General features: G+C 38.5%; 7 protein-coding genes and 1 long non-coding RNA gene across 10 annotated transcripts; 3 read left to right on the top strand and 5 right to left on the bottom strand.

The window, feature by feature from the left end:
- Positions 1-701: 701 nt before the first annotated feature.
- On the bottom strand, positions 702-3,351 carry CALHM4 (calcium homeostasis modulator family member 4). Its single transcript, XM_058835977.1, has 2 exons — positions 2,794-3,351; positions 702-2,025 (listed from the first exon to the last, which is right to left on the bottom strand). The coding sequence occupies exons 1-2, from the start codon at positions 3,349-3,351 to the stop codon at positions 1,621-1,623; spliced, it is 963 nt and encodes a 320-aa protein (XP_058691960.1). The 3' UTR covers positions 702-1,620.
- Positions 3,352-9,561: 6,210 nt separating this feature from the next.
- On the top strand, positions 9,562-26,514 carry TRAPPC3L (trafficking protein particle complex subunit 3L). The gene is made up of 5 exons (XM_058836320.1): positions 9,562-9,667; positions 11,424-11,521; positions 14,156-14,255; positions 24,152-24,337; positions 25,417-26,514. The coding sequence occupies exons 1-5, from the start codon at positions 9,626-9,628 to the stop codon at positions 25,534-25,536; spliced, it is 546 nt and encodes a 181-aa protein (XP_058692303.1). The 5' UTR covers positions 9,562-9,625; the 3' UTR covers positions 25,537-26,514.
- LOC131577989 (calcium homeostasis modulator protein 5-like) lies at positions 19,286-23,586 on the bottom strand. The gene is made up of 2 exons (XM_058836319.1): positions 22,901-23,586; positions 19,286-20,826 (listed from the first exon to the last, which is right to left on the bottom strand). Exons 1-2 carry the CDS (start codon positions 23,438-23,440, stop codon positions 20,434-20,436), a joined length of 933 nt encoding a protein of 310 aa, XP_058692302.1. The 5' UTR covers positions 23,441-23,586; the 3' UTR covers positions 19,286-20,433.
- A 2,623-nt stretch (positions 26,515-29,137) lies between the features above and the next one.
- LOC131577516 (calcium homeostasis modulator protein 6-like) lies at positions 29,138-32,378 on the bottom strand. Its single transcript, XM_058835445.1, has 2 exons — positions 31,712-32,378; positions 29,138-29,521 (listed from the first exon to the last, which is right to left on the bottom strand). The coding sequence occupies exons 1-2, from the start codon at positions 32,243-32,245 to the stop codon at positions 29,138-29,140; spliced, it is 918 nt and encodes a 305-aa protein (XP_058691428.1). The 5' UTR covers positions 32,246-32,378.
- Positions 32,379-33,356: 978 nt separating this feature from the next.
- On the top strand, positions 33,357-65,725 carry LOC131577517 (uncharacterized). Its single transcript, XR_009277228.1, has 4 exons — positions 33,357-33,426; positions 54,478-54,526; positions 61,755-61,906; positions 64,068-65,725. It is a non-coding gene; the product is annotated as an uncharacterized LOC131577517 (long non-coding RNA).
- Positions 43,942-78,739, bottom strand: DSE (dermatan sulfate epimerase). 3 transcript variants are annotated; one of them, XM_058835443.1, is made up of 7 exons: positions 78,621-78,739; positions 78,141-78,210; positions 65,735-66,203; positions 53,811-54,064; positions 49,854-50,093; positions 48,660-48,867; positions 43,942-46,973 (listed from the first exon to the last, which is right to left on the bottom strand). In XM_058835443.1, exons 3-7 carry the CDS (start codon positions 66,148-66,150, stop codon positions 45,212-45,214), a joined length of 2,880 nt encoding a protein of 959 aa, XP_058691426.1. In that variant the 5' UTR covers positions 66,151-66,203; positions 78,141-78,210; positions 78,621-78,739; the 3' UTR covers positions 43,942-45,211. The 3 variants fall into 3 exon arrangements, with proteins under 3 accessions (XP_058691426.1, XP_058691425.1, XP_058691427.1); XM_058835442.1 differs by having other exon boundaries at positions 78,141-78,710; XM_058835444.1 differs by lacking the exons at positions 48,660-48,867; positions 49,854-50,093; positions 65,735-66,203; positions 78,141-78,210; positions 78,621-78,739 and having other exon boundaries at positions 53,811-53,893.
- Positions 78,740-91,016: 12,277 nt separating this feature from the next.
- On the bottom strand, positions 91,017-216,442 carry NT5DC1 (5'-nucleotidase domain containing 1). Its single transcript, XM_058836272.1, has 12 exons — positions 216,262-216,442; positions 214,264-214,355; positions 212,585-212,656; positions 210,937-211,043; positions 209,257-209,336; positions 205,493-205,574; positions 135,164-135,338; positions 131,088-131,185; positions 109,211-109,329; positions 108,443-108,601; positions 102,272-102,440; positions 91,017-91,262 (listed from the first exon to the last, which is right to left on the bottom strand). The coding sequence occupies exons 1-12, from the start codon at positions 216,352-216,354 to the stop codon at positions 91,144-91,146; spliced, it is 1,365 nt and encodes a 454-aa protein (XP_058692255.1). The 5' UTR covers positions 216,355-216,442; the 3' UTR covers positions 91,017-91,143.
- Positions 193,038-199,803, top strand: COL10A1 (collagen type X alpha 1 chain). The gene is made up of 2 exons (XM_058836271.1): positions 193,038-193,176; positions 197,676-199,803. The coding sequence occupies exons 1-2, from the start codon at positions 193,038-193,040 to the stop codon at positions 199,559-199,561; spliced, it is 2,025 nt and encodes a 674-aa protein (XP_058692254.1). The 3' UTR covers positions 199,562-199,803.
- Positions 216,443-228,610: the final 12,168 nt, after the last annotated feature.

The following is a 228,610-nucleotide window of genomic DNA, read 5'->3' as shown; positions in this document are numbered from 1 at the left end:
AAATCAGTGGAGGACTCTCCTGGGAGGAAGTACCCATGGTGGAGCAGGGGCAGAGTGTGAGGAGCCCTCCCTCCAGGGGGGAAGGAGCAGCAGAGACAGAATGTGATGAACTGACTGCAACCCCCATTCATTCACACCCTCTGCACCACTGGAGGGGAGAAGGTATAAAATTTGTGAGTGGAATTGAGCTCAGGAAGAAGGAAGGTGGTGAGGGAAGGTACTTTAAGATTTAGGTTTAGTTCTCATTATCCCACTCTGATTTCATTGCTAATAAAATAAACTAATTTCTCCAAGTGGAGTCTGTTTTGCCCTTGACAGTAATTGCTGAGTAATCTCGCCTTGTCCTTATCTTAACCCGTGAGCCTTTCCTTACAATCTTTCTCCCTTATCCAGATGAGTAGAGAAGTGACAGAGCAGTTCTGGTTCCTGCATTTTCTAGTAAGATATACCAAATAATTAGATTTTTCCACTTCAAGCCCCTGGGATCATTTCTGAGTAGTAGATAGCATCCTATAGTGTAGTAGATGGCTTTGGAGCCCAGATGTATATGTGTACATGGCAAGGCAGTACATCAAGCATTAAAAAAATTATGGCATGCATTTCCCTCCCCTTTAGAGTTAGAAACATCTACACAGGGGGTTAGAGAGGAGATGAGTAATATCACATCATACCAAACTGACTTAACACAAAAGCATCATTAAGCCTTCTTTCACAAAATTCAGTAGTTTTTAATGATAGTAGTATTCATGGGCCCAGTATACGTATAAATTACAAGTTTACAGAGGCAAAGCAAACCCTATTGCTCAGGGTGAGATTTCTTTTCCCATCCTCATTTGCTATTTGTACAGTAGGCAAGCACACACACACACCTTGGAGATTTTGAAGTATTTCCAATTAGGAGACTGCCCTTGCTATTGCTTTCATCCAGAATATATTTCAACACAGTTTGCCATATGTCAAGTGTTTGTTCATACAGCTGCTATGTGTTACACACCTCCACCATGTTCCTCAGTGGGGATTTTATCACAATTGAAAGTTCTCTCATCATATCTAAACTCAGACTTTGATGGTAAAATTCCCCATATGGTTCCTACATGCTATTGTAGCCCCAGACTTAACTAGTAGTTAGCTCAGTGGAGATTACTTCTATTATGCAAAAAAATAGTGGAAGAGGAAAAATAAGTAATTTCTGCTAGGTGTCACTAGGGAAAAGCTGGATAGCTGCTCTTGCTCTATACAGAATGTACCAATTCATAGGATCCAATCAAGGTCTACCTCTTAAAGATCCTTTTTTATGAAAAGAAAAATAAAACAGCACTTGTAAATAACTTTCTCAGTATGTACTTGTCCTTTCAGCAAAAGTATTAGAAAGCAGAGTGCTGAAGCTTGAAATAGCCTAAACCCTAATCTAGACATAGATCACCACATGTCACAGGAGTCAAAATGCCATCAGTAAAGGCAGTCAGGAGTTTCTAAAGCACTACATTATCAAGATGCACTTGCTCACATAATTTATACATCAATGTAATACTGTATTGAGAAGTTCCAGCACAGTTCAAGTCTGATATAGAGCTAGACAGGTTCCTGCTTTTCTGCAAAGTACTGTGAAGGCTTGGATCTTCAAAGCTGTGTTATGATCCCAGGGTCTTCATCAATCCTCAAATACTTTCCACTTGCACGCTCCTTGAGTGCCCAGTCATGGAGGAGGCTGTAATCATAGTGCTCCTCATCCACTCGCTTCAGAAAGGCCAGTCCAGAAATGGCCTGCCACTCCTTGAGAGATGGGATACGAATTTCCTTCACATTCTCACTTCCTGGGACAAAGCCAAAGAACTTCCTTACATTCTGCATGGCATAGAGCCTGGAGTGCTGCTCTGTTGCCTCATCAAAGAGCTCCTGCTCGTTGTGGACATAGCTGCTCCAGTATCTGAAATGCAGAAAGCTGAGCGGGGAGAAACAGCTTGCCAGGCAGTAAGAAAGGAACACAGTGATGACTACCACAGCAATCAGAAGCCAGCCAGCCACCTTACCAAAAAAAACCAAAACAAAACTGTTAGAGCTGAAAATACAATCACTTTTGAGCACCAGAAAATCCATAAGATTATCTTTACTTGCTTTTCCTAAATAACAGCATTAACAAGATATATTCCTGGAAAGCACCTGTTACCACCAAACCCAGTCCATGCCTACTGGAGGCAGCCCTGTAGTAAAATCACTTGTTCATGTCAAGTTCAAGAAATTTCTGTTGTGCAGTTTTAAGAATATTGCTTTCTCAGCTATTGTTGTTATAAGATAGGCCATCCAGGTCCTAGACTATACTAGCTTATAGCCTGTTTAAAAACAGTTTTCTCTGAAGTGACAACTTAATGCTTCCCCTATTATTTACCCAGCATGGAAACTTTTAGAATTGAATCTAAAACCCAAGATTTTACATGGGTTCACATGAAGCTCTCACAGCCAGGGCCTCTTAGTCACGTTTCTTCTTCTTTAATGAAGAAACTTCATACCCTCCCTGGCTCTTGAACTTCTATTTGTCTTACTTGATATTACTTTTCAGGATACTACAAAAAGAAGAATATATCCTTAGGTAGCAGGTAACAAATGGGACAAGCAGGCATAGTAATTTATATACCTAAAGTTCAGTTCCACTTAAAAGTAAAGAACAGGCTTCAAAACACACAGAGATTTAGCACTCAAGACAGGGGTCATTGATCTTGTTTTATCCTAAAGCTTTGCCTGCTGAATTAGCTTCACCTCTCATCATCAGGTTTACAGGCGACAAGAGTTACTCACTTGTGACTGGTATCGGAGGAGCAGAATCACTTCATCTCTTGCCCGGGTCAGCTCTGGAGGAACCAGATGACTGCAGGGAAATGCAGCCAGTATCCTACTGCGCTCACTAGCAGTGACATTGGGAGCAGCTCCATAGTAATACACAGGGACGTACTCGCTCACAGCACAGATATAATATGAGCCGTTTATCAGGGTGACTGCAAGCCACGTCACTGGAGCAACCAGCGCCCTCCCAGTGATGCTGCACAAGACAAAGCAGACCAGCTTGCATTTCAGCAACCGGTTTGATGAGGTCACCCTCTCAAAATGAGGCCTTTTGCCCATAACCAGCCTCCAAGTCTGGTTGTTCAGGGCGTAGCCAACTATCAGAAGGATCAGTGCAGGCACTCCTAGGAAAGCCAACCCATAGATAAGGTTCTGTCCAACATGACAGGGACAGTTGAATGTGAAAAAAGAGAAAAGTTGTTGCCCACCAATTGTCAATATTGCAATTATTGCATTGGCAATAACAACCTCTTTGCCTTTTAGAAAAGTTAGCCACTTCGGAAGGAAAGTCATTTTAGATCCTATTCTTTACCAGATTTTTTTGATTTAAGCCAGCACTAACTTTTAGTTATACTTAACTAGTGCTAATAGCAGACCAGAATAAACACCAGCAGCTTGAGAACACTACCAAACAACAACAGAAAATCCCTACTAGTCTTTCTCCTCCCCCTGATTTTTAGTGGCTTGTTTGCTAGCTTTAAGTATGCATGCAGACATCCACTAATGTGTTTTAATTGATTCAGTAATTTATCTCAGCTGTTCTAAATTGAGCTTTTAGGCTGTTGTGAGCTCTGCCAGCCCCTTGCTAATTGTCTGAAATTAACAATAAATTCCCCCTACCTTTTGGATGACGTGCAGTTCTATCAAACTGATGGCTAACCTGTCAGGGTTAGTTGCCAAGCTGTTTGCTAATCAACAGTAATTAACAGAAACATGGCATGAAACTAGGAAAAAAACAAAAAGGAGCCTTCCAGCTATTCTTCATAAAAGATTATCCAAGCAAATCCTTGGCAAATGGACTGGTTTAAAAAAAATGAATGCCTCCACTTTAAAATAAACTTATAAAATATTCCATAAGTTGCACAATGTGGTATTGGAATCCCAGTGTTGCATTTGATGTCAGTTCTGCAGCAATTCATTGTCTGAACACTGGAGTCTGAGAAGCAGTTAGCTGCTAGATCATGAGGATTTTAGTATTTCACCTGTAGGTGGCAAGAAGCTGCCATGTCTCTTTTCCTGACAGTGCTGAATGTTTCCTTTGGAAAGCCGGTTGGGGTTTTTTGTTTGTGGTTTTTCTTCGGTGGGGGGGTTTGTTGTTTGTGGGGTTTTTTTGGTTTGGTTTGGTTTTTGTAATATATATGTAATCTGGTATTCACTTCACAAAATGTCAAGCCAGCTGGTACTTACATAGAGTACTTGTGATTACAAGTTTTAAGATTTTCTTCAAGTATAGTCAGTCCTATTCCATAGATAGACATAAAAATTTTTCAATTAAGCATTTCCATAGCTGGCTTCTGGATATTAGGATATATGACCTGGGCTCTGAGCATCTCTTAAAAATCAAGCCTTAAGCAGGGGTCTGAAAAAATTGAAAACATTTCACTCATTATGATTTTGTCTGGATCACACTTTTCCTATGGTCATGCTGTGCAGTGGTTCTATGGATTGCATTACCTAGGCTGATCTGAATATGCAAATACTTATGTTTAAGTACTGGAAAGTCTGACTGTTTGTCATATAAACATTCTTACCAATAAAAGAAAAAAAAAAAAAATTAGCCAGAAAGTTTATGGGCAAATTTGCCTTCCCATTACCGATGTATATCTCCAGCATGTGTAGACTTGGTTGTGTGATATAATAGTGTCTGCATAGCCTCTTCTCTCCCCTTGCAGAGAGGTTTGCTAATAACAAATTTGATCTCAAGCAGTGGTTTTAGTACCCATGATGTCTGCTTGGATGGCAGAGACACTCTCTTAGCTGTTGTACACAGGGATGGCAAGTCATACATGCCTTGACTGTTCGCTGGGCAGGATCCTCTTCCTCCAGGACACTGTTAGGATGGATGCCTGCTTGTCTCATCCCCAGTCACTGTCTGAGAAAGAGATCCTTGCTGATAACTGGCTCTCAAACAATGACATGCTGTTACACAAAATTAAAAGCAGCACAGAAGCATGCTAAAACATCCAGCAGCACTTTGTCACAGGTTTTTTGGAACTTCTTAGTTGTTTGGACAGAGTAATAGCACAATGAAATCCCCGAGCTGTCTGAATATTGCCATTTTAAGCCTTCATTTTCTTTCAGTATCACATGATCTCCAGTAACTTTTTTTGGTACAAGTGACGTTATATTTGAAAAAAAAATCAGTGAAATAAACCTATCAGGCTATTACAAAATTATTTAATAAAAGTCTTCCATTATGCCTCAGTTCATTTTAAAATCACTGATTGATTCTTTCTGAGATTTCTTTTGGAACCTGTGTCTTATTTTGTTTATAAGGGAGGAAGGCTCTCCCAAGCATCCCTTGTTTACTCAAGAAACACATTAGATGTGAAACTGAAGTGGTACCCAACACTGAAATATTAATAGTCAGCCTAAGGCTGTTGAATGAGGCAATTTATACAATCAATACAACAACTTTGTACTTCTGCATTTTCATTCTTTGGCATTTGCTTTCATGCTCTGCCGTAAATGATCCTGCTGGGTCATCCTATTATGGAACAAATTACAGGGTTGAATCCAATTAAGAGCTTGGGTGGCACATCAAACCTTTAAGTACTTGCCTTTGCAGAGGAACCCAGGGTCCTGAGATAGACATTTAGGCTCTTCATCCAATTCCCAGGAAGGGTTAGAACTGGATACAATCCAAAATACCACTATCTGAGGTGACAGCAGGCTGGCCTGTGAGGCAAAAAGATGCTTATAGCCGACATCTGAGGCAAATAGGATCCATGAACAAACCTTAGTCATGGTTTTGCTTTTCATATTGCAGGGCTCTGTCAGCTTGAAGTCACTGCCAATAACCTCACTTATGAGAAAGAGAGATTTTTATATTGTTTTTAAGAAGTCAGAATCATTTGTCATTTCTTTTAAAACATGGTTACTGGAATACAGATTTCACCTTCCCATACAGAGCAAACAGTTTTTATTCTCCTTTTTATTGAAACAAAACTATCATGGCAGAATAGAGAGATTGGTTTCAGCTCCCTTCTCCACCTGATCTAGTAAAAAATCATTCACTCATCTCTTTCTTCCTAAGCTATTATTATTAGTAATGAGATGTGACTGTGTTGCCAAGAAGCTGTGTTCTCCAGCTTTCCTGCCATAGTTCCACCAGCTGAGTTTAGTTTTGTCACAGAGAGGATTTTTATATTTATTGGAACAAAAAAAGACCAGGCTTTTGTTGTCTAATGGCCAGGGATGGTTAGGGAGCAAGAGGGAAGTGATCTTCTACTTTCCATTTGAAGTTTGGAGGAGATGACTGAATCCTGGTTTCTCTGGTCCTGCACACGTGTTTTCATCAGTTAGCAGCTGAAAGGCCAGTGTTCTGTGGCTCCTCTACCTGCATTTTGAGTTCTATTTTGCATGGATGTTGAGCCCACCTGTGCCTTTTAGAAAGCATGGTATGAAAGTACCTGCATGACAGATTTCCTGTGGGAGTAGAGGGGACCACTACCCATGTCCTGTGATCTGCCAGGTCACAGTCTGAATGCAGGCTGCCAAGTAATTTTCATGGTCTCTTTGGCCTTTGGAGAAGTTCCTGTCCCCATGACCAGTACAAGCACTGAAAAAAAAAAAAAAAGATAAGCTTTACGTTAAGGGAAGACTAGAAATCTGTTAATGATTATTTAAAAACATACATAATTTCACTTCAGAATTCAGCTGTGCTTTATAGGCAAATTTATGAGATTTTAGGTTCCTGCAGAGAGCAGAAAGGAGGCACTCAAATCTCAAAACACCCTCTTGAGAAACATAACCTAACCAAGGAAGTTTCAGCAGGCCAAACTGAGAATGCTTCCTGGGCAGGGCACTACAGCAAAGTGACAGCAATAGCATTGCTTTATTTGGAAACATGGTCAGAGCATCAGACACACTGGACTTTTAGTAAGAGCACTCATGTGTGATATGAGAAACCTGTGTTCAACTTCTTTTCTTCACATAGCCTCAAACCCTTAACACCTACCTTCTTGATTTGAAAGAATTCTATTTTCTATTAGAGAGTATTTAACACAAGATCTATCCATCTAGAAATTGCAAAGCAAATAAAAGCTTGACCCTGTATTTTACTAATTTGGACACTCACCTTTTATGGTTAATGCATTCTTGTTTTGGCTCAAATAATTTGTTCACTTTTTTTTTTAGGCTTTCTAATTAGACAATATCTCATTTATTATTTACTTATCTGTTGCACTTATCATGTACTTACCTCTACTGTGTTAGCTTTCCCATAATAGCCAGTGCATGGCAAGAGACAGGGTGCTGGTGCACACTTTTATTTGTGCTTTTGATCTTCGGGATATATTTTAATATTTAATATTATATTTCATCTTTGGGATATATATATTTTTTGTATATATAAAATATATCTTGGGATATATTTTGTGATTGGTTTTTTGTTTTTTAGTTTGATGGGAATGAAGAGGGCTGGTGTAGTCTAATGCTCAAGCACTGTGAAGACTCACCTTGTGGCAGAAGGCTAAATTTCTCTCCTGAATAACAGGACAGAAAGGGACGTGGAGAGTGATTCTAACTTTCTCACTATTCCAGTTGCCTTGGATTACTTCTAAGAAGTATATGCTCAGGATTAAAACAGGTGCCAGATGTGTGCCTCCCTCTACTCTTTTCACAGGGCTACAAGACAGTGCACCAAGGACTTGTTTCCTTCACTGGAGCCATTGAATCCCCAGTTTATTTGGACTCACCATTTCAGCTTTGTTTTCACAAAAATGTGCAAACCTTTCTAAATGTAGTAGTCGAAAACATTCTGCTCAATACATAGCAATAGATGTGTGAATTTACTTGTGTACACATGGGCATGTATGCATTTTCCAAAGGATGTTGACATGTCCCTGCCATACATTGCACTGTCTGGTGCACAGAGTTCCCTCGTGATTACGGCATTAATAATGCAGGCTGAAGTAATTAATCCATATATATTCTGAACCGGATAAATAAAATTGAGCTCATTTATAAGTAGTCTTAAGTGCTTTGTGGTGGGTTCATTGAAGTTAAATTATGCTAGTTATAATCTTTTACAGGTTGCTGAGGGTTTGGTTTTGTTTTTTTTAACGTAATGCAGTACACTTTCTTGTGGAATATGGGATTACTCTTGCAATGTGAATCATATTTGGTGCTTGTCACCAGTTGGAGACAGTCAGAGAAACAGACCCATCGCAGACTCAATTTAGAAATGCAAGTAACTATCTAGAGAATTGTAATGCCTGACTTTTAAAATTAGTTTAAATTTAAATATGAGAAGTACCTACAATAGTTTCACTTTTAAAATGGAATCAGGTTTTCCAGGGTCAGAAGAGCACCTGAAAAAAAAAAAAATGGAAGAGCTATTACATTGTAAAATTCTCAATACAAGTTCATTCTGTGTAAAATAAAAGCAGTTAGAATGACTGAGCTTTACACAGAAAAAGCTGAAAATCTTTTTATCTGTCTTATTTTTCCTTGTTGAAATGTGTCATAACTTTAAACTACCATTTTTTAAAGTAAACTAATCTTTCTTATCCCAAATTAATTGCATCTGAATTCTTTCTGTGTGTCTGTAGTAGTAAATACCTGTAATTTTAATCTAGTACTGGATCTATTGGTTAACAAATTTAATAACAGTATGGCATTCAGAGGAGGCCGTATATTTTAACTTCCTTTCCTGAGAGGACTTAGTTGGAATGTATGTGCAGGTAAGTCCTATAAGAAATGACAACTACCTGATTAATTTCTAAATTCACCAGTGACCATAGTCGAAGTTCATTGCAAATCAAAGACACCATGCAGGCCAAATTTACCACAGGGGAAAGCAGATGAGCTGAGCCTGGATGTTCATTGTAAGGATATTAAGAGATAGGGGCTATAGCAGGTTAAGAATGATAGAATACCCCCTAAAAACATTGTTAGTCAAAGTGCCATTTGCACAAGCTGGCAACAGGACAAGCTGTACAGGTGCAGAATTTATTCCTCTGGGAAGCTGAGTTTTCTCAATCTACCCTGGCAACTTTACATAAACAAGGTGGTAGCAGTGCCTTAAAAGCCACACTTCCCCATCTTAGGCAGACATTAACTCACCAGACTACAGCAGTCAGAGTTGTCGGAAGACTATAGCTTCTTTAGATTGAAAACAATCAATTTTTATTTCCCTTGTACAGAGGTATCTTGCAATTGTGTTTTTATTCTTCAGAGCAGAAGTTTTTGTTAGCTCTCCAAACACCAAAGTCTGATACAAACAAAGGAATAAATTTACTGTCCCTAAAAATGTAAAACCTGTCCTGTTTGACATGTCTGTTAGCTCTGTTTGTGATTACAAACCGTTCCTATGGACAGAGTGATTATTTACATAGTGGACAGTGGCAGATCTGTTGCCAGTCAAATTCCTCCCAAAGGGCTCAGTGCACGCAGGGAATAGGAGGAGCATCAGCAGCATTACAGACTGCAGCAAACACATCTCATGCAAAAGACAGAAGAGCACAGAGGAGAAAAGAGAAAGAGGAATGAGAGAAAACTATGCTGCTTGAGGAAGAAAAGATATAAACTGACAATCAAATACATCAGGAGTTACGCAAGTAACATGTCTCGGTCACCAGGAAGAAAGCAGGAGAACCACAAAATAGTAAGACATTTTTGAGATGTGTTATTAAAATTGTGCATGGAGTAAGAATAACCTATTATTTTATTGATGCATTTTATACACTCCTATTTCTGAACAATCTGAAAGAATTGAAAGGATAGGGGTAAGATTGGTGGTACAAGAGCAGAGCTACTAGCAGCATTTATGGCTACTATTCCTAATGCTGGGGTTCTGTACAGGCATGGGAAAGAGGGGCACAAAGTAAGTGCTTCAAGTGTTTATAGTCTAAGATATAAATGCCAGGTAAATTTATGTACCTCTGTGGTTAGATAGTCATTCAATGAAACACAGAGAGAAGGAGATCTCTTCTCTATGCTTGGGTGGTTCTATTCCACACAAACCTTTCTTCAGTTTAGAGTTTAGAGTCTTAGGGATTTCTGTATGGTGAATGGTGATTTTTGACAGGAACTGGGCAGTGAAAAAATTCCAGAAGGCTTTAAGACAATGTTGTTTCAATTTCTGAAAAGAGGACAGTGGTCTCCACTGGAAAATAAGTAATAAAATGATAAATTGTATTGCATTGATATGTTATGCTTAAGTTTCTCTGAGATAATTTTCTTGTTTCAACAGAGACTTTTTGCTGAACAATAATAACAATACAATACAGGACCTGTATGACGTCCATTTACTCCATTGAAAACTAGTTACTGAGAATTTGGCCAAGGGTACAATATAATTTTAAACAGGAGTTATCACTAAAATAAGTTTGGAAAATGGTTCTGCTTAAGATTTTGAACAGTACCTTGGTAAAACAGCAACACTGATTAAACTCCAAACTTCTGATGCAGAGGAAGTAGGAAGAAGTCTTTCCACCAAGCTGTTCTTACTTTGCTAGTGTGATTTGTTCTATTGTTTTTATTGGTATTCACTATTATTTTTCCACAGGCTAGAGACAAAAAAACAGCTCTGGCCTGATTGCATGCCACAGGGCTGTAGAACTTCCTTTAATTAATTCCTGTCCAAGAAATTTAGTAAGAGTCAGCCTAATCTCACACTTAAAGGCCAGCTTCTACTCCTGCTAAACACAGACAGTTCTGCAGTGCATGGACATGATCTGACAGGGCAGGCAGAGAAGGAAACTCTCCTCCAAACTGTTGCACAGCTGAAGAACCCAGAGTAGTGCTTGTGACAGGATCAGTGCAGAGATAGACCTTTAGCATCTTCAGCTGCTCTCCATATTCCTTGGGCAAGGTGCTGCAATCCTCACCATCCCCTTCATCTAGTTGTTATTCTTTACAGTTGTGCTGAATTATAATACTTTTTTCATTATTCTGAGCTAAATTTTTGTCTACTTTTTGCTTTCTTGGAGAAAGCAGGTAATGATTTGAATCAGATCAACCCTACTTTTGTGAACTGTTGTGCCTACTGCAAAAGGATTAATAATAGCTCACTGCCTCTTTTCCTGTGGCAGTTTTTTATTATTCTTGGGTGGCACTTGACAGCATTTGTCAATCCAGCATACATACACTCAAGATGCAAGAATTACTGATGACAGTAACTCTGAGTATACCAAGAAATGGTACTTCTAACAAGCAAAGTCCCTTACAAACTCAAGTGAGGATCAATATAGATTCTGTCACACTTGAAATGTTGATTTCAGTGATTATGCATCCATGGACAAAAGTTTCTTTATTAATTTAAATGTTGGTTTTGCTTGCTTTTAATGGGCAGCAGCTCAAAAACATAGAAAAGTTGGATTTTAGTTTGCTTAATTTTCGATTTCCATATTTTCTGACAGAGCAGAGAACTTTTTGTACTCACATATGGGGCTTTGGTAGCCCAGCTGTGCAAGGACTATGAAAAAGATGAAGATGTCAATGCCTGTTTAGATAGAATGTAAGTACTGATTTAAATGTTCAGTTTTATGTAGAATGCTATTTGTTTACAATGCTTTTTGTTTGTTTTCTCAATTTATGGCATTCTGTCTATGGTTACAGAGAAGACAGGGAAAAGGTCCAATATTCTGTCAACAGAAACAACGCTAATTTGTGAATTAAGATCAACAATTAGTTTTTTAATTCTCTGAGGAAAAGTGTCAGGATTGTTTTCATAGCTTACACTTGTTCCTTGCTGATCCTTTAGTTAGGCTAATAATTAATATAATCTCCTAAATTTCATATCATATAGCCCTCATTGGGTTAGGGGCAAATGAGCCTCTCACTTTTAAAAGACCATACAGCAATGAGTGAGATAGCACAAAAGGTCAGTGAAGGTGGATTTTCACATGGATAACCTCCTTGGAAAATAAAGATCCAGTGTTTACAAACCCTCTCATTACCATAAAGATAACAACATAATGGAAAATCAGCAAGAAACAACTGTTTAGCTGGTTAACAAAAATGTACAGTAAGGCCTTTAGCAGAACAGTAAGGCTTATACTTCTGGGCAAAGTGGACATGCAAAATGGATTTACAACAATCACAGTGGACAGAATACCCTGACCATTTTACTATTAACCTGAGAGTTTGCAAACTAGCTGTAGTCTAATAATGATCCATGAGAATAAATGAAAAAAAATATAAATCATTGTTTGGGAAAAAGAAAAGTAGTTTAGTAATTTATTCACAAACTTATAAGGGATAACATCCCTCAGATATTTTTTTATATTCATGTCTCATTCAGCTCTGATGAATATCATACATTTACAAAATGCACAGGCTTCTCAAATGACACCATGGTAGAAATTACTAGAGAGCAGTTTTGGAAGATGTGGAGACAGATTTTTGTTTCTTATGTTCTCATTATTGAAGTTGTTTTTATAAAATCTTTTTTGTTTTGAGAAAGACTTAATAATATACTGACAGGTTTCATTAAAACAATGTGTTCTTTACTTCCTGTGATTATGAAACAGCCCAGCTTCACAAAGAAACCTCACATCTCAGCAGACCTGGGACAGATGGGGACAGTGTACTTATTTCTCTCTCTCTGTATATATATAGTCTGTAGTGAGAAGGGTGTTTTTCACTGTACAGTTGCCAAGTAGCTGCTTACCGGTCTGTTATTAATTGACTTTGCAAATCTAAGGTATAAAAGTTGAAACGTATCTAAGTAGTCTCGTAAATCATTAATACACACCTTGCTAAATTCTGATGACACATTTGCCAATGTTATTGACATTGATACTTAGGCAACAAGTAGATATTTTATTGTTTCTAGACAGATGGCATACTGCAAACTTAATTTTCATGCTGCCAAACCCACTGTTTGGTCTTGTCATCAGCTCACTCTTTGTCTTCTAGCCAACGATGTTGTACACAAACCAGTGAGAAACTCCACTGAGCTCGGGCTACTTCACTGAGGGTGTAGGGCCTCCAACAAACAAGCAGGCACTGCCAGCATTCACATAACTGGGAATGAAAAATTTCCTGAAAACATTTCTGAGCTGAGTACCCATTCTTATATAAATTTGTGTCAATCTCTTTCCATTCTTCAGAAAATGGTTGGAGTCACAGCTGTTTTGCATGCTAAGAAGTTATTGACCTTTGTTAATGTGTCAGAGCTGGGAATGAATATTTGTTTTATAAAAATTCTATTATCGTCCATCCCTTTCTTATTTGTTTTTTAAAAAAAATTGTGGTATTTTAAATACAAAATGGAGGTGGTGGTGTACCAAAACCCTGTGTTGCAGTAATGAGCAACGTAGGGACCCCAGGCAGGCACAAAGGAGTGCTTCTCATTGCCAAAAAACCCCAGCCTTTTTATCAGTTAGCTGGTTACCAGTTTTTGTAGTTTTAAGGCACAATGAGCCAAATCATCCAACCACCATACACCAGGATGTGGACACGATGTGGACATGTGGCAGTCACGCAGTGTGTCTCTCACGTCTCTCTCACATCTCTCACATCTCTTGTGTCTCTCTACCCCTCTTCCAGCTGAGTCATTCTCCCAGAGCTCCCTTCTATTTAGCCTAAATAACAGGCTGGAGTCGTGTTACAAGGCCTTCCCTTTATAAAGCCTTACCTATTGGTAACGTGTTAACTAACAACTTCCGGATTTATTTATTTGTCAGCTAGTTAGATGGAGGGAGATAACACATTAGGAAAAAAAAGACAAACAGGTAATTGCAAAGGAAGAGTGAAAAATGAGGTGAAGAGGTAAGGGGAGAAAGTGAAAGAGATCAGGTGTGAGTGCATTCCCTATGGGTTCCCCTGGCACCTGAACGCTTCAATGAGGGTATCCCAGGATTTGGTTTCTATATGTATAGAAAATATACAGACCAAAATTCATATCATCCTTGCCAGGAGTATCATGCTTATGTATGATTCCTTAAATGACTACATGAACAGCAAGCCCAATGTGCTGCAAAATGTGGTAGGAAGAAGAATGTAGACCAGCAAAATGTATTGTCATTAAAATCACTCAGGATCATGCAGTTGTTTTGCTGAGGAAGCTCAAGAGACACATTAGGGAGATGGCAGGTGGAAGGATGTTCCACATTTTAAATGTTGTCTTTCCTTGTTTCTTCCTTAGGGGATACAGCATTGGCATTAGGCTGATTGATGACTTCTTGGCTCGTTCGGCTGTGAAAAAGTGCCGTAGTTACTCTGAAACTGCAGACATGATTGCACAGGTAAATAAGATTTGCATTTTTTAAAGCATCATCAGATTCAGTGATCTTAGCTTAGAATCATATATTCCCTTCCTTTTTTCTCTTCCTAGGAGCATGAGTCTTAACTGTCTGATACAGACATTAAACTTTGATATTTTTACTTCTGCCATTTGACTTTTCTCATCATCGCTATAATTATCTTACATATCTTTTTACTTTAAAATGGTAATATTAAGAATAAGCTGCAAGATTTTCTGCAATAAAAATCTCACTGGTAACAAAGAAGAGCTGTAAGAAAGGAAAACGAGAAGAACATTTTCCTGACTACCCACAAATCTAATAATAAAGTCAAGAAGATAAAATCAGAGCATGTACATTTACCTACTTTGATGGAAATTTCCCTTTGATTAAGTAGCTGTTCAGACTTCTGTCAGACAAGAAAGAGACAGGTTTCTAAAGATGTACTTTTGCCCCCATTGGCAAGTTAGAATTCCAGGGAATTTCAAAGAGAAATTTAAGAAAGAATGATACGTAACAAAGTTCCTCCGGTAAGCAGATGAGCTGGGATAGAGGATCCATTGAAAATGGTGAAGGCAGCCAAATGAAACAGATGGGACAAGGAGCATTTCAATCACTGTTTTAAAATATATTTCCTCATTTAAAAAAACTATACCAGGCTGCAAAATCACATTTTTGTTCACTTTTACATTCTTCTTCAGGTGGTATTGGTACTTTATTTTCACATATATATCAGGTACCTGGTTTTCTGGGTCTTATTCCTCATGGTTCCCTTCTTTATAAATGCATTATTACAGTCGAACCATCATTCTTAAGTACAGGGTATTCAACAGTAAAGTACAGAAATTAACAGTCAGAAATTAACAATTGAAAAAGACACTTTTTCTCTGCAGCTTGTACTTACAAAGTGACTTATTAAGAGAAGTAAAGAACTTACTTGGAAAGATTGGAACAAGCATTAAAGCACATGCTGTCCCTTTGAAAGACTATTTTTAGCAAACTAAAAGGAGTTCTGTAGTAGGAGTGCAACATTTCTGAGGCAAAATGTGATATGGACAGCATTTTCACACTTCTTTGGCAAAACAGTTTTTAAATAATCTTCAAGCACATTTGTCTGAGACACATACCAACAAAAATGTGTAAAGTGACCCCGTAAGTAACTGCAAATACTCTATTAAAAGTTTTTAGTTCAGGATCATGAAGCTGTTTACATGATCTCCTTAACTCTTCAGCAGGAGTGCTCCCAGTCAGGAGAAAGTGATTAAATACTTAACTGCACTAATTCTTCAGAGGTATAAATCTGTTTGATGATAAGTAAAACCAGTTCAAAGTTAAAGTAATTATGACAGTTAAGCAATTAAAGTAGTTAGAGCCAAACCTCTTGTTAATATAGCTGTTATCCTGCAGTTCTTTGGAAGAAAAAGAAGTCTGTAAAATCAGGCTGTGGGTGTTCCCTGTGGAAATGGAAAGGGATGAAGCAAAAAAAAACATAAAATGAGGACTACAAAGCCAGTTTCCCAGGTTAAGAAATAAATACCAGAGGAAAGGTGCACCTAAGGCAGTGACTGGGAGCTTAAAACTTCCACCACTAGTTCAGATTGCAAAGCCTGGGCTTTACTGCTACCTTATACTGGCCTGGAGAAGGGCCAACAAGTTTTGATGAGGAGCCAAAGTGAGCCCTTCCACATTGAGTTCCCATGGTGTTCACTGATTTCTCATGTTGGTCTTGTGACTTGGCATGGTTACAGTTGGGATTGAATTCAAAAAAGAGATGAAACAGTAAAAGTAGGCTTTCTGGCAATTGGGGTAAAAAATGAAAACCAATTGAGGAATGATATTAAGAACAAAGCCCAGCTGAAGAAATAATGTCCAAGATGGGATTCAGAATTTGGATCTGAGTATAACTGAGGATTACTTTTGAAATGAGGTTGATAATTTTTCTGTGTAATCCCAGAAAATCAAATTTTTAATTCAATTTCTCCCCAAAGGACCTTGATGTAATTGATCTGATCAAATGACTTGCAAAGAACAGCTTCTGGTTTTAGATCTAATGTTTATGCTTGGTGTTTGTGTGTGCCATAGGTGGAAGCAGCCCGACCACAGCCTCTGGTGCACAGCGAGCTGGTGCTGGCTCCCAGGCTCCACTGCTGGATTAAACAAAGCTGTGCCTAAGGTTAGATCTGTTCCTGAAAAGCAGTGGCTGCAGAGGTGGGCTTTATTGTGCCCTGTGGAGGCAGGAAATGAACACCTCTGGAGCTCTTTGAAGAGAGCTCCCTCGGGGCAGATAACAAAGGATGGGGTAATCCAACCATGTCACCCCCCTGTCCAGAACTGCAGGACAAGTCTTTCCCCTTGTCATGGAAGGTGCTGCCACACAAGGTCCCTGTATATTGACATTTGGCCAGTTGGAAGGTCTGACAGAAGCTGGCAGAGTTTCTGTAGCTGGTAAATGTTGTTTTTCAGACCTCAGCAGGGAAAGGAAGATGCATAAGCAGGTTGCTGTGCTAAGTAGAACAGTCTACTGTGGTAGACAGTAAACAGAATGTTGAAGTGCTGCACTGTGGAGAGTAAAGAAAAGTTCAGAAGAGAAGTTAGGAATCAGCAACAGATGGAAAGACCTTTAATATATCTTCCTCTATCCAAATACTGACTGAAAAAATACTAAGAATGAGAAGTATGCTAGCAGAAGTATTATTTTGGCTGCCTTTTCCCTTTTAAGGAGATTAATTCTGGTCCTTCATTAATCTTGCTATTATGCTGTCTGAAACAATGATTTTATTTTTTTTAACAGTCTGTACTTACTTACTTGGCATCATGACTTACACATGAAAAGTTTGGTAGTGAAAAGTCCCGAGTAGTACGTAGAGGGACTGATAGTGACTTCCTAAATATTTCGGTAATTCTAAACTGTGTTTGAGCATCATCAAAATGTTTTTATTCTTGCTGCTTCAGAGAGATGGAATGCTGGCTGAGACTTTGAAAAAGGGCAGTGATACATTTTTAATTCAGACTGCATAGACCTCATTTTCTCATTAAGCAATATATAGTGTCAGAGAGTTGCAAATAACATTTTCAAAAGTGAGATTTTTCTTTATATAGGCATCATTTTGGTGGCAAGCCTATGTACATTTCTAAACAGATATTCTTTTTTCTTCCATTTCATAGATAAAAATGAGACAGATTTATGGGATGCAAGTTTTAAACCACCTCATTCATTTTACTTTCTAGCCCTTTTGGAGTCACAAAGACTGAAAAGGCCTTTGTTTTATCCTCTGAGAAGCTGCAAATGGTAGTTTTAAAGAAGTTGCTGTCCAGTTATACCCTGGTTTTAAGAAAAAATTGTTTATATTCATTGAATTGCATATTTGTGCAGTTAAATTATTGTCCCTGCAAGGCATTTTCACAATTTTCACTTTATAGCTTTGCAATTTGGCCTTAATTTGATGCTGCATTGCAAACCAGCTACTTCTTTTACACAGTTTCCATGCAAGTTCTCTTTTACCAGGAATTTTTAACAATAGAATTTGGACAGATTCATCATACCATAATGCAAAGTACAGCTGAAACTAAACTGAGAGCATATGAGGGCTTGGCACGGTTAAAAAGTCTTTATTTTTATAACAAAGACTTCAAGTTTGATGGAGCAGCAGATGTGTAGTGGAAGAAGAGCTGAGAGAATTTTAATTACTAAACTGAGGGACATTAATTAAACAGAATTAAGAATTAAACAGAAGTTTCCTGTTTTCTTGTGCAGTCATATTTTGATGAGTATCAGAATTAAAGCAAAATTAAAATTTTCCAGCAGAAAATGTTGATCTTGCTTTTTGGTTTTATTTGTTGGGTTTTTTCCTCTCTCTCCAGTTTGTTTTGGACAGTATCGACCATAGTCTGTCCCTTTCTGAGCTGCCATGGTAGCTGATGAATTTGGGGACAATGTTTATAGAAAGCAGCTTTTGCAATAGCCCTTTGAAGGCCTTAGTTAAATTTGCCAAACCCACATTCCAGTTGAAAACATAGAGTCAAACTGGCTGTTATTTCAGTCTGGTTTTACAGAAATATTCTAGGGTCCACATGGAAGTTGCAGTAAGTCACAGGAGTTTTGGTAAGATAAAAGAGTCCCACAGGCCTGGGAGTGAGGATCAGTGAGAGATGGGCTCGTTCCAGGCACACACTGTTCAGCAGCTGCTCTTGGGGGTGGAGACACTCTCAACATGAGTTAAAAATGTGCAAATGTGAAGCAGGCAAGGAGGAGGAGGGGGAAATTCACCTTGGATTTGCCCCTCCACAATAAAGCAGAAGATAGGGCTGGGAGGTGCTGCAGTTTCAGACGGCCCAGGCTACTCAGGTGCAGAGCCCTAAGCTTTCTTCTGAGGGAAAAGAGGATACCAAAAGCTCTAAGTGGGATCACTCTGTCCTCCTACCCTTCCCTCTACCAGCTATGATTTTGCGTCTGTGTCCCAGCTATTATATTACACTGGAGACCTTATCTCTACATCAACCCACTTGTTTCCCATATTTCTTTGATCAGCTCATTAACCTACTTGCTGTCCTCCCCATTGCATCCCTGCTTGCTTTGATTTTCTGAAGAAGGAGGTGGAGAGACAGTTTTGGAAAAGGAAGTTTGACCCAGGTAGCGTGGCTGTCCTGTTAGGTAGTGTTGTCTCCCCTTGTATGCAGGGAGGTGGTGAAATGGGGCTGGACAGAAGATGTTGGGGCAGCTCTTATAAATAAAGATAAAATCAGACAAATAGGAAGGGTCACATAGCCTGGAAGTAGGTAGATGCTATACCAGGAGAGGATCCTGGGGAGAAAATGCTTGGTGTCTGTGCCAGTCACAGTGTCAGACACCTGCTATTGTGACTTTCATTTTCGCAGTGTTGCATCTATGCTTTCAGCTGCAGCAGGCTCATTTAAGCATATAACATTTTGTAAGTGTCCTGCTAAGTGGGTCATCTGGGATAAAAGAACTTTAAAACATCGTCTCAAAGGTCATAAGTTCTCGAAAATATAAGGAGAAAATTCTAAGCAGATAGTTGAATTAGCTCTTGTGTTTTATTTCATAAAGGGTATTGGTCTGTATATAGATGCTTTTACCTGCTGAAGAAGCCCACTGAGTATGAGAACAGCTGGGCAGAATACCCTGGTTTGTTGAGAAGAGCATGATTCAAGCACAGTAAAACTGTGCATGATTCTTTGCAGACTCAGAGAGACTGGCAATAAAATGCTGCACAAAAGCCTGCCCAGCCACCCCAGGGAAAGTAAGTTTGTTCTCCTTTTATACAGCATTTGCAAATACTCTGAACACCCTGAGAGCCATGTTATGAATTCCAAGTGGGTGAGGTAAAGCACAGTGCTCTGGGGTGAAATGCATTTATCAGAGGCACTGACAAATGTGTCAACTGACACAGTTGCCTTGCCTGCTGGTTCTTCTTCCTCCAGACACTAAGTTTTCCTAGGATATTCAAAAAAATGAAAGTCAGTCTTCTGCAAAAATATTTTCTTGTCTTTAAAAGTGGAATTTCCTTCCAAGCCCTCATTGTACACTGGCTGCAGGCCCAGAAACAACAATATTACATAGCACCATAGGCTGCACCCAGTACCTGAAATTCGCTCAAATGTAGAACTTTATATCCATACAAAGATAAAGTCTAGAGTGGGAGCAGATAATAGGGATATGTTCTACAGAGGCAAAATATCCAAAGACAGAGAAACCTTGGGGGGATCACTGGTGCCTCAAAACAAGGCTGTGCATACAACTGGCCTGAAAATGACCTGGACAGAAAACCTGTGCTTTCTGTGGGCTGTCAGAAAGCCACATGTATCTTGTTATTATATTCACACACTTTAAATGACTTTACTTGTTGACAGTCTCTTGATTTACACAGGACAAGCACATTTTACATATCATATTGTTAAAACTCTCTTGTAGAAGCCATTATTCATTTCTTTGTGCTGTCAGCTCTTGATGCTGAGCCAGTGACATGAACCCTGGGTGCTGTGGAGTACTGCAGCCTTTTCACTTGTGTAGGGAAATAATTTCAGTCCATCCTTTTGGAGAAGTATCTAACTGGGAGGAAACATGATGAAGAAGAAATAGGCCATTGTGAAAAAATATAGAGACCAAACCAACTAGAAGTATGCCATATTAACAAGATATAAAAAAGCTGAAAATATACTTGGTCTATGGTTCTTCCCTTCTGTCCGCAAGGTCCAGCATTGTCTCTCTTTCCTCACTGGTTCCTTTCTGGCCTTCTTCAACTAGCCTGTGAATTGTGCTATAATGCTGTTTGCTGCTGCTGCTGAAAGAGTAGAGCTGGGAAGCATCTTCCCATGCCTGGAAAGCTGGCAGGGAAATGGGTTCTGGTTCCTTGTTTTCAAAAAAGCACTTCAGGTTTCGCTCGCTCAGCTTGGTGGCATACAGCTGGAAAATCTGCTCCAGTTGCTCCTTCTCTGTCCCCTCGTACACTCTCCAGAACATCAGCTGGAGGTGGCTGACTTTTGACTGGCAGCTGGCACAGCAAGTGGTTAGAAGGGAGAGGAGAGCTGTGGTAACTATCACACACCAGCCTAAAATCTGGGAAGGCAAAAGAAATCAGTTTCAGGTTAAAAAGTTCCAAGTGAAAATGCTACTTAAATCACGAATGTCTGACAAAGTGACCACACCTTGTTTGCATTCGGTGCTGGCATTGATTAATGGGACATACACACGGGGACTGAAAAGTCCATCAGCACAGAGGCTTCTCAATAGTGCTCCTCTTGGTGTCTTCTTTGGTAAAGGATAAAGTGTCTTCTAACTCCTGAAAGCCTTACACAAAACTACCCAGCGAGAATTACTAATTTTGAATTGTGAAGAACTACAAACCAAAAAGGGCAAGTAACTTTTGTCCCAGATCAACCAACCTTTTAAACTGTGGCCACTGTTAGATGTTTTGTTTTCTGATTTCTTTTTATTAGAAAATAGCCTCCAACACAACAACTACACTAATTAACCAACATCACTCAACTTCTTTTTTCTGTAGCAGCTTCAGATTTTGACAAAATTCTGTCAAGAACATTTTAAAAGAAAGAGCTACTTCCAGAATTACTTCCTCAGAAGGGGAGAGAGTGGAAAAATGTTCTTGAAATTGTTATTGTGGGATGTTCTCCTCTGAGGAGAGCAGTGGTGTGAACACAATTTTTCCTGCACTGTGCCACTAGCCTAGCAAATAGTTTTACTCCTCTACTCCACTGCAATGTGTAAAAAAAAAACCTAAACAAAAAAAAAAAAAAACCAAAACAAAAAGTAAAAAAGTAATACTTGTTTTCAAACAGTGGAAAAAGTTCCAGTGTGGGACAAGTATTCTAGGGTTCAGAGGACTGTATGACCTGGAACTGATTTCCCATGCTCTAATGGTTATGATATGGAGAGCTGCATCCTTTCTCATGTGAACTCTTGTGCACTGATGTTAAAAAAATTACCACCGGTAAAAATATGTATTTAGCTGATGGAATATAGAAGTTTCCTCAGGGAAGTCTGTGAAACAGAGAAGCTTGACAAACAAATATTCTTAGGAACTGGTATGGAAGAATAGTTACAGTTTTGCTTTATTTTTCCCAATCACTTTGTACTGACTAACAACTTTAATGGGTATTTGAAAAATTGCTCTTTTTAGCAATTTTTCACTTTTTTGCAGCTTAGAAAATGAACTCATATATTCTCATGCTAAAACTGGATCCCTGGTCTTTCACTATTTCCTATACGTACAACTTAAAGTCTAAAGCACTATCTGTTGTTGCCTTCTAAAACTATCAAATAAATGGCTTTGTCTGCAGTGCAGCCTTTGTCCTATTTGCACGAGGACTTGAAAAAAAAAAAAACAAAAAAAAAACTCTTGGAAAGGAAATTGTTCCAGATGGAAACAATCCCTGACAAAACCTTGCTGGCTCCACAGTGTTTTCCCATTTCTGTAGCTTTTTGTTTTTATTATTCTTTCCACCATTTTGATTTTTTGCTTCTGAAGTTATTTGGATTACAATAGAGAGAGCAAAAATACTGCACAAATATTGTAAAATGTAGTAAGATCTCAGCTTGGCATGATCTGCTTGCTTTATTGTTTCTCACTTCCTCCAAGCAGGACAAAAATATGCTCACATTTGGCATCATGAAAATGAGGAACACAAATAGAAATATATTATGTAAACAGTAAAAAGATATTTCACAAATCTTATTTTCCAGTATTTTTCTGCTGTTAGTGACTTAAAATTTCCCTACAGTTATCACAATTATTTAAAATAGGAGAACGTGGCATAAATTTTTTAATAGGACAGACCCCTTTAGTGGGGTGACATCTGTTAATTTAGCCTCCTAAACAATCCAGTTGGGTTGTTAGGGGCTTTTTTTTTTTTCTGTCTTTAGAGCAATCTCCATTCAGGAAGAAAGCTTTAGGTTTTCTGGTCTTATTGACTCGCCACCAGTGGGGACCCCTAAGAAATATGGAACAGCTCAAACTGAACCAAAAGATGGATTGATTGTATTTTGCAAGGCTGCCAAAACATTATTTACAGGAAGCCAACAGTTTTAACACAATATCTGACACCAGCATCTTCCACAGATAAATCACAGCAGGAGTACAACCTGGATAATGCTCTTTGTTTATAATTTTTCTTACCTGGGACTGTGCTTGAAGTGTTCTTTTCAGTTCGTCACTCTCTGAAAAGGGCAGGGAGCTTTTGTCACAGGCTACCTTGTGTAGCTCTTCAAAGCACTTCTCGGATTTCCTGTGGCAAACTGCTTGTAAGTAGGCGGGATTTTCCACGCCACTCATGGCACATTCGTAAAAAGTCCCGTTGAGCAAGGCCACGGAAAGCCACATCACTGGGGCTACCAGAGCGTTTAAAGTGATTTGGCCAAAGACGTAAAAGAAATGGCAGACATTCCCTCGGGGGAATATTTTCCTGGGATTCACCCAGCAGCCTGTAAAGAGTTTCCAGGTCTTGCTGTTCAAGAAGTATCCAATAACCAGCAAAACAAGAGCTGGCGAGAAGAGAAATACCAAACCGTACCTGAAGTTCTCATTGCTGCAAGGGCATCTGAAAGCAACAAGAGAAAACACACGTTCACCTCCCATTGTCAGCAGCGCCATAAAACTGTAGCCTATAGCGGTTTTCCGGTTCATAAAGAACTTCAGGATCGTCTGGAAAGCATCCATGTCTGATACTCACTAAGGAGGTGAGAATCCAGGCGGTTTCTGTCGGTCGGCAGCGATGCGCAGCAGGGCAGAGCCGTGCCGAGGAGGAGCAGCCCGCCGCTCTCCGCCTGCCCACGCCCTGCCGAGATAACGCCGTGATGTCACCGGCAGATGCTGCACATCTGCACTAGCGGCATCCCCCGGCAGTGGAGAGAAAGCGAGCTCTGTGGAACCAAATAAGCTTGCAGTCTTGGAAGTCTCGTTCCTAGTGAGCTGTTTGTTTTGTGGGTTTTTTTTTTTTTAAGTGAGTGCAGATGGAGATCAGAGTGAAAAAAACCACGCGCTCGGCCAGTTGAAGGAGATCTTGAAGGAGATCTTGAGCAGTGATTATAAGAGTTGGTGAGGTAGTGAATTAACTAATATAGATGCTAATGGTCCCAAGGGAATATGACATGACTGAAAGCAGACTCAAAGCAGTTAAACCACTTTGTATGGGGTTGTAAATGTAGGAACATCAAAGAACAGCTCCCTGCTGTTTTCCTCAAAGCTCTAGATTTGCACTGCTGGCTCAAGCTGATCACAGAAGAGACAAATGTACCTGGATTTCTAGCCTGTCTGGCTCTCCCCCCTGTTTTCATAGGGTAAAATTGGTCTACAGGATGCGGCATTCTAAAGTTTCACCTCTGGTTTGCACGCAACACATTTAAGCAGCAGAATTTCTTTCTTTTGCAGGTTGCTTTCAAGATGTACCTTGGGGTCACCCCTAGTGTGAGCTGCAGTAATGCCACAGGGAATGAATTCTCCTTAATCCTGGACAAAAACCCACTAGTGGATTTTGTGGAAGAGCTGCCAGCAGAACGAGCATCACTTTGCTATTGTAACCTCCTCTGTGGGGTGATTCGAGGTGCCTTGGAAATGGTAAGGAAGTGCAGATCTGTTTCCTCCATTCTTTGTTAATTCACAGTAGCAGAGGAAAACAAGATCACTTGTTCAGATGAAAGTAGGAAATACCGTATTGTTTAACCTCTCGGGTTAAATGTCCATATCTAGATAAAAGAAGCAAAGGCTGAGCCTGGTTCCTGAGGTAGAGAAGCACATGGATTAGCTCACCCCCACACTATCCTTACTTGGCTGTTCAGTCTGTTCAGTGGCGGACTTGGGTGCAAAAGCAAGGTGGGATCAGGAAGCCAGGTAACACTTCAAGTGGACAGACAGAAGGACATGTTGGGTTCCTCCACTGCTCCTGGAGCCCATCACACTTACCTGCACAGCTGTAGCCAGTAATAGTCATCCAAATACGTCAAGTTAAATTGATTAAAATTGAAAAAATTGGAAAAGATAAATACATCAATAGTCTCAGGATACCGTGGTAGCTGCTGAAAGAGAGAACAAGGTGTGGATGAGTATAATGTTAAAACCAAAGCATCAGAAGTGTATCACATGACAATCCAAAATTTGGTCTTAAATTAAAGGTTTTTGCAAATAAATAAATAAATGGCATAATTTGAAAATTTCTAGCCTCTAGAGCTTCTTCAGGGAGATTACTTTCAGGCTGCTTTATGTTTCTGTGAATATCAAATTTGGCATATATCTTATGTTTCAAGAGACGCAAAAATCAACCCTGCAGTGTTATGTATATACATCAGTCTCAGAATTATAGTATCTGATACAAGACTAACTAACAAAAGTATAAATCTTAGTACATGACTAGGAAATTCTGTGATCACAAAATCATCAAGTACGCAGTTTAGGGTCACAGAAGAAAGCAAAGCACTGGGAAGAAGGGTAATGTGCTATACAAATTCCAGTGTTTATAAACTTCCTTTGTGTTAGTTTAGCTGGGAAAGCTATTTTAAAACGATCTAGAGATCTGTTTCCTATGAAACCTGAGAAAGGGGGTCCTCTTGTGGTAAGAGGGAGAAAAAGCTCATTATACCGGAGGAGGGTGGAAAACTGGGCATTTCTTTGCTTCACTGATCAGACCTGATTCTTTCTAGGTTCACTTAGCAGCAGAAGTTTCCTTCCTCCAGGACAGGCTGAAGGGTGATGCTGTGACAGAAATAGGAATTACATTTTTAAGGAAGCCTGAAGACAGAAGGCACAGAAGGAACAAATGAAAGAAATATTGGAAGAAAACGCTTGCTGAGGGATATTTTGTGCTTTTTGTTTCAGAAGAGGACAGGATAAAAGTGGCTTTGCTGAATCAGCTGCACCAGCCACTTGGTTGAAAGGTGAAGAGAGATGGGCAGCAAAGAGGAGGGGCAGGGCAGGGGAGAGCAATGTTAATTGTCGTGACACAGATATCTGTAAAAAAAAATTGAAATTATCTGACCTACCTTCTCACATACCCAGGCTCTTGAGCTTAATGGAAGTTTTAGCTCAGTATTTAGTGCATTCATCTGTATACGAACTGCTTTCAGGTAAAGGTGATGACCTTTTCCCCTTTTGTTTGTCAGTAATGTTTCAAAGCATGGCTGCTAGAGGTGCTTTATTTCTCTGGCTGTGTGTGGTTATCCATAAAGGATTCATCTGCTGTGATTGCTGTATGTCTCACTCACTCACTCACTCACTCACTCACTCACTCACTCACTCACTCACTCACTCACTCACGCATGTTTTAATGTGTAATGCTTTACCATTCATTGTCCTCCACACTGCTTCAAAGATCCTGCTATCTTTGAAACCAGAGAGGGATGGGCCTTCACTGACAGCAGGAGCTGGTTGTGTTCCTTCCAACTCTCGAGGCCCCACATGCAGTTTTGCTGGCACTCCTGTTCAGTCCTGTGCACACACCAGGCTGCAGCACCCTGACAACTGCAACAATGTTTGTGTCTCTGCAATCTATGGGCCTTTTCATGTCAGCCTTCTCTCCAAGAGCACCGATCTTGTGACTAAACTGAACAAAGCATGATGCATTTAATGTGTAGCCATTGTGGATCTGTACCTGCCTAAGGAAACTTGAATAAAAATTCTGAGATTGCCACACAAATGGTTTGGTGGTCATGTTTTCTGCTTTTACCTGGGCTTCACCACCAGCTGTTGAACATCTTCCTTGTGGCAGTGGACTTGTTACCACAACATGACTGGGAAGTAGAGAAAGAGCAGCCTCAGAGAAACCCAAGCTATAGGAAAGGTTTAAAGTTGTTTGGTGTAATGCAAGATGTCTGGATAAGGGTTGGACAAAACCCCAGGTCCTAACACAGCACCCTACCCACAAAGCCACTTTACCCTCTTCTCACCAAAACACTTGTTTGAAACTGAAATACCAACAACTAAGTTCAGTATAGCCCTGAATTAACTCTGATTTTATCACTGTGTTTTGAACCTTCTCCTGTATTTCCCCCAGACTGTTTACATCTTCATCATGCTGAGTGGGGGCATCTCTTACCTTGGGTTCATTCTCACCAGACCTGTATAGTCCTCATGATACTCTCCCTCCCATTGTTTGTCTTAATAGTGTGTTACAGTGGTGGCATAGCATAATGGAGCTTTAAGTGCATAATTCTATGAGGAACAAAACTGAAACTATTTGTTAACCACCCCTGGTCTGAGTCCAACTGCTGTTACCTGCTACCAGTAAGAAGTGGCAACATGTACGTGTAACAATGTGTTATAACCAGTAACGAGTTTCCCTGCCTTTTTATTTTTATTTTTATTTTTATTTTTTTAAATTAGATCTGAAAGTTGTTGTGGAATTTGTCTGATTTCACTACCTGTGAAAGAGCCCTCAGTGGAGTTTTTGCTGGTAATGGCCAGCTGGTTGAGATGGCCATGTGGCTGACCACAATAAAGGTTGTTTATTGGCAATGGTCATTTTCACTTTTTCCAGCAACACTAGCCAAAATAATAATAATAATAATAATAATAATAATAATAATAATAATAATAATAATAATAATAATAATAATAATAATAATAATAATAATAATAATAATAATAATAATAATAATGTTACTATTATCTTGAAAGTGAACAAACTATACTGTCCTTGTTTTCTTACAGAATTACAGAACTGCTAGGGTTGGAAGTGACCTCTGAAGGTGATCTAGTTCAACTCCCCTGACAAGGCAGGGTCACCTAGAGCAGGTGACACAGTAACACATCCAGGTGGGTCTGGATTGTCTCCAGAGAGGGAGACTCCATGACCTCCCTGGGCAGCCTGGGCCAGTGCTCTGCCACCCTCCATGTAAAGAAGTTCCCATATTGAGATGAAACTTCTTGTGCTTTAGATTGAGGCCATTGCTTCTCATCCTGTTGCTGGGCATCACTGGAAAGAGTCTGGCACCCTCCTCTTTCCACCCACCTTTGAGAGGTATTAATGAGATCTTCTCTCAGTCCTCTCTTCTCTGGACTAAACAGACCCAGCTCCTGCAGTCTCTCCTCATAGGAGGGATGCTCCAGACCCAAATCACCTTTGTGACTCTTCTGCTGGGCCCTCTCCAGTAGCTCCTTGTCTTTCTTGCACTGAGGAGCCCAGAACTGAACACAGCACTTCAGATGTGGCCTCAATGGGGCTGAGTAGATGGGCAGGATCACCTCCCTTGACCTGCTGGCCATGTCTCCCCAGTGCACCACAGGATACCACTGGCCCTCCTGGCTACAAGAGCACTGCTGGCTCATAGCTTGTCATCCAGTGAGACACCCAGGTCCTTCTGTACAGAGATGCTGTCTGAGATGTCAGGCCCCAGCCTGCACTGTTACTCTACATCATTGAGTTTCTCGGAAGGAAAAGAGCACTGAGCAAGTCAGTGGCTGTGATTAATATTTTTAAATTTTTTTTTTTACATGCAAAATTAAATCTTGTTCTGCCTTTATGTGTTATATTTTTAGTTTATAGTGAGAAAGAAGCTTTCAAGCTCGTTATATTCAGCTAGTTAAAATAGGCTCTTCCCTTCTTCCTTCTTTGCAAAATGAAAGTAACAAATAACTTCTTTATTTATGTCTGTCTGAATAATTTCTGAGTTTATTGTGTAGAAAGAGAATTTCTAGAAGCACACAGACAGCCTGGACCAAACAATCTGACATATATCTAAAATGCTCTCTTAAACAACAGCTTTTCAAAAGAAAAGTGAATTTTATTATTCTTCACTCAAATCTTGTATCTTTATTTCTTATAATAAGATGTTCTTTGATAAGAATATTACTACTTGCTAATATGGATTGCAGATTTTTAATGTCCTTAAATGTATGAATGTGCTTTTAAAATTTGTTAATAAGCTCCACCTACACCGCCATGTTATGCGTGAGCCTAACCCCTTAAGACAAGCAAAATTTTTTAATCTACAGCTTGCTATAAGCATCACTGAAAGCTTCATTATAAAGAGAGAGCTAATATACTGAGTTGAATTTCTGATCAAATCTTCCATTCCCTTTTTTGTCTCTTTGATAAGGTTTGGTATTGTCACTCCACCTGCCAAGTGCTTTTAAGGTTTCAGTAATAATTTGACATAATAAGTGCTGACATTTTTGTACATGCTGCTTATTTAACATATGGACAACAACATAAGAAAATTCCTATTTAAATGTACTTAAGCAAAATTATTGAAATGTATTTAAAAGCACATCTACTGAGGGTTACAACTGTCAGCTTTCACTTTCAGTTTGCATAGATTGCAGTAAGAGCAGAGAGCAAGACTCTTCTTTTATCAGTAGGGCTGAAGGACTGCCAGCATTGCAAAGGATTTGTTTCATTACAACCATGAAAAGCCTGCCTGGGTTTCATCCAGAAATGCTAAATTGGTGAGATTCGTCTTCCCTTAATTTGGTGCTGTTGACTCTGTTGGTGTCCACATACTTGTGTATCCTGCTGTAATACTGCTCATCTGAATTAAAGGTATACACCAATGAAATCTTCTGCCAGTCTTCATTGCTGGGTGTATGAAATGGTGCTGGGTCAGTGGCTTCAAAAAAGCAATTTGTATTTCTTTCTGCTAGCTTGGTTGCATGCTCTTTGGTTTTCATCTCAAAGAGTTCATCTTCTTTTTCTGTGTAACTTTTCCAGAACATGAACTGAAGATAGCTGACCGGGGAGCAACAGCGGCTGGCACATGTTGAAATCAGTGCCACAGTCATGATGATGGCTATCAGGAACCATCCTATCACCTTGGAAAAAGAATATATATGTTAATGATGTTTTTGCATGGTCATATGTGGGAGTATAGAACATAACATTGAAGAAATATGAATAGTGTAAGCAAAGACACCCTGGAGTGCATGTGACTGTCTGCTTGCTGCCAAAAGAGGGGATCCCATGCATGCAATTCAGCCAGACATACAGAGCTTCTGCACCCCTCAGCTGATCTTGTCAGATTAAAGACGAATACCGAAAAAAGAGAAGATGGACAGAAGTTATTTGCTCAGTTATATTCAGCTTTCTTAACTTTTAAGGCAAGATACAGTTTCTGCAATTGTGGTCACATTTATGGCACAGAGGGTGCAGAATCACTCTGTCTGCTTCGTGCTGCAAATCAGAGTTTCTGCTGGCTATGTTCTCATGGGCTGTAGCTACTCTCTCTGATGTCTGAGCCTGCAAAAACAGCTAGCTTTTGCTTGACACAGAGGAAAGGCTGTGTCCTGTGTGTTCTGCAGGCAGGACACAGATTTGGCTATTGAATATGTGAATTTGTTCTTGTTTTTTATATCTGATTTTAACATCCTTAGACAAGTCTCACAGGTCCCATCAAAATCAAATGTCCTAGTAGATGCTGGTCCCTCCTCTAGCCAGAGGTACTTAGCTGGAAGCTCCAGGCAGAGATCCTGCAACATGCTCTTTTACCTCAGGATGACTTTTTCTTCAAATGAAGAAGTATTGAGTGCTAAATGAAAAGGAGTTTGTGGGTTTTTGGCTCTTAATTTTGTTGGAAATAGACTGGATATTAAAAATAGTGGTCAGTAATAAAAATACACTCACACTTTTCCTATTTTTGTTTGACTGGATGTTTCTTTTAGATTCCACTGCAATGCCAGTAACAGTCAGTCTTCCTTGGTTTTGCTCCTTTCTTACTGTGATATATTGCAGAATAAATTCGTGCTAAAGTTATAATCTTGTCTGATAAGAATCCTAGCATATTTCCAGGAAACCTCCTCTGACGCAATTATAGTGATGTGCACCGAGGTTAGCATGAATATTTATCTGCAAGGAACATATTTCCAGGGGACCCCCTGAAAACTTAAAAAGCACCCTGTGACAGTTGCAGTTTGTGAAGCATGTTGAAGTGGTGCTAGAGAGCCCCTCCCTGCCTCACCCGACGCTGTTTGCCCGGTTCAGCGCCGATCTGACTTTTCCTTGTGGCCTTTTACAATTGTATTTTGATTATAGAGTAAGTTCTTTTTTTATTAATCAAATTTGCTACTCATTTATAACATTCCCCTATCTAAAATCAATGGTATAGTTTTTCCCTTTCCAGCCTTTTTCTTGGAGAAGCAGCATGCTAAGTATTTAACAAAAACACTTCTTTGTTTTAATAGGCATTTGTTCCAAACAGGAACTTAGAAAAATTAAGTAACTATACTTAACAAAAATTAACTTATAAACTTAACTCCCTTAACTGACTCTTAATGTTTTCCTGAGAAAAGCTTACAAAACCTGATTTTCCTACTGGAGTTAAGACAAAGTCCAGACAATGTAGAAACAAAATCGGAGTGCTGCCAAAGAACCGAAAAAAAACCAATTCACAAGTGTTACTGTTTTTGATCATGCAGTTTGCCTTCAGAACAAGAAACTTTAAAAGACAGATACATATTTTAACTATTCTTCTAGAATACAAGTGTGAAATTATTAAGAGGTTAAAGCACTGAGATTCATAGTCAAACAAGCTGCTGTTATTTGTTTCTCTTTCCAGATGTCTCCTTGTAACCACTCTGTTGCAAGGAGGCATCAGCTTCCCCTCTCTTAGTGATCTCTGCTTTCCCTCAACTAATGCACTTCTGCAGAAGTTTGAGGTATTCAGAGACATGAAAGTGGAGAAGGAGAAGAACTCACACCATGTCTAAGTTAACTGAGAAGAAAACTTCCTGAGGAAAGTCCCATTCTCTAGGCTCGTTCCCTGCCCATGAGGTTTTGTAAATGACAGTGCCAAACCATTACCATGCAAACATGCAAAACCAGAAAGTATCATAAAAATACACCTATAGCTTTTCTGTTACTGCTTTTTTGCCAGTGAATATTTGCAGCCTGTGTGCTTTTGGTACATGATATTATATAACATAAGAGAGAAGGACTTTGCAGTGCCCAGCACACATTGAGCAGCCAGGGTTGAAGCCCATAGTGTGAGGAGAACAGCGAGGCTTTACCTGGGACTGTGCCTGGAGGCTGAGCCATTCACTTGATAGCTTTGCTGATAATTCCTCATCACAGGGTATTCTGGACAGGTTTTTTCGGCAGCTGAAGTCAGTCACGTTATCTTTACAGAAGAAGCGTTGTATCCGCCTGCTTCCGCTGGCCGCACACTCATAGAAGTTGGCTCCTAACAGGGCCACCACTATCCAGGTGAGCGGGGCCACCAAGGTTTTGGCTGCCATTGGCACCAACAGCTGGCAGTAGCGGGCACAGGTTCCACAGGAAATGCACTGCTTCTCTGGAGAACACTTGCCTGTCAACAGACGCCATATCTTGGCATTCACCATGCAGCCGAGCAGCAAGAGCACAAAGGCAGGAGCAAAGAGGAAGGAGGAACCATATACCATGTTCCAAGAATTGCAGGGACACTTGAACACCACAGATGAGAAGAGGTACTCACTGGCAGCCGTCAGCAGGGACACGGTGCTGTAACCAAGAATGGTTTGGTGTTGGATGCAGAAATCCACCACTTTATGTAACATATCCATTTTTCTGCCTCTCCTTACTTTGAGAAGAGCAAAACCTCCGTCAGAAAAGGACAAAAGAGAAAGTGTCCTGCAGCTCCCCCAGCTTAAATAAGCTTGCAGAGCTTTCAGTTTCTGTTGGTGGTGGCAATATAGTGAGGCACAGAAACAGCCCTTCATAGAGGGAATAACCGTCACTGCACAGTCGAGTAGAGACACACAGGAAAACTACTCCAGTTGCCAACAGAATACAATGAAGAAACTTCATTTCATAAGAATAGTTTGTGTTTGTCCACACGTGCATTGTAACTAGCAATGGTTTAAACCTCATCATCTTTTCAGTGAGGCATCAAAGTGTGAATGAAATGTGAGAAAATCACCCAGAACCATATACAGATTTTTACTGTGCCATATTTTTAGCTATACAACATGGCTTGTTCTCTTATGGAAGAAAATTCAATTATAATAATGTCAATTTTTCAAGATAATCAGTGAAGTTTTTTGTTTTTTTTTAAAGAAGTAATGTTGGAAATTTTGTAGCTTTTACATTTTTTTACTTTAAAGTACATTAAGTCATGGATATTTTTGTCTTTGCCAAGGGAAAGCACAGCTGGACCTTGTTCTTTGTTTAATCTTTAAACCACAGAGCCTTTGGGTCTTGCTGGACAAGGTGTAATAAGCTCCAATAAAGAAAAAAGGGTATTTTGGAGGTCAGGGATTTGAAAATTCAGTTCCCATTTCAGCACTTCGGGCAGCTGAGAGGATGGCACAGAGGCTGCAGAGCAGGCAGCACTAGTTCAGGTGGCTGCTGGGCTCACAGCAGATGTGCCGTGCTCAGTGCTGAGCTGCTCCTGCTCCTGCTGCAGAGGAAAACATGCTGCTAAATTAAATACTTGCCTTGGCCTGGAGGAGCCCTTGTTATTATGCAGCAGTATAATACAAGGACACAGCAACCAAAACGGGATGTAAAATCAGGAAGAATTAATCAGACTGAAGGTTAGTCTGGCCACATCTCAACTACAGCCAGCAGCTGAGTAGGGAGCACAGGGACAGGGAAAGGAAGTTTGGCAATGCCTTCACACCCTGTGTGATTTCAGCGATTTCCTTTGTAACTAATACCTTTTGTTTTAACCCATGCAGACTTACTGACATCCAAAATATTGTATAGAATGTGTGCTTAACCTTCATTCTGTTATGGATATATAGTATAATATTGGCTTTTCTCAAGTATTAAGATGAATGCTATATGTATAATGTTAAAATGGCTTTGCTGTAATAGTCAATATAGTATGTTAGAATTGTCTACTTGGCTGGGATAACATTCAATGAACAGATGATGGGGACCCTGCTGATTATCAACACTCACTGTCTGTGGAAAGAAGGAGTCAAGACCCAAATTAAAAGATGAATAAGAAGGCAATTAAAACCACAAGCCAAGAAACATGCATGCTCTAAAAAGGTGTGACACTGCTCTTGGCCACACCGGAGCTCCGGGCTAGCTCTACAGTGCCACTCTGGCACGGGCAGTCGCCAGGAGTGGGGAACTGCAGGGGAAAGGCGATCCCACTGCAGAACCTTCAGAGCACCGAATCCTGCCGGGCTCTGCCAATTCAGGCATCGTGGGTGATAGCAAAAGGAAGGAGGAGACTCAGTCAGCTGTACTTCCCAGGAACAGGTTTATTCGGGGGAGGGGATGAGCACAAGGGCCTGGGCCGGGAGAAATCAGGACCGAAGAGAGACCAGAGCACCTCTCTGCACTGGGTTTTATCTCAGGGGTGGGCACAGTCTAGGGTCCAATGGGAGCTCACAGAGGGAGGGGTAAGAGGAGGCGGTTACAATGTCAGGGACCAATGGGGATTCAAAGAAGGTGGGAACATAGCATAACAACCAATAACATGTTGAGGAAGGGATGATATACATGGAAGGAGCTCGAAGGAGAGGTGGGGTTTATGATGATGGACGGGGAAATGGAGCAGGGTAAAGGTGATTGACCGGGAACATTCAGGAAAACTGGGAGGGGTTTATATAACAGACGACTGGGGCTAACCAAAGCAGTAAATGGGGGAGAACCAGGAACATACCAAACAGATGAAATACTAACAATTATAACAGAACTGAATAAACATACTACAACAAGGTGGACTCAAGGAGTGGCCATGCTAAACAGTTCCTGGAAAATGTAAACTAGTTAATAGAAAAGTTTGAATATGCACAAAACTTATGAATATCTATCAAGGTGATGCAATAGAAATGGTATATAAAGAGTGTTTCCAAAACACCAGGTGTGCTCTTAGCAGAATGCCAAACACCCCGCCATTTTAACCCTTTGCTATATTGTCTTTGTCTCCTATTTTCTTTTTTATTAAACCTTTTAAAATTTACCAGGAAACTGAACATTGTTTTTCACAATTCAAACCTGACACTATGCCATTTGATGTCCCCAAGATCTGGAAGGGAAAGAGAAAAAAGAGTGGATCCTTGGTGTCTCCATCAACTCCTGCTCTTGTACACCTTCACCATAGCTCTTTCTTTCCCAGGCTGGGAAAACCCTAATATAGTCATTCCTCATTTGATGTATACCTTTGCAGACTTTCTTTATCCATGTTGCCACCTGAATTTTTCTCTAGGATTCAGGTATCATTTTTCACATGACAGTAAATAGGAAGTATACCAGATTTCCAGTTCATTGAAGATGCAACTGAATCACAGTTTGCTACAATGGAATACTGACATTTGTTTTCTACTTCCTTGAAATAATTTCTATTTTTTTTTTTTAATCATCCATGAATCAATATTTTAACAAGATATGCATTATAATAAAAAGCCATTCAGTTCTTGACAGATAACCTCAGCAAGTTCAGAGTCTATCAGTGTATGAAGGCAGGATTTAGCTTCACTTTGAACACCATTTCTTCTGTGCTGCGTTCTGCAACTGCAGGATCAAGTCCAGGGAGGTTATGGATTTTGGTGACCAGCGTGGGACTCCAACAAGATGGGCTTCTGCTCAGGAAACCATTTATTCAACACAGGAACAAACTCAGTTTAGATCCAGAGACAGAGAGCCCTGAAGAGCAGCAGGGTGGTGGGTTTTATGGGACAGAACCAGGGTGGAGTTTAAGGTCTGGTTCTAATAGGAACACAGCAAGGGAGAAACCCCAGGGGCTCAAAACAAATCAGAACTCCCTGGGCTGCCACCCCACTAGGGTCTGGGGTAGGACAACTCTTCCCAGGCTCACAGGGTCAGTACCCTGAGGCAGAGGGATGGAGTTTACTTCCCGGGCTTTAAAGCCCCACCTCTCATTTTAACAATGCTTATTTGAAACTAAATCTTTGCCTCCCTGGGCAGGGACACCTCACACTTAAGTACTGAGTTAGACGTGCCATTTTGCTTCCTGGTCAGGCAGCCTTAAGTATCTCTCCAGTTCATTAAACCAGTGGTTAATTTTAAATTATTAAGAATAACTTTGCATTATTGGCAAATATTGTTACCTTGGTTTTTACTTAGAGGCAGCTAGAGACAGAGGTTAGCAAACCATGAAACCAGAACTCACCATACCTGAAAAAGTCTTAGCAGAACCCCATCCGTCAAAGTATTCTAGGTTGGATGAGGCTTTAAGCAGCCTTGTCTCATGGGAATTGTTGGAACTGGATGGTCTTTAAGGACCCTTCCAGACTTTTTTGATGATTCTGTGATTCTCTGTCAGCATGGTAGAAAAAGCAGATGCAATGTGAAATTGCTGCAAGAACACATCCTGACAAAACAGGGACATGGGCTGCCTCCAAAAACCACTGGTTTAACAAGAGAAGCAAAAGACCAGAGGCAGCTCTCTGGAACAGATTACGACCACACAGGGAAAAGCATAGGGCCAATAAACCCTGCTACTTCTCTTCCTGAGCCTAATTTTAGCAGTGTTTTATTTATCTGTAATAAAATACAATTTCAGGAACAAGCTTCTTTGGAATGAAACAGGGAAATTAAGAATTAGGAATCAAACATCAAGAAATGCTTTGACTGCAAGAAGGAGGGGCTGACAAAACCGTGTGAAATGCTTACTGTTTCCACAAGAACAGGAAGGGAGTAAAGCAACAAGGTAAGATAAAGAGCTAGAGTGCACAAACAGGATGCAAAGGCAAAGGCACAACAGGATATGGGGGTTCTCTGGGCCCCTGAGCCAGAAAAAATGGTATCAAAGTCCAGAAGATGGCCAAAGGACTAAAAAGGAGCATGTGCAAGGAGACAAGGTGAAAAGTTCAGCTGAGGGGAAGATTGCTTACTTCAGCCCCAAAGACCCCCAGACAACCCCAGAATGACCAACAAAGAGCAGTGCACAGTCACAAAGAGGTGTGGAGCTAATTTTAATATGAAGTGGGGACAGGCAGGGTTAGGAAATGAATGTGCATTAGGCGTATTGTGTAACCCTAGTTTATAGAGAATAAAAAGAGAGGAGCAGGTCTCCGAGGGGGTGCATGTTTTTGGAGGAGATATTCCCCATGCACCTCAGTGCTGAATAAATACATACCGGCTCCTATAACTTACTCTGTGGGTTATAGAGTTTTCTTTCCACATATCAGGAAAAGGGAGGGGAGCTCTGCATGAAAAAGGATTAACCCTCCTCCAAGAAAACATGTTTCCAGTAAATATTCACAGAGTGGTGGGCAAGGGAAGAGAGACCACCCTAGTTGGGAAGTGGGGGAAGCAGCTGTGCTGGCAGCCAAGTGGAGCACAGGAGTGGCCAGGATAAGCCCAGCTGGTGGCAGCTCTGGGAGCTGGGGGACAGCACAAAGGGGCTCCTGGGTGTGAGGAGCCATGAGACCAGGGAGTTACAGAGCCCCGGTTCACCCAGAGCTCTCTTCTCCCAGGGTAGCTCTTTCTTGCCCTCTAAATTAACACTTGTCTGGCCACAACAGCTGCAAAGCATTATATGGAAAGTATTCAGAAAAACAGCTTTCTGTTAAAGGACCCAGAATACCAATTTAATGGTTGTTTTTACATTGATTTGCATTTAATTTCATGTCTTCCAAGGGGGATGGGAACAATGTGAGAATTTGAACGATGGACATTTTTAGAACAAAATGCTATTTTTTTTAATTTGAAACGTCTTTCTGCTTTGAAATATTCTTTATTAAAAAGGTCAGCTGAAAAGAAGTGGACTTGCTTAATATTATATTTTCTCCTTGACATTTTAGCTTCTTTTTTTTCATTTGCAGATGAATGATTATCAAACATTTTCTAGGTGGAAAAAGCTGTAGTCTGAACTAATCCTGTGGTTCAATAAAATGCATAATACTGGTCATAAATGCAGCATGTGTAAGTGTGTGTCAACACACTGAAGGGCTTTACCAGTACATATTGTGCAGATCTTGCTTTAGTTATGTTAGTAAGTCCTTAAAATAGGTTATTTTTAATTTTTTTTCTGGAACTTTTTTCTACTTGTTCAGAGTAGCCAAAGACTGGTTTTGTTTTCCTACAAGTCATGCTCCTTCCAGCTGTTACATCCAAAGCCCATCCTGTCTTAAATTCCTTCCATTAGTCTTATAAAGTTCAACTCCCTCTTCATATTAATACTGTAGTATTTTGTGCATTCATGGTTGCAATGGAAAAGAGCACCTCTGCAATGTTTTTCTGTTTACAAGAACTGGACTTGCTTCTTCAGCTGAAAGAGATGTAAGCTGCATTTCTCCAGTTCAGAAAAACACATGGATAATAAGTCCTTTTATTCCAGGAAAATTCTTGTAATGCCTTTTGTCTCATTCTTGGTGAAATTAATGCTTAACATGTTGGAGGTCCTGTCCACAAGCAGATCTGTGCCTACCCTCCAGGTGGACTGACCTCCCCCAGAGGCCCATTGCCTCACTTTGTGAAACTGAGGAAGTTATTCTGACTTTATGGTTGAACCAGCCTTCTTACAAGTTTAGGAAGCGTCACACAGCTCAGTGGCACCACATAAATCATTACTAGTACTAATACTTAGTAGAACAGCAGCCTGAGAAGTAGCACTGTGCCCAGGCCTGCACAGCTTACAAGCATTTGTGTACATTATACTGCTATTTTAAGGCTTTACATTTATTAGCAGTTTTTGGCTGAAAATGAATTTTAGTGGGCAGGAAGGAAACAGGTCTGGAAAACCAAGTGTGGCTCTGAAGGAGGCTCTGACGAGTGAGCTCTGGTACAGAGTCATATAAGCCATGCAGTAATTGTCCCTTGCCATTATTTATTGCTGCTCTTTTACACTATGGGTCCACTGCAGGTCTCATTTCTGTATGGGGAAGGTCCTGCGACCCAGTCCAAATGTCCCACAGCAACCAGCTGCATGAGGGTTTTACTGTCCAATCGACAGTCTATATGAGCCATAAATAAATCTGTGTGATTCTTTAACACTGTCTGTGGATTAAGTGACAAATATTTGCTGAACTTGTAAGGAAATACATGATAGAAGCATAGAATTAGAAAGGCAGAATTTGTCACGTTTTATGATGAAATTAAGTAGACTTTTTGAGGCAGATTATGGCTAAAACTAATCAGGCAAATCACCCTGGGCAGTTAACTACTCAGTTCTAAGAAAGAAAAGCTCAGTCTTTTTCATTTACTATGAAAAATTTAGTGCCATAAAATCACTTTGCAAATTTAAGCGTGTTAAACCCAAAATATTTCTACACTATTATTATAGGTGTTTTGTATTCCATGTGTCCTTACTTTCTTCAGGTTATACCATCACACCTTGCTGCCTTGGAATTGCTGAATAGTTGAGAGTTCACAGAGTCATAGAATCATAGAATAGCCTAGGCTGGAAGAGACTTTAAAGATCACCTAATTCCAACCCTCCTGCCATGTGCTGGGAACCTTCTACTAGACCAGGGCACTCAGGGCTCCTTCCAGTCTGGTCTTGAACACTTCCAGGGATGGGGGCAGAACCTCTCTGGTTGACCTGTTCAGAGCCTCATCACCCTCACAGTAAAGAATTTCTTCCTGATATCTAATCTAAATCTGCCTTCCTTCATTTTAAGGGCATTCACCCTTGTCCTAAGATTTGATCTGTTCCACTCCTTGTGGGAAAATGTGTGTGTCCTAATGGTGGCTGATCACGTGCTACAAAACATGCTCTGTACTTTTCCATCCAAGTAATCCTTCTCTCTTTTTAAACTTGAACAAATTAACTAGTTCTTTAGTTCATGGTAGTACACCACTGTCTCCAGTTTCCCATCCCAGGTTCCTTTGCTGCCAAAATTTTGTTGCTTACAGAAATTTTTCTAGCAGTAATGCAGTCCAAGAATTGAGACCCAATCCTTTTCAAGGTTGTCAAAGAATTGAAAAGTTTCTCACTTCTGATTCTCAACCTCCGTTGCTCATATATTTTTTCTGTTCAATCTAATACTTAGCTACAGAATACCCAAGCTGTTTCAGCTCACCACAACTGTACAAGCTGTGTCAGGCTCTCTGGTAACCATGTCTGCCTTATATTAAAGGCTGAACTCTATTACAATCAACAGCACTTGTGTATGCACTTTCCATTTTTTAAAATGGGAAGATATGATTCAAAAGGAAAGAATGATATATGGGACATAAGGAGAAAATATTCCCAGTTGCCCATATTTTATGTTAGCAGTAACTTTCCAAGTCTCTAGGTCTGCCCTAATTTATTCTGTAATGTTCAAATACTCCATCATCATTGTCATTTTATTTGCCTGGCATTTGCAGCTGTATTTTATAGCATTATTGAATATCTTCTATTCCTCTAGCTTCCATAAGGGCAGAGCTCTTCAAGTGCCCTCCCAGGGACTGTGGTCCTCTGCCCATTTTCCCATTGCTACCAACCTGCAGTTGCGTCCACCAGAGGAAATTCCACAACAAACTTAATAAGTGAAAGAATACAATTACTTTACTTGATCCAAATAAGGGTTATGCCATATAAAAAAGGCCAAGCATGAGAGAAGTGAATACAGTTCTAAGCTACAATTAATAGTAAAGGTCTACTACAACTGCTGCAGCATCTTTACTAGGTCATGGAGAAACTTGGCCTCCCTTAGCATGTCCCAAAGAGTCTAGCTCGTCATCCCAATGACAATCCTGTTCCCTAGGGATAAAAAGGAATGCATATGCCGATCACCTATTCCCTCTTGCCACAGGGCAAATTCATCTAGCTTACTCTCACAGCAGTGTGGCAGTGTAGGGAAGTTTCCATGCCTCAATCCTCCTTGAGTTTTCTTCACTAGCATTTCCTGTAGGCATATCCAATGGGCCCAGCTTTCCTCGTATTCCTCACTTCCTATGTCACAGTTTTAATGAAGTGGGAAACCAGCGGTTTTATACTCATGATTTTAGAAGCGTTCTACCTCCTCTCAGGATGCCTTCCAGCTGGAGGTAGGTACAAAGCTAGACCGATAATGGAGTGTTTGGTGAAAAAATGTATGCCAATGTTTTAGGTACAGCCATAAACTCATATATACCTGTTATGGATTATTGTTCATGGTAACAGAGCCCTGGGGGTTGGAGTGGTACAGATTTCCTCTTGATTGTCCCAGGGTCAGTCAGGTAACCAGTAAAATCATTGATAGTTTTGGACAGAAGTTAAAGGGGAAAAGGGTCACGACATCATGCTAAATGTCTTAGAACATAATACATTTCAGCTAGCAATTCTTCTCTGCGTTCTAAATTTCTGGAAAATCATCACAAATGTTATGAATGCTCTATCAGCCTGAAGAACCTGGCAGAAAATGCTGGGGAAATACTGGGGAAACCTGGGGAAAATCCTATGCATGCATTTCACTGAAGGAATGCATTCATATATTTTGTAGCTGGGTCCAGTCTCTTGCCTTCCTGAAGCAAAGAATAGTTTTGTTCCTTACTTGAGAGGGTTCAGGGCTCTTATTTGAAGTGCTTTGACATTAAATGTTTCAAGGTTCAACTTGTTTGAAAAACAGTCTCTATACTGATGACAGTACAGACATACCCAGCACTGGAGTCAGTGGCCAAGAAAGGACAGAAAATGACATCTTGGCTTCATTAGCTCAGTCTGACCTACCAGCATGAAGTTGCCCTACTGATTTTAACAGACTAGCTAGAGCAAAGGGATTAAAGTTAGACAAAAGTATTTATGATCCCAACTGAGCCTTTTGCAGACCAAATAAATGTGAATGTAATGTCCCAGTGCAGAAATACAGCTATTTTCCAAACTCCATATGCTTTCAAACACTAAGAAAATGTTTTTCATCAGCGGAAAATACACAGACCAACAGAAGAATGTGATGTATTTCAGACACATAATTCTTCAGAGTAAGCTTTCATCTTACAAGTTTTAAGAAATGAAGTAATGAGCTTCTTTCCCTTTGCTTCCTTGACTCACAATGATGTATATAACATAGATATTTTTTGGCTGGACTCAATCACTGAAAGAATCTAAGAACCAGATTCCACTTCTACCCTCAAACATATACACCACTACCTATGGGCTGAATTGCTATTCACTTTGTTCAGAATACAGTGAATTAACTTTAGACTAAATTAGACTGCAGTCCTGAAATGAAGCACGCATGACTGAACAGCAGCTATTGAAGAGAAATTGAGTGAAGTCAGCAGGGTCTCAGATGAACACAGGAACCCATCCACATACACCCAGTTCTTAGCCACTTTTTCCTGTGGCCAGAGATGCAGAAAATGCACATTTTCAAAGATGAAAAAGAAGCAGAATAAGAATGGGAGCAGCGGCATTTGCCAGAAACACATCAGATTTTTTACTCCATTTATAACAGGAAGCAAAAAATTGCTTTGCTGCTGGGTGCCATACAGTGACATTTCAAAAGTTATTCCATATACCCAGGCTAGATGAACCCAATGCTAAATGCTTCTACCATGCACACAGAGCTCACCAAGTCTGCTTCTCTCCTGCACTTCAGACAAAGGATGCAAAGGGGAGGAGAGCATCCTCTCCTGCATAAGCAAGTGTGAAGGGACACCTTCTTTCTTCAGCCTTCCCACAAGCCAGTAGAGCTGTCAGGCTGATGCCATTTACCTGTTCTTCCCCTCTGCACTTCCAATTGAAGCAGGAAGCAAGGGCAGTTTGGATTTTTCAGGGTCCTGCCACCTGAGGCCTCAAACTCTTTTTTTTCTGTGATACAGACACTTCAAGCCAACACCCGATTGCCCATGCCACATTACTGATGGCATGGAACAATTTGTTCTTCCATTTGTTTCGAATTCAAAATCAGTTACAGTCCTTGGTAAGGAATGAGAGAGACAAGAATGGAAAAAAAGAGTGGAAACAGAACCACTGGAGAGGGCCTTTTTAAAGGCTCTGGCCTGGAAAAGAATAATAAGGGTTCTCTTCATATCTAAAAGACAGCCAGCACAATTAAGGCTTAATTTGCTTCTTTAGTTGCCAAATCTGAATCAAAGTCACATCTGTGGAAGTGGAGTTCAGAGCAGCAAGTAATGGCAGTCATATACATATAAATCCTTTGCAGATGCAAACCAAGCACCGGCTGCAAAACCCCTGGATGCACACTTTATGCTGACATGGGTCTGGTCTCTTATTGAGGAGGGCCAGGCTGCTGCATTTCATTTCCCTTTACAGTATCAGTATCAGTACACACCCAGTGTACCCAGTACAGTATCAGTGCACACACACCATTCATTTGAATGCTGGTCTGCTTTAAAAGCTGCTTTAAGACCTGTCTGTAAGCATGCACAGCTCTTGCAACCACCTCTTTCCCCTGGCACTGCTGGAACAGCACAGAGAAGTGTAGTGTAAATGAGAGCTAATGTGCAAAACTATATCTTAACTGATAATCTCTGCAGTTTCAATTGACAGCTACACAAATCCCATGCTAGATGCCACACTACAAAGCAGACAAAGAACTGCAGGTGCTTAAGTCTTCTAGACTATAGGGTGGCTTTCTGGTTGTTCAAAGCAACAGCAAATTGACACAGGGGAAATGTGCACAGACATGAAATAAACTCTTGATTTTTTGTGTTTCATGGCAAATAATAGTAGCACCTGATATTGAAAAACTAACAGTGTCTTTAAAATTGAACATAAGCCAGCAGCTATTTTTGCATGTGTTTATGTCATCACAGTGCAAAGGCAGAAATAAAGAGATTTCCAGTTATCCACAGCCTGTCACAGTTTAGTGACTTTCAGCAGGCACCACTACCAGCGTGGAGCTGTATGGGTGATACTCCCCAGGCTCAGCTCCCTTTGCCTTAAGAAACAAAGTGAGTGAGTTGAAACAGACAGTTAACCACCTTACATGCCTTCTGCAATTCAGGAAAAGGTGTCTTGAAAGTGTTCTAAGATCCTAGGTGAGCTAAGTTACTGTCTGAAAGCTCTCATAATTCAGTGACTATGCATGGATCAGAAATAAACTGGGCATCTAAATCTTTGCTCAGATAAAATGTAGCAAATTTCATTGAATAAATCCAGGCATTGGGGACTGCAGTAGGGCTTATTTATATGAATACAGTGCTCTGAACTGACTCAGTAGCAGGAACCTAGTGAAAATATTCTGACCTATTCACTGAAGAGGTTTAGACAAAGAAAGCTCATCACATTTCAACACACAGACTTGAAGAAGGCTTAACAGGAATATGTAGATAACATATATCTAAATGGTGTAAAGAAGAGGAAGCAAAGGTTTGTGGTTTGAACCAAGTGCTGATGAACGTAATTACTGTCATTATCAGGAAAAATATTTAAATAAAAGAAAAACAACTTTTCCATAGAGATAATTATAATGCTTTTATTTAGCAAATGTTCTGAAGAATTGATTTTCTGTAAAGACATACAGGTATGTCCCAATTCCACAGAGCTTCCATGCTCTCAAATAGCTATGAATTTTTGAAATTAGTTTAATGAACAGAGGGGAATATATGTGGAGATGTCAAACTTATTTTTGTCATAAACCACATGATTCCATTTACCACTAATCCCCAAATAATTGACCTGGGGCCACCAAGAGCTTGCAGAACCCTTGCTGGTGCTTTATAGAGAACAGGCTGTCCACAAAATTTTAACTGTCCTCTTTCTAGCCACGTGAAAAGAAAAAAGACATTAAATATTTCCTTAATACATACTTTTCCATACTGGCAGTTGCTGAGGTTACCACAGGATTGCTTTGGTTCCTTGTATTTTTAATATTACATATGGAAGGGCAGTAGGAGCTAGGACATTCTTTCCCTACTAAGACGTGCTTCAAACTATAGAAAAATTGCTTGAAACCCTGTAAAATAGAGAACAGACCCTATAGAATTAAGCATTCTACAGCCTACACATGGCTAAAATATGAACCTTTTTTTTTTTTTCCTGAGAATTGTGTTCTGTTCTACTTTAAGTTAACCCCATATTTGCCTTCTACTACTACCTACTAGTGGTGTGCCTCTCACTTGGCAAGCACTAACATGATTGTCATTTCCCCACTGTGCCAGATTGTAAAGCATGGAGGAGATGACACAATATAAGGGTCTGCAATAATGATACAGGGGTGTCCCATATTGAGCCATTCTTTGGTTCGGTAGAGAGTCTACTGCTAAGATCTGCCTCGCATACATTTGAATGTCCTCATCTTAGGAGAATGTCCAGAGATATCCCTAGCAGCCTGAAATGAAAACTCACTACATGCAAATCAAATTCTGTATAAAAAAAGACCTTAGAAACAAACCTATCAAGAGGGTTTGTTCTCACCAAAAAACTAATTACAACTTTATGTTACTCTGATGAACAAGGCATAACATTCCCTCAGATGCAAGGCCCAACTCAAAACACAAAGGAGAAGTACTTATTAAGTACTGATTTTTCTGAGACATTCATTGCTTGCCCTATTCTTTAATCCCTTCTGATCTGAAAACAATCTTTCCCCATATGTTTTTGGAATGTTTCAGAAAAAAAAATAAACAGAAAAAAAAAAAAAAGAGAAGATATAAACTTTGGCCCTATTAGGGTTAATGCTTTTGCATAGACATATATGACCATAAACTGGTCAACTAGTAGAGGTTTTCTGCTAACATTGTGACTGAGAACAGGAAGAATACAGCCACAATAATATACAGCTATCTACTAAAAGTATTGCATACAGACATCTTTGGCCATGCAGTCTCTTGGCCTTCTGGAAATACGTGATCTGCATTGCTAACATGACAAAAAAAATAGCAATGTTGAGAATTAGAAAGAGGCGAGTGTAAGAAGCTGATATTGATGGGGCACTTCGAGCAGTCGCCACCATCTGTGCCAGCCCCGATCGGCCTTTGATTGACATCCCAGTTTTGTGCTTCACATAAGTGATATCTGCAAAATCCAGAAGATCTTTCATTTCCTCATCTTCGTCTACAGGCAGCTCTTTTTGTGCTTGAGTCTGTGCCTTTTGTCGCACTTTTCTTTCATTTACCTCAATTTGTGCAAAAATGTCAGGAATGGCATCAACAAATTTGTAGCCTTTGGCTACCTTTCTGTTTTTCTTTGCTCTGCCACGCTGCTGCTGCTGCTGCCTCTGTGAGATTGCAAATATCCTGTCAATGGCCTCCTCTGTCTGTCTCTTATCTGAGAACCTCAGCAGGCGCTCAGCAGTCTTCCTAAAGCTGGCCGTGTTGCGTACACGAGACAGGATCTGCTTCTCAAGCTGCTGGAAAACAGGCTTAAAATGTTGCAGGCTCCTCTCCACGATCCCTATGTAGTCCTTCACTTCTGGCACTGTGGAGCTCCTAATGGCAGAGGCTTGGTCGAAGACAATTTTCTGGCGGTCTGCAATCACCTGTGCAAAGGCAGAGCGGGAGCCATCCTCGATGGGCCACAGGTACACGGCGTAGGCGTGCTCACCAGTGGTCACAAAAACATCCAGCTGCGGGGAATCGCCACGCACGGTGAAGCTCTGCACGTCCACAGAGGGCCCAATGAAAAGGTAAATGGCCCTAGTGACGGGGTGCCGCAGCAGGGTCGTTACATTCACGTAGTTTGTTCCATTGTAGGGGTAGCCCCGGGGATACAGCCTCGAGGCAATGATGGCTTTCTCACTGTGGCCAGTGTCGTCCATCCAGTACATCTTATATATCCCATCACGGTGCCTAATAAAGGCCCCATGGACATCATCAACAACTGTTTCTTCAAAAGGCACATCCACATTGTGGAAGAAACTGGTCGCTGCCTCCAGAGGGCTGTCATCTTCTAGGTGGATTTGGTCCACTAGCAAGAGAAGCTGGGGATGGAGAAGTATAAGGTTTCGTTGCAATTTTCTCAGTTTCAGTTTAGGATTGTATGCACCAACTCCTTCTCCCCTGATAAAAACCACCCCGCTTCTCTCCATGGCGGCAACCACTCGTCCCTGACAGTCGCCAGCCAAGTCATGTTTATATTTAAGCCACTTTGAGGAACAGTCTTCTGTAATCTGCCCTTCCCATGGGGAGAAGCAGCTCTTAGACACAGCAGGGGAAAACATCAACACATTATTAAAAAAAGTATATTTTGGCCCATACAGAGCTTCTGTTATAAATGGTACGCCATTGGGAGCGAAAGTAAAGGAGTTCTGGTCTGGGTGTTCATGGCCAGCATTAAAGTTCCTCCACCCCTTGATCCACTCTTTGTACTTGTTCTTATGAACAATATCATATATTGCACGTCCTCCTAGCTTTCCTGACTTGAAGGAAAGGAAAGGCCTGTTGATTTCAGCTGGCAAAGCACTTCCATAAGTTACCACTCCCCAGTCCTCAAAATAATGCAGCTTAGGAACCCCATAGTCTGGTGGAGGTACAGAGCGCAAACTTGCATCATACCTGAAAAAAAGATGAGAAAAGTGGGGTTAAAAATCACTTGACAGATTCCACTACCAGTACTTGTACAAAACTCAAAAAGCCATTCACTATTTACATCAAGGACCAAGCCAACAATATAAAGCCCACAGTTATCCATCATAATCATATAGTTTAATTATTTTTCATCATACTAATCCCTATACAAATTTGTTGTGTGCTTTTTACAGAACAAGAGCTGAAAGCATCTGCTCTGAATTTAAAGCAAGCAGTCTTTCTGCAGTTCAAAAATAAGAGTACCACTAATTTCAAACTAGTCATGTGTTGTCCTACATAGTCATAAAACTACTGACTATAGCATAGATTAGACCAGGCTGTAGACACTGCTTAGACATCAGCATTTGTGCCTATTTACTGACTAATTAACGAAGGGAAGCAGAGTATCTGTTTCCCCAAAATGATGATTACAGAAGTCTGTCTTCAAACAGGATAGGCAATAAATTAAAAATTAATGAAAAGGCACCCTAAAGGATAAATGTTTATTATTTGTATCAGTTAATGTATGTTAGTTTCTTTCTCCAAACTAGCCTGAAGAAAAATTTTCATGTCTTTTCTTGTATAAATTGTAAGATAGAAGAAGACATTTTGTTTAAAAAGAAGCCTTAATTCCAGAAAAGGTTAAAAATATTATGATTTTATCTGTGGGAGTTAAAACAACAAAAATCCAAACCAAAACTTGACCTTCTGGCATTGTTTTTAAGCAACCAAAATAAACAAAACCACACTAAGCCTATGAACATTTCTGTTAGATGATTCCAGAATCAGATTTATTCTTACAACTAACCAGGAGCTTCTGGCAGGCCTTAGACAGTCCCTAGACAGAATTTCCATGAAGACACAGGAGAAAACAGGATAGGATGAGGCTGTAGAGGAGAGATTCTGTATTTTGCAAGTAACAAGATGAAGGCTGCTTGGAGCATAACTAACATTCACTCTAATGTGCACATCGTAAGTGCAAACCAACAGATATTCAAAAAGATTTTTCTTGCAAGAGAGAGAGCTCCACTGACTGTTCAAAAGAGATTCTTGTTATTGCTAGAAACTAAGGGAATTCATATGTGGATCTAAAGCTTCTTGAGTCTTTTACTTTCTTCCTTTTAGAAGATTGACATAGAAGTTAGCACAGCTGTAAATTACATGGAAAAATATCCATCTAGCCATGTAGCATGGCATTTTTTCCAAGCATAACTTGCAAATTAGTGTGCAAATCCAGTCAACACTAGCCCTACTGCTTAGATTATTTAGCTTTTAAAAGAGAGTTTATACTATTTTACAGAACTTTTGAATGAAAACTATGCTTTAAATATTCACCTAATTCATACTAAAAGAACACAATGGGATTAAACCCCATTAGAATAGACCAAATTAAACAAAGACTACATACAAGCAAATTTTCAGTTCCTTTGGAATGGCCTGTATTCTATGAAAGCAATAGACAGTGGGAAGAAACCATAAAAGCAGATGTAGGACAAGACCAGGGTGTTCCCTATGTCTGTGATAAGTGAAGAAGTTCTTCTGTGCCTCATGTCCTCGGGTGGCACACGGACAGCCTGAGCCTGGCCTCTACGGTGCACATCTAAAGATAATGCATTATCACTGATGGCAAACAGCTGCCAGGTTCCTTTTGAGCCCACTCATTCCCTTTCATACCAGAGAAATTCAGTGTGGAGAGTGCACCACCTCTGCCCTTTGGATGGTGTGCCCGGGCCCTCCACCACTCGGTTCCTTCTGATCTGCTCTGCCAGCCAGTTCCCACTGCCATTGCGCATAACAAATTTGTCGAGAAACACCAGCTGACTCTCCGGCCCGTAGAACCAGTTATAGTTGGAATCCGCGATGGCCACAGTTCTCTGGAACCCTTGGGGAAAAGTGAAAAGGAATGTCAGAAAGAACAAATAAGCACACAAAGATGCTTTTGAAGAGTGTGACGCTGAAGCCAAATGGTGCAAACAGAAGCAGCCTTTTCAGATGTTTTTAGACCTGCTTGTAAATGAGCTGTAAATAGGTTACATAGGAGTGGTTTCCTTCTGCTGCAGCTAACTTGAATATTCACCTTTCTTCTTTGGCTTTGGGCTACAAACAGCCAAAGTACTACACAAAATGTAAGATGCAATCCACTCCTCTCCTCACTCAAGTCTGGAAAACGTAACTTTCCCTTTACAGTTTTTATGTGAATCTATACTCTCCGAAGGAATAAACCTGAGGTGCCCCTGAAGAACAAAATAATCAGCTTCACCTTGAAACCATCAGTGTGAGTTCATTTTGCTCTTAGGAAAAGATGAGAGGAAAGGATGCTCTCCCCAAAGGATGCCTGAGGTTTCACATGGACAATTCCTTATGTGCCTGCGCTGGCATACCAAAGCTGCATTCAGCCCCCCTGACATACATGGATAGATCTGGGGTTCCAAGAGAGTTATCTATGTTTTTTTAACCTGGAATCTGAGCAATATAAGTTCCTAATGAAGTGTCCTGCAAATAAACAACACAAGGGATAACAGCTTTAAACTGAAAGTGGGTAAACCTAGTTTAGATATAAGGAAGAGATTCATTTCTGTGGAGATAGTGAGGCACTTGAACAAGTTGTGGATGCTCTACTCCTGGCAGTGTTCAAGGCTAGGTTGGATGAGGCTTTGAGCAACCTGGCCTAGTGGAAGGTGTCTCATTAATAAGCAGTGATAAACAAGGATGTTACTATTTTGATGACTGTTGAAGGTAAAATCCAAGGAAATGGTTATTTTGAAAAAAATCCAAGTAGAGTGCTGTTTTTAAACGGCCTGTTTCAAGCATGAAGCCTATTGCTGCTTCAAAAATATTCATCTTCATTCATTCACCCAAAGGACCTACCTGGCAGGACAGTCCTGTACATAAATGCAAAGTGCTGCTTGAGCCAGGGGTGGCTGAAGTGATTGATGTCAAAATGCCTTTGGACAAGAAACATGTACTGAAATAGTGATCTGGTTGTGTAGCTGCCATAAGCCACCCCTTCGTAGAGGGAGCCATCTGTGACCTCCTGCAACAGGACTACCGACTTCTCCATGATTGCCAACACTTGCTTGGTCCACAAGTAAGCTTCCTGAAGGTAGCCTGAAAGAAAAGACAATGGCAAATGTAATTAAATACAACAGTTCATAGATGGTGCCCTCTGCAGTCCCACAGTGGGATCCTTCACAGCAAGGAATCTGCAGTCCAGGGGGTCTATAATACAACCTACTGCTGCAGTATCCCTGTACTTCTAAGGTGAAAAATAAAATATTGTATTTAAACACAGCAAAATATGGTCACATGAGCATGGGAAAATCTATCAAGCATCTTTTGCTAATAGTATGGGGCTATGCCTTAAAACTTAAAAAGAAAATTTCTTTAATGCATTCAGGACATGCAAAAGAGGGAAGAGCCAAAGCAAGACTACTGCATTTCAAATTAAAGGTGTATGAAGACAAACCAATGTCTCCACTAGAGGGCTCCAATAATGCAACAATTCTGATCGGTCGTTTTTCATTGGCAGGATCACCAGCATGGTAAGGAGATCCAAAGAGACTCAAAAAGTAAAAAAGTTCACATTTGAGCTGCAGTTAACTGATACTCTACTAACTCATGCTCTATTTTAAGATCTGCTCTGTCCTACGTATATTTTCAACTTGTTGTACAACCTAAAGAGTTATCCAAATCAAAACTATTTTGGAAGATCTTTTCATAGGTAATTCCAAAAGTAGATTCCTCAATTCTAGAATAAAATTAATCTTCCAAGTAGATAAATTCTCAGCCTCCACATCTACAAGCCCTAAGCAGTTTTAGTTTTTCTAAAGAAAAGCATTTCAGAGATTTTACTATTTTGGTCTGCTCTATACAAATCAAGACCTGGGAAGAGGCCACGAGAAACCTTCTCAGTGCCAGTCTGCTTTCACTAAGAACAAGCATGAGGGCTTCAGCACGGCATTTATGTATTGCAGAAGTCAGCACATGGAACCCAGCAGAGTAAAGGCTACGTGCCTTCTCTAATTTTCTTTTGGATTGAGTAGCAAGAGAGGTAGGACTAAACAGAGGTCAACTGCCTTGTGCTTCTACATGGCAACTTAGTGTTCTCCCAGCTCAGAGTGTCTGGACACAGATTTAATCAGACTTAATTCCACCCCATAGCAAAGCCCAGCTGGCACATGTTGCACCCCACTACGTGGAGAAACAGTGCCTGCTGAATGAAGCACATGTGCCAGGCTAAGGGGGTAGAAACTACATTCAATCCTGTTACTCAGAGTGTTTCATCTCATTGCCACCAACACTCTATTTATGCTCAGCAGAGTGATGAGTAATTCAGGCATCCTACTAGTCAAGGCTGCCAAATCCTGCTCAGTTAATAGAGAGAGAAAAAAAAATAGTGTCTAAGCAAAACAGACAACCTGATTCTAACACAGTACTTTGAACGCCTGGCTGAAGAAAAAACTGTGATGGGGAAGGCCTGAACAACAGTGACAGTAGTACTACTTACTTCCACTTCACTCAGAGCTATTAAGACACTCTTTCATTACTCTTCATGGAGTTGGCAGCACAGTGGTCTGTCAGAATAAAATCCTGAATGTTTCCACTCCTGTTTTCCTTTGTGACATAAAAGGGAAGCTAGTTTTTGACTGCTGCAAGAATGTTATTTGCCATGGTTCAGCACAGTGCCTTTACCATTGTAATGCATTAATGTTCTGTTTACTTAGGGTATATCTAAGCTACAATGCTGCACTAAAAGAATAATACATTAAAATGAAAAAAGTACAAGACTCAACACTCTGTCAGGCTACATGACAAACCAGAACAAATCTCACCTAAATTTAGCAGTATATAAACCATGTGTCTATACTAATATCAAGGCCTTACTCAAGTTTCCATTTTGAACATCTGGGTGTCTAAGTGCAAAGACTTTGCCATATGCACATGCCTAGACTTAACTTCAATTAGTTTCATTTTCATTCCTATGGCAAAATTTACATTCTTTTAAATTGGCTATTTATTCTCTACAAGCTTCAATAGCTGAATTATGTTTAAACTTACTAGTTGGAATTTAAACCTTCTGTGAGAAAGGTCTACACTGGGATATATTTTTTGTAATTGATATATCTGATACAGAAGCATAATATGTTAATTCCTTTTCTCCCTCCTTTTTTTTTTTTCCTCCTTCAGATTAATTTCTTTCATATTGGAATTAGCTTGTGTTTTAATTTTAGACAAACAAAAAAACCTCATTTAAGTTGATATTTAAAAAAAAATGAAGTTGCTCTATATCAAAACAATTTTAATTTAGAAATATACAGTCTGTTTTGACCTATTTTCATTTGAAATATTACTACTATTTTCAAATTGCTCAAGAATTCATTAGTTTCCTGCTTCTTTCCTTCCTCCTCCCCCCAAACACCATCACTTTAGTGAAAAAAATATTGCCCAGCTTTGTGATATTTTCATTGTTTTTCACAAGGCAAACTTATGGTCTATATCTTAATAAAAAGCAGAATCATCTTGCAACCTGCCAGCTTTCTGCACCAACAAAGGCTTAGGGAAGGATGGAATTATACAAAGTTTAGCAAGCCCACTGAATAAACATGGCTGGAGTCTTCAATTTGTGGAAGGCAAGGCAGGAGGATAGGGAATTACTTCCACACACACTCTTGATGCTTTTCAACATATTCACATCAGTCAGTGTGTTTGTTTTGACAGGCACTTAGCAAAAAAAATGACCCTCCAAACACAGTAGGTACCACAGTTTTTTGTCACACTTCTTTGGGCACTTGAAAGCTCCAGTGATGTGCAGATGTGCCTGTGCTTGGCAGGGCTGAGCAGCTTGGCAACACCACCAGCATCCAGAAACTAGATTTTCATTGACTTGCAGTGCATAAGTAATTCCATGTCTTCAAAATACTTCCAGCACATATGAAATAATCACCTGATGAAATACTGATTCATTCTTATGAAAAGCAGGAGCTGGCTTCATGACTTTCATCTCTCAGCTCTGAAGTAGCTCAAGTAAAAGCTTTAAAGTTTAAAGTCAGAATTGCTTACTTGCTTTCTCTCTCTCACTCTGTGACTTGCATTATCCAGGAGGACAGGGATAGCCCCTTGACAGAGCAGGGAAAAGCTACTTGCCAGGGCATAAAAAGGATGGTTCTATGTTCCCAAAGCAAAGAAGAAGAGGAAACCTGGCAGAAATACTGGTTGTGGAGTGCAATGGCAGAGTTCAGAGGGAAAAAAGTACAGCCTTGGGTATCTCCACAAAAAAGGCTTTTGGGAAGAAAGGCCCTAAGCTGTGGCACTTGGGTAAATAAAGTTACACTTTCGCAGCTCACCCAGGTGACAGAAGTCTTGGATGAAATTCCAGGTTACCTGTTGCCTGGCTCCCAGGTCAGAGCACTGGGTGTTTCTGATTGACTTTCATAATGCTTTGTGTAAGCAGCCCAAGTGCATCATTCTACATTGATAATCTACTCTGAAAGATACTGTCCATGAATCAGGACTGGACAAACCGTACACAACGGGATTTTTAACTCTTACAGACTATCAGGTAAGAATTTCAGAATCACTTAGAAAACTGAACATATATATATATATTTATATTTATATTTATATATATATATATATAATGCCTTGTACGTCTGCCCACAGACTTTTGTTCTATTCAGTAAATTAAATTTTACTAAGCAGAAAAAGAGCAAATCCAATACTGAAGTACACTAAAACATTTTTATCAAATCCTGAACTTTGCTGCATAAGTGGCCGATTTGAGTTGATATACTTCAGAAAAAAACATTCCTATGGCTTAGCACATACCTTGATTCATCAGAACCAGGCTTCCAGCCAGCAGGGCCACACAGTTGGTAGGCTGGTGGTTGTGAAGGTACTGGAAACCCCATCCACGTCTGTATGATGTTTCATACATATATCCTGAGGCATTGGCAATCACTTCAAGAAATCTCTCCTGTTGAATCTTGCTAAGGTAGCTGTACAAGAAGTCATAAGCAGTGGCAAAACCAACCAAGGAGTGAGCAAGAGGGACTTCATCCCAGGGGGCATCCTTCACTAGCCTGTCAATAAATGAAGATGGCAATTAATTGAGTTTCACCTACTTAGTTTTCCCCCTTACTGTATTGTGATACGCATTTGACTTAAGGTCTCCAAAGTTAGATGATTCATGTTGACTTTTAACGCAGTAGTAAGATACTTACCAAGTCTCTAAAATATTTTTTCCTATCCTAAGTATGGACAACATTAATCTTCAAAGCTCATAAACTTTATTAGAAAGATTAAGTTGCTAAATATTAGAAAAATGTTTGAAATATTCTGGGTTTTGCTAGGAGAAAGACAGGCAGAATAGTGATTGTACAGAAATCTAATCTATTTATCTGAAGAAAGATTCATGTCATTTTTGTGATAAAGTAATATGCCATGGTTTATACTCCTCCAACCTCCTGCAACAAATCTTTTTTCTTTTCCAAAGGAGTCAGTTGATGATAAATGGTGCCTATGAGACCAAAATTGTCTTCAAAGTAAGTATAATAAAACAAATCACTATACTGTTTTTTCATGTCCCAAATGCATTCAAGGACAGAAGTAGAGAAAAGGAAACTTAGTTTTACTACAGCTTGAATTAACATTCTTAATAAAAACTGGGGTTTTTTAATGCTAAGATAGAAAAGAGGTAAAATGTTGTCAATACTCAAAAATTATTTTCTAGGAACTACAGGCTTGTGTCCAATGATTACACTGAACTTAGCAAAATAGTAAATTTTTATCAAGACTTCAGTTTTGCAGTACTTCCAGTACTTCCACACCATGGTTGTATAGAAACGAAAATGTGAAGGAATACATAGTGAAAATAAACTTTTATAAACTGAAAAATCATCAGTTGCTTTCATGATCGTTCTTCTCTTTCACTTTTTTTTGCAATCTATTTTTTATTACAGAAATGAATTTAAATTGTTGAGATGAGTGTCCTACTGCAATCGGTAGAAATGGTGCTGTGCTCCTGAAGGCACACACATTCCAGTTTCAACTACTCAATGACTCTATAAATATGATTTCATCTTCATTTGTGTAAGCATCAGCATGAACAGATGAGGAAAAAAAAATCCCCAAAGAGTAAACTAAAACCAAAAAAATTCTGCTACAGAAGCATTTATTGGCATTCCAAATGCATTAAAAATACATGTAGAAATTACAACCATCAGCACTGCAATGATGGTAAAAGACAAGCAAGTGAAAAAAAATATGACCTTTAATTTTTATTTGAGCATAGTTAAATCATAAGAAGAACTCAAGTTTGGCACATTCATACTCCTATGTAAGGAAACTCTCTGTATGCCTTTTGATCAGCTGTATTTCCAACAGTTTTAACTGTTCGCTGTTTCTCAGCTTTGATCCCATCTTCTGCTTGCAGTGAAGTTAAACGTTCTTTTTTCCTTTTTTTTAAATGAAATATTTAAATGAAATATTTGTCTCACAGATTTAAATGAAATACATCAATCTGAGTTATCTAGTTATTTGTCAATTTCAATTAATTCTCCATTTCTGCTTTCCTTATAATTGAAAAAGCTCTTAAAATGTTGTTGATCCTATACATAAAACTAAAGTTCCATTCTTTGCCAATTATATGCAAGAGTCTGGCACCATGATTCCTGTCAGGAATCCTTTGACACAGAAAAATTCCTTTGATCAGCTGTATAATGAATTCTAATTTCCAAAGTATTTTTAGTTTCACTAAACCTCTGCATATTCAGAAATCAGAGTTCAAATAGGTACAGGAAATTTCACTCTAAAGGCATCTGCTTGGAACAATTACAAAGAGCTTGAGGCTAAGCTATACATTAGGGTAGAAGAAATGTACAATGAAAGAATCTGAACTAAATTAAAATATTTAATTCAAAGTTTAGAAACATTTTAACAACACACAAGCTACTAATTAGATTCTGTTTAAACCTGATCTTTACCTGACTTAATTTAAAATGGGATTTGCCAGTGGAACTGATTTATTTTAACTTTCACTCTTAAGGTATATGCTAAGTTTATGCTTAGTTTCTAATAGAATACTACATCAAATTCTACAGTGTAAGAGCATATAATAGTCCATGGCACTGCTTCTGACAAAATAGAAACTAGTCTTCTATATGTGAGGAGATAAATTGAGAGGTTATAACAGCGTTTAGGCTCGAGATCTCCTCAGGAAAGAAAACCAAACAAAACCAAAACAAACCCTACAGCCCTTCAGTGTAAAATCCCTTATGTTAGGCACCCTTATCATACATACTGACAGTTATCCAGCTTGGGTTAGACAAGCAATTTTGTCATAACTCCCCTCAAATTGCACTTCTGTACAGTTAAATCTTGTATAAAATTTCACAAAGGAGATACATACAAGGAATAATAGAGAAAATTAAAGATGATGATTTAAAGATCTTAATTTCTAAGCACACAAACCCACAGTCAACATCAGTTCTTAAGGTGAAACTCCTGAAGAAACAACTCTTTTGTTGCTATAAATCAACTTAACTTAGTTAACTTAACTTCGTTTCAAGGGAACCAAGCAATGTACATCAAACATGTGGAAAATTATTCAAAAGAAGAATGGTCAAGTAGCAAGAATTACATGGTTTTTATATCTAAATTATGTTCTCACTTTTCAAATGCATCTCCCAGTGTCAGGCTTGGTAAATAATCTGGCTGATAAACTGGGGGAAAGCACAGAGCCACAGGCATGCACTGAACATATGTGAAAAAAATGTTTTCAGGGCTATTAACTACAAAGAAAAGTGGTATGTATTTATACAAAGATAGGTAAAAATAAGCGAACACTTTGCCCTGTACAAGCTGTTTTCTAAGCCACTCAAGACTGAAATGTAACATCAGAGAATATGAACCTCAGTTTCACGATTAACTGTGTCTGACGACAGCAAGTCACCTCTGCCTCAAGGCTGCACTAGCCTTGTCAGCCTCTAAAGGCATCTGATTTGACAAAAGCAAACAAACAACCGAATCCAAAGTAAATAAAAATATCTATAATGGGTTCTTTAATATAGAACAACTACTTAGTTGCAGACATATCTTTGAGCAAAGGCAACTGTTCCAAAAATTCTAAAATACATTTTAAATTCTAAAACATAAAGGCACCCCTACAGTACCTTTTTACACTTATATACCTGTACCTGTCAGAACAGGTATATTTGGAAGAGGTGCCTATCTGGAAACTCGAGGAGGCTATGAAAGAGCAAAAAGTGCTGAACAGGTTTGCTACCACATTATCAAACTCCATAAATATCCAAAGCCATACTCATTGTTCTGTGCAAAAAACTGCTGTCTGAACAAATCCTGTAAATGGCACAGGATAAAGACATGGCTGGGGTGTTCTTTAAAGTTTTGTTCATCTGTGTCCTATAAAATATTTTTGCTACTTTATTTTAAACATTTAGAGTTTGATATAAATCTTCCATGAAGAAACTGGAGAAATAAAGAGATCATGGATAAGGCTGGGATTATGGATAAGTAGTATGGTTTTCCTACATGTGTTGAGAATTTTAGCATGGTGCAATGTGGTTTATCTGTTTTAGATTTGCCACCTTCTACAGTGAACAATGAATATGAAGAGGGGGATTAAGACCCTGTTTTCCAGTGATCAATTGACAACACCAAGAACCATCATGCATGCACCGCATTTGTTCTAGGTATACACAGCACCTTCATTAAATGCAATTCCAAGTTCTAAATAAGTATAACATTTCCATAAAATTTTGGATGGAAAGTAAAAGTCACCAGCACCAACAAAGCCAAGATCACTTCAACCTCTCAATTTCTTGACAACACTCCTGGTGCTATTTCCTCTTCTCTCAGCAGAAACGTGTATTGCTAGAGGACACGAAGTATAGCGAGGGTTCTGAATATTACGCACTGCAACTACAGGTTTTCATGAGGCAAAAAGCCTTTACTCAGGGTTTTCTCAGCCCTTTTATAAGGTGTTCCGACCCAGGTTATCTTGACTCGTGGAAGGAACAACATCTCCCTCATCCCATTGGTGGGACAAGAGAGAAAACACTCTCAGAACATCTGTGTCTTGTTTTGGGAAACCAAACCTTGTTTTTACACAACAGTCCTTGAGAGCAAACAGTTCTCAAAAAACTTTCCCTTAGGAACAATCAGCCCCTGAGAGCTTGAAATTCTCTCAGGTTCAGAAATCATGCCTACAAACGTGTTTCTGTAATTTCCCACTATTCGCTACCAAATAACTTCTTCCTTACTGAAAGCAGGGTCACCTGGGTTGGGGCAGTCCCAAACATGAATACAGACTGGGAGAAGAATTCACTGAGAACAGCCCTGCAGAGGTGGATTTAGGGGTTCAGGTGGATGAAAAGCTGGTCCAGTGATGTGCACCTGCAGCCCAGGAAGCCAGTTTTTCTGGGCTCATCCAAAGCTAAGTGGCCACCACGGTGAGGGAGGGGATTCTGCTCCTCCACTCTGCCCTGCTGAGACTCCACCTGGGGTGCTGTAAGCTGCTCTGGGCTCCTCAGCATAAGAAGGACATGGACCTGTTGGAGCGAGCCCAGAGGAAGCCAGAATGATGCTCAGATGGCTGGAGCACCTCTCCTATGCAGACAGGTTGAGAGAGATGGGGTTTTTCAGCCTGGAAAAGTATCCAGGGAGACCTTGCAGAAACCTTCTAGTACCTAAAGGGGGACATATAAAAAAGAGGTTTTTTGCATGGGCAGGTAATGGTAAGACACGGGGGAATAAACTAAAGAAGGAGATGAAGGATTATGAAGAAACTCTTGACTGTGAGGGTGGTTAGGCACTGGCACAGGTTTCCCAGAGAAGTTGTGGATGCCCCAAACGTGGAAGTATTCAAGGCCTGGCTGGACAGGGCTTTCAGCAACCTTGTCTAGTCCAAGTTGTCCCTACCCAGTGAAGGGGTTTTGGAACTGGAGGGTCTTCAATGTCCCTTCAAACCCAAACACTTCTGTTTCTAAGATTCTATCAGCATTTCTCTCAGAAATACAAGCCAAGAGGGAAAAAACACTGTCTGGCAGTTCAACGCAGGATTTAAATCAAACTCTGCTGCTCAAGTGAGTTCTTCGATCATGACCTCTGAGATGTTTAGAGTCATCTTTCCTTCACTGTGTATTCAGGTCTTAAAACCAAATTGAAGTATATAGGAAAATAACACTCTGAGATATAGAATACCCTTCCAAGCAGTGTGAGAACTGATTTTCAGCCTCTAGGTCAACAACTAACATGGTAATAGAGCATGCAAAATGAACAATTAAGCACACCCTGACACATGCATTACACAAGTAATCCACATCCTGAATTTTAACGCTCCAAACTTTCCCACGACAAATTACTGCAGAATAACTCCTGGAGGAGGAGATTGAAGGAAAGATGTCAGTACTTGCTCCTCAGTACTGAAATTCTCAATCTTACCAGGTGCATGCAAAGGAAATGAGTGAGAACTCTTTTCTAATGGCTTAGAGGTGAAAATCAGTTCTAAGAGACCCCTGTAGTGCATTTTGATGCCATCTACCTCAGATATGGTAGCCAGCTGTGAGCATGGTTGAGTTTAATGCACACTGAATGTCAAGTGTGGATGCAAATGAGACACGTAACAGGGCCACCTGACCTCTTGATTGTTTGTGCAATTGTACAGTCTTCCCAATGCCAAGGGCAATACCTTGGCACTCTTGCTATTGTCCTGACCCACTGCTGAGGGAAGGAGATACAGCTTTAAACCTCCCACCAGGCAAGAAAGAGAAATATTCTTCCATGGCTAGACAAAGCATATATATGAAGAGGGAGAACATCTTCCAAGGGGAATGAGACCACCAACATTCATTTTATAAACCAGACCAAATCTTAAACATTTTTCTTATGAAGTCTCCAAAACAAGGTATTTTTTTTTGCTCAAGTAGAATATTTTCTTAACAAATGGAGCAATATTCTACAATTGTCATTTTGGGAAGAAAAAAGAAGATTGAAAAAGACCAAAATTCTCATCTTTTACCTTTCTCAGATTTTTCTGGTTGGTTGCCAATGCAAAATCCCCATTATCTGCCCAACCTTAGTGCGTGGTTCTTAGCAACAACAAAAAAATTAAAAATAAAAAACATACTTGAAAAACTGATGATTTATGTTTCTGTTCTCTAAGGTAAAACAGATTTACCCCTCTCTCTTTACCAGTCATGTTTCAGCAGAAGCCAATCTCACATGCTTGTGTTCACTGCAGCTCAGTTGAAAGGATGACAGGCAAAGGAGTGGCTAAATGTAACTACATTCACATTAGTATGGGAAAAAAAAGACAACATACAGACAGACATTTTAAGAGCTTACTATAGAGTCGTAGTGCTTAGGTGCTATGGGGAGGAAAGTAAAACTTCAATTCCTTAAAATTCTTCATCTACTTTTTAACCTCTTTCCCTCTGTTTCCTCATAGGTCTATGATAATCATTCTGATCCTTCTAAAGCTTTTTTCAGATCTCTCATTTTTGGCTTTGATCACAAGAGAGTGCTTCTCACACGGGGATTGCTTTTATGATGCTTCTGTGTTGACACATTAATAAACTAGAACTGACTCTGTTTTAGTTGTTCTCTCAGTGTCACATTAAGCAGACACAGAACTTTAACTATGTTATTATTTTAGGAGATTGCCTCTAGCTCTTGTTTTAGCAAATTTTTATACCAGTCATGCCACAAAAGGAGCTCCCTGTAGCTACCACAGAACGTCAGCACCAATTTATCTTCTATATCAATTTAGGCATTAAAGAAGCTCTCCAAAATCCAGCCAGCCATTTAATTTCACAGACATGCACAGTATCTATTTTTAAACACTACATATGTAGAAGATAAAAACAGCATAAGGGTTTGATATTTCACTTACTAACATAACATATATTCCAAATATCAAATTCATCTTCCTACCCTTCCTTTTCTTTTTTTTCTTCTCTGCAGGAGACAGTGCATCAGCATCCTTCAGACTTCTTTTATACTAACTTTTATTCCACAGCCTTATAAAGCCCCCCCTAAATTTTCTTTGAATGTGATTGCTGGTTGATTAGAGTCAAACAGATGTTATAAATTTCTGGTGTCAGCACAGAGACTTGCTTTATTTTAACTTTGCATATATGAATTTATTTTAGTTAAATGATTATCCACATGTTTAATTATTTACACGTACCTATTTTTACCTTGTAATCTGTATTGTTCAATGTCTAGCACTATCTGTATACTAACAGCAAGGGTCCTATAGGATGCTCCAATACTTTTTAATAAACAGTGACTAACAGGAGGCTGCATGTTTGCTAGTTTATGAGAAAGCAGCAGAAAGGTCACAGATTTGTTATGCCAAAGCCTCCTGTTAGCTTCTCCTTGGTTGCTGCTATTTCTCTGGAATGTCTGCATGTGCTTGACAGTAATTATCTGCCCCATGAAACCCACAGAGCCACTGTTAAATCCCACACCTTACTGCACATTGGTAACATACTTGTCTTAAAAAATGGGACAACAAGTATGTGCAAAAAACCCCAAAACAAACCCACAAACATCTCTTTCTGGCCATTGCAAATCAGAACATCTCTCTTGCTACAAGAAGGGTGCAGAATTTGTGAACTCCCAAGGCATTTGTTTGTAAGGTGGGCTTCATAAAGAATAAAGTTTTTCACTGCTTTGTCCAAAACAGAGAATCTGATTGAACTGTTACTTCTGCACAATGTGTGACTCTGATTACATCATTCCGCTCAGCACAGAATGGGACGAGCCAGCGGCATATGGAAAGAATCACGAGCACAGATCTCCTCGGCCAAAACGCCCTTCTGGTGGGGAGTGCTCTAGGGGCCAGTCAGAGATAAAATGCCAGAAAACACATCAATATCCTCTGTTCCCTCTTAAAAAAGGTAATACGTCTCAAATATAAGGACAAACTTCCCATAAGATTTTAGACAGTATCTAGATATCCAAGCCGTGGAAAACCAAGGGGTTTATTTAATACCAGCTTTTAATTTTTTACAGGCAAAACCATTAATGCTCATTTATTTCAACTAAAATATTAATGCACGTTTGTTTGCTGTTGCTAGTCTCCACAACAGTGTTGTTCCCATATCATTTTGGGTGATTGTTATAGTTAGCTGTTACCCAGTGCCCCTGTGTTTATTTTAAAATGTAAACCTACTCCAGGATGTAGCCATTAGGGATGCTCTGCTAATGAGCAGCATGCCTATCAGCATGGGCTGTTATGACAAACAGCTCAGCCTCTGTTAGTTGACACAAATGGGAACTCAGTTATGGAAGTACTTTATTATGTGACACAAAATGACTATTTTAATAGATGAGAAGGGACCAGAGCTCTTAATTACATGCCCCTTCCATGTATATATCAATTACCAGTAGACTTTCTCATAATTGTATCCTGGGATATTGAATGATATTTGGACTACTGAGGATTCCACTAATGTAAAGACGAGATTTAAAATGTCAGTCTCCTTAATCTCCTAGCATTCTGAAACAAATAACCAGCGACATTTTAAACCGTATTTCTTTTATTCAACTACTGCACATGCTAAAAACATACACTTTTGTTTTCTGGTGAGGCTTAAATTTCACTTAACATTGCCACAAAAACTAGAGGAAACTCATTAAAATGATTTAATTTTTTTTATAAATTCTAAAGCTATTTTAGAGTCAATGCCATGACAGCAGAAGTCAAAAGAAATCCAGATTATACTGCTGAAAGAATTAAGATGTCAATGCCAGATTTAACTTTCCAACATGTTGATGAATCTGTCAGTGATAAAAAATATATTTTTCCAGAAAATTTATATGTCAGTCTTGGCACCTACATTACTGAGGAGGTCTAAGGAGAGGCCTGTTTTACTTGCCTTACTGATACCTCTTTGGAAAAACACTCTTTCCTGATGAAATAAATAGTTGTGGCAGATCACTCTTCTAACATGCAAGGTGCCAAGGGCAGGCAACATCAAGACTGCTCCTTCTTTCCACCCTCCTGATCAGAGCATGCGTGCCCTCAAATTATTTAATAAGGACAATAATCATAATATATCATCCAGAATGATGTTTTCCCAAAGGAAAATACTGAGGAAAACCAAACATGCCTAGATAGACTGGACAAAAAATTCCACCACTGTGACACTGCCAGAATAGTTCACATAACAGCCACAACTCATATTTATCATGTTTATTCTCCTAGTCTGATCCTAAGTGGAGAAGCGCATGCAGTAACATTTTCTGGTACTTTTAAGTTGACTTTCTTAGGAAAAACAGATTTACATAATCTATCTGCCCAGTCCTTCAGCCTCTGAACTCAGCCTATTTGAGCAAAGCCAGACAGTGCAGTACAAGCCTCAGACATGTCACATTCCTACTTTTCTGAAAGCCACTGTTGGACGAGGGAGACAGATCTATATTATTGCCACCACCGATGGGGCTATAGTGTAAACTCCATGCTGACAGCATTCAGACATAAGTTCTCAGGGGGGAAAGAAAAATGGAAACTAGATCCATGTTTCTGCCACAGCATTTGAAGGGCTGACCAGCTGGAGGTTATACAAAGGGCAGCTTAGCCCAGCTCTATTGCCTATGTTTACAATTTCCTCCTGCACTTCCACTACTGCTAAGCACATTGCAGCCACTTCTTTTGCAAAGCAGAGAACCCTGATTAAACCTTGACTGATTTCTGAATGGGATGTCTACATCAGAGGGGAAAAATGGCAAAAGTATGGTTTCTCTTTCACCAAGGTAATGCAAGATACTTGCTTGAGAAAAAAAGAGTAGCTGGAGGCAGTAAATAACGTCAAAGCCAAGTGGAAATGGGATATCTGCTTGGTTCTGATTGGTATCTGGTCAGCTAGGACAAAGGAGAGCATTATAACACGGGACAGAACAACCACAATTAATCCAGGTCAGGAATCTCAGGACATAAGGAAATTAAACAACGTTGAGACAGAGAGTGACATGTAGGAAACTGAAAAAAAACCAGATGCAAACAAGTTCTCCTACTCAAAATAATGCTTTCCCCTCTTTCTTATTTCATTAAAACAGATGGCCATGTAACTACACCCTACCCAAAACAAGTTAAGAAAGAGTGTGAACAATGAAACTAAGGAGGAAGGTGTTGACTTTGGAGCAGTCTGTCTCCTGTTGGGGATGGTCACACATCCTCGGATTCACCTCTGTAAGCTACAGCCCTCTGTCAGTGTGCCAGGAGAAACACACAGTGTCTCCAGAGCTGAGACTGAAGCTTTGTATTGCTATGCCTCAGTGGAAGATTTTGAAAATTCCCACCGCTGCTGAGACAATATGTTCTTCCTAAATCTCGCATGTCCTCTCTTTTGTGACATGCAGGCAATATACGGCCAGCGCATCCCTTCTGTCTCCCATCACTTCTTTTGCTCTAGCTCATGTATTCCTGTGGCATTCACCATTTTAACACTTAGTGCAAGGGAACCCAAATACTATCATGCCTTTTCACTCATGTCCATCAGGAGGATATAGATCCCAAGCTATGCTAGCTCAAATCCAACATAAATCCAGTGAGGGCCCATGGAAGGATAACATTTATAGGGTACTACTAGTTGGTTACTAGAAGGTAAGGATTAGTTTGAGCAATGAATACTGCTTGAATAGTTAATGCTTCTCTTCCTGTGCTGACTTGAATCTTGACTCACACTTCTGCAGAGCTGCTGTCACCACATAGCTGTAGAAGAGCAGCTACCACAGCAGGGAGCAGTGCCCCATCCTGCTCCATCTCGCTGCTCTGGGCAGATGCCGCAGTCCTGGAAAAGCCCACATTCCTGTCCTCTGACCTATTCACAGTGATAGCAATCCTGGAACCTAGTCTGCAAGGTGTACCACGTGGCAGCTGCTGCATGGAGGTACGGGAAATGCATCTGCCTGAGCAAAAAGAGGATATAAATTGCAGGTGGGTCTGAAAAGGAGACCTTGGGGTCTCAACTCTAGAATCTCTCCTACAGTGAGAACAATAACTTCTGTCCCCCAGAAAGAGTGTGGTACAGAGAAGACAGAGTAATCTGTAGGGATGACAACTCACATCCAGAGGAAGTTAATCCAGGAGGTGGTCATCAAAACACCAGTTACTCGGGCCGTTCTAGTAATCAGATGGACAACTGTCATGTCCTAGTATGTCTTAAGGAGCAGCCCCAGAACCATGCAGCCAAATGAAGCTGCCAGTCTGAACTACAGCTCAGACATATGCTCAAACAGACTGCAGAAGCCCAAGAATGTAATTTTTACCTACACCTAATTACACCTTTTTCATAGGCCCTCTCCTTCCTAAATTCTTCTCAAGGAAGAATTAATTACCTAAAAGATACGTAAGAATCTGGGGAAAAAAAAAATAAGAGTAACTATTTTAGCACTTCTTGACACAACTAGATGTGAAACTCTTCCTTCTGATTGAGAGTGGGTCTGGATTACTTTTTTTCTTTTTTACAGCAAACAGGGTGGTACACAAAGGATCGTGCTCCTCTCAGCATCAACTTTCAAGAAGATAAGTCCAGTGAAGGTGAAAAGCTGTGTGTCACTGCTGGTCCAGATGAAGATAAATGCATTCAGCAAGTTAGTCACTGTTAAAATGAGTATTAGTACAACTGACATAATTTAAGCAATTCACTCATCCACTCACTCCTCCAACTGTAAGCAGCTTATACAGTAAGAACAACTTAAAAAAAAAAAAGACAAAAATCTACCAACTAGGCTGAGCCGCCATCCTCTCCATGTAATCCTTGGCCATACTGATGGCCTCCATGTTTTCAGGGAAGAGCACACAGAACATTGCCAGGGCCCCAAGGTTGTTGCCGTAAATTTCATTCCAGCGAGCGCTGAACTCCTTTGGGTCCCAGGGAGGAAGGTACTCCAGGGGGTTCGACAGCATGGTTTGCACTGCTTCAATCAGACGAGCCGCAATGTGCTGGTGCGTGGTGCTGGCCTGGAGCCGAAGAGCCTCCACGTCCCCCTTGGAGAAGTAGAGCATGGGGTAGCTGTCGTAGTTGGCATTGACAAAAGGAACCATCGTGTCTTGGTCCTCCCTGGCGCCGCAGGCAAAGGCGAAGCAAACCGCGTGTATGAAAAACACACTTGGGGCTCCCCGTGTGTGAGTCCTCATTGTGGCATCAGATCTCCAGGTCTCAGTGGCAGCCAAACCATCTTTGAAATGTCCTGTGGTAGATGGACATGAAAGAACGAGTTACAAAATGAATCTGTGAGATACCATCATTCGGGCGCCTCTCTAGGAAATACGATTCCATCTAAAGAACCCCACGGATTCTCCAGGTGACTTTCAAATCATTTCTATATGAATATTTCGGACAAAATGTCTGCAGAGCAATTCACCAGAGAGAAAAAACTGTACACTTTGAAGAATGCACCTTCCTTCCCACACCTTGCCCTCTAGTAGTTGATACCAGCTGAAGGGACACAACAACAGCTCTTGTACTTGAAATCTCAAATAATTGCAACAGTGCCTAATATGAAGCAGCGCTGACTGTGCTGGCAAGTGGGGAAGGCCGGGAAGGGAGGAGGAAGGGGGAGAGCCAGGGAGCTGGCGGCAGCCAAGCCTGCGTGCTGTCTTGGCTGATGTTAGCAGCTGGAGAGAGGGAAAGATGAGGAATGCTGGAGGTTTGCGTCGGGGTCACTTTATACCGGGCTTAAGGCCCCTGGTTCTGACACGTCCTCATCTTAAAAAAAAAGAAAAGAAAAAGAGCAAGTCAGGAGTCAAAAAGGGGAACTAGTAAGTGGCAAAGTCTTAGAAAACCAGCTGAAATACTTTGACTTCCGGGCATTTAGGGGTTTGCATTATTAATATTTTTTTCCAAGGGGCTTTTCATTTTACACATGGAGATTTACTGCCAGTTACCAAGAAGACTGAACATTGAATTAAAATGCATATTCTTCTATGTACATTACCTCTTGAAATGTGCTCAAATGGGAAATCTATGCAGAGGCAAATGCAATTTAAACATAGTATGTTACTTTGTAGAAATTACCAACTATCTGGCCTAAAGTCACAGATAAAACATAGCCAAGATCCCCTTGAGGAAAGCCAGCAAATTCCTAGAATTCTTACGAGGGAAAAGGTTATGGAAAGCAGGCTCAAGTGAGAGAGTTTTATGTAAATAATGAACAGTAGTTTTCAATTATTAAAAGGAGAAATAGAAGGAAAGAAAACTTAAAACCAGATACATTTCTTTTCTCCCATGGAAAACCTGTTTCATAGGATTCAGTCATAAAACTTGTAGGAAGTTAAAGTACAAAACAACCTTTTACTTCTCCCCACAGGTCCTTATTCCATAGCTGAAATTTTCTAATAGAAATTGAGGCTGCAAAAACCTTACTTAGAGGCCCACATCCTGCTTCAACAAAGTCATTGATATGAGAAAACTTTGACAGACAAGGACCCTTCATGCCTACTGGGTGCCCAGACCCTCTAGATTTTTGTACTCAGATCCTAAAATTAATTTGTGAGCAAACATCTTTGGCCAAGAAATACACAATTTCTTGTGAATTCCTACCTAGGGCACAAATAATATTGTACCCTGTAACTGCTTAAAATTAACAATTACAGTGAGCATCATAATTGCTTAAACAGCATAATGGAAGTTGACATTTTCTTAGTATTTTAATGCTTTTTACAAGTACACTTTGCCCTGTTTTTGATGCAAACCAATTGTTACAGGACACATTATCACAGGCTGGTTTATTTGGTAACACTTTTACTGTATCTACATAGACTCTCAACACATACATAAAGACAAACGCACCATAATTTATCCAGACATACTCAGATCCACTGTATTCTTCTCTATGCTGAAGCAAACACAAAGGAGGTAAAACCAGCCAAAGCAATACATTACGGTTGAAATGATGTAATTTTTTTTAATTGATGAGAAAACTGCTTTGTCATAATAATAAATAATAAAATAATAATACAATAAATAATAATAAAAAACACCTCTACAGTTTTTTTCTAAAGCCTCTGTGATCCTTTAGAACTGTGGGCAGAGGAAAGAACCTAAAAAACACTCAAAAAAAACCCCAACAAAAAACTAAAAATGCTTGCAGTTTTTTCTGTGTTAAGCATTTATTGAAAAAATTTCTTGGCTCACACAAGCAGAAAAAAATTCCCAGCTAGCAGTAAGGACTTCATGCATTCTTTCCTTTGGTTTGATTTCTGTAGGTACTTCTGCAAATCAGTGAGAATTAAGAACATGCATAAATGTAGGGATGGTTTTAAGAGTTCCCTAAATTAAGTTATTTCTGACCAACGATTAGGGAATATACAGCAAGGTTTTCCAGAACTCCTTTGCAAATCTGAACACACATTTCCCAGCATTACACCATCATCAAACACATCCAGTGTTGCCAAAAAGTCATAGTACTCTTCAGCATTCAATAGCTTCCCACATTTTCACTCTTCATTAATGCGTACATTTCACTCAGAAAGTAAACCCTTTTTGTTACCTTTACATGAGAAGGAACCACTGCACCCCATTGTTTAGGGTAACAACAGAATAACTGGAAAACCAACCTATTGTATACTCATTCAGAGTCAAGATCTGGAAGAAAGTCAATAGACAGTGACAAAAGCAGGAGTACAATATCATTTACTCTTGGTTAAATTATGCTGACATCCTTGCTATGATATGAAGACAGTAACTCACAACAGTCACAACTCACTAAGGACAGTGAGCCCTGCCCCAATAACTTTGCAGGGCTCAGCCTGGTGTGACTGAGGGATGGGAGGAGGCAGCTGGAGAGGAGTACACCTTCCTTTCCATGCTAACCTCTGAACCTTGATTATCAGCGAAGCTTAGGTGAAGCTGGATCTGTGCAAATCACTGTCCACAGCAGCTCCAGCTTACCAGTTGTGCATGAACCTGTTACAAGTCTGTCTGATACACAGGGCTTGAAAGAGTTGGAGTCTGGCCCTTCTGATCGTTTAATGTGCACTCACAATACCACTTTTTAAAGCTAAAGGAATTTCTTACTCTCATATTACACTGCATCATTACCATCCACATCTTCCAAGAAAAACTTTACCAAGCAACTCAACCTTTTCTGAAAATGAGGGGGTTTTATTCAGTTAGGAAACCATGATCTGATTAAGTATTAAAAATTAAAAGGAGAAGCAAGGATGCTTGCCCATGGAAGAAAATGCTATTATACAGTGTGCTTTGAAAATTTTGTCATTTAGTTCTAGATTGAAATAACATTTTGCATGATTTCCACTCCACTGCCAGCAGAAACAACCAGTAAAAAACATCAATTATTCCAGAAAAAAACCCCCAAAACAGATTAAATCTTAACAATTTTAGTTCTCCCCATCCGCATTACTGTAGATGTTCAGCTGTAGAAAAAAAAAAGTATTGTAAAACTGAAACCACTAACTGAACTAAACATTGGTTTATACAGATAACTTTACCAAATAAACTATTTAAAAGAAAGGAGAGGCCCATTTACTCCTGCCACATGTGCACAGAAATGTTGCTTCATCAGTGAGAGCAGAGGAGTGAGAGGGGCAGAGGAGGAGGGAGAGGAAATGGTGGCACTGTTACGATCACCAACATGCACAGCTGTCCTTGAAGCAGTCTGACCTTCTTGTGGGTGATTAAAAATTAAAAACAGGTAAAGAACTGTGGTTTTCTGTAGTATCAGTTCTGAAGAGCCACTCTGCTTTGTAGCTGCTTTTTCCTGGGACCAAACTTAAAAAACAGAAGAAGTTGCAGATGTCTCTGCTGCATCTCCCATGCTAGCCATGACCCATCTCTGACATGGACACCTTGTCAACATTTACAATCAGGAACAAAAAGGGTGGAATTTCAGGTGACTAAAACTTCCACAGACTGGAGGCATTACAACACCACAGATTATTCAGGTTTCTGAATAGAAGATATTCCCAAAGCCCAGGGCTGGGACGTGAACACATCAGACTCTTTGTCTTCTTTTGGGAAGCTACTATTTTCCACAAAGGCTAAGTTCTCATTATCACTACCTGAGATATCTGAGAAACAAATGTTTGCCTAAAAAATGTGTTCAAATATTTAAAGGAAAATCTGTTCCACCATACTGATGAAAATCAAATCTTCAGGTTCAGTGTGCAAACTTTTACCATAGAAAATGACCTCTGAGTCAGCATGGACTTTTATTCATAGTTTCTTTGCACTTCATAAACAATTGACAGTGAAAACGAACTTTTTTAGCTCAATTTTTTCAATGCTTGTAATGTTATAACATGCAGTTTCATTCTGAACAAGTGTCACTACAGTTTTGTCACAAATTACAAGAACTAGTATTAAAACTAAAATAAGCAATTTTAGAACCCAGTGTTAAAACAGGTAATAAAGTAATAGATTTTTCAACAAGAAATGGTCAACCAACAGCAACCAACAGCAGCTGCTGTCCCACCAAAAATGTGAAATGAATAGGTAACATTGCAATGAGAGGTGAGTGGAATAGTGTTCCATTAAATGGAGAGGGATGTGCTACTTTTTGTCCCAGTGGTGACAACTGCCAAAATGTAACACGAGAAGAGGTAGGTTAGATCACAGCAGAGAAAAGCAAACTTCTGTAGGATCTCTTTTTTTCGTATTTTGTCCAAATATCTGAAATATCTTTTCACACACATTGCAATTGACTTTGTTGTTAATGAGAGGAGCAGAATTTATAACATGGAATATATCAGCTGGAAATTTTGGTAACTTTATATAATGGTAGCATTTTAAAATCATGACAGTGACATCAACTGAAGAGCTGTTTTGTTCAACAAAGTCAGTTTCACCACCAGTCTAAATATTTTGCAGACATATTTAAAAATGGGAGAGAAATTTAGTCTTCTAACTGAATCCAATAACATTCTGGTACTAAAAAATGCAGGGTAAGTCCATGAAAACAGAGAGGTGAAAGGGTCAATGGAAACTAATTCCCATATATATATTGCCATTTGGTTCCAGAAAACCATATCCAATACAGCATAATTAGGGGCATGATGAAGCAGAACCAATAAAGCTGTGAGCTTATTTTTGTGCTGTAATAATCACAATAAATCTGTTGACTGAAGTCCCAAACTGTATAGCTTCTACATCAGCAAGCAGTACTACTGAGACCCTTTCAAAGCTGTGGGGCAGGACACCAGGGTGGGAAACTTCCATGTCCCAAGAGTCAGGAGCAGTCAGGAGTCATTCACTGACCTTTTGGTTGGTGAGCCAAAATCAGTGACTATCTGGCTTTCCAATAAAAATACTAGGAAGGTGTAAAAATCACTGCTTAAAACTTGAAAAACACCTATTACGACCTTAACCACCAGGGGACATTACTTCATTTCTTCCTCTGATTTTTTCACAATGAAAAACATGCTACAATTATATAATTTCAAAGGTATTTCAAAACTTAAATACTGAAATCTCAAATATAGTTCAGAATTACATCTGTCATAAATAAAGTACAGCTGAGGTACCCAGGTGTTAGTATTGCACTTGTTCTGAAATGATCTGAAATACCTTGAAAGAAGCTTTGTATCAACTTTTATGTCTAACAGCTGTGCTATGAAAATCCCAATGGCAACCAGGAACAGCCAGTTCCTATAGGGATTATCAGTATATGCCATCATGTCAGAAGTCGAGATTTAAACTCATGTCTGTCCTTTGATCTAACACAAAATTAAATGGATCTGTGTAGACCAGTACACAGCTGTGTCAGACCATAATTCCAGGAGAATGGAGGGTTGCATTAGTTCTCCACCATGCCAGGTAAGACAGCAACTGCAAAATATTTTTATAAGTTCATAGTAGGATGCATAGGACATCTGTGATGGAAGTTTCATCTGCTAACTCCTTTCAGTTAAAAGCTTATTTGTCTGTTTTATCACTATATATATATAAATTAACAGGGTATAGACACACACACACACACACACACACACACACACACACACTGAATGCAAAACCTTCTCTCTGCCTCAAGATAAAACATGATTTAAATCATCTGCATGTCCAAACCATAGTCTGGGAATTTAGAATTTCCTTCTATTTTGCAGTTTATCCTCCTGTAAAAATGCTTTCTCGGTAATTTTTTGGTTGCACTAACACTAGCATTCCTAACCCTTACCGGGATTTTTTATTCCTACCTCACTCTGTAGAATGAATAAGGAAGTAATTCTGATATCTAGAATCCTGCAGATAATCACACCCAACCAGTACAGACATGCCTGTTAAGGCATCCACATTCAGTGAATGAAAGCCCAGTCACTTTTACCACTGAAGGCTTAAAACTATAAACTACCACAGAAAGACTTCTTCTAGAGCACCAGCACTGTATTCTGTGCTGACATAATTTCAAAAGGCCGTTTCAGTAATTAAAATTAGGTTTAATTAGACATTTTGTCACAGATGTTAACACTATAGGAAGGCACTTCGAGAATTTTCATCTGGGCCATGAGGATATACTCCCTACCTTCGTCTGCTCCATTAATGTCCCACTCATCCACGTGTTACACTATTACAGCATGTAGGGCACCTCTGGGGTTTAGGACTATGATGGTAACAGGCACTTCAGAAACACAGAACAAAGGCTCCTGCACAATCTGTGTGGTGAAACGATATTCCTTTGGCAACTACTGAGAAGTAGCTCATCTTCCTGGCCCTCACAAAGAGGCCCACTCGGGGTCAGTAAGGCTGCAAACCCTCTGGTGTCAGGTATTAGGAACAATGTTTAGGGCTTCCTCTGAGAGCAGCCCACAGCCCTAAGGCACAACCACCCATCACAAGAAGGGAGCAAGGAAACAGAATGCCTGGGGCAGCCTGGAGCCTCTGTGTGGATCCAGTGGTACAGTCACGGAGTGCAGGAGGAACTGGGAAAACTTCACTTGGCGATGACAATGCCCAGGAGGCACAAATAAAGGACAGGAAAAAATAATCATACATGCAAAAGGGGAAAGCCAATTTACTTGCCAGAATTCCTCCTTGTACCTAACCCACCCTGGGGAATTGCATGCCATCCATCTTCCCTCACTTCTGAGGGGGCTGATTACAACACCAGAGACTTCTGATACCATAACAAGTGTTTTCATTTCAGACTTGAACTTTTATCCTCTTTCCAACTAAGTCTACTTTGCTGGCCTTGACCTTTACTCTTCCAAATACTTGTACATGTTTTAAGTCCCGTCATTTATTGTTCTTGACTATGTATAATTAACAGTTTTAATATTCTCTGCTTATTGTCTTCAAGATGTTGTAAACAAATTATATGATTCTGCTGGAGTTTTACAAAACCAGCTCTCACTCTCTGTATCTATAACTACAAACTCGAGTAGCTGAAGATATCAAATATTTTTATTTCTAAAGCATTTCCACAGGATTTCATATTAATAGACAGGAATTCTAAAATGCATCATATCCTTCAGTTGCTATGGGATCAAAACTCATTTTAGCTATGCCTCCATATCCTGTCTATGACTCAGTGTTGTACAAAACTGTAAGAGTATTTTATTGTCATTTTCACTGTGATGGTTTTGGCTAGGGTAGAGTTAATTTACTTCGTAGTAGCTGGCATGGGGCTATGTTTTGGATTTGTGCTGGAAAGAGTGTTGATAATTTAGAGATGTTTTAGTTTCTGCTGAGCGACATTCATACAGTCAAGAACTTTTCTGCCTCTCCCCCACCCCACCAGCAAGGGGGCTGAGGATGCACAAGGAGTTGGAAGGGGACAGTCAGGACAGCTGATCACAACTGACCACAGGATATTCCATAACATATGATACAATACTGGGAAAGAGGAAGATACAGAGATGTGTTTGGAGTTCCAGCATTTGTCTTCCAAAGCAACCATTTACATGTGATGAAGCTGTGCTTTCCTGGGGATGTCTGAACACTTGTCTGCCCATGGGAAGTGGTGAATGAATTCTCTGTTTTGTGTGGCTTTTATCTTTTAAACTGACTGTATCTCAACCCATGAGCATTCTTACTTTTATTCTTCCAATTCACTTCCTCATCCCACTGAAGGGAATGAACAAATGGCTCTGTGGGGCTGAGTTGCCAGCTGAGATAAAACCATGGCAATCATATACGTTAAATTATTGTGACAGCATACAGGAATACCAGCAAAGTCCAAAGATGCTGATGCTAGTCCATTTATGAACCTAAGTAGCTTGTAATCTAAGCAATTTAAACCAACACTTGCTCTTATATTATCTACAGATAATCTTAGAGTGTGAGTGTGCAGACCCCAAATGTGTACTCACACAGAAGAACCAGTGGCTCATTTGTTACAGGATAAATGTCACTATGTTCGTAGACCTAAACTGTACCACCCTACCTGCTAGCTGCATCTCTCTGCAGATGAGTGTGCTGTTGATTATTATTGATATAATTCTGCTGTTACATCTGCTGATATCTCACTAGCTAGGGTTTCTCCACAGAGAGATAGAGCATATAGCTCCTCTCTTTCCACAGATGTAATATACATGTACCCAGGATGCAACTGCTTTTTTCAGGGCAACAAACTTGGACAGACAATAAAATGTATTGTCCTGTAGTTCCTTCAGGGCTACTGTTGTCCTCAGTGCTCCCCAGAATACCCTTAGCAAAAGCCTTGAAAAAAGTGGTCATTACATTTTCAAGGACAGAAGCCTCAACTGCAGATGGAGTTAAATGGCTATGTTATTCCTGCAGAACATAGTGTGCATGAGCCATCTGTGAGCAGGTGTCAACTCAATCATTAAATTATGGGTTAATTTTGAAATTTAGAATCTTATGATCTCATTTCTGACTAAAAGTTGTGCAGGCATGGCTCTCATAGTAGAACTGAAACTGGACAGATAATTTTGGTAAAAAGTGTGATGAACCACGAGTGCAAGGATATGATTAAAAGGAACATGATATCCACAGAAATGCTCATGAACAACTTTTCAAAATACTTAAACTCTAGGCAGCCACTTGATTAGAAGGCTGAAGAAGGCTTACCAGGTTTATATAAAATGTTCAGCATTATTAAAATTTCTGATAAAAACACCCCACAAAATAAAAGCTTAAACCAGGCCAGCCATGGTAAAAGAATTTGTATGTTAAAATTACATTTCTCTTGTACTGAGATACAACACCTACCAGAGTCAAGTCACCAGGGTCCCTACAATCCTTTGCCTACTCTAAACAATGTTATTTCCTCGTTTATACTCTGAGTTGAAACAAGGGGAAAACCAGAAAGACCAAACAAAGATAATTTCAGACTGTGTACATAACAGCCACATTGTGCCTATGCTTCCACACCTCACCATGTCCCAAAAGTGGATGAAAGTGTCATGCCAGCACCTGATGTGAGAAAACATTTCCAGTGCTCTGTCCTTCATCTGATTCTCGGAATGACCAGACCCCTTTGGTCTGCTCTCTGTTAGCACTTCACTTCTGCTAAGCTTTTACTGACAAAGCATTCATGAGAGAGATCTCTGGAGGCATTTACAGATTTCCCTTTTCCTAGCAGGCTTCTCTGCCTAGTTCTCATCCTTAGCACATAGCCGAATCTGCTCAAAGTGCAGTGCACAAAGGTTTGGGGGTTTACTAATGCAGCACTGTTGCACCTCATCTTATCCCAGCTGGATTAAGCTGGGCTAAGAGAGATCAGTACAAAGTCTACCCATATAAACAGAAAACTGGCTCAAAGAGAGTCAAATGCAGACTCTATTAAACTATTTATATTAAATATGTGGCTATAGTCTTGAACTCAAAGTGGCACCATGGTTTAGAAGCATTAGGAGAATACAAAGTTGTAATTATGCTCTTTGATCTACTTCAGCTGGATGGAGACAGCAAAGGTGAGAACAGCCAGGACAAACTTGCTGCTGAGATGTCCTATTTACCAATTAAATACAATTTGCTAAGAAAAAGTCATAACCTCTTTCACTCACCACGTACTTGGATTACCATGTCTAAGCAAGAAAACAACGGTTACAGAAAGATGGTTTTTTTCTTAATTTTTTAATTTCTTCAGCACCCCTTCCCCCCCCGCCCCCCCCAAGGGCTTTATTTCTTGCAAAATATCCAGGAACAATAGCAAATAGTAACTAGATTTATTTCTGCTCATTACTACAGAATGCTGTGGGTGCCAGATGTGCAAGTTTCCAGACACAAGCCTAAGAATATGACTGAATTTTAAATGCAATCACTTTTGAGAGAAAGGGACACTTCAATTTTATGGACATTTACCTCCTCATTTAACCCTAGTTTTCACTGCTCAGACTTCTGGGTACTGATGGATGTGATCATTCTTCTACTAAAATATAAACTTCCTATGTTCATTCACAACCCAACAGCTGCCTGGTGATATGAATGACTTTTTACCACCACTGATCTAGGTTTTATTTGAATTCAGTTTTAAAAAAGCTTATGTACTTTGTGTCATTGTCCTTGAGGAAAATAAATGGTATATACACACCTCATGAGCCTTTAAAAAGTACCAAACCCAAGATGTCATACTAAAACTTGCTTTAACCTACCCATTTTTACTTATAACTGTATGCAACCTATAAAAATCACATCTAACATTTGGCCAGGTAATAAAATACATTTTCCTCTCCATTGTAGTGCAGATATTTACTCAATATCTACTTACAATACTAAAATACACTGCAATAAAAACTGAGTTTGCCTTGGCAACCAAAATCTATCAGCTTTTACCACAGGCAATCAATGGTTCAGTTTCATGTGTTTCTTTCTTGCAACACTCTTATAACCAAAGAACAGGTCATAAAGAAGACTGTATATCTATGTGTAGTGGAAAATCAGCACCAAGTGTCTTCTGAGGTCAGTGTTCACAGCAGAGAATACATATGTGTTTAGAAAATATTCTCATATCTTTCTCTTCTATTATCTTAAGAGCATTCAGGTCATTCTCATGGCAATTCAAAATAATGCAAAACATCATACTACTTCAAACAAAGCAATAGAGGCAAGCTCTTACTTTGAATAACCAGAAAATGACATTTTTTTAAAGGCCCAGTAGCTCTGCCCCATTACAATACACTGTAGTTAGTACATTTTGGTTTCACGTCTCAGTGAAGTTTACAGAGTCAAGACAATCCCAATCCAAAACTGCTGCTTTGTTGACTTCCCCTAAAAAACTTAACTAATTCAGGTCACTTAAGAAAACACATGTAGGCGATGAGACACAGTAAGGAAACTCTGAGCTAATACTTAGCACTTCTGTAGAACGATGTACCCAAGGATCTACAAGCAGTTATGAAACTAATTAATTAATTAATTAAACTTCTCAACACCTCTGTGAAGCAAGCAAGCACATTTATCTGTTTTATGAGGAAGAAAACAGAGCCATGGGGAGGTGGAGTGACTTGCCCAAGGGCACCCAGCTAGAGTCTTTCAGAGTAATAAACAGCATCTGAATTATTGACTCCCACTGCTGCCCTTCAGCTGAATTGTTCCTTTTTTGAAACACTGCAGTGAGTTATAATAATAGTTGGCATGATAAATACAATGTGGCAATATTTAGGCTGAGATTTTCTTTGTCTTTGTTTAGACTACATTAAAATTTTAGTGTTATTTAAATTGCAGTTGATCTTCTTAGTGTGACTGAAAAATCTCCGGGGTTGAGTAATATTTCTTGTATTTTATTCACATTGTTGTGACTACTCTTTATGTTGCCATTGCTTATGGTTATAATCCAAGCCTCTCCAACTTGAAAACACAGAAAAACGTCAGTTCTATATTGCTTCAAGAGGGAGCAACAGAAGAACAGAGAGGGTGGTTACTTTCATTCATAGCAAATTGACTTTTAAGAGTTGGCATGAGACACACCAAGTGATGATGTACTGCTTTCATGCAATACTAGCTGTAGGAATTGCAACTCGCTGCTGAGAAGGGGCTGAGAAGACTGAGCTTCCCGAGTTGACAGCTCTGGTCCCAGGTCACTTAAAACTTTCCCAATCAAAAAAAAATAAATTATATTAATAAATATATATATATATATACAAGGTCACACACACACATATATAGATATATAAAGAAAAAAAGAAGTGGCAGGAAGTTGCATCGGGCAAGTCGCTCTGTTCCTGTATTTCAGCTTGCCTAGGTGCAAGACAAGGATGCTGCCGCTTACCTTTCACACGCGCATGTTTGGGAGGCTGAACTCGGTAGCCAAAGGCTCGGAGGCTGCCGCGGTCCCGGTGCTGCGGAGGGGCAGAGCTGTTACCCCGGCGCCCACAGGTGAAGCCTCGCACAGAAAGCGCCACGTCCCCCGCACGCCCCCACCTCCCTCGGACTGGCGGGGCCCGTCCCGCGGTGTCCCGACAGCAGCTCCGTCCCGTCGGGCCAGCCGGGAGAAGCCCGTGCCTGTCTGGGGGCTGCTCCCCGCGGCTCCGCTCCCGCTGCCCGGCCCCGCCGGCACCTGGAGCCGCTCCCGCCGCTCCGCCGGGCTCCGCACGGCCTGGGCACCGTGTGCCGGAGGCAGCGCTCGGACCGACCGCCCCTTCCCAAATCCGCCGGCCAGCGGCGCCCCCGCCCCGCCCCGGGAGCCGCGGCGGAGCGCAGGGGCGGGATGGAGGCGCGGGAGCGCTGCCCGCTCCGCACGGGCACTCACCGCCCGCGGCCCCTGCCCGGCGCCGACCGCCTGCCGCCTGCCAGAAAGTTTCTCCTCCGCAGCCCCGGGGGACGGAGCGGGGAGGGGGCTGAGGGGTGCGTTTTTCAACGCAGGAAGAAAGTGACTCCCCCCCTCCCGCTCCACCTCCCGCTTCCCCGCCCTCCTTCCGTACCTCTCCCCGTCCTCCTCCTCCCCTCCCCTCCCCGCGGCTCCGCCGGCCCCTCACGCCATGGCGGCACGGCGCGCTGGAACCCGCCCCGCAGCATCCCGGGCCGGCCCGGGCGCTCCTCTCGCTCCGTGGGTGCCCTTGTGTTTGTTTATCCCTGGCGCGCACTCGGCTTTTCCTCCCCCGCCCGTTCCTCCCCGGCTCGAACTTCACGGAAATGCCCTAATTCTCCCTTTTAGCGGGAGGACTCGTTCCTCCGCAGGGAGCGTTTTGGTTCCAGTACCGGAGCGCAGGCACGGGATTCCCTGGAGCTAGAGAGTACGGCAGCGGTGCCACGGGCCGGGCAGGGTGGCTGTGGAGGTGACAGCATCCCGGGTGTCCCATTCACCGTCATTGTCCGTCCCTGCTGCTGTCACCATACTGCGTGACAGGAATCGGACCTCCCTCCCAAAAGTTCCCTCAAGCCAGCAAAGAAACAAAAAGCCGATTTGTCAATCTGCTCTTTTAAGTATGGTGTAGCTACTTACATAAACGTTTCCCATGTAAAAGAAGAAAAGAATAAAAGTGAAACGCCGTGACTGTTCAACTCAGCCATGCCGACATTTTTCGCAGCCACACAACTGAAGATATTTCAGAAAGTAATATAAAAGAGGATAAAATAAATTATCCTTTGGAACATTCTTTTTTCCTTCTCAGTCACTATAGTCAAGACAAGGTCCGAAGTGAAGAATTCCAAATGTTTGTTGGGTTTTGAAAGCTGAGCATATTTTCTCGGCTACATAATGAAAATAAAAATATTTACATGTGATAGATCAGGATGCTCTCCAGTTACCTGAAGCTTGCATCTTACAAAGTATATTCCTCGTTTTAGTAATGTGTTTACTGATGTTACCATATCAGTCAGCAGGCTCATAAGTGCTCAGTTCCCTGTTTTAAAATGCAAAATCTGTATTTTCTGAGGATGGTTTTAAACAGACTCATTGTGGTTTAAAGTGTGATTTCCTGCTGTTCTATCAGGAGTTATAAACTTCTGGAAGCTAGACAAAACAAAAAACTATAAATTTCCCTTCACCCTTCCACTTGTGTTGTATTTCTCAGCAATATCTATTGACAATCCCAGCCCTAAAGAGTAGGGATCCACACATTGTTGCTGCAAACTCCAAGAGCAATGCCAGAACCTGGAATGAAGCCTTGCTTTTTTACCAGTAATGACATGCCTAAAAGCACAAAGTGCTTCAGTTTCAGTCATGCAAACACTAGATTAATCATTAGAAGATAGCTTTCTCACCACCTATTTGAATGGTATTAGGACCTACTGAATTGATAGAAGAGTTGTAAAATATTGATGTTGTGACACAAATGAATATGAGAGGAGCTGCAGACCTCACAGTCAGACCAGATGTGGCAGACAGGCTGATTCTGCTGGAATTTCTAAAATTACGAGGGTGCCTAAAGTGATCAGGAGGAAGGTGTTTAAGTACTTGTCCCATGTATGCATCATTAGGTATGTAAATATATTAAGTACCTGACAATAAGTTAAATGGAATTAGCCCTTACAATTCTGAAAAGCATAATGTCTGAATGGCTTTTGAAATCCTGCCCGTGGGTCTGTGCTTGGATCTCTCTGTTTAGTAGAAATACTGCATTGTGCTGCCCTGTCATCACAAATGCCCAGGCAAAGCACACCCTTTATAGCACGGACTCTTGGCTTCCTGCCTCATAAGGGAGGAGATGGGATGTGCAGCTTGGATCTTGCTCTGGTGCTTAGTTACAACGTGGTGGAGATACCAGCAGAGTGGAGAGCCAGAAATCCTCTCTGCCTCACCTCCACTTGTGTAAAATGGGGCTTGTTTTACTTCCCAGTAACTCAGAGTGCTTGTCAGGCTAAATAGATATATTAACATTTATAGGATGATATAGCAATATCTAGGAGAGGCAAGATCTGTCCACACTGGATTAATTTCAGCATTGCCCCTGGTAATTCTGAAACGAAAATGGCCTCAGCTTTAGCAAACCTTATGTGTAGTGAAAGACTGAAAAAATTAGCCTCAGGAATAGAAGTTGGAGGAAGATTGCCTTCAGCTATGTAAAAGCTGCTGAAAATAAGATAATAATATCCTCATTCTCTGAAAACAGCATGTAAATTTCAGTGAGAGAAATTTAGGCTAGCTAAGATAAAAAAAAATATTTGTATGAGTAAATAAAGGAGAAGTGAACAGCACCTCTCTCCCTGGAGGCTTTTTAAGTGCAAGTTGGACATATATTTGACAAGAATGGTTCAGATCTAGAAAGTCTGATGAATATTGCCTCAGAGCAAGGGGTGGACCAGATGACCTGTCAAGGTCCTTTTTTGTGTGATTATGTTCAAAATGCTACTTGCACAGGCAAGATTATGGATCGTCTTTGATCTTCTTCTGCCCTTCACTCCTTTAGCCATGGGTACAACTCCTCTTGCTGAGGTTGAGTTTCTCTCAGTGGTTTGCTGGCCTTGCTGCATGCCAGTGAATTCAGCGGTGACAGCAAGAAGAAAACAATGAAACAATGAAACAATGTCAATTTGGAGCAGCAACTTTGGGTGGGATCCATCTAACCTCTGAACATGTCATGCACTTTTGTTCTGTACTTGACTGGTAACTACCTCTGATCTAGTCACGTTAGACTCTTTTAATAACACTGCAGAGAAAAATAAATACTTTTACAGCAGAATTCATCTGACCTGTTTTAGATGTCTTCATTTGGATGTGATGAATCATGTCCCTAGGCTATCTGTTCTTGCCACCAGCCATAAAGTAGGTTTAAATGACTGACTCACTAACATACCATCATATATTTCCCATTCCTCTGGTGCTTCTGTCCCTGAAATCTTTCACTCTCTCTCTCCTTTCAAGTATCAATCCCCTAGTTTATTTGTTCTTTTTTTTTTTTACATTATTTTTACATTTAATTTAATTTTATTGGGAAAGTCCCACTGAGGTTAATAGTTTTTGTAGCTGTCGTTTCCCTAAATTGTATCATGTGACACTGAAACATACAGCAACCTGACCTTTTGGATGGCATTGCTCCAGAATGGATTTATGAAAAGAGCTAAATTTACCTATTGGAGCTAAGACCATTGACTTGGCCAGTTGTGCAGAGTATGTTTCATGGAAATTGCTTGAAAACTGTTCAGGTCAGACACTGTTCTACTCCTACATCACATGCTCATTATTTCTCCTTGGTGTCTATGGCAAGCCACATTGCATGCAATGTCTGGTGTCTGTGTGACTGAGCCAAACATATGTGGGAAATGCTGCTCTTTTCCAACAGTGCAAAGGTTTTTAGGTCACACTCATAGAAAACACTGTACACCTAAATACAGGGCATGTCTTGAAAATGTCTGTGGCACCAGACACTGTGAGCAGACACCTCTTGGTAGCATCTATTCTTCCTTCTTTGAGAAGGAAAGGCTTCCAAGAAAGCCCAGGAGTTGTCTGGCTTGCAGGGAAGGGAAACCCTGCAACACTTTGTTTTCCTGCTGCAAGCTGGATCACAAGGATGTGGGGAACAAACCTGATTGCCTCAGTAGGGCCATATGGAGCAAGTAATGTAGGGCTCATTCTGGGGCAGACACCAACTGTCTGCTGATGCTTCATACATTTAAAAGCCTTTGGTTTTCACTTTTTGGAGTTTGGATGTTTGGAGTTTTTTTCTCTTCCTGGCTGACTGAAAATGTTAGCCTAAAGAGGGAAGCTGTATATCATTCTATCTGTTCCACATATGCAGCCTTGGCTATCGTTTTCTTTCTTCCTGCCCAGTCCATGCAACAGCATTTTTTTTCTTATTTGAATTTTTCTCTGTGCTTTTTTTTGTTTTTGTTTTTTTAATTTTGGTTTTGGTTTGTTTTTTTTTTTTTTTCTTTTGCTTGTTTAATTGATTTTGTTTGTTTTGTTATGTTTTGTTTTTGTTTTAAGTACCCACCTCTCATTCAGACGCTCTCTGCGTGATCTGTTTGGTCTCCAATTTCCATGTAAGAAACACTTCTACAGTTGCCTTTAAGTGACAAAACTCTTCAGATGAACAGAGAGAAACAAAAAATTCTCCAGATTCTTTCAGTAATTCTTCATATCAATTGATTTGGTTATGACCATAACCCTTGTGTTTTCTTTGCCTTTTGTGTCCAGCTGTGATGATTTCTGATCTTAGTGCTGTGAGCTGAAACCTGTAGGACGAGAGCACTAGGCCAGTCTCTTCTTGTAGCTGACCTGCAGAACTGCAAATCTGGGTGCGTGCATATTGCTCACTCTGCCCTCCTTGATCTGAGATGCTCTGCCCAACTCTTCTCCTTGGACTTTATTAAATCCACATGAAGGCTTTTATTTTATTTTAATTTAATTATTTAATTTAAAAAAAAAATTATTTAGTTTAATTTAATAGTTATTTTATTTAATTCCAATCTTATCCCAGTTCCAGACACATATGGGAGAATGTTTGGTATCTCCTATTTTCCAACCAGGGTGTGGACCAGTGTCCTAACTCAGTTGTTCCTGCTACGTCCTTCAAGTTTATGAGGCTGTTGCATGCTTCTTTCCATTTATTACTTGGACATTTGGGGTTCTGGCTCACTCAATGGACAGAAATAGTCACAGCTCCAAAACTAGGATGAAAAGAAGTTGCCTGAAATCAGGCCTAAGAATCAGAAAAATTCTGATTCTTACTGCTGATTTCTATCAAATTTTGGAAATTTGGAAATCTAGCCTAAGCTCATCAGGATACCTGTCTGGTTGGGGCACATTCAGTGTGGCACAAAGCAGTTTCTCTCACAGGAAAATCCTTCATCTGCTTCTTCATCTACAGACTGGAAACACTTCTCTCTTTCCCACAGATTCAGCCTTTTACTCTTCTACTTAGTGGTAGCCAAACTATCAGTAGGGTAGCTGGAAGGAGAAAACACTAGATGTTTCCTAAACAGCTCTTCTTTGTATGTAAACGGGACATCTTTCTCTGCTTTACATTTCCTTTCTTTCCCTCTTTCTTGCTCTCACCATGTGTACAGCCTGGTTTAGCCTGAGGCCAGCAGACAGAAAGTCAGATGAAAAAAAAAAAAAAAATCCTGCAGATTTCTTAAGGAATGGCAAGCTGCAGCATCAGCAATCACAGGTAAAATGTTGATAAGTGGAGACAGATTCATGGTCCTGACACATGTCAGGAAGACCGTAACCATAAAGCAGGTACATAGGCACTTAAATAGACCAAGAAATACCTTGAACCAATAAAAAATTAATTCCATCATCTGTTCTGTGCCTTTTAACAGCAGAATCCATGTTACTGCTTTTACATTGCTGTAGATGACAACAGAGCTTAGGTTTATCTTCTTCTAGCAGCTGCCTAACTGGCCTGCTTGTTCTCTAGCACATATCCCTTCTTTTCTCTGCTGATGATCAAAACAGGTTGCAGAAGGGCAACTCTCCAGCAGCATGTGGCTTCTTATTTATTTGAATTGGTCGTTACTTTATGTTTTCAAATGTGTGACCTTTCTCAACATGCATGATGAGTGTCAACTTCTTTCCCTCCAAATTTCTTCGATGTTATAAGCCAAACATCATCCCTTGGGAGCACAAACTGTTAATGCTCATACCAAGAGGAACCTTCCAAAGCCAGACTTCATCAGTGCTCTCTTAGAGCTGACTGCTGCAACCTCCCTCTCTGGATGCCAAATATGTCACAATAATATTTTCCACTTGTAGAATGCTGTTTTCATTGAAAGGCATTTTTAAGGCTGGAATCCACCGATTTTACAGAGTCACTTGGTATGTGGAAAGCCAAGCAGAAAACTAAACAACTGTTGGAATTCATGAAAATTTTTACAAGTTGCTTCTTACTTATCCCCACCCCAGTTCTAGAGTTTCATAGTCCTACATCTCTCTCCTTTTCCTTACAGTAGAGACATGTCCAAAAAGGTTTGTCTCAGAGACTGCATTCAAACCTGTCGCTGATTCTCCATTTCTCTTTGTAATCTTCTCCCTCTGATTTACTGCATACTATTTATTGCAGCCAAGACTCAAGGGTGAGATATTAGATCAAACACAAAGAAAGGCCTTAAAAATTAATTTCCACTCAAATATAATACTTACCTGTGCATCACTAGAGTGTACTGTAGTAATCAAGTGTTCTTGATTCTAAAGCAACAGTGCTGAATAACTGGTGGCTCTTGTTGCAGTCATGCATACTCCCTAAAGACAGCTCCACCACTGCTCTCAGTTTTGGAGTCTTCATGAGGTTGCTGCACTAGTCTGCATCAATAATTGGTTATTGTGTCTATAGTTCTGGGGCTTTAGGGGCACTGCTGCTGAGTATTTCAGGGGCTTCTGTAACCACCCTGTGATGGGTCACTCATAGACACAATCTGTATTTGCCGAGTTCCTGGCAGAGTGCTCTGCTCAGCAGGGGTTTTTAAATGTGCTCACAAATATGTATACATACATAAAAATACTTTTACAGTTACATTTAAGAATATCTATCTAAAAATGGTCATTAAGTGGCTATTAAGTGGCTATTAAAAATGGCTATTAAGTCTATTTTCTTCAATTCATATATTCAGGTTACTTTTTTCCCCCTCATTTTTTGTATGGATTAATATCAGTAATGTACCATGTATCTCCAAGTCCTGCACAATAAGAGGGGAAAGATTAGAGGAAAGAGGAAAATCCCACACAATAGATATATTTTGGTAATTAATATTTTCTGAAATAAATGTGAACTTCTTTCCCTGCTACCCTCTAACCCTGTTGAGCTATTATTGTAGCTCATGCTGACCCTCAGCCTTTTTGTCCTTGGCCTTCATCTATACTCCATTTTCCATCACCTGTCTACTATGGATCTAGAGATTTGCCTGCTTAGTGCCTAAGAGTGCTTAGTTTATTGAATTGACATAAAACTCCATACCTCCTATGAAGTGCAGATAATTCTCTCATTCCCTTAGTCTCTGAGTTTCCATGTCATGGAGTCCTACCCTTTAACTGCTCATGTGCCTACATTTTCTGGGCAGCTTTGAGGGAGAAAACATGGACAGAAATTCACTGCTGCTGTCTCCAACACTGCTGTCTCCAACATTGCTGCAGCTGCTTCAACAGCAGCCCTCCAGCAGGTATTTTTGAGGCCTCTGTCAGAATAAGATAAAGAATTTTTAATCTCTTTATTTAATAGCATTATTTCTTTTCACAAAATTTACAGTAGCATCTTCTTTCTCTGATTAATATAATTTACAGGCTGCTTATCACCCAGGAATGCACATTTAATTTTTCATTGTGGGCTGAGGTTACAGGGGATGATATAGAAAGAAAACTGAAGCTCTCAGGAATTATTTTCAGATAAGGCAAGAAAATAATTGCTATATTCACCTGTACTTTTATTCCTCAGAGATTGTGGAGGCTTTAGAAATTAATAGTTGAATGTAAGTTTATTTAGGCATATGAAGTCCCAATTTTTAGAGTTCTTTTAGTGTTGTGACAGAACAAGGTCTACTGAAAGTTAATGGACTTATTTCCTATAACACACCCTGAAAACACCACTCTTATAAACTTTGAACAAGAACAATTTTTTCCCCTATTGTTTTTCTGTATACAGTGTAAGGTGGTTTATGATTTTCTTCAGACTTAAAAGGAAAGTAAGTTTCCAGCCTTGTAAGGGGGAAACAAACGGAGTGTTTAAGTGTTTTTACTCATAATCTAGTAGCCAGTGGAAAGCAGAAATACCTTTCTGGCTGGAGAATCTGCTCTGGCTGGGCTGTTGGAGCTGCTGTGCAGGCTGCTGCTCCATTTGTGCAGCTACCATTTTGTGTCTTGCAACCTCTAATTTGCAGAAGGGGATGGAAGCCATCACATCATTTTGAAGTGGCTGTGATGGTTTCTCACCCCTGTGCAAGTACTTAAAGTCGTTATGGCCATGTGTGAGAGAGCCACGTGTGCGCTGCGGCAGCGGGAGTGGGAGGCATGAGGGATTTTTAGCGCAGTTCTGATTAAATCAGTTTAGCTGCAGTGGGGCAGAAGTTAAATGTGCTGCTTCAGATGTTTGCCCTTCTGTGAACTGTGACATCTGGACAGCTGTAAAACCTCTGTGGTCTTGCCATGGCTGCCAGAGAACGGCCGCGGGTACCCACTTCATGCTGGGAAGATTTGCCTTACACCTTTGTCCCATATTCAGGAAAATGATTGGTCATGCTGGCCACAGCACTAGCTAGTCCTGTAGACAGGAATCCCCAGCTTGCCCTGTAAAGATGCTAGCAAGCTTTTAGGGCTAGAAATCACCGAGTCTGTTTAACTTCCTGGATTCCGTCTTATTTTGGCCCTAATCCAGGCTCTGTTTTCCAGTTAAACATTTCTATTTATAATGCTTACCAAAAAACAGGATTTGTTTCTTGCACCAAAAACATTCAGAAGAAAATCTCCTTTATTTTTTTTTTTTCTCTTCTGTGACTCACCGAGGGGGTTTGATGTTCCACTTAGAATTGCAGAAAACAAAATTACAGGCAACTGGATTTATAATAGGATTTAGCCTTTCCCCTGGGGGTTCTGGATCAGCTATGTGCTTGCTGGAAGGGCTGGTTTCTGGCCAGTTGTTAACAATAGATGTCTGTGGCTACACCATTTTAGCCACCATTACACCATTACAGCTGACACTCTCCACAGAGGTAAGGTTCCTGTAGCTTGGCTATGTGCTTTTCCCCCTAAATCTGATGCCATGAGTCAGCTGAAATGCTATTTGCCTCCAGGCATGTGTACTGAAAGAGGCATATTTCGTTTTAAAAGTCAGTCACTTAAATGTACTGTAAAACTTGTCTTGCTCCTTCCATGACGCCGAGGAGCAGAAGCCTGCCCCATTCCTCGCTCCCTTCCCAGGCAAGTCAGAAGCTTCATCTTCCCATAAGATCCCTGTGGTGAAGCACGTGATTCTTCTACCTTCTTGCACAGAGGTGGCTTTATTTCTAAACCTGACTTTCTGAGAAACTGTGCTGTAAAACATTGAGTTTGTGTACAAAAGTGTGTTTTACACTTACTATGTTTTTGTTCCCTGTGGTGGCAAAAGGAAAGTTCAGATGTCACCTTTATGCTAGTGGCATCTCTGCTGAGTAACATATTATTATGCTTTGCTGTTGTTTACCTTGGCATGATTTAATGCATACTTAGTCTCAGAAGGAAAAACTTAAACTAGATTTTGGAATGCTGGTTCCTGGTGCCTGTCATCAGACAAATTTTCCTGGGAATTCCTTTAAGAATTGTTATTGCACTACCACAGATCTGAGACTCAGGTGAGCTGGAGAGCCCCATCAGCCTGGGGAAAGAGCAATCTCTGAAAATCCTGCGTCAACCTGCCTGCGTTTGTTTATTTAACTTCTCACTGGGGATGAAGAAGCCTTCCGTTCCCATGGAGAAGCCCTAGTCAGGAAACCTGCACTGAGCTCTTCAATTACTTCCCTATCAGTATTAAAGGTATTCATTTATTGAAGTTTTTGGTTGTTTTATATGTCTTAGGCTGAGCAGGTCAAGTTATGTTTTGTTTGAGACTGTATCAAAACCTCTCCTTGCACTGCTTTGAGACAAGTTATCTCCCTTTTCTCATTTTACTGCTCAGATATAAAATAAATTCAGAGAGCATTTTTCTTTTTTTTCAGAAACAAATTCTCTTTATTTTAAAATCCAGGCACATGTGCTTTATACTAACACCATAGGAGACTTGGTATTCATCTCTAGTTTTAAGAAAAATTGTGGCTTTCAGGGCTGTCTAACCAGACACAGTGATTTCAAGGAAACTTTACAACTTTGTCTTCCTGACAATGCTCAAACAGTTTTACAGGCACTTCAGCAATCTTTCTGTTGATGGCCTCTCACAACAGAATCCAAAAAATTTCAGAGATTTCCAAGGGTTAAAAAAACAAAGACGAGAGATAGAAATAAGGAAAAAAAAAGATGGTGTCATATTAAGTATGTCCAGCTCTCTACCAATTTTCTGCCATGTTCATTTCTTCTCCCTGGTTCTTCACACCACTTCCAACAGCTCTCCTCTTGCTACAACACCAACTGCCTCCTCATTTCTCCATTGCCAATCTCTACTCTGTAATAAGACCTGTATAATTTTCACAGATTCTTGAATAGAAGAGTTTTAAGTAAGAGGAACTCTACTTTTTGGGCAACTACTTCAGTTATATTTCCCAAGTTTTCCTGCAGCCACAGACTACAGTGGCACATGGACTCGTGCTTACAGCAGCTGTTATCCTCTTCTTTCTCTGCTCCTGTGAGGTCCTTCTGGCAGCAAGTGCTGGTGACAATCTTTGGCAAAGATGGGCATATGTATTTCTTCTGGTGAGCTTTATATTCAGGCTGTCCTTAGAATCTGACACCTTTCAATTAAAAAATACTGTTTCTCCACTGAGACACCAGTACCTAAGGACTTAGAAGACTTTCAGTCTGATTTCCCATAACAATTCAGTAAGTTTTCTTGAAAAAATCAAGAAAAAAATCCCCAATCTAAAAAAAACAGTTCCAAATTCATAACAATAGAAGTGTGAGGATACACAATATGGGTTTGCACCATAAATTAGTTAGAAATTATTTGCAGAAGATTACTTGATTCAGGCTAGACTTTCAAAGATGCTGTAATCAGGATTCTGAGATTTTAATCTGGGTATTTCTCTCCTTAATACAAATCATAGCAACGCCAAGAGCCAGATTTGCTGTGGAAGACATTGATGCTAAACAAAAAATTTCCAAATAAACTCAACTATTACTAACTGTTGCCATCTTAAGTCAAATATTTTCAGCCTATATTTTATGAGGAGAGTGGCACTTTCATTTTAATTCCTCATTCACCTTGCCTTAAAGGAAGTTCTTCTCTATTTTGTCGCCATTTCTTTTATGCTTCCCTTTCATTAAACCTATGCTTAATGCTAATTTGTTTACTTGTTTACTGCTTGCGAGCATAGTAGTCCACAAGAATGTAAAAATAACATTCTATGTAAAGGCAGGAAAAAAATATGCAGACAGAGGCTGGTATCTCTGAAATAAGGTGGAATAATGTTTGTGTCTGATTCTGACACAAAATATTTTAGCTGGTGAAGCCGTGAAGATACAGAGTGAGCTGTGGTGACACGAGTTAAGTGTCAATACATGTTACATCCATTCTGGTAATCGCCTAGGCCTAACAAAGTGAGTTCTTTGCCTTGGAAACAAGAAAATTAAGTTTCTGTTTATTGTTCTTTAAACTTTGAGGGAAGTTTATCCAAAAATCAAATCTGCCATCCTAGTGTGACAAAACTGCTGACTAAACAAATATTTGACATGTTTTTACATCTGCTAGCCTCTGTTAGTTACTGAGCTCTCCCTGTCCTAAAGTGCTGGAGAACAGGTCTTTGAACCTAAATCCACAGAGAAGAGGATTCCTGTTTGCTTAAGTAAGCGGGTAAAAATCACATATTTTCAGTTCATGCCTTGAGTTTTGCTCCACTTCTGGCTGAGGCTTTACTTATCAAAGATGACTGGTTGCTATACCTTTCCTACTCTGGGGAGGTTTTCCCAGGGAGGTGGAGAATGTGGGTTTGAATCCACTCCACCAGAGAAGGGAAATTCAAGCCAGTTTCCTTCCTTCTGCAGAAGAGCTCTGATGCTTGAGGTATTTGAGGTATTACAGTCTAAAGGAGGAAAAGGCATATAGGGAACCTTATGGCTGAAGAATGGTCAGACATTTTCAGGAATACAAAGTATGATAAAGGCTTTCTGAATTATCAGTCTGCATTTAGTTGCCTAAATCCCATTCAAGTCTCTCTTTGAGTATGATGATCTTTCTCTTTGGGACTCAGTGTTTCTCTGTCTCCAAGAACAGTTAGAGAGGGAGAATAAATTCCTCAGAGCCTGCAAAACATTGGTGTATGGTGATAACTTGGGCTGTCCAAGGTAACTTAATTGAAATACGGCTGAGGGTCTTGTTTGTGTCTTTCTTGGGGCTTATGGTAGCAACAGCATCAACTTACATAGGGAGAGTACCTAAAATGTCCTCAAAAATGTAGAATGTAACTTGGGATGAGCTATTACATTTATTACATACATTACATACACTGTTACATTTCTCCTGAAGGCTGTGGGCAGTGCATGGAAAAAGCCAACAGCACTTTGTGAAAGGTAATGGTGGTCAGAAGACTTACAGAGAAGGCTGCATCACTCACCTGTTCCAGCTGGACTAGAGAAATAAGTGAAACACAAGCCTACACAGGAGTCTGCTTTAATCCATCACTCTATTTTATGAAGCATTTCACACAGCATTTTCACCAATTAGCATTTGATAGCAGTTTAAGTAAGGGCCACAGGGTTATTTAAGGAAAAAGCTGACAACCTATTTCATCGTCACTGAGTCCTCATTTGGCAGCAGTGCTCTTGGAGGGCTTGGGTAGTACCCAGCAGTTGCTGAACTATTTGAGGAAAATCGTGTAAATCTATAATCCAGTGGTAAATCTGCAAGACAGAAACATACCACATCTGATTAGCAACACAGCCTGTATCACATAAAAAATAAGCTTGTGGTGAATAGCAGTAATTTTTAAAACTGAGCTGTTTGCTCACCGGCATCAGAATTCAATCAGATTGCATGATTACACATTTATTTGACACCTTCATCTGTTCAAGGGATTGGCTTTCAGAGTTTATTCAACTGCAGTAAAGGATATTCAGTTCCTTGATTGCTGAATTAATGCTAGTCAGAGAAAATTATTCAACTAATGCTTAAATACTAATCAAAAATCTTCATTGAACCTAGATGCAGTTTTTCTCCCAATACACCTTCAAGTTAATTCTTCAGTTTGTCATCCTTCTCTTTTATCTCAGCAAGAGGCTGGTAAGAGGGCTATGTTTAAAATAAAGAATCAGCTCCTTTTTTGTTTTTCATGGCTATTGAAGCAAGATTCCCAAAAGGCACCCACTCTTAGACCTTCTTGCAGTCTAGTGTTAACAACATCATTTTTTATCAAGCGTTCTTAGAAATCTGCACTTGTAACTTGATGTACTCATCACTTCCAGTCCGTAAAGAACACTGAATGCATTAAAATAGCTCTGAACAGTCAAGGCTTTCTTTTCTGTAACTTTTCAAAAAGTCTCTGCTGCCAACAGTGACCCGCCCACCCTCACAGCCAGAAAACTGATACTTCCCCTGCTCACCTCATATTCAAAGTTCAAGAAACCAAATTAAAAAAAATGTATAAATAAAACTTAGTTCAAGAAACAATCCCTTTCCAGTAAATTAAAAGAAAAAGCAACCTCCCCCCCAGACAGGGTTATCTCTTTTGCAGGTTGTCTGTTTAGAACCAAAGTAAAGCACAAAAGCTATTACTCAGCTCATCTGTACAACAACTTATGAATTGTAATTTTTTTTTTTTTTTTTAATCTGGAGTAAATTTTGGGAAATTACATCCTGTCACTACATGCTGCAATTTTTTCTTCCCCCACTCAACAGCTTCTGTGAAACAGAACCACTCAATTTTAGTGGCTTCGGCAAAAACAACAGGAAATCCAATTCTGCCTCACAAGTGAATCGCAGGCAGGCACCAGGACAGCATCCAGGTCTGCAGCTTTAAACATAATACAGCAAGCAAATGAGTACTTAGGTCAAGCTGAAAAGTCAGATAGAGGCTGGAATAAAGTAGGAATAGGAGGAAAGTTAATTGGAAGAGAATTATTTAAGTGGGTGATTTTAGCTTGTCAAAGAAGTTAATTTTCTCATTTTGTCTGAGTCAGGGAAATCTCTGGAGCTCATTGTGAGCATGGCAGAACAGGCAGATGTTTTCGTAGTGTGCAGAAGGCACAGTGGATTTACTGGCTGCTGAGACTATTTATGACACTCAGTTTAACACAAAGGTTTCAAAAATTACAAAATAAATTGAAAAAGAAAGCAAATATTTCCAAGTATCTTTATGAGCTATAAAAATCAAATGTCATACAGTTATTTTTATAAAAAAGCTTTTACTAGCTTAATAGTCTAGCAGTGTGGAGGTTCCCAAGAGCAGTTCAATCAAAGAGCAGCACTAATGGAGCAGACTTGCTACAGAGTTGCTTATTGCTGAGAAGGAGAATCAGCTGGATCAAAATGATAATTTCATTGGTATTTCTTGGTAAACTAATTTTAAAGAATCAGCTTAAACAGACAAACCATTCTATACACGATGCAAAAAGCTCCAAAAGAGAATAATCACACTTTTATATATTCACACCCCAGTCTATCAAGTTAAATGTTGCTTTTATCTCAGCAATCTGACTTTGGAAGATGACTAGAAAATATCCATTTTGCAAAAGTATAAAAAAAAAAAAACAACAAACCCTACAGTACTTGATAATAAAGCCAATCTTGGTGAAAAAAAAATTGAAAAAAATAGCTGCTTATTTCTAAGTTGTTGGTTCCATAGTTTTCTTGTTTTTTCTTCCCTAGTGTTTTTTCCCCAGTAAATTCTTTAGGGTTTGCTGTTGTGCATGCTCACAGCTGCTGCTGTGGTGGTAGACCTTCGCATCTTGGCACCCACATTTCACCTAACCCTGACGGAGAGTCATAAACGGGGCAGGGGGCAGATATGAGGTCCTCTCTGAAACACAGTTTGACAGCAAGGCTCTAACGAGTCCTAATCTACACACTACAATAACAAATTCAACACAAAACTCATCCAATATTGCCACTACCCTAAAAAACCCTAAATAAACTTGAACAAATGAAACAGCCTGAGACTGGAAGAAGGAATAGCTGACTCTACCCAATTTATTGACAATCACAGTCCCAGAATTTTTTTATCATTCTTAGGTAATTCCACCCAGAATAAATTTTTTTTAACCCAAGACAAAGAGGATATTCCCTTTAAGAGCAAAAGGCTCCCAGAAATCAGACATGAAGGGTCCCAAGAAGGTCCCAGAGGAGTTTAGAAGGTCCTAGATTGACAGAAATGCCAGTTATTAGATGTATCACGCTGAGCTCCTGTCCCACTTCTTTCTTTGCTCCCACACCAGCCTGAGTGTGAGTGATGAATACTGCTTTCCTTTATGGTGACCACTGAGTGTTATTAGCATTTCCCAATGGTTTGGGCAAGCCTCACAGGCTATATGGCTTCACCTGAGCTCAGAAGAGCTCCTGCCCTGCCCTGCCTCCCTTATGCCCTGGTGTGAACAAAATAACAATGATGACATTTGAACAGTAGTTACTGTCAGTTACTGTGTTCCATTTATCCAGATCCAGGTATTAAGTGACATTAAGGACAACATTGTGTTCTGATGCTTAAGTATACTCATAGCCATGCATGTACTTAGGAGTTATGGATGGATTTTTATCATATTTCCAAAGCTGACAACATCACACTGTCTCCTGTGCGGTACACTTACTGTAGGCCAGCTAAATGAATGCCACAAGCTTTTATCAGAGGAAGACTTGGAGTTCCACCCACAAGCAAAGAAGAGAAACCACAAGAAGAAGGGAAAATGTAATATTCTCAATGAGTGATCAGGAAAGTATTTGAGTAACTGAATGGAAGACAATTTTAATTTAATCCAGACACAGGCCTGCTTGATAAACTTACTACTCTAATTTTTTAAAATTTGCTTAAACAAACCAATACATTAAACAAATAAAATCTTAACTAAGCACTTTAGATGGATGGCATTGTTTTTCAATTAAAAGCACAGTCCAAGACTGAAACAGATTTCTCCCAAAATACACAGCAGAAATGTCAGGAATAATTTTTCAGTATTGACCAACAAAAGCAAAGCCAACATTTTTTCATCATGACACCACAGCAGCATCCCTGGGACGAGTGAGAAGCTCGACAGAAAGCAGAACTTCCCCTCCCACCCTGAGGTCTGTTCCCTGCCAGTGAGCAGGGCTGGTGCCAGATGCTGCAGAAGCCTCCTAGTAAACAGCAGGGCTGTGTTCTTAAGTGAATCCAAATATATCCTCCTGATAATCACCAAGGAAAAGGCACAAGGAAGAGAACTAAAACCTTGTTAGTGATACCCAAGTTCGAAAAAAATCTTTAAACTGCTTAATTGTGGCAAATTTCAGAAAACACTGTCAGAGCTCTATCTTACATCTCATCATCCGGGTGAGGTAATTATAAGGGCAAACCATCAGCTAGTATAAATAATTCTTTTACAGGATTTTCCATAATGAACACTGGCTTATAAGCTTTATCATAAATCTTTCATTGCATTTCAAAGTCACTGCTGAAAGAAAACATTAATTTCTTAATGATAACAATTTCTAATAATTATTTCTTAGCAGGGGAGTAAGCACAATTGCTGCAGGGGAACTCACCAGTTTGACTGTGCCTTCAAGTGACCTGACTTGCCAGTCTGTGGGTAATCTGTAATAGGTGTTGCTTTCTCTTAAATAATAAATGTTTTTATCTTCTGACCCATCTCTATTTTGTAACAGTCAAAGCAGCACTTGCACTAAAAGCTCAGGATGTGAGAGAGCATACTAGAGGCAAAAAGAAAAACCCAAGGCCACAAGTAGATTTATCTGATAGCAGTTATTTTTAGAAAAACTTCTAAGGCTGATTTTCCTAAACCAGACGTCAGATGTTTGCTGTACTAAAGCAAAGCTCCCAAAAGAGTGAAGTCAGCATGAGAAAAGCATTCCTTCTGTCAATTACATGAAAGTCAGTGCTGCTGCCTGCATACTCCATAACTCAGAAGTTGGAGAGGAGGAGAGTCTCTGTGCAGTGTCGTATGGGAAAGGGGGGAGTCCTCAAAATATATGTTTGCTCCATAGGAGAAAGTGTCTGGGTTTGGATATAGTTGGTGATATGAGCCAGTGCAGTTTATCCCTGGGCACATAGGAATAAAGACTAAAACTACCCTCAGTCAAAGTGCAGGTTTGCTGCTTTACTTGCACTTACATAAGAGCTTTTGCCAACACAGGTGTATTGGTTGGAGATCATGCTTGTGGCACCGCCAGCAGACATTTGTGGCCTGACTTTGGCCTGAGCAAGTACTTCAGTGCCACTGAGGTTTGCTGCTGGTTACTTTTCTGTGGTATCTCCAAGTGCCATTGGAGAAAACCCAAGTGGCAAACTGCAGGGATATATGCAGCAGCAGCTTCAATACCAGTTTTGCAGATGAACAGGTGCCTGGGGAAATGGAATGACTGTCCCATCATGGCTACTGTGATTGCTTGTGGTGTGCAATTTTATTGTAATTATCTTGGGACTAACAAATCACATCATTTTGTGTCTATCCTATGGCCAAGGGACAGCTGACCCCTTCCTGAACAAAACAGCTGTGCACAAGGTGTGCACTAACTCGCAGCTGAGCCTGCAAGTGAGAGTCTGCAGTGAAGGACAACCTTAGAATGTCAGTGTCTCACATTTTTTGTTTTAGTTTAAACAGTGGTTTTTGAACGTTTTGTAAGAAAATAGCTCCATGTGATTCTTTGCTTGATCTGGAACAGATCAGAAGGAAATATTGGACTATAATATTTTTAAATACGTAGCTGAAGAGTTAATCTAAAAAAATTCTTGAGAGAATGCCGAGATCCTACCAGGATGTGTTAGTCTTTCAGATCTATTAATTAACTTCTGTGTGAATGACTCATTCTGGATCTTAGAGCAGGAGGAAGGGCTCCTGAAGTAGGTTCAAGAAGTTAGCCTGGAAACCAGCAATTGTTTGGGCTGACAGCCATTTCTGATTGTTAAAAAAAAAAAAAAGAGTTGCAATTTGAGACTGTGAAGGAGCTATATTAAGACAAATGCAGAGATGATACACCCCTTTACTTTCATTTTGAGGTAAACTCACCAAGATCAACCTTCCTCTCCAAACTCATGAAATGAGTTAATCTCATCATGTTCCCCTCTCTGGTAAAACAAATGTTTTCTTTCTCTTTCCCTGATTTTTCTCTGGAGGGGTGACAAACATTGTTTACCTTGAAATAAAAATCTCCACGCAGACACACATGAAGACAAGGCCTATATAGTTTTTTGTGCACGTGTGACCATCTTAATCCAGAGGGAATATGTTAGGCACCAATCCAGAGTATCCAATGGGAGGTTGCAGGTTATGTACAATTTCAACCTGGTCAGACAAGTATTTTCAATACTTGGTGATTTACCTATTTTCACTTGTTTTCACACTCAAAAATTATCAACACTTTGTATGACAATCAGGATTTATAAAGTGTCAATCTAAACCCACCCCATAAGCCTGTGATCCAGTCAAAATCCAATTACAGCTTTAATTACAGCCTGCAAATGAAATTATACTGCCTGAGTTGAAGGATAACTTTAAAGCAGAAATGACTGAGTGGTTCCCCCTTTCTTAATGAGTTGCTCATGAGTTCTCCCTTTAATCTTTTCGAGGTGGCTGTACTTTGACATCTCATAGAGCAGAATAACGATGGCAGGAACATTTCTGTCAGCTATTGGCTAGGAAGTAATCTTTTGGGTTCTGCATGATTTGACATGGTTTTCAGGGGCACAAGTCAATACACCTTTCTGGAGGAGGAAGTAAAGCCTCCAGTAAACTGTAATACACTGAATACTGTCCTTTCTACACTGAAAATTACTATCAAGTAGTAAAATTCTGTGGAAAATATGAGGTCTCAGATTATTTGGGAAGTAATTAGGTCCTGAAGACTTTTTATAAACTAGTCCTGATTTTTTGAACAATATTTTTTTTTATGGTTAAAATGCTGTTTATTGTTGGTTTCAGCTGTATTTTTCAGTTTTAAAAATAGATGCCTTATAGTTTTTGGTTGTGTTGGGCATGATTTTTCTTTTTTCTTCTAAAATGAGAATACTGAAACTAATTTCCTGGAACAGATGAATCAGATTTACATTATCTGATGCTTTTCAACTGACAGATAGATCAAGATGCTGTTTATACATTCAAAACACATATCTTCTCTCTATTCAGTTATCTTTGTTATCTTTTTTTTTTCCTTGTATGAAACCTCAGGGCCAGAAAACTTCAGAAACATTACTGTTTTGTATTTACACCAATTTTTCATCAGGTGTAAGAATACTTCTTTTGCATAAAAGGTTTAATTATAAAAATGACCTCTTCTAGCAGCAACTATTATTTGTAAGAGCTAATTCCCAAAGGAACTTAAATCCTCAAAGCATTTTGATAAACAGTCTTTAGATGCAATTGTTTAGATAGTCTTACACTGAAGTTGGCAAGTAAAAGCACAGTTGCAAGATAAGGTATTAAATATGAAAGGTTACTGCAATGCAGAATATAGATAGTTCTACGTTTTTTAAGTGAATTGTATATTATTATAGCAGTTGAGTAAGAGCACAGTTATCAGTCTGGTTACAGCAAGGACTAATTTAATTTTAAAAGGAGTTGGATTTCACTTTCAGTGATGTAATAGCAATGAAAAAACATAGAACTAAGGTGCAAAAATATGATGGACTTTGTTTTTGTTTCACTTAATTAAATAATTAAAAGCAATAATTAAAAGTGATGCTGTTCAGGATACAGAAATCAGTACATGGCTGATCAGTGTAGTATATGGCTGTAGTATATGGCTAATTAGTGGTTAGTGATCATCATCATCACTTGATTAGTGAAATTAATGTCTTCCATTATAACAATTGATTCCTCCAGAGGATTCACCTTTAAAATACATGTGGAAGATGGTGTGTGAAGTTTGCAATTTGTAGTTGATCTCTGCTGGGCAGACCTGTGTATCTGCGACCTGCACATTGCCAGTTCTGGAGCCCCCGCCACGGCTGCCTTGAGCTTTCCATTGTGCAGATAATTTGCAGCTCTAAGCAGAAACATGAACTTCTTTGTCATGGTTCACTGGCAATTTTATCATTATATTTATACAGCAAGCAGGCTGACGACTCAAACTCCCGCAGAAAGTGGCAGGGTACAGATCTGTAGGCATCTTTAAAGAGACAGCTTTGGTTAATTATAATGGAGATTTTTTCTCTTGTTCTAGCTAATTAAAATAACAATAAGGAATGAAGAAAAACTTAGCCATATGGACAAATCCTGATACGATTTCATATTGCGTGTAAGATTTAAAAAAAATCATGCATTATTCTCATGCGTGACACAAGCTTGGTTATCAAATCTCCAAAGTGTGAAATGAACTCTGTCTCCATAAAACATTTTCATTTGCACCAATTCTTCTCTGAAATTAAATTCTCTTGAGCTGTAGCATCACTCAATCTCCTTTTCTTGCTTGCAGTGGTTTTTAATCCCATGACAAACTTCACCATTCAGAGGTTATGAGACAAATTTAGAACATTAGATTAAGAATCTTGAAACTAGGGAAAAAAAAAAGTTTTTTATGTTCTTATTACAATTTTGAACCCACTTTTTTATCCTTTTCTTTGCAATGAAGAAAAAAAAACTTTACCAAAATCCCCCCCATAGCTCTAAAACTCTTTTTTGAAGTGTGACTTTTAAAAAAATACCAAACACAGTGAGATTGAATGGCAAAGCATTAGTTTGAAATATGTATATCATATTTTTGAATCAAAGAACTGTTAATCAAAAAACCTGTCTGAAATGGTATTTTTGAAATTATTGAAATTACTGTTGGAATACCTATCCAAGACAGGAAATACAATTATTAACATGGGGATCTGGTAATGTGATCACGTGGTCACAGAGTAGTGGTTGCTGTCCTTGAAGGTAAAGTACAGATTATTCAGGTAGGAAAGATAAGAGTAATCCTCCTCCAGTTGGCTCATACCTAACCTTCTGAAGTGGAGAAGGAAGTGGTTTACTGAAGTGGAAACTGTGGCTTATGCAGAATGTCATTTTTCAGAGACCCCTACACTTTTTAATTTCCATGTGGGAGCTCTAAAGTAACATTCCCACGGTAATGGATCCCAGTTTGGAAAATCTGTCTTATGATATCATTGTGCTTTAAAATGCTCAAAATCTGTAAGGGAGCTGTAAATGAGGAGAGACTCAACAGCAGAAAAGTGGAGAAACAGATGGATTTGTGAATGAGACATGTAGGATAGGAGTAGGGACATTGGCTTCTAGTATTTTATTAACCATGTACTGCCAGTATAACGTATATCTGATTTCCACTCCAAACTGATGGAAATACACAGAAGGTATTGTAGAAAGTCTCCTTTGGACAATTTTATCAATTAATTAACAATATTTATTTAACAATGAATGAAATATACTTTTTCATGCACAAAAACATGCCAGTTTCTCTTCAGGGACTCTCAGGAGAGTTGAGATGATGAACTGTGGAGCAGTAGTCTGCAACTCCAGTAATACCTTCCTTGCCAGGGGAGAGATTAGAGTTCAGAACTTCTAATGCATCTTTGAACTGGTATTGAGTAAATGAGTTACCAGTACTGAGTAGCGCTGAATAGTTTTTGGAATGATCTTTTGCAATGTGTCTTGAGAAGTAAACCAAGCTGTTCTTTATGCACAGATACTCACTGCAGCTAAAAAACAAGAATCAATCTTAAAGTCAGCAGTGCAGCCATCTGCCACATTTCACCAAATATTTTTGCAGATCACAAGCTGTTGGCATCCTGACTTGTACGTGGCACTTACTACTGCTCATGTAGGTGTACAAAAAGCCAGGTCAGACATTGATGATGGAGAAGTCCTTGTCAACCCCCAACTTACAGGAGGCTGCAGCACACCTCCAAGTGAGGTGGCAGCTTGTTGGGTTGGGTCAGGCTGAGTGAGGTGCTGCCAAGGCTGAGCCAGCCAGAGTTGAGCTCACACAGTCAGCAGAGCTCTGGCTGGGAGCTGGATTCATGTGGTCAGCATGGTGGCAGCTTGGCTGCATGCTTGGGCTCAGGGAACCTTGAAGAAAGGCCTGAGTTTTTGCAGCTTGGCAGTGGAAAGTCCTCTGCTGGTAATTAAAGCAGATGAATGGAAAAGCTGGAGAGCTTCAAATTCACATAACCCATTTCATTCTCTTCTAGCTAGTTATTCCCAAATTGTTGCAGCTAAGATATGACTTACAACTGTAGCCAAAAACGTCAGGGCTTGGCAAAGCAGGGGTTCTTACAGCTTGCTCTGACAGGAGTCAGACAAGGTATTCAAGAGGAGTCAGGAATTCCTTAACATCCATAATAATGAACATCTGCTCTTCCACACAAACAAACAAGAAATACCACTCTGTAAGAAAGTGGAGATGTTCTCATACCTTCAACTTTGAGTCTGCTCTCTGGTGCACAGCTGCAAGTTGAAAACATTATTTCTCCCCTGTCCTTTAGCACTGGGGTTTAACTTTTACAGACATGACCCGCTGCCCCAGCACTGGTTCAATGCAGTGAGGGACAGCACACCGTGCCCCTCCTAATAGAGAAACAGGCTTTGCAAGAGCTCCACTGCTGATGACCAGCAGCTATCCTACTGACTAACTGCCCAGATATGCCTTATGGGTTCACACCCTTTCATCTGTAGCTGGAAAGCTCTTCATCCATTTGTGGATAAGAGCCCTTGCTCATCCTTTAAAATGAGCTGTGGCTGGGCGGGAGCTGCCTGGGAGGCAGAATTTCAGACTGTGGCTGACCATTTTCTCTTGGCCAACACTTCCAAAGCAAGCCACAGTATGACCCTGGAATAGGTATTAGATGGGAGTTCTGTGAAAGTTATCTTTCTGTTGGCATGTTCCCTTGGTATGTTTGGGCTTTGTGCCTTTAGGTTGAAACAGACTTCAGAATGGCAAATATTGGAAGCATAAATAAATTGTGGCAGTCTATGACTGCTCTGTTCTGAGATATTCATACAATGTAAGTTTATGTGTAAAATATGGTTGCAAAGAAAAGCTCTATCATGTGTCCTGCTGTAGAAGTCACTGCTGGGCAAGCCTGAAATACTCTCTAGCAACAAACCTTTTATTCCTTGGTTTTATGCATGAAGCAGGCAAAAGAAGCTGAACAGAGGGGTTAGTAAAGTAAATGCTTGCTGTGTTCCTCATTGACTTAATAATTTGTTTATTCCTTTAGGTATGGGTATCGACAAAGTTCAGTAATGCAAAACGTTAGATGGAGCACATGGGGGCCTTCACCACCACTTCCTAATCCACTGGTATGTACTGCAGCTCCAAAGTTACAGCCAGATGACAGGGGAAGTGTAACAAGCCAGATCAGTGAGAAACATTTTTGTAAGTACAACACCCCCAAGTAACTTTGAATGTTGCTTGTTTCGAATGTATCTCACCACTCAAAGAAGGAACAGCAAATCACAGTGGGGAAGTAGGGACCAAGTTCAGGAACTAACCTACAGTCTGGCAAATGTTGCACCCTATCTCTAACAGGGAACCAATTAAACAGTATTTGCAGACACAAAGAAAACTCCTGGTGTATCAGGCAACAATTAAAAGCACAAATGTCAAAGTAATCAATGGCCACTAGTGCTAAGTGTTGAATCATAAGAAAAGAGTATTTTGAGTGTATTTTAGATACATGTTATCTCAAAACCAGATCTACAGCACTACAAACTTACTATGAATACTGCATGTTAATTAGAAAAAAAACCCCTAACATTTTCCTTACCTGCTATTGCTTCCAGACTAGGGATTGCAATAGTGCTGTAAGTGCTAATACATTTACAGGACCATGTGTGAACTAAGGTCTCCTCTGCATTTTCCAGGCCTGGCAATCTGTCCATGAAGAAAGAGCCCCACTGTTTAGATACAAAGTAAGGAACTTTGAGCTGATCTCCCTGAAAGAAAAATAAATAAACATGTAAGTTTAAAAAAGAGAGAAATATTTATCCACAAGCTTTAGTATAAGGAACTCTAGTGTTTTTCTGATTTTCTGGGAAACCTATATTGTATCTCAGGAGCAATGTGGTTTTAAAATATAAAGACAATAACAGTCTTCCCATAAATCCCCAAGTTCCTGCTTATACAATTTATGGATTCTCTAAGACATAAAAAGTTAACTTTCAACATTTTTTAAACCTTTTAAGAAAACCCCTTCTATTTTCCCTGTTTTTCTGTTTTTTGATAGTGTGAATTGCATACTGCTCTTCTCTACTGGAGAGGCTGTGTTACAGCTAGGATCTCCTCCTGGGGGAAAAGGAGTTTCCTGATGCTGGGTGGAGTAACTGCAAAGAATACATCATGCCACCTGTGTTATCTGTTTCTGAGCTGAGGAATGAATGAAAACAGAGCCACACAATCCATGGAGAGACATTCAGTTGCCTAGAAAATAGTGAAATATTAATTTTTTCAATGTATATTTTCAGACAACAACATCTAGACTAATTTTGTTTTAAAGAAAGCATTAAACCAGCATTGGGAAAACTGACTTTTTACCAGTTCATCTTGAAACTTGCTATATACTGCCATGAGCAATCAGAAAAAAATGACAGGACACATCTACAGAAAGATGAAAAAATGGGAAATAAAATACACTAGAGAAAATCTGTTAAACTCGTTTGTGAACAAATTAACTTCTCAGACCTGCAGAGCACAAGACAGATACTGTAGTTTGTGCCTTCAGATTTGTGAACTTTTGTACTTTATTCACCATTTAACCCCTCTCTTAACAGTTTTGAGAATCTGCTGGAATCATTTGTGTTTATGGCAGAGGCCTGTATCTTTTGATCACAAGGAAGCTGTTGAGGCAGCTGAACAGACCACACCAGTAAACACACAGCCACTCTCTCCATGAGTCTGTGTCTGTTCTTCCTCTGAGTATAAATGGGGGGAGGTGGAAAGTAATGATTTCAACAAATGTAGATATTAATTTCTGTCTTCTGATGTAAAAAATTAAACAGATTGGGAAAAACCTCCTATCTTTTGTTTCAAAATAAGCATTTAACTGAAGTCCTGGGCTTTTTTGTTGTTTTGGTCTTTTTGTGCCTTACACAAAGGGACAGCATGTTACTTTCTTTTTTCCCCACTTAATCTAATCTTTCCATGCAAATCCCAGGACTTTACATCAGTTATAATTAAGTGTAGATGCTCTGATGAATTAAAATCTGTTTGCCAGCTGGATGACACATGCAGAAAACTCTTAAGGCTGTTACAGCTGTTCAGGTGATTAATAAAAACAACCCCAGTACTGGCCCACATAAGTATTTGCACAAAAGGGAGGGCCCTGATTATTGACAAGAGGAAAGATGTGAGGATTCTGCTTTCTGACGTAGATGATTAATTCAGTAGGCAATTAAAAATGTAACCTGAGAAAACGAACTGATTTATGGGAAAGTCTGATTCAAGAGTGGGATTTTCTTCCTTATTAAGGAGGAGGGGGTTAAATTTTGGGTTTACAAGCCAAGGCCTTGGTGAAATCAAACCTAGTTACATATGAGACTTGTCATCGTGTCACCTGGTGCAGAGCTCCCATCATTTTGCTACTGGCTTATCTCCACATGACAGGGCAGGTCTGGCAGGCTAAATCTTGATTTAAAATCTGGAAAGAGCAGTTGAATCTCTGAGCACATTCCTAGGAAACATCAGACATTGCTCCCCCTTCCATCCCTAACTGATGCCCTGAAGATGTCCTTATCTCACCTGCAGCACATATCTTAGCCTGCAATGAAGAATAGACCACACACCATGAATCTGTACATCTGTGAAATGAGGCAAAAGTCTCCTCTAACTGTGGCTACTCACTCATATGCCTGGAGACACATGCCCAGCAGCAGGGCTGAGGAGCTCTGGAAGATGCGTCAGCCCCTCCTGAAGTCCCCAGGCACAGAATTTGCTCTCACAGCAGGACAGTAGATCCTGGAAAGTGCTGGGCAATCCCTCTTTCTTACGCAAATTGCCCAATGGGTTTGCTCTCAGGCATATTGGTCAGACAGCAGCAGGTCAGATGTTGATTGTGTCAGTTGAGCCTCGAAGAAAATATCTACGCTTCAGGGAAATAGAGATGGCACCAGAAATTCCCAAGTTCCAGGGCCTTCCACAAAGTCAAAATACCCGGAATACTTACTACCACCTTGCTTTGCTAACTCTAGACAAATAGGGCCTGTTAACAGAATAGACAGAATATGTTAATAGGACCCTTGGGTAACACTGATTTGTCAGCTTACAAATGACCTTTCTGAAACACAAATTAGCAGGGAGCCAAGCCCTGAAGTTTTTCTACATTTGGTAAAGAGATGAAAGATAGAAAGATGTAAAAGAGACAGGAAAGATCAAGCCATTAATATTTTTAAGGGTTTTTATTTAGATGCAGATTTGCCATCTATGCTATTACCTTTGTAGTAAGCACAGAGCATGAGGAATACCTCACTGAATCTGATATGAGTGACGGTACTGCTGATTGTATGCTTTGTCCTGAGGTAGTAACACACCACTGACTCGTGATGCCAGAAAAAAAATCAATGCTCAAAATACATTTTTTCTGGTGTAACAGTATTTGAGATGTTTCTGTCAGCACAGCTGTGCCGACCACAACAACGGGATGTCCCTGAATCACACACCCATGCTGGGTGAGCAAATGGGCAAGCCAGCCACTGGTCTGAATTTTATTGGACAGAACCTGCCCTCCTACACATCATGCAAATATAAAACATTTCACTGTGATTATTGTACCTAAATTACAACAGGGATCACTATAAGCAAATTTAAAATAAAATGTGCTGCACTTCAGGGTATTGCCTTAAGAATATTGCTTTAACTCACCAGGCTTCACGACAGCACATCAGGTTGTTCCTGAACGTACTGTTACATTTGTGCCAAAGATAAACAGGAATAAAGAGACAAACAGAGCCAAAAGGCATAATATAAATAGCCTTGTCCGTGTCACACTAAGGGGGATAACAGCCCTGACTTCTACAACAAACCAGTCACTAGGGAGTATTTTAAAAATTCAGTTTTCTGTTCTAACTACAAAATTATCATCTATATCCACCCATTAATTCTTTGATTTCTGCTCCATTCATTAATATAGTTTTTACACACTGACTGATCCTCTGTAATAATTTTCCTCGAAATCCTGGGACAAATTCCAGCTTTCCTTTGAGTTTTCATTGATGGAACTGATCACACATTTAAAGGACAGAATGCAAAACCAAAGCCTCCAGCAAACAAACAAATTCCCAATTCTGGGAGGAAGGGAAATCTTGTTTCAACACAATGGCTTGTATTTCTATTCCCCCTGCATGCTGCAATTTACTCAGAAGCCAAGTAACTGCATAGCTTTTAGTTTGCTATTCTCTAGCTTATTTGGTTATGACTCAAATACTTAAAAGAATTGCAGTTGTTACCATAATTTCACATTTATGTGCCTCTGGCTTATATCATGCATTTAATTGAAGGGAAAAGACAAAAACTGCAAATGAAAATGGAAATCACAAGTCTCCTACTTGGTGTGTGAGGAGGTTGTTTTCTTCCCCTCTCTCTGTTAGTGATGAAACACCAAACAATTAAAACCAGATTTTTGTAATTTCTTTCTGAAAGATGCAATTGCCAATTAAAGTAATACTTTATTACTTTAATAGTATTTTGTAAAGAGTCATAGCATTGAGAATTGCATCATGTGTTAAGTTTTCAGTCCCTCTCCGCACACACAGCATGGCATGGAAAATCTACAGTAGTACTGTATTTTATTGCCAATAAATGCTAAGGCTGATTAACCAGATGAAATCTAATCTGTGACTAATTTTCCAGAAACACCTGACTTTGTACAATCCTTTGAATTGGCTTTTCTTCCTTCTTAATCAAAGGGTTAATGGGAGAAGTTGCTCGGGGGAATGAAAATAAAACTCTTCTAGGCTTGTAAAGGGAGTCCTTTTGAACTAGTCCTGTTAAGTTAGTGGTGTCCAGTCATCTGCAGAGATATGGATGTGACCTGTTGTTCAGACTCCAGTGAACAGCATGGTAATGAAATAACACCACTGACCTGCCACGGCCCCCCTGGTTCAGGTTCCTTTAATCAATGCAATTCATTTCTCCCTTGCTTGCTCGCTGTCACTGGTAGCGGATGTAAACGGAACAAGGGTTGTGTGTGGTAGGGGTGGTGTCTCCTTGAGATACTGCAATCTCTTATCAAGAATGCTACAGTGTCAGTGAAATGTCAAGCACCTGTCTAAAAGTCTCAGTTTGCTGCTTGACAACTGCTGTGATAGAGAAGATGGATCTTGTGAGCAGTCGAGCAGAGGTGTTGCAATAAGGGAAAACCAAATCGTCATCGTGGCCTCAGAAACACATTGATCCATTACTCTTTCTACTTCCAGTAAAAGAACCACTTTCTGTCTCTCTGTTTAAAAATGTAAAAATGTTCAAGAGCATATATTGAACGTGCTTAAGAAACCATGTTGAACAATTCCCCAACCCTTAAATTTTATGCAGCAATGCAGCAGAATCTCCAGTCAGAGAATGAACAATGGAGGATATTAAGTTATTTTTAAAGCATTAAGTATTTAAATCAAATTGCATTAACCTATAACGTCTATGAGCTCTTCCTCTCCCACCTCCCCTTCCTTCTGAGAAACACATTCTGTTAGAGGATATTGCATTTTTTTTACTTAATTTTTGTTTTTTTATAACCCAGGAAAAAAACCTAAACATTAATGATTACATTTCCTTATTTCAGGGTCTGAAATGTCCTTCTCTGATCTTAGTTTATAAATCAGGACAGTGGGGAAAAATATGAGTTATGCCTGTTAAAAACATAAGATATAGATATCTATATTGTATTAAAGTCCCATCGAAGATACCCTTTTCTCCATTAAAACCAAGAGCTTTTACAACACAGATTAAAAACATAACAAGTATAAACAAATATTTTCTACTGGTAAATTAACTTTTATTCACAAAGAGTAATTATTTTAAAAGAAAAATAAAGTTTAGTGTTTTACAAAGAGAAGTGTGAAAAGCACATGTATTTCTCTGCAATTAGAAGAAAATGAACTATTTATTTAGTAGCATATGAAATGAAGAGACGCTCCAAATGGAGAGTGAAGCCTCACTGTAGTTCCTACCTACATGGGACATGCTGGAGGTACAATGCTGCCTCATCATCCATCTGAGTGCTGTTTCCTATCTACTTTGCCCTTTGGCAGGAGAGGAAAGGATAAACCATAGTAATTTCCCACCTTCTGTGGGAGAATTAAGGGATGACAGCAGTGCTAAGGCCCTGCTTCCCAGCTGTGATCAACCTGAAAATCATATTATTTATCTGAGGTAACTATCAGTAAGTCTGCACTGGGCCAGATTTTGAAGCAGCTCCTCTTAACTGAGCACAGCTGTCACCAAAATAACAACCTGTGAGGGAAGCAGCAAATTAAAAGTTCTTTGTATATAAGGAAAGCACAAGCAAACCATATTTCACACAGAGAGAAAGTAACCTTCAAAACAATGTCATAAAAATTCCTCCATGTTTGCAGTTGGACACAACACACAGGGAAATGTCAGGAACTCAGCAGAGTTCAGGTGTTGGACTTGTGATAAGTGGGCATGAAATTTCTCCTTGTGGGGTGATGGGATCTTGTTACTAAAAAGGCTCTTGCTAAGGGAGAGCACATACAGCTCCTTTTCTGAGATCCATGGCTTAGCTCCAGCTAGGGGTACTGTGTCACCCATGCATTGCTGGCTGGGACAGAACAGCATCCTCCTGGTAAAACAAGGAGGATACATCTGTGGGGGATGATGATGCTGCCAGCACCCTGGTACGACAAGCAGGTTCATTCTTAGTGCAGGTTACATGAGGCTTTTTTGTAATCTACTTTATTCTGTTCCAGGAATCATCTGCAGGAACCCTTACCTCATATTTTCCTTTCTTCTCCAAGGGCTCAGATTCAGCCTTTGCAGGCACTGTACCTTTGTCCCCTAGAAGCTCCTCTAAGATGAAGACAGTTTCCCAGTTGCTATAGTGACGAGCTGGGAAAATATCTGAGTGCATACTGTCACCAAAATAAACAACCTGTGAGGGAAGAAGCAAATTAGAAGTTCATTGTATACAAGGAAAACACAAGCAAACTGTATTTCATAGAGAGAAAAAGAGCCTTAAAATGACCTAATAAAAATTCCTCCATGTTTACACTTGGTCAAGACATGCAGAGATCCTATTAATGTCAAGTTTGGTGCTTTATCTTCAACTGGCTCCATAAGGGAAAGGCTGGCCCCACACAGCCTGCTTGCTCTCACCCTCCAGGGGCATTGGAAAGAGATGCCTAACTGGGATCAGCAAAAGGAAGTGTGAGTTTTTTGGCTGACAGAAATAGCCTGATGGGAAGCGGTAGAAAGACTACCAAAAAAATACACTAAACTGGAACAAGTTTTAGACTAAAAGTTTTAAACAAGACAGAACATTCTTCTTGGTGATTCAAAGCTCTTCTGTGTCCAGGAAGGAATTTATTCACTATGAAAAATGTTGTTACACCACCTTTAGTGGCATTTTCCCCTATCCAGACCTGTACTTAACTTTTCACTGATGCCATCTTACATCAATAACTTTAATGAAAGTTTGTCTGGTGAATTCTCGACTAAACCAGAGTATTTTCAGAAAGATTTACTCTCACTTGTAACATACCTTGGGATCCAGCTTGCCAGTCATCTTCTTCAGTAGGTCATAAAGCTGGATAGCATTACCTTGGGAATACCAACCAGGCTTGTCCACTGATGGCAGAGCCTCCTGCTCCTCATCATTTTCTGAAATCACCAAGCCAAATTGCATGCTGTTAGTGAGACCAGTCCATCCTCCTGTATTTGTGAGACGTGTGAGAAGCTGCCTGTGCGCAGCTGGCCTATTTTGACATGAAACCAGCTCCAGTGTCTGGCTCAAGCTCTGGTACTGACTGGACTCAGTCAAGGTGTTTGGTAGTTAGGGGTAGATAGACATTTGTGAGAAAAAAAGCAGCTGAGCCTTGTGTGCACTGGCAACAAGACCTAAAGAATTAAATTCATGGACTTTGCCACCCAAAAACTGCAGCAGGAGGCCACACAGAGCAGACTGATGGAGCTGCTACAGATGAAGGTGAAACCATGAGATAAAACAGACAGTAAGAGACAACGTGTACTTTGCCATACATAAAAATGACCTGCAGTTTTTAAACATTGGCATAAACCCAACAAAACAGACTGAAGTAGCTCTTAAGGGCATTCATCAGCCTTAGATCAGCACTACCAATGAGCAGTTCCAGTTATCATCCAGTTTTGAAGAAATGATGAGTGGACAAATGATGAGTGGACAACAACACCGATGTTAGGATGGTGGTGTAATCCACACTGACATGTATCCACTCTGGCAGTGTCAGCAAAGTAGAAAAATCAGTAGAAACTGAAACTTCCTGGTCATCGCCCAGCTCTGCCATAGGCTTTTTCTCTGGCTGGGCCCAAAGCATGGATCTGTCTCAGTGTCCATGTAACCTCATTGCTTTTTCAAATCCATGTGCTATTGCCAGATGAACTCCTTTTAGCCTCTTGTTGGAGCCAAAATAGTAGTCTCAATGAACCAATAAACTACAATTTCATCAGAAATATTAATATTAATATATTTTGTCTACTGAACTGGTGAAACAAAAGGTCAATTTTGTTATTTAGTCTCAAACATGTCTTAATTTTATGTTTGAGACAGAAGAGTTAGAAACCAATACAGTACTTAGATCGGACTTAGGTGTAACATCAGAATTTCAGTTTTTCGCTTGATTTATAGAACTTTTCAAATTACTTAAAATGTTTTAGGAATAAGAGGAAAAGAACAACTTCTCCTTGGTTAGAGACTGCTGAAAGCTGAAATGCAAATTTTGGAGAATGGTGAAATACTAAGACAGCTTTATGTTTAAGAGCACTGAAGATGCACATAGCAGAATACATTTGTCTTTGAAAGAAATTAAAAAAGAGGCAAAAAGAGGGAAATGGGTACATGGAGTGAGAAATGAAACCATTCTTTAATATTATGAAGCTACGAATTTGAAGAAATGGAGACAAAACAATTCTGTATTAAGGGTGTTTTATAAACTAGGAAAAAACAAGGAAATTCAAAGTTGACATTAACAATTCATGTAGAACTTGTGTGGTAATGCCTTTTCCTTTGCTCTTCTTCAGGAATGTAACAATAATTGCAATAATAATAAATTGGATAGCATCCATTAAAAAAAAGTCCTCATTTCCTGACTATTAAAACCTTTGATCAAACCACTTCTTAGTAAACAGAAATTTTCAAAACAGTAAATTTATTTCATTTTCCTTGTATTTTTACATATTTGGATGGTTGGCTGAAAAAGTAGACACAATCTTCAAATGACATGGACATAGAAACTTATGAAAACAACTCTTTTGAGATGCTATAAAGGTTTTTGAAATTTGTGAAGATTTGTATAGCTATCATTGTCTCTCCAGTCAATCAAGAAAATAGTGGAGAAAATAGAGAGTTTATGAGAGCTATTTTCAGAATAATGACATTACATTTGCAAAAAGGAGCCCTATGTATTGCACCAGCTTCAGGAGGCTGCAGGAAAGAGCAAAACCCTGCTTGCTACTTCTATGGAATGGCATGAGGGGAAGTCCTGACTGCAACAATTCACTCTAATTACAAGGTAGAAGACCTCTCTCTCTGTGAGAGCTATTACTGTCACCCCTAGCAATGGGATTAATCTCACTTAACTCAAGGCATCCGGAATTTAGGCTTCTAATTCACAGTTACAATCTGAACTAGTTGGTGAGGAACCTGTGGCAGGCAAATGACACTGCCACAAGCATTTTCTAGGGGGTGCCAGCTCTGGAGAAGGAAAGGATTTAATTAAGTTAGAAACTTTGCTTTTAGGCAATGAAATCAAGGGAAAGTAATTTTCCCTTTAAGTGGAGGCAGTAAACAGCACTGACATGTCCAGTTCATAATGGGAACACTGATTTTGGAAGGAGCTTCATAAATTTGAGAAATTAGGAAAGGTCCTTTAAAATATTTGAGTTGTACGGTTATAGGGATAACATCTGTGAATGGACAAACCTTGCCTTCAACCATCCCATATGTGAGCTTGTGCTCACACATTGAGGAATGACTGTCTATTTTATTACTGTAATCAGGAGTGGAAGGAAATGGATGGTGTTTCAGTTGCAATAAGTCATTAATGAGAGCAGTTTCTAATTCACTTACATTTGTCCAGTGGTAAAATAAAGCTAAGAAAATTCTTCTTCAGCACCGCCTTTTAAGGCTTTTTGTAGAAGCTCTGCCACATAAAAATTGATACACAACAACTTAAAAACCAATCAATGACACACCATCAGCTCTGGCCTTGTATCCCTCAGATGGCAGCTACATGACAGTGCTAAAGAAATCTGCAAATTTCCTGCAAAAATTCTGTATAAATGTGATTATAGTAGCTCCCAATATATATTAGATATTCTAAGCTGAACACTGGCTCCACTCAGTCAAGAGGAAAACTGCTGCTGACCTTCTTTCCACTTTGCTGTTATTGATTCTTAAAAGTTCATTCAAAGGTCAGAAACGCTATAAATATTCTTCCAGCAGGAAGCAACATACATAGGCGGGGATGCTGTAGGTCTTATGAAGTAGGAAAAGGAGATGTCCTGACAATCTCAAACCGACTGGATTACCAAAAAGAATTTCTCTGATGATTTAGATAGAGTGACTTGCCTCCTTCTGAAGCCTCATATAACACTGCAACCCAGATTCCTGGCTGTAGACTGAAAACGTGCCACGTCAAGAAATGTAAAGGTACCAAGCATGTAAAATTAAAATAATTAAACCCAGAAAATCATTCTGTTAAAACACTTGCTCAAACCTAAGCGTGATTAAGAGCAGTCTTCCTGAGGGGAAGTTACAGTTCCTTTTTAAAAACAACAACTAAAGCTTGACTCATTCTGGGGCAATATTAACATTGCTGGGATAGCAATTTCCATATAGCTTTGTCTAACAGCTGGGAAATATACTTTCATCACCAATAAAAGAAAAGTGTTTTCAGATACAACAATTCACTAACAAGACTCAGTATCCATTTTCTTGTGAGAATTTTCTTGCTTACCTTTAAATGTGCATTGCAGCTTTAAAACATGGCCTGAGGAACATCTGTTTTCATTCTGAATGATTATGCAAAAAGTAATCAGTGAAGCTTATTCTCATTTAAATGACAACTGATGGTAATTTACTTTGGCAAAGAGTCACTTTTTGGGAAAGACTTTGCACAGCTTGCTTAGTGCCATCTGCTCTGTGTCCTCTTGTGGGTTATACCTGCTGAGATGGAAAGGGTCTGAACCTGGGGATTGATACCTAGCCTGGCTGGTGTCTGACTGTTAGACCCCAGGCTTTGGGATAGGGCTCTTGGTTGGGAAGCATGAGGTCAAGAGAGAAGCTGAAGATGATGGCAAATTTATGCTTCAACAGTTATTCACCTACACTGAGCCACACCTACATCCAGGTTAATTTTCATCAGTTCACTGCCCCTGAAGCACCACCCTGTGCTGCTCCTCCAGCTGGATGCCCTGCAGTGAGTGTTGGCTACACACTGGGCCAGGACCCGCCAGTGACTCACCTGAGAGTCTGAGAACAGCTCACATCAACTTGACTGGGTAGACACCAGGGGAAGAAAGCAATTCCATGTGCCCAGAGGCCCTGCCAGCCAAAAGTGTGCTGGGTTTAACTACAATGTTCATACACCTCACCTACAGCCTGTCCTTCTGCCTTTCCCTGGACACCTTTAACCCCTTTCTACACAGACCTAATTAGACTGGTTATTAGGGTTACTAGTAATTTTTTTCCCTTTGAGCTGTGCAGTAGAATGAAAAACATGTGTCAGCTCTGTCACTGCTCATGCCTGTATCTGCTCCTGCCTCTTCTTGCCCATGGGCAACTCTGGTGGGCTCATGCCCTCTGCCTGCAGGCACCTCATGCAGATGGGCTCATGCGCTCAGCAGCTGAAGCTCTGGTTACCAACATGGGGGTTACTGTAAAGCCAGTCCATTCTGTGGTCCACAACTATCTCACTGATATGCCTCTCTGCAATTTAAAATAATGCCATTTCAGACACTGAGGGCATTAATATAAAAGCGCAGTTATGTTCCAATCTCACTTGCAAACAGTCTGGTTCTGGACAGTGTTTTGAGCTCACTTAAGAAAGACAAACTCCCTTCCAAAAGGGAAATCTGGGTAGGAAAGTGCATCATTTTACAAGGACAAAGGGACCTGCACAGCTGGGTTCCTCCAGTTGTAAAGGTATAACAAGATGAGATGACATAAGCAGTAGAATTTCCCTGTGCACATGTTCTCCATGAAGAAAGCAAGCACATACAAGATTCCCAGAGGTAAAACTTCATACCCTATGGGCACCTTTCTTAGGGTACCACCCAGAATTCCTGTGTAGAGACCAAGCAACTTTTCTGCATGGTTTCCAGGATTCACTCAGGTATTAGTGTGTTTTGCCATCCCTGAATTAATTCTGTGCCCTGGAAGCAGCTGTGAAATCCATCTGCCTGTGCATCAGCCCTTGCCAGTCCTCTGTCTGGCTGCAAGGAAACGATAAAGAACAGATTATTCCCTTAATGTGCTGAAATGAAAGGTTAAGGTTTCTCAAACTGACTGGTGATTTAGGCAACTCCATTCTTGGCTGTCCAATCTGTTTTTTTTTGTTTGCTTGTTTGTTTGTTTTGTTTTGCTTTGGTTTTTCTTTTATTCCCCTGAAAGAGCCTGAAGATCACCTCCCCTTGCCTTTGCATCATTCTGCCATTTTTGGGGTAGCTTATGGTTGTTGAGGTGAGTTTTTTACTAATAAAAGTAAAAACTCAGTTTTGAAAGCTGGAACACGATTTTAAAATTTACATAGACAGTGATTCATCTTTCTTATGCTTATCAATTCCAACATAAGTGTGCTCGGTCATACAGAAGACTAAATAATAGCACTACTAAAAACTGGCAATGCTTTGTAAGAACGCCAGATATAAAGCTGGGGAAAAAATACAGATACCACCCTCTGGAAAAAAAAATAAACTATTACATAATAATTCATAAGTACTGTTTATTACATTACTAAGAATTACTTTTCTCAGGGAGGACTTCTATCCTTCCCTTCCACTATTTTGTAAGGCCTGGTAAGACCAAAGTACGAAATAGTGTATTTTCAAATTGCTCTGGGCATATATAAAAACCACAGAATCCTTTGAGCAGAATTTTTTTTTTTAAAAGAGTTTTAACTTTTTAAAAGTTTTACCAAAACCTTTTATACTTTTATTAAAATCTGCCTTACTGCTTAAATTGTGCCAAGCAACAGGCTATGTGAAGATAAAATTGAAGCTTTACTTGTTTGCAAGAAAATCAGTAGTTCCTTTAGAGATGTCAGCAAGTTTCTCTGAAGTTTCACTTGTTTATAAGAAAATCAGTACTTTCTTTAGAGAAGTTTGCAAATAAGGTTCTCTAGAAGCTTTTGTTGTTGTGTTACAGGAGCTGGAAATAACAACTCCCTACAGATTAAGCAATTTGTTTTCAAAACTGTCAAAGCATTAACTTTCTGCCTTCCCAGGAACAGTCTGGCTAACAAAGCCTTTTTGTTTGAAACACTGATATGATGAAATACAAGCAAGGCCATCTTTTTCTTAGAAAAGAAAAATCAGTTTTTGGAAAAGTGATTATTTTCCAGCAAGTTCATTTTTAACTGCAGTTCATGTGCAAATTTGGCAAGAGTTTTCCATAATTTTATTTAATTGCAATTATAAATAAGAAAACTTCTACTCTGCAAGGGTAAGGGGGACATAAATACATAATTTCACTTCTTCATTGCACATATTTTGTAAGGGTTTTTTGTTCTATTTTGTTTTTTTAAACTGGGACCTTAGAAAAGTACAGAATGGTACAGAAAGAAAAAAATTCCCTCTCTAGAGCAGTTTTATTCTTGATCTCATTAGTTTTGTGAAAAGATCCAGAGCCTTATAAATGAGGAACTTCTAATATTCAGAAAAATAACCATGTTAAAATTAGTACCATAGTCTTCCTAGAGATCCCTATATAATTATGAGAGAGACAGGCTTTTCCAGAAAGCATTTCCAATTAAAATAAATCAGGGAAGGTATGTAATTGAGGAACCAAACCCTGACATAAACATTCCAGGAATATACAGGTCAGTTCAAGCACCTGTCCATAGCTGTTCTCACCAGGGTGTACATGAGGCAGAAGCAGAACATGGAGGGAAACAGAGAAGATGAGATGAGGGCCATCAGACAGTTCTGACCTAACCAGTCAGTTCAGAAAAATGTCTCAATTTCTCAATTAAAATCAAAGTGAGACACACAAAGCATCTTCTTTGCATTATGTAGTCAGTAATCTTCCAGTTTATCCAAACCTTTTAAGCCTCTCTAGTAATACGTTCTGAAATAAGGCTTATTGAAATTTGCTCTTGGACCCTGCTTTTCTCCACTGAAAATTGACACTGAAGTGTAATGTGGAAAAAGTCCCTGCCATCATTTACCTTGGCCTTAGACTTTAAAAAAAATCAAACAATCCAAGGGCCAAAAAAAGAACAAAAGTACTTTAATCCTTAGTTACATAAAAACTAAGAACTTTTTCCCATTTATCATAATACTTCGTGTATAAAATAAATATGAAAACTGGAATAGACAATTTGATTCTGAAAAAATGTATCCCCCAAAGCAATACAGGGACCCTGCTGCAAGGGTCCTTAGCTTTTAATTTTTTCAATTCACTAAAATGTGTTATTTCAAAGGGAATAATTATTGTGTAGGAGACCTGAGCATGCATACTTATCCCACATATTGATTTACCTGGGATACACAATAGACATTTTCATTGACTTTTATATGAAAACTATTTATACAACTTGGTTGATTTATGATTTATAAGTAGTTCCATTCATTTTTCCTATTTTATTGCACTATCTCAAATCCCTACTTTAATTTTATTGATTTATTCTGCCTGAAGTTCCAGCTCCAAAGATTGGCTCTGCAAATATTGCCTCTGAAGGGGGGTGGTTTTATACCAACCTTTAAGGACTAACTTAAGATTTAAGATTCTGAATGGACAAAAATAAATTTGGGAATTAAAAATAAATAAACAGATAAACAAACCCATGCAGCTCTCTGCCTGTATAGCTGTATACAAGCTGTACAAGTATAGCTGCAGATAGTGGATATTAAACCCTTGCTTAGGTTTAGTAATTAAAAAGAAGAACCCCATCCAAACCCAGTATTTCTAAGGAAAACAGTGTGCCTTAGAATAATCTTTTCTTCTTTTTCCTCTGGAAATAAAAGCTTACATCTGAGACTACTGAGAGAGGGATTCTGGCTTCTGTTGACCCAAGAATTCTTTTTATCTCATGGTAGCAGAGAAGCATTTCATCAGACATGTAAAAATCATACCGATATGAAACCTATTTGAATCTGGCTGTCAGGGAAGACACTACCTTGGCATTGCTTTGTAAATGTATTAAATAGTGAGTATTTTTATAGGTTACTCATAATACTTGGCATTTCAAGTAACAATCAAAGAAAAATATTTAATTAGAATATGAAATGGTATTTAATAATTAGATAGTTAAATAATTTAATAATTAGAGCATTAAATAGTTAAGGACCATTTTATTTTAGGAAATATAGTAACTGCCAGTAATAGTTTAAAATCATAGATATGAAAGAGTATGAAACATACCCACAATCACACTGGGTGGTTTTGTTCAGTAGCAAATACACTTTTTTCCTGTTCAAGAGGCACCGAAAGAGTTTGGGACCTAACACTGACTTTAGACTCTCCCCTTGGAGTCATATCTGTTTGTGTATCATCAGTGAATCCCAGTGGTGATTTTGTAGTTTTATTTTGCAATGAGGATGATTTTATTACAGTCTCTACTGCATTTCATATTATTACCATTCCTTCTAGATAAAAACATTACAAAAGAAGGGAAGGGGAAGGTGTGAGCATGTGATGGAAGACAAAGATGTGACAGCAAGTTCACTCTTGAGGCCTGGGGACCATTTCATGGCCCTGTGGATCACAGTCATCAATGAATTCAAAGGAGGGACAAAGAGCATGATAAGGTTAGAACAACAGAGATTTCAGAAGCGGTTTAAGGTCCGCTAAGGAGCCAGGTGTGTCAGGTAACACCATAATGAAAATCAACGTGAAACCTTGTTCCTGTAGGATCTGTTGAGATATAGTACAACTTCATATTTAATAAACAAAATGAAAAATGTTAGGAAATGAATGTTCTAACAAACAGGAAGAGTTTGAAAAACTCTTTGAAAAACTCACGTGTGAAAAAGTCACTGTAAACCTCAGAACAATGCAACTGGGCTGGAGATGGCAAGTGAAAATGGAAACTATTCCTCTCTGGCAAAGTTATCCTTTGAAGGGAAGACTAACATGAAAGATTTGTAGTAATGAGTCTTCTGAAGAAGTAAAAGAGAAATGATTCCTCTTATACTTCCTAAGACACATGGAGAACAGGAAGGTGATTCCAGATAGCCAGAAGATTCCAAAAGCATGGTTTCATCAAGGGAAAATTCTGTCTGACCAACCTAATAGCTCTCTGTAATGGAATAACTACAGCAGTGGATAAGGGAAAAGTTACAAATCTCATTTCTCTGAACTCCTGTAAGGCCTTTGACATGGTCCCTCCCAACATCCTTCTCTCCTGAGGCCTCACCTGGAGAACAACATCCAGCTCTGGGGTCTTCAGCACAGGAAGGATACAGACCTACTGGACTGAGTCCAGAGGAAAGCCACAAAGCTGCTCAGAGGGATGGAACATGTCCTCTATGAGGAAAGATCTCAGCCTGGAGAAGAGAAGGCTTTGGAGCGACCCAACTGTGGCCTTGAATGGAACTTACAGGAAAGATCGGGCAAGAATATTTACAAGGACATGTAGTGACAGGACAATGGGAAATGGGTTTAAATTGAGAGTAGTTTTAGATTAGATATTAGAAAAAAATTCTTTACTGTGAGGGTGGTGATTCACTGGAATAGGTTGCCCAGGGAAGTTGTGAATGCCCCTTCCCTGGAGGTATTCAAAGCCATGTAGGATGGGGTTTGGAGCAACCTGGTCTACCTGAAGATGTCCATGTCCACAGCAGGGGGGTTGGAACCAGATGATCCTCAAGGTGCCCTTCTAACCCAAACCAATCTATGATTACCTTTCCAGTTCCTTATCTGTGCATTTTGTGTGGTTTTTAAAACCACTTGGGTGTTTATATGTGCTTTACCTTGTTTTTCAGAACCAAGAGCATTGTGCCAGATCTCTCAATCCACTAATTTCACAGATAAAATCTCTTTCTACTATTATTCCAGAAAAAATAATAATCTTGGAGCATTCAGCCTTGGTCTGGCAGTGTCACAGAGGCACCTGGAATATGTGGACAGTAATAATACACAAAGTGGTTTTACAGCAGATAAGAATCAAGTTAGAATGAACATGTTTGCTAATGAAGAGAAGAAGTCCTGGGGTCACTGTCTCTACCTAGAAAAATATGCAGCGTACATATTGCAGCTTAAGACATCTGGAGCCCAATGTGAATAACAAAGAGAGACTGAAGAACAAAGACAGTGAGAAAGAAGATGGTACTGATGTACCATCAAGGGATCTTCTGTTTTTGAGTTTTCAAGTTGCAAGAACCAATTCCTTTTGGAACGTTATCTATAGGACTTAGGCTTATCTAAACAATGCAGTGTCCCACCATCACTTACCAGCCAAGAAATGTCCATTTCTGTATTCTCTGATCTATTATTTCCCTGTACTTGGTGGGAGAGGCAGAGCTGCTCCTGAACAAGGTGACTCTCTACACACTTAATATTTGCCCCATGTGTGATAAATCCCCATCTGCTGTTTGTTACAGAACAACTCTGTCAATTAGCACTTTGCAGATCTCCTGGGTGCTTCATAAACATTGGGTAGGTAAGCTGCAGTATTTAGAAACTGGGAAATTGAGGCAGAGATCAGCTGTCATATCAAACTGAAGCAGATCTCAGCCCAGGCATTGGTTATGACTCCTCCACATCTTCTTAGCTTATCTCTAGGGCTCCTTTCACCATTTGCTTCTAATAGCAGATCTGCAGTACAAAAAGCAAAATGTGCTTTCTGCAAAAAACAATTCTACAGACTAAGCTTAATAAAAGCTTGACATTTTGGAGAACACACAAGAAAACTCTAAAGCTCCTTAATCAAAACCAGCACATACAGATTCATGGAAACTATGCTGAAGGGAAGTTTTCTGCGTCACTTGCCAGCTCTTGCTCTGCCAGGAATGTACCATACACAGTTTTATTTTTGCTTTACTATAAAGTGCCTCAATTTTGATTTCCAAATTGGTTACAAATCAAATCACAAGGTAACTCTTTATGAGGTTCTCTGTCTAATCATTTACTTCTTTTGAATTCTACAGATGAAAACAATTACATGGAGAATAAAGATGAACAAAACCTCATGGAGAATAAGGATGAATAAAACTCCTTGCTTCTATCATGTACTGTTTACGCACACATTATATATCTCAAATAATATTTATTCCTCTGCAAAGTCATACTGGTAAGTCCCCCATTTCACAGGTAATTATTCTTTCTTCTAGAAATTCTGTTTGGATTTTGACATAGTTTTAAGAACTATAATGTGAAGTTATGTCTCACAGGTTTGCACTAAATGATGGCGGACTAGTAAAATTTACAAACTTGTACTGATCCATCCCTCATGCATCCCATCTTCCATAGGGTCTGTGCCACTTCTGCAGGACCTTTGGGTTTTCTGGGGTTCTTGATCAGCACTTGTGGGTCTGTAATTAGCAATGAGCACACCTCAGCTGGGATTCAGAGCCAGGTGCAGGGACAGAGTGTGAAGGCTCTGCAACAGGAAGCGCTGCACTGGGTCAGTGGGCCAATGTCTTCTGTGCACTGTAGGCACTGCTGCCTGGGCACTGCAAAGCCCTCCACAGATCAGCTCTGCTGGCTCTTCGTTGCCTGCAGAGGGAGGCGGCTGAGGATAAATGATAGAACGCCAGAGCAGTTTCTACACGCTGTGGTTTCTGAATCTATTCTTGCTATACCTTGTTTCAAAACAGACTTCTGATTTTTGACATATGGCAGCACCCTTACAACGTAATTCTGAGTCAATTTTTGTTTCAGGGAGTGGTGGTTTTCACTGGGGGAGGGTTAATTTTCTTCCGAGTGGCCGGTAGGGGGCTGTGTTTTGGATTTGTGCTGAGCACAGTGACGAAAATAGAAATGTTTCTGCTATTGCTGAGCTTACATACAGTCAAGGCCTTTCCTCCTTTTGATACTACCATGCTGGCAAGGAAAGTTGGAGGTGCCATAGGAGTCTGGGAGGAGACACAGCTGGGACAGGTGACCCCAACTGACCAAAGGGATATTCCAGACAATCTGACATCATGCCCAGTATATAAAATGAGGAGAGGAAGAAGGAAGTGAGAAGGAGTGATGGAGTTTGCCTTCTCAAGTTCACTGTCAGGTGTGATGGCGCCCTGCTGTCCTAGGGATGACTGAACAGCTGCCCATGGGAAGCCATGAATTGCTTTGTTTTGCCTGGGGGCACAGCTTTTGCTTTCACTGTTAAACAGTCTTTATCTCAACCCATGAGTTTTCTGCCTTTTACCCTCTGATTCTCTCTCCAGTTCTGTTGGTGGAGGAGTGAGTGAGTGGCTCAGCTGCTGGCTGGGGTGAAACCAGTGGCAGTGAGAGGCTTGCAACTCCATATAAAAAAAGAGCTTCTTAAAATGATCCATTTCTCTGATACAGATTTGGCAAGAAAAGAAGCCAGGTTTTGAATAAGCTACCAAGGGTGTAACTTCCTACTTAGAAACAGCAGCAGAATCTGGTAATAATCTACATAAATTTATAAACTTTCCAGTGGAACATTTATTATTCCATGGACAAAATAAAATGTATCTGTTTAACCATATAATAATAAAATTGCACAAAACAAATCAAATGGAAGTATGTATTTTCTTAATGCCAGAACAGCTGTTGAGTTATGCATGGTTTGTCTCCCTAGTGTTCCTTTCAGTCTTTTGAAATTTTCAATTTAGTTCTTCTCCCCCAGACATGGACACTCTTGATGGACACTCTTGTATGTGCTGGGAAACAGAATGAAGGTTAAAAAAAATCATAACCATAATTTCACCCTTCTAGTCTAGAATTGTGGGTATTGAATCAAATAATCTGTATAAAAAATTGCTAGACATTCTTTAGCATTTCTATGGAGACATAAATAATGAGAACTCAAGGTATTATATCAGAATGGGTGCTACTCTGCTGCAACAATGTTGGTGTTATTAGCACCATGCTCTAACCAGCTAAGCTAATCTCAGGGCTAATAAGAGTAGGCTTGGAAAGCCTTGCTCATGTATGGAAATGTGCATTTGCTTTTGTCTTCCATACAGAACTGGGCTCCACATTCAGTGTAAAATCTTCCATAAATTCCAAGCATTTTTATGCATCACATATTATTATCACACTATAAATGTAGTCTAAATTGAGTGCTCACTGCTTTGCTTCTAAATCTTTTCTGTTTTTCTTAGAGAATATGAAGGAAAAAAAAATCATCTTCTCTTAATAACATTTTCATGTCTTGGAGAAGAATTCCCTTAAACCAGATAATCTGCTTGCTGAACAGTTTTGTCTGGAGTACAAAGTGATCATTTAGGCATTTTGGCTTTGGTTTTGAAAACACAGGCTATGGCAATTTATGTTCTGTGGGCACCCACTGGCAGGAGAAGGTTGAGCTGACAGGCCCTTAGCTCATTCTGCCATAAAAAGAAGCTGCTTTGGCTTCTTAAGTGTGGCAGTTTCCCTGCCTTATCTCTCTGCTACAATCTAGACCAGACTCTACCACAGTTCTACTCTCTGCTAGCATCCTGAAATAAAAGACAATAAAGAAACAACACCAGAAGGTGATCACAAAACTATGAGGATTTTCTATAGAGGCTGACTTTTAATGACCTCCCAATCATATGCTGTGTGTGTTTAAAGGCTTTTGTCACGCTTCTCTATGAAGGAAGTTTCTTTCATTGAAATGAAACATAAACATGTCCTGAACCACTGGTATGCAGCTGTCTTCCGAAATAAACAACTAATTGAGCTTTTCATTTTCATTATTTTAAAATAATTACTGGATAAATATTGAATAATTTGATTAATTTCAGTATAGAACACATGAAGTTCATGGGTCCAATTCCTTGAAATTATAAAGGATATATTAATGAACCATAAAAATTAAATCTAGCAGAATTAATTCAAATAATATCACTTTTTCCATTACACTAAATCTTTAAAAAGGGCTAAAAGGATTTTCACAGTCAAGACTGAGAAGTCTTTATTCAAACTCAGTTTACAGTTCTTCACTGCTTCTGGATGAGGACATTAGATATCTTAGGTGAATATGCATATCTGCCAGAGAAATAAGTCAAGGGAGGTTATTCAATATCTTGCTTCCTTAGCTCAAACAGAAAAGCCAGTGCTTTTGTTTTTCTAACATTTGTTTATCTGGGTCTGCCTGTGGGCTCCTTGAGGAAAGAAACTGACTCTTATCACACCATTGCACAATACCTGAAAGAAAAGGGGTTTGAGCTTTATCCTTTAAGGCCTTGAATATAACATGATATAATCAATAGCTAGGATTTTGTAGTAGTGTTACTGTAGTAGTTACTGTAACTCCTTTTAAAAATGAAAATATGCTCTCTATACACAGAGAATTCTGTTTTGGAGTCCCTGGCAATTATGCTAAACATGTTTTCCACTTTTAACAAAAGAAATATTGTAGCTACCATGCTTTTGAAAGCAGCATTTTTAGCTTTCTTTGAACTAGCTTTCGGTAATATTCTTATCAGGTCTGTGCCAAACACGCTATTTAATATCAAAGCTAATCAGCTGAAGCAAACCCTGCTGTCTTCATGCAGAAGCAAGTTGCAGTTTTTCACTGTTTTGATTTTTGGATGAATAACTTTTTATTCCTTTTATCCTCTAAGGTACTTTGAACACTGTGCAAACATATAAAGACCTTGGCCTGACACATTTACTGTAAGTTCTTTTCTTTTAAAGGAGGATGGGCATCGGAGAATGCATCCACAGCTCAGCATTCATACTCAGAACAAAGAGATGCCTTATTTCAAACACTGTTTAAATTTTTTCTTTAAAAAAGAAACTTTAAAAATAAGGAGTTGTTTATGAACAACAATGGAAATAATGGGGACTATCTTCTATGAAGTTGTTTCATGCTGTTGCATTCATTGAATGTCTATTAGGGTGCAGAGTCTCATGGGTGATTTTCCAGTAGCTGGGTATTTATTTGTAGCTAGGCTCTCATGGGTGGATACTCAGATATCTAATCAGGGGGAAGTTTATACTGCAGCCTTTCTCTGTGTTGGCAGTGATAGGCCCATCTTTTCTTCTCCAGCCTGCTGAGGCTGTAATATCTCTGAGAATGTTAGGCCAGACTCAAATGTGGTTGAAATTGCAGTATTGATAGGGGTTTGCAGCAGGGGATGGGTGGAAATTCCCACCCACACATACCACGAGATTGCATAATCCTCAATGCCTGGGCAAACAGAGTAAATGTTAAAGAATTAGCCTGTGTCCTGGGAGCTCTTCTGGCTAATATGGTTGAGCCAAAGGAACTTAAGAAGGAGCACCAAACCCAACTTCCATTGGTCAGTTCAACTGATAACCAGGTGCTTCCCGTGGCCAGTTTCAGGCATCAGCTGAAATCCCAGCCTTTGGCCCATGCTCCAGGTTTACAGTGAATTGCTGTAGTCAAGCCAACAAGCTGCCCTACTGGTAGAAACAGAAACAGAGCTTTGCTGCTCAACCTCCAGCTTATGATGTGCTATAAAATGCCTGAGTGAAACCCAGCATTTGAATAAATAAATTTGCATAAATGATGTGATGACAATCTGGCACCACAGCACTTCTGAAGCAAGTACCAGTAAAGCCATTCAAAAAACAACCCCAAACAAACAGAACAAAACACACACACTCCTCTTCCTAAGAAAAGGAATGGCTTCCAGCTCGGATTGCCAAGAGGAATGTGCTGTAAGAGAAAGTAATTCTTTGGCTTCCACATGATCTAACAACAACAGAATCACAACTTGAAGAACTTTCACCAGTTAAACCATGTCACTGTAGCAGTGTATATACACACTATCAGTAGAAACTGCAGTGTCCCGTTGCATTTCACAAGAGGTTTATAAATGATACACTGCCAATTAGTGATCAATTGTGTGTCCTCAATTTCTAATTCATTATCTCTAATGGAACAAAATTGTACAAAGCGTTTGTTTTTGTGAGGCAAAGACCATCAAATATGGTAGCCAAAGACTTTGGGAACTATCAGAAAGAATGAAGCCTGTGACTTTAACAACCTGCTCTGCAAAAGGATGTGAGCATGTGCTGGCCCAACTTTGTTCTGCTTTTTGCACCTGTTTTAAATGCTTTCACAAAGGACTTTGTACTGAACATGTAAAACCCAAAATCCAAACTGTTACTGTCTACTGTTTATCAAAAATGAAATAAAATTTAACTGTTAGAAAAAAGTTTGTTAACCCATCAGGACAGTTAAAAGACACCAATCTTATGTATCCCATGGCTTAATTACAAATATTGATGATATGGTAGGAAATGATTGCCTCTATTCTCAAATGATTCCCAAAGTGTTGATTTCAACCTACACACAGGTGCTATCTAACAAACCTTAAAAAGACTAATTGGTAAATCTTTTTGATTACAAGGTAACATCTGTTGATTTTTTAAATGTTTGTCTACAGGACAAATAATATCAGGAAAACAGAAGTCTCTGAGACAGCTGTTTACACTGTCAGAAAAAAAGTCTGTGGAGTGGCTGATATCTTTGCAAAGGCAGTACACAAAGTGGAATAGTTTTAGACTAAGATCATTTAAACAAAGCATAGGAGATGAAACTGTCATCCAAGAAGCCTGATACTGTGGATTTTTTGAAACAATCTCTGAGCCTCTCCAGTGGATTATGAATATCTGTATGAGAACAAACCCTGGTATATGAGATAAAATTTCTTTATATGTCCCCCACTGCCACCCCTACCAGCCTGCCCTAGCCTGCTTTGCAGAAAGTGGAGTCAGACATAGATCATGCTGCCAAAGAGGGTGTCACCTGAAGGAAGCGCCTTTATAAGGTGCTTCTATAATCCTTATAGTTTTTTTTAATAAAAATGAAAAACAGATCACTGAATATGAAGATCTGTCTATATAATCATCCATACTAACCAGTTGCTTAAAAGGAAACTCCTTTTTCTCCAGAAATCATGGATAAAATGAAAATTCCTGTCTGAGATAAAAGTAGGGAATTATTTCTCATCATTATCTCTCACCATTTCTCATGGTGGCTTGGGTATAGAAAAGTTACTTTATCCCTTTCAACAGTGGACCTCCTACTGCCAGCTTATTACAGAATTTGTTTTGATATTAGAGCAGGAAGAGACTCTTGATCTTAACATCATGATCCTGTGAGGCATAAAAAGATGTAGTTTTGAAAACTAGAATACAAAATACCATTACTTTTTAGTTATAATCCTTTTTCTTTCCTAAATAGTTGGGAAAGAACATAAAAAACAGTGCAAAAACAGTGTAAAGAATTGCTAAACAGCATTTCTCCTAAAAAGAGTAGCATGGCCTTTAAGGGCCATATGGCACTGTGGGATGTTATGACAATTATAAAGGCATCTTCTTGTAGAAGAGATATGGGAAATGGTTATAGACTTGATAGCTCTTGCTATCTATGCAGTGTGCAGCCAGCACAACCTTTACATGCTGCTCTGTCACAAGCTCTCAGCAAAAATGCATTATTATGTGGCCTCGTGTCATAGAATATATCCACATAGACTGATATGAAGAGGCACCATTTCCAAAAGAATGGTAACAAGCACAGCTGCATTACATAAAGAAACAACCTGAGCCACTGGAGGAAAAGATTACATAGGTTCCCTTTGCTGGTGCTGCTGTTATTCTGCTTGTGCTTCCTGAGAGATGAGAGATGAAGCCCTTTGTGGGCTTCCCTGTAAAAGGTTTCCTGAGCTCTGAGATGCCTGGGATGACAGTGCTGCATCCCCTGCTGTGGCTAGAGAGCCAGCTGGGAGCTCCAGTCAGCCCAGTACACAGGTACATCATTTTAATCTATGTTTGACCCATTAGCCTTATTGCAGAAGTCCTCCTTGAGGCAACAAGTAGGTCAAAAAGCAAAGACCTGAAATTCAGAAAACCCCATTAGTGTGAAATCCCTTTCCTCTCTATGTTTCCATGTACTTTACCTCCTCCCATGCTCCCCCTTCCCACCACCTGGCTCCCCAGCCCATCTCTGGCGTAGTCAAACACAGTTGTACACAAAAGATTGCAAAAGAAAACTCGTGCAGCAGACATGGGATCACCACCTTCTGAAGTTTTGCAGTCCCTAGTAACCAAAGATGGTCTTTCGCCCAGAGGTATGGTGTTTTATATCCTGCCTCCTTATTTTTTTTTCTAATTGGTCCTTTCGGCTTATAGAATTTTCTTGTATTTTTAGAAGGGTGAATGAAGGAGGAAAAAAGTTTCTGTACAGAATTTTTAAAACGGCAGTTATCAGAAAAATCATAAAAAATTAGATGACTGAAAGTTTTTTTAAATGGGAAGCTACATTCTGCAGCAGAGGTATGGTAAGATGAACAGAAATTCAAGTTCAGGAACAAGGCAGACAGCCTGGAAGTGGAACTGAAAACAGGCTTTGAAATGTGGTATTCAATGGCACTCCATCTATGGAATTGTTTTCGGCCTGTACAGATACATACACATACACAGGAGGCTATACATAAGATTTTAAGTGTGTGTTTTAAATTCAGACACTGAACAGCAATACATTTTCAATTCATGTAAAAAAACCCAAAACAACCCCAAAAAACAGATCAGAAAAGACAGCTGTGCCTGAGCTGAAAAGAAAAGATATATAAGCCTTCTTTAAGACCAAGCAGACTTCCCTATGAATACAGACTTAGGGAAGGCTTCCAGGGAATTAAGGGTTATCTTTAGCATTTCAATTATAATTTTGGATTGTAAAAGATATATTTGGCAATGATCAGGACTGGCAGTCAGGCTAGTAATATGATATGCATTAAAAAGTGATGTGATAAAGGGAAAGCTCTGTTGTCAAATGTTACAGAAATCTTCATGTATTGCAGATTATCATATAATTCACAACAGTATTTTCTATTTATATTCCTTCAAGCCCTAAGTGAAATGAGAAATTATTTTAAGCTGGATGTAGCTGTTGAAAGCAAAGAAAATCCTTCCTTGTCAACATGGGATTTACACAAGTATTTTCAACCTGATCCTTAGGTCCTGTAGCTCAAGATATTAGTAATTTCAAGAACCATGAGAAGAATTTCCTTATGTAAAAGAAAATAAAACTTTGTGAATAACAAATAAATTATAGAGTATTCATATTATGGTAGCAAAGTCTGGGGGTATTTGTATGTATAGCATATACAATCAACAGATATACATATCTGTTCTCACAAAATATATCCTTTGCTACATAACTTACCCCTAATTATAAAAACCATTTTGCCAGGTCAAAATAAGGGTAGCTGTCCTAAAATCTGTAAAGATACATATAAACTGTTCTTCCACTTAACAGAATGGTACTTTGAAAGACAATTATGCAAAATTAAATAAATAACTATTGTGCTTTTCAGTGCCCCAGTCACACAAATCTTTTAGGCTTTCAAACAGTGTTTTAGTTGCTTTAGATGATGCACATCTTGAAATGAAAATTAAATAGTGATGCAATTTTAATTGAGCAATTAAAATAATTTTTCATGGTTTCTAAATGGACTAGCTCTAAAATTACTTGTCTACTGAAAAAACCCCACTTTTTCAGAGCTGTTACCCAATATCACATTTCCAGACAATGCTTCCTTTGTCATCTCATCCTGTTTCTCATTCTCCTTCAAATGACTGCTGAGTACAATTGCCTTTTGAACTTATTCACTGAAAAGAATTTATCCTTTTCCTTAGTAAACTTTAAAACCTTTCCTTTAGTAAATCTGCAGCAGAAGTCCTGTTACATATAAATAACATTTAGCTCCAGTGCACAGTGCAACACGTGGGATATTTGCAAGTAAGAACACATTCTATATTTTGTGCCTTGTCCTTAAGTAAAAAAATAAAATATGGTATTATTAGGAATTTATTGCAGCTCAGAGCTACTGATGGTTGGAAGAACATGGCTGAGATTCAGACCTGGAGAAATGGGTAACAATGATAACCAGTTGCTTCAGTTCATTTTCTACAACACATTTCTTCCTAGAACAAGTTTTTTTTTCCCCTAAATTAGCTAAAGTTTAGTCTCTGTGCTTTAAGAAAATATTTACTATGATGTCCACCTACAGATTTTTACTTTTTCAAAGGAAAAATATGGAAATTTTGTCTCCCTGATCTGCAGCACTGTGACCAAACTCTTCTGCCTGAAGGCCAACAGGAAGAGAGAAACTAGAAGTTGAAATTTTGAATTTTCAGTGGTTCTGATATGAAAGATAGCCATAAAAAAAGAATCTGAAAATTGGAAAACTGCTCCCTGCCAAGATATTAGAAACATCACTGTATACTGTTTCAGCTGCTGTGAGGAATACAGAGGTAGGGCAGCAAAATAAACATTATAGAAATTATAATTATTTTGGGCTTTTTCTCATATAAATGCTCCTACTTTTATGATTTAAACTTCATGTACTCTTAAACAAGCTCTATAGCACTTTTAAACATGTCTCTAAAAACCTGTCCTATGTGTGTAAGTCCTTGCTTTGAATGTTGTGATTGGTCTTTCAGAAGAAACCAGTTACTATCATTTGAATATAAACATATTAAGAAAAAAAAATACACTCCCAAATTAGTAGTTTCACCAAATTATTTATCTGGTGATTGCTTTAGTTACATTTGTGTCCCTTATTTATTTAGATAGTGAAGTGTCCAGAACACAAACTACATTTTATTTTGCATTAATAAGGTATTAACATAATGAGTGATTGACTGACATTTGAGCCCCTTTGCATTGTCAAGATATAAACTGAATGAAAACCACTAAGACAACAAGAGGACTCCAGAAAATTCTGTTCCTGTTTGAAGGCAGAGAAAGAAACAGCTTCATGAAAATTGGTCCTTACAGTGTAATGTGGTCGTTGTGCCAATCCTACATATAATCAATGGAAAGAGTAATTTGGTCTTCTCCCTTTATTCTGCCTTTTTTTTGCACAAAAACCTGCCACCTATCAAAGTATCTTGGAGCTTGTTGGCTGTCTATTAAATTTACTGAAACTGTCCAACAGGTCCAAAAGTTCCTGGCTGGATTGCTGACAGAGGGACACAGCAGGATTTCCTCAGGAAGTCAGGCTAATCAGTTTGTTTAAAAGAAATCCAAAATGAATTACATTTTATTTTCAATTTGGCTTTTATGAAACTAAATCAAATGGTTGCAGAACGAAACCTTTTTCACCCTTTATAACTTTATTCCCCTCTCTCCTTTCATACAAATAGTTTCAATTTCCCTTCTGAGATTACTTTTTTCTCAAATTGTCAACTTGGCAACTAATTGAACTAATCCTTTAAAAATCACACCTAAGATACTTATTTTCCTATATAAATATGTGAAATGTTAAAATGTAGTTTCAATATGTATTTTTTCTGCTTGTTTTAATTTTACTGTAAAAGTTCCACAAGCAAAATTTCTTTTGGGCTGGAACACTGACTCCTGTCATAAAATGATAAACTATGGTTCAGTGTATGCTGACTTATTTTGGCTATAAGATTAGTTTTCAGGTAACTTAATCATAAAGATATTTACCAAATTATGGAAAAATTAACTGTCTTCAGCAATGTTACATTGTTATTTGTAGTTCAATGAACATTGCTCTTATAAACCTTCTGTGTCACAGCCTTAATTACCTAATGGACAATATTGCCAAGTGTTTCAGATTGTTTTAATTAAATTAAGTGAGTACAGGGGCACTTCCTTTTCACCTACTCTGTCATTATTTAGCCAAAGTAAACACACTTAGTGCTGTCAGATTTCCATCGTAAATTCTTTCCTTCAGCTTTACAATTTTATTTGTACAGTTCTTTGAATTTCCTTTAAATTCTTTAAATATTTCTGTCTTTTTTCCCAGAACTAAATTTTGTTTTCTGTGCATGACCCTGTGAGCACAACAAAGAAAAATTTTTTTTTCATTAATGGTGCAATATTTAAGCCCCAGTGCAATTTTAATTACTATCACAGCTCTGCCTTTTAATTGTCCTCAACACTGTAATTTTTAATTTCTCAGTGCTCTTCAGTCTTAACAGAATTTTAGTCCATTTCCCACCCCACTGCCAATGTTCAGTTGCCTTTTTGTTTTTTTTTTCTTTTTCTTTCTTTTCCCCATAGAGGTAAGTGGATGAGAAGGAATTTACAGCTGCAACTTACCAAGAGTTCGGAAAGGTCTTTGGTTTGGTGTATGGGAGAAGAAACCAGGTTTCAAAGCATTTGTGATCAAAATGTCAAAATACTCTTCAAAATCATTCCTAGGAAGTAAAGTAAATGTGATTAGTTAAACTAACAAATTAGTTAAGATGTAATGAAATACTCTTTAAGACTTAAGAAAATATCAGAATATTTCTTTAAGGCACTTGCACTTTAAGGCACTTGCTTCTGTAACTTTTTTTATTTTTTTAAATGCTTGTTCAATGTCACTATTATTCTTCTTTTCCTGAGGTTGTCAAAACAGTCAAACTCACAGTGAGTGATCTTTGGGAACACTCATTATTTGTAAAAAAGATTACTTGATCTCAGGAGAACATGTAACAGATGACATATTTTTAAACTGAGATGGCAACATATGCATGGACATGAACAGAAAGTTGTAAATGCAGGGTTTTCTTTTCAAAGAAGAATATCCAAAGGGATGGGGTAGGAAGTAACTGAAGACACTTAAACACAGGTGCTTATAGTGTTGATATCCATACTGAAGGTATGCACAGGCCCTTGGCAGACAACAGAGATCCAGTTTACAGCCAATTAAAATGATAGTGTGATTTCACATATTCGAAAATTGAAGCAACATTTTGACAGCTGAACTCTTCTCTTCAGACTCCACTGGCTGCTCTCACTACATCCCTGATGGTAGGTTGGACATGTGACTACAAATAGTCACCAGCTTCAAGTCTTCATCTGCCAGCTGAATTCCACAACTAAATTCAGATTTTCAAAGATCATTAGGTCCATATATACAGGTTGTTATCTGAACTGTGGAAATACCATTAGTTTAAATGGGTTTGACTGTCTCAGCATAGTATATATGAAAACATTCCTCCTCTATGATGTATTTTATTTTATTAGAAATATTTCATTGCTTAGGTGACTACATTGCCTACAACATCCAACAAATGATGGACACTCTTGCATGGAACAAAGAAACCAAAGATGGCAAGTCCAGGATGGACACAGGCACTGAAATGCTATCAGCAGTAGAGGAAGTTTGCTGGAAGTAAACCAGTTAACTGCATCATTTTCAAATAATTAATGATTTTCCATGGGACTGAGATATCTTATCAAAAACTGAATGCTCTCCCTATGAGAGACAGCTTTTGGGTTGTGCTCAAAATTACATTCCAGCCTTAAAATAAATGTCCTTTAAATTTCCTTCTCTAATGAAATTTTAGCTTTGTCTTTCTTTTTTTCTCCACTTGTGACCATATGTAAACCTTTGTCTTTTTTAAAAGAACCAGTATCAAATGGTGTGTTTTTAAAATTTGCTTCCATGTGAAAGATTCCAGATGCTGAGCAAACAGACCAGGTTCTTCTGTTCTCAGGTGAAAAGTATCAACAGAGATAAACTTTTCAAATTAGCGCCTGGTGCAAATAATCCATCCTGGGTAAATTAAGCTTGAATTTGCAAAACAAAGCAAACATTTCAGAAGCACAACAAAGAACAATTAGCAAGTGAGAGGATGAGAGGAAATGGCCTCAAGTTGCACCACAGCAGGTTTAGATTTGATTTTATGAAAAAGTTCTTCACAGAAAGGGTGGTCAGGCATTGGAACAGTCTGTCCAGAGTTGTGGTGGAGTCACCATCCCTGGAAGTTTTCAAATAACATGTGGATGTGGCACTTGGTGATATGGCTTAGTGGTGAGCACAGAGGTGCTTGGTTAATGCTTGGACTCAATAATCTTAAAGGTCTTTCCCAACCTAAATGACTATGATTCTCTGATTTGTGGAAAAAGTGGCAAGTGCTTTGTTTAAAAAAATTAAAACAGAACAAACAGACTTTTCAGAAGATTTGATAACTTCCTATTTTTCTGTTGAAAAACTGTGTTGTGTGAGGTAATGCGTTATCTGTGGCCTTTTTTGAAACAATATATTTAATCTCATGTACAAAGCTAGTGGTTTTATGTGAAACTTAGTGTTACATTACTATGTAACACTATATATAAAGCACATCTGTTCCAGTTACTGCCTGTGATTGGTAGAGTGGCCTCTGGTTACAATAAGTTGCTAGCACAAAGGGCAGGATGTACCTTATACATGTATTATAACTTTAGCCTCCTAAAAGTTGCACTCTGAATGCAGATAGTGGTTGACACCACAGACAGAGCCAATGGAGAAACATCCACGTTCTCGAAAGGTTAATTCATCTCACTTATATCAGACATAATTCTACAATGCAGAATGAATTGCCAAGGATAATGCCCAGTGGTTTCTCTCCTGACTAACCACAGAGGGAAACAAAATGACCAGTTTCAAGAAGTTCCTCACTTTGAGGTGGCAAATATTCCTGAAAAAGTGGAATACACTTGGCTTCAGAGACTATGTGATGATTGACTCATCTTTAGGTGTGCTCCTGTCAACACTTAAACATCTAGTTAACCGGCCTGCTGGCTGGAAAGAGGGAGTGACACAGTATCCTTCTAGCAGAATATCTTCTTTGGTGTTTTGAAAGGCAACTGTTCATTTCTGGTATCTTGCTTACCGTCTTCCAGAAGGATTTCTACAGCTACCTTAAACAGCTGAACACTATTTGTGGATGCTGAATGTGAGAGATCAGGCAGGTAGCACAGCATCTGTGTGAAACCAAGTCACATAACTTTCTCACACTGGCCTGAGAAAGTGTGACCTGAGAAATGTGAGGAAGAACTCAAACAGTGCTTGGAGAAGGAAAACAACCTTTGCAGGTGTTGTTTGTCTCCTTGTTGTTTACTTGCAAGAAATGGTCAAGGGGCGTTGTTCCTAACTGTCTAGTGATGGTGATGTGTTGATTTGATGGCCAATAGACATTTTACCCCTTCTGACCCTTTCAGAACTGTCTATAAAAAAGGATCTTGAAGAACAAATCTCTCTTTTGCAACTAAGCTTGAGAGTCTGTGTCGTCACTATCGCCATTCCTAATACAGTACGACAACTATTCACCAAGGAACAGAAAGCCAAAATCCTTATATGTGGCCAAGAATTCACCTTTATACCAAATTTTAATTTAGGAAATAACTGCACAGATTTACACAAAAGAGTTAATTCACAGGAATCTTGCTCATAAAGAATAATTCCTTTTTGTCAGGGGGTAGATTTGCCCCTCAAAGGAGCAAGTATAACGATCATGCAAAGCAGTGAGAACTGGCACAGCTGAGGCTTCATTTTTTAGCATTTAGCCTAGAGAGTACAAAAGAGAAGTGATACTGGCAGGACTGGTTTTGGAAGGTACTTTGTCTTTTTCCTTACCTGTGCTTTTCTTACAGCGTTGCTGTATTCATTCTGCTGTTCCCTGGCATATCCTGATAGCCAAGGTAGGCTTATACTGAACTACTTTGTTTCTTTGATTAAAAATCAATTAAGTCTCACTCTGTCACCCACCTCACTATCTGCATCACTGATTAATTTTTTTTTCTAAGTGATACTTCTGCTGAATTTCACTGAATTTCACTTGACAGGTCATGTTAACATTATGCTAAAAACAGCTGTGATCAGCAACTGCAATCTCAACCAGTCGCCAAGTGCAATGAAGTGCCTGTTTTATCTTTTCTGCTGTGATGAAGCAGATTGCTCACAAGAAACCACTAATGGGAAAAAGTATTGGTAAGATTTTCCTGCAGATTTACTGCAAGGAAATGCAATAGTACTACTAGTTGCATTCACTGCTGGAGGAGCAAGAAAGGAAGTGGCTTAAATAAGGCAGTCTAGCAAAATTTTATAATAAAATTAGGAACCAGATGGTGTATAGGATAGGCCTGAAAGATAATTCCCTGTCATCTTCAATTCCACCATGATGCCTCCAAAAGGATGCAGGTTATAAGAGTGCTGTGGGTCAGGTACAGCTCACAGGCTTACAGATGGACAGACTCCTTTGTCTCAAGTACCCTGTAACATTCTACCGGAGAGGGGCCCCACAGAAAACTCAGAACCAAATAATTCACTGTACATAAAAACAAAACTCAAATTAGCTTCCCAATAACTCAGGCTTATCTCCAGTTGCTGTTCAGCAGATATAATTTGAAATGGACTTTGTGCTTACCCAAGAACATGTTCACACAGAAGCCTGCAGTAGTCACTGTGAGAACTGGTAATTAACAGCAGAATCTTCCCGGCATTCTTCAGTTGTTTCAGCCACTTTTTTACAGACTCAGGACATCTTTGTAAATATTTGTCTGGATGATTTTTCACTTCTGGGAAATACATCCCACAGTCTTCTAAAAAAATTAAAGCATAATTATGTTATCCAATCCTGCTCACAAACCACTTAATCCACACAACGAATATCCTTTTATGTGTAAACAACACAATTAAAATAAGGCAAAGCAAAGTTTAAAATTTTCTCTGGACTGTAACATAATATAAACCAAAACCCCCAATCAAACCAAGAGGATTCACTGTAGAAGAAATAAGCTTGCATGACTTTTCTCCTTTATTGTGGAATTTTCATAATTATTTGTTTGATGTTCTTTTGCTCAGAATAGTTAATAGCAAAGAAATTTCAGTTTGTAGCTTCATGCAAGAAATAATTATTTCTTTTTGCCTTTGCTCAATTTTTGGATACTCAGTTTGTGATTGTAAAATCAACTAAATGTTTAGAAAGTAGTAAGGGCCTAAAATTCTATAGAACACCTGTTCACTTACTTCTAACACTTTACGTTAGCACTGACTGATCAGTAACATCCATTTTACTACTTCTGCATTTTTCTCAAGTAGCACTTTATCTATGAAAGGTTGATAAACTGGCAAAGACTCATAAGTATTTGGAATACTAGGAACAGATGCAAAAAACCGCCCTATTCCAATCTGAGTTTCAATAATGTACTTTTTGCCAAATAGAACAGCAGCAGAATTTTGCAAATACACTTGGAATGTGAGATTTTAAAAATTGCACAACAACACTAACTTGGCAGTAAAGGTTAGCTATTCATTAAAGTCACCAATAAAAATTCATCTTGTATAAACAGCCCATAGCTGTTTTACCATGATGTAAAATTAACATTTCTACATATTTCCTCTGTGCTCAAACCCTGTATAACCAAAACTGTCAAGCTAGTTAAAGGTTTAAAAAGGAATATAATAATTGTAGAGACGGATATGATATCAAATATTTGGCTCTCGGTCTGTGTGTGTTGTAGTATAATGAACATCATCATAGATTATTTTTCTTCCAGCACTTGTTCTATATGCAACTGTCTGTGGTCAACTTTGCTGAATGATTTAATAAATCCCAGACATTACTTAGCTTTCTGGTATGTGAGTAATGCAGTTCTCTAGTTTGAAAAAGTAAGATTTAAACCACTTGAACTTTAGCTATTTAATGGAAGAGAACATACATGTTTGAAACAGTAGTATCAAAGTATCAGTAGTATCAAAGAAAGACTGAAGGATGCAGGGTGCTAAACATAACACCATTCCATACACTACACACTCAAACATCTATAGGTGGCAGGGAACAAAAGTCTTCCAGAAGAAGTTTCAAATTGGCTGTTATCCTGGAACTAGACAGGAGGCAAAAATGTATTATTCTGTACTACAACTTGACAGATTTCTTCCAAAAGGTTGACTGGTGTATCTGAGGACAGTCTCCCAAACAAAATCTCCCCACTCACAACCAGGCCACTCTTCCAGTTCTTTGCTGTATTTAGGTCAGGCTGTGTAACAGTGTCTACCAGGAGAATACAAGCCTGTTCCTGCAGCTGGCATTATGGGATGCCTTGACGTTTGCCTTGAGAGCTAGCCAAGAACAATGATATTTTGATTAAACAAAGCAGATTTATAAAAGAAGGTTTCCTGTTGTGTTTTCCCTACTTCTTTCCTGAGGCATGAATATTGTTTGGGATGAGCAATAGAGTTTCTAGGAGCAGAAACTGCATTTTTTTTTCCTCCATATTATAACTAGCAGTAATATTTCATATGCTATGTTATGACAATTTTTCTTTTTCGGTGTTTTGAAAAGTGCACAACATTAGATGAGGAGGAAGCGGGACACAAAACAATGCAGGCTTGGCATTATCTCCCATAGGTTAAAACAATTAAAATAAAGATGGCAAAGTTCATTTATATAAACAGTGATAGTGACCTATCACACTTATCATCTCAGACAAAAAGATCTGTTTTACTCCTGGACACTCTTTGTTTTTCTATCCTTCCTGTTATTCTAGCCGTTTACTGTCTGTGACCATTATTAGATGTGCAATTTAAAGCCTTTGACTTAATTTAATCAAAACGGTCTTATTTCTCCACAATCTGTGCTATATCTCCGACGTGACAAATCTATTATATTTGGCCTTTGAGCTACATCTACATTGGAAAAGGTCGACAAGTCTGGGTTCAATACATAAGCTGAAAGAGAGTCTTATTCTAGCTCTCTATCTAGACCCTGAAGCCCAGCTGTTAATTGCAGACAAGCAATGAATCAGTTCTTGACACTGGGATCTGAAATTTGCCTCTGGGCTGTTTGCCATATCAGGCAGAGGCAGCTCAGAAGAATCCTCGTTAACGCATACTCTAGTGTAATTAGGCCAGCATGGCCCAGGAAAGCAGAGTTTGACTTAATTCCTAACATACTATTGCATCTGGTGAAGACAGTTTGGGGGAATACAAACTCATACCTGTAAGTGAGTTTAACCACCAAAGCTTATAAGATTTGATTGAAAGCCAAATAAAATAAAAGCCAAAAAACTTGCTCATTAACCCAGAGCAGCAGCCAATTTTGGGGAGTATTGCAGAGCCACAGGCACCTTGTTGTCAGAAAGAATTGTAGAAGCTTTAACATGTGATGGTGAAATCGCATTGTGTCAAACCTTCAAAAACAAATGGAGTGATTTCCTAATGATTTCCTAAGCCTTTTTCTCCACTATGGCTTATGTTTCACTGTGCTTTTCTAAACCAAACAAAGAATAAAAGTAAGGAGAAAACTATTAAGCAAAGCATCAGTGAGAAATCAGAAAAGAAATTATTTTATCAGAGCAAACAGAGGAAAGCAATAATGAGTAAATCAAAACAAGTGATTGTGCAACTGTCATACAGCTCCATTCTTGAAAAATGAAGTAATAAATCAGAATAACACTGTTCTGGAGGAATAAGAAATTTCTCTAGCCTGTAAACCTCCCTGATAGGCTGCATTCCATTAATAATGCACGCGATGCTTATGGACCATCCAAATTGGAAAATATTCTTAAAAATGGAAAGATAAGCAAACTTTAGGAAAGTTTTGTTGGTCTACAAATCGAGTGTATCAAAGTGGGGGACTTGTGGTCACTGCCAGATCCACAACTGATGGTTTGTTATCTCTACACTGCCTAAAATAAAATCTCTACTTTTTTTTCCTCTCTGTTTTATGAATATCACTTAATATACAGCTATATGGACAGCCATATATTACAACATACCCATAAATCAGTGAAGGCAAAATATTAACAAAACAACTGTTCCAACTTTCACCTCAAATTCTCTGCTGTTTTCAGTTACCTTCAAGCATGCCAAGGCCTTCATTAGTAACCTTTGGCCCTTTGGCAGTGTGAACACTTACACAAAATAAATAGAAGCATTTAATAAAAGAAAATTGAAACAAGAAGACCGTGACAATCAACACAACAATCAACATATCTATCCCCTGTGATTTTATGAGAAAACTTAATAGAATGATGTGGATCAGGAAAGTGAATATCTAAGCATTTTATACACAAACTTGGAATGTATTATGTATATGTTACCATGGAAAAAATGCAATTTTTTCTACTTTCATTCTTGTTACTAAACAACTTTTAAAGTTTATCTCTGAAATACAGCCTGGAATAGCAAATTAGCAACTAGCCTCTGTAGGGATTTATAATAATCTTCCAAATACACTTTCAAAAACAATTATAGCTTTTGCAGTCCACCAAGTATCCTTTCAGAAAAAGAATAAATATATATATATACATTTCAAGCTGAAGATAGAAATGGATGCAATTAAGTAGAATCGTCTATATTTTTGAAGCAGTATCACTTCCTTTATCTATACTATCAGAGGTTTCTTTAGTGTCCAGTTTGGAGTATGTTTTTTCTTGTTTTATCTGACATTTATCTCATATTGTCTTGACTAGCAGTTTAACTGTGTGTAAAGCTGTGATAGCAAGTGGGACGGGAACTTTGTAGCTGGAAATGCTGGAAATGCAGAATCCGCAGACCATACTCAGAGGCTGTACAATGCTTGTCATATCTTCCAGCACAGATAATAATCCAGTCCTTAAACCAACAATCTCCCTCTACTGCAGTCACAAATTACTTTATTGGAGTATGCATTTTAATGTTCTAATATAATACCTACATTTGTGGAAAAATAATTATGTATTTCTTTTGTGCTCTGCATTACACTGCCTCTCCCTGGCAGGGCCAGCTCACCCCCACTGGCTCTGGACTCCTCTGAACTCAATGTCTGTAAATCTGTACTGCCAGGACACTGCAGTTTTCATCCCTTAACTGCCATTTGGATTATAAAATGGGCAAATGTTCAAGAGGCACCTCTCTGGCAAGGTTTTAGTTCAGAACTAAAACACAGGAACAGTGTATTTCTTAGTATTGTCACTGCTTCTAGAGGCACCTACTTGATTAAATTAAAAATAATTTATCTGCTATTTATACAATTTAGCTAAGCAGAGAAGTATGAGGCTAAAAAAAGTCCATAGAATTCAGCCAAGAAAAATAAACTTTACACTGCCAATTTGTAGCTTGTATTTAGTGGCTTTAACAACTAACAATCTCTTACAATGAAAGTAGTATTTAGGAATGTGCCTTTTCTCTCTTTTAAATTCAAAAGCAATATGATAGCCTAACTATTAATACCCATCGCCAAATTCTCTTGCAGCTCTGCCATGAGAAAGAACTTGTAGTTCTTCCCTAATTTTTGTCTTAATGCTAGATTGCAAGTAACAGTTATTAATTTGATTAACAGAGTAGAGCTGCAATAAAAGTTGCAATCAGCAATGATACAAACAACTATATTCACTGTATATTCCTATCCACTGTAGCTTTACAGCACTTCAGGTTTTTAGAGTGAAGAGACACTTTTTTGGTCATTGTTGCTGTCTTCTTCTCTTGTCTAAATAAACTAATCTAACAGCTATCATGAGCATTCAACAGAAACACAAGAAAAATTACTTCAGAATAGAAGATTCTGCAAAAGAACTTGAATTTAATCTAATGAAAGAGAAGAAAGGGGGTTAAATCACACCAGGCAAGTTGTCTTTTACTGCCTTTCATTTAAACTGAAGTGTGTGTTCTAGTAGAAGCAGCAGAAGCAAAATGAGAGACAGAGGAAAGAAAATGTTAAAGCAAAATAAGAAAAGATAATGAAGGGTGGTACAGAAATGTCTGGACAAAATATGGTTACATTCTGGAGGCCTGGAGTGAGGCAGATATCAGGAACAGGGAGCAGCAGGAAGAGATAAATCCTCCTCTCCTTCCCCCAGGAGATAAAAACTTTTTTTAAAAACAGAATAAAAGAATGACAGTCCTGGAAGATAGGAGGTTGGGAAGAGGCAAATGTCATAAGAGCAAAAATGAAGAGTAACAAATATTAAATATTTTGAGCTTTTGAGCTTTTTTCTGCAATTGTTTAGAAAGACTGAGAAATTCTTTAGAACAACTTTCTTAAAAGGCCAAAGGGTTAAACATCCTGGTCCAATTCAGGCAGGAAGAACACCAGCTATTTACACTTCTTCATTTATTAGGAGCAGACATGAAAAGAGCTTGGAGGCAAAGGAGATTTTAATATTATGGTACCAAATCTCTCATTCTCAATAGAAAAAAGAGTGAAGCGGTATTTCTGTGATAAAAGAGGGGGGTAAACAGGAGCACTGATGAATTGGCCAGTGGAGAGCAGGAATCCAGAATGACACCTCAGTGAGTTTCTGCCTGTCACAAAGCTGAACCTGATGATGAACCTCTGCTTGCTGTAGCTAAGAATTATGTGCCAGATATATGAGTAGCTGTTTACTAAGCAGTATCTTTCAAGATGCTCTTATGTATACAAATGAAACAGAAATGGGATAGAAAAGGGAAAAAAACCCTACAAAATTCAGACAGAAGAGAGGAGGTAGGAAATACAAGGAGAAATGAAAACCAAACCAGTATTAAGGATCGGTTGCATTCTACTAATAATGCAGACTTATAAATAGGGAAGTATTTGACATTTTGATGTCAAACCGAATTAAAGAAAAAACTTTTCCTCCTGTGTTCTCAGAAAAGTAGGGACTTTTATGATCATAATGCAAACCCTCTGCAAGTGGCACGTGAGTTTTGAACTAATCACACATTACCAGTTGAACTACAGGATCAACTGCCTCATTAGGCTCTTTTGCCTGTCTCTCTGTTAAAGAAGATGTTTACCGCCCATGTAACATTAACATTCCCAATATTTTTAGCAACATCCAGCTCCAGTCAGGCAGAAATAGATCACATTTTCTAAAATAAACTATTTTCCAGTGGTGACAATTCTGTGCTCACCTTGATTAATTTCAAGGGGGTGGACATAAGGTAAGAGTCCATGGTGGGCTAGGGAAAACATGACTACTTGGATTAATAGTGGCTGCAGTGCTATATAAACACTTAATTCACTGAAGGAAACATTTTAGCAGAACACACACAAAACATCACCTCTGCAAATTTTTCATGGGTCATTTCCTCTTCTACTTATTTTCTACTCCTGTGGCCTGTGAGAAATTTACTGCAACATTTAAAATGCTTTGGTAGCTAAAGATAGGTCTCCAATGAAAAAGGGTCTGATTGACTAGAAATTTTCCTAAGGAAGCTAAGAGCAGATGTTGTTTCTTCTGGTTTAATATTATAAGGCAGGATCCACCACTCTCCCTCCTTTCTGAGGTGAGGTTCCCATAACAAATGCTGTCAGGAACATCACAGAACCTTTAGCTATATTTAAAGGGAAGTCCCAATGTCTAAATTAGAAGCCATTAGTGCTCTGACATCTCTTACCTGAACATCATCCACCCCCTTCTTGCCCCTGTGTAGCAGGGGATAGAACCAAAGACAAAGATGGACAGCCCAGAACCTCAAGGCTGTGCAAGGTTTAAGGGCTGGCCCAAACCGAAGTCAGCTTCAAGGTGAGGCTGTATCATTTCTTGAAAACATGGCTTGTTAACTACTTCTCCCCAAAAACTTTTCAAGCAAGCTTAAAAAGTACCATTTCCTGAAACCCCTCACCATTTCCTATCTGGGAGAATCCTGTTCAATCTGCCCCTAATCTTCACCCTCCTGCTTGCTAGCTCTGCCTCATCTCCCACCCCATCAGCAATGTCCTGGATGCAGAACAGTCAAGACTCCTAGGAGCGCAATGCCACAGCCAGATGCTGGCACGGCTTTTGCATGTAGTGTTATTCCTACTTCTTACTGAGGTCCATGGATATTGAAAGAGAAATCCAGGCTATTTTCATGTTTTCTGCTCTTACTGGTGTTCCCAAATGGCTGATTTAACTGCTCCCACTGCCAGAGTTAGTACCACTCTGCAGTCCTTGCCCCATCTCATCCCAAGCTTTCAAATCCCTTCCTTTAGAGAAGGGTAACAACACAAATAAAAAAAGTTATGAGAAGCACATGTATGTGGCAAAGTCTGCAGCCTGACCTCACCATGACTGCTGACATATGACACTTGTAAGGAAGTTGTCTTGATGTAGGTAGTTCAAATGATCTTCCATCGTTTTATATACACAAGAGTTGGAGACAGAATTTCTTTCCTTGTTTTTTTATTTTCCTTCTTGTTTTATGTTAATATTTAGATCAATACATATTTATATTTATTTATAGTAGTGTTTCCCCAGTGCACTACAAAGCAGGATGTACTCTGGAGATAGGACAGGATCTGTTGTTATATTTTAGAGGAAATTATTTATTTCTCAAAAGAATTCACTTCCCTGCTTTTCATTACCATGCTAGTTTGCATAACAGATCAGATTTATCAAACTGTGTGAAACCAATCAATTTCTGATGACACTCTCACAACCCGTGGGCTGAGCTCTAAACTCGTGCAGAGGTAACTGGCCTTTGCTGGACAAACAGTTAAATAGCCTGATTCTCCAGATCCTCCCTACTGCACTGTGTGAACAATTAAAGTGAATAATCTGCAGGCAGGAAAATCTGCTTTGTTTATTGTCAAGAATGTCTTCTGATAGGATTCATGCAACCCACTTTTGTGTGCTTGGAAGACTGAAAGGTGACAGCATAGTGATTGCTCTGGGCAATACAACCCACATTTTTTCCTCCTGTTAAAGATTTACATGGATCATTAATTATATAAGTATTGCCATGGTATTAATATTTACAGAAAGACAACCTATCAGTGGTAAATTACCATAAAAATTCTGGAAATCTCCATCTTCACTTATACTTAGCCTTATACACATAAGGATTTACATATATTTGTCATACAAACTTGCCATGGAAGTATATTTCAGATTTTTCTTCTATGTACATTACAACTCTTTGCACTCAAAACCTACTTGCCCAACAAATTTTGCATACATAGATGCCTGTTAAACTCTACCTGTTGTCAATTTACACACCTTTAAAATATATCCCCTGGTGAAGACAACCTAAAAAAACCTGCAAAACAATTTAGGATGGAAGGAGGAAATTGTTCTATTCAACTCAACGCAGCTAAGTAGATGGGAAATGGGATCTGTCCAGGATGCTGCTGCAGTCTAATTTGGCAGGAAGTAAAATATTCAAGTACTGTTTTATTTATGAATCTGATGAAGGTTACTTGAGTCCATTGGCTTGTGTAAAATGTGCTTTTATGACTGGTGTGGAAATGAAGTGCATAGTAAAGAAATAAAATACAGTAGATAGATATCTTACAATGACACACAGACTACAGCTGCTGGTAAACTAAAAATCCTACTCAGCTGTCCTGCACCACCAAGAAGACATTACAGGTAATCCCTGCTTCTGAGATCTCAAATTAAAATAGCTCTGGGGAAGAGATGAAACTCTTTTTGAAACTTTGAGTGGATCAGCTACTTGGAGGCACTTCTTGCAGAAAGAAAGAAGTTTCAGTTCTCGGAAATGTTTTTCCTGGAAACAGCAGCACGATCTACCTATTATATTTGCACACGTACATACTAACACACAAACAGAAATACATATGTTTATGTATTAAAGAAAAACAATTTTTTTTAAAAAAACAAGAAACAATCTTTTCCTGTCTCCCAAGATACTGTGCACTGACAAGAACAAATGGTGTTAATTCCAACCTCCGGGTCTACAGCTGCAAACTTTCCAAATGGGTACAGATGGACCAAGAGCTGTAAGCAGACTCATTTTACTTCTTACATAACATTCCTATACTATATAACATGTAACTATATAACATTCTTATATATATATAGATGCCACATGCACACTTCAAGAACAATCTGTTGGGCAGTGGGAAACTGCAAGAATCAAGTTACACAAGAATGGAGTCAGGAGAAGAGCTCTGAAAATTGAGGAATTTAAAATTGTATCAGAAAACCTATCAGAAAATAAGACATTACAGAAGAGTGTGACCAGGGGAGATGCATGACTAGGCTTCTCACCTTTCATGTTTATGACTACCCTGTGTATATACAAAGTTACCAGTCGTGTGCTTTCTGTCATCTTACAAGTAGTGTTCAATAATAACTACTCCTATTGTAGGTAATGTACCACCTACTGTTACGCTCACCATCACATTTTAATACATTAAATGAAAGCCTTACTCTTCCTGCCTGGGATCTCACCCTAGCTATCCTGGTAATACAGCTCTCAAATCACACACATACCAAGTGCTTTTCATGGTTTTTGCCTACAGAGCTGCAGAAGTATATTTTCAGTCCCTGTGTATTAAAGAAATATTAACAGGAAGATGTACCAAGGGCCATCAGGATAAGACTCCAAGAGTTGAAATGACAGGGAGTCAAGGTACATTCAGACTGCGCAGTGAGACGCAGTATAAAGCCATTCATTGATCTCTAAGAACCCGGCACGGCTGGAGGAAGCAAGGCCTCCACGTGTGCGTATTTGCTCTCCATCTCAATAGTCCAGCCACACGGCACTGGAAAGAGAAAGAGCAGCTTCCCGGAGCACCAGCTCATCCTTCCCGGCGCTCCTTCCCTGCCCGCTCCATCGGTCCGGTGGTGCCATCTAGCGAGGGGGGCCCGCGAGTGAGAGCCCCGCGCCACCGGCACCGGCACCGGCGCCGGCACCGGCACCGTCCTCACCTCAAAGCACCGCAGCCCCCTTGCCATCAAGAACCGTCACACCATGGGTGTCGGGAGTACAAATCCCAGCTATTAACTTTTTCCCCTTTTCTCTAGTTACTGAAACCTTCAGAAATTTCTAGACAAAACTTTTAAAAGACGGAACAGAACCGAAACGTGCAGTTCCACAGCCACAAATGGCAGTGGTCCTCAAACAGCAATTGTCAGAGGTCAGGGCGTGGGGGTGGGTGGAAGGCTCCATGGAAAACACTGGGTGATTTGACAGCTTAAACATAAATCTAAGAGGGAAATAATAACAGTCTTCAAACATGGAGAACGCTCATGCTCGGGGCAAAAAATGAAAAAAGGAATAATCTTTCCTCTGAGACCAAGGTCAATGAGTCAAGAAGCAATAATCTTTCACTTGTGTAAACCTAGATTAAAAATGATATGAAGATTTCTGATTTGAGTGGTACTGATGCACTGGAAAAGCTGTCAAGGATGTTGTATGATTTTTGTCAGTGCAGGTCTTTAAAAAGAGGCTAGAAAGCCATCTGCTAGGAACACCTAAACCACCCCTTTGGCAGCAGTGTGCTAAGTGCAAGTTATTTTATACACTTCCTTAAAGTACTATGATTCCATATTACCAATGAATGTGCACCCCCCACCTCCATCCACTGCTTGAATGAGTGATGCATGTGCTCACATTTATCAAGGTGATAAATGTGATAAATTACCCTTATGGTCACATTAGAAAAATTAACTAGTATGCAGTAAAAGGAATTAATTCAGCAAAGAGCAGTAGCACAGCTCTGTTAATCACAGTTTTTGCTAACCTGAACAAGAAGTCTGAAACTCACCCAGCCAAAACAGATACAGACTGCTGACTTCATGCTAATTTCTTTGCAGACCATCCTTCCCATTTGTACCAGCTCTTTTGCCACAGGAAGGTTGGGAGGTAACTCTCCCTAAAGCCATTTTCATGAGCACAGACTCCATTATTTTATGGCCAAGTGATCAGCTTGAGAACAAAGAAAAAACGCTGTTTTCCAGAAATTTAACAAGATGTACGGTCTCCATTGAGAATGCTTAAAGAATGGAACAACTAAATGAAATTATTTTCTGCAAAGTCTGTGTGTTGAGTTCATCACTCTCTTATAGAGAAGGGAAGAGAAGAAATGAATTAAAATTATACCTAAAATGCTGAAAAGGTCTTTGCTGGTCAAGTTGTCAGCACAGATTTTGGAGTTTAGTGTACAGAGAAATCTATTTAAAAGTTATGAAGAAATTTTTTCTGGGTGCTCTGTTTGTGATTCCGTGTTCTTATCTCTTCTGGTTCGATTCTTCACCTGTTTTAACATTATCCAAGCAACACGTCAAACAGATGAGCACTCTTGGCTTTCTGAGGCTATTTTTGTAAGGATCCTTGCAGCTTCTAGCAGGAAATTCTGGAAATTAAAGGCAATTTATATATTTGATATAAAAGAATAGAAGCATAGAACGGTTTAGGGTGGAACGGACCCTAAAGATCATTCCAAATCTCCCTCAAAATATTTAAGTGACCATACATTTATAGGGTATTTACAGAGTATATCCTAAAATGCTGTTGCTGTTTCTGTTACACAGGACTCGGTGTTTCAGGTCTCTTGCAGTGGCTGGCAGATCTGGCATGGGTGGCTGGGAACCCACCCTGCTCAATACAGCAGTGAGCACTCCTGGGCACACTGTTCTCATGGGTGGGTAGGCAGTGGAACAGGAGGGTTTCCAAGCACCTCCACCACCAACAGCCTGGCTCCAATCTCCTTGCTTCCTCACTACAACCTCAATTAAACAGTTTGATGGGAAAAAGCAGAAAGCAAGTGCCTGGTTACCACTCGAACCCTTGCTAGGCTGCAAGGAAGGAAGTCCTGCCATTCAAATTCCAATTACATGGGGCTTAGCCAAACAGGATGAAGTATTTATGAAAGCAAAGACTGCATGAACAATTCATACTTGTATATTTAAAATGTTTGTAGAGGCAGTTTCCACAGAGCAACAAAAGTCTTCCCTGAATATTTATGAAGAAACCAGATGACACACAAGCAGCTCTTTTGTTTTCCAGACTGTGGGACTGGTTACTAACTTCCAAGAAAAGAGACATATAAGGAGACCCACTTCTCCTTCAGTCTTTAAATTACCATTCCTGACAAAGCCAATGACAGAAGTACACCATGTTGCATTCAGCACCTTACATTCTGCAAAAATAAGACATCATCATTCATTTATTTTTTTGGACTGACATCTGAACATAAATGTCAGATTCTTGTGTTAATATCATTTGTTGTATGTGCTTTCTTTTATTATACCTTTCTGCTGGAAGAAATGAATTGAATATGGAAATGTCTCTAGAATGAATGCTGATTTTAGACAGTTTATAGTGATGTAGGACACCAGGTTTGTTTTTTCATTAAAATGCTTATCAGGACCAATGTTAAATTATACCAGCAATAGTGGCTACATCACAGCTGCTTTTGAAAAGGAATTTCTCTGCTGTATAAGGACTCAAGATAAGCAAAAAGAAAGACAAGTAAAAGTAATATTTTCTTTTTCTTTTTTAAGTGCAATTTTTCAGGCATTAGAAACCATTTGAGTATCAAAGGCAACTCTGTCAGACAATAGCATAGCAGATATATGCTTGGGAGATATAGTCTCTCAAGAATTTTCTCATATCTGTACTCGTTGCTAAAAAGTGCTATAAAACAAAATCCAATTTGCACATATTACACATATACATGTTAGCTGTATTTGTTGAGAAAGATAAATACACTTATATGGAAAATGCCATTATTACCATTATAATTCTAAGTTTATGGGCTAGTGGATAGAATAAAACAGTAACTATACTTTAAGAAGCTTTAAATTATACATAAAGACTTCAAGAATCTTTAGAGAAAGGACTGTAAAATCTTATGTGCTCATTTAATTGTTAGGCATTTGAATTACTTATAGCTTTTTCCACATGTAGAATCATTCTCCTATAGAAATGCATTATTAGAAAATATGAGTACAGCATCACATGCTGTTATGAAGAGAAAAATATAGACAGTTTATATAAGAGTTTTCTTGGAATTTTTATTAAACCTCATACAGTTTCATGATTAGCTCACCACAAACATTGTGGTAATAAAAGTCCTTCTTGGTTGGTATTTGAGCATTGCTGACTGTGTACTGCAGTAAGATATTTTATAACTTGATAGAAGTAAGCCTCTTAAGGACTTGTTCATAATCCCAAGACAAAATTCACACTGGCTTAAGTGGCATAAGGGTTTACAAGGATCTTGCTCTCCTCAATATGAGACTGAGCATCAGCTAATAGTATTTTATTCGCTCAGAAGCCATAAGCTTATTTTGCTCTTACTCCTGCTCCCATTTTAATTTCTGTTGCAGATGATTATAAAAGATCAAATGGCAAATCTAAGCATCTGGCAGATGAGAACCTGGACCTACTTTCTTTACTCCCTCATTTAGGCGAGTGCTTTATTTCACTGTGGGGACAGGTTTAATGCACACATATACAATCAGTCACTCCATCTCACTTGACAGGCAGTAACTTTTTATGCCATTTGCAAGCTCAGCAGCATGCCCCACGTAACATGCCAATCTAAAAACACCTTTCACAACGCTCACCTGGGAAGTTTAAACTCTTCCTTTCCAGCTTGCTTAAAATACCCTTTGCTTGAGCCAAACAAAATGGATATAAAGAAGACTGCAGGAGTCCTAGACTGGGAAAAGTATTCTGGCTGATTAAGTGCAGAGAGCTAAATCAAACAGGTGGCAGCATTTCCCCACAGTGCAGTAAGAAGCTCGTCTGAGCGACTTACAATCTTAGGCATGCAAGAAACTTCAATTGCTACGTACAAATTTTGTCTACATAATATGTGCCTCATATTTTATCCAGTCAATCTTATTTGAATTGTAAGAACATGTCCAAATTCTAATACAGCAGAACTGGGAATGCTTCAAATAAGAAGCATGCTTACATGCCATTTTTTTTTTCCTAGCTTGACAGCTACAAATAGCTTTACATTATATATATATATATATAAACCCTACAAGTAACAAGTGCTTTCTACATAAAGCTTCCAAAATTAAACAAATTATTTTTTTAAATCCATAAAACTTGGGAATGCAATTAAATACCATAGTAAAATAAAAGGATTATATATAGGGAAGATGACATTCAGACCAAGATGGGAAGGAATGTCTATGGCTCTTTGCATTCACTTCAATGACACCTGAGTGTTTCTATGAAAACACTGACTGAACAATGTATATATATATATATTTAAGTAAGATACAGTAAGTTTTTATAATAATTTTACAGATTAAAGATGCCCTCATTACTATAATGTAATTAAATTATAACTCTGGATTTAAAGGTCACCAAGCACTGGCTCAGCTGAAACACCAGAGGGAGCAAGTTTCCCAGAGGAGAGAATGCTTTATTGAAAACTTGCCTGGCTACTGTGTTTCATCATTTAGGAGAATACAAAAGAATTTATTGCTGGAATTGCTGGGAATGTCCTTCAATGCAAAGTCCTTCAACTTGAGATGAAATGTGTAACAAGGAGCTCCAAACAGCAGAAAAAAGTGAGGATGTACATAATATGGGCAGTTGCAGGTTTTTATTCACAAAGCTGAAAAATCTTCTCTTACTGACTATGGGAGGAAAAACTAACAGCCTTAATGTATTTGCCTAATAAAAATGATTTTGGTACTGACTTTTTTTTTTTTTTTTAAATTGACTGATTCTCCTCCCTCACAGCACAAATCAGACTCAGTTGTGACAGACTCCTCTAAAAGACTAAAAAAAAATAAAAAATAGATATATGATCAAAGTAAAATCCACCATACAATGAAATGAGGTACTTGGAAAAACCACAGCCTCTTGTCCTTCATTAGGGACCAAACTAAGTAGGGCTCAAAGAAAAAGAAAAAATCAGTTGTCTTTTGGATGATTCACATCTGAAAGAGCTAGACCTAACTCAGAAGTGACCTTGTTGCTAAGTCTTAAATGGGAACTGAAACTTTTCAGCTGCTCTTAAGGACTGATCAAGTGGCAATTGTTAATACAGTCTAAAATTTAGCAGTGATAAAAATCCTTTTATGTCATTACACTGGGCCCAGTCTGGTCAGAAGACATCACCACCCACTGCACGGTGAGATCCCCAGCAATTTTTTTTTCACAGCTGATGCCTTGTTGTTGGTGGTGCCCCGCTCCTGAGTGACCTCTAAGGTCAGGAGTAGTCTTTACGTTATGATTAGTGCAATTTCTCCTCATAAAGAATTTTTCAGTTTGCACATGTCTTAGTCTTTCCTGCTCTCTCCAGTGAATGGTGCCTGATCTGAACCACTAGCAAATCATTCTGTATACACAGAATGCACAGGAAGGGCTGTTTCAAACCAAAGAAAACAGTTTGTGGTGGTTTTGGTGTCTGCTTTCAACCTAAGAACATTGAGTTTCAGAAAAGAGGGAGGAGGAGGAGGAGAGGAGAAAGTCATAGGACTAAGCCAGGGAAGTGGAGGGAGAAGAGGTAAAAGGGCGGCCTCTTGAGTGAATAGGGATTTTGGCCAGGGAGCAACAACAGCTGCTGAAAGCAGGATCCACAACAGGGTTTTTTTGACCTGGTCTGACTGGTACTGTTGTAGCAAATCAGCACATATTTCTTTCACTCCCAACACATTATGATCCCATGGGAGAAAGGTATCCCAAGGATTTGATCACCACAATTACTACAAAAACCAAAGATCTGGGTGCAAGGAGCAAGCAAAAAGAATGCCTAAAAGACAGTACTTCACAAAATACCCTCCAGCTTGAGTAAGTTAAAAGTCTGTCAAACAAAAAAAGTATCAGAGAATGCTTTATTGCCCCTGGCCACCTTCCGGCATGATTAGGAGGACTTCTAATGCCTGGACAAAAAGCGTTTTCCTGCTTCTAAAGTACAGGGTGAAGAAAGGAAAACTATCACAGTGAACTTTTAAAGATTGGAGGGTATTTTTGAAAGAATAAAATATAACTCTGATTTCACAAACTCCACAGAGTTTTCCCCTCCTTCTGGTAAGCACTGTAATTAGGGAGTTTGTACTTCACCTGACCTTAATGGATAAACTTATTAGCTGTTGGATCACTTCACTCATCCTTTTTAAGCTCCAAGGAGGGGCTGGCTGGCCCCTCAGCAGACTACTGAGATCCAGCACTGCCTCCCGACTTGAAACAACCCTTTCCAGCCCTCTCACATACCACACAGGTCTCATAGTTCAACTCTCAAGCTCTCGGAGACCACAAAATATTTGGCAGTGCAAGAGGTCTATGATCTTTCCTGTTTGGTTTTGCTCAGAGCTCTATAAGGCAAGCAGTACAAAGGCACAGGAGACTTAAAGGATTTCAGCAGTGTTCTCCCCTTGCATTTGGTTTCTCTGTCCATGCAGGCAGCTGGCTGTTGTTCTTCAGCCATTTGGAAGTTAGTTTGCCTCTGAAATACACATTAGTGCCACATACTGGCTTTCATGCTGGAAGGTGGATGCATGCCATATGGCCAGTGACTGGATATATTTCACTGTTTTCAAATCCACCAATAAGACAATTCAAATCAGCTTCTAAGACTGATGTAAGTTACCAGAGTGATGATTTTGTATTCAAGTAGTTATCTGGCTTCCTGATAGATTTATTTGACTCTTATAATTCTCCAAAAATAGAACATGATCATGTATATATTTTTTTAAAGTTTTGTCAGAAAATCAATTACCACCATTAAAAACTGCACACAAAACTTACGTTCCTTTTCATCTTCAATCCTTTCCTAAGTACTTTGTTGTTTTTTTTAACTTCTTTTTTAAAAAGAAGCTGATCTCTTTTTCCTAAACTTTGATAGCAGTTACAAAGTAGTTGGCACTGCACAGAGTTAGATAAAGTACTCCATCAGTATTCTGTCTTTTACATCTTCATTAAAAAGTAGCACAATAATAACACTATACAACCAATTTCAAATAACTTCATGCATTTTACCGTAAGAATTCAGTTTTAAATTTAGCAAGAAAACTTACGTTTAGCAGGCAAGTTTTTACTTAGGAAATCTCAGCTTTGGACTTATAAAGCAATTTTAGTAACTTCATACCAGGTAAATGCAAAAATAAATGTACCTTAAAATATCAATTTGATAGAAAAGATGTATGCAAATAACATATAATTTTATTTTTTTTTAGGAGAGGAGTTGTGTATATTGATTAACTTTTCTCTACCAGTTTTCCTACTTTATTAATGCAGAGACTGAGGCAGACCCTGGTGAGCAAGAATTTAATGCAGGTGCTAACTCTGTAGAGGGAACATCATAGAATGCTTATTGCTAATGTTTTACTGGCAGCTAATTGCTTCTGCTTGGGCTAAATAATTAACAAACTGAAGTGTACTGAATAAACAAAAGTTTTAAAATCCAAGCAAGACACCTTTTAAGTTACTCCATACATTCCAAGAAACCCTGAAACAATCCACTGACAAAACTTACCCAAGGACAACAGAAAATATTTTCCAGTTCATGAGGTCAGGAGTAAGTTGTTGGTGATCAAACAAACCTTTCATTATTAGTTTGTGGAATCTAGTAAGTGTATTTTTTCTTCAGTGGTTTTCTTTTCCAGAACTGGGAAGTACTGGTTTCCTTCTCTCCCTTGCTAATGACTAAGATGCAGTGCTATGCTTGGCTGGCCAGAGGCAGGGAGACAAGAAGAATGTGTATTTTCTCCCACAGAGATTCTTTTCTCTAGACAATTTCAGTGTGGCTTGAAAGCAAGTCCTGTCCAGGTCAGCTTTAATAAGAAGGAGGATTCTCGCCAGGGATTGTGGTTACCCTCAAGACTTCATTTAAATCTTTTGGGAGCACAACTATAAATTCCATTAACAGCTTGCTATATTTTAGCTTTCAAAACCAAAGCCCTAGTGTGCTTTGTAACACAGATGAATAGCTAGGATATTGATAATATTACTAAATTTTTAAATTAATGAAATCTACACCAGCAAGAAATTGGAATATTGTTAGAATCACAAAGGGGCACTAAAGACTCAGTATGTCTACTTTTTCTTGATTCTTTTCCTACTAGGAAATATAGAACTAAAAATGAATAAATCAAGCACTCTCTTGTTTTATTAAAATTATTTTTTTCTTTTTATTTGAATCACAATGAGAATGTCCCCTTTTTGTTATTCCAGCCAGGCACCAGAAAACTTCATTCAGCTTTCCTTGGAGGAAGAGAATACTACTGCAGATGCAATACAAGCACCTTTGTCATTCTAATATCTTCACTAGGTGGTTTATTATCACTATCTCTTTATTCTCCTTAAGTTCACGTAAGTGTAGTGGCATAAAATCTAATCTCCACAATCATATCAGATCTGTCCTCTGGCAGATCACCCAATATAATAAAATTTTGCAGCAGGCCAGGTGTGGACATAATCACTTTATTTTTTATTTTTTTTTTTCTTTCACATTTCCCAAAGCCCACTACAATAAGCTCTTTATGCTGACATTATGACTTCATGCTGGTTTTATGCTAAATGCAGATCAAATACCTGATGTTTTATAAAGCTGAAGCAATGGGAGCCTCAAAGAAGGTCTGCTAGGACAAAGTTAACCTTGATGATATTTTTGGAGAGAAACCTTATCAGCACCCTACACCAGTATTTAATGTGATGTTCTGCATGAGGCCCTAGGAGCCTTAAACCAGCATCAGTTCATCACAGAATGTAAGCACATGCATTCAGGTTCAGCTTAAATGAAAGTTTTTGGAGGTGATCATACTCAGACACTAAGGATGTTTCTAAATGCTCCCTCCCTTCTAAAGTTGTCCACTGTACACCAGTTTTGGAGTATCTACAATGTTCTACTAACTGCAAACACTGTTTCTGTGAAAGCTTGGCTTTGTTGGAGTTTCTATATGGATTACCCCAATTTCTTTCCCTTTGCTGTGGGAACATTTGCAGGTGCACATGGAATACTGGCAAAGTCCTGAAACTGTAGGAGATCATGGAGAAGAGCAGTGCTGGGAATTCCTGTCTGTGTCCCTGGTCTTGCAGGGCAGATTTTCATTGCCTTCACCTCGGTGCCATGAAAAAGAGCCAGAACCTCCCAAAGCAGTTAATGAGGGGTCCCTTGCAGGATTGGTCCTAAACAGAAGCTCTCCCCTGAGTTACACACACCGTCCCAGCTACATAATGTATGGCTACGCTGTAATTGCTGGGTAAGCAAAGAGGGAGAATGAGAAGTTTTTCTCTGGGACATGGAAATTTCCCAGATCTGCAAGAGGACGGGACTTCATCATGAATCACTATTTTGGTAAAAACCTAGCCTAGGTAAAAGGACAGTCCTTAAGTATGAGAATCACCCCATGCAAGGTTGACAATCCCTAAACCTGTGCAGGATAGCAAGGCTTCTTTTATAGTTGATGGAGACAAATGGGTGTCTCTAGCATGTTGCTCTTCCCACTTGAGTGTACACAGATGTCTAAAATAGACCATGTGAGTCACTCACTACAACTGCCCATTTCTTTCCTTTGCTTCAAAAAAGGAATCTAGACAACAAATGTCCAATTGTCAATGTCCAGTGTTCAGCTGAATGAAGGCCAGTCTGGCTGGAAAGATGTGATTTGTTCAGCTGGGCTAATTAAACATGAACATATCTAAAACAGGACAAACAGCAATGATTAGAATTAATAGGATTGATGAACACCAAAGGACTAGAGGCATAAGACTGACTGAAAATAAATTCTCTATTTTTCTATCTTCTTCCTCCTCTCTTTCATGGAAGATGAACATTGACTATACAGATAAAAGTGACATGCTCCAAATCTTGACTGTCTTCTGCAAACATCCATAATCTGGGGAAAATAGATGTTTTAGCTTGAATACAGCCAGTGTCAGAGGGCATGGAGATAAAACAAACCCCTAAACTAACATTTATGCTAAGCAAAATTATGTGGCTTACTCTTTTTAGTTGCATTTACTCTTCTCATTAAACTTGCATTATGGTGTTTACTGCAAATTCTGCAAATAATTATCTTTTAGATAAAATTAAAATCTCTTTAAGATCAGGTAAACAGAATTAAAAAAACCCCCAGATTAACTGGCTGGTCCCAGTCCTAAACATTAGGATACATCAGCAGGTAACAATAGCTGCTTCTGCTTCATTCCATAACATGGATTAAGAAACTGGTGATGTTTGATTGGCATGCAGAACCTTTTGCAGACAGCAAATGTTGCAGCATAATCCCAATGGGGCACATAACAGCCTCCTTTCACATTTGCAAAAGAGCATCTTGGCTTCTCTACTTCATTAGTAAATTTCCAAAACCTCATTGACTAAACATTTGAACAAACTAGGTAAATAATTATCTTTCTCTCCAGTTGATACAGAAGTAAAAATATACAGCCAACAGTCATTGATGGTGAAGTATTTTAATTTCTTAAGAAAATATTCAGTTGTGATGGTCTTTGTAACTGTACTGTACTCCCTTATTTATTGAATTAGGTTGCTTGGATTATGATCCAGTCAGTTACGAGAAACAAATGAAGGAGCTTCAGCCCAAAATGGCATTAATCAATTGCATTTCACCTTTCCTGTAAAGCAATTGGCTCAACACCATGGGATTTCAAAGCACTTCTAAATGTAGACAGCCAAAGGCCCCATGTAATGGGAGAAGCACATCCACAACTTTGGGGCATGTTTTTACAGACATTTGCTCTTTTTTTTCCTTTCCACATCCATCTGGAGAACCTAGAGCACAATAATTCTGGGATTGTTACTGAGCAATGTGATACCGCTGCAGTATTATCTTACATTTCCTTTGCAAAATCTCTTTTAGTACATTACTTTTTAATGATTTAAAACAGTCATTTCACATCTTAGTCAAAGTTTTTTGTAAAAGTTGTCTGGTCACTAAGGTCAAGGCATTTTTCTTCCCACTTAAGAAATGATACAGTCACTAGAAACAAGCTTTGACTAACCAGAAGCTCTCTTAAAAGTGTGCAAGTAATAAAAGCTTATTTTTACCATTAAAAGTGCATAGCTATTTACTTTAGCAGGAAAATAAACTACTTGGCAGAGAGCACATGCATGAAACCAGCCTTTCAAATCTTCCATGAGATTTATTTGAAAATATTAGTCCTCTCAGGCAAAAAAAAAAAAAAAAAAGTGAAAAAAACAGCCACTGAAGGACTCCTGCATTTCTTTATATCAAATATTCAAGTATTTATTGTAACTTGCATCTCAGTGAAAGAGAAATCCCTTTATATCATGTCTCCAGATCCAATGGATAGATAACAATATTTGAAAAAGCAGAAAACCTAAAACGACTGAATACAAAGAAAACTTAAAATGGCAAAATTAATTACTCCTTGAAGAAAAAAAAAAATGTTCAAAAAAATGCCAGTAACTTTTTCACCTACCAGGGAATGAAAGTATCTCTAGCAAAGTAGTTGAAATACCACAGTAGAAATCAATGTGATTCCCAAATTAAATGTAAGCCTTCAGTGAAGTCAATGTGTGAGGTAAGTATATATCCATAATCATAGTCAAGGAACAAGCAAAGTTCAAACAGCTTAATGCACTTGAGCCTACTCACAAGTTCCCTTTTACCTCAGAATTCTGAAAAATGGCCATATAATTAATACCAGACCCAACAGAAAGATTTTTAATGAAGATGTTACTTAGGCAGAACTGCAAAATATGCTCAAGTCATAACAGAATTTGTGCCAGCACTGGGGAATAAAAAATGACTCAAAATTTTTTATTCTTTCACACTTCAGGCTCCATGTTAACCATATGATGAAATTTGAAGGAAAGAATAATTAAAGGCTTGAAGGTAAATGGACAATAGAATAAAATGTAACATGGCCTTAGAAAAGGTAGGTCATGTCAGACCAGCCTGATTTTTTCCTTTGATAGGATACCCAATTTTCCAGACAAAAGAACTGTACAGAGAGATTAGATTTTATCTGAACTTCAGCAGAACATTTGGTAAGGTGTCACAACGGAGATTACTTGATAAACTGGAAAAAAAAAAAGGTTAGAAAAAGACTGTGAAGGTGCTGACTAAAGTGACTGTTGCAGAAGAAATGCCAATGAACTGCACTGAAAGGGAAACCTCTGGGCCAGAAGTGATTACTCCAGTAGAACTTCTCCTGAAGAAGTCTTGATATTTTGATATCTTGATAGTTTTATTTATACTTTTACTTTTGTGTTTTCACCTCTAAAATAGAAATGAATACCAGAAGTTTGGGAAAAAAAAAAAAAAAAAAAGAGAAGCACTGACAGGGAGAACACCACCATGCAAAGGAAGAAAATGGAGCAGAATATTAAACATGGGATGGAAGTACAAAGTTTGGTGCCCCCCAGCTGATATGGGATTCAACTTATCCAAGCCATCTAAAAGCTTAGTAAATTCCTAATTCATTGTATAGAAAGATGTGAACAAATACACTGATATTTTATATTACTACTTGAGACCCATTTCTATTTGGGATGAATGGAGATTCCCTGGAAATTCTTCTGTCTTTCTACAGTCATTCATAAAGTACATTTAGAAGTCTTAGGTGCCTAAGTTTAAAACAAAAAAAAGGTCTCCCCAAGGACTATTAAAAATTTACTTTTCAGTAGCTCATCAGCCAGAAATCAGGTAAGAGAAAAACATGCAATTTCCTTTTCTGACCCAGGTCTCAATAATACACAAATAACTTCTTCAGACATACTACATAAGATAAATTCAACTGAAGCAGCAGAGAGTTAATACAAATGTCAAAATACTAGTGAAATATCATCTTGAGTCAAAACTGCAAGAGAAATAACTACATGAATAATCAAATGCCTCATTAGACACCCCCCTCCCCCTCACAGGGGAGGACAGTTTAATCTTAAAACCCACAATAGCAGCAGGTTAGAAACTTGCCACAAACAGATTTAGGCTGAAACTTTCTCAAACATGAGAACAGTGAGGCTGTGGGAATGCCTTCCACAAGAGCTACTGAAGGCCAGAAACCTGAAGAGTTTTAAGTGACCTGGACTGTTTTATGAAACAATTATATGATTCAGGGCCTGAGAAGAAAAGGTGTGTCAGAAGAATCTTGCTAGCTTTATTTTGGGTTGAAAGAAGACCCCAAAAGCTAAATTCCTACTTATAATTTGGAAATGGGCTGAAATTCCCTGAGAACCTTTATTTTATTCTTTAACAGCACCAAAAAGACACCTTCCAAGTTCTTAAAACATTTTTCCAGTGTACCCTAGTATATTTATACAGGTTTTCAAAGGGAAATGACAGATATGCCTATTTTGATGGCAGTAACAGAACCAAATGTCTGAATTCAAAGCTAACACTCCTTTTTATGGGTATATGTTAATTTATTAATATAAAATATTTGGTTGTTGCTTTTATTTATTGATTTATATATTTATTTATTTTTTAAGAAAGAAACAAAGAAAGAGTGATTTGAACAATACAAATGAGATAAATTTTTCATTTGGTCAGATAAAGCAGATGGACTTTTTATGAAAGAGCTTTGTTCACTTTTTTTTTAACCATCTTTTCTGGTATATACACATCCCTAAACAAAGTAAATAATGAGTGAAATAATATATCATAATTAAAACAAAGATTATAACTTGATCTAGTTTCAGAAAGTTTTTGCAATTTCATATAAAATAGGAGGTTTAAAGTTTGTTATGAGATATGGCTGCTTAATTTCTGATGATCTTATGCAAGTTTGAAAGAGTTTGAAAAGTTTAATTGAAAAACTTTTATTTACACAGATACCTGATGGTTTTGTAGCAGTTTAAATCATTCACAGTGTAAGTAAAGAGTCAATGACTGTGAATAATCAGATTTTATTTCTTCCCCTAGGAACTGAAATCTCACTTTGTCATTTTGCCATATGGCTGTCACAATTTTAGTAGTATCAAATATCTGAGGACTGAATCTATTCTTCTCTTATAAATGGATCTTCTTGTAGTATAGATCTGGTGAAGCACATGCTGAAACAACTTAATTATAAAAATATTTGAACAATAAAATAAGTATATATAAAAAAAGACAATTGTAAGTCTTTAATTCCCAACCTTACATTACCTCACCAAAGAAAACGCAGACAGTTAATAAAAAACTATCAATAATACATTACACTTGATATATCATCTATTCTTTCATGCATCTTTGATAAGTCGTTTGAAGCAAGAATTGTATAGAAATGTGATTTCTGCATATGATGATAAAGAAGAGAGAAGATTTCAAAGCAGGGCCGAATGGCGGGCAAAGGTTCCCTGAAAAATCAGAGTGCAAGAAGTGTGCTCTCAGAGCTCAATAAGTATCAATTTACTACTTTGCAACTAGAGTGCTTTTCCATACTGCATATTAACAAAAATAACAAAAATGTGTCACATGAGCATGGTACTGATTGAAGAGGTAATAACTGATTTTAGAATAAACTTGCTGCGTTCCTTTATGTGAAGCTATGGAGTAATTTTTCATTTTGAAGATATAAAGATACTGTGTTAGGGGCAATCTTACCCAAAACAGACGAACAACTACTTAGACAGTCAGTCGTCACTGCTGGCTCTCTATTTGTCATTAGCTATATTATCTATTAAGTCTATCTTTTAAATTAAATTCTTTTAAAATAAAACTGATGTGAACCTGTATCAGAATATCCTGAGCTGGAAGGGGCCCACAAGGATCACCAAGTCCAACTTGTAAGTGAATGGCCCATGCAGGGATCAAATGCACTACCTTGGTGTTACTAGCATTAAGCAAACTGAGCCACTCTCAGGTTAAATGATGTATATCAAACCCGAGTTATAACATGCCAAGTGAATATGGTTTTATGACTAATTTTTTAAGAAAAGTTGTACATTTTCTAGAAGGGCAGAAAATCATTGCAAGAGTCAATGTGTTCACAATTCATACACATTCAGGAAAAAATAGTTTGAATATTTTTAATAAAAACATATAAGAAAATACAGATTGAACTATACATGCCATTACTATCTCATTCCTGTCTGTTTACCTGCCTATATTTTCTAATCAGTTTCACAATGCTTCAATATCATGTGGTAGATTACTCAAATGCTTTAAGCCTTAGCTTTAAATCTTTTTACCATTGACAAAATCAGTTTCAAGCTTTGTGTGGCTTTCCTTCCTCCTGCTTATCTATCTGTATTTCTGTGAAGAGTCTCACTGAATTTTCTAGTTTTTTTATGAATGCCAGTGCATTTATTTTCCAAACTTGTCAAGGGCTTTATGGGAGTCTGGCTGGTAAAAGGCACTGGGACCTTTGAGCTAGAAGTATTTATTGCCATGTTGTGAAATTCTCAGCAGCCTGATCAAGAAATGCACAGATTCTTCTCCTGAGATAACAATCTTAACTCTTCCAGCTTTTGTACATTTGTCTGAACCTCTGTTAAAAGCTTATAAAACTTACAAGTTACAGTCCAATATTTGTTTATCCAAGTGCTTTCATTAAGCAAAGCAGATGGTCAGAAAGATTTTGCAGTATCATTCCCTCTTTGCAAACTTTGCTACGTGTAGCTTTATTCATTATGTAACTGGAAATGATGAAAAGCAATGCTCACACCAACCCAAGAGTGTATTTCTTTTATTTTTCTCTTTTCAGGTATTTGTTGTATATTCTTTCCTTCCTAACAACAAGACTGTCCCCCGCCCCTAGATCTGTTTATTTTTTCAGAAATAATTAGCGTTTTTTAATGGCATGAAGAATTAGAAGCCTGCAAAGGCAAACTAACCATTTTAAGTTCTAGGATTGTCTAAGTACCAAAAATATTTTTTCAAGCTATAATTTATTGTGCATTTATAGCTTGGTGCTGGTTTGAATGGAGATGGTTGTAAGCAAAGGAACTAAGAACATACCTAAGGGAGGACCATATCTGATAGATGAATGGAATTGCAGTCTTCAAGCATATGGATGAAAAAGTGTCAGTTAAGTACAGGAAAGTGAAGCTGAGGACAAAATTGCAACCAGAGCTTAGGAGAGACCACAAGTTTTTCCACTGCTGAAGAAACACACAGTTCTCTTTCGCACAGAACAGAACATTAAATAATCTTTATTAAGACGTCATTTCAACTTCTGTGCAAAAATAAAGACTCTTTCTCCACTGAAACAAAGATACAAACCCAAGAATATTTGTATCATGATTCAGAAGTTTAGAAAATCAATATCATTTTGGCCTTATGGCTTTTTGAGATGTCAGAAATAAATGTTAACTTTGGGATGTTATTGCAAAACAGATAAAGAACTGAATCTTGCTGTAAACAGTAAGAAGTTGTAAATATTATTTTCTCAGACTACCTATAAAAGATAGTCTGAAATGACTTACTGAATAAAACATAGGACAAAAATGTAATTATTTGAAAGTTTTAGACATACAGATTTTTCTCTCTTTATTTTATAGAAGGAGATCCAGAAGACACATGAGTAATTTCTAAGAAAGAACAAATCTCTATTTAAGTTAGTCTACTGAGAAATATTTAAGCATTTGAATTAAATACCATCTACTTGAAATACTTACTATAGCTAAAATAAATGCAGATGATGGCAAAGGTGAAAGACAAAACGGTGTACCTCCAGGGGACTCATTTGTGAAAAATATTCTAGAGGTGGTCTGGCTAATCTGTCATATGGTGGTATAAATAGGCATGATGCAAAATATAATTAATGAAGGAAACTTGTAACAAGATAAGTTCTTAAGCATGAGCAACAACAACTACTGGCACCTAAAAATAATATAAGAATTATTTTTATGATATAAATCCATGAAATCTATGTAACAGCACAAGCTGCCTCCTGGTGTTAAAGTGCTCTGATTTTACACTTCAATGATCTAAAGTACATGCTTCTGAAATTTGCATTATGGATTTAGGTAATAAAATTCTTCCAAGATTCCATCCTTCCTATGCATTTTCTATTCTCACACAGTGCTGCTGTGCCAATAGTATTATATAATTCACTATTCTTGCCTATAAACTCAGTGTAAGTCTCCTTGAAACATGAAGAGGACTTCATCTGCAAGTTTGTCCTCCAAGAGAAGCCGCTACAGCTGAAAGCAACAAGCTTCTCAGTTCTCAGCTCCCTTGGTATACTGGAGAGGAAAGTCTCCCAAGATTACAAATCTTGCATTGAAGTAAGGTGAAAATTCCTAAGAAGTAGACATAAAACAGTGGGACTAGGAAAACATGAAAGGAGAGGGGAAAAAGCAATGATTTACTGCAAAGGAATGATGGTTTATTGTGTTATACAAGCCATATTAACTACCCAGCAGTTATGGGTTAAAGGCCAAGTAAAAGTGCATTCAACTCAAATCAATTCAGAACAGACATAAACTGAATTCAGAACCACATACACATTATTTTATGGAATTCCATAGTTTATCCACTCCTAATTTCTGTGTTTCCCAGTACTCCTGCAACACTTACCACTCTGGGCTGTTAGATACTGCAGTCCTAGACTGTGAATTTAAAGGGATGCACTAAGGAAGTTCAGATACATTCCAAATAAATACAGGGCAGGAAATGTCACTTTCATTATATGATTTATAATAAAAATAAAGGCATGCATCCTTTAAGTATAGCAAACACCTGAGGCTGAAGTTCCAAAAAAATGATCTTATATTCCTTCCTCTTATTATGTCAGGTTCACTACCTTACTTCTATATTTTTTTTACATGCTCACATATACTTTGCACACGAATCTATTAATATGATTAACATGATCTTATGACTGTCAGCACTACCACCCATTAAAGCATCCCAGAGATTTACAAACATTTAAGAATATTCATCAGATTCCTAAGAGATGCTGACATTTTGCTATTCCCATCCTACAAAAATCCCCAGTACCTCTCTACCTCTCGCTGAGGTAGAGAGATGCTGTGGCACATATATCCACTAATTCTGTCTGTCCCTTCTGTGGGTGTTCAAGCAAGGCTGGTACCCTGACTGGAACCAGCACGGGCGGCTATCCTCAGCCGCGCGGTCCATATCCCACTGCATCAATGTGATGGATGGCGAATATGGCGATTTATTGCAGGGAAACTTAACATTTTATAGTCTGGGGTCACTGTGTTACTCCCATCTGCTTACATCACAGTTAGGTGCTATTGGCTAATTGCAGGGGGCCTTGCTATCCTAACAGAGAGGGGTGGGTTTCTAGCTTTCCGTAACATCCCGAGTTCTTCCGCAGCGCAAGGCCTTAACTACAACACCCTTCCCCTGATATTTTAACTGTTTTCCAAACTTATTAATGAAGAGAAATTCCATTCTTGGGTACTACAATCTTTTGTTCTGTCCTTCTGATGTCAAGCCCTCAGTCCCTGAATGACAATGAAAGATATAGCAAAAAATTAAATATCACCAGGAAAGAGATATGCCTTGTGAAAACCTTGTGTCTCTAAATGTGGAGAAGTTCTGCAGTTTAGGAAAAACTTGCCTCTTTTGAATTCAGTGTAAAAAATTCCATAAAAATGAATGGGATCACTGCCCCCAGAGCAGCAGTGGCCGAACACGGGCATTCCCACTTAGTCTTCTCTATGGCACTAAACCAGAACTTGCAGCCAAATGTGTTTTAGGATCAAAGTAATAATTGACTTGCAATTTGAATTAAGTTAATGTTATCTCAGAAACTGGTTTGTCCTTAGAATGGACAGATTCAAACTGAACTAAATCAGGCAGATTAGCAGCTCTCAAAGAATTCATTCCATGTAGCATGAGGATCAAAAAGTGCAAACTACTCTCATGACTTTGGCTGCTTGTGAAAAAGAATCAATAGTAAAAAGGATTTCCCATATTGTTACAGATAAAATCCAAAGCCATAGAGCTGACTAAAATTTTGATACCTAAAAGACAAAGTATTTTGCACTATGTTTTGAAAAATAGTTTGAAATATCTCTGAAGCGACGGTGCAGGGAATATGACAATTAGCTGTCTGTATACATTAATAGAAGTATGTAACTTTTTTGACATTGCATTTTGAAACAACAAAACAATGCCACACATCATGTCATAGTTACCTGTCTCACATTAGAAAAATATTGAAATGAAACAGTGACTGTAAAAAAGATGAATCTGCCTCAACCAAGGGATATGATGACAATTAACATCCTGCACTGTCATCTTCAAGGTTTATACTTTTCTCATGTTTTTTTTTTCTCCCAAAGGTTATGGCAGTGACTGGGTTTACTCCAAAGGCAAGGTTTTCATCCTTTGATAACAAAGAACTGTTTAGGCTAAATGAAGTAAAGTATCAGCATAAGAGATTTTATATGAACTCAAAAAAGCACAGCGCAGTCACCTTTGAAAGTCAGGTACAGGACTATCATAGCGATGAAACCAGTGTTCAGAAGATGAATTTTCAAATTATCCAAATTCAATACCAGAATTCAGAAGTGGTAATGGAAAAGGAGGAAAATATCTTGATTTGAGATTACTGTCTTGGATTCCAGGAAACACTAATACTTTAGACTTACCCTCATTCCTTACTATGGAAAAAATAAATAAAAAATCACATTGTATTGTATTGTTATTTGACCTTTATATTAACAGAAGCAGAGAAACGGATGACAGACATGAAGACATTTGTGTAAGATCTTCCAGGAAGCTTGTTTCCCCTTTCTGAAATCTGAGTTCTGCTACAAGAATATGAATAGACTGAAAAATTCAGGAAAATGCTGTAATTTTTCTCATAAGAAGGAATTTTTATTGGTTACAGAACATAAAGGACTTTGTTCTCTACTTTGAAAAAAAGCCCATCCCATTAGAGAGACATGTCAAATGAATTTCATGCTCTTCTTTAACACAGATAAATGAGAACATGGAGGTTAAACAAGTAAGAATCCCCAATCCCCTTCCACCTCTCATATGCAGTCATTTTCTGCTGGGAAACAAAGAATTATTCTCTCCTGGAAGTGAATCAAAAGGCAGACCCATCAGCAGTAGCCAGTATATGATTCAGCTTAGCTTTTCAATAAGTTAGAAAATCCAAAAGTCACCAAAAAAACGTTTTTGAATGAGAGGACTGCTTCCTTCTAACTCTTTTGAATTGCCTGCTGAACACTCCTGTGAATCACGCCTGCTGCAAGAGGAGCACATCTGAGTTAAGAAAGCAGGGATTTTCGGTGACAGCTGGCAAGCAGACACTCCCTCTATTGAGGGACAGCTTTCATTCAACTAAAAGGTAGGACAAGCACCAATTCCTGTAGCTGGACACCAAAAAGAAATTAGATCAATGATAAAAATACATAGCAATTACAACTCTCCCTTCAAACACAGTGTTTTCTGTAAAAAAGAAAAATGTTGATTATAGATGCTTCATAAAATATGATGATTTTTGCTTATATTTTATAATTATACTAGCAAACATTGAATAATTGAGAAATAAACACTATTGCCAGTTGGAAAAGGACATTACATTCAAGTCGTGGAAAATGATACAGAAGGTGAAAATAGTACTAAGTATTCCACTTACGTTAAATTCAGTGCTTGAACTGCAGAATGATTTAGCTGAGCCTTCAAATGCTTTAAATATTCCTCCATGCAATGCACACAATTAGAAAACTATTTCTGCTGTAATTCACTCATTTTCAAGGCGATGTATTTTGAATGAGGGTTTTGTCCTACTTGTTAAACCAATTGAAAAAAACACTACTTGGCTCACAGACTAATCATGTTAGATTTTTACTAGCCTGATCATTTAACAAATTACTAACAATGAAAATTTCCTCTGTGTTCAAAAGACTTCTGTTTAAAATATTCCAAAGCAGCCTTGTAATACTTAGAGTAGCAGTAAGCAAAACCACTTGAGCTTTACAAAAACGTATGAGCTACACAAAAGCAGTGAAATTTAGATTGAAAACAAATACTTTATTTTCTTTTATCTGCTTTGAAGCCTGCTCTTCTTGTGTTCAAATACATTGGAAATGTATCTGCATGAAAAAGCGTAAGAATAGGGTTACAAAAAAGATCATCTTTATTTGAAGGAAGAAACCACAGCTTTAAAACTGAGGCTACATTAAAAACTGTCTCTAATGCTTTTTCCTTTAAACAAGATTTGAACTGATACCTTAAAGGTTAAGGTTATAAAGGTTGAGGTTTTTTTCCTATTTTTAGTGGGAGAGAATTTTTTCACAGTCTGCACAGTAATTTTTAACGAATAAATTTTACTCCATAATACTACCTTGAATTTAGGCTCTCAGCAGCCAGTTGTGTTTGCCTTATTTTACTTAAATTTTAAGATTTGAAAACTGTCCTTTGAAGTGACAAAAATTAACCTTTAATGAGTATTCCAGATAACCTTTACCATGCCAACTATTATCGCTTCACTCTATGGACACAGCTAGACTAAGCTGAAATATTTTCAAAGAACTCACATCAATAAAGTAAAAAATCATCTTATCAGAGAGTTACTGTGTTATACATTAATAGACATGGGCCCAGATTTGGCACAGGAAGCCACCAATGCAACTTCTTTTGTGCCTTATCTTACAGCTCATATTTTAAACTGCAGGTATGGGCTTATCTTTGCCAAAAACCTTCTTCATACCTGAAATTAAATAATGCATGGTGATGACTCAGAAGAATTAGCTTGCTCAGTATTAACAAGTGTACTTCACACCTAAGCTCCTTTCAGATAGTTTTATTTTTTACTGTTGTATCTGTAGTGTATTTACTGAAACACATTTGACTCAGTAGTACTATAGCTTTCGTTATTAGAGGTTCTCAGGTGTATCTTATTCTCATGCAGGAACTTACACGCCAGGACACACATTAATCAACATGTCCCAAAACACATCTGTGAAAGCATAAAAGCTGTCACAGCTACAGCTCTCAATTATGGTTCATAGACTTTCTATATAGGAGGAGTGAGGACAGAATACCAATGCTGGATTAGTTTGTTAACTTTGCAATCTAAGGAAAGTCATAATTGTAAAGCTGTTTGATTTTTGTTTCAATGAAAAAGTCCCTAAAATTTAAAATATAGGGCTTTATGAAGGCAAAAAGTCAGGACAAAGATATTTCAAATCCATGCACATGTCTGGGAGAGGAAAACTGCCTCTGGTACCAGAAGCTGATGTTGGCTTGGTCCATTTTGCTGCAGAGCCTCCCGTCTCTCCAGTCTTCCTCCCCCAGACTTCTCTCCCTTAAAACCTCTGGCTTTAAATCTTTTCTTCTAGCTCCTCACAAGTGTAATCTTCCCAATCACTGAGTCCCAATGCTTTGCCTCCAAAAGTTCCACTCCCCTAAAGCTCTCCCAAACCCTCTTGTTTTTCCTACTTTACATCCATTTACTTTCCAATCCTTTTGGAACAGACCAGAATCTACTAGACTAGACTAGACTTGCTCAGCAGGAAGAGACTTACAGTGATCATCTAGTCCACTGTTTTATCACTTCAGATCTGACCAAAAGTTAAACCATGTTATTAAGAGCATTGTTCATATGCCTCTCAAAAACGGACAGGTTTGGGACACCGACTATCTTTCTAGGAGGCTCTTTCCAGTACTTGACTAACTTCGTAAAATATGTCCTAATGTTGTCTGCGTCTCCCCTGAGGTCTTAGCATCAAATTCTCTCCCACAGAAGCTTGTGGCATCCAAGCTCCCACCCAAAATTATTCTTTTCCTGATCCACTCCTTCCAACTCCACACTGCACCTGAAACCTGTACACACCAAACCCAAGCTTTCACCAGACTGGTCTTGTAGCCCATGACACTGGAATTACTCAATATTGCTCAACATGCTCACTACTTTTTGTGTTTTCACTTCTGGATAACAAAGTAAAATCACTGAAGACACTTTCTAAAAGTGAGCAACACTTCTGAAGTTAGGCATGTCCCTAACCTTAGTTGGGCTGATTCAGGGCTCAAGACTGAATATTAGGATTTGTGCTTCAGAAAACCCAATTAATAGTCTTTTTTCCAGACATTTGCAGTCATATTGATGACAGTAGTTCTGTACCTGCTCAAAACTTCTTTGAGAAGGTCTGTTCAATCAGGTCATCCCACATCCCAGCATGTTCTTAGAAACTCCTCAATTATGAGGTGGAGGATCCAAAAGGTCTGCTGCAGGTAATCATCACCTGCAAAGATCTGCACACTGACCATGAGCCCTACCTCCACACTTATCCTCACAGACCAAACCAACGGGAGCAGTAATAAAATCTGGAGAAAAGAAAGCTGGACAGCACCCCAAAATGTTCTTCCTTTATGCCTAATTTGCTCATCTTCACATTGCACTAAGAATTTAAAAGCACTTACTTTTGAACATATTTTTGCATATAAAGCAGGCAAATTTATTTTTAAATGTGACATTAAATTTTTTGTTTGTGCAGAAGACTTAAGCAGTTGTTACAAAGAAAAGTCTTCCTTCATTTTAAAATGGATGTACCAGGAATCCCTAAAAGCCAAGGTTCAAGCCTTTGTGATTGGTAAAAGATTAGCATGGCTTACCAGGAAAATTGATAATTCTACCACTTAAAAGCAGCTTGGAAGACGAAATGATGCATTTTGATAGCTGTGCCCTTAATTAACTTTGTGTCAAATATCATAGGAGAATATCCTTAATAATATAAGATAGAGTGAGAGAGGAATGTACTAGACAATACTGTTTCTCCTAAACACAGTGCTGATTGAGTATTATTTTCCCATAATAGACAGTTACTGAATAAAATTTTTAAAGATTCATCATATTTTGCATTGGTAGCCTAAAGGATCACCAAAGTGTATAAGGGCATAAATGAGTCAGAACTTCAGACTTTCATTTATGTTTATATTCTGACAGGACCTGATGCATTTACAGTGCACTACAACTTCGAGCTATGCTCTTAATTTACTTCAAGCTATTGTATGAGGATATAATGAATAAAGTCTTCTAATATACTTATGGAACAGATTGACCTAGTAAAACTAACCTTATACGGAGCCATGTTTAGGAATCACCAAGTTAATATAACTCTATCAAATATTGTTTGGCTTTGGACATTTTTTTTACATGACAACATTTTTCATTAAAGTGCTCGCTATCTGGTGTCCCTGTATTTTTTTTTACAGCCTCTCTTCAAATGTGGTGACTTTCTGCAAGCATATAAGAAATTGCAGATCTCCAGCCTTTTCCTTGTTACACCAAGGAAGAAACAAAGCACAATGACAGTGCCAGGGAAAATAGAAAACCTCTAGACCCCAAACTAAGAATGTCTGCTTTTTGCAAAGACAAGCTTTAAACCTCTACTAAGTGATATACATTAGGACATAATCTTTTAAGACTCAGGCTATATTTAGGTAGTAATTCTGGGGAGGTAGTAACTCACAAGTACCACTGCTCAGAGTTTTCCTTCTCCAGCATCAAAGGATATATGGATTATCTGAATAACTGAAGTAGTGACCCCCTATGATGTAGAAAAATAGGAGAAAGAAAAAAGACTCTACACAATAGATTCTTTTAACAACAGAATAGGCTAGAGAGAGCAAAACTGCAAGCCATGCTCAACCCTTAAGCAGTCAGAATCAAAATGAGCATGAAGTAATTAATTTGTATTTTAGATGACAGTCTAGTGTTAGGAAGTGCAGTAGGCAGTGCTTGCAGTCAATATGCTTGAGGCACTACCTTGCGTAGCACTGTCTGGTTGTTTTTAGGACGGCCACCCAGATGGGTAGCATTAAGGATGTTGTAATACTCTGTTAGGCCACTCTGCAGATGGAAGTATATGGGCAAATATAATACACAGCAATTGGCAGGTGCTCTTAATTTGGGGTCTGGATGATTAGAGATTGATAGCTTATTCTGTTCTCAATGGACAGTGAATAAGAGTCAGACCCCATTTCATGGAACAGAAAAAACAGTTAGCCAAAAGGTCAAGGTTTTCCAAATATAATCTATGTAACTGAAATAAGACAATTACATCCTTGTTAGTGTATTAACACTTCAGTTACCCAAGTATCAGATTCCTTTAAAAAAGCTGCAAAGGAAAAGACACACTACTGAAGTTAAATAAGCTGGTTTGCTCTTCTGGTAGAAAAAAGTATTCTGATGTTCAAAATCAAAGACATGGAAAATGCTTGACCTCTTCCTACAACACACACATCTCCCTATCCTTGTTTTCCACTAAGAAACAGTTGGAAATCAACTAGCCTTTATAAATCCGAACCAGACTACTTTGATTTCCTGCAGAACACCACATTTTAACTCAAGGTGTCTCAAACTACTAAGTAATCCAAAGTTTTCAAATATCTAGAGTGCACTGATATAATCAACCTCTTAAAGTCATAGAAAATAAATTGTAACACAGCTCATTTTCAAGACTTCAGTTTACTTTTAACCACATGAGACAACAAATGTCTCTGTTTCATACACAAGATGCAGGCTTTAAAAAAACCCAGAATTGTGTTCATGGCAGACTTGAATTAAAAATACGAACTGTGGAGCATTCTAAGTGATTTAAGTTCCTCCTGTTCCTCCTCTGCTCACTCTTTCAGCTTAATGCTGATGGAACATCCCTATAATGCTGATTCGGTTTTCTATAATGGAAGAAAACGAAACCAGTAAAAAGTTTGACTAGCTTTAGCTATCTCAGCTAAAGCAGATCCCAGAAGAACCTGACAATCGCCACACATGGCGGAAGGAAATGAGAACACAGGAGGGGGACTAAAGGACAGAGCTAGGGCAGAGAAGCTGACCTCTTGGTGGCAAGCAGCCAAGTAAATGAGCTCAGCTGTGAAACTCTGACTTTTCCCATAAAGATAATTAATTTCTCTCATAATTCCACATTTACTTTAGACTACTGAGCGCATATACACACCTTGCTGTTTTGATGCAAGATGATTCATTACACGGTGTGTTGCAGACTTAAAGCACAGAAACAGGGGGATGACAATCAGCATTTTGATTTGGGCTTTATCCACATGTGGCTTATCCTTCTGCCTCCAAATTCCTTTGAATTAACAGACTATTAAGCACATATTACAAGTAAAATGTTAACCTCCGAGTACCTACCCTTGGAAACACACATAAACCATTCCAATGATTCTAATACTTTGTGGGGGAGAAAATATTTAGGGTTACTGAGTAAGAAAGAAGTACATATCTTGCAGAAATTAGGAGATACAATTTAGGACATACAAAAACATGGATTTGATAAAAATGCTGTGTAACATCTGGGAAATTATTTAAAACCATTGCTTAAAAATAAGAGACAGATGTCAAAACTGGAAAAAACTTGGCATTTTAGATGTTAACTTTTGCAAAAATGTCTTTTAGTACTACAGATTTCTTAGGTTTATTCCAGTCATTTCTTCAATATTATCCTGAAAGTTATTAAATTAGGAAGCAGCATTACATTACAAAGAAAAAGAGATGGAACACTTTTAAAATATGGAAAGTAACTAGAAAATTCTGCATATGCTGAAGATATTATCTCCTTTGGTTTCTGTTCTTATTATTTTTATTTTTTTTTTTGTGAAACAAATGACACTACTACAATTTAAACTGTGAGCCTCCTTTTCCTAGGAGCTAGGCTAATATTACTCACAAGAATAGTCACTGGGAAAAAAAGGGCAAGAATTTGGTATTCCAGTAAGCAAGGGGTAAATCTTCCATATGCAGTCACTCTTGTCCCATGTAGATAACATTTTCTTTGCTACACTGAACACTTACATGTGAAATTGTAGAATGAGCTATTAAAGGTAACCATAATGTTGTATCTGTGGGAATTGCTCAGAGACACCTTTAGTTTTAAACAGAAATATAAAATAATTTTAGCACCCAGATATGTATTATTTTTACTTGTTACAAACACTTTCTCCTTTAAGAGGAGTCTGGAGGCAGGAGGATAAACCCTGTTGGGTTTGTCCCCTGTGCTTACCTAACATGAACACATCTCTGGTCATTTCTACTACTATAATGAGAAAGAATAATGCAAAGGAATATAAGGAATATTTTTTATGATGAGTATGAATTTATGAATGCTACTGGACAGTGCTGAAGCTGCCTTGAGGATGGCTGGGGTGCGCTGCCATAAGCAAAACCTCTTTTCAACCATGGTTGAGATCCTGGTCCGCTACACACCTTTGTCCAATAAGGACAGTAACTTGGACATAAAGTGTTCAAAAGGCCACAAAGAGAAATTGTAGTGTTAGGCTGAACCAACTTAAAACAAAATTTCATGTCAGTTATTATCTCTCACAAACACTTTGCTCTTCCAGTTCTGGAAAAGAGCTAATGCTTCTGTTTTCATCAAAATATAATGTCTGTTGTCCATTGCAAATAAACCTTTGACAATTAAAACCAAAGGAAAGTAGAGGCAAACTTCTCATATTTGTAACAGCAGCATAAAAATTGCTCAACACACAATTCCAACAAGGTGGAATTCCAATCCATGCAGACAAATGGATTGTAAAAGATATGCCTTGTTTCCATTTTTCAATTAAGCAGGTATGAACAGACAATGCAATAATTACATATGTGATTATGTGATACCATATAGAAATATCCTTACATATGGAAAATGAGAAAAACAAATGTAGATTTTAAAAAAAGGTTGCAGTGAACTACACTGCTGATAATAAAAATTATAATCTGGACAAAATTAGGAAAACCAGAAGGAAAAGAGATTAACAAGAGATGAAAGGTACATAATAGTGACAAGGATGGATAAAAGGATAAATAGTGCAAATCCTTTACTTGGTTTTCAACACAATGCCTTGTTTCTTTTTATGAGGCGCCTTGTGAAGATCATACTTTTCCCTATTTCATCACATCATTTAGGTTAAAACTCAAAATACAATGATAAAGATACCAACTTATGCATCAAGATTACAAATTAGAAGCTACTTGTAGATCAGTTGAGCTGCAATTATTTATGGACTCAATTCTCAGGCAAACAAAAGAAAAACAACTGCATTCCAGCTGCAGAAAAACCAGGCTAAATTCAAACTACTGTTAATGTCACTATTTTCTTCATCCTCAGCACTAATATGAATTTTACATTTTTTCAAATTGCTAAATAAACAAAATAGATCTCTAAATAGGATAAGAAGATAATGATTTAAGACTACAAATAATCAACATCTGCCAATGTAATACTGCATTCTCAGGTAGGAAAAAGTACACTTTCTCTACTACCACAGAAAGGAGTTCCATATTTTAATACTTAGAGTTCAAATAAATAAGTAGTATTGTTCCTCCTTAGCCGCTTTCGAATGTTTTAACAGACCTTTCAACTAACTTGGCACTGTCTGCCTCTCATACCACGTCTGCCTAAAGGTCCTGTAGCCAAAGTAAACACCTTGTATTTAACTAGCAAAGGCCAGTTTGGAAAGAGAAATTTACTAGTTGACCATAAGTTGGAATGGCTAAATCAGTGATGGGAAAATATTTTTTAGTCTTCTGTCACCTTTTCCAGGTTGAAGGCTGCCCTCCTGTCTCTTTCTCATTATAAATACACATACACGTGTACATACGTGCAAAATGTAATTTGTTTCTAGTAAAAGAAAATGAAGAACATATGAAATTTAGCCACAAAATTTACAGTCTTTCAAAGTAACATTTATGAAATAGAAGGTTTTCAGGAAAAAAAACATATTAAAGCTTTTTCAACAAAAGTATTTTGGTGCAAAAAGTGGTTTTAAAAAAGAACCCCAAATTTTAAAACCTTACTGAGATTACTTCCCATTTGTGAGGGACAGAGGGAATTTAGTTACAGAGGAATATAATGACATTTCTCAACAGGTCACTTCATCAACCTTACCAATTTTATCTTCATCCACATAAAAGTAACCAAATCTTTCATATAACTGCTCCTGTTCCTCTTTCAAGGAACAACAGCCCATTTCTCATATTGCATTAGCAGCACTGTAAATCAATTTTACATTTCCCTTAGGCTAATTTGGAAGATTTAACTAATCCATGGCAGGGTAAAAACTAGGCACAGATGAATTGGAAATCAATAGATTCAACTAGGTATTTAGTTGTAGCAGCACTAAACAATCTGGAAACTTTTTTTTGATCAGTATGTACTTTGGGCAAATCCACTGAATTAAGTAAGGCTAGTATAAAGCACCAAGTTGTAGTTAATGTCACAAGTATCAAAGCTGTGACTGGTTCTCAAACAAGGCACTCTTATAGTGTTTTCTGATCCTCGACATTTTTTTTAAGTATAACTATACCTGTTTATCTAACTGCAATAGCTAGAAAAAGGTAAAAAGTTTTCAGGAACCATTAGCTTGGATTTATTTCTTTAAAGCAATTCTCATAAAATTCACTTTTAAGTCCCAAATTTGTCTTTTAAAATGTCTATGGTAGATGCCACTACTTCTCCTAACCCATGTTTGGAGGTTCCTCCTGCTATAAATCAGCCCCAAAGTAATGCTTCTATCAGTAGATCACCAAACATTTTTAAAAGAGAAGTTAAACTGTCTTCTGTGACTCTTGATCTTCTTTATGGAGGGAAAAAAGCACCATTAGATTAACCAAAAAGATAATAATTTTTTAAATCATGTGAGCAGTTTGTGCAATTCTATGGGGCTGTTGGTGTGCTGTAAGCAGATCCTGCTCAGCTGAATCAGTAATTAAAAGCATGCGTCAGCTTTTGAGCTAAAGAAGGTGACTCTTACACTATTATCTGCACTAGCCTTTTTAGGAGACAAAGACTAATACTGCCCAATGTCACTTACACAAATATTTAGCTTTTTGCATTGTCTACTGCTTAAAGCAGGTCTTTTGATACACCTACATTTCCAGAATACTAATACAAACTACATCTGTTTAAAATGAGGAAAGACAACAGCTCTGGAGTTCTTTGTGGGAATGAGGCTGTCTAGTCTTTTTTGTTGTTGTTGTTATGTTTTTGTTCATTTCTTCTTTTCTGTAAATTTATGTGAATTGGAGATTATAGATATGGTAATTTCATGTTACCTTGAGATTTAAAGTTAAGGTAAAACCTCTCTTGATACAACAGAAGTGTTTATGTTATATATAGAAGGGGACCCTTAATACAAAAGTACTCATCATCTCTTCAGTATTTACTGTTTGTAAAAACGGCAGCTGCTCTGATTTCCCGCAAAAGAAGTATTTAATATATAAGTTTAACTACAACAGATGTTCTCTGCTAAAAGGAAAATATCTGCTTTTCCAATGGGTGTGTAAGGATTCATCTTTCACTTTCTTTAAAATCACTCAGTCACTGAGTGAAGTTCTAGGAACATACTGTAACAGACACCAAAGCTGTTCTCTCTGGATCCACTGCTTCACAGAACACTCCATAATTGGTTATGCATATTTGTTACAAACCTGACTATTTGCCACATACCAGCTGCCATATTTTGCAGTTCAGAAGGAAGAAGTTCTGCTCAAAATCATAAGCACACACAATAGGATTTCCAGCCTCCTCACACATCCAGCTCCAAAGCCACTTTCCCCATAGCATCCAACAGAGACCTGCTGCGTGGAAGACGCTCCTGCCAAATCCTAGTTTTGTGTGCTCTGGCATTTTGATGTAAATAGTTTGGTGTTAAAAAAAAAAAAAAAAAAAATCATTTTCCTTTTCCAGACATGTTCTTTTTCCACTCTCCTTGTATTTTGCAACAGTACAATTATTTCTTTTTGCTGTAACTTGATAATTTATTTTTAGGTGACCAGAACTGGCAGTTCTACACAATCTGTTGGGCACAGCAATGGTATCTATGCAGGCAGGTGCAACCAGACTCTGCTTATACCCTGGTCTGGCTGCACACAAAGCTGCATTAGCATGGACATCCCCTTGCTAACATATGTATTGTGCTGCACCACTCTAGACAGTCACACAGCTTCCAGCAAAGGCCTGCTTCACATCCACTTGGCTTCTGCAGGATTGCAAAAGTCTGGTGCCAGCTGTATAAACACGTCCAATGTGCTCAGAGGCTCAAATATAAAAAAAGCAGAATTTGCTTAGTGTAGCTGGCCAGAGACATGAAATATGCTGAGGAGCACCTTTCTGTAAAGCTGCAGCTTCTAGAAAAAAAATAAGCTCTCAAGAACCCAAACACAAGCACAACAAATCTTCATGGGGTCAACTAGACATTAGCAATGGAAGATGTAATGCAGGACTTGTGAAGAGTTAATAAATTACAGTCAAGAGGAAAAGTACAACCTGCTACCACGGACACAAATAGAAATTGGCATCTCAAATTTACTTGTGTACATTTGGCAAATCACAGAAAGCATTTTATATGCACTCTTCTGGTCAACAAAAAAGGAGCTGCTTTGGTGTCTCTCAGCAGGACTCGCCAGATGCAAGTTCAGTCATGCATCTGTCAACATTCTGAAGGGTGTCACGTAGGTCATGTAGGCTTTGGGCCTGCCAGATTTCCTTTGTTGATTCATATTTGCAGTCACAGCCTTATTTCTACTTTAGCCTTTCCTGTTTAAAGTCATTTTTTGGCTTGAAAGGTACAGTTCAGACTAATTTAGCAGACTACCCCAGCAGAAAACGTTTGACAAGGGCAGGATTTTTGTCAAGATGGATGAAGTTAGGATCCAGCAGACTCTACTTACAGATGCAGGGGACCAGTCCAGACATTTGCTCTGGTGAACAGCACAGTCTGTCATTCTGCTCCCCATCATTTCCAAAGGAGATGAACGCTGTTCTGATGCACAACATATGAGTTAATTGAGCTCTATACATAAAAGCATCAATTAGTATTTCTCAAAATATAATTACAGTTTTCAAAACTACTTTGGAAAATAGGGAATTAAACACACTTGAAAAAGTGAAGATTTTCATGCACCTAAGGGTAGAGTCTTAAGAACAGTTCAAGGAATGTTTCTCCTCTGATAAGGAAAGAATACTTCTCTTTCTTTTGAATTTGCAGACAAAAGATAGAATTTTTACATAGCTTTTCTATAGGTTACCTAATTCTGATAGATATCTCTTGGATGTCAATTAGTATAAAAGTTGACTTTTTAAGTTGGGAACTAGTTGTAATCAGAGATTAGAAAAAAAAAAAACGGTTACACATTTTCTATACCATTTCATAATTTTATCTGGATTAATATTTATATTAATTTTCAAAAACTAATTAGTATTTTGTAATGAAAATGTATGATTTTTATGTATGAAAATTTTGTTAGAATTAAATTCTGAAAGTTAGGTGATACTAGATAATTTTTCATCTCCATATATATGAAAGATGTCTTATTGAAAAAGTGCATTTTTAAACTTTATTTAAGTCTGTTATCCAATTAGTGTGCATATAATACAGTTTATGCATACATATGCATGAATATTTTCATAAGAACATATGTGATGTATCCAAAAGGCAGAATATATAACATCCAAACAAGGAGGAAGATGACAGGATAAGAAATTGATCAAGAGAAAAAGAAAGATATGAAAATAAAACCACTGAACTGAAAGATGTTCTCGAAATGCGAAACTAAGACAAATCAAGTTCTTTTGGAGGTGTAGGATAAATTGTGTCTGTAGTAGCCATCTATGACAGTGCTTGATGCTTAGATTCTGCCAAATCAAAATAAGTTAATATAGCTCCTTGCATGCTAAAATGGTATTGCACAACATTACAATGCAAAAAAATACAAAACAAAAACCAAACCAAAGAAGACAAAAAGGAAAACAAAAAAAGAGAGATGAAAAAGAAACTCCTGACAAACAACTGAAAGATGTGATAACAAAGGGAGTTCTCCTCTGTGGTGTGAAGCAGGATCAAGAGCAGTTTGTGAAGTAACCAGAGTAACCCACAGCTACATAAGGGCTATGATAGAATGTTATTTCCTAGAAGATATGCTTTGGGTAGAAACAGAAGCTACTAGGCAAGCTTCTTTGGCTTGTATTATGACAGTAGGAATGAATTATTGTAATGATTCAGTTTGGCTTTAGACACTGAAAATATTTAAAATTACATTTTGCTAAAGGGAGAATAAGCTGTAGACACATGTCAAGGCTGCACAGAATTATTAGGAAACCTGGTAGTGATTTCTCAGATAGCAAGAAGACTCTTCAGTCCCAAAGAGTTTAAATAAATTTGAAGAAAACAAGTACTGAGTAACTACAAGAAGGAACTTGAAACGAGTAGCATATCATAAAAATATCCATATTTCTTTCCTGCTGGAAAAAGCTCCTTTCAAGTTCACAGACAAAACTAAAAGAGAAGTGCCCTGAATTCCAAAACTGACCTGATGGAGTGGACAGCATTCTTAGGCTGTCACCACAGAGGATTTCATCATCAGCTTGAGAACCTCTGCAGTTTCTCGGAGCTAAGAGCCAAGAAGCAGGTTTTTCATTTTTTATCTATACGTATAAATTAATGGGAAATTAAAATCTTATTTTTCATTCAACACATCCAGGCTAGGACTCAAACTCAGATGGTCTTCAGTTCTTTTGAATAAAAAATATGGTATTTGCAATGAGACAGATTGAAAATTCTGCTCTCAGACACCATGACAGAAATTATAATAACAGAATTAGAAAATCCAAAGCCTTCACCAAGAGTAGACAGTGGTTCTGTCTGATGTTTCAGGATTGCTGACTTTTGTCTCAGGTTGCATTTTTAGAGGAATATATTTTAAAGTGAGTCAATGGACAGACTATAATTTTTGGTGGTCTAATACTAAATACAGAGTTTTGTATATAGTGCTTTTGAAGAGAAGTAAACTATGACCTTAATTATGTTGTAGCTAATATTTTCTATTTAAAAGCAATGATTATATGTCAACATGACAGGACAAGATACAGCAAGAACATTTTGTATAATGCAGCAGTTTCTTGCTACCTAAAGGCTCTGTTCCAGCCAGCTTCAAAAATGTATTTCCTTTTCTGTTTTGGCCTTACTTTTCAGAAAAGGACTCAACCCTACTTATGCTGGCTGGCTCCACTGCCAGAACCCCTGCTTGATAATGCATGAGCAAAAAGAAATACTCCCAACCCATGCCATGATGAATGGTGTAAGTAGAACACAATAACAAGAGGAAGCATCAAATACACTGAGAAGCAGAGAGCAATGCTGAAGATATGGAAATTGGAAAGAAATTTATTCAAAAAAAATCACTGAAAAACTGAGATAAGCCTTCAGTTCTATACATATTGCTTGCATGTTTTATGTAGGAAATGTGCAGCGCTCACATTTCTAGTTACAAGCTAAATGCCTTCTCCATTTACACCCACTTCCACCAGCCCAGAGTCTTCAGGAGAAAAGATCCTGCAGCTCTAAAGGGAGCAAGAACACATCCTGGTGAGGAAAAACACATCCTGGAAAGAGGATAGCCTGAAAGCAACACAGATTTCCTTTGTTGTTTCCTTATGGTTTGCCATTTTGCCTTTTTGCAAACTTTGGAAAGCAACTTTCTAGAGGTGACAGGCTGAGAAAAAAAATTAGCAGTAGTAGTAGTAAAGGGAAAGAGGGCTATTCTTAAAATGTATTATTTAAGTATTAATTATATTTTATAACCCCCCTGCCCCAAACTACAAATCTTCTAGCCAACATCATAATGAAGTCCAAAGAAATAAAACTAATCACCCTATCTTCCACTGCCTAACTGTTCTAAAGAAGAGCTATAATAGAAATACAGTCAGCTGCACAATTTTATCCTCCATCAATGAAGGTAGTTACAACTGATTTTAGGGAGGTTTGACTAAAATGTGGACAGTGCCTGGCCTGATTTAGTCCTTTTGGCTGGTTCTGCCTACAGGGAGAGGATGCCATTCATCATCATCGAACACTAAGGGCCAGATGCAGAGAGATGCAGGTATTGCAGAGCATTCAGTACTGAATAATAATACATATAACAAGTACATAAATAATGGACACATTCAGATACTTAAGAATGGATTTCTAATTTGCCAGTATATTGAGTGCCAGAGTACATCATTCAGTCACTGGAGAAAATAATGAATTCTTATCTCCAGCCTCATCTAAAGACAGCAGTTAGTTGCCTAAACAAAAGTGGCATTCAGAGGATGCCTCGCCTAGAATGAGGCTATATGGGGCATGGGCTTCAATGCTGAACTACTTAAACAGAGTAATTTTGTGAGTACTTCAAACACCTTTAAAACTTAAGCCAAAATGTGTGGTGGCTAGTATGGTAGCAGTTTCTACAGGAATCAGTTTTACCAATGTGAGACAGCACTCTACAATAGCCACAACTACTCAAATCCCTTTCAGTGTAATATTTTCCACTATATATATGCTTTTGGCATGCAAAGTTCCTGTCACAAGGACACTAAGAAAAGCTGGAGGTCTGTGTAATCATGACAATCCTTAATACTTGCCTAACCACAGTATCCAGAACAAAACTAAGTGCAGGGGGAAAAACCCTTAAAAAAGCCCTAAAAATAATCAAATAGGCACACATATGCAGCATTTTAAAAATCTAATCCTCTCTCTCTCTGTACTTCCATGTTGCAATGACCAACCAGATTCAGAAAGCATCCCCATGGGATGCACCCCAAAAGAAATGTTCTTAAATGTATTTGTAGTGCTCTACAGTTTATTCTAACAGTCCAATCAGCTCCAAACCACAGAGAATGCAGAAAATTTTTCTAAATTTTTTGTCATTTTAAATGACAATAACTGAAATTCAGAGCAAACATTCTGTTCTAGACTAAGAAAAACAAATGACAGACCTAGGGAAAACAGAATTTAAAAAAAACACTTCTTATGAACTTTGCCATTGTTTTTCATACTTATTTCTTTTTTTTTTTTTAATTTCACTGTTCTTCAAAAAGAGACAGGAACATTGCAGCACTCATCTTAAAAAAGTTCTCCAAATGAAAACTTTAATAAATATCTGGGATGAAGAAGGAAAGAAATGCCTTTGGGAAGAGATGACAAGCCTAAAGCTAGTTTAGTTGTGAGTTTCAACTTTTCCAAAACACTTGTTTCTTACTCCTAGCATCTGTTAGGCAAGAGGATCTCAGAGGGATACAGTTACCAATAAGGAGCGAAAAAACACAGAGATTAACAAGTGATCATGCTTTAAATTACAGTACTATAAAGAATATATGAAACACTTGCATACTTGGCTTTTTTTTTTCCTTGGGAAGATTTCATTTTAATTTATGGAACTTGAGCATTAGTATACAACTTTTGATACCAATTTTTGTAGATCGAACAGCTTTTAATAACAATATCAAATACTATGTCTTCAAAAACAAAAAGTAAAGACTATGAAAATAGTTTTCCTTAAAAAAAACCCTGATGCCCTGAATTATAAAAGTATGAGAAAAGAGTTTAAACATTAAAATGATTACCTGATGTTATAACAGGAAATATATATAATTCATCCTTAGTGTGAACTGCAAGTTGTCATCAGGATTAGGTTTTCAGATAAAATGTTACCAAATTTTTACTGGTTCAGCTCAATACCTCCTTCATACAATAACTGCAACTTTTTATACCTCATGCTTTTTCTTTTTTAAAAAGATTTGTTTAAAACTGTTTGCTTATCCTTTTATAAAAATAACAGGAAAAAAAGTCTCTACCCTAGTCTTGTACATACCTCTTGCAAAGCAGCTCCAAGGCATTAATTCTTTCCATAGGTTTGGAATTTGGGGCATAGTAGTACAATGTGCAAAATAGCCAATCAGCCACTACCATGAAATTTTATGCAATTATTACAGATTTCTGATTGCATTTGCACAATAAAGGCTGGTTAGAGTTTGGCAGCTAAATGCTGCAAAGAGCTTATCTACACCTTCAGCATCAAGGTCTCGAACCTATTTAGCTACTTAATGGATGACTCTCCAAAAGAAACAGGCTGTGTTTCTTTTGGAAGAGGCAGTGGCAGAAAAACCTTGTCCTCCTAGCACAAGAACAGAAACTTGCAATGCTTCCTATGTACCTTCCAGGCATGTGGCATAAATGCAGAAGTCAAGGAAAAATGCTGTGCTGTATAGGGAGCTGATGAAGCTCTAATGGGCCATAAGCCTGACTGCAGAAACTCAGAACCTCCTGTTAGACTCTGCGTATACATTAATTTTCTGTTAAATACAGACTTAGGGCATACATGTCCTTGAAAAAACATCACAGGCCTGATCCACATTTGCATAAACCAGTGCCAAAAATAGAATATTTTACTTTACAGACCACTGTGAAGTCACCTGAAATGTAATTAGAGGCCATCAGGCCTTGATTATAAGCTGATGGTTGAGACTTGGACAGCCTAGAGTCCTTTCCTGAACATTAGTATAACTTGGAAAAACACATGTTTTATTTCAAGTAGGCATTTTAGTTGTAGGCCATAAAATAATGCCAAACACAAAATGTAGTCTTGTCTATCATCACTTTTTTGCAGTTGTATGCATGGAAACCGATTTCTCCCAACTACTAGACACAAAAAAGCACCTGCATCTAAGGTGCCATACTTGTCCTTCAGGTAACTTAGGAATGAAGGATAAGAAGCATTTTAACAACTTGGGAGAGAGGCTTTTGCCAGAAGTTTGAACAAACACCATGAGGCAGTTTTCCATCAAAACAGCTAGATGTTAGGGCATCCTCCACTATTATTCCATAGAAAAATGGTTTAAAAATACTGTAATTTTAACTTGCTCTCTATTCTTCAATTTGATATGCCTTAGAAACAGATCCTTTACATCTATGACTACTTTTGACTTTTCCTTGTCAAAAGACCAAGATCCTGTGTTCCCAAGAGGCCATTTAGCTCTTAGTGTAAGATTCATAGGTAGCTTGTGACAGCTTCTAATCAAATTCTCTAGAAACTTCAGATTATTTTCTTAGCGAATATAAATTTTTACAGTGAGGTGTTTCTCTGCTTCTAAAAGATGATCCAGTAGAAGTTTAAACATTCCAAATCAGTTTTAGAAATAACATGACAAAACTGTGTCCATTATCCCCATTAAATTCGCATAAGAAATCTTTGTCAATGCAAAAGTTCATCTTATCTTTATTTGGCATTTTCAATCTCTAGAAATTGGTAAAAGTAGTAAAATTATCCTATATCCATATTAAATAGTTTGTAAGGTTGATCAGAGATTATTTCACATACCAAATAAATTCTGCTCATGCTCCTGCCAGCTCAGTTTTCCATCAGCGTTGGCACTATGTGTCTAGCCTAAATATATCTTCCCTTAAAGTACCTGCAAGCTATTGGTGCACAAACAAACAAAACCCCCTGTTCTAAACGACTTGAGTGTCCCAGGGATACAGCACTGCAGGAAAGCCTCAGAGGGAAAAGTCTGCCATAGTTCATGTAAACATCCTGTGGTCATCAGCACAGCCAAAGGTGGAATCCAACTCTGAAACCCAATACAATTTATGTACATAGGACATACCAGAAAGTCTGGATTTAGACAGGTATAAAAAGGAAACAGGAGAAAAATATTCTAGTATTTTAATTTTACTTTTACTTACTAATACATAGGGAAGCAAATACATCCTACCACAGGTCTACAGACAGAGATCTATTTTATGAAACAATAAGCTCTCTCTGAATGACCTAACATGTATTCTTGGTGAACCAATATTTCAACAGACAAATTGTGTTATGTTTAAGTCCTGAAATAAGGAGAACATTTCAAGATTCTCAGCTTTATTAAAAAATATTTCAAGCTGGTAAATAAAAGGGCTTCCATCAAAAAATTAAATTCTAAATCTCATTCTTGTAAATTCTACTGAATTTGCAGATGAATGTTCTCTATATAAGGCTTCTTTTTGAATCTACTACATCTAAATCTAATACTTAAGTCTATTTTTGGAAAAATGTGAAGTACCTTTTAAAAAAAAGGGAAGGCTAACATGCAGAATGAGACTGAAAATATGCAAATATAAAGATAGAACCTTGACTTGTTTCTAGTGCAGAAGGGGATAACCAGATACTCATTGGATAAGCCATGCAATGGCAATAGAACATTGAATTGAATGTACCAGAGTTAATGTTAAATGATGTCATGACACTAGCATAGATGCCATATCAAGTAATAGCATTCATTTTAGCCACAACTTCCCAGATTCCACACTTAATTTTGGTTGAAAACTAATTTAGAGCAACCCTTATTTTCTACTGTTAAAAGGTCCTCCCCCTAAATCATCATATAATATTTTTCCCCACTGCAAATACTTACAGTAGCCCTCAAACTAGAAATTACAGTTTTTTGGAGGACAAACCTAAAAGTTCTACAAGAATATCTGTGATCTGTGGAGATCACCATCAATGGGTGCAGAAGTCATCTCACATCACCTCCAGCAAGAGTCCAATTTTCAATTTTGTTTTTTCACCATTTAGTACAGTGCCAGTGAAGCAGCAGGGGCAGCAAATATCACCATTGGAAATGGGATGAAATTTGGTCAGGTTGTCTGTCATGAGTTTAGGAGTCTGTATCTTTCCTGGTATCTCCATATGTTTTTGTATCTGCAGTTTGGAAAGTATCTATCTGCTTCACATATGAGTCTCTTTATGTAACTCTCTTTTGGTCCTCAAAGCTTTTAATGCAAAAGCTCACTAGAAAAGTTCATAAAAAGAGATCATCCCTAGTATTCATGTGATCTTCCTGCTATGGAGGAAGATGTCCTACACGAGACATTGAAACCTGTGATTCGAGTCAGGTAATACAACAAATGTCACCTACAAAACTTTGTAGCCCTGGTTTTCTGTAATAATAAAAGCTGACACTATATTAGCACTTTATTAAAAGCTAATAATTATGACTCTCCCTTGTGACAATATAATGCTTGTAAAAATTCAATTTCAGCTAAACTAGTCTATTAATCATCAGGAATACTTAGGCTTCATGGACTGAAGCTTATTTTGCATAAGTGAGAGAGTATACAAAAATTATTCAGAATCACAGAATTGTTTAGATTTCAAAATACTTTAGGATCATCAAGTCCAACCATTAACTCATCACTGCCAAGTCAAATCATATCCCTAAGCACTACACCTACAGGTCTCTTAGATTCCTCCAGGAATGGTGACTCCACTCCTTCCCTGAGCAGCCTGTTCCAGTGCTTGACAACCCTTTTGGTAAAGAAATTTGTCCTAATATCCAATCCAACCCATTCTGGTGCAATGTAAGGCTGTTTCCTCTTGCTGTATCACTCTCTACCTAGGAATAGACACTGGAACCCACACTAATTTCTTTTCAGGTACTTGTAGATAGAAATAAGATCTCCCGAAACTCTTTTCTTCAGGATAAACAACTTCAGCTTCCTCAACTACTCATAGGACTTGCACCCACCATATGCATATGCACCCACCAATAGAATTTTTCAAAGTTTCCATTTAAATAAATTAGAACAGAACAGCAATATTTAAAATGCCAGACTTAATAAAACAAACAAATCCCTTATTTTAAAATGAACTCAGACAACTTTTTATTTGTTCTGGTTGTAAAAGTCTGGATTTCCCCCTTTGGCACCTGTTTGTAAACATGAAAGTTTAAAATCAACTCTGTTCCAATTGTCAAAACCACAGCAGGTAGTATAGTCAATGAATGAGACTATTCAGCAGGCTGACTACATGCTCCAGTGGGTACACTTGAAAAAGCAGCTCAGTTACACCTATTTTTGACCAACTATTTGGAAGATTCACCTAATTATGGGATACCAAAGGAAGCTCATGAACTTTTTCACCTTTGGGAAAGTAATAGCGGTTCCCAGTCTTTTTTTCCATGGTTTCTGCTTTATTCACTGTGGTTCAGGGCACTCTGACAAAAACCATGAGTCCAGTAAGCACAGAGGTAGAGAAAGATATTAAATAGTCTAATAAAAATCAGTAAAAAAATAGAGCACAAATTAAAAACAAAAAAAAGAAGAAAAATAGTCCTCACTGGGAAAATATGATTGCTTAGCATATTTATGTTTCTATTTAAATGTTCTTTTTAAACAAGAACATCAGGTACTTACTAAAATAGAAAGAAGACTTGCAGTAATTTTTAAAGACTAATGATCTATTTAACATGTTTAAAAATAATTTAAAATATACTGTGAAATGACATGGACGTACAGAAAACAAGTCTCCATCCTCCATCACTCCCAGGAAAGTCTGACTGATTTGAATCCAAATCAAATTCTTAAAGAAAAGCTTCATAAACCATTGTATTGACACAACTGCAAGTGCAATCAACATCAACCAGAAGGCTGAAAATTAGCATCTTCAGCTAGAATGAAATGAAAACCTCTTTATCTGGTTATGCTTAAGTAGCTCCAGAAAGAGTTTTGTGGAACTCCCTTGTCAAAATCCAGAGTAAAATCTTTGCATTTACTCAGGGTATTCAATGACCAAGCTCCTGGAAATTTTATTCTCCTGAACTGTGCAACAAGTAAACGAAATACTTCCGTTCTTCCTCTCCATGGAAGTCCTGCCATCAGCTGCATGTTTGCACTTTTAAACAGAACTAGTGAAAACACAAAGCTTTATAAAATTAAACATTTACATTACCTAATGAGAAAAGCATTTGTGAAAGAAAGGATGAATATTTAATATATAAACCCAGCTTTGTGTTTTCAGTATCTTGAAAATGATTTGTTTTAAATTAAACCCACATATCTGATAGGAATTTCAAGTTAATGCATTCATTTAAACAATATTTTTAATTTTTACTTTCAGGAGCAAGGGAGGGAAAAATAAAAATGAGGGAGGAATAAGGTCAGGCCAACAGGATACCCAAGGAAAACATCTTTTACTCAGTTGCCAGAAATCCTCTAAGATGGCTGAAGATTGTCTTATCTTTATACAAGCCTAGTGAACATGGTGATAAGCAATGTAGTACTGTTAGAAAGCAATAATCAATAATACTATCTGTCTCAGAGGACTGTTTCATCAAAAATTCATGTCAGTCTCAAAGCTTTCTCTATAAGCTGTGTGGAACACATCTTTTGAGGTTTCAGCATGGTTATTCAGTGTCCTTGCAAGTTAACTCAGCCAGAATACAACTATAAATATTTAACTGGGTGTCATCTATTTAAATATACTGCTATACTAAATAAAGCTCTTGTGATCAACAGTTAGTTGAGCTGAACAAACTGGTCAGCAGACAGTTTTGCAGTGCCAGAAAAAATACAGACCATCCTTCCATTGCTACTTAAAAGGAGGACATTTATTCAACCACAATTACAAGTGTTAAAAGAGTATAAGGATTTAAAGTCTATAAAAAGAGTACAACGGGACTGTAGGAGAGTTTGTTTTGGTTTGTTTGTGTAAAGATAATTCTTTATTATATCTGAAAATATGAATATAGGTAGGCCTGCACAGCCCTGCACATTACCTCTACAAGCCTCTTAATAAAAAAAGACGACATGCATTCTGAAACTCAAAATAAATCGTATTTATTTTTCAATTAGCAAGTTAAATATTTCCTTCACCAAGATGTTTTCTAATCCTGTGCAGTTCAAGCAGCTAGTGTTGGAGTAGAAAATATCCTCCATGTAAATGTTACAATAAATACAAAACAAACAGCAACAAAACAAACAAACAACCACCCAGATTTCCCACAGCTATCGGGTTAACAAAGTTTACCATTTTCTCTTCCTGTGTGTCCATTTGACTGTGGGTAATGAAAAGCTGAAACCCCTCTGTATTAGTTTGGCCCGTCAGGTTCAGTGGAACCCTTTGTTGCTCTGTACTCCCAGCAAGGGCTTACCTGGCTGCCATCGTGGGAGGATGAGAACACTCTTCACCACAGTGTGACAGAAAGGGATAGAAAGGCACAGCTTTAAACCATGGAGCTGACATGATTTAGGAGTTTCCAAAGTGCCATAAAGCATACCACAAACTAGGAAATCCAATTATTCCTTTAATTTCATGGCAGGTTTTCAAACCTCTCATGGAAACTCTTAAACACCTTTCTTTGAAAACTTAAAACTGGAGACTGGAGAATTTATTAACCAGAGATGGTGCTAGAAGCTGTTAGAGTCCTTTGCTGTTAGAATCCTTTCCAAAACTACCATGTGTTTTGGGTACAAGCATTTTAATAGAAGAAAACTTGTCACAGACTAGGACATTCTTCAAGGTTACTTCAAGCAGGTAAGAAAACTGGACCTGAGCCAGAAGTAGCAAAAGAACTGAGTCCTATTGTTGACAGTATTTTTATTTTATATCATCAATAACAAATTACTCCCCATTTTCCAGTCTACTTTTTAAATTAAAGGAAAAATCTCCAACCAGCATATTCTTGACTCTTTCTTCACAACTAAGATTACTTATCCAAATAAAGGGAGTAAACAGCCATCCACAGACCAGGTTCCTTGAGTACCATAAATAGTAATTATAATCCATAATAGCAATTTTTTAAAAAAACAAGTCAGGATTAAGACTAAAGGCCAATTATTAAAAATAAGACAAATTTCAAGTTAAAGCTGTGAGTGATTACTTTCAGAGACCTCCGTTATTTGAAACTAAGCTCATGGTTTGTGCTTCGATGGTGTAAAAATTAAGATCACATACTCCAAGTCAAAACAATAAATATATTCACAGAGTATCCTCAGCATCAAGAACATAACTGGCCAGTTCCCAGCTACTGCAAGGACCTAGCACAACCTTTTTAACCTTTTCTGGAGTATTGCTTCTCAGAATTTTTTTTTTTTTTTTTGAAGGGTGCATGACAGGGAGTGGTTTACTGTTTTATTACAATTTATGTCTAATTAAGATATTCCATACTTCTTCCTTGTAAGCAGTTGCTTATTGTGGGACTCACTCAAGTCATTTTGTGAGTAACTTGCAGAGCTGTGGTGAAAATCAGTTCCCTTTTCCCAAATCATGGTGTCACTTCCATGTTACGTGTTTCCACTGACTGTGGGAGTAAGAGACGGAAGCAAAGAGGGGTTTTGGAAAAGCATGCGTAAGCGCATGCTTTCCAGCAACATTCAACAACAACCTGAACACCCAGTCAGCAAATCTGATGAAACACTGCAGACTGCTGCAAATGGCACTGGAGGCTTTGACTTCAGTACCATGCATGTGGTCCATAGAGACTATTTTGAGTCTTTTTATTGCAGTTAAGTTTAGGACTTAAGCTACTGCATCGCCACAACGTGACTACATTTAAATGGCAAGATGCAGCCAGTACACTACTAAAAATAAAGTTCTGAAGTAGCAGAATGGATCAAATTTTATTCCTGACATTCCATTACATTTGTGGAGGGGAGGGAGTGAAGATACCTTCATTCATAAGCAACAACTTTTTAAACCTGTAACTATAAAACAAAAGCACCTGAAGGTTTGCATTTTGAAAACAGCTTTGCAAATAACCTTTCTAGGTTTACAATGTGCTGTTACTGTAAATACATATACACAAGTCTGCCTATTGTGCATGTTTTTGCAAGGGCAAATAAATAGATATACACAAGTGTGTCTATTGCACATAATTGCACATATTTTTGCAAGGGCAAATACCATAGCACACCTTTCATATGCACACTTGGCACTAAATGCATGTTAGTGCTTTGCCATATGAAATAGCCACAGCAACAGGGAAAACATACAAAAGCAGCAAGCTCCAATTCTAACGCAACTTCCCACACCCACAAAAAACAAAACCTCAAGCCAAAGAAGTGGCATGAGATAGCACAATAGGGTGGAGCTCAGGTTAATCACAAGGACAACGGGTTGGCCTGTATATACCTTCAGACCCCACAATCATCCCTATTTATGCAGAGACACATAGAGATTATTCACCTTACTGCCCAGAGGGAGCCAAGGCAGGAAGCGAAGCTGCTGGGCAAATATCAGTGTAAATTATTGGTGCTTTTGTAACATAAGTGTGCCTGCTTTGGGGGTATTTATGAATTAGGCAAGAAATTAGCACAAAACTGTGTGTGCATGAAACTGTCTCCTGCTGTTCATAACCAAATATTGTCAAATTAGCAACAACCACACTTCCCACTGAGGGCTGTATATTTAAATGCTTTAAAAAAATCAAAAACTATTTTTGGATTTATATGAACCAAATAAGGGGCTGGAGCTGTGTTTTTTCAAGGAGGAAATAAACTTTCTGCCCATATATTTGCTACCTCTGTCAAAAGTGTATGACTTGATTCTCATAAGTTTATAGGGACTAATTTTTTAAATAAAGCACCTTGAGAAGTTACACAAAAAACCTGAGGACAGAGTTTTTTTTCTCTGAAAGACTAAAAGAAATGGAATACATATGTGGGGAGTAGAAATGCCATTTCAGATATGCAAACTCTCTGAAAATCACTGACCAGGTCAGGCATGCAAGCTTAATGGAGAAAGTAGGCTTTAGTCTGCAGCAAAAAGTGTTATTTACAAAAATAGTACAAGAATAGTGCTGTACTATAGGATGGTTAGGAAGAAGAATAGAAGAAAAGAACTGTTCAACAATACATTGAATAAATTATTGCACCAGTTTAAGTTAAAACATTAAACCAGACCTCAAGTAAGAAAAGGTATTAGCACAATTGGAAGCAGAACAGACTTGATGGTCCACTGGTCCCTTTCAGTACAGTAACTTGTGTTCTAGGATATTTGCCATAATACATAAAAGCCAAAAAAGCTGAAGAGTGTGGAATTAAACAAAGACATGGAGCAGGTAAAATTCAGCCCACGTTAACCTGTCATTTCACAGGACAGCCACAGGGTTCAGGGCCACACCAGCTCAGTCTTCTGGTTGGAACAGTAACAGATGTTCCTTCTGTACCTACCATGCATGAGAACCGACAGTAGTACACATTATTTGTTACTATTCCTATAACTTCTACAAAATTGAATACCATATATGAATATCAAAGAAGTCTGCAATTGGCAGAAGAGTTTTAATACACAGATAATTTTATGTGTAGGTATCTTTTCTTAAAGCAAAGTGCACTATATATTTAATTCTACAGTTTCGTCCTGAATCAGCAAAGTTGTTTCTTGTCTCTTATTTTGACCTTCAGTTTTAAAAGATTATTCAGAGTCACAAATGATTCAGGGACTGAGAGTTACTGCCTATTTAGCATGGAACTTCAATATAATGATGCTGAATCATTATAAGATTTGTTAAAAAAAAAAAAAAGAAGTTGCAATCTGTCATTACAGTCCATTAAGCAAGACTGGTTTAAAAAAATCTCTTAAGAGCTAGTACCATAACCCGGTTTGATCCACCAACACTAAAACGAGCATTAGTTTAAATTTACTAAACTGAACCCCCCAAACATCACAAACTATATTAACACTTGCAAAATTAAGCAGTGTGGATTTCAGTACATTTGTTACAACCAGAAACAGTAAAGTTCTCCTTCTGTAAGGTGAACTAGCATTTCAAAATTTCATAATACAGAAACATTACTTGCATTATATGTGTAGTAGTATACCTCCAACATCAAAACAGAAGTCTAGAGATACAACATGAAGATAATCTCCTAAAATAACTGCTTAAAACAATCAGGTTCTCTGACAACTCCCCTATAAACATCTTAAGTGGTTTGGAGTTCTTCACTTGTATCCCAGTGAACAATTACTCTCATAAATAGTCTCTAGTTAATTACATAAATGGTCCCTACAAACTTTAGTGAGGTTACTCCTGAAAGAAACAGCTCACCAAAGTTCAAAATGTATAGGTCTTTCCTTAAAACATTTACAGAGAAATTTAAATGAACACTTGGAATTATTAACCTTACTTACTAGTTCATAATTTTTCCTAATGCTACCTGTATCAATTCTAAAAACAGAGGGGCTATAAAATTTTAGAAAAAAACAAGCTATGAGCAATACAATCTCATAAACAATAAGAAATCCAAGAAAATAATGAGAAAAAAAACTAACAAAAAAAGCCCCTTAAGAGAATCTAGGATGAATGCCCAAAATAGCTCTCCCCCACCCCTAAAAAACACACTTAGACACACACAGGTAATTACTGCTTACTGATTTTGGGGGAGGAGCTTATGTCCAGCAGTCACCCAACGAAGGGGAAAACCAGATAAATACTCAAGGGTGCACTTGAAATCATCAGCTTCTGCTCACTCACCAGTGGCAGAAGAACTCCTCAGCAGAGGAGGATTCACTCCTCTACCACTCTGCATTGGAGCTCCACAACATTTTGGTATGTCATGATTTAATTTCATTCTCTTTGGTTTGAAGGTAACTTCTTCAGGATGCCTGTTTTGTGGAGGGAAAAGGGTTGATACTTTAAGGGCCAGTGACAGCATCGTCACGGCCATTGGGGCTGTTTGTAAGGTTACAGGTAAAAATCAGGTTTCAGCCTTGGAGAGATTTTTGCCACTGATGCTGAAGTAACCAGGACTTCATCTTTTTCTATAGCATTAGATAGAGGCAGTAAGATCATGGAAGTGTTTATGTATTTTCACTGAAAACTTTTCTTCTTTTCAGGAGTTTTGGTATATGGAACTCCTGAACTTACTTTGGAGGTCTAGTTAAAATAATCACTGTTTCTGAACACTGTTCTCTTGAATAAGGTGCCAATCAAAATTATTATTTCCTAAGAGTGAGACTATTGCCTCGAATCTATACAACAGCTCCATCCTTCAAAGTGATAACAGTGCTGATTGCCTTTTTCTTAGAGCATTTTTCAAAACTAGTGAAAGCAGATGGAAGTAAGCACAAAATAACGTTACTTTTAATATCAACAATTTAAGAAAACTCATCTATTCATGCTCCAAAACCAGAGCTAAACAGCTTTTCATTACAGCAAACTTTCTCTACCTTCTCTAACACAGAACAGATCTGGAAACATGCATTTACAAGTATCTTTACTGCTGCTGTTTTGTCTGAACATTGTCCATGGTGGTGACGGATATTTTTCTGAGCGATACCAGAAACAATCCAGCATCAAGGGGCCACATTTTCTACCATACAACGTAAAGAGTCAAGGTGAGTTTACTATCTCATAATAATAAACTAACACAATTATTCCTAGAGGTTCAATACATGAACAAAAGCTCTTTGCTTATACTACTGGCATTAAAAGTTCACTAACAATTTAGGTTTATTGAAATAATTTTATCACTGAGAAAGAATATACAGCAGAAACAAAGTAACAGCCCCAGATCTCTGCTTCAATATTGGGAGTAACACACCATGATTGTGTACATAAGGATGTACAACATAATCTTCAAATTTCTTGATTCAGCACTGGGGTTTCTAGCAACAGACCTGTTACCTACAACTTAACCTACATTCAAGAAGAACTTTTACATATGTTGTCATGTTATCTGTACTCAAAACAGACCTTAGGAGTGAATTCAAATATATATATATGATACATATGGGCAAATGAAGAACCCATTTAAAGCACAGAAAGACAAAATAAAATGATATATAGTTGTAAAAAATGTGCTATAAAGTTCTATATAGCTTTTCAGGAGTGATTTAAGCTTATGCTTTAATCATCAGGATAAGAACATAGTAACATAACAATTCTAGCATTAGTATATTTTAAAAATCCCTCTTCATTGCAGAAATTATTCTTATGGCAGCTTGGATAGGCAATAAATAACTGCAATGCTACATTGTTCAATCTTATTTCTGATTATCCTCTCTGTCCCTTTAAGTTGAGCAGGTGGCTATCCCTAATGTTTGAAACTATTTGAGCTTTGTTTTATTTTCCATGCTTAGGCCAACGTCTTCCTTAAAAATCTTGGAACTCAAAGCCTCTGATCCATAATGACTATTCAAAGTTGTTGTCACTAAAATTAAGAGAAGTGAATCTTCCTTGTAAACATACTACCTTAACCCCTGAGACTAGCATTATTTTCTTTCAGACATCTTCAGACTATTCAAAATAGCTTTCTTTTTTTGCTGTATCCCATCCACTTTTATTTAAAGTAATCACATTTGGGAGGAAATGAGGAAACTGAATGAGGGGTTCAGAAAACAGCATTAGCAAAAAAGCTTCTCTTCACCAGAAAAATGACATGGGCACATGTGGAGAGCAGAATTGCTGCTCAGGGCATTGCATCCACATTACCTTCATTCAGAGGTTTTTGATTCAGAATAGCTCTGCAGACAGTTCCTATGGACTGTCAGAAGGTGAGCAGCACACATGGAGCCCAAAGAGACTCTGGTCTCATACCAGCTGGTGTCAGTACTGGCCCCATACCAACCAGCTACAACCCACATGCTCCAAGAATCTCTGCAGTAAGAAACAAGTGAGAGCAGCATGGCTGGGAACCTTACCCTCCAGATATTTTCCTGGGCTATACCAAAATACTGTCACAGTTTCATCCCTTGTCTTCCTGGACACAAGGACTTCCTGGAACCCTAGCACTCCCAGATCAGATTTAGGTACGTGCACATAAACAGCTACTCTGAGGACTTGCTAACTAGAATTCTCACTGAGTTAAATGCTGCATTTCCTCCCTCCTCCCTCATTAACTTTTCATTGTGTTTTTCCATGACTTTACCCAGAATGGTTTACATATTTATACTATTTTTAAGTGAAGTATAATATCTACTTGGGTATCCTCTACCATACTTCACTTCTCCTCATAGTGGTTCTTCTTTCCCCCTCCATAGAAAACATTTGGGAAGTGGGAAACCAGCAACAAATTAAGCAAGAATCAGGGTAGACAGAAAATGGTGTGAAAAAGGGGAAATAAATTGTCCTGAGCTAAGTTTTCACTTTTATATACAAACACAGAATCTAATGTATCTAAATTAATATTTAGAATGAGAATGATTATACCAAAATCTGAGAAATGGAAAATGCTCCCAATTTAGGAAATGTAACAGAAGACTATATATAAGACCTCAATAGCAGGAACAGCCTACAGTTTTACAGACATGCAAGTCCAGTCAGTCAAAAGTGCTTGACAAATTTTGATTTGGTGAGCAAGCATTGAAATGGAGGATTTTTATGCATGGGTCTGGAAAATAAGCATCCTATAAAGAGTTTTTAGAAGAATTTAAAGAGGGAAGACTGCTGGAGATCCTCACTTCTAATCTGAGATGATCTCAGAAGAGTAAAACAGGAGCCTAGAGAACCAAATTAATTCAGCTTTTGTCTAGTGAATTGTTCCATTTCCAAGTAGTTCAAACAGCAATGGCAAGATTTTCATCATAGCTTACTTTCCCAATTTGATCACCAAACATTGACTTCTACAGATATAGCTACCAAGAATTTATCTTTTAGCTTTGTACACCTTTGTCAAAAACCAGCCTGGAAGTGAAATTTCAGTCTAAACCCAAACTGGTGACTCAGGACAACATAAAACAGATCACACAATTTCTGTTGGCAACCAAAGCCTGTTAAAGCTTCATTTAGTTTGGTAAAATTGTTTTAAAAATCTTGGTCTTGACAGCTCTCCAGAAAATAATTTTTAAACAGGTATCTCTTTGGCTTGAAATATTTGAAAAGCCCAAGGTGAAAACAATACTTTAATGAGGCCTTGCTATTCAGCAATGTTTAAATAAGCCATTACTGCAGGTTATGTTAAAATCTACATATTTAATTCAATACATATATAGGGTTTGATTGCACTAGAGAATGTAAACCAATTTTGCATCAAGGTATGTGCTGAGACATGTAAAAGAGCCAATCAATACTTCAATGTTCTTGGTATAAATTCTACTTTATTAATGGATTTAGCAGTCTTTTCCTCAGTGGAATAACCACTGCTTTTAGGCAACACAATTAAAATTACAATATTAATCTAAAAGCAGCACAACTTTGGAACAATACAGCTCACAGAAAATCTCTATAACAACATGAGTGCTGACATTGCCTTTAACATCTTAGGCAAAATTGGCAGGATGCACCATTCTGTGAACCCAGGACTGATATCTGCATCTAAAATATGGTAGAAGAACTAAGGAGATGTACTCTGACCTAAAGTCTAATGCAATTTGCCACCAAAAAAAATTGTCAATATATCACAAATAAATCACAGACCATTCTCGTTTTCTATGTGTAGCATTTTAACAGCTATCTTCCTTTTCATGGCCTTAAGAAGGATGAGATAGGAAGATGTGCAAAATATGTTGATATGCATTTGTGCTGATTTTATGCATCAGTAGAAAATAAAATGCACTCTCTGCACTTTCCAGATAAGAACAATTTCCCTGTCAATACACGAAGAAGGCAACCTTGCAGATCCAATAACAAAGCAAAATCAGATGTTTATCATAAGCATCTCTATTATTTTAAAAAATCCAAACCAATATGTAGAAGAATAGTTTCCTCTTTCACCTCACTTTTGTTTCAACAAGACTAGCCACATATTGGAATATGCAGTTTATTATCTAAGAGACAGACAAATAGCCATTGTATAAACTTTCATGTGCACATATATATACATGCAATACATACACTAGTCTTTTTGTGAGAGACTGAAAGGAAAAATTGTAGCTGATGCAACTGCTGATCATTTAATAATATTTTTAAAATAAGCATTCAATAGAATGTGTTGCCATTATAAAAAACAGAATCCATGCTCTTTTTGTATCCTTCAGTTTTTATTTTCAAAATGACTTCTTGAATTCACATCCATCACAGATATGCCAGTTTGTTCTATAATGCTGCCAGTTGTTGCAAACTGCTGAAGTAGTCTCACAGTATCTGTGTTAAACTTGTATGTAATGTCCAACAAATCAGCATGCTAATTTCAACATAAATTTGCTGGCTCCTCCAAGGCACACATAAAACTGAGCAGTGAGCTTTTTTGTTTATTTCTCTATTTGTGACATTTGGTTAAGTGGCTCCACCTGCTGTTTTGGTAACTAAGAAAATGAAGTAGTATTAAAAAAACCCATAATAGTGCCAGAATTCTTACAGCAGTAAAATGAATTATCAGTTGTGACATTGCTACTGTGTAAATATTTTATGACAGAAAAAAGTCTTTCAGACAATATCTGAAAATATAACATTCATATACTTACAAAAGAACCAGTGCCATGGGTGACTTTTGAATGTAGGGGGCAGAGAAGAACAAAATTTTCACCACTTAAATGTAGCATCAAGTTGCTTCTGAAAAGCTGCTGCACCTGCACAGACAACTTTCTGAGATTTCGTTCATCAAGTCTGATGACTTGCTAAATCTGTTACCTGTCTGGGATATTTTCTTCTTACTTAATGGTCTGCATCTACTTGCACAGCGTTTTTTAACCTCTCTGATGACCCTGAATGTATTGAAGCAAAAAAAAAAAAAAATTCTAGAGGCCTTATATCTCACATTTCCAATAAATTTGCACTTGTAAGGGCTGTGAAACACTTTTACTCTGAATGAGGCTCTTAGTGACCAACACAGCAGCTGAAACTTGACTTCTACAAGGTTGAGGTTAAATTAACCCTTCATGCATTTTACCACCATGCTACATTGTCTGCAAATATGCTGTTGATCAACCTGGCTGATTTGGTTTCCTCTCTCTCACAGGTGTGCAGGTAAGGGGGGAACAAGGACCCCCTGGTCCCCCAGGCCCCGTTGGACCAAGAGGACAACCAGGTCCTGCAGGAAAGCCAGGCTTTGGAAGTCCAGGTCCCCAGGGTCCTCCCGGTCCCCCAGGACCACCTGGGTTCTCTGCAATTGGAAAGCCAGGAGTGCCAGGTCTACCAGGAAAGCCAGGAGCAAGAGGACTAAATGGTGAAAAAGGAGAACCTGGACCTGTTGGACTCCCAGGAGCAAGAGGGCCACAAGGACCCCCTGGCACCCCCGGCCCCGCAGGACTGACTGTCCCTGGCAAGCCAGGACCACAGGGCCCTCCAGGAGCTCAGGGGCCAAGGGGCCCCCCGGGTGAGAAGGGAGAGCCAGGTATCCCAGGTATAAATGGACAAAAGGGAGAAAACGGATTTGGAATTCCAGGCCGCCCAGGTGGCAGGGGTCTTCCAGGCCCACAGGGACCCCGGGGCCCCCCTGGTCCTGCTGGGATAGGGAAACCTGGTGAAAACGGCCTGCCAGGTCAGCCAGGTCTGAAAGGTGACCGAGGTTTTCCAGGTGCACCTGGAGCAGTTGGTCTCCCAGGTCCCCAGGGTCTCCCGGGTGAACCTGGAGAAGTTGGCATCGGCAAGCCAGGGCCAATGGGACCACCAGGAGCAGCAGGTATCCCTGGAGCCAAGGGACATCCTGGACCTGCAGGGTTGCCCGGATCCCCGGGGCTGCCAGGTTTTGGAAAGCCAGGATTGCCAGGGATGAAGGGACATAGAGGGCCTGAAGGTCCTCCTGGCCTTCCAGGACCTAAAGGAGACCAAGGTCCAGCTGGTGTGCCAGGAGAACCAGGGCCAGTCGGGCCACCAGGGAGCATGGGCCCTCATGGACTCAAAGGTTTGCCCGGCGAGAATGGCCTACCTGGGCCCAAAGGTGACATGGGCCCTGCAGGCCACCCAGGATTCCCAGGGGCCAAGGGGGAACGAGGCCTACCAGGATTAGAGGGAAAACCGGGATACCCAGGTGAGCAGGGTCTTGCTGGTCCTAAGGGACACCCAGGGCTCCCAGGTCCAAAAGGCGATACAGGTCCTGCTGGGCTACCTGGGCTGCCTGGTCCAATGGGTCCACAAGGAGCCAAGGGAGTGCCAGGGACCAATGGTGAGCCAGGCCCCAGAGGGCCTTCAGGAATACCTGGGATCAGAGGTCCCATTGGGCCCCCTGGCCTGCCAGGAGCTCCTGGCGCGAAGGGTGAGCCAGGAGCACCAGGACTGCCGGGCCCAGCAGGCATTTCCACCAAAGGCTTAAGTGGACCCATGGGACCACCTGGACCCCCTGGGCCTAAAGGCAGCAATGGTGAGCCTGGCTTGCCTGGCCCCCCAGGTCCTCCTGGTCCCCCTGGCCAAGCTGTAATGCCCGAAGGCTATGTTAAAGCGGGAGAGTCTCGGGAGCTATCAGGGATATCTTTCATAAAAGGAGGCGTAAACCAAGCTCTGACAGGGATGCCAGTGTCTGCTTTCAGTGTCATCCTCTCAAAAGCCTACCCTGCAGCAACAGTCCCCATCAAATTTGATAAGATCTTGTACAATAGGCAGCAACACTATGACCCCAGAACAGGAATCTTCACCTGCAGGACCCCTGGACTGTACTATTTCTCCTACCATGTACATGCAAAAGGAACAAACGTTTGGGTTGCACTCTACAAAAATGGCACCCCAATTATGTACACCTATGATGAGTACAAGAAAGGATACCTTGACCAGGCCTCTGGCAGTGCTGTCATTGATCTCATGGAGAATGATCAAGTATGGCTCCAACTGCCCAATTCAGAATCTAATGGTCTCTACTCCTCTGAGTATGTTCACTCTTCTTTCTCAGGTTTCCTGTTTTCTCACATCTAGTATCCCACTTACCCTGTCCTGACACACTCTCCTTCAGACCATTTTAACCAGGCACTGATCTGATTTGTCCTTAGCAGGTCATGCAACTTTTGCAACAGGAATGGAGAAGGGAACGAGTAATTGGAAGAGAGTGGTTCAACCCTAGTAGAATAATATTGTATTGTTTTAGAGAATTGTCATAAAAAAATGTTTTGAATGATAATTGTCTGAATGCAACATAAAAATTTTATGAATTAATATAATACAGCAGTCTCTGTCCTTTTTTCTTTTTTTTTTTTTTTTTTCTTTTAAAAGGAAAATCAGAATTTCTAACTATCACAACTCATAACACAATAAAGGATGCTAAATTATATTTCACTATACTGGAATTAACTGAAGGCATCTTATTCCAAGTAAATGGTCTCAAATACACCACAGTCACCTCAACAGCTGAACAATACACTTCAGGAACATTCTAAATCCAGTTTCATCTTTAAGCTATCCGACAGGAGACAAGAACGACAACACTAATAGAGTGCATATCATAATCACAGTTTTCATTTAGTTCTACTGTTCTTACTAATTAATAACTACCTTGGAGAAAGGTACATTTACAAATTACTACATGTTACTGAAGATCTAAAGTTTCACAATATGAAAAAACAACCAGATTTGAAGCCTCAAAATCCACTTGGCTTTCTTTAACGCACATTGATGCAACAAACTAGTTCAATATTTTTGAATCTCCTAACATTCTGTAACTTTCAGAGTACTATAAAAAAACATTGACCAAATCCAAACCTTAAAAACATATCCTCACAAGCATGCAGACACTTACAAAAACAGAACAGCTTTAACACCTCGAAACTGGAGATAATCCTTGCCCTGATTTTTCCTGAACCATTCATCCCTTTAAAACACAATAGTGTAAGGAATATATTTTACTTATTGAGTAAATTTATCAGATGATGGCAGTAATTAAACAGTAGACATAATCATATTTACCATACAAATACATCTCACAAAAAATAGTCATTTCATCAATTTATTATGCTACTATGAAAAGTCAGCCTATGAATTATGAAATCTTAAAAGTTTGATCACACATTTCTTCCAATGACAGCTGCCATTCATGTGCTTTAAAAGTATCATATGCATATATGATACAAATATATCAGTTCATAAAACCTTATGACCCCTTAAAACTACTATAGTTGGCTTCTTATTTTTTTAAACCAGAAGATTTTAATCCCTTGCACTGAAAGTATGTAGGCCTATGTTTAAAATTTTTGTGATATTACCATTTCTTCATGAAAGCAGAACTTGAGGCTTGTTATGTTACATACATTCAAAATCAGCAATATCCTAAATACTTGATAATATACTGGGGTTAATAAAAAAGCTAGGATACATTTTGCTTGATGGTTGACCCATCATGAGCAAAACCATATTATGTTTTGGAAACGGTAAAGACCCACCATGAAATAGGTTAAATTCTTTAACTTGAAGATTTTTTTTTTTCTTTCTAAGTGCTGCTGGATAAGAAAACCCGTGGTTAAGGCTGTAAATCAGTAAAATAATAAATGAACATTAGCTAAACAGCACTTCCTAGTATTTAAACATAGCATGAGCTGCTGCCTATCCACTCTACCAACTTGGAACTTTTGTTTCAGAAACAAATAGAGGAACTGGATATGGGAGCTGGGAAATATGACTAAGTAGTAGGCTTCTGTTTAATTACTTAACATATGAAATGTATGCCAAAGCACATGCTTGAAATTGTTGGAGATGTTTGGCGCTAAGCAGCTCAGAACCACACTGCCCAGTGATTCCAATTAACTTAGAAGAAACTGGGCCCAGGCAGCATTCTTAAAAGCACAGTTCATTAACCCTTATCATCCATCCATCCATCCATCCATCCATCCATCCATCCATCCATCCATCCATCCACTTTAAATCTGGTTTTGTCCTTTATGTCTTTGTTCCTTGAACATGTGGGACTTCAGATAAGTCTAGAGCTTGGAACCTCATGCCTGGCTTTTTAAGTCTTTTCATAATTGCTCAGATATTAAGTCACTGAAAAAGCAACCCCAAAACCTGAAAAGCTATAGATGACACAGCAAATTGTGGCAAAAGCACAACTTATACTTTGATTTTAGCTTTAGATTTTCCATTTAGAGGGGACCTTAAGAAGGTCTATAAGATTTTTAAGTTTGGTTTTTAATATTTTTTCCACAAGAAGATTAGCAATCTATCTAAAGATAAAGCCCTTCCAAAACCACTGTTTCTTCTGGATCTTGGATATGAACGGAAAGAAAATCCAACATGAGATTCAAATGAAAACTTAAGAGCCTGTAATAGCACAAAATCACTTCTGAACAAGTACTAAAATTTCTGAAGCCTTACATGATCAAAAACATGAAGCACCCAAACAATCCCTTCTGTATTTAGTTGGAAAGCACAGCAAAGAAATGTAACAAATTTAGTTTTCACTTGCTTCTTTGGTACATCTTTTCACAATTAAGACAAATAAAGATATAACTGCTACATCAGCGTTAGGAACTACTAATATTTTGCACAGTTTTTGGAAGACTATTTTTCTTTTGGCCACCTTTGCTTTTTGTTTCTTATATCTGAAGTTGCATACTAAAGATAAGACATACATATCAAGACATCTAGATTCATTATCTTCTGCCAAGACCATAAACTTGTGATCAAAAACGTGTATCCCAACAAGCCTTGTTATGGGCAATTTTTGAAGTCTGCTGCCATATCAGTCATGATTTTTTTACTTCCAAAATGAAATATAATCTTGTAAACTGATTGAAAATATTACAAATACATAATTTTAATTATATTGCCACAGATGGTACAGTTTTCAGAAGTGTCAGGAAAATTACAGGGAAAGTAAGTCTTCAAGAGAGGGAAAGTAGCCTTTAAGACAAGAAATTTTACAAATTTCTGTTTTAAGAAGTTATACTTGGCAACATTTCCCAATAAAAGCTATTGATTTTTCTGTCAAAAAAATCATCAAATCTGAAATTTTTCAGAAGGAAATAATTATACAGTACTTCAAGCTTTTATTAGCTCTGAAGAGCACACTTTGTTTCCATAATATGTCCACATAACTTAATAGTGCAAAATACATTGCCCCATGATCTTTTCTTTAAAATTGCTTTTACTACTATCTATAAAACATCCACTAAATCCAACACAGTCAAGGTGATGTTAATCAGCTTACAGTCACAAAATATTCCAGTAATAAGACCAAACTCAACACTAAAGGACTGAGAATAAAATGGATTCTCAAGTAACATAATGCTCAGCAGGGATACAAACTGCAGAGAGCTCTCTTATAGGTATTACTAGGTAAGAAATGACCACATTGCAAATATCTGTGTCCACTGCTATCTGACACCATGCTTTTCTGATAGTATTGTTTCATAAAGTTTCCTTTCTTTTTTCATTTTTTTCAATTATTTTTCACAACGGAATGCCTAAAATAACATGACTATTTGGGAGCCCCCTTACTTTCCTTTTGCAAGCCCCAGCTCTGTTTTTTACAAGGAGAAGAGTGGGTTAATATCCTTCATCAAGCTGAGTCAGGACAATCATGCCTATCTGAAAGAGCCATCCAAAAAAAATATCATAGGGCAATTATCTAAGGCAATTACCATAGCTAAGACAATGAAAAGCAAAATCTATCAGACACCTGATTATGATCAAAAAAATTCTGTGAAAAAGAGAAGGGACATAGAGACACAAGGGCATACTGACAACAAATCAAAGTGAACTGCAAACACTCAGTGAATTTCAAAAAATAAAGTGGTCAGTCGTTCTGCTCCGCCACTGACAATGGCACCACTAAGATGACGTTTTGAGTTGGGAACTTTGCGTCCCCTCAACTGACCACTTAATAAGTTTACTTTTGAAATTTTACCTTGACTAACTGTTAACAAGCACTATTTTTCTCTGAAGGGTTAAACCCTCTGTGAGACATGGAGTTAAGTCAAAAGGCTGTGGTTTTCAGGCCAGATTCTGGGTTGTGAAAGACACTGAGGTTTCCTGGTATGTAGATGTTGGGATCCAGGTTTGAGAGTTTCCCCAGAAAGTTATGTGAGATGTGAAATTGAGGCAAATAAATCACTGTCAGCACTGATAGAAGACTAGTACCCTCATTCTTGTGTCACAGAGGGTCCTGAAGAAAAAAGAGATGCTTCATGGGAATATCACTGGTATGTTATACAGGAAGAAATCATCTCTGGTTCTTCTGACTCCCTGTTTAGTGCTTTAGCTACTGGACCATGTTATTAAATGGAAGATAAAACCACTCTGAAGCCTTTCAAAATGATGCATGACAGAGTATATCACTTTCTTGTATTACAATATTTAAGTAGAGCATATAATCTGCATTGTCTCACTTCTGATATTACAGAGTTTTATCCAATAAAACTTGTTCCTGTCAGTTACTACACTTTCCTATATTTTTTAACACTCTTATGCATGCATGTGCCTCTGACAGAAGCTAGAAAGGATTAAGTCATATCACAAATTTTGTTTTCAGATTCCAGATTTACATATAGAAATAGGTACCTGATTGATAGATATAAGCATAAATGTCCACGTGTACACACAAGCAGACACATATAAATAAAACTGAGAAACTAAGCAATTACTTGTATGACTTCAAAGTTTAGACTAACTTTTTTTAGATCTCATTAATTTCCAAATAACACTTAAAAAAATTCTTCTTTTTGCTGCATGATCCGTGCCTTTTTTAAAAAAGAGCTGTCACAGTTTGAAGAAGAGAATTAACAAAAATTCTAAAAAAAAAAATTACAGTTGGTTAGGGTTGATTTTTGTATCAGCAGAAAAGAAAGGATAAATTTATTTTTGTGTATGAGTGAGGTCCTAGGGCAATTCATAACTCCCAGTCACACTCTAAGCTCCAAGGGAAACACAGTAACAGCAACAAAACAAAGCAGTTTGGAAATATCTTGCTGGTTTTTACCATTTTCACCAAATTTGATGCCTGGTATCAATTTCCATTTTTGCTTCGAATCCCTTTGAAACAATTTTGTCAATTACATTTGAAAGGAATACAGAAAATGAGACAGCTGAGGTGAACAAAAAATGAGTTCTAAGAAGGTAAATACTGCACCTTTATCTAGTGAATGTTGCATCAACTAAGGTAGTTAAGAATTCAGAACTGAGCTGCATATAAATGTTTTACAAGAAATATTGTTTAAAATTATTTCAATTAACTGTGTGCACACACAATTGTTAGCCTTTATAATCAACTTATTATTTTGCATGCCTGATAATGTCTTGCTGAACTGCATCCAAGATGTTTTCCAATTCTAATTGATGTTATAGTATTATAATGTTGGTTTTGGGTAGAGAAACACTGTTATTAAAAAATGGTCTTCTGCAAATTTTAGGAAGTTCAAAACCTCTCTATTGTCTCAATACTACATGAGGAACTCTAATCAAAACTAGGTTGCTAAAGAAAATCATCAAATATGAGTTAGTACTTGAATTTCTTTCCCCAATTCATTTCTAATTTTCTATATCATTGCAAGATCATAAGGAATAGATTCAAAACACAGTTCAAGGGTATCCACATTAACATATCAATCACAGTAAGAAACCATTTTTCCTTCTAAAATGAGTTGCAATAGCAATAAAAATTGAAATATTGAGTGAAATAGCACATCAGAAATGTTATTAAAGATATCAAAGCAGTGAAATGAAACAGAAATAGTTATGATAAAGATGTTTTATTCCAGGGAAAACATGTGTTTACTATACAACTATTTAAAAACTTGAAAAGTAAAAGCTTTGCTGAGTAGCCTACTGTACTACGTACTATGTACTTGCAAGCATATTTGCTCTGGCAAGCACATGTAATATTTTCAGCTGTTACAGTGAGTCTTCAATGAACCCACTTACCTTTAAAAGCTGATATTTTATAGTTATGTTGGATAGCAGCCACCATGTCCTTCCAGAAGTCATATTTTTTCTGACCATTATGCTGTAAGCGTGAAAAGGAACCCAGTCATTATATCAAGTATCAGCTATTACAAGCTTTGAAACAGTGACAGAAATGCCATGAATTAACAAAATTATATGAAGTAAGACAGTCTTAAGACAGTAGGATTCAGGACATCAGGATTCAGTAGTCCCCAGATTAACATTGTGTAACTGCAGGCAAGTTATGTCCCTCTTAGAGGGTTACCATGGGAGGAGGGAGGGAAAACGAGAAATGCTTAATATTTGTGAGGAGCTCTAAAACATTACAGCAAAAAGGGGCATCAGATAGAACAGGAACTTACAGCATGAGCATCCCATCCCACTGACATTTGGGAAAAAGAAGTGCCCAGGGCTGCAGATACTGAACTAATTAATTAGCATGTTGACATTATCCACAGCGTGGCATTTGTATCACCTTCCACCTTAAGAATGACAAATCCCTTCACTATAATTTAGCAGTAGTGCCCTTCTGCCAAGAACTCTACCCCAAACATGGTATAAAACACTCATCCAGAAGCCTGGCTGAGCAGCAGTTCATGGCACTGTGCTCTCAAGACTGCCAAACGCCAGCTCTGGCAGAAAGACAGGAGAAGGTGATCCACGATTGTGAACAGTCTTTGGCCATTTCTAGAAAGCTTCCCAGGCATAGCAGAGCTGCAGTTGACCTCAGCTTCCCCTTCAGCCTCTCACATGGGAGAGGAAAACCTCAACCAGCTGAGCCCCACAACACTCTCAAACACCACAAACTTTAGTAGTGATGAATGAAACAGATGCAATTACACAGCTAGCCAGTATTACAAAGTACAGGATTAGCTACAGAGCCCATAAGAGGTGCTCAGTTGCAGAGTAATTTGGCAGCAGTAAAGCAGGTGGTATAGTCTTTATGTGTCATGGAATGTATTTCTGTAATGCTGCTACAGGCCTTCTGCATTAGGATAAATTTCAAGGCAAGTGTTAGCAGTTTCAGGGCACTGCTGCCCTCTGTGCATTGATACCTGCACTAATACCTGAATAATGAGCCATTTTGTAAGCGTAAAGCATTTTGCAGCGAGGAAAACATTCAGAAACTGGAAAAAACCTCCAAGCCCAAACATTGTCAAACAAAAACCAAAAACATGTAGCTTTTATATACTGAAGTAAACTGCTATTTCAGGCCAAACCTGCCATGGAGGCTTCCAGAGAACAGTCTGCCTTTACTTTCACAATCGGCAAGTCACACAAACAAGGTCTTTTGTGTATAACTGACAAGCACAGTTTGCTTATCATCCATCAGCTCTACAGGTTAAGAGCAGGAAAGATATGGTGCTGTGGCTTTCAGAATATTTTTTTAATCCATTCCTATAGCAAACTACCACAGAAATACATAAAAGAGCTAATAAAGACAAAAGGTTTCATATGTCAGCTTCAGCTAGCCAAGGATGCTAAACCAAGGGTGATTATTCAAAGCTACGTACAGGAGATACTGGGGACCATCTGTCTAGAGGCAATGCAAGTAGCCTAAGCTAGCACTCTTTTCAAGACAGACAGATTCAACTGTCTTCTCCCCTCACACTCCATGTGGCTGACTTAGTCCTTAGGGTTCTGGGTTTTTTTGCTTGTTTCTCTTAAAAAAAAAAAAAGTAAAAAAAAAAGTACTGAACAAAGTTACTCAGAGTACTGTTTTGAGGACAGATGCATAGTAGTTTAAAACTGGGTACGCTTCCTTCGAAACATTTGAACTCAGAGGAGACTAAAATAACTTAAACTAATTTCTTGCATATCTTCAGCCATTGCATACAAGATGTAAAGGAAAACTGACCAAAAAGAGGAGAGAATTCCAAAAAGAGGAGAGAAAAGCAGAGAGAAATCATGGCCATCCAGCCCACCATGATTTTGGTGTGATTACAAAATATGATTTTATTAGCTGAACCATCAAGAGAAAGCAATGTTTGGTTTAGCTCATCAGAGTGAAGATCAGAAACTCCCATGCTTTGTCTGAAAACACATAAGAGTTCTGGCTCTAGACACAGCAAAAACAGATACATTTTTAACAGTGCAGGGTAGTCCAGCATCCAACTCATGTCTAAACCCATTTTGAATCCAAACTTAGTAATTCTCACATCTGCTTCCAGTAGAAAGCTTTCTTGAACCTAGAATGTTGTCTGGAAACAGTAAGAAAATAGCACGTTGTAAACAGGCTCACAGAACAGGACACAGAAGGATCTACTTTCTTTTAGAAATGTGGAAGAAGAAAATGTGATGGTTTCTAATCCTTAGGATGCTGCATTTTGCAGGCATGAGTTCCGGGCTGGAGATGCTGACCACCTCCTGCCTTGCACCTTTCTCAAGTGGCTGCTGCTAACCTTGCAGGGAATTACTGTAGCCCTCCTGTTGAAACAGGGCTGACAGCCAGTAAAATACTTGAGGACTGCTAGGAGATAAAGAGGGTGCATGACCCACTTCTCGTGGCTCTCCAGAGGAACAGCACAGTTTTAATTCCCTCTGGCTGAAGATGGCACCAATCCCGGGTCAGTGCTCCAGCCCGCGATCTAGTAACTGGATGTGAAAGCTTATTACACACATGCTATGAAGTGCTTTCTCTCTTAACAAGCAGGTGATTTCTGCTGAGTTTAAATTAAATATAAATATAATACAGGTGTCACAACCGCAACAGGTTTCTTCTAAGCTGTGAACAGCTTAGGGGAAGGAGATTAATCAGGCAGAAAATTAAGAGTCTTACCGAGCACTTGTCCTCCATGCTTCCCTGATAAGCTAGTTATAGCTAACTCTTCATGCAGCACATGGATTTAGGCAGCAATCTACTCAGCATGCTATTTTGGAGTGAAGGCTAAAGCAGCAAGCCACCTAACATCCAAAGAGACCCCAGATACTCATCTCACAGACTCGGACTTTCACTCCACAGACAAGGTTAAGTATTGACAATCTTCAGGCCTTCAGTGCTTTGGTACCTCTCACCAGAAGAGTACCTCAGTACTCTTTCGACACCAACAAAAGCAACTCTACGAGAAGAGCCCTCTCCTACCTCCACCTGCATGCAAGTTAAACATTCAAACCTTCTTTTACACAACAAAACAATTATTACCAAATGTCAAAGGTAGAATTTAGGACATTCTATACATCTAAAAATCTTCAAGCAATTGTACTTTCCACCTTAAGAATTTAATTTACTGTTTAGCAGAGGAAAAAACATTTAAAAGATACTATGCCAGGGGTGTATTTATATCTTTGTACATAGATCAATACATTTAGGACAAAAACAAGCTTAAAAAAGGATTAAATGAAGCTTCATTCACTCTTTAACAACTTGCAAATTAGCAAATTGTGTAATTCAAAGAAATACTGTATTTATTTAAAGTACAATCAAGCATAATTAAAGGAGACTTTAAGAACTACATTGTGCATGCTACAGGGTAAAATTGAGGAAACAGCACATTTCCATTAGTATCCTTGTTATTTGTGCCCTCTGGTGGAAGTACTTCTACTTTGAACATGCCATGTAGCTCACAATTATCTTCATAGACAACTTTAATACAATAAGTCCAACATGGAATAGTCCAAATGAGAAAAAGACCTTGATGCTGTTCAATACCAAATTTTTATGCATTTAATAATGCATGCAAGAGATGTGGTGGTAGAAGAAAAAGATAATGCAACACATGATTTTCACATAATCCAGTTCTTACCTGATCTAAGCTGTCCACAACCCTTGCACACAAGAGAGCTCCTGGCAGGTCAAAATAATTATCATACAAATAATATTTAGCTGGAAAAAATAATTTAAAAAATATAGTTTAAACATCTCTTTACTGTATGCTTTAATCACAAATAAAAATTACATTGAAATAATAATATAAGCTCCTATTTGGATTTTACTGGTAATAAGCATTATCTGTTTCCCAATCATTGCTAACAGAGTCTAACTTCTGATTGACATAACTGGCAACTAAAAGTTGTTTACCTATATGAAGGCAGTGAGATTTTGACAAGACATTTTAAGATTCCAAAAGCCCAGGTAAAAGTAAAGAGGGAGAACCATGAGTTTTAATTCAGGATAGTATCTTTCAACTCTTCCAAAATATCTATTTCCCTAGCAATGGAAACACAAGTAAAGTGTTTAAGAAGTTCAGAGACATTTGGACAGGTCTGGCACAGTCATGTGCTTTGCACACGCATGTTGCAGTTCCCCTCAGCCCAAGGGGAAGCATGCTAACATTATTATATCAGTCCCCAAAACAGAACTGTATTAGGAGAGTGCAAATGTCCCCCCAGACTATGGTCATGCTCAACAATTCTCTTCAAGGAGTGAAATTAATTAACCAGTGATTTTTTTTTTTCTTTTTTCATGATCTTCATTCACAACAGAGACCAAGTGCATGTTTCAGTGAAAAAGAAAAACACGTTTCCTATATGACCAAAGGAAACCTCTCTCTTCCTCCATTTTGCAAAAGATTACCTGCAGTTTAGAATAAACATTGCATTTGCAGACAGCAAAATCTCAAGGAAAGTATCTCCATTTCGTAACAAAATGCACCTTAAGTGAGCACTTCCTGTGTGTTACTCTCAACTGCCAAGATCAAAGTAAAACGGAGAGGAAACTCAGAGTAAGAATGCAAACCTAGCCACAGCTCCTTCAAAGTGACTCCTGTCTTAAACACAGGAACTTATAATGCAAGGGGAGAAGTTTTGTTTCTAGACCTGCTTTGCTCTTTGCACCTGTGTCTAGACCTCCTGTTACTACAGGCCTGGTGGCAATAAGTCAACAATTAAGAAAAATTTAAGATTTGTCCTAAAAGAGATAGGATATCAGTCAGCAGGTATTGAGCAATTGTATTGTGCATCATTTGTTCCTCTTGTGTTCTGAGGCTCTGTTTCCTTATCATTACAATAATTATTAGTAGTATTTTTAGTATATTTATTATTATAAGATCTCATTTCAATTATAAATTGTTCTCAACCCATGAGATTTACCATTCTGTCTGATTCTCCTGCCAACTGGGCCTGGCCAGGGCAGGAGTGAATGAGAAGCTGTATGGTCCTCAGTTGCTAGCTCAGGTTAAATCGTGATACTAGTTGTATCAGTCTACTTCATCAAGAGACAGTGTGACCACCACTATAACCAAAACATGCCTATCATGTCAGATCATTTGTCTTACCATAAAATAAATGCCACAAAATAAATTTAAGGTGAATTCTAGTACTAGAAGTTAAAAACACATAAAAACCAAGTCTTCCCCAATACATTTACCTGTTCTAATAATTCCCAGCTAAAGTATTTTTATAAGTCTGTGTTAAGAACTAACAGTATGAGGTACTGAAGGGACCAGAGCAGTTTTAAAGAAGAGGACATGCTAAAGTATAGCTACCTGTGCGTGAAACCATTCCACTGACTGTATTAAAATGCTTCCACTCCTTCCTTCCATAGATCTCCAGGATCTCTTCGAATGTCATACTCTTTGTACCATGGCTTGCCCTGTTTGATGCATTAAGTTGTTTATAAAACAAAACAAAACAGAAAGGAGTTGAAAACATCCAAACAACTACTTGTGCAAAGTAACACACTGAAATTGGATTACAGTGCATACAAGCTGATCAAAACTGACTCTCTTTATAGCTTAGAAGTTTCCCAGGACCTACTAAGCTTTTATCATATACATTCCAGTTCTCGATAAAGGCCTTACAACACAAAGGTTTGGTTGGCTGGGGGCACAGCTACTGTGCCTCACCTGCTAACACAATCACTCTGTATTGCTCGAATGTTTTCAATTGTGTGAGGACACTCGCTATACTTGAGCTATCAATATACACTGCACAATAAAGCACAGTGCAGAAAGCCTATACATCGTTCTGACGCCTGGTAACATTCACAGAATGCAGGGAAACTATGGAAAAGTGCTAGCTTGGGCCCTGCAAGCAGCTTTTTAATACATAACTACACACAAGCCTTTTTAGGTACTACAAATTAACTGCTCAGACCATCAGATTGGGTCCCATTTTGAAGCAAATGCAAGCAATGCCAGGAGAGGTAACCCTGTACCATTCTTCCCTTTAATGAGGTATATCCTATAATCTTGAATTCTGCATTAAATAGTCCAAAATTCATGCTATTAAATTAATTTTGGGACACAAAATAATGACTCAAAAACATTTATTTCTTCTTTTAATGAGATGTGACTTTCTTTAGCATCCTCAAACTCCTTCCACATGCTCTCAGGAAAAAAAAAAAAGTATAGTCTGTCTTGCATTCTGAATTACACAGATTTTTATTCTGGAACAAAATTAGGGAGATATGGGCCTATGATTGATATACTTTAAGTACATTTACTTGTCAGATTTTTATTTAAAATAGCAGTCTCCTATATCTTAAAAAAAAAAAAAAAGAAAAAGAAAAAAGGAGGGAATAAAGAACTAAGGATTTACTGAAATTGATGACTGCAAAACAACTTTTAAGTGGAAAGCCCCCCAGAATTCCAAAAGTGAATGTATCAGTTTCTGTGGTTAATTTATCTCAGGGTATTTAAATGATATATTGTACACTTGCAGAATTTTGAATGTCTATGGCACAAAGACAATAGTCATTCCAACCATTAGTATTAGTCATTAATACTAATTAACTGCCTCACAAGCCAGGTTACCCTCAATCTGAAGAAAAACCTTACCCTGAATTTTAGCAGAACTGGACAAAGGGTACATTGATAGCCACCAAAAAAATGAATTCACTTTCAAGCTCAATGTGTCCTCAGAGTCTCAGATTTTATTAAAAATGAGATATTATTTACTACCAGATAACATCAAAACATTACCAAAAGATTCCATATGTAACATTAAGAGAAAATGAGCACCACATTACCAAAGAGTATTTAAACTTTTACATCTAATAAATGAATACATGATGAAATAAGTGTTTTAAATATTTATAAAATTGAGAGATGACAGTTAGGAAGGGGGATAAAATGTTAGTATATTTAACAATACAACTTATATTTAACCATATAGATTTATGGTCAATATTACCTTAAAACTGTTCCATCTTCTGCAAGTTTCAGGAAGTTTCCTTCTTCAATGTCCAACACCAAGCCTTTGCAACTAAGAATAAATTAATTTTAAGGAAGAAACAAAAAAAAAATTATGCTTTTAGAATGCTGTCTTCTTATCTATCAGTGATATGCAGTTACAGAAGCTATGGTGCTTCTGTAGCCATGATGCTAGAGAAAACTAAACAAGTCACAACCCTTCAAATACTTCCATGTTTGAACAATTCTCTCTAAGTGCATATTATTACAATGAGGATTGGATTTTCCTTACATAGCAAAATCCCACTAAATAAACCCAGTTCCATGTCCAGTAAATTTAGGAACTCTTATATAGATTGGTTGGAGGTTTAAGGTCCAAACATATAAAACTAAGAAATGTTTAAGTCAATTCTATTAAAGACTTTTTTTCTATTTTTCTTTTTTTTTTGTGGCAACTCCTCTAGTTATTACTTGGCTGATTGCACCAGTTATTACAGAAAAGAGGGGGAGAACATCAGTCTAAATGAGGCAACTCAATAAGCTAAGAACACATGAAGCAGAAGCACTGCTACATTAGCCAGCACAAACAAGGGGAAGAGTTGACAATGTTGGAGATACTTGGCAAGAGTTTCTAATCCTCCCTAATAAATCCTTGTCTTCCAGATAATTGAATTGCCATTTGCTTAGGTTCTTTGAAAAATTAATTCAGAGTTCAGTGGTTAAAATACAAATGAATAAATGAGTCTGAGGAAGTAATGACACCTTCATCCTCTGTGAGGCACCCAAAGGAAAGAATACATGCCATGAAGGCAGCAAGCAGATGCCAACCCTTCATGAATGACTCCTGGGCAATTAGCAATAACAAACTTGTTACCAGCACTGTGGACTTGCAGGTCTATGTTAATGAACTTCCTGCTTCAATAAGAGACCAAACCCAAGATAGCTAGAGCTGAACAATGGATTTCTTGCATCATAGGACTCAAATTATGATAGATACATTGCTTGTCTCATGGAAGTTGAAATCAATCTTGTTGGAAACAGACCAGTCAAATATTGAATTGTAAAAAACATTACACAAGAATGCATACATTATTTTAAAAAAAAACTGTATGTGTCTATATCTAATGATTATTTAGCCTTCAAGTCTTCACCCCCATGGCCTAGATAATAACCTTATAAAGTTAAAAGATCAAGATTCAAATTAAGTTCCTGCTCAGAAACCACTGAGTTCAGAGCAGGAACTTGGGTTTCAGTCCTTTTCATCAAGGCCTGATGTGCCACCCAAGGGCTACCTTCTGGCACGTCACCTTTCCTTGGTTTCTCAGAAGGCTGTTGTGATTAATCTGCCTTACACAAACAAAACAACATCTGTTGAGATAAAAATTACTAAAATCTAATGGTTACTGTTGAATAGGATGTAGAAGATAGAGTGAGACTAAAAGGCTTGTGTACAGACAGCTGGAAGCACAAAGCAAGCATGGATGCTCAGTTCTCTCTTTAAAATACCATTACAACTATCTCATGATAAATACTTTTTAGGACAACTACTTAAAGCCGTAATTTTGGATTTATCCATTGGGCTTGACAATCATAACATCAATTGCCTAAGAAATTAGGCTGTTTTCTGAGCTTTGTAAAAGTTACAGTATAAAGCAGTGACGTTATTTTCAATGTACTCACCAGAAGTCTAAGCTGTCTGGAGCTAGAGTCAGCAAGTCTTCATCATATCCCTTCTCTGTTACCAGGTACTGGGCAAAGCTATCATATATTAGCTACAAATGAAAAAATACATGCATTCATTATATCGATTAAGTGAGATCAGAGACACTGCTTCCTTGAAAAGTGTCAAGATGTGAGTGTTGATGCCTCCTAAGCAAAATCAAGCCATGGAGATAGGGGCCCTGTCCCACTGCCTCCACTGCGAAATAGTGCCCAAGGTTATTTCTGTCATGGCTGGAAAAGACACAAGAGTTCTGGTGCAATGAGTCCTGCACAACCCAGATTACAACATTCTGCTTTATAGTCCCTGCACTCCAGGATTGTTGGGAAATCAAGATGGTAAAGACTAATCACTATTTCCCCCTTCCCAATCCTTTTTGCTTTATTTTTAAAAATTTTTAATATCATGGTTACTAAGATTCAACAAGCAGCTTCCAAACCAGTAAACATTTATCCTTAGGGGTATTTTAAAAGTATTTGAAAGAATTTATTTTGAAGAAAAGAGACAACTACTGAACAAATGGTTATTATTTCTAAGTTCAAATGGCCTAGCATGACACTTAGCAGTTTATTAATGTACTGTGCTGGTAATGTTATACAAGAAGCTCTACGGAGATGCTGCCATGTCCTTAAAGACCATCCAAAAATAGTAATTGCTCCCTTTTTCTCGTGGTTCTTTCATTAAAGCTGTCCCTGGCCTTTTTTCTTTAATTACAACAGATGCTCTTGGAATTAGCATGAATAATGTCTGAGAAAGACAAATATGAAAGCAAATGCTGAAATAGTAAGAACTAACTACATCTTCAGCTGGGCCTATCAGCCTTTTAAAGTATTTCTTATTTCCAAGAGATAAAGAGGCATGCAATGGGCATGTGTCAGTCTGCCTCTGTCTCCTGTGAGAAGATGAAGAGTGCACCAAGTTTAGTAAAAGTTTTGGGATTTTTTTTTCCATTTTGTTCATTGGTTGCTTAGCATTTTTTAAAAACCTCTTATAGTTATCAAGTGTCTAATGTTTGCCTTCATCAGACAGAATTTGTATCAGCAAGAACATGCTTGTGTATGGCAAGAACATGGAAGGTAAGCCTAGTGTTACACAGTTTCCACCTAGATATTTAAGAGCTCATACATTTTATTGTTACTTTTGAATCCTCTTTTGCAAGCAAGATACCTCTCCACTTAAGTTCACACATAGCTATGGGAAGCAGCGCACTTTTTAAGCACAGGATGCACTGACTATTAATAAATGGGACAGCTCATAAACATGTATTTCTATACCAAATTCTGAAATTATCTTGCAATTAGCGTGGGAGTCCTGTGCAGTGCAAAATGTACTGCAAGTGAATGGAGGCAAAGAAAGGGGGAGAGTGAGACACCATGAGCATCCGCGACACAAGATAGCTCCAGAACAGAGTCCTGACATCAACAGAGAAAGACGAGTCAATGAAAGATTACCAGGGAGTTTAGAAACGAAAGTGACAAGGGCGGGAAGGCACAGCACAGGCAGCAGTTCCTCTTTGAAAGAGACCACAGGGCTAAGTCAGAAGCGCCGCATCCCTCTAAACTCGGCGTTTTATTGTAAGCACCAGAAAGTTCTCAAAGGTCTCCTGTCCAAAGTGCTGCGGATTCCTCACTCTGCAGCATCCCTGGACTGAGCGGGCGGGCTCTACCTTTTCCTCAGAGCCGCTACGGCCAGGAAAGAAGAACCATTTTCAAGGAAGGAGAAATGGCTGTCCCCTCCGCTCGGGCAGAGAGGCCTGCTGAGGAAGCGCCCGGTGAGGGATGCACTTATTATGTTTCTCTTATCTCCCGTGGATGTCTGCCGGCCCCGGGATCTCTGTCCCCGCCGGAGAGGTCCCGGCCCCGCTCCCCGGCGCTTTGCCTTCGGTGGGGCATGCGGCGGGAGCGGGGCGGAGCGGGGCCCCTCCCGGGGCTCCCCTCGGCCGCGCCGCCCGCACTCACCCGTGCGCTCTGCGGGAGGTGGTACCGGCAGAGCGTGTGGTCCAGGTCGAAGCCCACCACGTCGCACTCAGCCAGGGAAAAGTGCTGCTGCATCGCCGAGCCGCCGCCGCCGCAGGCGGGCGGAGGAGGAGGAGGAGGAGAAAGAGGCGGGAGGAGGAAGGAGCGCGGGCGGCGCTTCCTGCGGAGCCGCGGCGGGCAGAGCGGAGCGGGGCCCGCGGGACGCCCTCGGCCCGCCCCGGCCAGCCCCGGCGGGGCCGCCCTCACCTGCGGCACAGCCCCTCGGCCAGCCCGGCGATGCAGGGGCGGGCGCAGGGAGGATGCCCGGAGGCGTGTCCAAGCGCTCGAATCCCGAAAACATGCTTCCCGCCGCTGCTTTGTGTGCTCGGGAGCAGGCGTGGGAACGGAGTGCTCCCGCTCGTCTGGCAGACCGAAGGCGCGAGTCTTCGGGGGTGTTTGCGGGGAGCTGGTGAGCAGAGGAGAACAGGAGTCAGCCTTGGACAGTCACAGGACAGCCGGTGCCACACCGCAAGGGCTCTACCGGGGACAGTTAACATATGTAGGTAGAGAAAACACTACTTACTACTTCATTATGCATCCTCAGCACGTTTGCCATGACACCAAGCTGTGTGGTGCTCGCTGGAGGGAAGGGATATCATCCTTAGGGACCTTGGCAGGCTTGAGAGGTGGGACTGTGCGAAACTCATGAAGTTCAACAACGCCAGGAGCAAGGTCCTGCACTGGTTCAGGACAATCCCAAGCACGAGGCTGGGCAGAAAATGGACAGAGAGCAGCCCTGAGGAGGAGGACTTGGGGGTATTGGTGGATGAGAAGTTCAATGTGCACTTTCAGCCCAGAAAGCCAATTGTGTCTGCGGATCCATCAAAAGAAATGTGGGCAGCAGGGCAAGAGGGGGGATTCTGCCCATCTACTCCACTCCTGCTCTGGCCAGCTCTGGGGCCCCCAACATAATAAAGATGTGCACCTGCTGGAGTGAGTCCTGAGGAGGGTCATGAAGATAATCAGGGGACTGAAGCACCTCTCTTATGAAGGCAGGCTGATAAAGCTGGGGTTGTTCAGCCTGGAGAAGGCTTCAGAGAGACCTTACAGCAGCATTCCAATACCTAAAGAACTTACAGGAATGCTGGAGAAGGATTTTCTACAAAGGCATGTAGTGCTGGGATAAGGGCTTTAAACTGAGGGTAGGTTTGGATTAGATGTAAGGAAGGAATTCTTTCCTTTGAGGGTGTGAGGCTCTGGAGCAGGTTGCACAAAGAAGTTGTGGATGCCCGATTCCATAAATAGTTGAAGGTTAGGTTGGATGGGGCCGCAAGCAGCCTGGTCTAGTGGAAGGTGTCCCTGTTCATGGCAGGAGGGTTGGAATTGCATGATCTTAAAGGTCACTTCCAAGGCAAACCATTTTATGATTCTATGTATCAAAGTCCCTGCAGGGTACACTGTATACAGTAAACCACACTATGCTGTGCATTTGGCTGTGGAAAAAGCAAAAATCCATAGGTAATTCCATACCTACATTTTAGTTTACTGACAGTTTGGGTAATTAAAAACAACCAAAAAACCCCCATTAAGAACAGTAGAGTCCAGTACAGACAGTATGTGTCCAGAATAGATAAAATAAGCTTTTGATAGGTATCTGCTGAATAAATAATGCTGTAGTGCAATTAGAAAGAAAGTGCTGTCTGAAAGAAAATATTGTATTTGGAGAAAAGCATACAGATGCGAGTTGCATTAAGGTAGTCTTGTTCTCAGTGGTTGAACTTGAATATAGCTAAGGCTGGAATCAGGATTCTGAAACAACGGCTTGACAACCTTATTTGAAGGACCTCTTTATTCTTCAGTTCTTTTCTCTCAGTAGACCAATGACACCATCAAAACTGTTTTGATTCACAAAACATGAAAAATTCTAGTTCAAGATATTGTAAATAAATATATTTTATTTTTAAATTGTTGTATGGCTATAAATAGAATAGTATAAAAAAGTATTTAAATTGAGAACAATTATTAAAAAACATTTATTACAAGTAATCTTTTCCAGTGTTGTCTACCTGTGCACAGCTGTAAGTGCTGTGCTTTGTAGGTTGATAAATTGGAGCTTATAACCATAGCAGTGTGCGGAAGAAATTTTGATTATATCAAATTATGATTTGATTTTTGCAGGATGAATCAATGATACTTTGATATTAAAGAGAAAAACACTTTTGAAAATACATTCAAGTAGTAAATAGATACAATTTTCTTATATATTAAGAGATACAACATACTTATATATTAAGATTCAGTTTTCTATGTTCAGGTAGACACAGAGAAGATTTTGAGAGAAATTTAATAGCATGACCTCTCACATGCATTTAACAATTCCACAGAAAAGTTCAGTATCAGATTAGGAAAGGAACTAGACAGGTAAATATGTAGAAACTAAGAAGAAAATTCAAAAATGCTGGTAGTAGGACAGGATGAGCATGTAAGGTGTCAGAGCAAGCTAGAAAGGGATTACATAATTTTACCAAAGCCCATTGTACAGCAGCTTCTTTCAAAGGTTCTCAGAATCTCCTCCAGACATTAATATTCTTTCTAATTCTAATACTTTCTAATGTATATGTATATATATATATATGCATACCATGTATACTCACACCATACTTTATATATGTATACACACAATAAATTATGCATAAATAATGATACTTACATGTGTTTTAGACATATGTTAAAGAAATACATATATGCCTAAATACATACAAGTTAATGTGTGTGAAACCTGAGCATACAATAAAGGTACATCCAGGACCTTGCACACAACAGGGATGATAACTGTCCAGATGAAGCAGCAGCCTGGGAACTGAGAGCACAAAACAATTTACCTTCCTAAAGTTGCTCACTTCAGAGAACACAGAGAAAAATCCTCTTCCACTGAAGTTGATGGCCACAATTGTGATTGACTTCAGAAGGTCTGAAAGGTCACCCATAGTGTTTCATGCTATTCTCATAAAGTTTGTCTGCCTTTCAGATTATAGCAGTACAGCTATATTATTACAGTTTGTTTTTGTTTTGTTTTTCCTGAAAAGGATTCAGGTAGCTTCCAAAATAGTGTTTAGGTTATGGCATTTAAAAGGTATATTTTACTTGCTATGCCAGTAAAGCATTTTTCTACAAAAACTCACCAAAAAACCAACTTAACACAGTGAAATATTGAAATATCTAAATAGATACTGAAAATAATGTATTCATTGATAGAATTATAGGATGGTTTGGGTTAAAAGATCATCTAGTCTAGTCTAGACCTTTGTATCTGGTCACTGTAGTCACTGTCAACTGAATGCAATTTTGAACATCCAGATTGTGTGAATGTGACACAATTATATTGATAGCAATGACAAACTATCATAGAATTTACAATGCAGAAGTACTAATCATACTTATCTTAAACCACTTTGTGTAGGGAACAATATTCTCCTATGGAGGGATTCAGCAAGTTAAATTTCAGGTATGTGAAGCTGAATATTAAATCAGAAGTTTGACAACAAGAAATAGAGAAAACACTAATGAAGAGAATTGGTTTTCAGTTTTGGGGAAAGAGAAGATAAATGAGAAAATAACACTTTATCTTCAGTATTTGCAACACTAGCTTGGCAATAGTCTTGTCAGTCTACTTTCAGCACATATACAGCAGAGTTTATTTTTCTTTTGTCTTAAAAGTGTTTTGTCTCTCAGTTTCTTCCTTTCAGATGAATTCTTTAAATATACTGACATCCAATCTAGGACCTTTCTCAGAAAGGAGCTGCTTTTAATGAAAATCTGCAATTCTTCAATTCTTTAATAAAATTCTTTAATAAAATTCTGCAAAAACTGAAGTACCTTAATGTGTTTACAGCACTCTTTGAGCCCTGTCCTTCAGGTTTGATGGCACCATGAGGCACTCAGAGATTTCCACATAACTGAAGTTGAACTGTTGGGCTATCAAGTCCTAACTGAATTTCTTTTAGGTTGCCCCATGGTTAATTTGTGCATCACGGTAATTTCTTTTTTGTTGTAAATATGTGGTAATTGGAAAATCAGAAAAATCACAAATCCTGTCCTAGTAGGGGAAATTTCTAACTGGTCAGTCTGTAGGAGATAGAATTGCTTGTGGTGTGGCACACCTGAAGCCCAGCATCCCTCAGGCTGGGGCTGCAAGGCTGCCTGGAGGAACATTCTCCCTCCAGCCCTCAACCCCTGATGCACATACACCCATGGAGCCAGAAGGAGAGGACAGTGGCTTCTGTACACCCTCAGCACCCTAATGTTTAGCAACCTGCAGGAAGTGTGTGAAGTGAGTGATTTGATATGTCAAAGCCTTTTAGAAATACGGAAAAGGAGCATTTTGGGTTCCATCGTGCCTCATGCCTGTTTTCCATGCAGAACAGGCATCTTTAGAGCACAAGAGCGTACTAACATGCCCTGGAGAGAAAAAGGGACATAACTGAGTGTGGTAACGTATATAAAGGCACGAGAATCGTGCCAAAATCCTAGCTGTGACACAAAGTTGTAGGCCTCTAAGCAAGACAGGTAGTGCAGCTCTTCGCTTTCTTTGTCCTTAAGGGGGCAGCAGTACAATACATTGGAGCATCCCTCTGAGTTAGCTGTCAACTTATCTATCTGCGCCTTAGTCTATTTAGCTTTCCTTAAACTTCGTGCCTGTTGTCCTTAGGCTGTGTAAGTTGACTTTGTCCCAGCTATGCAGTTGTAGCCGTTTGTCTCTTTTTGGCAAAAAATACAGTTAGGGTTCGGTTAGCCTTAGGGTTATTATGCTTTTTAGTTAAAAAAGAAAAAAAGGGAGGCACCCTCATATTGTTACAGAAGAGTATGCAATAGTGATATGTGAAAATAAGAATTTGAACAAACATGAATCGGTTTCATTTCAGTCAAGGAACACCTTCTTACACAGAAGTACGGTCAAAACATTCTAGATTTTTCCCTGTTGGTTTTTAAAAACAAATGACAATACTTTTGGAGTAATGTTAGTCAAACTAAAAAGTCTTGGGTTTTGTTTTTTTTCAAAAATATATTTTATTTTAGCAGTCTGATAAGAGGTGAGTCTCAGGTTTACACTTGATTTAGCTTTTAGCCCATGAATTTGTTCTGTGCACAGGTATAAGAATGCCTCTCAGCCTGGCATCCTCACCCTGAAGCATCCCAAGATGCTTCAGTGGGATTCTTCGTGCATTTAAACAGGATTTTTGGGTTTTGTTCCTTGATTTTAAGCTTAGTACACTAAGAAGGAAATATTCTTTGGGAACGATCAGAGGAATAATCTCAGGATATACAGAAGTAGGGCTATGACTTATTACAAAGTGGTACTTTGGGATACATAGGTCTATCAACAGTAATTTATTTTAAGGGTCACCTTTGTCTCTGCAAGGCAGTGAAATCTGTCATGAACATATTTTATTTGAAAAGCAGTCTCTAGCACTTCCTATTTCTTTAGTAGACTTTTAAAAGTTGAACAAAATACCAAATAATCTTCACGGCATCCCTCTGTGGCACACAGGATACCTTGTTACTAGGTAGAGAAGCTTAGTGACTATACTTAAGCATTGATCAGGATTTAAGATTCAATTAAATTCCAGTGATTTCAGAAGTTATACTATTTACTGGGTTGTTTAGGAGCCTTTTTATATGGTATAAAATATGGACACATCAACTTTTTAGTGGAATTACACACATAAAATTTATAGTGTCCTACTGGGATTAGGACATCTAATTACACCTGGCACCTCAGTACTATATTCCCTACATTCTAACTCACCAGCACAGAAATGAGATTCAGGATGCCAAAGAGACAAGATTCCCAAAACTAAACCCAATAGTTCATCAAAAGGTTAAACAGACAGTAATCCACTAGGTGCTCAGAGTCTCTCAAAAGCCTTTTTACTATCCTTATCATCTCTCTCAGATCTTGTAATCTACCTCAGGCTGTTCCCACACAACATGAAAGAGGGAAATGAAAATCAATTTCTTTTGTCAGAATGATTAATAACCAAGACTGATTGCTGGACCCTTAGTGAGCACATATTTTAGAACTCTGCATAGTTGTTTAAAGGTACTTTGAAAGATTTTTCTTTTTGTCCTGGATGAATGTTACATTTAGTCAAAAGAAATTGCACTAGAAATATGGACTTCTGGGGAAGCTATGCTTCCAAAGTAGACCTTTTAGTATTTAATAGTGAGAGAACGGTGCAGTTTCTATGATCTATGGCATTGCCTTATTTTTTCCAATGTTTGTTTTTTCTTCTTTTTGTTCTTTTGGACCTACTGTTATTTTATGCTTACAATATTAAGGATAAAATCCAGAAGACTACTCAGTTCTCAGTCCTCATTTCCCATTCATTTGTGGTGTATTCATGGACAGATAGTATAAATTGCTTACGGCTTCAATATCTTCATGAGTAAACAAGGAATATGTATAATTCAGACATACTGTAGATTTCTGAGTTGACCAAGTAGGTTACAGGCTTACATTTCAAGCCTAACATTTGCTGGTCATTGCATTAAAAAAAAATAAATAAAATTGTGGTGTATTCTAATACACAGTCTGCACAAAAGAGGTATCGAACAGCTGGTGGGAAATGCCACAACTATAACCCTGCAGACTTGGAGATAACAGAACTAGGAAAGACCTAACAACAGCCATCTTCTGCCCTGGGGCATGATCAGTCTGACTACAAACACCCTTAAAAGTCAATTGTCTACTTATTTAAAAGTACCCCTTTGGAAGAGCCACTGAAGCAATTTTTTCCAGTGTTTAATAGTCCTTATATGCAGAACACAGTTTTCTCCCTCCCTTCATTTCAAAACAAAGTCTTTGTTGCTCTAATGCATCTTCTTTTCTTGTGTTGCATCCTACTCCTAGCAGATGTGAGAAGCACATCATTATGTCCCAGACTTCGATCTATTTGAAGGCTGCTACTATTTTTCCCACACACTCCTTTTGTTTCATTGTTCAGGTTCCTTCCTTAAAGGCTGAGGGGTTTTGAACCTGCTTATCTTTGATTCTCAATCTGGATGATATTCATTCATCACTCCATTACCAAACTGGTCATTATCTAATTTTTTGGAACACAGGATCAAAAACTGGGCATGTTGCTCTAGTTTTGGTCTTACTAGGACTGAGTACAGAAAAATTTAACTCACTGTAATATAACACAGAAATTTGTGCTTTCAAGCTAACATACAAGTCACTTAATTAATTACAATCCTTACCATGTTAGGATTTTCAAGATCAAATTTTATCCTATCATTATGATGAGTAGAGAGATCAATTTTTTCGTTCTTTAACTCTAAACCCTCTTTCTTCAGGAGGATATCTTAAGGAGCATTTGATTTCTATTCAATACATATTTTCTTCTGTACGTGTTCATTGCTGATTATAATAAGAGTGATATTCCTTGGGGCTGCAATAACAAAAAGCTAATATTAATGCTTATAAATCTAAAATATAAGAGCTTATTTTGAATATAAATTGCATGTGATATTTGCTGTTCTGCTTCTGCCCCTAGAGGGTGTCTAGTCCTGGTCTAATGGAAGGATTAAAAAAAAGTATGCTGTGTTTTGATAAGAAGGAGGTGATATAGAGGAGTGTATACTAAGCATCAAGAAGAGTCCATCATATAACTGTTTAAATATCTGTACTCTGTTTCCGTGTATGTCTGTGAAGCAGGTCAGAGCAACCTCTTCTGTTTTTAGGAAAACCATATGTCTGCATTTAGCTACCTTCATGTTCTTGACAGGGAGAGAGGCAATTCTGATCAGGTTTAAAGCTGTGGAAGCAAAGACAAAAAAATATGAATTGGGGAAAAAAATCCAGAGGAAGAAGGTGAATTATTTTGTCTACACCAACAGAATTCTTATCGGAAGTCCTTACTAAAAGTGAGTATTGCCAAAGCTGCTGGCTTCCTATCCCCTTTCCCTGTGTTTATAAAGATCATGTCTTGCATATTGGGTAATGCTCTTTGCACAGAATCTCACCGTACAGCTGTGAAAAATATGCAGCAGAAAGAAAAGAGGAGGTAGGAAACTATACAGAAGTTTTCTACATCTCTAGAGGGAAACAAGAATACTGAAACAAAAGGAAAGGAAGAACAATAAGAAGATACATATTTGCAAGACAAGTTGCATCAGTTTGTGAAACTTTGGATTTCGAACACACAGAAACAGGTCAGACTGATGTCGAAACACAGTAAAAAAATAACTACATATAACACATTTTTACTTTTACAGTTAAACTATTCTAAATATAGGTCAAAAACTGATTGAAAAATAATGATATATGTACAAGGGGTAAACAGGTAATCCTACCAGGGAGTTAAACCAGGGAGTATCTTGTCACTTATTCATAGTAAGACAAATGTGGTTTTAAGACCTTTTTCACTGGATCAAATATAGAAATTAGTCATCTAAGTAGTGATATTTGTTCACTGTCAGATTTTACCTATGTATCTGAAAATGGGTAGGTAAGAAGATGTTTTTTATATCAATTGTGCCTTTGGCCATGGCTACACCAGTTTCCAGAGTTTAACACATACCCTGGTTGCTACTTCCTAACATAATTTTGAAGTATACCCCAGCTTTATAACTTTCTTTCTGCCTAAACTTTCCTTTTCATAGGAAAAATATATAACTGTACATCTTGAGATTGCTGTGGGCACTTTCAATTCCCTTTCCTCTGGTTTATGAAGAGTGTCTTATCTTTTGGGTAATGTTCTTTATATGGCATCTCACTGTGAAAGGCAGACACAGCAGAAAGAAAACAGGAAATGGAAAACTATTTAGAAAATATACAAGGAGAGGGACACCTAGTCAGGAAGGTGGGTGGACCATGCACAGGATTCATATAGTCATAGAAACTGATTATAGAACCTTTTCCTATTGATTACAGAGTCTTTTTCCTTCTGATTATAGAGTCCTATTCCTATAGAGATATTTTAGAGCTATAAAATCCAAGTGTATGCAAAATTCATGGAAATGAGTTTTGTTTAAATATGATCTAGCAGGAAGAATAAAGGTAGGATGGAGTAGAGAGGGAGGTGTTGATCTCTTGTCCCTGAGATCCACAAACAGGGTGTGTAGAAATGATTCAAAGTTGCACCAGGGAGGTTCCAGCTGGATGTTAGGAGGCATTTCTTTACTGAGAGGGTGGTCACACGCTGGAATGGTCTTCCTAGAGGTGTAGTTGGCACACCAAGCCTGTCAGCGTTTAAGAAGTGTTTGGGCAATGTCCTTTAAAACATGCTTTAACTTTTGGCCAATCCTGAAGTGGTCAGGCAGATGACCATTACAGGTTACCTCCAGTTGAACTGTTCTGTTCTGCTCTGTTCTAGTCTATTATAAAATTAAAAATTAGTTTTTCTACTGGTTTTGTATGCCATATTTCAGTGATCTAACGTAATTAATAAGATGTGTTCCTTTATATGGTAGATCAATAGTAAATTTATCATAGTAGTAAATTTCAGTTCTCTGTGAAATGCTGCCTTTTTGAGGTACAGTGAAAGTCAGGAGAGAGTGCTGGTTTTATTTTTGGAAAAAACCCCAAACACTTTCGCAGGTGAAACAATGAATATAGTACTTTGATACACTGATCCTTTACATCCATATCTCTTTGGACTTCTCTGCTTCTTTGGATGCAGTTCCAACTTAAGATAAAAATGGTAAATCATGTTCGCAAGTCATCTATGTCGTAGCATGCAGAGTTTGATAGAGTTATGTGAGAAATGATCTTGACCCACCATAAAAATCTTCATAAATATATACACATTCTAAATTTAAAAACTATTCATAACAGGGTCAGGTTTGGAATACATTTTCTTAAAAGAATGGCAAAGTCATGTTTGCTGATAATTCTTTGTCATCCACTTGCCATATTTTTTCCCACACAGAGATAAATTTGATTAGAAGTATTTTTCATGCCTTAGATAGCTACAGCTTCTTGGCTTTATTCAGAGAGGCTGCTTCATAGAAAGCAAATTAAGTTACAATTTTTAACACTGAGGGCTGTATATCATTTAGAATAATGTACAATGAAATGAAAAATAATGTTTGAGGTCTGGTCCCATTGCATATAATGGCAAAACTCACATTAAATTTGAGCAAAGTGGGATCTGTTTGTTTGAGCGAATAGAGGAAGTCTCTATTCCGTCAATCTTTGACAGAACCTTATTTCTCTCTGTTAATTTGTTGTCAGATGTAGTGTGCTTCAGGCCCAAATTCAGCTAATAAATAAGCAGCCCTCATCACCAAAGCACTTGAAAGTATACTTTTAATGTTTTCCAGGGTAGAGATGGATTACTGGATCAGCCTTATGGAAATAAATAGCCAGACTTTTCTCATTACAAATGTAAAAAGATTTCAAGTTGGAAAATGCAGGATCAAATATAACTCTATGTCTTCATGGATTTATGGTTTAAGATAATAGACAAAATAAGGAAAGTGATTAATCAATAAGAGTAAATAATTTTGTCAAGGGCAAAATTACGCACATAATTTATTTTCACTGAAAAAAATGGCAATTTGCAAATTAGAGAAACAAAATGGGAGTGCTGATTAAAAGGAATATAAAAAAGCTACAAAGTGGTAGTAATGTGTTCCATTTTAATGTACAAATGGAAAGAAATATAACTGAAAAGACAGCTATAGTAAAAAAAAAAAAAAAAATCACTGTGTTTTATTTCAGTTTGTTACCTTAAAAAAACTACACAGCTTTAAAATGGTTAGCCATTTAAATTATTCCCCAAGAATAGATTCAAAGCAAAATGCTTTTGGTTTTCTGCTAGCTTCTTTAAAGATCACATTATTTGAATGTTTTACTTTGCTGAATGGCTTGACTTGCTTTATCATAATGCATTATGAAATTTTTCTAAGGTAATAATGTCAAATATTTAAACTAGCATAAATTAAATGTAGCTGTATAGCTTCTGGCTTAAAAAAGATTATACAGTATGAAAAGTGATGCTACAGGCATCATAGATTATTTAATTACAATTATTGTATTTTATACCTTAATTTCTATTTTTCTACATGTAGTTTTTTCCTTTTACAGAATTCAACACAATTATGAATGAAAATGTTTTTTTCTCTTGTGATCTCATTAAGAAAAAACACTCTCTTTTTAAATTTCCAATTTCAGCTGACTCATAATTCATAACAAAACTGTTGATGGGCATTGCCTTGGAATATTCCTTTTTCCCCAGCAGAGCACAGTTCAGACTGCAATTCTTCTCTGCATGATGTAGGGGAATAGTTTCAAACAGCATGTATCATCAGTACTAAAGACTGAGTTTCAGTGATGTTCACTCCTTGCCTCTCAAATATGAACCAGCATATTTATGTGTTGGAGGAGGGTTCATTTTTTCTGAAACTCCCAAGTTTTTATGTATTTATGCCAATAGTTCCATACAGAACACATACAAGCCAATAATTGTAGGAAATATCTGTAATACAAACCCATACAAAATAATTTTTGAGGGCATGTAACACAAATAGGATTTCTATCAAAACAAGGCTTTTGAAATATTGTGGATTCAAATCTTATATGTACTTATTTTATACAACTTAATCTGATACCTTAATTCATGCAGAGCAGGATCTGATTCCAAGATCACTTCAATTAATGTCAGTGTTGCAGATTAGTTTTGTACTAAGTTTACTGAAGGACGGAATGTTAACACATTATTCTTCCATCCATTCAGTCAACTAAGAGAAATATGTTTCACCACCATGTTTAAACATGATTGTTTTGTAGAATAAGGCCTAAGGGATATTGACTTTAAGTTAATTAGAATTTGATTTAATGGATTTAGAGGACTTCGAATAAATCCTTTAAGCAGGTGTAATGCTTCTTGTAATAGTCTTGCTTATACTGAACTTGATAGTCAATATATAGAATATAAAAAGTAACTTCAGGTAACTGTCATCCTCAAACCTATAGTATCAGTGTGCACTCTTTCCTTTATGGAACAAGGAAATACACATTAAAAGCAATGGGAAATTACATAGTTTGAAGGGGGAAAGTACTGCTTGATTGAATAGATTTGCTCTCTTTTCCAAAGTCTAAGTTTACATAGTTCTGTCAGACACAGCTTTTCAATGATCATTCTTTGTTTCAAGGCGTTGCATATTTTAAGATATTACTTGCAATATTAGTGTTTGGCATTTTTTTATAATATAGGGACTGGAATACTAAATTTTAGTTTTCACACTGTAAATGTGCCATTCCGGTTATAATACATTCATCTTTCTTGCTAGCTAGTGTTGGCTGTAAGAATGTATCCTTCTTGAAGTATTCTTGCCAATAAAATTA

This window comes from Poecile atricapillus, chromosome 3, assembly GCF_030490865.1.
Source record: "Poecile atricapillus isolate bPoeAtr1 chromosome 3, bPoeAtr1.hap1, whole genome shotgun sequence".
Lineage (NCBI taxonomy): Eukaryota > Metazoa > Chordata > Aves > Passeriformes > Paridae > Poecile > Poecile atricapillus.
Note: the sequence above shows the minus strand (reverse complement) of the source record. Positions and strands in the feature narration are given on the sequence as shown.

Excerpts from the sequence above, each read along its gene's own strand:
- CALHM4 (XM_058835977.1), bottom strand. The coding sequence starts at position 3,351 with ATGACTTTCCTTCCGAAGTGGCTAACTTTTCTAAAAGGCAAAGAGGTT. Across the intron at positions 2,026-2,793 it reads TCCTCCGATACCAGTCACAA|GTGGCTGGCTGGCTTCTGAT; the intron begins GTGAGTAACTCT and ends TTTTTTGGTAAG.
- TRAPPC3L (XM_058836320.1), top strand. The coding sequence starts at position 9,626 with ATGTCTCGGTCACCAGGAAGAAAGCAGGAGAACCACAAAATA. Across the intron at positions 11,522-14,155 it reads AATGCCTGTTTAGATAGAAT|GGGATACAGCATTGGCATTA; the intron begins GTAAGTACTGAT and ends TTTCTTCCTTAG. Across the intron at positions 24,338-25,416 it reads TTCGAGGTGCCTTGGAAATG|GTTCACTTAGCAGCAGAAGT; the intron begins GTAAGGAAGTGC and ends GATTCTTTCTAG.
- LOC131577989 (XM_058836319.1), bottom strand. The coding sequence starts at position 23,440 with ATGGATGCTTTCCAGACGATCCTGAAGTTCTTTATGAACCGGAAAACC. Across the intron at positions 20,827-22,900 it reads CACTTCAAGCACAGTCCCAG|ATTTTAGGCTGGTGTGTGAT; the intron begins GTAAGAAAAATT and ends TTGCCTTCCCAG.
- LOC131577516 (XM_058835445.1), bottom strand. The coding sequence starts at position 32,245 with ATGGATATGTTACATAAAGTGGTGGATTTCTGCATCCAACACCAAACC. Across the intron at positions 29,522-31,711 it reads GCCTCCAGGCACAGTCCCAG|GTGATAGGATGGTTCCTGAT; the intron begins GTAAAGCCTCGC and ends TCTTTTTCCAAG.
- DSE (XM_058835443.1), bottom strand. The coding sequence starts at position 66,150 with ATGAGGACTCACACACGGGGAGCCCCAAGTGTGTTTTTCATACACGCG. Across the intron at positions 54,065-65,734 it reads ATGGCGGCTCAGCCTAGTTG|GCTAGTGAAGGATGCCCCCT; the intron begins GTAGATTTTTGT and ends ATTTATTGACAG. Across the intron at positions 46,974-48,659 it reads CTCCACACTGAATTTCTCTG|GTATGATGCAAGTTTGCGCT; the intron begins GTATGAAAGGGA and ends TCTTTTTTTCAG.
- COL10A1 (XM_058836271.1), top strand. The coding sequence starts at position 193,038 with ATGCATTTACAAGTATCTTTACTGCTGCTGTTTTGTCTGAACATTGTC. Across the intron at positions 193,177-197,675 it reads ATACAACGTAAAGAGTCAAG|GTGTGCAGGTAAGGGGGGAA; the intron begins GTGAGTTTACTA and ends TCTCTCTCACAG.
- NT5DC1 (XM_058836272.1), bottom strand. The coding sequence starts at position 216,354 with ATGCAGCAGCACTTTTCCCTGGCTGAGTGCGACGTGGTGGGCTTCGAC. Across the intron at positions 212,657-214,263 it reads CCAGACAGCTTAGACTTCTG|TTGCAAAGGCTTGGTGTTGG; the intron begins GTGAGTACATTG and ends ATTTATTCTTAG. Across the intron at positions 205,575-209,256 it reads TTGTGGACAGCTTAGATCAG|CATAATGGTCAGAAAAAATA; the intron begins GTAAGAACTGGA and ends TCACGCTTACAG.